The following is a 288,358-nucleotide window of genomic DNA, read 5'->3' as shown; positions in this document are numbered from 1 at the left end:
ATGCAAGCCCCAGTCATGATGTGCTTCTATGCCAATGTTTACACGTTTCGTTTCACTAGGAGTAAATTGTAGGTAGAACTCAAATGGCTCTAAGCTCAAATGGCTCTAAGCACTATGGGACTTAACATGTGAGGTCATCAGTCCCCTAGACTTAGAACTACTTAAAACTAACTAACCTAAGTAAATCACACACATCCATGCCTGAGGCAGGAATCGAACCTGCGAGGATAGCAGCAGTGCGGTTCTGGACTGAAGCGCCAAGAATCGCTCGGTCACAGCAGCCGGCCACGAAAACAACCAAAATGATAATAATAATAATAATTATAATTATTATAATTATTATAATGTTACCTACAGATAAAGATGTTATATGGGATACTTACTTTTCCGTTTCTTCCTATTCTGCAGGGCTGTGCTGGATTGCGACTGATGTTGACACTTCATGGTTCTCTTTCTTTGTCTTCTTCCACTAATGCTGTTGCTGCTGCTGACTGAGTGAGACTGAGGCTGCAGAGCTGCTGAGCATGCCCTATATCCCCTCCGATGACGTCACGATCTACTGCCATCCCATTGGCTGAAGCCTATCAGTGACTGGATTCAGGGTTCTTATTGATTACCACCATTTCTTTTCTGGAGCACCATCTTGGACTACGTCATGGGAGGGGAGTGGTGGAGGGCCGAAAGCACACTCTAGTGGAAGATTTGTGAACTAGGCCAGTTTTTCTCCAAACCTCAAGGTGAACACCTGTGGTTCGTTGTGGAATAGGGCAAAGTTGATGTGGGGTGTTACACAATTTCGAGAAAGGGAGGCAATTCCAGCACAAACATCTATCTGTGTGAGAGCTGAAATGCATGTTCACGCTGTCCCAATGCATTGTCAATATATGTCGAAAAGTATTGGCCACACACTCGTCCATTATCTTTTCGTTCCACTCATTTTGTAGGAGGCTCTGGATGCAGTCCTCAGCTGTGTGCTTGCATGTAGTATACATATTAAATTCATCCCTACTCATCACCAGCATTTCCTCAATTGTAGACATGGATGCTTGCACTGGATTGGGTGAAAGTCTTTTCTCTCGTGTTTCGGAAGACTGACTGGACTTTTATCGAATGATCTACACTTACACCACAAGTATTTATCAGCATGAGTTCTGAAGTATAACTTAGCCCTATCCTGCTGCATCTTCATTATTTAATAAGACATATTCATCTTCACCAAATACAATTACTATCGCTGGAGTCCTCAGAGGCATGGTTACAGTTAATATACCCATTAAACTCCTCCTTCTCCCACAAAGACATCTCATCCATTGAACACAATAAATAACTATGTCTGTCCTCTCAGTCCAGCAGCTAGGCGCAGATTGAGTCCTTTTTCGTCATTTTTCCACAGACCACCATCTAGAATTAAGTCATAGGAGGTGAGAGATGGAGGGATGACAGCGTCCTCCGGTAGCTGTGTTGTGAACTAGGTCAGTTGGACGCCAGAGCTTATGGTGAACACATACTATGGAGCTACTGCCTATGACAACTCAAATTCTTTAAATAAACAATGCATACAAAATAAAGACTTACGTCCACCCTGTTGGGCAGCCCAGCACAAACTGAGTACTTTCCCCATCAATTTCCAGATAGGTGAGGGGAGAGGAAGGGAGCAATGCATGCAAAATGAAGACTTACATCTATCGTGTCTGGCAGCCCAGCACCGATTGAGTCCTTTATCCTGCCAATTCCCAGATGGTGGATGGGGGGGGGGAGTGTGGGGGAGTGGGTATGGGAAGTGGGGGGGGTGAGGGGAAATGGGTTAGGTTAGTGGTGGCAACGCAATTGACCTATTTTCCCGCCAAAATTTGTACTGCCTGACACGACGTCACTGCGACGTTGCCGCATCTATGACGCCATCTTGGATGCGCAACATTGAATAAATTTGGTAACAATGCAGAGTGGAGCCTCAACGCCCTTGACGTACTATATATATTTATATATTGCTGTGCTAGTGTCAGTCCTAGTTGAGGGAATGGGAAATTTTATCAAACGTCAATGAAGGAGCAGTTGGACGGTGGAATCTGGGGCCACTGGCAAAGTGTGGTAACAGTCGACAGCCAGCAGGCCAGACAAGGTAAACATGGCACTCGCGTGCATGGTGTTGCGATGGTGGTATTGCATGCACGATTTGTTTTGAGTGGTGCAACAACAAGGCAGGAATCTGCAGCGTTGCTTAAGTTATTGCGATGTATGACGCGGGGCACTACGTCCGAGCAAGGGGTGATAATTTGTAAATGCCTGACATGTGGGAATTCATACCTGCCATAGTTTCTGTATCTCTCTGACACTACGTCAGAAGCGAGGGGAAAACCAGTATAAATAGATGGGCAGTTTAAGCTAGAGGGAGAGTGTGCCAGGTCAGTCGAGCATTAGGATGGACCTGTGCTGGTCTACACTTACAGGGGCCAGTCTGGCAGCAATGTTATAAGTGTCCCACATAAACTTGTACTTTGTTTCTATGTACTTGTTCAGGCTATATTCCGCCTCTGGGTACACAACACCGAGGTAGGACGGAATAGCAGCCTGAAACTTGGAGATCACATGGTTTGCCTGAAAGAGGGCAGTGACAGCAGGTCCAGGAGGGGCTCGGTTCCACTCCAGTCTACGGGCCACATTCACTTACCGCCTGGCATACCTGGGTCTGGGCGAGGCGTATGCTGTGGGAGGTGCAGCAGTGCTGCCGCAGCGCCAGAGACGGCGGAGAGTGTTGCCATCCGGCAAACACCACTAGTGGCACTGCATCCAGGAGGGTGTGGGTTCGAGTCCGGTCCTGTCCTGGGAGCAGTGGCGGTCCGAGGGCCACGGGTGACCGGTACATCCACCTTCATCCCATGCTCGGATAGAGCAGGCGAAACGGGGCAGATGGTAGCGAGGACCAGAGACTGTAGCAGTCTCCAGAATCACGAGCAGCTACGTGGCGCAAGACATGACGCATCGGCGGGCGGCGACCGGGCAGAGCGCAGCCGACTTCCAGCTGAGCGGCCTTGATGACAACAGCAGCAGCATCAGCACACCAGGAGTTGTTGAGCCAGCTGGAGTCGCAGCACAGATGCGGGCGGCACCCTGACACTACGCTGCACCCATCGAATACTGTAAATTAGCTGAATAAAGTAATGCTACCGAATTCCACTGTATCACTCTGCACTGCCCCTCAACTTGCTCGGCCTCCTGATGAAATATGGTTCGGTGGGTCCTGGCTTCAGCTCGGCCATCTAGAGTCCCAGGTTCGACCCCTGAATCCGCAACAGTGGTGTTAGATGTGGTGCCAGTTACAACGCTGGTACTGGATTTCCACTCCAACATCTTGTGTCAAGCAAGTAGCGTTGAGGTGTGGCTGTGTAGAGGGGTAGTTGAGGTGTTTGATTGCGTTCGTGATGGGTGGTCGTGCACTTCTTGTTACATCTTGTCGTTTGGGAGGTGTTCATCTATACCAGTATAGGGAGAAAAGCAGGACTGTTCACCTGCACATGAGCATGATGTGGATGGGAGAGTGACGTTTGATATACTGTTTATGTGTCATTCTTTTGTGTTTTGAAGGGTTAAGTACACTACTGGCCATTAAAATTACTACACCAAGAAGAAATGCAGATGATAAACGGGTATTCATTGGACAAATATATCATACTAGAACTGACATGTGACTACATTTTCACGCAATTTGGGCGCATAGATCCTGAGAAATCAGTACCTAGAACAACCACTTCTGGCCGTAATAACGGCTTTGATACACCTGGGCATTGAGTCAAACAGAGCTTGGATGGTGTGTACAGGTACAGCTGCCCATGAAGCTTCAACACAATACCACAGTTCATCAACAGTAGTGACTGGCGTATTGTGACGAGCCAGTTGCTCGGCCACTATTGACCAGACGTTTTCAGTTGGTGAGAGATCTGGAGAATGTGCTGGCCAGGGCAGCAGTCGAACATTTTATGTATCCAGGAAGGCCTGTACAGGACCTGCAACATGCGGTCGTGCATTATCCTGCTGAAATGTAAGGTTTTGCAGGGATCGAGTGAAGGGTAGAGCCACATGTCGTAACACATCTGAAATGTAACGTCCACTGTTCAAAGTGCCGTCAATGCACTAGAGGTGCAAGATAGACTTTTTAAAGGTGTCTTTTGTAAGGCCAGAGGGGCCTGTAGATTTATCTGGATTCAGGGGAAGTGAAGTGACCTAGACGTTTTCAGTTGGTGAGAGATCTGGAGAATGTGCTGGCCAGGGCAGCAGTCGAACATTTTATGTATCCAGGAAGGCCTGTACAGGACCTGCAACATGCGGTCGTGCATTGTCCTGCTGAAATGTAAGGTTTCGCAGGGATCGAATGAAGGGTAGAGCCACATGTCGTAACACATCTGAAATGTAACGTCCACTGTTCAAAGTGCCGTCAATGCAATGGCACCCCATACCATCACGTCGGGTGATACGCCAGTATGGCGATGACGAATACACGCTTCCAATGTGCGTTCACCGCGATGTTGACAAACACGGATGCGACCATCATTATGCTGTAAACAGAACCTGGATTCACCCGAAAAAATGACATTTTGCCATTCGTGCACCCAGGTTCGTCGTTGAGTACACCATTGCAGCCGCCCCTGTCTGTGATGCAGCGTCAAGGGTAACTGCAGCCATGGTCTCCGAACTGATAGTCCATGCTGCTGCAAACGTCGTCGAACTGTTCGTGCAGATGGTTGTTGTCTTGCAAACGTCCCCATCTGCTGACTCAGGGATCGAGACGTGGCTGCACGATCCGTTACAGCCATGCGGATAAGATGCCTGTCACCTCGACTGCTAGTGATACGAGGCCGTTGGGATCCAGCACGGCGTTCCGAATTACCCTCCTGAACCCACCGAATCCATATTCTGCTAACAGTCACTGGATCTCGACCAATGCGAGCAGCAATGTCGCGATACGATAAACCGCAATCGCGATAGGCTACAATCTGACCTTTATCAAAGTCGGAAACGTGATGGTACGAATTTCTCCTCCCTACACGAGGCATCACAACGTTTCACCAGGCAACGGTGTCAACTGCTGTTTGTGTATGAGAAATCGTTTGGAAACTTTCCTCATGTCAGCACGTTGTAGGTGTCGCCACCGGCGCCCAACCTTGTGTGAATGCCATGAAAAGCTAATCATTTGCATATCACAGCATCTTCTTCCTGTCGGTTAAATTTCGCGTCTGTAGCACGTCATCTTCGTGGTGTAGCAATTTTAATGGCCAGTAGTGTATGAATTAGGATAGACTTTTTAAAGGTGTCTTTTGTAAGGCCAGAGGGGCCTGTAGATTTATGTGGATTCAGGGTAAATGAGGGACATGATAACATAGCGCCTAGGAAATGTAATTTTTGTAACCTGTCAGCCCACGGATTACCGTGTACAAAGTGGGTGCCAAAGAATTGTTTTAATTGTAAGGGATTTGGTCATTTGGCGCGTAATTGTTCAGAACGTAGATGGGCGATGATTCGCCGCAAGAACTAAGTTTAAGGAGTGGCAGAGTGAAATTAATGGCAACAGTGGAGCTATAAGCAAGAATGGTGGAAACACGGCAAGCAGCGGAGGCTGCGGCAGTGACTACAGCGGAAGCTGTAGCAGCTTTAACAGAGCAAATTCGGTTATTGTCAGAGGCGACGATAAGTGACAAAGTAAAATATGAAGAATTAGCAGGGAGATTTGAAGCATTGCGAGTAGGGGAAGGGACGTCGGGTGAAAGTAAATTACAGGTCATGGAATGTCATAGACTGTTTGATCCGGTAATCGCGGCATTGATTAACCCCTTTTCGGGTAAAGCAATGGATGATGTGTCGGTATTCCTTAATGACATTATCACAATGGCTGAGGCCAATGGGTGGTCGGATGTTGTAATGTTGAGAGTGGCGAAGTTACACGTGATAGTGGGTGCCAAGTCGTACATATTGTACCGTGAAACGTTGAACAATGTGGGGACCTTTTCAGAGCTTGATGCTGGGTTACGCCAGAGGTACCAAAAACAGAACAGTACCAGGTTTTTTCGTGAAAAATTAAGTGCGTTAGTTATGAGGAGAAATGAGACTGCGGAGGAATTCGAAAGCTGAATGCACAAACGTTCGAACTGTCACAGAATGGGGAGACTAATAAAGTGCTGTTACAAGAGGCCGAGAACAGGGCGTTAGATTTGTTTTTGCGGGGAGTACCGCCGGAGATGTCACGTTGGGTGAGAATGGAGAATCCCAGTGATGTTGCGGTGGCTCTAAGGATTGCCACATACTTGGAGGAGGTAGATTATGCGACGACGCAAAGGGTGGAGCATAGAGTCCTGGCAGCGGAAATTAAGTGTTTTGGTTGTGGCCAGGTAGGGCACATCAGGAGGCAATGTCAGCATCAGTTGCGGTGTTACTCATGTGGGAAAATGGATCACCGGGCAATGAACTGCAGGACTAAAGTAGGGGGGAACCTCGGCGGCAGCAGCCGTAACGAGTATGGGATTGCTTCAACCATAGGAGAGCAGTCCCAGTGCAATTAGGTAATGCGCTTGTAGGTGCACAGACGGAATGCTGCTTATTAGGCTCGGTGAATGGAAGGAAACAAAGGGTTCTGGTTGACACGGGGACACGCGTGTCTGTTATTAGTCTAGACCTGGTTAGCAGGAGAAGGCTTGAGCCACCACGTTATAGGTTACGTGGGGTGGGAGATAATTAAGTGGAGTCATTGGGTACGACGGTACTTCAATTCGTGATCGCAGGAACTAAGTTTAGTGAGCGGGTAGAGGTGTTACCATGTGTAGGTGAGGGGTATTCGGTGATTCTCGGGCTGGACTTCCTTGACAAACATCGTGCGAAGACAGATCTTTGGCAACAAACAGTGGAACTCGGTGGAACAATGTTTTGCATGGGAGAAACGGTTGCAAATGGACGAATGTCGCAAGGCGCACTTAACATGAAGGTGACGCCAGCTAAACTGCGAACGGATTCATTAAAGGTCGATCAGCAGGATAACATACCGTCAGGTACAGGGAAGGTAGTTTGGGTTTCGATAAATACGGACTTGCCAAAGGAGACGATGTACATGGTGGAGACACTCTCGAGTAATGAGGAGTTGGATAATGCGCACTGTTTTGTGCGGAGGAGTTTAGCTCACGCAAGTTATATGGAAGGAGATTATAGAGCTCCTGTAAGTATAGATGACTTCGGCAGAGCGGATTTTAGCTCGTCGAAAGGGTTGTTATTGGCCACTTTGGGGGTTTCTGATGAATATGACCTCGATAGGTGGGATAGAGAGGCGAGCCATAAGCAAAATGTCGATGCAGCGCAATTAAGGGGAAAATTACAGCATTTGCAGGGAGACGACAGGGTCGCGTTGGAGGAATTGTTATTTAGGGATTTATTCGGAACGGAGGGCAGGTTACTGGCAACACCGATTACGAAGCATCACATACCAACGGAAGATAATACACCAGTGTTTAGGAAACCATATAGGACAGCACGTCATATGCAACCGCTACTAGAGGAGTTTATAGAACAACAACTACAGGATGGAATCATAGAGCATAGCGATAGTCTGTATTCAAGCAATGTATTTCTCGTACCTAAGAAGTCGGTGGATGGTACAAGGAAATATAGGTTTTGTCGTGATTATAGGTTTCTGAATGCGAAAACCATTTCGGACGCATATCCGATTCCGAATATCACGGACCCATTGAATAATCTGGGTCAATGTAAGTATTTTACGACGATGGATTTACGGAGTGGATACCATCAGTTGGAAGTAGCGCAAGAGGATAGGGCAAAGACAGCTTTTACTGTTCCTGGGGGGGGCACTATCAGTATGTAAGTATGCCGTTCGGGTTGAAGAATGCACCGGCAACTTTTCAGCGATTATTAGATGGGATTTTAAGGGGATTGAAACCAAAGACATGTATTTTTGAATAATATACCAGGTCATGTATCACGTTTAAGAGAAGTCTTTAGAAGATTGTGGTCAGCAGGGTTATCATTAAGTTTAGAAAAATGTAATTTTGCACAGAAGCAGGTCAAATACTTAGGTCATCTAATCAGTGAACAAGGTGTTCAAACCGAGCCTCGGTTAACAGAGGCAGTTTAAATTTTCCGACACCACGTACAACGAAGCAATTACAATCGTATATTGGGTTGTGATCATACTGTCGTAAATTTGTAAAAGATTTTGCTAAAATAGCCAAGCTGTTAACAAAGCTTTTAAAGAAAGGGGTTAAATTTCAATGGACGGAGGAATGTCAGGATGCTTTCGATGAATTAAAGATGAGATTAGTTTCTGGTCCGGTGTTGTGTTTCCGAATTTTGAAGAAGACTTCGTCTTATCACGTGACGCTTCAAAACAGCGCAGTAGGATGTGTTTTGGGGCAAATGGCGAATGGACAGGAGCATCCGGTGTCGTATGCTTCTAGACAATTAATTAGGGCAGATCGGAATTATTCCACAACGGAGAAGGAGATGTTGGCTGTAATATATGGAGTAACGTATTTTCGTTGTTACCTTTATGGTAGGAAGTTTAAGGTAGTGACGGATCATGCAACGTTGAGATGGTTACTGGGACTCAAGGATCCTTCTAGTCTACTAACACGGTGGGCTCTAAAATTAAGTGAGTTTGACTTTGAAGTAATTCATAAGCTAGGGAAAAAACACGGGAATGCATATGCATTAAATCGCAAATTAGACGCATTAGAAGTAATGGGTAAGAGTGTCGCAGAATGGCAAAGGGTACAAGCAGAGGATGAGGAGTGCCAGAGTTTTAGAACTCAACCACATTTCACTGTGGAGGGAAATTTTTTGTGTAGAGTTACCAGGTGCGGACCACGGGTAGTGGTACCAAAGAGTTTGAGAGAAGAAGTCTTAAAGCAGGCCCATGATCATGTGCTCTCGGGGTATGGTGGTCGTCGAGCAATGGGAAGACGAGAAGCAGAACGATTTTCGTGGCGCACTCAGAGAAGGGATGTAGAACAATACGTAGTAAATTGTGTGCCACGTGCACAGCGAGCGGATGTGATGCGCAAGAATTCCATTGCAACGGTTACCAGAGGCTTCGAAACCATTCGAGTTTATCGGGCTAGATATCTGCGGGCCATACAATAAAACACCGGCAGGGAATCGTTGCGTTTTAACTATAATTGATCACTTTTCGCAGTTTCTAGCCATGGTCGCAATACCAGACCAACAGGCAAGTGCGGTACCACAAGCATTTGTCAATAACTGGTTATTGAAGTTTGGGGTGCCTGATACCATAGTTAAGGGTCGGGGAACAAAATTCATATCCGAATTAATGTCACAGTTGTGTCATTTATTGAGAATTAAAAAATTATATACCAGTCCATATCATCCGCAGCCGAATGGGAGAACAGAGCGAGTACATACGGCAATTTCGAAAATGCTAAGTTATTTTGTGAATGGAAACCATGATAACTGGGATGTTTATCTTCCATACGTGGTATCGAGTTATAACTCTAAAATACATTCGAGAGTCGGAATGTCACCGTTCAAGGTTGTCTATGGAAGAAAGATGCCATAACCATTTGACGTTCTATGTCCGAAATCGGGAGCTAAAGGGGACGCAGTGAGGGAATTTCCATGAACAATACAGGAAGTCTAGAAGAGGGTACAGAAGGCCAATAAGAAAGCGCTAGAGAGGCAGGAAGAACCGAATAAGCGGTTGGCATCTTCACCACAGTACAGGGCACGTCAATGGGTATTAATCACGTATCCATATACACCTAAGGGAAAGGCGAAAAAATTCTTGACGAAGTACCACGGACCATACCAGGGCGTGGAGATGACTTCGCCTGTGAATGTTAAAGTGCAACTGCTAACAAAAACATCCATTATCCACGTGAGTAGAGTAAAGCCTTTTAAAGGAATGGTGGACGGATTACCTCAATTACAAGAAAGTGGCCCGATTACAGAGGCTAGGCAAAGCACGCAGAGGAAAGTCTTGGGGTAAGGATAACAGCGGACACATAACATTCTGTATGCGTTGCGGTCACAAAGGGAGTCAATTATTGTATGTGTAATATTGTATGGCATGTTTACATTTTGTGTTTTTGTATCAAGGGATAATTTACGTTTTTTTTTTTTTTGGGTGTGTGTTTTTTTCTCTCTCTCTCTTTTTCTCGCGTTTTGGTGGGACCGAAAATAGTTGCGTTTTTCTTGTTTGTTGTTTTAGATTTGTCGTTGTCTGGGGGAGACTATTTTTTTTCTTGTTCAGAGAATTCGATAGGGGCAGAGTGAACTATCGGGAATTTTTGAGGATGTCGTACGATGTTGTAGTAACTTGTAGTGGGAAGGTTCTCCGCCCGCATCTCGTGGTCGTGCGGTAGCGTTCTCGCTTCCCACGCCCGGGTTCCCGGGTTCGATTCCCGGCGGGGTCAGGGATTTTCTCTGCCTCGTGATGGCTGGGTGTTGTGTGATGTCCTTAGGTTAGTTAGGTTTAAGTAGTTCTAAGTTCTAGGGGACTGATGACCATAGATGTTAAGTCCCATAGTGCTCAGAGCCATTTGAACCATTTTTTTGGGGAAGGTTCTGGAGATATTACCGGTGCAGAATCTGACATATATGAACTCCACGTTAAACCCAGAGTTTTTGGAAACGTTGTATGCCTTTATTAATGCACAGGAAGAATCTATCATGGTTAATAAAGTATTGGAACACGTTCGAACGTTACAACAGCATGGAAGCAAGAGGATAATGTCAGTGAGCATTTCAGCCACAGGGTGTGCCGTTTTTCAATTTTTCTTGAGTATAGCTTTGTGGAGAATGTGGAATCGTGCAGCAGTGGAGGAGATGTCAACACATCAGTTGCCTACGGCAAGGGTAACCAGTGTAACAAATGTAGAGTTAATGTTTTGATGTCCTCATTAGTTTTAGTCTGTAGAATGTAAGTTTTGTGCACAGGGTATGTTTACACAGCCACAGGCCACGTCTGTATTATTTCAATTCGGGACGAATCTTCTTGAAAGGAGGGAGGTGTGCTGCGCTAGTGCCACTCCTAGTCGAGGGCAAGGGAAATGTTATCAAAAGTCAATGAAGGCGCAGTTGGACGATGGAATCTGGGGCCGCTGGGAGAGAGTGTGGTAACAGTCGACAGCCAGCAGGCCAGACAAGGTAAAAATGGTTCAAATGGCTCTGAGCACTATGGGACTTAACTTCTGAGGTCATCAGTCCCCTAGAACTTAGAACTACTTAAACCTAACTAACCTAAGGCCAACACACACATCCATGCCCGAGGCAGGATTCGAACCTGCGGCCGTAGCGGTCGCGCGGTTCCAGACTGTAGCGCTTGGAACCGCTCGACCACTCCGGCCGGCCACGATTTGTTTTGAGTGATGCAACAACGAGGCAGGAAACCACAGCATTGCTTAAGTTATTGCGATGTATGAGGCGGGGCACTAGGCCAGAGCAAAGGGTGGCGATTTGTAAATGGCTGGTGTGTGGAAATTTATCCCTGCCATAGCTTCTGTCTCTCTCTGACACTACGTCAGAAGCAAGGAGAAAAACAGTATAAATAGATGGGCAATTTTAGCTAGAGGGAGAGTGTGCCAGGTCAGTAGACCGTCAGGATGGACCTATGCTGGTCTACGCTTACAGGGGCCAGTCTGGCAGCAATGTTATAAGTGTCCTACATAAACTTGAACTTTGTTTCTATGTACTTGTTCAGGCTACGTTCCGCATCCGGGGACACAACACTGGGGCAGGACGCAACGGCAACCTGGAAATTGGAGATCACACGGTCTGCCTGAAAGAGGGCAGTGACAGCGGTCTGCAGTGGATCCAGGAGGGGCTGAGTTCGACTCCAGTTTACGTGCCACGTTCGCTTCCCACCTGCCATACCAGGGTCTGGGCGAGGCGTACGCTGTGGGAGGCGCAGCAGCGCTTCCGCAGCGCCAGAGACGGCGGCGGGTGTTGCCATCTGGCAAGCACCACTAGCGGCAAGTTGCGGCACTGCATCCAGGTGGGCGCGGGTTCGAGTCTGGTCCTGTCCTGGGAGCAGCGGCGGCCCGAGGGTCACGGGTGACCAGTACATCCACCTTCACCCCATGGTCGGACAGAGCAGGGACTGTAGCAGTCTCCGGAATCCCTGGCATGTACGCAATATGTGACACGACGCATTGGGAGTATGACTGGGCAGAGGGCGGACGACTTCCAGCTGAGTGACCTTGATGACAACAGCAGCAGCGTCAGCATACCAGGAGTTGCTGAGCCGGCTGGACTCACAGCACAGCTGCGGGCGGCACACCGGCACTAGGCTACACCTATCGAATACTGTAAATTTGCTGAATAAAGTAATGCTACCGAATACCGCCGTATCACTCTGTACTGCCCCTCGACACTCTTGAACTTGGTCGGCCTCCTGACGAAATACGGTGTGGTGGGTCCCTGCTTCAGCTCGGCCATCTGGAGTCCCAGGTTTGACCTCGGGCCCCGCTACAATATACATATAATACTTAATTTCCGTTATTCTCTCTCTCTTCTATAACAATGCCACAGCTCGCTGTGGAGGGGATTCCAGGGGGGGGGGGGGCAGCGGCCAAACCAGTGGCTGCAAAGCACTGCCCGATGAGGCACACACAACCATTCAAGACACCTATGGTCCTGGCGCAGTAAGCTGCCACAGCCGCTGTAGATGCCGCTACCCAGCCCGACCCCGATATTGCTCCAGCGCCACCTCTGCTCTGGCGTCCCTGGATAGGGCATCTGGAAGAGCAATTAACCCCCAACCCTGAAGCTAGTGGGTCAGGCCTGCAACACAACAGCAGCATCAGGAACCATCACCACAATCAGGCTGCTCACACTGGCCTGTCCTAGTACGTTGCCTCCTCCTCCATCGTCTCGTCCCTGCCAGAATCGCTCTCAACGACAGGTGTGTGTGTCTTGGCACATACCCCTTTGTTCCACACCAGCTGTCACCAACCGGATGGAAATCCACATCTAGTGGTAGTGGTATTAATAGACATCCACATCTAGTAGTAGCAATATTAGTAGTGGTGAAGATCCTGTGACTAGCGGTAGTTTTCTCTCCTGTCCTTTTAGTGAAGGACATCAGGTCAGATGCGTCATGTCAGCATTAGAATACTCGGTGGTTGCTAAGTCGTTTGAAAGGCACATCTCTTTCACACGAACTGAGAATGCAGCAGGAGGGCACTGAGAGCCTGCCAGGTATCCGGAAGCGTGCCTTCCTATGTTGGAAGCAGAGCTCCTTAAAGTCATTAGTGAGCTGCGGTATTCCGCCATTAAACGCAGTGCTGTTCTCTGCTGTGATTTAATGCATCTCCCTAAACAGCAAGGCGCTGTTGAGGAAAAGAGTCTTCATTGCATTTGGGGGGGGGGGGGGGGGATAATATCCTGGAGCACATAAATTGACGAGTAGGTTCGTGTGTCCACCTTGAGAGCTATACTGGCCCGATTTTTCGAGATAGCAGTTACAGGATCAAGTAAATCTCTCAACCAAATACTACACCTCGACATCCATACACATGCCTATGATCCGAATAATGGAGAGTCAAGCTAATGGAGCTTCCTAAGGATACAGCCGCCAAGCAGGCATACATTAATGCCAAAAATAAAACCTACTAGGCTTGTTTTGCACGGTCAGTTCTGGCTTGCGAAAAAAATTATGAGAAAAATCCGCAGCGCACATCTCGATGCCTCGTAGGTATTGACGTTTGTGAGTATTATAACTTTTACGGTATCGAGTTTCCCGTTCAACTTCAGGGTATACCTAAATTTGAGGCTCATATACGTGAGAAACGAGGGTTGCCTTTCCTTCGACTACCTAGTTTCAAATACTTTTCAATGTCATCCAACTACACACGTCCCATACACACACATTATCGTAAATAGCAGTAGTTTTCTTTGTGTTTTTTGGCAGTGTAGAGAGAATTTGAAGACAAATATTCTTGTACAACATCTTTATTAGCTTCTGCATGTCATCTATACATAGAAAATGACTCTTCCTTTATTTTTTGTTTAATAACATCCACTTCATTAAATGCCGTTATGTCGTCGGTTTTAAGCACTGCAAACGGTTGTTCTGTTCCTAAATCTACAACATCCAGTCCAGCACACTCAGATACAATGCGACCATCCTTTTTAAGCAGATCCAGGTGGGAATACAGCTTTATAAACAGGTTTTTTCGTGTGTCCTGTAACGTAGTAAACGTGCTCCAATCCAATCTTTTCGGCCAGCACACCAACATAAGACCACTATTAACAGTAAATACAGGTATTTCCTATTCACCAGTAGTAGACAGATACTATGTTTAAAGCAGTATGTAATCCTTGTCTGTACATTTGCAATAGCTTCTTCCTTTTTCAGTTGCAGTTAATATTTTTCCTTTATGACAGTTGTATTCGCCATATACTACCGTTTTCGTTTTTTGGCTCCCATCTCTTCCATTTCCAGTTTTCTTTTTCGTACACGCACCATGTTAACTGCACTGAAAGGCACAATTTCTTTAATGGGGAATGGCTTCAGTCTGTTCGACACATTGCTTCTGTTCTACATCTACATCTACATCTACATCTACATCCATACTCCGCAAGCCATCTCACGGCGTGTGGCGGAGGGTACCTTGAGTACCTCTATCGGTTCTCCCTTCTAAGATTGTCGGTATGCCTCTGTGTGGGCTGTAGTATCTCTAATTTTATCCTCATGTTCTCTTCGCGAGATATACGTAGGAGGAAGCAATATACTGCTTCACTCCTCGGTGAACGTATGTTCTCGAAACTTCAACAAAAGCCCGTACCGAGCTACTGAGCGTCTCTCCTGCAGAGTCTTCCACTGGAGTTTATCTATCATCTCCGTAACGCTTTCGCGATTACTAAATGATCCTGTAACGAAGCGCGCTGCTCTCCGTTGGATCTTCTCTATCTCTTCTATCAACCCTATCTGGTACAGATCCCACACCTGTGAGCAGTATTCAAGCAGTGGGCGAACAACTGTACTGTAACCTACTTCCTTTGTTTTCCGACTACATTTCCTTAGGATTCTTCCAATGAATCTCAGTCTGGCATCTGCTTTACCAACGATCAACTTTATATGATCATTCCATTTTAAATCACTCCTAATGCGTACTCCCAGATAATTTATGGAATTAACTGCTTCCAGTTGCTGACCTGCTATATTGTAGCTAAATGATAAAGAATCTTTCTTTCTATGTATTCGCAGTACATTACACTTGTCTACATTGAGATTCAGTTGCCATTCCCTGCACCATGCGTCAATTCGTTGCAGATGCTCCTGCATTTCAGTACAATTTTCCATTGTTACAACCTCTCGATATACTACAGCACCATCCGCAAAAAGCCTCAGTGAACTTCCTATGTTACCCACAAGGTCATTTACATATATTGTGAATAGCAATGGTTCTAAGACACTCCCCTGCGGCACACCTGAAATCACTCTTACTTCGGAAAACTTCTGTCCATTGAGAATGAGATGCAGCGTTCTGTTATCTAGAAACCCTTCAATCCAATCACACAATTGGTCTGATAGTCAATATGCTCTTACTTTGTTCATTAAACGACTGTGGGAAACTGTATCAAACGCGTGGTGGAAGTCAAGAAACACGGCATCTACCTGGGAACCCGTGTCTATGGCCCTCTGAGTCTCGTGGACGAATAGCGCGAGCTGGGTTTCACACGATCGTCTTTTTCGAAACCAATGTTGATTCCTACGGAGTAGATTTCTAGTCTCCAGAAAAGTCATTGTTCTCGAACATAATACGTATTCCAAAATTCTACAACTGATCGACGTTAGACGTCTATAGTTCTGCACATCTGTTCGATGTCCCTTCTTGAAAACGGGGATGACCTGTGCCCTTTTCCAATCTTTTGGAACGCTACACTCTTCTAGAGACCTACGGTACACTGCTGAAAGAAGGGGGGCAAGTTCATTAACGTACTCTGTGTAAAATCGAACTGGTATCCCATCAGGTCCAACGGCCTTTCCTCTTTTGAGCGATTTTAATCGTTTCTCTATCCCTCTGTCATCTATTTCGATATCTACCATTTTGTCATCTGTGCGACAATCCAGAAAAGGAACTACAGTGCAGTCTTCCTTTGCGAAACAGCTTTGGAATAAGACATTCAGTATTTCGGCCTTTAGTCTGTCCTCCTCTGTTTCAGTACCATTTTGGTCACAGAGTGTCTGGAGATTTTGTTTTGATCCACCTACCACTTTGACATATGACCAAAATTTCTTAGGATTTTCTGCCAAGTCAGTACATATAACTTTACTTTCGAATTCGTTGAACGCCTCTCGCATAGCCATCCTCACTATACATTTCGCTTCGTGTAATTTTTTTCTGCATGGCTTTGGCTATGTTTATGTTTGCTGTGAAGTTCCCTTTGCTTCCATCCAGTTCCCTTTGCTTCCGTAGCAGTTTTCTAACTCGGTTGTTGTACCAGAGTGGCTCTTTTCCATCTCTTACGATCTTGCTTGGCACATACTCATCTAATGTACACTCCTGGAAATGGAAAAAAGAACACATTGACACCGGTGTGTCAGACCCACCATACTTGCTCCGGACACTGCGAGAGGGCTGTACAAGCAATGATCACACGCACGGCACAGCGGACACACCAGGAACCGCGGTGTTGGCCGTCGAATGGCGCTAGCTGCGCAGCATTTGTGCACCGCCGCCGTCAGTGTCAGCCAGTTTGCCGTGGCATACGGAGCTCCATCGCAGTCTTTAACACTGGTAGCATGCCGCGACAGCGTGGACGTGAACCGTATGTGCAGTTGACGGACTTTGAGCGAGGGCGTATAGTGGACATGCGGGAGGCCGGGTGGACGTACCGCCGAATTGCTCAACACGTGGGGCGTGAGGTCTCCACAGTACATCGATGTTGTCGCCAGTGGTCAGCGGAAGGTGCACGTGCCCGTCGACCTGGGACCGGACCGCAGCGACGCACGGATGCACGCCAAGACCGTAGGATCCTACGCAGTGCCGTAGGGGACCGCACCGCCACTTCCCAGCAAATTAGGGACACTGTTGCTCATGGGGTATCGGCGAGGACCATTCGCAACCGTCTCCATGATGCTGGGCTACGGTCCCGCACACTGTTAGGCCGTCTTCCGCTCACGCCCCAACATCGTGCAGCCCACCTCCAGTGGTGTCGCGACAGGCGTGAATGGAGGGACGAATGGAGACGTGTCGTCTTCAGCGATGAGAGTCGCTTCTGCCTAGGTGCCAATGATGGTCGTATGCGTGTTTGGCGCCGTGCAGGTGAGCGCCACAATCAGGACTGCATACGACCGAGGCACACAGGGCCAACACCCGGCATCATGGTGTGGGGAGGGATCTCCTACACTGGCCGTACACCACTGGCGATCGTCGAGGGGACACTGAATAGTGCACGGTACATCCAAACCGTCATCGAACCCATCGTTCTACCATTCCTAGACCGACAAGGGAACTTGCTGTTCCAACAGGACAATGGACGTCCGCATGTATCCCGTGCCACCCAACGTGCTCTAGAAGGTGTAAGTCAACTACCCTGGCCAGCAAGATCTCCGTATCTGTCCCCCATTGAGCATGTTTGGGACTGGATGAAGCGTCGTCTCACGCGGTCTGCACGTCCAGCACGAACGCTGGTCCAACTGAGGCGCCAGGTGGAAATGGCATGGCAAGCCGTTCCACAGGACTACATCCAGCATCTCTACGATCGTCTCCATGGGAGAATAGCAGCCTGCATTGCTGCGAAAGGTGGATATACACTGTACTAGTGCCGACATTGTGCATGCTCTGTTGCCTGTGTCTAAGTGCCTGTGGTTCTGTCAGTGTGATCATGTGATGTATCTGACCCCAGGAATGTGTCAATAAAGTTTCCCCTTCCTGGGACAATGAATTCACGGTGTTCTTATTTCAATTTCCAGGAGTGTATATTGTACGATGGTTTTGAACTTTGTCCACTGATCGTCAACACTATCTGTTCCTGAGATAAAACTTTTGTGTTGAGCCGTCAAGTACTCTGAAATCTGCTTTTTGTCACTTTTGCTAAACAGAAAAATCTTCCTACCTTTTTTAATATTTCTATTTACGGCTGAAATCGCCCATGCTGCAAGCGCTTTATGATCGCTGATTCCCTGTTCTGCGTTAACTGTTTCAAATAGTTCGGCTCTGTTTAGCACCAGAAGGTCTAATACGTTATCGCCACGAGTCGTTTCTCTGTTTAACTGCTCAAGGTAGTTTTCAGATATTTCACTTAAGAAAATTTCACTGGATTCTTTGTCCCTGCCACCCCTTATAAACGTTTGAGTCTCCCAGTCTATATCTGGTAAGTTAAAACCTCCACCCAAAACTATAACATGGTCGGGAAATCATCTCGAAATATTTTCCAAATTTTCCTTCAGGAGTTCTGCCACAACAGCTGCTGAGCCAGGGGGCCTATAGAGACATCACATTACCGTGTTTCAACCTGCTTTAACCCTGACCTTCACCCAAATTATTTCACATTTCGGACCTCCGTCAATTTCCTTCAATACTATTGCACTTTTTATCGCTATAAACACACCTCCCCATTCACTGTCGAGGCTGTCTCTGCAGTATACATTCCAATCTGAGTTTATAATTTCGTTACTGTTTACATCTGGTTTCATCCACTTTTCCGTCCCTAGTACTACGTGGGCATTGTGACCGTTTATAAATGAGAGCAGTTCTGAGACCTTTCTACAGACACTCCTGCAGTTTACTATTACCACATTAATATTGTCATTCCCTGTTGCGTTTTGCCTACTGCTACCTTGTCACATCTCGGAGGCGTCTTGTCAGGCATAGGAAGGGAATTCTCTAACCTAAAAAACCCACATGTGCACTCCACACGTACTACGCTACCCTTGTAGCTGCTTCCTGCGTGTAGTGCACGCCTGACCTATTCAGGGGGACCCTACATTTCTCCACCCAATAGTGGGGGTCGAGAAATTTGCACCCCAGGTCTCCGCAGAATCGTCTGAGCCTCTGGTTTAAGCCTTCCACTTGGCTCCAAATCTGAGGACCGCGATCGGTTCTGGCAACGACACTACAAATAGTTAGCTCAGATTCCAACCCGCGAGCGAGGCTTTCCGCCTTCACCAACTCCGCCAACCGCCTGTATGAACTGAGGATGACCTCTGAACCCAGACGGCAGGAGTCATTGGTGCCAACATGAGCAACAATTTGCAGTCGGCTGCACCCAGTGCTCTCTATCGCCGCCGGCAGGGCCTCGTCCACATCTCGGTTGAGACCCCCCCCCCCCCCCCCCCCACCACTCCCAGCAAGCAAACTGGACACTGGCCTTCTTCCCCGACTTTCCCGCTATTTCCCTAAGGGGCTCCATCACCCGCTTAACATTGGAGATCCCGATCACTAATAAGCCCCTCCCCCCGTGTGCCTGCTCGGTCCTTGGTGAAGGAGCGGCCACATGTCCACTCACAGGCAGAGCGGGCGATGCCACACATCCAGCCTCCACATCGACCCTCCGCCTCGTGCGACGCGAACGCCGTTGAACCCGCCACTCCCCTTGGCGAGAGGGTGGCCCAACGGCACCCGGTACTCGCGAAGATGTCTCGACAGCAGGGACCGTGGGTGAAGCATGTAACACCTGGGGTGTACCATGCAACGCACCAGACTCCCCACTGCCGCTACACTCCGAGGCAGCAGCCTGAAGACGGCTGACTGCGGCCATCAGCGCGTTCAGCTGTTTGCGAACAGTGGCCAGCTCCTCCTGCGTCCGCACACAGCAGTCACACATCCTATCCATCCTAAGAAATCAACAATTTACTGTAGAGAGTTAACTAATCAACTTTTAACAAGACTGATAATTTACTAAAGGCGGCTGATAGCTGTGGTTACTAGACGATTCTTATTGGAAACGATGGAAATAAGCACTAACAGTCTCTGGACTGTATTCAAAACGAACACGAAACCTATGGAACACTATTACTAGTACTCGAGAATCAAAGCCTCCAAAAGCAAAAACACACGGAAAAAGAAGTGACAAGTAAGAAAAATACAGTTAATACTCAAATTTACGTAGCTTGCTTCTGGAACAACATTGTATGTAGGTACCAGTCTTAAGTCGACGTAATCTATATCTGTCGGTGTGGTGGAGAACAGTGTCCTGGATTGAAAGAAATACATTTCTCCAGCTTTAACACTGCACTTGTGTGTAATAGTTATATTGTCTTGGTTGGAGTCAGTGTTACATATCTCCACGTAGTTTACAGGTAGATAATTAAAGTCAGGCGGACTTACTCGCATAGCAGTAAATTTTTGGTTATTCTTAATACCTCAATAGACAAACTGCAGAACTTTGGTAAACACCACACAGCAGCTGTTCTGTAAGGTATTAGTTAGCTGACAGCACATGGATGGGGCTGGCACAGAGTACAGTAAACACATTGTAAATACAGTTTTGCACAGGGTCAAACACACGATCCATTCTGTAGTTCTATATTGTAGCTTTCAGTCTGGTAGTGGAAAGTCTGGACATTTTATAAATTCTATAAGGTGGTTACCGATACTTTTGTTCACACCTGGACTTGTGATTTGACATATAATTTTTTTATATATCTCTACTCTACAGCTGAAGGTTATCCACATTAAACAGTCTATTCCAACGGTATTATCGTTGTCCACAATCACTTGTCTGCTTCTCTGGCGGTCTCCTTCCAATGTAGAAGTCGTGGTATGATATTAAGCAGTCGCACATCCCTATTTTATTAAAAATTGCGGCAAAATCTCGCATTATATCCGAATCCAAAAGGTAATAGTCGTCTACACTTAGCTGTTGCAGTATTCCAGCAGCTCTTCTATCAGAAAATCCATTTTAAAATCAGATAATTCCACTTTATATGGTATAGTCAGAGGATATTTATAGTTCTTCGAAATGGCTTCCAGCGCTTCCTAGCCGATTTCATGCAATATTCCTCTTACTGACACACTGTCGCTCACATGTAGGAGAAATAGTGGTTTCACCTTGACACCATGCCTTACAGTGACCAACTTGGAGAATTTACTACATAGATAAGAGTTAAATGAGTCACAGTCTCCCTCCCCTCTTTAACATTACAGATCGTCCCTTCTCTAACTGATTCTGACAGTCCATTTGATCACAGATTTTAACTAACATAATGCTATCGCAAAATGGCTCTCTAAAAGGAGTTGGCACATTTAAATTCTTCTTGCTTCGGAGCGTACCATTTTCGGTGTAATTTATGTTACCAATGGCAGAAACAGGATCGTCCAGGTTCTCCAGTAGCAACCATAAACCGAAGCGATTATCGGTTGGTCTCGTCCTCCCCACTAAAAGCTGAGTCATGTTAAACTCTTTGGAGGAATCCATGTTGACACTTTCAACTACCACAGAAGACTGATCGGTTGCGGCTTTCAAGCCTTCTTTTATACTATAAAGATCCAACATGGCGGCACTTCTGGTCACGTGATCTTCCGGCCATAGATTCTGAATTTGGTTGTACTTGCAATCCAGTTGTAAACTCCTAGCGCTATTTTGTGTGCAAGGTTTCCTTGGGAGGGAGGGAGATTTTGCCACGATTTTTAATAAAATCGAGATGTGCGACTGCTTAACATCATACCGCGACTTCTACATTGGAAGGAGACCGCCAGAGAAGCAGAAATGTGACTGTGGGCAAAGATAATACCGTTGGAATATACTGTTTAATTTAGATGACCTCCAACTGTAGAGTACAGATATATAACAAATTTATATGTCAAATGGTTCAAATGGCTCTGAGCACTATGGGACTTAACTTCTGAGGTCATCAGTCCCCTAGAACTTAGAACTACTTAAACCTAACTAACCTAAGGACATCATACACATCCATGCCTGAGACAGGATTCGAACCTGCGACCGTAGCGGTCGCGCAGTTCCTGACTGTAGCGCCTAGAACCGCTCGGCCACACCGGTCGGCTTTATATGTCAAATCACAAGTCCGGGTGTGAATAAAGTTATCGGTAACCATCTTATAGATTTTACAATGTGTCCAGACATTCCACTGCCAGACTGGAAGCTACAATATAGAACTACAGACTGGATTGTGTGTTTTACCCTGTGTAAAACTGTTAAGTCAGTCTGGTGATTGTGACTGTTTAACATATAAATACCATCCTACAGATTTACAATTACATTTATTTCTTTAAATTGACCACAAAATTGATCGTGAATACGTACAACGAACTATCACTTATGTTAACATAAGCCAACTCCTGACTTGATTGAGATGTTGGCAAGAACCTAGTACAAATAATACTGCAGGAGTGTTTCTCTACAACGAGAAGAGGGAGTAGAGAGAACAGGTGAAATGTATAATATTGATAACAAGAGGGTAATCAGATACAGTACCACAATATCACCTAAGGAGTCTAAGTGATTCTACAGATGCCATCTACGAGAAACCTCCGTTCGAACTGTGGTTGGCTGAAAAATCAACTGAAACACTACAGGCTGGAACTGCGTTTGTTACCGACAGTACGGCAAATGGTCAGCTGAACTGTATAGAGATGCAGTTCTGCCATAGAGAGCAATCGAAACGCAAGTGGGCAAGTGGAAACTGCGAATAACATTACTCTGCATCAAGGGTGGCAAAGTACACCAGCAATTATCCAAGATGGCGGCCATAGATGTGGCAATGTCACAATGACGTCATGGTGGAATGTATAATTTTTGCGGGAAAATTGGTCAACTGGGCTACCTTCACTAACGTAACCCTCTCCACTCCCCCTTCCTCATCATCCTCCCCTCCCACCTCCACTCCTCTCCCCTTCACCATCTGGTGATTGGCAGGAAAAGGACACAGTCTGTGCTGTTGCAACAATTTGAGTGTGCTGTAGTAGGGTGGACGTAAGTATGCATTGTTTATTTAAACAATGTACAGGATGGGCATATGGGCAGGCGGAGGGTGTTATGGAATGATTAGGATTATTTTTAGAGAAAGGTCATTTATTGGCGAATGCATGTTGAAAGGGGTTACATAGACCTAGGGACGTGAGGGTGAGCCAGAGCTTAGAGTTTGACAAAACATTGTTCTCGAAGCTACTGAAAGTTGTTGTCTGCCAAAACTAAGTCCACAGTGCCACAGCACCGGGAGAAGCAGGAGATGTTCAATGCTACAGGGCGCGTATCCGACTTGTGGGTGAGCAAGAATACCAGAGAGGGCGCCCGGCGACGGGCGACCGGGTATATTCGACGCACCATGTGGCTTCCTCCGCCCTGATTGGTCAGGACCGAGAAGACAGTGCGGGCTCATCCTTTACAACAATTTGAGTTTTCATAGGTAGTAGCTGCAACCAGTGCATTCACTGTGACATCCCAAGTCCAACTGACCTAGTTCACAGCACCACCACCCCCAGAGGGTGTTGTCGGCCCTCTCCCCTCCCATGACATAATCCAGGATGGCGGTCTGGGGAAAAAGTGGCGGGAAAGAGACTCAGTCTGAGTCTAGCTGCTGCACTGGGAGGACAGACATAATTATTTACTGTGTTCATTGGATGAGATGTCTGTGCTGGAGAAGAGGGAGTATGTTAACTGTAATCATGCATCCAAGGACTTTTCTGATAGCAATGACATTTGGTGAAGACGAATATGCTTCAAAAATGATGAAGATGGACTAAGTTACGCTTTGAATCTCATACTGATAGATGAGTGTGCTGTAAATGTAGATCTGCTTGGTGTAGGACGATTCTTGTATGTGGCAGCAAGATGAAGACAAGCACGTACCCTCGCATTTCGGCGTATTTCCCCTTTCAATCTATACATATTTTCCATCAATTTTCTCGTAATTTTATGTCACTTACGCCGACGCCATCATGACGTCACTTCACACCATGTCTGCACCTTGTATTCTAAAATTGCTTGTAAATGTGGTAATACAGTCGTCAACACCTAGCGCAAATACGCTATTTTCTGGTCATATGATATTGAGAAGCACTGTACTCGAACATAGTTGCAGTGCATTTGCTCTGTTTTCTGTATGTCTGTGTAACACAGATGGTTCAGGGAGGAAGGCAGAGTGGCTTCAGGTCTGCTGCCAGCTTCACATGGTCACAAAGAATAAAGGCTGAGGTATTTTCCGAGGGACAGAAAGTGTGCCTAGGATTAGCGCCAGCCTGAGCGCACGCCCTGACCAGAGTCGTATGATCTGACAAAAGACGCTTGTTGCAGGTCGGCAGACGGTGGGACGTTATGTGTCCTTAGCTAAAGAGCGTTGTATTACCAGCTGTGGAACTGAAATATACGACCAAAGAATGAATCGCATATTTGACCTTGCGGACTGATTAAGAGTTCTGTGACGTCAGTATAACACTCGAAGAATTCTACTGCATACACGAAAATAGACCCAACTTTCACCTGTAGCGGTGTGATAGTGGTGGCTCACGCTGGCTTGCCTAGAGCAGTGACTCGCGGCGACGGCTGCGGCGGGGGCGGCGTCAGCGTCGGGCGTCGAGTGGCGGGATGTGTTTTTACTAGCAGTCTTTTCTTTAAACTATATTCCATAGATTTCACTAACCAATAGGATGCTGAAAAATAAGAAAAACTACCTCATACATGTGAAGAATACCCACTTAATTAATCTGCATAAATTTTTTATATCAGTGTGGTGCTAGCGGTACAGTAGTTAATGAGAGGGAAGAGGGAGTGCGTGAGTTGGTGACATGGAGCAGAAGAGTAGGTTATGTGCAGAACACTACGTTACTTTGCATAATTTTTATGTAAAATGCAGTACAATAATTTAAGGGATCGAGTGACAAAGGAGAATGGGTCAGAAATGGCGTTGAGAAGCATCTGAAATTCGAAACGTGTACCAGAAAATGGTGAGAGGACATAACTGTTTATTTAATTTGGTATCAAAGGCGGTACAATAGTTTAAGGAAATGGGGGTGACATGTAAAACCAGTTAATGGAACAATAGGTTAAGTGCCGACAACAGCCCAAACGTTAGGTTAATACGCCCAGAGTAAGTGCCGAACATTAGGTTATGCATCATGTTTGCCCCATGCAATTGCTTCTTGCAAGTCCTACATATTTCCAAACAGCAGAGAATGATGAGCAAGAGAAATCCAACCCCCCAAAAACTGAATTTTTTATAAATAAACAATATACCCTCGAATTTCCTATTATGGGATCCTTCCTCTCCACCAATTTCTGTATATTTCACAATGTTTAAATAAACTACATTTCACACAATGTCTAAATTGTTTAAACAATATTCCATACACTACAATCGAATACCCTCCAAAAGATCGATCAACTGAGTCTTTTCCCGCCAATTCCTAGGAAGAGGTGGTGGTTGGATGACTTAGGTTAGTGGAGGTGCCCTTTTTTCCCACCATTTTCTTTGGTTAGTAGAGGTTGCATTGTCGTGATGGAATTTGAACTTCCCACCAGGGGGCGTGGCAGGGGGGTGTGGCATTTTCCCACCAGAGAGGATAATTTATTGATCAATGTAATTAAGTAGTCAATGTGACCTCTCTTCCCGCCATTTTCTTAGTTGCATTGTGCTGATTCCACCAGGGGGGATGGCAGGTGGGCGTGGCACTCGCCAAAATCTGACAAAATTTGAATTTCCCACCTGGAAGGCATGTCAGGGGGGCGTGGCACTTTTCCACCATAGAGGTTAAGTAATTGATCAGTTTAATTAAGTAGTCAATCAAATTGATAAGAGTGAGAGGGGAGGCCTATTCCAATAACTCAGACCTGAAAGTGTACCTGTAGCAGTGAGGGAGGAGGGGGTGGGGAGAACAACAGGTTAAATGCCTGTCATCGAAAAGGAAATGGGGGTGACATAGAAAAGCACTTAACAGAAAAATAGTTTAAGTACCTGTCAATCAAAGGAGAACAATAGGTTTTCCTCTTGAGTGCATACCTGCTCTGATGTAAGCAACCCACTCTAACAAAATGGCCCAGCACCCCCTTCCTGATGGGAGTTGGGATGGGGGAACAATAGGTTAAGTAGAGTGACATGGGAACCCACTTAACAAAACAATAGGCTAAGGAACTTTCAATTAAAGGAGAACAATAGGCTAAGGACCTGTCAATCAAAGGAGAACAATAGTTAAGTACCCGTCAGTCAAAGGAGAACAATAGTTAAGTACCCGTCAATCAAAGGAGAACAATAGGCTTCCCCCTGAGTGCATACCTGCCCCTGATGTAAGCAACCCACAAGATGGCTCAGAACGAAGGTAGCTCTACTACTGAAAAATGTTAATGTCAGTATAGAACCTACACAGACCTTGAAGTCGTGACTGAAAAAAAAAACAAAATGTATGGTGGCGCACAAAGAGTGTTACAGTAGAAAAAAACGATGTATCAGACAACAAACAGGGACCGTACAGTACAGGCGATGCAACTTTACACTGGTCTCTGCAAGCAACTACGATAAGTGGCCAGCTGCTTCAGTGGATCAATACCTGAATATTCAATAGGATCACCACATATGCTCGATGCCTGCACATGGACAGTGTTTGTTATCATATATCAGAAGAGAGAGATGCAGTAAAATCTTACCGAGTTCTCTGTCGGACGAAGTTAGTGACACTTTTATAGTTTGTAGTTTTTTATTCTCTGTTTCGTGGTACAAAATAGCGATGGTACAATGTTTGATTGACAGACATGGATGCACCGTGAGAGACGCAGATCTCCTTCATGCTGTAGTACCTGTGTGATGTGGAGTCTTCCTAATTGTCCCGATAAGAAACACCACCATAACTGTTCGTACTGTCTTCTGTACTACCTCGTGCAGGAGAGAGCTTTGTTTTGGCGCTGACCTTACATATTGTACACAGTTTGTAGAGCTATAACAACATGTTCCCATTTCAACTGAGTGGTCTATACACAGTCCTTCGCATTAGTTCAGCTTACCCTGTTTCTACATGGGTTGCAGAAGGTGGTAGATATAGCACTTTGCGACTTCTGTTCAGTTCTGACTTAAATTGGAGCGATTATAAGGGCAAAGCTGCAGGGGTGGAGGGGAGAGACTGAGGAGCAGTTACAAGATGCATAGGGACTATCTAAACCCACGTTGGAGTTTTACTACAGCAGACAGGTTCGGAAAAGGTAGGTCGTTTCCAGATATGAGAGTGGCATAAATATTACTCATCAGTGGCTGCAATCATTAAAAGACGTCTCCATAGGATCCAAAGCAAATATGTGGTTGAATGGGGAGACTTAATTCCAAATAGCAGGCAGTGTTTCTACCACATGCATTACACTATCAGTGACTCTTGTGTGTGCCTGTAGAACCAAGACCGCTTTTTATGCAGGGCGATGGTAACATAGTCGTCGTGGTCGTGTTTCTAATAGCGCTGTCCTTACGTGTAATGTATGTTGCCAGTGGTAGAACCCTTCTGTGGTCAGCTTAGAATGTCGGTTCTGATTAGTGTTCCTCGAAAAGAACGTCGTTTCCCTCCAGGGATTCCCATTTGAACTACCTGGTGAGCGTAATCCGACTGCTGAAAAAGAAACATTGCTCGCCATGCAAAGAGACTCTCATAATCAGTTTAATTAATTAGCCTATCAATTTGATATCAGTGACATGCCGTCTGGCGGGTGTAGGCGATGGCTAAGGAGCCACAGATATCATTCTTCACTTGGCGTTCTTTTTCGTTGCGGCGATATCTTTTAACGATATTTCAATCGTTCACCTAAACAAAGAGAGACAACCATCGTAATAAAATCAGATATGTTATCGAATTTATAAAGTGATACATACAGCAAAACTTATATTTACAACGTCCCTGTGCTGTTACTTTAAGAGAATTCGTATGCGGTGTGACATTTGGTTATCTTAAGAGAAAGTTCTAGAGTGAGGAGGCGTCTTGTGACATTGGTAGACCTTAGCATTCCATCATCTGCCAAAAATGAGTTTAATATTCTGGTCCTGTGATGCATGACGTAGCAGATAAGGAAAGATATTGTTCTACTTGATGAAAGAATACTTGCCATAGTCCTGTACGGGATTTTCACGACAAGTAACGATACTTTAGCGACGTGAAAACGCGTATATTGTCCGATTTCTTCTATCTTCGAAAATAACTCGTATAAACGGGAGGAATCTACACTTCGCAAGAGAAATTCGAGGGGCATGGTCAACAACATCGCTGCCTCGGATTGGGTAAAAAGTGGATTTTTTAAGCAGGAGGGTCTGTGTCAGGGTGGGATTGCTTAGAACTACTGTATACGTCCGAGCTGTACCTGCTTGTTAGAAAAAATAATAATAAATAAATAACTAAATAAATAAATGGTTCAAATGGCTCTGAACAGTATGGGACGTAACATCTGAGGTCATCAGTCCCCTATAACTTAGAACTACTTAAACCTAACTAACCTAAGGACATCACACACATCCATGCCCGAGGCATGATTCGAACCTGCGGCCGTAGCGGTCGCGCGGTTCCAGACTGAAGTGCCTAGAACCGCTAGTCCACTGCTTGTTTCACAGTGGTCCGTGGCTGCCTGCAACAGCTGTCACGAGGAGTCGGAAATCCAAACCCCAAGTACCGGATTAGCTCAGCCATTGATGTGTACAAAGGATGCGCCTACCTCTCCGATCTTGCCCTTGGCAGCGAGGGTGTTAGGTGAGAGAGGATTCAAAATGATGGACTTTGCGCTGGACGTATTGATAACATCCGAATTCCTACCACTCCAATCATCCGCAGATGACCTCCATGGTCGGGGGTAGTGCACTGTGCCATACACGCAGGTCCACGCTGCGATTGTTGGCCGCAGTGGAAATTTTCAATGACCTCTTTACGTTGGCGCTGGCGGTGTACATGTTGGGCGGGGGGGGGGGGGGGTGCCGGTGCCGCGTGTGGACTTCAGGTTGCTGCTACAGACTGGATCGTGGTTGAAGTGAGTGTTGTGTTTAGTGCTTTTCAATACATTGCAGTGGATACTGTCTTGCAGTGATATTTGCCGCTGCCTCTATTCTATCATGCAGTAGAACACCCCACCCTCCTTCCTAATGTATTGGAGAGAAACGATTTAGGAAGTTTATAGTTTTTTTAAGAACCCAATCACGATGTCAAATTCCCAGTTGATCACTCACCTGTTTCTGATAGTTGTAATGCGTGCACGCATGCGCTCGATGTGGGCAGGGATGGCCGACGTAGGTGTGGGGATCTCTCTCTAAGCCGGTGCAGACAGGGGCTACCCTGCAGTTGGCTGACGGCTCGTGTCACGTGATCGTTAGCTTGTGTGATTTCAGAATTGTTTTATTCAGCAGATACGATTAGTGGAAACGTTGTGGTGGAGGAGGGCGCGTACAAGTCCTCGGATGTACTTCGCACTACGATCTTTTTCCGACATATATTCCAATACTTGATTTAAGGAATGTTTGCGTGTAATACTAAAACGCTGAAAATATGTTTTATTATGAAGAAGGATAATTGGAAGGTGGAAGTGAGTGTTTTAAGCGATCTGTTTGACTCCCGTAAATTGTTAAACAATTTGACAGAGTAATGCAGATAGATTATTTCCGTCTATTTTTGATATCGAAATTGCGTCAGCTTTCCCTCTGTCTCCAGCACTAGCCAGTGAGAATACAGTATCCTGCGGAGATTTGGAAACCGCCATCTTCGTGTTTGGAGACGTTGGTTCACACAGACAAACATGGAATGGCTTCTTGGGAGCAACAGAGACAGGAAGCAGCTCTGGAATTTGCCGATCAACAGAATGCTGCCACTTGATGCTTTGTTTGGAGGCCGCAAGGTCAAAGGTGGTCGATATCCGGTTAATGGTCAGTGGTGTTTAGTAACGTGATCTGTAACTAGGACGTTGGGCTGTTTTGACTCCCGTGGTGGCGGCGCCCTGACAACAAACACACACATGGGAGTGCCCAAACGGTGGCTACTATATCCCACTTCATTCCATTCCCTTGTGATTACACGTATTATGTTGGGGGGGACGGGGGGGGGGGGGGGAGTGCAGTCGCCATGGATGGCCAAGTGGGGGAACACTGTCTCCCGCAATGTGATTAAATAAAGAATTTGTATCAATATATTATTGACTTTGATTTGAATTTCATGTAGTGAGATCCTTCTTCTCCAGCACAGAGTGGATCTTTTTCCCACGTGGGAGAGGTGGGGAGACAGGGCGAGGGGTAGGGTGGTGGAATGCCATCTGGTGGCGGCACTGTGCGTTAGCTCAGTCGAACCCTGCATGTGAATGTGAGTGCACACAGGAAAATTTTCCAATAAGACGACACCTACAATCTGCTGCAGTGTAATTACGTAATTTGGACATGTATTTGCTGGATGTGAGTTTTCCGCATCAAATGAAAGTGAGATCCAGCCCCTGCAATCTGAACTTTATAAATAAACAGTATTTCCTATGCTATATAATTGAATTTCTCGTCGTGAGATCCTTTCTCTCCAGCACAGACGGCAGCTAGGAGGCCATGGCAGAATCCATTCTCAGTCACGACTTTGCGCTGGAAGGAAGGCGTCTTGCGTGTGTCGGTATTCCGGAGGGGTTTAGTGGGTAAACGCTGCTTCGATTGCGGTTCAGCTCGACTGCGACCGAAGACGCGTGCAGACTGTCAACACACGAGGAGAAATAGAGAGAATTTCTTATATGCTTTTGTTCGGGGATTAGGATGACATCCGGTTTCTCAGTCGCGCGCCCGAGTGGACACCTGAATGTGGTGTGTAGTGCGTCGCTTTGCAGAACCCCAAGCGTGTTGCGGATGGTGCGTGCTTCGCGATCGAAGCACGCACGTAATTACGTGTGATGTGTGTTTCATGACGATATTCCTTGCGTGATCTGAATAAAAAAAAAAAAGAGATCGATGTAATTACTTCTTTACAAAACCTGCATCCTCCCAAACAGCCGAGAATGATGACAAGAGAACTCTAACCCATGCAAATTGAATTTTTTATAAATAGACAATGTACCCTCTGCTATGTGATTGAATTTACTGTCATGAGATCCTTCCTCGCCACAACAACACCCCCAATTCACAGGTAGGGGATGGTAGGAGAGGGGGGGGGGAGGTTTGAAGGTTTACCAGTGGGGAAGGGGTTAATTAACTGATCAGTTTAATTAAGAGGTCAATCAAATGGAAAAGAGTTCTAGGGATCTATTTGAATAACTCAGGCCTGAAAGTGTACCTATACCAGTGAGGGGGAGCGTTTGAGGTTTCCTGAGGAGTTGGGAGGGGGAGGGTTGGGGGAACAATAGGTTAAGGACATGTCAATCAAAGGGAAGGGTTATCCCCAGGGGATCTCTGGGATGATGTCACAAGTTTGCCGTGGTCTTTTCTTTTTGAGTATGTGTTCAAGTGTGGCGGTACACATCGCAAAATTGAAGCCAACCACTGTGCTGCGATCTTGTTAAAATTGTATTGAGAGACATACTCAATAGTATTTAGTAGCTCCTGAAGCAGTTCGTGTTCAAAGACAAGGGTATTTTCCACCCAATCGCGCGAAGTGTATCAGGGCCAGTTTCATAAGTGTGCTGCGATCTTTTTTTTAGAGTCTGTGTTCATGTGTGGTTTTGGTGATATTCCCTGGAATAAAACGCGTAAATGTTTAAATATTCTAGCGTCATCTGTAAAGGCTGTCTCTCTATCTCTCTCTTCGTGCAGTGGTACATTTAGGTCCAGTCATATCTTCAAGTTATATAGGTGACAATATTCCGCAATACCAGATGTATTAACTCCTGAAGCAGTTCGTGTTCAATGATAAAGGGTATCCGGGTGGCTGTGCAGTAAGTGGGTGCAGAGACTCTTGGGGCAGGGGGTCGAAAGTGTTGCCTCTCTTCCAATAGAGTGTGAAGACTCTGGGGTGAGTGTCTTGCCTATTACACTTCAGAAGACTGACTGGACTTTTATAAAATGATGGACAGTTACAGCACACGCATTTATCAATATGAGTTGTGAAGTGTAACTTAGCACGTCTTCATCTTCACCAAATGTCATTGCTATTGACACAGGCCTCATACCCATGATTACACCCTCTTCTCCAGCACAGATATGTCGTCCATTGCCGGTCGCTGTGGCCGAGCGGTTCTAGGCGCTTCAGTCTGGAACTGCGCTGCTGTTACGGTCACAGGTTCGAATCCTGCCTTGGGCATAGATGTGTGTGATGTCCTTAGGTTAGTCAGGTTTAAGTAGTTCTAAGTCTAGGGGACTGATGATCTCAGATGTTCAGTCCCATAGTGCTTAGACCCATTTGAATCATTTTTTGTCTTCTATTGAACACAGTAAACAATTTCGTCCGTCCTCCCAGTCCAGTCGCTAAACTCAGACTGAGTCCTTTTCCCACCCATTTTCCCCAGACTGTCATCTTAGGTTATGTCACTGGAGGAGAGGGGGAAGGGCGGGCAGCGCCCTCTGGTGGTTGTGTTGTGAACTAGGTCTGCTGGACTACGGAGCTCATGGTGAATGCACTGGATGGAGCTACTGCCTATGACAACTCAAATTGTTTAAATAAACAATGCATACTTACATGCATCTTAACTGGCAGCCCAGTGCAGATTGAGTCGTTTTCCCGCCAATTTCCAGAGGGGGGGAGGAGAGGGAGGGGAGGGAAGGAGGAGGGGAAGCGGGAGGGGATGGAGGTTAAGTTAGTGGAGGTAGCCCAATTTACCTATATTCATGCCAAAATCTGAACTCCCACTACGATGTCACTGTGTCATCTATAGCTGTCATCTTGTATCCACCATCTTTAATAAGTTTGGCAACAGTGCAGAGTGGGGACACAATGGCTTTGCCGCACTACTCTCTACTTCTCTATCATCCCGCGTTCACAGTGCGAGCACTCCTCTTGCACAAGAACTCGGCCAATCGTCGCCATTAAATAATGCTTTCGCCAATTACAGCCTCACAACAAATTCGTCTAAACTTCCACTGCTGTACTTTGTCAACCTAGGCGCCAATAACATTCTTTCTCACCAATTCCTGATAGTGACTGCAAACATGTGCTAATGAAATAGTGGAGCAACCGAGCATAGTCCGCACTGGCCGGTGTGGCCGAGCGGTTCTAGGCGCTTCAGTCTGGAACCACACAACTGCTACGGTCACAGGTTCGAATCCTGCCTCGGGCATGGATGTGTATGATGTCCTTAGGTTAGTTAGGTTTAAGTAGTTCTATGTTCTACGGGACTGATGACCTCAGATGTTAAGTTCCATAGTGCTCAGATCCTATTATATAATAACTGTGGTGCAACATTTGGCGCTGTTCTGTCAGCTACTCCATGGCGACCATATCTCCAAAATATCCGCAGACAATAGCACAGCCATGGTGCCGAGCTGGTGCATTCCTGTGCAAAACATGAGGCTTTTGCGAGAAAACTGTCCCCAGCCATCATAAAACAGTGAGCATTCGTAGCTCTGGCCCTTGAGACCCATCATCAGAGGAGAAAGCCGGGACTCTGCAATTCCCAATGACTGAGTGTCCGCCCCCCCCCCCCCCCCCTACCTCCTACTATTGTGAGTGGTTGGCCTCCTAACAGCCCAAAATTTCCCACTCGTGTCGTATGTAAAATGAACAGAACTACGAAATGCATCATGCATCTTAATCCCGATCATGTAGATGCTGGTACATAGCATGCAGTCACCTACTTTGCTTGAGGGTATACTACAGCTGCGAATTGACATTAATTTGCACATATACAAACTCAGATTCACTCTACATTTTTAAGCAGCGTGTGTGCCTCACTTCTGTTGTTGGGATAGTGTTGCACAACACCAATTAAAAATCACAACTCACTTGAATGTTTCTCAACATATCCGAAGGAACCAGAGTTCAATAAAAAAAAAACGGAGTTTAAGAATTCCCAGTCCACTATCCATTCATCACAATAAGTTAGATAACATGGAGACATCCTTTGGGACATCACACTTATTCATTCAGTTTGGCACACGTACCTAGAGAACTGGACACCAGCCTGTTGCCCAAAATATTTGAAGTGAGTGTCCCAGATTGGACAGAGGCCCTTACAATTAATGTGCACAAATAACAGGTCTCCCACATTGCAAATTTTAGCTCCATATGTGAGCTGAGAAGTACAATACGAGAAGAGTGGGTGTCAGTTTCAGTGCAAGAACTACAAACCCTAACAATATCAATGCTGAAGAGAATTTTTCAGATAATTAGGAAGAAGGAAGGATGGAGAAAGTACCAACAGTGCACGATTGTTTGTGTCTATCTACTACTTTCATAATAAATTCGATACAGTACACAACAGACACTGTTCTATTACTTTCGTGCGAACCCTGACTTTATACTGATTTCCACTTCTGTATGGCCTCCCCCCAACCTCAGCACCCCTACAACACTCTCAAGATGGCACTGATTTCACATTGCACAAAACTAATGGATTAACATTAAAGGCTGAGAAAATCCTGTACTACGAGGAGTGTGGCGACAAGACACCATCCGAATTATGCAGACAGTTGTGTGGAATGATTGCTACCAGTATTGGTCCAGATGCTTTGTTGTTACACATTTGGCAACAACAACTGTTATCCCAAGAGAGGACAAAGGGCAGCCATCGTGCAAGTTGCTTCAGGTAGCTGATAGAGCATACACCTTGCTAAACTCGCACGCCACAGTGGCGGCCACGCCAACTTCCGTTTACTCCAAAGATAGCTAACACATCCTGGACCAGCTCAACGTACAGCCGCTTTGCTGTGAGGCTGCCTCCACTCAAAGGCTGCTGAGTGTTCCCGAATACCTCTGAACTATCTGATCCACTGCTGGAAGGCTGTCTAAGCAGTTGGAAACATTGCAACTAAGGACCGCAAAAGCTGAGTGTGTGTGTGCCCACCACATCTCCATATCACAGACTTGTAGCCATGAGACACTCATGCAAATGTTTGCTGGTTCCACAGACACTTCGGTCACCTGGCTATGAAGTGCAAGAAACATGTTCACACACCAGCGCCAATGCACGATCTGATTCAGACACAACACTTCTGACATTCATTTGCAGTGCCTTCCATTCAAGTACAGTCGACATCCATGATCAAAAAGACATCATAGACTGCTCATCATACCACCTTTTGCGGAAAGATTCCAGTGCTCCCTACTATTATAAGACCACACAACATTACATCTCAAAGGCTGTTCATCACCAACCACCATCAGACCTAGTATTTTTAATCGACACGGGATCAGATGTCAGCAAACTGCCAGCTGTGTTCTAGTCAGGAGCACACACAGTATGGCCCCTTTAATCGCAGTTACCGATTCCGCCATGTGCACATATGGTCACAAGACTTTGGAGTTTGACATCACTTTCGCGAAGAACTGCAAGTGGACATATGTGTTAACTGACAATGCTCGATCCGTTTTTGGCGCTGATTTTCTCATGCTGGTCACTTCGACTGTGGATTTATAAAATGTCCTATTGATACACTCTGTCAACGGTCATACTATACTTGGAGAAAAGGGTCATTCGACAAAACAGCCCATGTCCAGGAAGGGTAATTCATGTGATACTATCTCGAATGACGATTTTCGTTACTGAAGGTCCTACCGTTGCAACTTGAAATCAGACTACCATACTGAGGAAAACGATTATGCAACATTCAGACCTTAAATTATCAAGTTACGTGAGGAGAACGTGTGACTGAAGGATACCCTACTGGAGAAATCCAAGCGATCTGCAAACCGTTACAACAGATTAGGCCACCTTCACAGTGCAACTGTGTTCCACACAGTGCAGTGTCCACAGACAAACAGTGGTCTGTAGAGTCCAGGGCGCGGCCTCACACAGTACGGTGCACAATATTGGTACCACACCTAGCCTGACACTTTCGTCACACACCTATCTGATCGCTGGCCGGTGTGTCCGAGCGGTTCTAGGCGCTTCAGTCTGGAACTGCGCGACAGATACGGTCGCAGGTTCGAATTCTGCCTCGGGCATGGATGTGTGTGACGTCCTTAGGTTAGTTAGGTTTAAGTAGTTCTAAGTTCTAGGGGACTGATGACCTCAGATGTTACGTCCCATACTGCTCACAGCCATTTGAACAATTTTTTTTTTTTAAACAAGCAGCTGCAACTCGGACGTATACAGTAGTTCTAAGCAATCCCACCCTGACACAGGGTGTTTAAAATATCCACTTTTTACCCAATCCGAGGCAGCGATGTTGCTGACCATGCACCTCGAATTTCTCTTGTGAAGTGTAGATTCCTCCCATGCTCAGAGCCATTTGAACCATTTGAACTTATCTGATCGCACTGGAATGACTACTCTGATGGCCACTCGTCGACTTCTCTACCCTACAGTAGTAGTTGGACAGGCAGAGTCTGTGCAGTTTTGGTACTAGATAGGCATCAAACTAAACATGCAAATAATTTTGTATCAAATGCAAATAATTAATTGATCAATTAATAATCTCCCACAATGATGACATCTTGGGTGTTCCCTTGGTCACGAGTGGGTCTCCCTCAAGGAACTTCAAGCCCCTCCAGAGGAAATGGTTGAAAAATTCAAAACATGGCAGGAAGTTCAAATTTATTCGTGAGAATATCAAATTTTGTGTGTTCACCGTAAGGTTCAGAGCTCAGCTGGCTTAGTTTACAACACCACCACCACCAGTGGGCGCTGTTCGCCACTCAAACTCCCCTCCTCATGTGGAAATTGCTGGGAAAAGAACTTACGCTGTGATGAACTGCCATATAAGACTGACATAAATTTTTATTTTGTATGCAGTGCTGTATATTGTTTATTTAAACAATTTGCGTTGCAACTGATTGAGCTCTAGTTACTAGCTCCATCCAGTTATGTCAGTAACTACTGGATTTGGAGTCGATATTTTCGCTGTTAGTCTAGCTAATAGCCCTACATGGGGTGGATGGGTGATGGTGGTAATAGGACAGAAAACTATCATTAAGGTACATGGGAGTAGCCTCCTGCCATTCTGCTAGAAGTCGAGAGGATACTTTCGCTACTAGTCCAGCACTGGAGAGTTGCTTCAGCCATTCTAGCCAATAGCCCTATACATGTCATAATGATAGGACAGCAAGCTATCACTGAAGTACAGGGCAGTAGCCTCCTGCTGATCTACAAGTGAACAGCTGCTGCTGGGATGGACTTAAGAATGGGTAATAATAATAATAGAACAGCGACCCATGGTCCCTCTTTTCTTTCCTTTATTGTAACTTCATTCCCCTGTTCCAAAAGGGCAGGGGGGGGGGGGTGGCAGTGGCACAATCCGCTGCTCTTCAGCTAAGTGGCACACAAATAATAAAAGTGCAAAATTATTCATAAAAAGGAGGAAATATGGGAATATGAAAACATAGTAAATGGAGATAATGGAAGTTAAAATTTACACTAATGTGGGGACGTTCATTGGGGGACAGTTAAAAAAGCCAACATACATTTAAAATAACACAGTTAGTGATTTGTGGGGCACTTAAAAATACACTGAAATCACACACGAGTTAAAAGTCGGCCACAGTATAAAAACACAGAGTGAGAGGCACTTAAAAAACCACTGCAGGTGTCGGAGCACACACAAAGCGGAGGGGCCGGAGGCATGAGAGGGGGCAAACTGTCCTGCTTTTTTTCTTTTTTCTTTATTGTATTCCGATTCCCCCCCCCGCCCACAGATGGGGTGTGGGCTCGCAGCAGCGCAATATGCCGCTCTGCAGCTTACAGATAAAGTTAAAAAAAACATGATGAGATATAACAACAAAAAGAGGTGATAAAATGGTGACTGTTTAAAACTGGTACATGGCGAAAAAGTTGTCAAGAAAACATAAAAGACAAAGAGGTCAGTGACGTTGAATAAAAACACTTAGGAAATAGACAGGCACAGTTAAATAACACGGTGAAAGTCTGGTTTCTGTTTGCGGCACTTTAAAAAGGGGATGCACAACACTGAACACACACAGAAAACACTGAACTGGGGGGCGGGGGGGAGGTGCTGTTCCTATTTTTTTTTCTTTATTGTTATTTTCAACACCTTGTACAAAGGTGGGCTGTCAGCAGCATAATACGCTGCTCTTCAGCCAAGAGTGATACAATATAAAACATAACGGTGGTACAGACGATACAAGACAAATGGCGGGTAAAAAACTGTAGACATTGAAAAACAATATACACGAAGCCGTTCATGCTGGACAAGAAAAAACACTAAAACCTGTTGACACGGCGCACATAGCATGGATGACTGCGACGGCACACGTGAACAGTGGTGGCGTGACGGCGAAAGAATACTAAACACAAAATGAAGGCACACACACGAGATACTAATGGCGATGATCTCTGGCACGTGAATGTCCACTGAGCGTGTACGAGTCAGGGGACCTGCCAAGAGAGGAGGAGGGGCGGGGAGAGGGAGAGGGGAGAGCAGAGGAGATAGGGGGAAGGGAGGAAGGGGGAGGGGAAGCCCGGGGGTAGAGGTGTGGAGGAAGGGGGATGGGGAGAAAAGGAGAGAGAGGGGAGGGAGGGTGCCCAAAGGAAAAGACACAGGAAGTGGGAGGGGAGGATAAAAGTTGATAGGAGGGGTAGATGGAGGGGAGGAGGACATCATCAGGGAGGGGGAGCTGGCGGAAGCCACCTTGAGAGAGGGTAAGGAGGGTGGAGAGATGGAGACCGGGTGGGATGTGGGAATACAGGCATGGCAGCAGGAGGGGGTGGGGGTGGGAGAGGATGGATGAGACAAGTGGGTGAGGAGGATCGAGTTTATGGGAGGTGTACAGGATCTGTATCCTTTCAAGGAATCTGTTCCTCTTATTTTTTTTTTTTTTCTTTATTGATTTTCAATTCCGCCCGAAGGGGGCGGGCTGGCAGCAGCTTACTACGCTGCTCTACAGCCTACAGACTTTTTTTAAATAAAGGAAGAAGAAAGAAACAAGGAAAAACAGGCGATAAAACGGTGATTTAAAGTGTAAAATGGCGTAAAATTGCGGAAAGTTAAAATAGAAAGCAAAAGGGGTTGGCAATGTAGATAAAATACACAGGAATCAGACAAGTAAACATAGTAGACACACAATTAAAAAACATGGCGACAGTCTGGTTTCGGCACACCCAGCGACAGTATGATGGCCGTTCGCAGCAAGTCCCAAAAAACACAACACGGAACACTCACTGTAAAACACGCACTGTAGAACACTCACTGTAGAACACTGCACGAAAGTGGCAGCACAAAGATGACACTCCCGAGCCAAAGGCAGATGGGGGGGGGGGACCTGCAGGAGGGGGAAAAACAAGGAGGGAGGAGAGGAAAAAACGAAAAGGGGGGGAACCAAGGAGGGAGAGGACTAATAAAGGGGAAGTAGGGCAGACGTGAGAGGGAATGAGAGGAGGCAGAGGAGGGAAATGGAAAAGAACGTGGGGGAGAGAAGGGGGCAAAGAGAGGGGAGGTGGGGAAGAAAGAGGATGGAAGGGGGGGAGAGGGAGCCCGGGAATAGGACAGAGGAAAGGAGGGGGAGTGAGGATCAGAGTTGATAGGAGGGGTAAATGGAGGGAGAGAGGGCATCATCCGGGAGGGGGAGTTGATGGAAGCCACCTTGGGAAAGAAGATGTAGGGTGTAGAGATGGAGGGTAGGGGGGACACAACGGTGAAGACGTGGCAGGGGGCGGGGATCGGAGAGGAGAGGAGCAACCAGGGGGTGAGGGGGTTCAAGACGGCGGGAGGTGTAGAGGATGCGGATATGTTCGAGGAATAGGATCAGATGGGGGAAAGGAAAGAGATCATAGAGGATTCGCGTTGGGGACGGGAGGCGTATCATAGAGGATCCGCGTGGGGGACGGGAGGCGTATACGGAAGGCGAGGCGGAGTGCATGACGCTCAAGGATCTGGAGGGACTTACAGAATTGGGGGGGGGGGGGGGCAGGTATCCAGGCAGGACTGGCATAACAGAGGATCTGTTCCTCAGACAGCCTGCTCCTATATACAGAACTTCAATCGCAACATCATTTGAGAACGAAACCCACATGTCCATATTTACGAGTTGCATGTCATATGTTAGCTAACAAAAATATGGGAAATACATCGTACAACATTTTTTACAAATGCCTTGTCTTGTCTTACCTGAACACAGTGTCTCAAGACAAATAGGAAAACTGGCCAGCCACCTTTAGTCACGTCTAGTGACATCTACCAAGTGTATTGTGAACATGAAGAGTCGGCAAACTGGGAAACGGTTCGCTGGACGCAACTTGGTGTCACTGCTCGAGCACTCCGGCTGTCAGCTGTGGTGCACTGTGAGTCAAGCACTAGCAGCTGGCATGTATACAGTGCATTCTTGATATAGACTCATCGGTTTAAAAAAGAAATCCGAAACAGGTATCTTATTTTGTCAATATACCTCGAACTTCTCACGCAAAATGTAGGTTCCCCCCTTTTATACGAGCTATTTTCGAAGATTGTAGAAATCAGACCATGCACACGTTTTCACATCGCTGAAGTATCGTTACTTGTTATTGAAATCCTGTACAACACTAAGGCAAGGGCTATATTTCCTCTAAGTATTCTCTCATCATGTAGAAAAATCTGTTCTTATCTGCTATGTTCTGCATCACAGAACTAGAATATTAAACTCAGTTTGTCTCATGACAGAGTGCTATAACTATGCTGGAGTTCTGTCACAGGATGCCTCCTCACTTTTGAACTCTCAAAGTTAACAAATGTCTCATCACATACGAAGTCTCTCAAGGTAACAGCAGAGAGAAGTTTTAAATATCAGGTTTATACTATGTGTCAGTTCATAAATTCGATAATATAGTTGATTTTATTACAATTATCATCTCTCCCTGAGTAGGTTCCGTTAAAAATCTCACTGCAACGGAAAAACGCTTGTTTAATGTTCCAACTCTCGAGTGATATCTGTAGTACTCTCACCCTCGCATCCACCAGCCCAGTGGCATGTCATTCATATCAAATGAATAGGATAGTTAATTAATTTGCTTACGAGCGCCTCTTTGCATGGTAAGTAGTTTCTTTTCCTGCAATTCTATTAGACTCGCTGGATTACACTCGCTAGGTAACCATTGTAGACCTTTCCGTGGTCTTTATTGGCTTCCCACAGGCTAGGTAATTCCTGCCTCTGATACCAAAGTCGGTGGTAACCATCGTCAAATAGCTAAAGACATCCTACGCTATTTGTGTATTGTCTCTCAGTTGTCTTGTCATGTTGGTGGAAATAAGTAACTTAGAATTCTGGTATACTGTTCCCAAACTAATTCTGCTGAGACCTGTCGGCCTACGGGGCAATTGGATGTTTCACTCTCTTCTCCACCCATGCACTGCATGAAAACAGCTGTCACTGGACCTCAAACCTCTTCCCCCACGTCAGGGCTGTACCGCTTCCTGCAGACAACCTACAACCCGCAGTGCCAGACAGCTGTTAATGATTCCAGACTCACAAAAGTTGTCCTATCCTTCTCAGAAGGACTGGGCGCTTAAATATCACTGGGTTAGATACTAGGGCGTTGAATAATATGCTTCCCTACAGCCCTCCTGCAAATCTAAACAGTCTGAGATGTGTTTTCGAAATATCCCGGGAGGTTGATGCAGTGAGCAATAACAAAATAGCTATCTACTGAACGCCCATCCTAAACATGTACAGGTCTGCAGTCCTCAGAATATAGCCCTATCTAAGCGTTCTTCTAGGCAACCGCAAAATTAGTGAGCGGATGCTTTGTGAACTCAAATGGGGATCCCTGGAGGGAAGATGATGCTCTTTTCGAGGAACGCTATTGAGAACTGGTATTTGAAGCTGAATGCAGAAGGATTCTACTACCGACGAGATACATTTCGCATAGGGAGCACGAAGATAAGATACGAGAAATTAACACTCAGAGGGAGACATATAGGAGCTCTGTTTCCCTCATTGTATTTGCAAGTGGAATAAAAAAGGGAAGTGGGACATGATACCCTCCAACACCCACAGTACGGCGGCTTCAGAAGTAAGCATATGTTGTTGTTGTGTCTTCAGTCCTGAGACTGGTTTGATGCAGCTCTCCATGCTACTCTATACTGTGCAAGCTTCTTCATCTCCCAGTACCTACTGCAGCCTACATCCTTCTGAATCTGCTTAGTGTATTCATCTCTTGGTCTCCCTCTACGATTTTTACCCTCCACGCTGCCCTCCAATACTAAATTGGTGATCCCTCGATGTCTCAGAACATGTCCTACCAACCGATCCCTTCTTCTAGTCAAGTTGTGCCACAAGCTCCTCTTCTCCCCAATTCTATTCAATACCTCCTCATTAGTCATGTGATCTACCCATCTAATCTTCAGCATTCTTCTGTAGCACCACATTTCGAAAGCTTCTATTCTCTTCTTGTCTAAACTATTTATCGTCCACGTTTCACTTTCGTACATGGCTACACTCCATACAAATACTTTCAGAAACGACCCCCTGACATTTAAATCTATACTCGATGTTAACAAATTTTTCTTCTTCAGAAACGCTTTCCTTGCCATTGCCAGTCTACATTTTATATCCTCTCTACTTCGACCATCATCAGTTATTTTGCTCCCAAATAGCAAAACTCCTTTACTACTTTAAGTATCTCATTTCCTAATCTAATTCCCTCAGCATCAACCGACTTAATTCGACTACATTCCATTATCCTCGTTTTGCTTTTGTTGATGTTCATCTTATACCCTCCTTTCAAGACACTGTCCATTCCGTTCAACTGCTCTTCCAAGTCCTTTGCTGTCTCTGACAGAATTACAATGTCATCGGCGAACCTCAAAGTTTTTATTTCTTCTCGATGGATTTTAATACCTATTCCGAACTTTTCTTTCGTTTCCTTTACTGCTTGCTCAATATACAGATTGAATAACATCGGGGAGAGGCTACAACCCTGTCTAACTCCCTTCCCAACCACTGCTTCCCTTTCATACCCCTCGACTCTTATAACTGCCATTGCTTTCTGTACAAATTGTAAATAGCCTTTCGCTCCCTGTATTTTAATCCTGCCACCTTCAGAATTTGAAAGAGAGTATTCCAATCAACATTGTCAAAAGCTTTCTCTAAGTCTACAAATGCTAGAAACGTAGGTTTGCCTTTCCTCAATCTTTCTTCTAAGATACGTCGTAGGGTCAGTATTGCCTCAAGTGTTCCAACATTTCTACAGAAAGACCTGAGTCGAAACAAGGCCCCCGGAGTAGACAACATTCCATTAGAACTACTGACTGCCTTGGGAGAGCCAGTCCTGACAAAACTCTACCATCTGGTGAGCAATATGTATGAGACAGGCGAAAGTCCCTCAGACTTCAAGAAGAATATAATAATTCCAATCCCAAGGAAGCAGGTGTCGACAGATGTGAAAATTACCGAACTATCAGTTTAATAAGTCACAGCTGCAAAATACTAACGCGAATTCTTTACAGACGAATGGAAAATTGATAGAAGCCGATCTCGGGGAAGATCAGTTTGAATTCCGTACGTTTTAAGATGTCAGTCCATCCATTTCTAGGCCGCAAAACTCACCCAAGAAGTTATGTCTTATTTATCGAGAAAATAGACGGAACTTCTGCTGCTGATTGTCTCTCCGTAGAAACCTTCGTATTAACCCCTAATTTTTCATTGCAGTCACTTCGCAAGACATATGTGAGATGTTGTAATATGTTTACCAACAATACTAAGAAGACATGGTCTAGAGCTCACATCTCAACTCCCCTTTCGTCACAGTATCACTTACCTGCCGTGTTTTCAAGAATCTTTCAGTCTCTGATACATAGCATTTGAATCCACCTGATTTCGACGAGTAAGACATGATCCCCACTAAGTTACAGACATCTGCTAATTCTCTCGATATCCCATCACATTCCGACAGCACTGTTGCATTAGATACACTATGTGATCAAAAGTAGCCGCACATCTGGTTGAAAATGACTTACAAGTTCGTGGCGCTGGAATTCAGTATGGTGTTGGCCCACCCTTAGCTTTGATGACAGCTTTACTCTCGCAGGCATACGTTCAATCAGGTGCTGGTAGGTTTACTGCGCAATGGCAGCCCATTCTTCACGGAGTGCTGCACTGAGGAGAGGTATCGATGTCGGTAGGCGAGGCCTGGCATGAAGTCGGCATTTCAAAACATCCCAAAGGCGTTCTATAGCATTGAGGTCAGGGCTGTGTGCAGACCAGTCCATTACAGGGATGTTATTGTCGTGTGACCACTCTACTACAGGCCGTGCATTATGAACAGGTGCTCGATCGTGTTGAAAGATGCAATCACAATCGCCAAAATGCTCTTCAACAGTGGGAAGCAAGAAGGTGCTTAAAACATCAATGTAGGCCTGTGCTGTGATAGTGCCACGTAAAACAACAAAACACGACCACACCGTAACACCACCGCATCCGAATTTTACTGTTGGCAGATGACGTTTACCGGGCATTCGTCATACCTACCACCCTTCCATCGGATCGCCACATTGTGTATCTTGTTCGTCACTCCACACAACGTTTTTTCACTGTTGTTCAATCGTCCAATGTTTACGCTCCTTACGCCAAGCGAGGCGTCGTTTGGCATTAACCATAGTGATGTTTGGCTTATGAGCAGCCGCTCGACCATGCAATCCAAGTTTTGTCACTTCCCGCCAAACTATCACAGTACTTGCAGTGGATCCTGATGCAGTTTGGAATTCCTGTGTGATGGTCTGGATAGCTGTCTGCCTATTACACATTACGACCCTCTTCAACTGTCAGTGGTCTCTGTCAGTCCACAGACGAGGTCGGCCTGTACGCTTTTGCGCTGTATGTGTCCCTTCACGTTTTCACTTCATTATCACATCGGAAACAGTGGACCTAGGGATGTTTAGCAGTGTGGAAATCTCGCGCGCAGACGTATGACACAAGTGACACCCAATCACCTGACCATATTCGAAGTCCGTGAGTTCGCAGAGTGCCCCATTCTGCTCTCTCACGATGTCTAATGACTACTGAGGTCGCTTACGTGGAGTACCTAGCAGTAGGTGGCAGCACAATGCACCCAATATGAAAAAGATACGATTTTGGGGGTGTCCGGATACTTTTGATCACATAGTGTAGAAGGCTGACTGGTAGAGAGCTATCACAACGAGAAAAATAGCACACTAACGTACAGAAAGAAATTCATAACCATGCAGAGTATACATGGCCTGCACAAAGAAATTCAGAAGCATAGCACCTACAATTTATCGATATCGAATGACTGACTGTAAATATCCCTCCTGTATTTGACCTAATCAACTTTATCTTATTCCTATGATTAAGATGCTAGAAATATTACAGGGTAATGGTGTCCAAGTCTTTGTTGACAGCACAGCATCTCTCTCCTCGTTATTTTTGTAACATGCAACTGAATAAAACTATGAACTATAAAACTTCGCTGACGTCACCTGGTAGAGAAATTAATAAGATTTTACTGTGTGTGTCTCTTCCGATACGTTGGGAAAGAAATACCGTTGCGTGTTGACATCAACCATATGTGGCGAGCCCATTAAATATACATGTATTGGTCCACTGCCGCAGGTGACCAGTGATCGACGTCACTTCCACAGACCTGTGTAACGTTTTTTCACCTGTACTGGAGGAAGACTACATCGACTATCAAATGTACAAAATCCTATGACCAATACACTGGCTTTTCAGATCTTTAGTGTTACTCTTTGTGGTAGAAATGCTGTCTACAATTTGGAATCAAATCCCTCCATTCAACCACATACTTGCACTGGACCCTAAGGAGATGTCCTTTAATGATTACAGCCACTGGTGAATCGTATTTGTGGCACTCTGATATCTCAAAGCGAGTCACCTTTTTCTAACCTGTGTGCTAAGGATCCCATACAGCAAAATTTCATCGTGGTTTTAGGCAGTCTATCCACATCCTTTACACTGTCCACAGGCTTGGTCCCCCCATCAATTGGTGCCCTCCTTCCTCTCCACCGCCTGCACGTGCGCCTCTATCACTGTATCCCTCTCTCTCCCCAGCTCCCCACCCTCCATGTCCTTCATCAGGGCATTTTCCAGCACCTCCACCCTCCTGGATGACGAACTTTGTCGTGATGTCTACCCCTCCTACCAACTGGCCTTGGTTCCCCATCCCTCCCCATGGCTCCCCTTTCCCCTCTCCCCCCCCCCCCCCCCCGCCCGAGTCTCTTCACCACCTCCTTGGCTATTCCTTCCCTCCACGGCCCCCTTCGGTGCGACCCCCACCCATTCTCCCCCCTCTAGCACCACCCCTTCCCCCCTTTCTTCCCTTCTCCCTCATATCCCTGCCCTGGCAGATCCTCCCAGTTTGTTCTTCGTCATCAGTGTGCTATGTCAATGCTGTGTGGCGCCAAGTGCTGTGGTTTTAATCGTGTGCTTGAGTTGTACATAGTTTTGCTGTCCGTGATTATTCTGTGCTACACGCCACCCATCGCATGGCTGTTTTACTCATTCTGCAACTTTTATGCTACAGCCGTACATTGCCTTGTGTTCTTTTAATCCTTACAGGGTGTGGTTTTTTGTGTAAAATACTTTTTTAGATTTTTGTCTCCATTTTTACAATCATCCCCTTTTGTATGCTCTCTTCCATTATGTTCCCCTTTTTTATGTCTATGTTCTGCCATATTTTCTCCTTTATGTTGTTTTAAATGTCTTCCTGTTATATACTTAATGACTCTTGGCAGAAGAGCAGCACCTATGCTGCTGCCAGCCTACACCACATGGGGACTTGAAATACAATAAAGAAAGAAAAAAGTCATACAATGGTTTCAAAGTGCCATCGTTCTAGTGCAGATTTTTAATACTGGCCAAGTTTTATCTTGTGCTTGTGACTTCAGTGTATCTTACGTGCTGCGCACATCGCCAACTGTGTTTTTATATCTATGTGGACTTTTTTTAACTGTCTCTCCCAATGAACATCTCTGTGTAAGTGTACATTTTAACCTCCATTGTATGCCCCCTTATTATGTTCTTATGTTCCCCTTTCTATTGCCTTTTTATATGTTTCATTTCATTTTTTTAATAGCTGTATTATCTCTCGGCTGAAGAGTGGCGGATTTTGCCCTCTGATGTCCATATGGGGCCATGGAATGAAATTACAGTAAAGAAAGAAAAACATGCGCAGAGGGACACTGCATCGCTGTGCTGATATTATTATTACCCATTCTTAAGCTCCTCCCACAGCAGCTATTTACTTGTTCACTTGTAGATCGGCAGGTGGCTACTCTCCTGTACTTCAGTGCTATCAATATCACACAGTCCGCCCTGATAGCTGAGTGGTCAGCGTGATGGATTGCCATCCAACAGGCCCGGGTTCGATTCCCTGCTGGATCGGGGATTTTCTCTGCTCAGTGACTGGGTGTTGTGCTGTCTTCATCATCATTTCATCCCCATCCGTTGCGCAGGTCGCCCAATGTGGCGTTGAATGTAATAACAACTGCACCAAGGCGGCCGGTCCTGCCCCGCAAGGGGCCTCCCGGCCAATTACGCCAAATGCTCATTTCAATTCCAATATCACACATATAGGTCTATTGGCTAGACTGGCTGAAGCAGCTATGTAGTGCTAGACTAACAGCGAAAATACCGACCTCACATCCAGCAGTTATTAACGAAACTGGATGGAGCTTCTGTCTAGCGCTCAATCAATCACAGCTCAAATTGTTTCAATAAACAATATACTTGCACTGCGTGCAAAACAAAGACTTATGTCAGTTCTGTCCGACAGCTCAGCACAAACTGAGTCCTTTTTCTGCAATTTCCAGATGGGGTGCGAGGGTGGCAGTGGTGGCAGGGGTGGCCCACAGCGTCCTCGTGGGGTGGTGATGTGAACTAGGTCAGCTGGTTTCTGAACCTCACTGTGAACACACAAAATTTCATATTCTCGCCAATAAATTTGTATTTCCCAACATTTTTTAAATTTTCTGCCAGTTCTTGGGGCCTGGGAGTTCCCTGTGGGGATACACGTGCCGACTGGGGAAAGCCAATGACGTCATCAGAGGGTGGCGGTAATTAATTGATCAATTAATTTATTTGTATAATTAATTTGACAGCAACCTGATATCAAAATTGCACCAGAACTCTCTTCGTCCCACTGCTCACTGTCTCCAACTGACTGCGCTCCTACTGACTTTCTCTCCATGGACTCAATTGTGTTACTGACTGCAGTTATGTGTTCGCTAGACCCAGCAGCACACACATGAGCTGTCCACAAAGTTAAATTCAAATTGCCTATCATGTCCAGTGCTCTGCTCTTTAGGGGGGAGTGGGCTGTGTGAAGATGACATCATCAACTAATTAATATACGACAAGAGCAGTGTGTCTAATTTCTCATGTTCTTTATTGCTGCCTGTTCTGCTTTGTTCACAAATGTATACACGTGCCTATCATATTTGTGCACAGTAAAGTGGAGTTTATTACACAGTTATTTCGTGTATGTATTTTATATGTAGGAGATGGTGTCCCTACAAGGTAGCGAAGAAAACTGTATACCTTGTATATGACTCCCTTTGTCTGTGTGTTTTGAAACACAGCCAACTTAACCATTAAATTGTTAAAATTTATTTTGTATGTATTTGAAAAATACAAGGTCAAAAACTATCTTCGTTTTTTAAAAAACCGGTGATTTATGTTTTCATGTGAATCTAGGATTTTCAGAGTTACATTTTTGCTTGTAAAATCATTTTATCTGGATGGCAAATATGGAAAAACGTATAACAAATCAATATCAAAGCACATTTTTTCTTGTGACTATGAAAAACATGAACTGGTGCACCTAAATTTTCAACATAAAAGATCAAGATGGCTTTGGCGTATTACATATCAATGTTTTCTACATTCTATGAAGTTTTCTGGGTCATATACGTACCTCTAAATATGAGTTGTGTACAACCCAGCTGGATTACTGAGGAGTGTAGTAATATTTAAAAACAATATCTGTGGTGTGTAAGAAAAGACAGTTGGTTACTTCACTCTTGGAATGGAGAGACTGGTGATTTGATCCGATTTTTGTGAAAAAGACACACTATAAACACACGCCGCCCCATTTGATCGGTCATAGCCTCGTTTATATCGACATGGTAGCACTAGGCACGTGAGATATAAGACGTCCCAACGCTCAAAACTGATTAAGTGAGCAAAGTTAATGGTTTAAATCAACGTACATAGTGTAGCTACAAGAAAAGCTAAGCTTTCACATATGGCATTGGTCTTTTTACCGTGTGTTACACTTTAAGAGGCATCACACAAATATGCCAGTAAAATTTCAGACAGTGACGTTAATGTCTGGTCTTCTAGGCTCAAAATTATTTAAGTGGGTTGTCCTCAAAGTGTTAAGTTTTAAATGAGACTCAAACGTTCTGTGATTTAAGAACTTCATTGCACATTCTCGCACGTTACATAGTTCATCTTGCGTAAAAGGAAATTTCCTTTGAAAATAACGCTTTTCAAAGAAGCATTCGCAATATTTTCCTGCGATCCTTAAGATGGCGGTGAAAAAACGTACACGAAAATCAAGTTCCGCGAAAACTTAAAACAGAATGAGTCTTTATGTATTCAGTTCAAAAAACTATATTGGGTCGACCTGGAAAGTGTTACTCTGCGAAGTTAAAGCAAAAAACGCAAACGAAAACATTACAAGATCAAAATCTAGTGAAAAAACAGTGGCAAATGTAAATTCAGTGACATCCATATGTAAACATTGCGATGACTTTCGCCTCATTCTAATTAAAAAAAAAAAAAAAAAACAGAGAAATCAGTGAACTTAAAAGGACTGTAGCCTTATTGGAGAAACAGCTGCAACATCTTGGTTGTAAAACTCAACAAACTGAACATCGACTCAACCTTAAAGAAAGATAGGCTACCAGTGACACAAACAAAGGAAGAACGACTGTGGAAACCAGCGAAAAACTTGGAAATATAAAAGTAAGTGCATCAAATCCTTCCCAGGGGACACCGCCTAATCGAAGGTACCTTCAGTGCAGGGCGGGAGGGTTTGCATAATCCGATGAAGTTAAGAGCTGTGTCAGCGGTAGCGTAGCTACTGGCGGGGTCACTCAAGCCAGAGTGGTCTTGACAAAGGAGCCAGACAAAGCGTGTCCCACAACATAGGGCAAGGAGGGCTCTATAGGCATAGTGAAGCCAGCTTCCCTAAAGGAGTAAACTTCATACAAATCCTGGTCCTCCAAGTTGGGGGTTGGGCAAGTGGTTAACAACCCCATCCTTTAAAAGTTCTTGTTGAGAAACCTCAGAGCAAAGAAGCCGGAAGGATTTATGGACGACGACATGGCACTGTTAAAGGCAAAGGAAAACGAAAAAAATGATGTGTTTATTGGAACCTGGAACGTACAATCGCTGTACAGGACGGGGTCATGAGGTCACTGCTTGATAAACTTGATAAAACCAAGGCAGGCGTAATTGCCCTACAGAAAATACGATGGACTGGACATGGAGTGCTTGATATGGGAAGCTGGATAATTTTCTACCTTGGTTTAGAGAGCAACATGAATTTTGTTCAGGGTTCGTGGTACGACAAAAATTTAAACACCTAGTGAGTGGATTCACTGGAATAATATCTAGGATCTCACATATGAGAGTGAAGACCCGATTCTCAAACTATTCATTGAGTAATGTATATGCACACCCAGAAGTATCAGTTGACCAGGATAAAGACACCTTCTTTGAGAACCTTGAGAGCACTTATGATAGATGCCCTGTGTATGACACTAAAATAATTATTGGAGATCTCAATGCACAGAGTGGTAAAGAAGAACATTACCTCCCAGCAATAGGAAAGGAATGAATACACAAATGACAGTGGCCACGGAGTCATTCAGTTTGGACTGACACATAACATTGCTGCAGGTAGCACTATGTTCCCACACAAAAGGATTCATAAAGCAACATGATGTAGCACTGATCAGCGTGCCTTCAACTAAATTGATCATGTAGTTATTGATGGCAGGCATTCCTCAAACTTACTAGATGTACGAACTTACAGAGAAGTTAATGTAAATTCAGACCACTACCTTGTAATTGCAAAACTAAGAGCTCGAATATCCAATGCAAGAAAAATCTCAAGAAAATACCTCAAAGTAAGTATATGGTATCAAAGTTAAAAAATGAAGACATCTCTAAAACGTACTTTGAGAAGGTTGCTGAGAATCTTGCATTATACACCCCTAGTGTAAGTGATAACCTGGATCAGGAATGGAACACTTGCAGCGATGCAGTCATTAAGACAGCAGAAGAAGTTATAGGGAAAGAAGGAAAACAACCGAGGAATTCCTGGTTTGATGAAGAATGTAAGAGAATAAGTTAGGAGAAAAATCTGGCATACACGAAAATGCTTGAGAAATGGTATACTCTTTTAGCGGTAGGAAATTATCAACATAGAAGGAAAGACGAGAAGAAACTGCATTGGAGAAAGAAAAGGGAATGAGAAAGAAAGTAGACTGAAGAACTGGAGACAATTGGAAAAACAAATGATGTTAGAAAATTTTATTAGAAAATTAATAGTGAAAGAAGAGCACTTAAGCCACGCATCAACCTGTGTAAAAGTAAAAATGAGACAGTACTAACTAATGATCAAGAAGTATTGGAGGTTTGGGTAGAGTATTTCAGTGAACTGTTGGATGCTCCAGAGTCCCCTATTGAAGATATCGCAGTCACTCCAGAAGATGATGCCATGGTACATTCCCCTTCCCAAGGAGAAGTGAACAAAGCAATTGCCCAACTGAAGAACAATAATGCACCAGGGACTGACAATATAACATCTGAACTATTGAAAGCTGGCGGAGTTGAGCTAAATCGTAGGATCTACAAGATTGTGTGCCTCATCTGGGAAAGGGAAGAGTTACCAGAAGAATGGAATGTAGGGATAGTGTGTCTGGTGCATAAGAAAGGAGATCTATTTGAATGCAGCAACTACAGAGCCATAACAAATGGTTCAAATGGCCCTGAGCACTCTGGGACTTAACATCTGAAATCATCAGTCCCCTAGAACTTTGAACTACTTAAACCTAACTAACCTAAGGACATCACACACATCCATGCCCGAGGCAGGATTCGAACCTGCGACCATAGCGGTCTCGCGGTTCCAGACTGTAGCGCCTAGAACCGCTCGGCCACCCCAGCTGGCGAGCCATAATACTTTTAAATATTATATATAAAGTACTATCAAATACCCTGTTTAGTAGACTTTCACCTATAGCAGAAGATATTATTGGAAGCTATCAATGCAGGTTCAGACCAGGAAAGTCAACCGTAAACCAGGTATTTACTCTCCGACAAATAGTAGAAAAGACCAATGAATTCAATGTCTGTGTGCACCATCTTTTCATTGACTTTAAATCTGCATATGACACAATAAACTGGGCCAAATACGGGCATTTCGAGTGCCTGGAAAATTGGTGCGTTTAACAGAGGTCACCCTAAAGTATCCACAGTGTGCCATTCGAGTGCCATCAAGGCTATTCACCTCAGTTTCCCACTCGAACTGGGTTAAGGCAATGCCTACTTTTCAACCTGCCACTTGAAAAAGTGGTACGCGAATCGGGTATTCAGACAAGAGGAACTTTCTCCTATAAGGCTGTACAATTGCTGGGATATGCAGATGACTTGGATTTAATGAGCAGAACATTTAGAGATGTACAATGTGCATTTTCAGCTCTAAAACTGAGTGCAGAGAAGATGGGCCTGAGAATTAATGAAAGAAAGACGAAGTATATGTATAAAGGCACTAACCAACCCTCACAGCCCTGAATAACCATTGATGGAATGACATTTGAGCAAGTGGAATGTTTCACCTATCTGGGCTCAAAGATAGAAGCAAATGGCACCACCTTTACTGAAATTATGGCTCACATAAATGCTTCTAACCGATGCTACCTTGAAATGTTGCGACATTTTAAATCCAAACTTATATCACGAGGGACTAAGTGTCGACTTTACAAAACACTGATATGCCCAGTACTTACGTACAGGTCAGAAACATTGCCAATTAGGAAGAAGGGTGAAAACAATCTGAGATCACATGAAAGATGTATATTGAAGAGGATTTTTGGACCTTTATATGAACATGGGACCTGGAGAAGGCGAAGAAATGACGAACTTTATGACTGCTATAAGGAGAATGATTTGGTCAAGTTCATAAAGCTGTGTAGACTGTGATGGGCTGGACATATAATGTGACTCGATGAGACAGATCCTGCTAGGAAAGCCTGCTGCAGTGAACCTGGAGGAAGAAGAGCAAGAGGACGACCTAGGTTAAGTTGGAGTGATGAGGTTGGAGAGGTCGCTGGCAGAGTCGGTTGCCGTAACTGGAGGTCCACGGCGAAGTCCAGAGAGGAATGGCAGAAAATTATTGAGGAGGCCAAGTCCCATCCCGGGATGTAGTGCCAATGGAAAAAGAAGCAGAAGAAGAAGAAGAAGTGCATCAAATAGCTATAAGGACAAACGTGATTCTGCAAACAATAGCACTCAGAAACATATGAGTCCAGATAATAATTACAAACACCAACCGTGCACTGTAAATGTTTCGCTCGTGTCGCATCGTAAACAAAGTAATGTGATTAAAAAATCAGTCGACTGGCCTCAAGTGTGCAAACAAGAACGAAAAGTCTTAATTTTTGCTGGTAATCATGGACATCAGATAGCAGAAACGGTGGAAGATACAAAGACTAACACAAGTGTCCTCGCCTTTGTCCAGCCAGGAGCAGGCATTGCAGAAGTGACAAAAACATTGCTGAAGTAGTGAGAAAACCTTGACTCAAAAGACTGTGTCGTAATTTGTGCAGGTGCAAATGATATTGCCAGAGACAAAGGTGGTGAACTCATCACCGCTCTTGAAATTGTGCTACCCAAATTAGGCAACACAAATGTAGCTGTTGTAAATCGACCACACAGACACGACCTATCTCCTAGACCATGTGTAAATAAATTAATAGGAAGAGTAAACAAACAGATAGTTGAAGTATGTAAAAAATTTCTGTATGTGAACTTAATAAATGTAAGCAAGTTAGACAGATCGATATGTACCAGCCATGGCCTTCATTTAAATCACAGTGGGAAACAATTTTTGGTTGAAGAAATCTGTTGTTTAGCAAATCTGAGTCACAAAAGGTATAGTATTGAAGCAGTCCAAAGTACCTTGGACAAATACGTCATAAAGAAAGATGTGATGACTTATAAAAAGGGCGAAAGACATTTTAGGAAAGTAGACTATAACAGAAAAAAATGTGATGCAGAATTAAATCGCAAATACACACCGAATATTTACACCAGAATGTGCAGTCATTAACAAACAAAGTTGATGAAATAAACATACTCCTCAATAGCGTATGGAAAGTTGTTTCAGTTTTATGTTTTTGTGAGCAATGGTTACAAAATGAGTATTTTCAATCCTTAAAAATATGGCATTTTAACCTTGCAAACTGATTTTGTAGAATGGAATCAATACATGGGGGAACTTGTATATATGTAAAAGATAATGTAGATTATAAGAGTATAGCCTCTGTTTGCAAACTAGGGTGTGAAAAAGTCTTTGAAATCTCAGCTGTTCAGATAATGTCTGAAAAAGCTATTATTTTATGTGTGTATAGATCTCCTGTTAGGAACATTAGCATCTTTATTTTTTTTTTCAAAAAAACTGGACCTTGCATTACGCAAACTCAAGACAACTGGGAAAACAGTGGTTCTGTGTGGAGATTTTAGTACTGACATTGCCTACGCAGGGAAAAGTTCTTAAATATTATAAAAGACTACAATCTTTGTCTGACTGTTAGCTTTCCAACACATGTAAAAAAAAAAACTCGTGTCACTCCCCTTATCAGGTATGTGTAAACATGGACAAGTGTACATCAGAAAACTTTGATACAGGCTATATTGACCAACGTTTGCAATTACTAACCATACCTGGAAATCACATCTCATCCAGTGCACAAAATATTATCCCTAAAAAGATTTATAATTAGAAAAATATTGAACACTTCCAGTATCTAATCACCGAACAATCTTGGAGAGAAGTATATGATACTTCTATTACCAATGAAAAGATGGAAAATTTTTTGAAAATTTTCAAGCATAACTTTGACATAGCTATTCCACAAAGGCAAGTGATTTCCAGGAGCACAGATAGATTCAAAAACTGGATTACATCAGGCATTAGAGCACCTTGTAAATGGAAGAAGGAACTTTTTTGCAGTCAGAAACTGACAGCAGTCCAGAATTTCTTAGTTATTTCAAAAAATGCAAACTAGTTTTGGAATGTGTCATAAAATGCGCAAAAATTAATTTGGAAATCCACCTAATATGACATGGAAAGAACTTTCATCTATTAAAATAAATAATATATCAATGTTCCTCAGTCCAATAGTACCAACAGAGCTCCTAAATACCATCAACTCACTGAGGCGTAATTATTCAACTGGTACTGATGATATTCCCGATTATATTATAAAAATATCAGCAAGACAAATACTCTCTTCTTTATTAGACATTTGCAATTCTTCCTTATCATGTGGTGTCTTCCCACAGCAACTGAAAATGGCAAAAGTAATACCACTATACAAAAAAAAGGGTGATCGGCAATGTAGGGGTAACTATAGGCCTGTGTCTCTACTGCCAGGGTTTTCGAAAATTATTGAAAAAGTGTTCCTTTCAGGACTAACTACATTCTTCAACAAGAATAATATTATTTATGGGTGTCAACATGGCTTCAGACCACAGCAATCAACTGAAACAGCCACTTTCAACCAGATGAACCATGTCTTAAATGCAGTGGATAACCACAGAAATATCTCAGGTTTATTCCTGAACCTAACAAAAGCTTTTGATATGACTGATCATTCTGTGCTTCTGAGGAAGCTTGAATGGTATGGTGTAAGAGGTGTGACAAATCTGTGGATTAAATCATATTTGGAATATCCTTCTCAGGTAACTGAAATTAAGTACATGGAAAGAATTGAAATCAAGGTACAACTTTCAGAACTATGTGGACTAAGTCATGGTGTTCCACAGGGCTCTATTTTGGGTCCCCTTCTTTTTTAATACACATTAATGGTTTCCCATCAAACGTTAGAGATTCTGAACATGTACTGTATCTATTGAGTGAAGAAACTAAAGACGAAAATGTCACTGCATCTGCAAAAGATATTACAAAAGAAGTGTCTGAATGGTTACCAGAAAGAGGCTGATTGTTAGTTCCTAACAAACGGTACTCATGAATTTCCACACAGATCAAAATAAAAACGCGCCACAACCCGTAATATGTATAGATAACCAAATCATTAGTGCTATCAATGAAACTAAATTTCTTGGGATTCATATCCAGAAAAATCTTAAATGGAGCACTCATATCACATCGCTAAAATCAAAACTAGCAAAAATGAGCTATGTAGTAAGAATTATTTGCAACAATACTACTGCAGAAACGGTTAGGGCTGTATACCTTTTCTTGTGTGCATTCAATACTGAAGTACTGTATCCTTTTCTAGGGAAATGTACACCAGGCCATAACAGTTTTCAGGAAAAAAAGGCAATTATAAGAATATTTACAATATGCTTCTCTGTACTCTCCACCAATAACAACCATGTTGTGTCAGCTAACAAATACCTTACAGAACAGTTGCTGTATGGTTTTCTAACGACATTCTACTGTATGTGTATTGAGGTAATGATGATACATGCAAGTTGACTGCTGTCTCTGATGCTTTCCTGGAAAAGAGAACCATCTGCCTCTAAACTGACATTGATCTGTGTTAAAGGATGATAGAAACTAGATGGAGTGATCAGCTGAAAGGGATTGTAATGATATATTATTTAATCGTAGGCTGGTGATGCATTAGAGAGAGAGAGAGAGAGAGAGAGAGAGAGAGAGAGAGAGAGAGAGAGAGAGAGATGTTGCTGAAGGTTATTTATGAAGCATTTAACCATTTTTTCCGTTGTTATCTCAGAGTGCTTCAGTTGTGTGATATAGTTTACGATCGACTTGTACACAACTGTTGTGTGTTCTATGTGTGACAATCTACATGCAGTTGTCAACAGCAAACGTCTCCATGCCACAGTCTACTTCAATAGAATTTACAATGAATCATGTCCATCAATGGAAAAGCCTATTGCAACACCCTCCTGTAGACAAACGAAGATGTATCCAAATTACTCCACTTCTCTACCTTATCTTGGATGTAAATGGAGTCTTCAGTTTCATAATGGCAGTGATTCTAAGTTAGTGACAGGTGTTTGAGAGGTATGGCAAACCTTATGTATACATTTGCTTGACGGGTTCCTGTTTACAGAGTTAGTGCACGATGGCGTGTATTTTCATATGTCAAACACTGCTGCTATGCATTTGTCTGTTTCCTTTTTAAGATGCGTTTTCTGCTACTGACGATCATTTTATAGGACTGATGCAAGCACAGTATAATGCCTGAAGTGTAATCAGATATGAACAGTGGACAGTATACACTTCACCGATAAGGGGTGCTAACCTCCTTGACAAGTGTGCATCTGGAGAGAGATTGTCTACTAGTCATGAGTAAGATTGGTGCGGAACAGTCTTCCCTGAACAGTTGTTATGGACTCAGCTCACTCTGTTCCTACACGAGACATGGATTGTTGTGGGTATAGCACCCTCCTACTTCTGGCTAGCTAAGAAAGTAAATTGGTAAGAATGTTGTAGGAGGTTTAGTCAAAGACAATGTGGGGAGATCTTTCAATCTCAAACTTTCTCTTAAGGATGTGAGAACACACTGTGACTCCCATCCACATAGTGAAAGGTGGGCAACCACGTGCCATGATGGAAGTGCTACAAATATGTAGATAACCTAACTGCTTAGGTATAGGACAATGTCTGGTAAGCTTTGGTGTCTATGTTCGAGAACTAACCATGAATGGATGCATTGCGCAGGCATCTATCTACATCCATAATCTAGTACAGGGCTTCACAACGTACGTGCTCCCGGAGCAAGCTGTGAGTAGCCAGGCGCGAACACGGAGCAGCGCGGGCACACTACCCCCACTACCGGACCAGAGCCAAGAGTGAGGAGAGTCATGTGGGGCACACAACAGCTGCCACCAGTCAATATAAATCCGCGGCCACATGCAGGGATATCACTCACGAATTACTACTGCGACAAATGAAACAAATAAAGGAGAATGTACACGTGCCACATAATTTTATTGGTTTAGTGTACGCCTTTAGATTCGTATTAATTTGTGAACTGTTACACAATAAAAGGTGTCACTGAAGTGTGGGATTCTCGGTTATCTTGTACTTTTTGCCCTTTACAATTGCGTCTATGTTCGGAGTAATTGTTCTTGTGCACTGTAGGCGCAGCGTGCAGTTTAAATTTCGATCAGACAATGCGTTTCTCAGGCGCGTCTTGTTACATTTCATTGCAGAGAACAGTTGTTCACAAACATTGTAACCGCCAGTTTGTGCAAACGAGGAAATCTATCCTGAGGGAAGTGTCTGCAGAATTCAAATGGTTCAAATGGCTCTGAGCACTATGCGACTTAACTTCTGAGGTCATCAGTCGCCTAGAACTTAGAACTAATTAAACCTAACTAACCTAAGGACATCACACACATCCATGCCCGAGGCAGGACTCGAACCTGCGACCGTAGCGGTCACGCGGTTCTAGACTGAAGCGCCTTTAACCGCACGGCCACACCGGCCGGCTGTCTGCAGAATTCCAAAATGTTTTTCTTGTTCTGAAATTTGTCTCTGTATTCTCTGTTACACTGCAGGTCAATAAGTTCTAGTAGCAGCTCAGGACGAATCTCTTCAATATTCGCTGAATATGGAGAGGAGAACAGATCAAAATCACTGTCTAGTGCTGTCAGATCTTGAAAGCGTTGATCAAATTCTTCCTTAAGGGCAACTAAACTATGTGAATAACGTTCACAGTCTTTGTGAACATCTTGCATGGATGATAATTTAGGAAAATGAGCTAGATTTCCTGTTTCCAGCTGACTCACCCAAAGTGTCAATTTCATTTTAAAAGTTCGTTTTCGATCTATGAAATGAATACTTAGCAGATTTTTACCTTGCAGTGAAATGTACAAAGCATTCAGATGGCTAGTTAAATCTGCTAAGAACGCGAGATCACATTTCCATGAAGGCTCTTTCAATTCAGGAACACACATGCTATTTATTTCCATGAACATATTTATCTCATATAATAGGCAAAAAAATCGATTTAATAATTCGTCACGACTAAGCCAGCTGACCTCGCTGTAATAAGGCAGGCTACCATACTGGCTTTCTACATCCTCAAGAAAGCTTTTAAATTGCCTGTGTTGTAGCCCATGCTTCGTTATATAATTGGTTGTACGAACAATAACACTCATCACATTTTTTAGAGTGATACTCTTTGCACACAAGTTTTCCTGGTGGATCACACAGTGAACGCCCCTTCTTTCATTCGGCACGGTCAGTTTTTTCATTTTCTCCTTCAACAGCGCAATGAAACCTGATTCTTTCCCTGTCATCGCTGGTGCACCGTCTGTAGACACTGAAACTAAAGAATTCCACGACAATCCTTTATTTTCAACACTTTCTTCAACACTACTTCAAATATCACCTCCGGTTGTAGTGTTCTTCATGGCTACTACATCGAGGAGCTCCTCCCTCACCTGAAGATCTCTATTAACACCTCTAATAAATATGGCAAGCTGCGCTGTTCCAGTGATATCAACACTTTCTTCCAGAGCTAGAGAATACGCCATAAAATCTTTACAGATATTTGCAAGCTGGCTCTGGACGTCGTCTGCCATGTCCTGTATGCGACGCATAATGGTCATGTTAGATAATGGCACAATCCGAAACTGTTCAACTTGAGATGGACACAAATGTTCCGCTGCAACTACCAAACATCCTTTTATTAAATCGCCATCAGTGAAGGGGCGCAGGGATTTTGCTAAAAGCAAAGCAATTTTGTAACTCACTCTGAGAGCTGCCTCAGTTGATTTTTCTTCGTCGTCCAGATCTTCTTCGGATAGCTTCCTTTTAAGTTTAACAACTTCCTGTGCACGATCTGGTCCATCACATTTTCCACTTCCGTAGTCTTTCGCGTGGTACGACATATAATGTCGCTGCAAATTAAATTTCCTAAAAGAATTCAGCGTTTTGTGACGTACTAAACATTTTGCAACACCATCTTTTACTGTTAACAGATACAATTCCTTCCAATGGGGGTTGAACTGCGAAAACATGGTTGGGGTTACACAACGGCGACTTTACATGATTCTTAAGCTGCGAAGTGACTGTTAGAGCTGATCGTAGTACTTTAAACGTTACACAGTCGGCGCGAATTCAACAGGCACGCTGCGGCCCTGTTCAAACGTGCGCGCGCATTTCCCCTCCCTCCCCACTCCGCGACCTTGCACCTGCTCGCGAGCACGTGCCTGAGCAGACGCGAGTACTCGCGCTCAAAACCGGCCAGTTGTTAAGCCCTGATCTAGTATGTGACACACACAAAGTAATGAAGGGGTGGTTTAGTGATGATACACAAACTGGGAAGCATGTTGCCGTGTCATTGTTTGTAGCTGAAATTACAGAAAACCTGGTCAAACAGCTAAAATTGATCACACTATCAACTGTGGTGCTTATTGCAGTATTTTGTCCCCTTTTGAGGTGTCTTTTCCATCACATCCATCCACTGGTACGCCGCTGATTATTACATAATGATTGGCTGACGTCACTTGTTTGAGTTTGAGAGGGTCTTGAGGAGACCAACACCTTCTGAGGGATGGCCATCACCGAAATAGTGATCACGTGTATAGTTGCAATTAAGATTGAATGCTCCTGATCTCTTCAAAATGGAACACCTACACATCTGCTACTGCATCACTGTGAAAGATGAGATTAAATGTAGAGGATATCACCCACGGGAAGCTGTTTGGGAATGCTTCACAATGCCATAAATTCTTCCATTTTCCATATGTTGTGATGTCTAACACATTATTGTTAGTAAGATACACTGCCTTGTTTACATCATGCTTTCTGTGAGAGCCAGTAGAATGAAATGTGTTAATGTCGGTTAAGCACCTGTCACAAATCTTGAAGTCGTAGTGAAAAAACAAAATGTATGGCGATTTCTCTACCATGTGATGCTAGCAGAGTTTTTATGGTTCACAGTTTTTCTCTGTTGGATGGTATGAAATAACAAGGATAGAGAGAATGTTTGGGTGGCAGACCTGAATGCACCCCAAGGGATGCAGATCTCCTTCAGACTGCAGTACCTGTATGTAATTTGGAGATGCACTGCAATGCAGTAGCAAAATCCTTGTCCTTCTTCTTCCAGTTCCCGTATGATGTGGAGACGTCCTAATTTTCCCGATAAGAAACGCCACCGTAAATGCTCATTTCGTCTTTTTACTACCTTGTGTTGCAGGAGAAAGTTTCGTTTACGCTGGCCTTACAGACTGTCCACAGTTGGCAGAGCTATAACAACATGCTCCCATTTTCACTGAGTAGTCAAAACACGGTCCTGTCGCTTTAACTCAGCTCATCCCGTTTCTCCACGAAATGCAGAAGGCGGTAGACATAGCACTCTCTTACTTCTGCTCAGTTACAACTTAAATTGGGATGATAAAATGGACAAAGCTGCAGGGAGGGCAGAGCAGAGACTGAGGAACAGTTACAAGATGCAGGGGGCACGTTGAATTTTTTCTGTATGGGGTCCTTAGCTGATAGATTTGAAAAAGGTGACTCGTTTCGAGGTATAAGTGTGCCATGAATATGATTCACCAGTGGCTGCGATCTTTAAAAAGACATCTCGATATGATCCATCTCGATAGGATCCAACGCAAGTATGTGGTTGAATGGAGCGATCTGATTCCAAATCGCAGACAGCATTTCTACAAGAAAGAGTAACACTATAGATAGCCCACCCTGTTAGCCGAGTGGTCTAACACACGGGTTTCCGGAGTGGGAAGGAGCGTCTGGTCCCCGGCATGAATCCACCCGGCGGACTTGTGTCGAGGTCCGGTGAGCCAGCCAGTCTGTGGATGGTTTTTAGGTGGGTTTTCTATCTGCCTCAGCGAATGCGGGTTCGTTCCCCTTATTCCACCTCAGCTACACTATGTCAGCCATTGCTGTGCAAACAAGTTCTCCACATACACGCACACCACCACGTTGCTCTACCATGCAAACATAGGGATTACACTCGTCTGGTGTGAGACATTCCCGGGGGGGGGGGGGGGTCATCGGGGGCTGAACCGCTCAATAACCCTGGGTTCGGTGTAGGGCGGCAGAGGGGTGAAGTGGACTGCGGTAGTCATTGTGAGGTTGTGGACCACTGCAGTGCGGATGGATCCTCTCTGTCGTTTCTAGCGCCCGGTTAACATATAATACAATTCAATACAACGCTATTGATCTGAAAAGCCACTGTACTGGTTAGAGGATTTAGTACATTTCTCACGACCTCAAACTAGTGTTGCATTTTTAAGTGATTCATTACATAACACACCATCTATTGTATGTGATCATTTTCAATCAACCATCATTTTTCCTCACCTCTAACTCTGTTGATACACTGCAGAACCTCTGTTACATTGCCTACATGGTGTCGAGATATAATACGTTACAAATGCTGTTTGTTACCGTGTGATATATGTAGCCGTGGCAAGAGGGGGTTGCAAATGTCCGCTTAACATCACGTTCCCTACTCAAATCACTTTCTAAATTCGGTGATAAGGGTGATTTTATTACGAGCTTGCAACACTGGCATCATGCACCTGTACTTTTGGTCTGTTAGTACACACCCTACAATGTGCATCTGTATTCAATGTCATGGTATTTGTGTGGGAGACCACTTCATTCAGAAGCAATGCCATACCTCGATTTATAAAGCATGTATAGTTTGGATATCCTTAGCGATACTTGTGTGTACCTGATGAACGAAGACCGCTTTTTTTGCAGAGTGACAGTAACATGGACGTTGCGATCGTGTCTTTACCAAGGTCTCTTATACACTGAAGCGCAAAAGAAACTGGTACAGGCAATCGTTTCCAAATAAAGAGATATGTAAACAGGCAGCATACGGTGCTCAGGTCGGCAACGCCTATACGAGTCAACAAGTGTCTGGCACAGTTGTTAGATCGGTTACTGCTGCTACCACGGCAGGTTGTCAAGATTTAAGTGAGTTTGAACGTGGTGTTACCGTCGGCGAATGAGCAATGGGACACAGCAACTCCAAGGTAGCGATGAAGTGGGCATTTTCCATACGACCATTTAGCGAGTGTATCGTGAATATCAGGAATTCGGTGAAACGTCAAATTTCCGACATCACAGTGGACGGAAAAAGATCCTGCAAGAACGCGACCACCAACGACTGAAGAGAATCGTTCACAAGTGCAGCCCTTCCGCAAATGGCTGCAGATTTCAATGCTGGGCCATCAAAAAGTGTCAGCATGCGAACCATTCAACGAAACATAATCGGTAATGGCTTTCGGAGCCAAAATCCCACTCCTGTACACTTGATGACTGCGTGAAACAAAGCTTTATGCCTCTCCTGGACCCATCAACACTGAAATTGGAGACATGTTGCCTGATCGGAAGAGTCTCGTTTCAAATTGTATCAGCGGATGGACATGTACGGGTATGGAGACAACCTCAGGAATCTATGGACCCTGCATGTCAGCAGGGGACTGTTCAAGCTGGTGTGGGGCGTGTGCTGTTGGAGTGATATGGGACCTCTGACACGTCTAGATGTGACTCTGACAGGTGAGATGTACATAAGTATCCTGTCTGATCTCCAGCATCCCGCGTACTTGGGCAATTCCCGCAGGACAATGCGACACTCCACACTTCCAGAATAGCTACAGACTGGTTCCTGGAACACTTTTCCGAGTTTAAACACTTCCGCTGGCACCCAACTCACCAGAAATGAACATTATTGACCATATCTGGAATGCCTTGCAACGTGCTGTTCAGAAGACACCTCCACCCCCTTGTAGTCTTACGTATTTATGGACAGTCCTGCAGGATTCATGGTGTCAGTTCCCTCCAGTACTACTTCAGACATTAGTCAAGTCCATGCCATGTCGTTTTCCGGCACTTCTGCATGCTCACGGGGCCCTTACATGATATTAGGAAGGTGCACCAGTTTCTTTCGCTCTTCAGTGTAAGATGATAACTTCTCTCTTTCTAAGAGACACTGGTACCACCCACAAGAAAAACAAATGAGGCATGTCCGTCCATCGCGGATTTTCGCTCAATTTTTTTGTGCCACCAGCAATCAGTAAAGGATGTGGGATAGATTCGCTGTGAGGCAGGGTTATAATGTTTTTGTCGGGGGAGGGGGGGGGGGGTTAGTTTCTGTGGTCATTGTTCCAACATGTGCAGAGAAAATGACTATGTGCTATCGTAAGTGGATGTATTGATTTGACGTGGGAGATTGCGATTACAAAGGGCCGATAGCCATAAGGCTAATGTCATCAGATTGAGGCTGCATTCGCAATATTTAATTGTAATTACAATGATAAATATGTCGCTGGTTTCCTAGCACGACACCATTTGGCGTGAGGGGTGCGTGGCGAAGGTAGCCTGTCGCCAAAATGAATGGGCATTTGCGGCTTGAGGCTCTCGCGAGCGGCGGGTGCAAAGAAAAGTTCCAGCTGGCCGGCTAGTCAGTTCCTACCCCAGCTGCAGGGCCAAGTCCGGCGGTGGCGCCTTCTGGGTAGCTAAATAGCGATTTAATACTCAATATGCGTTGGGCTGTCTCCGTGATCTCGTGTATTGAATATATTGTCTGTCGAAAATTGAGCGATTCAACGTCGATCACTGGTAAGTGTTGGTGCTGGACATACTGATAACATCTGAAGTCCTACCACTACAATCCTTCCCGGATGCCCTCCATGGCTGGGGTTGGTACAGTTTGCCATAAATTCACGTACACTGTGGCAACTAGCGCTGTGTGACACTCTGACCTGCGGCGCTGAGTGAGGATGCAGGGAAATGAGCGCGAGGGATGTACGAATGTTCCAGTGATCTCCAACATCTAGCCATGACAACAACTACTGCGGAATGGAAAGAGGTGTAACTGTGTGGTCCTTACTGCTTCTCAATAACAGTCCAGTGGACTCTATCTTGCAGCAGAAAGGTGGAGGTGGTATTCGTTGTTTTTACTATTTGATGCATTCGTGTGATTTTCGGTTCGTGTTCCTGTGATGCTGCAGCTGTGTCGATTTCTGGCGTCAGTGCGCCTCTTCGCAAAATATTGTTCTTTGGTCAGAGAGGCCTGGTGTGGATAGCAGCTTTAAGCTCGCTGGGCGAGCCTGTGGTGACTTGTGTACTGGACGACAGAGGGTGGATTAAGCCGTGTAGCGAGAGCCGGACGCATGATAGTCGTGGACTGCAACCGCGGGAAGTGCTACAGCGTCGTCCAAGTGATGGGTCAGTGGCCTGGAGGTTGCTACTTAGTCGATGCATGGCGGTGAGCGCATCACAGAGTATTTAGTGCCTCGCACTCTTACTGATTTTGGTGAGCGTCGGCATCCAGTTTGGAATTTGCACTGCGTCTTACGCCTTGACTGGAACAGCAATTCATCCATCTGTGATCGACTCCAGTCGCGTGCACGTTCATCCTGTACATGGAACTGTTTTGTCAGCAAGTCTCGGGAGCGTTTTCCGTATATCGTCTGGGACACATCACAGTGGATGTTGCATGGGTGTGCGAGTTGAGCTTATCATTGACTGTAGTGCCACGAAATTGTACCCCGGCAGTATCCTGCAAATTTCCATGTGTGCATAGTTAATTTGAAGTCTTCTTGATGTAGACTTTGTGGGGTGTGTAAATAGTGTTGAGTTGTGCACTTCAGGGCACTTTGTGGCTGTGGATACGTGTTCTCAGGTTCCACTGGCCGAAATGTGCGTGTAAGGGAGTTAACTAATTTCTGTGATTACAAAGCTGTCAATCAATTCCATCAAGGTTTATCTGTATTGTTCCAAATTGCCTCGTGTTCAAGAGGCAGGGTGAACGTAACGTTAATTAAGATTGATAGTGATAATTTGTCTGTAGTAAAGAGAGCCATGTACTTATGTATCTGAAACTGATGAAAGAGTTATTCGAGTGCGGCCGCAGTGAAGTGTAATTATATTTTGTTATTGGTTCTTCCGTAATTATACTCCAATGTTAGTTTTCTCACAACTGATTGAACTGGCATTAAGTCATTCAGGTGTCAGTATCCCTATGGCCAGTTACGGTGCACTAACGTGAATGAGTTACTGAACTTAATCTCATTTGGTTTAGAAAGAATACCTCGGATGATTTCAAATTTTTATGGTTATTGGTTTCATGTTTACAGAAAAAAGGAAGCTTGAGCAATCTAGAACTCCAGCGATTATTCTAAATACCTAGGATCATTGTATTTTTTAAGTTATTGGTTCTAATGTTAAATGGAAATTTTGGGTAATTTAAAATTTCAGTATTTAACTTTATATATTTTGGAAGATTTTAAATTCTAAAAATTTTGCATGATAATATTTTAAGGATTATTGGTTTTAATGTCTTAAGAAAAAGAAAGTATGAATATTCTGTATACCTGCATAACTAAGTAAACCAATAAATATTCAGCTACTGTGCTCAGCCGCTTACCACACCAGAACCATTGTGTTCTAGCTTGACCAGCTCCAAAGTTATCTTTACCTTTCGAATTCTTTAGAAAAGGTATCAAATGTTAGCACAGAGTGTGGTTACGAAGCTGTACACAGGCATACATTGAATTTTCTTTAGGTACGTTGTATTAGTATTGTAAGGAAGTGTTTTGTTGTATTCTGGTACAGTTCATTGTTTTTGTGATTTCAGCTTTGATTTAATATGGAATCATAAGGTGTCCTGGGGCTGACGTATTTACGCAAGGATTGCTTGCGGTATGAGCCCTGGATTAGAAAGTCATCCAAGGAGGGCACGACTGTGGAATTATGCCACAGACTGCGAGGGGTATTGGAGAAGCCTGTAAACATTAGCTTGCAGATGGTTGGGGAGGTAAGTACCGCATGTGCTGCATGTTTGTCGTTGCACGCCGGCATTCAGGAAGGTATTGCTCTAGCGGAAGGCTGCTCCCCCTCTCACGCCCAGCTTACGCGATTGCACGCTCTGGCAGATCATGTGGTCAGTAGGATTAATGATGTTTGTTCAGTAAATCAGAATGTTAAGACTGTGGAAGTTATATCTAAGTTGCAAGATCAAGCCTTGTCTATGCAACGGCAATTTCCCGTCTTAGCATACCTGAGGAAGGTAAACTAGAAAGGGGTTATGCGTGTAATGAGTTAGGGGAAGTTAACCTGCAAGTAAATATGTTGAGTCAACTTGGTAAACTGCCGGATCCCCTCCTGCCGGTCATCCAGGGTATCTGCATTTTATTGGTTAGTTCTACTGGTAGCATAACCAAAGTGTTGTGGTTAATGTGCAAATTGCGGGAGCAGGCCAAAGTGTTATTGGTGAACCATAAGTTGATATTCCAGATGACATATCCATTGTTGGATGGTTGATTGCATAGAGTGATTGCTAAAGCTATGCAGGCAGGTGAATCTCTCCAGGCTTATCGTAGGAGAATCTTGGTGGACTGTTTAGGCCCACATAGAAGAAAGGAATTAATGGATGAGCATTATTACAGGGTACAAGATGAGAATGAATTCTTGGGGGATTGTGTTTAGAAAATACGGATGGCAAAGCTTGCGTTCTGTGTAGATGAGACAGGGGCTGAGGCCATTACGAATATTTTGGAGAGGTTACGACCTCAGGATCGTTCTTGTCACGTTCTTCACTAAGTCACGCACCTTTTCAGAACTTGATAAATGGTTACTAATGCGGAAAGTGTTAGTTGACACGGTGAAAGGCATTGGCAAATTATGCCTCCCAGAAGGGCAACTACAGGAATACCAGGAAATGGGCCAAATGCTAGTACAGAGAGGTACATGTGATATAAGTATTTTTGATATGGGAGCTTGCAGTATATGGTTAAGGAATGCAGGGAGCCCTGTGAGGAGCTTATGAACAGCTGATGCCAGGGTGTCCCCTCTGGGGTTGCCTCTTGCCAGCCTCTGTGGGTGTATCCATTGGTTTGTGCTGTTAATCCCACACTGACCCCATTCACGTGTGCCACTGTCAGGTGGGCACCATTGTGCATACTGAGAGATCCAGGTAGTAGCACATACTTAAATGATTTACATTGGTATAACAAACATAAAAAAATGGCGCGTTTCCCAGGCTTGCGATGAGCAAAAAACATGTAGGTCTTTATCAAGTGAAATGTTGAAGCTGTTTGGTAGTGTACGTTGTAAACTTAGTATTGGGCAGTTTTCTTGGCCAGTTGAATTTCTTGTAGTGGTAGGACTTCCTATCTGAGTGACACTGGCATGTGATGCTTTAAAAGGAACCTAGTGTTGTCTAGATTATTCCAGTGCGGGATTGTACACACATCGAAAAAAGTTTTTCATCACCCCAGATCTGAGAGTTCTGGAACCTGTACAGAAAATTGGAATAGAGATCAACATAAACATCATTTCCGCCCTTTTTACTGCTCATGAAAACATTGCATGTTGTACCACCATACAGCGAGTCCTTCATAGGTGGTAGTCCAGATTGCTGTTGACACCAGTACCTCTATTACTCAGTGGCACATCCTCTTGCATTGATGCAGCCTGTATTCGTTGTGGCATACTATCCCCAAGTTCATCAAGGCACTGTTGGTCCAAATTGTCCCACTCCTTAATGGCGATTCAGCGTAGATCCCTCAGAGTGATTGGTGGGTCACGTCATCCATAAAGAGACCTTTTCAATCTATCCCAGGCATGTTTAAAAGGGTTCATGTCTGGAGAACATGCTGGTGACTCTAGTCGAGTGATGTCGTTATCCTGAAGCAAGTAATTCACAAAATGTGCACGATGGGGCGCGAATTGTCGTCCATGAAGACGAATACCTTGCCAATATGCTGCTGATATGGTTGCACTATCGGCCAGAGGATGGCATTCACGTGTCGTACAGCCATTATGGCGCCTTCCATGACCACCAGCGGCATACGTCGGCCCATACAATGCCCCCCAAAACAGCAGGGAACCTCCACCTTGCTGCAGTCGCTGAACAGTGTGTCTAAGGCGTTCAGCCTGACCAGATTGTCTGGCTGAAGGCATATGATGTGAAGAGAATGCGATGCCAGTCCTGAGCGGTCCATTCGGCATGTTGTTGGGCCCATCTGTATCGCGCTGCATGGTGTCGTGGTTGCAAAGATGGACCTCGCAATGGACGTCGGGAGTCAAGTTGCGTATCATGCAGACTATCGCGCACAGTTCGAGTCATAATGCGACGTCCTGTGGCTGCACGAAAAGCATTATTCAACATGGTGGCGTTGCTGTCAGGATTCCTCCGAGCCATAATCCGTAGGTAGCGGTCATCCACTGCAATAGTAGTCCTTGGGTGGCCTGAGCGAGGCATGTCATCGACAGTCCCTGTCTCTCTCTGTATCTCCTCCATGTCCGAACAACATCGCTTTGGTTCACTCCGAGACGCCTTGACACTTGCTTTGTTGAGAGTCCTTTCTGGCACAAAGTAACAATGCGGACGTGATCAAACTGCAGTATTGACCGTATAGGCATGGTTGAACTACAGACAACACCAGCCATGTACCTCCTTCCTAATGGAATGACTGGAACTGATCAGCTGTCAGACCCCCTCCGTCTAATAGGCGCTGCTCATGCATGGCTGTTTACATCTTTGGGAGGGCTTAGTGACATCTCTGAACAGTCAAAGGGACTGTGTCTGTGATACAATATCCATAGTCAAAGTCTTATCTTCTACGAACCAGGGTGATGCAAAACTTTCCTTGATGTGTGTATTTTAAATTTCTGTCTGAGGAGAGGTTTCCATTTTGTCCTCACCAGGATTCGTCCATGGTGGGGCAGGTTCAAACTAAAAAAAATTCATTCAATGTTCAACATAAGCCACCAATCAGGCCCAGCAGTTACGTGGTTTATTAAAGGAGTTTCCGCAGGTTCTTACTGATCGGTTGCAGGTAACTAATAAAATACAATATAAGGCCAGATTAATGGATAATACACAAGTGAGACGGCCGCCTTATCGGCTTTCGCCGCCCCAAATGCGGGAATTGCGCGAGAACGTAACCCAGTTGTTAAAAGCTGGAGTGATTATGCCCTCTGTGTCACCTTTCGCAGCACCTATTTTTCTAGTGCCTAAGCCTAATGATTGTGGGTCTAGACCAGTAGTTGACTATAGGGCTCAGAATAAAAAGGAAGTGCCGGAGTTGGTACCTCTTCCAGACCTACACAATTGCTTTTTTTTTATTGGACTGAAGAGCTTTTACTGTCCTCGATTTAAATCAACCATAGTATCAGACACGTTTAGATGAACAGTGTAAGCCGTTAACAGCATTTTGTGCCGATTATAATCTCTTTGAGTTTAATCAGGTACCTTTCGACTTGGCTACAGGAGCCTCAGTGCTATCTCATTTATTTATTAGGATATCTCAAATTTAAATGAGTCTTCAATTATCTGAACGACTTAGCGGTATATAGTTAGGACTTCCAAGGCATCTCGAACACCTCATGTAAGTTTTCAGTCGTCTTAGGGAAGGTGGGTTGACCGTGAAGCCCTCTGAGGTCACATTGTGGTGAATAGAGATTTCCTTCCTAGGGAATGTTGTGTCTGCAGAAGGGGTGAAAGATATACCAAGCTAGAACACAGGCAGTTTACAAGTTCCCTAGACCATGGAACACAAAAGACAGCTGTTTTCACTGGAATGGTAATTTTTTTATAGGAAATTCCTCCCCAACTTTGCACAAACTGCTGCTCCCCTGAACTGACTTTGTTGGAAGGGCGAGGGATTCGAATGGGAGGAATCCCAGCAAGTGGCGTTTGAGGCACTGAAATGTGCCTTGAGTAATGCCCTGTGTTGGGTATTCCTAATTTCAATTTGCCATTTATTGTAAGGACTGACACATCTAATACTGGTGTTATGGCCATTCTCCTACAAGAGCAAGAGGTCGAACATATGACTGTAGCGTATGCCTCAAGGGTGTTATCAGGTCCCAAGGCTAATTGCTCTGTGTACGAACTTTAAGTGATGGCACTCTTTTGTGCCTTGGAGAAGTTTAGGATCCATCTTACACATAGCAGATTCCGTTTAGAAATGGATAACCAAGCCTTAAGCTGCGTCCTAGTGCAGCCACATAAGAATGGAAGAGTACCCCACAGGGCGGTTTGCATTTCAGCCTTCAGTTCGATGCCGAACATATTAGGCCACCCAAAATCAGATGGCGGATGTCCTGAGTCGAATGCTCGAGGATGTCGTTACGGAACGTCTATTTCGGCCTCATCTCCTGCGGAAGATGTGATGGGCGTCCTGGGGGAGTAGTTGGGATGGCTATTTTAACTGAGATTTCTGAGCTTTTCGAAGATTTAGGGGAGGAACAGCGTAGAGACCTGGACATACATCCAGTTATTGAACAACTGAATGGAGCACATGAGTTGGAAGGCTATTCCTTGCAGAAGCAGCTGCCGTGTTACCATGCTAAGTACAATGGCAGGTTAAAGATATGTATGCTGCAAAAACTGGTGCCTGCCGATTTCGGTTACCTCCATCAGACCTTGTGGGGAGGGCATTTGGGAGTGAACAAGACCAAAATGAAAATAAAAGAACAGCTAACAAAGAAAGGAATGGTGTCCGAGATTAAGGGTTTGGTATCCAAATGCGAGCAGTGTAATCTGGCTAAGCTGGATACATTTGTAAAGAAAGGTATTTTGAGTTCAACTAGAAAATTTAAAGCAATGGATAAATTATTTATAGATTATCTCAGTCCACTCCCATGCACGAAGGACACTGGCAAGAAGAAGGAACAGGATGGTAGGACATCTGTTAAGACATCAGGGGATAAGTTCCATGGTACTAGAGAGAGCTGTAAGGGGTAGAAAGAGTAGAGGAAGAAACAGATTGGAATACATACAGCAAATAATTGAGGACATAAGTTGCAAGTGGTACTCTGAGGTGAAGAACTTGGCACAAGAGAGGAATTTGTAGTGGGCTGTATCAAATCAGTCAGAAGACTAATGCCTAAAAAATGAATACTTACATATATTTGGCGAGCTCTATCTTTTTTGTGTTTTACAATGTGCATTTTATGTAATTTTATCAAGGTTTTTCAGTGTGTTTCCTTCTTCCGTTTTTACAATGCACATTTTATGGAACTGTATAAGAAATGTTCAAATGAAAAGATACAAAACGTCGTAACAATCAAACAGGCTGAAATCTGCAGATGCTGCTCTGAGGTAACATCACTTCAAGCCAGAGACAAAGTGGGACAGCATGCAACTGAAGCATTTGTTGTCACCTCCCTCGTATCAATTCTAAGCTGCGCCTGCAGCAGGCAGGATGATGATCACCATCTTTTCCGAGGTCTGATACTGATCGAATTCCTTGAGCACTGAAAAACCATTAAGTGACGTGTACTGTAAAACACTCCGAAGCCTAAGCAAGTGAATAAAGAGGAAGCGGCCTGGGGTGCTCAAATAGGGAGTGATTCTGCTTCATGATAATGCACATCCACACTTCTCCAAGGTCATACGAAATGTAATAGCCACTTTCAAGTGCGAGCAGCTTGAGAATCCGCCCTACAGCCTGGGCATGTGACCATGCGACTTCCATCTGTTTGGTGCGCAAAAAAAATTCAGTAGGAAGCACAACTCGGATGAAGAACTGGTCTAGCTCCTGTTAAACCCACAGAAATTCTGTGAACAAGGAATCCCTCTGTTCATAAAGTAGTGGGTTAGTTGTGCTAAGGCCCCTGGTGATTATTTTTGAATAAAGAATTCAATTACACCACTTTGTTGTTTGGTATCTTTTCTTTTGAACACCCTTCACACCAATGTTTCGTCACTGATACCTCTTCACGTCTCTCTCTCTTGTGGAGACTTTGATAATGGTGTAAGGTCGAAACGCATAAGGAACAATAAAATTGATAAATACTATCTTCTAGGCAATCAGTTTGTTGCACATCGTCAGATCTGCATGGGATAATGTATATGTTCGCCCTGTAACAGTTTAGGGGATCAAGATTGCCTTAATTCCTTACTGTTTATGGAAAGAATGTCTGCCTGGCTGGTAAATATGAAATTTGTGGACGATCCATGAGGATGTAAGATTTCATCCTTTTTCTGATTGTTTTTCAACTACACAGGCTAACCATCTGTGTCCATTAAATTCACAAGCAATATATACTTTACCATCAAACTATATTGGATCACTGTTACCAGGTCCGCAGCTCGTGGTCGTGCGGTAGCGTTCTCGCTTCCCGCGCCCGGTTTCGATTCCCGGCGGGGTCAGGGATTTTCTCTGCCTCGTGATGACTGGGTGTTGTGTGATGTCCTTAGGTTAGTTAGGTTTAAGTAGTTCTACGTTCTAGGGGACTGATGACCATAGATGTTAAGTCCCATAGTGCTCAGAGCCATTTGAACTGTTACCAGTTCACTTTTGCTTTCATTACAGTCTGAATATACTTTTGTCATTATTTTGTTCTTGTTTGGGGGAATAAAGATGAGAATTTTTTCTGGCCCTACAATCGTGCAGCATTTCTCACATCTCTATGTAAGTTTCAGTTCTTCATTTTCATGATCTTCCATACTAGCATACTTGAAACTGATCCCTTCTACTTTATCCTCGGCAAACACACCAAGTTGTTTGGGTGTCATGATTTGATCAGTGTATGAGGCTGTGACGGTTTCTAAAGAAGCTAGTCAACTGAAAACTATTGTTTATAAGTTATCTGGTCAATATAACTAGTATCCAACAATTCTTGTCAATAATTTTTAAGTGTCTCTGGCCCTGGACAGAACTGACATTCACCAAAGTGAGAAACAAGTAATGATGAGTTACACACAACTCTTGCACTGCAGTCTTTGTAAGTTTTAATGGAAGTACCATCATTCATTGTCAACTGAGAAATGCTAAGCCCAGTCAGCATTCGTTTGAAGTTTTGGTGAGTAGTACAGACAGACAAACGCTATGTCTACCACTACTTCCAACTAAAGTACAACTCAGAAAACTTTGAAAACCCAATGTGGAGTCGTGGATAGTCGTCTTTGAAGTGTGCATAAACTTACCGTCTTCAAACATTCCATCAACTCTTAAATGAGCACAAAATCTTTTTTACCAGACATTGACCTGCTTAACTCATCAGATCAATAAAAGCTTTTTGCAAAATTAGCAGTCGTCTGACAGAGTCTTTCCAGGTTTTGGATTGGGAAAAGACAAAATACCTTTGGCCCCCACCAAATCTTTTTACTTTTCTAACCATGTAGTTTATTATGATAAATTCTTCTTAAAGCTTCTTAAGACTTCAGCTTTTAGGTACCATGGTGAGAATTTCCATCTGCTTGTTTCGAATGAGCAAGTACAAAATTTTATTTCCATCTGAATAATCGTCTCTAATTTTGAATGATAATCTAACTCTCAGTCATCAGAAGGCAGCAACAATACTTTTCTTTGGATTGCTGAAGTTACTTTTATTAGTTACTTCTTAGTATACTTTGCCTCACACAGTAGGTTTTACATTTATTGATTTCTTCTTAGCATACTTTGTCTCACATAGTCGTTTTCTCGTAACTGGCAGCTGACCTAGAAGCAAAGAAGAATTCAAGGTTTCTAGGGCTGCACTTCTAGCTATGTCTTGTTCATCACTGCAACTTAGGATTTTTTCTTTAGGGCCAGCAGCATAATGTGTCAGATAATGACGTGATTATTAGAAAGATGCGCCATAATAATTGCTTATAATAATTAATCTTTATTACTAACAGACTGTTTCGGCATTTATCGCCATAGTCGAGTGCTTCTAGAATTATGTGACATCCGTATCACGTCGTTAGTGAACTGTCTTATAACTGTCAGTGTTTTGATTAGATGGTAAATGACCTAAATACATTGAAAACAATACAATGATTATGGTCTGACAGTTCTACTCTAACGATGTATGTTTATATATTTGTAAACATTAACGTCGTAAGATTAGAAATGACAAATCATAATTAACGTATTATTTTAAACATATTTTAGATATTTGCCATCCATTCAAAACATTGGCAGTTATGACAGTTCACTAACGACGTAATACGAACGTTAAATCGTTCTAGATGAAGGCCTACATGACAATGGCGATAAATGACGAAACAGTTTGTGGTTAATACAGATTATTATAAACAGCTATTCTGGTGCATCTTTCTAATAATCTAAAATTAAGCATCTTTTCATTTTTAATCTAAAACAACTAAGCATCTTTTCATTTTTTTGTCCAACCACAGAACACATTAGTCGTTACTATTTTCTATTTGTGAACTGTAAATTTTCACGGCTAATAAAATATTCTGGGCTATTATGTTGTGGTTGGATGAATTTCACATCAAAACCCAACGTTTCGTCCCCATATGCGTAGGACATTTTCAAAGGGGATTATAGCTTCTTGGAATATCTAGACTCGCTACTAGCTGCAGGAAAATTCAGTTTGTGTGTGTTCCGCACAGGGGCATAATGCCGCAGGCTTTAAATACCCAGGCACAATTGGCCATTGTCAGCTGCCATCGTCCACTGTTGCTATTACTCCGCAGTGAAAGACTCATACACAGCTTCTTAAGTCCCAGGATCCAAATGTCATTCAATTTCACGCCCTTCTCCTTCCTACTGAAATTCCTAGGCTGTTTAACCCTAGGATGTATATACAGGGCCTCTGAGGCCCTTGTATGTCTTCATTTTTTAAAAACTTCTGTAATTTTTTGTTTGATTTCAAACTGCTTTCCAGTACTCTTCCACTAATACTGTGACATTCCTCCTATCAAATCTGAACGAGATACCTTTTTAAGGTTTTTGTGTAATTCAATACCCATACACCGTGAATGCATAAGCAGGGCTTCAGAAGCCTTCACACATTTATAAATGTTCTTTAGCCTATATTGTCTTCAACATTTGATTGGGAGCAGTTATTAATTCAACAATAACTGTAGTGGTACTTCCAGCAACAGGAGTGCCAACAGCAGCAGTAGCTGTAGTAGTAATAGTATAACTAAAAAATAACACACACTACTTTCACATATTGGCGATGTCGGTGTATTATTGATCTTTTTGCTATCAAATGTTTTATTATTGCATAGTATTGTTATCCTGTGCTGCTCTTCTCAGCTTCATTGTTACTGTAGTTTGTTTGTTGCTGCAAGGCCCATACTGTTACGAGTATGACTCGTTTAGTGCTGCACAAGCTGCTGTTCGAGACACACGCCTTTTGCTATGGCTTCGACATGCAAAGTAAGAGAGTCAGTACGTGCAAATGCAGCTAATTTTGAAAGTGTTGTGGCTCAGTGGTTTGAAGAAGATGACTCTTGTGAGGATGGAAATATTTTTGAAGATCGCAAGTAGTGAAGAATCAGCCAATGAACCTGCAGATGTGAATATTGAGGCAGATGACAGTCCTTCCGATAACATTACTTCATCAGAGTCTGAAAATGAAGAACCACCACAAAAAGGTATAGAAGACCACACATACATTAGTCGGAATGGAACGATTTGGAAATTAGATCCTCCTGCAACTTTTTGTATGACTGTCCATAATATCGTAAAGAAGGCACCTGGTCCAGCCCGTGGTTTGAAAATCTGTAAAACTAAGGATGCCTGGGACTATTTCATCTCCAAGAAAATACTAGAGGAAATCATCAACTGCACAAATATTGAAGGCAGAAGATTGGCTGCTTTACATGGAAAAACGTTTCGCTTGCTGAAATGGAGGGTTTTCTTGGTCTTTTACTGCTTTCTGATGTTGAGAAGAGTTGGGATGTCCCTATTAGAGAATTATTGTAGGATGAAAAGGCAAATCCTACATATAAGGCCACCATGTCAGTAAACAGATTCTACGATATAAGGAGAATGATTAGATTTGATGACAGGCGTACCCGTGAAGCTCGATCAGCAGATGACAAACCTGCAGGAGTTTGCTATGTATGGGAACTACATCTTGACAAGTGTAGAAATAGAATCATTCCTAATGATTCGCTCACAGTTGACAAACAGCTAGCCCCATTCCGTGGAAGATGCAGCTTCACCCAGTATATGCCCTCTAAACCAACCAAGTATGGCATAAAAATATTTTGGTTATGTGATGCTACATCTGCATATGCTTTAGACAGAATTGTTTACACGGGAAGGAAGCCCCATGAACCGATTCAGAAAAATCTTGGATTGAATGTGGTGAAAGATCTTGCTAAAAGCATTGAAGGATCATCAAAAAACATTACTGTTGACAACTTCTTTACTAGTGTGCAGCTGGCAGAAGAGAAGCTTCAGAGGCAAATTACAGTGGTGGGAACAATCAAACAAAATAAACCACACATTCCTAATGAGATGAAACCATCTGCCTCAAGAGCGATTCATTCCTCTTTGTTTGCATTTAGAGGTGACATTACAATGGTGAGTTATGTTACCAAAAATAAAAGTCTGTAGTTCTCATTAGCACAATGCATCACGACAGAAACATTGATGAAACTCGTGCAAAAAAGAAACCAGATATAATAAAGTTTTATAACTCTACGAAGGATGGAGTAGATCAAATGGACCAAAAAATTCGTTATTACACTTGCAAGAGACAAACAAAAAGATGGCCATTTGCATTATGGATGAATATGGACGTCGCAGCAATGAACAGTGAAATTTTATTTTCCACCCAACATCTGACATACCATAGTGGAAGAAGTGATAAAAGGTGTTTGTTCCTAAGAGATTTAGCAGAGGAAATGGTAAGACCACTAATGGAACTTCATATTCAGATCTCTAATCTTCCAAAGAAAATCGTTGATGCCATGCAAAGATGTGGTGTTCAAAAAGATGTCATATTGCCGAACCAACTACCTGTTTCAGGAAAAAGAAGATGAAGCAATTATTGTCCATATAATAAACACAGGAAAAGTGCTATGACATGCATTAAGCGTAAAACCAACATTTTTAAGGAACATAGTGGCGTTCTTTGTGCTACTTGTTTGTCACATGTTGAAAACTAAGAAAACTGCAATTTTATGTGAACAATGAATAATAATTTTTTGTCAAAATATTGCCTATATACATAATATTGTGAATAATGAGTATGTTTTAACTGAAGAAATTGGTTGTAATAAATGTTATAAAATGTAAACTGCAACTTATAAGTGAATTAATAAAATTATTTATATATATTGTATGTAAATGGATGTAACTAATATAAATTCACTCAGAGTTTTTTTTTTAAATTAATAAAATGTTTATCAGGCCCACCAGATCCTGTAACAGTATCTTAGGAATCTTTCAATAAGACAATAAATTTGACAGAAATAAATTTAACTCCAAAGAATGATTATATGAATAAAGGAAAATTTTAAATTAGAGCAGGGCCTCGGAGTCCCTGCATATGCATTCATGTGTGTTTTCGGCACCATGCATCCTAGGGTTAACAATCTCTATGGCCTTCCTGTACAGCCTTCCATGGATCTGCTCGTGGCTGCCAGCACTTTAGGCCTATCAAAATGAATGTGGTGGTCTCCTGGCTGCAAAGCATATCCAGAAAAAGCCTTTGTCAATCTCTTCCCTTCTACATTAGCCCTTCAGCTCTTCTAGTCATTTTTGACCTTTCATTTTGTAGTACACACATCCACCTCCCCACAACTACACGCAATCCTATAAATTCCTGCTTTTTCCAGGCGTTTACGAGCATCCTAGGTTACAATGTTCCGTTTTGTCAAGATTTTTCCTATGTGGTCAGTAACGTCCTTGACGGAAGGCAGTAAAACTTCTGATTTCAGACACTTGTGCATCACTATAGTCTTTGAATGGCAGTCTTAACGCTCTTTTTACCTCAGCACAGCCAACAGTTCTTGAGCAATGCATAGGTGAGGTGTTTTAATTATACATCAAGCAGCTATGGTCCTTAAATGTTTTTTGCTTAAGCTGCCAACGTTTTCACGATACCTCGCTATTGCTGGGGATGGTGGTTCGAATCCCATTGTAGGTAACGGTCTGTGTGTATGGGTTTTCGGTAAATTGTTTGGCCTAAGCTGCCATCTACTTTCTTGAAAACTAGCGCATGAAGAAATTTTAATCTTATGCTTCCCTCTATTTCCATGGTAAACTGAATCTTCGGATTAATCTTGTTGAGATGCTTAAGAAAACAATGTAGTTCCCCTTTGCCATGCTTCCACAAAACAAATATATTATCCATTTAGCGGAACCAAATAGTAGGTTTTTGTTAGCAGTTTCCAATGCCTGCTCCTCGAATTTTTCCGTAAAGAAATTCGCTATAACTGAGCTTAAAGTGCTTCCCATAGCCATGCCATCTGTCTGTTTTATAGAACTCTTCATTCCATTTGAAAAATGAGGTTGTGAGACAATATTTAAACAGTTCAGCAGTATCGGGAGGAAAAATCCAATTCAGCTGTTGCAACACCTCTCGCGGAATCATAGTAAACAGCTATACCACATCAAAACTATCTTATATGTCTTCCAGCGGGACCACAATGAAGTTTAATTTACTGATCAAAAATGCCGAATTCTTGATATAAAATTCCGACCGTCCTACGTACGGTTGTAATAATGTTGTCAAGAACTTGGCAACTGAGTAGGTGGCCAAACCAACTACACTCGGATTTCCCTTGCCAGCGGAGAGAATGATAATACTGCCGTCGCCATTCGCGTGTTTTAAGGCGTTCCTCTCACCCGCAGTTAAATTACTTTTTGGAGTCTTTGCATGAGCCAATACTCTTACAGCTTCTATACGGGTTTCTTCAGCTGTTAACAGTGTCCACACTACCAATGCCTGCTTCTAAACTGGATATTACGTCCTCCGTGGGCACAGCTGATGGAATAATGACAACATTTCCACCCCTGGCAAGAACCGACCTCTCATCGTCAGATAACGTACGTCCAGATAAACTGATAACAGCGCCGGAAGCGCTAAGTGGCGAATCGCCAGATTAGTTTGCAAATTATTGAACTACTACTGCCTACTATACGTTGTCAACGAAATCTTACTAATATTATACTGCAATAATCTGTCAATTCTATCCCAATCACCACTATACAAATTATTACTGATTGTAATATTGAGAGATATTAACTTACCGTCTGTGCTTGCCAGGTCCCAGCAGATCTATTGCACCTGCTCTCTTCCATCCATTTGAAAATCAGCTGCCCCTTCGTCGAGCTACACAGTCGCTTAGTTCTCAAAGACTTGAAACAACATTGACCACTGTGCAACGAGACAGATATGTGAGGGAACACAAAAGATGCACTCCCATCTTCTGGAGACCTTCCACACATCACACATTTATTGGCGTCTCCTCCTCACAGAGGCTTCTAATTGTAAAATGTAAGTTTTCAGAGATGGACATGTCACAATTAATAAAATATTCTGAGCTATTATGCTGTGGTTGGAAGGATTTCGCATCAAAACCCAACATTCTGCAGAGGACATTTTCAAGGGAGATCGAAGCTTCTTTGAGTGACCCATTCACACACTGGACCGCTACTAACTGCAGCAAAATTACGTTTTCACACGCTCCCACACAGCAGCATTTGGCAATTGTCGGTCGCTGTCACCCGCTGTTGCTATCACAACATGGTGGAAGACTTGTACAAATCTTCTTCAGCTTCGGGATCCAGATGCCATTCAATACCACGCCCTCCTCCTTCATACTGAAATTCCTGGGGTGCTTAACGATCTCTCTCCGTATAGCCTTTCATGGTACTCACTTGTGGCTGCCAGTACTTAATAACGGTGATATTTTCAGTCGTGAATGGTTACATTTTGTAATTAGACGCCACTATGTGGAGGAGATGTGAAGAAATGTGCGACGTGTGGACGGTCACCAGAGGAAGAGAGTGCAGCTTTTGTGTTCCCTCACATCGCTGTCTCGTTGCAGAGCAGTCAGTGTTATTTCGAAATTTTTGAGGATTAAGTGACTACGCACTTTGGCCAAGGTGTAGCAGATTTTCAAACGAACAGAGAGGCCTTACTAATAAGGTGGATCAACAGACCCGGCAAGATCCAGCAAGCACAGACAGTAAGATAAGGTCTCTCCACGTTACTATCAGTAATAAATTGTGTAGTGATGACTCAGATAGAATTGACAGGTTATTGCAATATACTATTAGGAAGCATATATTGACAATGTCTAGTAGACACAAGAAGGAATTCAATAATTTGCAACCTAATCTGATAATTCACCATTTTAGACGCTTCCCGCTTAGTTACCAATTTATCTGGACAGACGTTTTCTGCCTATGAGAGGTCTGTGCTTGCCAGGGTGGAATGTTGCTATTCCGCGAGTTGTGCCTACAGAGGACATAGTATCCAGTGTAGAGGCAGGCACTCTTGGTATGGACACATTTACAGCTGAAGAAATCCGTACAGAAACTGTAAGTGTATTGGTTCCCGCAAAGCATCCAAAAAGTAATTTAACTGAGGGTGAGAGGAATGCAATAAAACGTCTGTTTGAAGGCGATATTATTGTCATTCTTCCCATTGAGAAGATACATTTGACAGCTGTTTTGAATACGATCGACTATCGTAGTAAGATTAACGACTTACTAGATCTGCAGACACATATGAAAGTGAGTAAAAGACCCCACAGACAAGTTCTTAGAACTTTTATGCAATTGATAAAAAAGTCCTCTATCGAAAAGAGCGTTCAGGAAGGTCTGTTCAACTCGGATGCGCTACCGCCAAGACTTCATGGGTTGCCGAAGGTGCATAAAGAACATATTCCTCTGAGACCTTTAGTGATTGACAAGTTCTTGACAACATTATTACGACCACATGAGCCGATCAGAATCCTATATAAAAAAATCCCGTGCCTTTGATCAGTAAATTAAACGGCATAGTAGTCAATGCAGAGAACATATGATAGTTATAATGTGATACCGCTATTTACTATGGTTCTGCTCAATGACGTACTGCGACAGCTGAATCGGATTTTTCCTCCCAATATTGCTGAACTGTTTAAATATTGCCTCACGACCACACATTTCAAATGGAAAGATGACTTCTATGGACAGACAGATGGCATGGCTATGCCGAGCACCTTAAGCTCAGTTACAGCGAATTTATTTATGGAAATATTCGAGGAGCAGGCATTGGAAACTGTCAACAAAAAACACAAATATCTGGTTCCTGTACACAGACAGGTTTGTTTTGTGGAGGCATGGCAGAGAGGAACTAGGTCGTTTCCACAAGCATGTCAGCGTGATTAACCCCAAGATTCAGTTTACCATGGAAGTGGAGGCACACAGAAGATTAAAATTTCTTCATGTGCTAGTTTTCAGGAAAGATGGTAGCTTAGACCACACAGTTTACCGAAAACCTATGCACACAGTCAGTTACCTACACCAGGATTCGAACCATCACCCACAACAAAAGCGAGGCATCATAAAAACGTTGGTGGGTAGAACAAGTAACATTTTCCGAACCAGAGCTGCTTGACGCAGAATTAAAACACCTCACAATGTATTGCTCAAGAATTGTTATTCGTCTGCTGAGGTAAAAAGAGCATCAAGACTGCCACTCAACAATCACAGCGATACAAAAGCGCATGTGAATTCAAAAGTTTTCCTACCTTTTGCTTAGCACGTTAGTGACCACATACGAAAAGTATTTATTAAACGGAACATTGTGGTACTCTACAAACCCACCTGGAAATTCCGAATCATCTGAAATTGGCTAAGGATGCTCGTAAATCTCTGGAAAAAGCAGGAATTTATAGGATTTCGTGTAGTCGTGGGGGTACTACAAAATGAATGGTAAAAAAATGACTAGAAGAGCTCAGGGAAGAGACTGACATATCAGCTGTTTCGAAATATGCTTTGTATCCAGGAGACCACCACATTCATTTTGATAGGACTTAAGTACTGACACCCACATTCAGATCCATGAAATGCTATAGAGGACATAGATATTGTAGAACAACCAAGGAATTTCAGTAGGTAGGAGCAGGGCGTGAAATTTAATGACATTCAGATCCTGGTGCTTTAAGATGTGTACAAGTCCGTCACTGTGGGGTAATAGTAACAGTGGACGATGGCGGCTGACAATGGCCAATTGTTCCTAGGTATTCAAAGCCTGTGGCATCACGCCGGTGTGTGGGAGCACACAGACAGAATTTTCCTGCAGTTAGTAGCGAGCCAGGGGTGCGTTATCACACACTCCATATGAAATCCATCCGACCACACTATAATAGGCCGTAATATTTTATTACTCGTATGTTTTCTGTACTATATGTATTGCAAACTTTTATTTGTGAATGTTTTCCTGGCTCTTGGCACATACTTTCTGACTTAATATTGGGAAAGGTTTTCTTTCTACCATCCATTGGGGAAAGAGGATGCGAGTTTTTTTGGCTCTTAGCACTATGGGACCTAACATCTGAGGTCATCAGTCCCCTAGAACTTAGAAATACTTAAACCTAGCTAACCGAAGGACATCACACACATCCATGCCCGAAGCAGGATTCGAACCTGCGACCATACCGGTCGCTGATAGAAGTTTTACTTGTGGTTATTGAGATCCTTTTCATTAAAAACATTACAGCTCAAAGCTGAATTTTTGGGCAATTTATGTCGTTCTCAAGTGTCTAACTTTCGACACATTCTCAGAGTTCAGTGCATCAACTTTGTCTATTTAGTAATACACAATGTTACTTCCCCAGCTGTTCACATCCTGGAATAAAATTAAATGTTATGTTAATAGTTTGCCAATATTAACTTATTACATGCATATAAAATTGTACACTTCTGTGAGAATTATACAAACGTACCTTTAAGCTAATTTGAACACAATATTTCAGTATTACTCGCATTATTTTACTTTATAGGTTATGTCAGTCCAAAGGAAGATGTACCGGTCACTTTCAACAACTGAATACCATTGACTGCAGCTGACTAAATATTATACAGTAACAAAATATTCAAAATATGGGAGATAGTCACACTATCCAACCATTTAGTATACCGTCTTTAAAATGTGGTTCCTTCACTTCTATTAAGATATATGTATTATAGATATCCAGGTCCCTTTATTAACTTTGAGTTATTAATTTCGCTTGTGCTACGCTTTAAAACACTTATTTGTATCACAAATACAATTTTGCAGCCCAAATAGTAAATCAAACTGTGATTCTGTAAAACTGTAATGGGTAGCAAAACAAGAACAACAGTTCACGATATGAGTGACATTTAACAGAATTGTTATACACATAAAATTACTTTTGAAAGTTTTTACACGATCCTCTCAAGTTGAAACTTTCATACTATGTGGGGGAAAACATTATCTTTCACGTTTTTTGGAAATTATGTATATATATTTTTCAAATAATTATATCATTTGAAAGCCCTTTAACTGAGTTTTCAAATAAATTCAGTTTCACTGTTCTACCTTAAATTGAACACAACTTGTGAACAAATCGATACTGTTCTGAAAGTCATTTTTTTTTTTGAGAACTCATTACTCAGTGACTTATCGTCAACAAAGTGGAGAAAATTGCTTGTGTCACTATTTATGAATAGTACATGCATATTTAATTTCAAATAAATCTGTAGCACTTTTTGATATGACATTGAATGAGTGGTGAGATACGAGGTTATCAGAATTACATTGGCGACAACTTCCAGTGCCGTTATTCTATTAACTGGCAAAGCTTCCCTCTGAATACCACCATATTACAAAGCAAATGAAAAATTATTTAGCCACACTGAAATACATATTTAAATTCAGAGATTTTGTAGTTTATTAGTATGACTTAAATAAAAAATATCACAGCAGTTTAGGAAATGTCAACAAAATTACATAAGTATTTAATAAAAATACTCAGAAATATTCTTTAAAAATCAATTATCACAGAAACTGATGACATTGCAACTAACATACCAGCCACATTTAGTAAAAATATCCAAAAGTATAACAGGTAACTGCAATCACAGCAACTAATAAATAGATGTGAATTATGTGCAATGTTTAATGAGAAGTTAAAAATATTATTTATAACTGTGTGAGATTATGAGAATTCATGTCAATAGCATCACTTACTTCCTCAGAATTTACGTTCAATTAGAGGAGGAATGGGTACTTCTATTATTCAGAATATTTAGTCATCATTAAGCGGTAAAGAAAATTATCAGTAAAGTAAGTTATTACGATTGTAAACACCAATTACATCAAAAGTAAATTCACATAAGAAAATTATCTGTAACTGATTACATTACATAAAATTAGACTATGAATAATCATGAAAATATTGATATAATACTGTAACCCCCTTGGAAGAATACAAACAACAGAATGACTAAAGATAATCACTCAGCATGTAGCTCACATACTAACATTTGTGTAAGCCCAAAACCAAGTACTGAAAAAGCTATTTCATCTGACACAAAGCTCCCATGTTGCAGTTCTCATTTACGCACTTGTCATTATCTCATCTTTATATGAAAACTTTACAACCACTCCAATTTTATAATTCTCGATTTTTACAGAATTCAAAACATAATACAAATTTTCAAAATCATGAATATTACAAACACATGGATTATAGTTCCAAAAAAGCTGCTAAACCATTTTATACAATATCTGGAAGAACAGTCTATTATTATAGAGCTGATTCGTCAATTTCTTCGTCTCTTCAATGATAACAAGTTAGCTAACTTATGTTCTGTGGAAATATATGAGATACACAACTTTTCTTTTAAAGTGTACATAAGAGATGAGATGGAGAAATTAGGAAGTGGCCACTCAATAACACAATCATAATTAATTTTTCTTTAATCGTAAAGTATTCTTATAGTGTGTGTTTACAGTAAGCGACTGGGAAATGGAATACAGTTGTGATAAAAATTTTGAGAAGAGGATAGGAAAGAGAAAGGTTTCTAGCTAATGGAATGAAGATTTAAAGAAAATGGAGTGAGAATGGTCTGTTTAGTAGTGTTTTAAAACCACGAGAGGGAAGAAAAGCACCCATAAAGAAGAAAGTAAATGTATTAAATGAGAAACACGTGCAACCATATTGTAAATATAAAGAAAAAAAAGAGGAGCACAAGACAGAAAGTAGGTGGGTAGTTGGTAAAAGAGAGCTCAAAGACGAACAGAGCTCATGCTGTCCCCGTAATTGAATATTATGGTGACTTTGGAAACAATCAAATCTGGTCTTGATGTGTAATGCTGGACATTTACAACTGCAGGTTTATAGTAAATGGTGGCCTTTTGAGATGAATGGTTACCAGTTTTCCCTGAAACAGTGAAAGAAACAATACATGTAACGAAATTAAACATGAAGTAGAAAATGTATTTACTATTAACTATACTGGTTGAACAGTTTGTCAGGTCATTAATTTATGAAGTCCAACAATTTTCAAGCAAATAAAAAAAAAAAGAAGAGCCATGCATTTTCAAATACAAGTCATTTTCATACATATGTGCATGTGTGCCTATTCCCACATACTGTGTCATAAAATAATGTTCACAAAAAACTTAGTTGAGAACATCAAAATAAGAACAGTCATCATTGTTATGAGATTGACAACTAGAATAAAAAAATGACTTATCAAATTTGCAATTAGTCCTGTGCTACAAAAAACTTTGTCTCCTGCAGTACAGTCATTCTATCAATACCTATAATGCCACACATGCCTGACAGAGAGAGAGAGAGAGACAGAGAGAGTTGAAACTTACTATGTTACTTCCATTGCCATCATTCTGGAGTAAAGTGGTAGCATCAAAATGTCATCTGGTGTTTAAACTGCCTGCTATTCAGGCAACTATGATGCAAGGAATAACAAGCTGTTCCCATATGTTTGCTCAAAGAGTCAAACTTTTTTCACCACTTAGCATTTCATCATCTCCTAAGAGCTTTTAAGATTCCTTACATCTGTAAGCTAAAGGCACCATTTCGTGGATTCTGTATGTTGCATGTTAAACAGAGTTAGTATTCAGCATTAACTCTTTTTTACCTTTCTGCACGCAAGGAACAATTTTCAATTGTGATGTCAATTATGGAATACAAAGTACACACAATAAATATTAAATGAGTGTGAGTGGGTGATAGTGTTGTGTGTATATCAATTTAATAAGATTAGAATTGAAAACTATGTACCTATGTGAAGCATTTCCTAGCACTGTTGGCTGTAAATAGAGAGAACTGGTGATTCATGAGGCATGGGGGAGAGAAAAAGAGGATACTGCCAATACCGTGAAGTATTTCCTGTGCAATATGCAATATGCCAGTGAAAATTGTCAGAAGACCAACCACCATGTTGCTGAAATACTACATTTCTCCAGAGCTTACATCACTGCCTTGTTACATACAGCTCCGGTTGGTAGCAGAAAAAAGCAGGCATTAATTAATCAGAAATTTCTAAATTATGATAAAAAATTAAAACTTAGTTTAACAAAACTTAAGTGAAGATTAGAATAGGTAAAGGCACAAATAACACAATAAAACTACATTTGAGGCAGAAAAATTTTATATGGACTAGACAAAAAATGAATGTGTCAGTTTGGAACACAAAACAGGCATAATTATTTTCCATTTATCAATGGAAATGGTGCCACTAGAGAAGTAAGAGTGACAGAGGACTGGTTCGGAGGAGCTGGTTGACAGAAGGTGATTTGGGCGTGGTGCAGCACAGGTGTCTACATTGCAGCAGGCAGTGGACCACAAGTCACTGGGACGGGGCATGGAATGGGTGGTCACAGGGGCCACCGGTGTGTGTCAGCCCGTGTCACCGGCCTGGGCCCGGGGCCACAACCGGTCCGGGCGGGGCCCGGCCCGGGTGGGGCCCAGGGCCACGACCGGCCCAGGCAGGGTACAGGCCCAGGGGCATGAACGGCCCGGGCGGGCTCCAGGCTCGAGGGCACAATCACCCTGGGCAGGGTAGGGCTTGAGGGTATGAGCACCTTGCCTGAACAGCTTGGGTGCTGCGGCATTGGCACAAGGGGCCTGGGGGGGGGAGGGGACAGAAGGGGTTCTTGATGGTGGGTGATGCAAAAGGTTGGGAGGGAGAAACACAGGACCGGGGGGTAGACGCACGTGAGGGTTTGGGGGTAGTTGCGCATGACAGGGGTCGTACTCTCGGATGACAGGGGTTGTAGTCATACCGGACTCTGGGAGTGGTCACGCCATAGTCACGTGGGACTTTGGGGGTAGGGCATGCAGGAATTGGGTAGGGGAAGGGCTTTAGGGCTCGAGCGGCTTGCTTAGGGGTTGGTTGAGGAGCATACTAATCAGGGGGCTGAGCACCTCGGTTGGAAAGGCCTGATGGAGGCCTGAGTGGCTTGTGTGGTGGGGGTCAAGAGGTCCCAATCAACTTAAGGGGGACTAGTATCCCAAGCTGCTTTATGAGGCCAGGGGCCTGAAGAGGTTGTGTGCTGGGGCACTGGCACGAGGGGCTTGGGGGAATGGCAAGGGGTTCTTGATGGTGCATGGTTTGTAAGGATGGGAGGCAGGACTGGAGCAAGTCACACAGGACTCAAAGGTGTAGTCATGAATGACTGTGGGGGTAGTTAAGAAGGTCTTGGCAAGCGGTAGTCACGTGAGACTCTGGGGGGTTGGGCATGCAGGAATTGGGTAGGGGTTTGAGAGACATGGGGTTGGTTAAGAAAGGTGTGGGGCAGGGTAGGAGGGACTTGCAGGCATGAAGGTTTTGATGGTCTATCATGTAGCAGGGGTGGTGTGGGGAAACAATTAGTGGGAGGAGCAGTCGTGGGGGCTGTAGCGAGGTTTCATGGTCGTGGCAGCCACTCTGTGGCCTCTGACGATAGGTGTGTTGGCGCAGGGTATCGTGACAATAGGTGTGTTGTTGGAGGAGGTCTACCCAGAAACATGTTGGCCTTAGGGTACAGGTGCCACAGTCCCTCTTATAAGATTTGTGTTGCCTTTGGGGGAGACTCAACAAAAGATGAGAGATGAAGTGGGAGTATCACTGGGGTGAGCAACAGTTGATGCTGAGCACCAGTTGGTGTTGAGTGCCACCAGTCAGGGCATGGGTTGGTGTTGAGTGCCACCAGTGTGAGTGCATTGCATTGAGCACCTCTGATGTAAGGCTTGAAGCTGGGATTCAAGCAGTGAGGCCCAATTGGGGAGGGCGCAGGAATTGGACAATGTGCAGTGGCTGTGGCAGCGCGGGGCCCGGCCGGGTCGAAGCGACGGCGCGGCCGGGTGGAGGCGACGGCGCGGGGCCCGGCCGGGTGGAAGCGACGGCGCGGCCGGGTGGAGGTGACGGCGTGGGGTGCGGCTGGGTGGAGGCGACGGCACGGGGCCCGGCTGGGTGGAGGCGACGGCACGGGGCCCGGCTGGGTGGAGGCTTGATGAAGGTGGAGTCAAGTCCATCAGATCTGTTGGAGGTGAATGCAATTGTGTGTTCTTGTTGTGGATGGCAGCCTGAGAGCATAGGTAGGGTGGCAGGAGTGGCAGCTGGCAAAGTAGGATGGGGTAGCTTGTGTTGCAGCTGCGGAAGGTGGGTGGGGTGCCTTTTGTCGCGGCTGGGGAAGGGGGTTGGGTGCCTTTTGTCATGGTTGGAGAAGGGGGCTGGGGCGCCTTTCATAGCGGCTGGGGTGCCTTTTATAGCGGCTGGGGAAGGGGGGTGTGGTAGGGGGCATCGAACCTGGCAATGAGGTGGTAGGGGACAGCAAACCTGGCAACGAGGCGGTAGGGGACAGCAAACCTGGCAATGAGGCGGTAGGGGACAGCAAACTCGACAGCCAGCAGCAAGAAAGCAAGTGACAGGAAGCCAAGGGGCCGATAATGAAGGGGTAGGTGACAGCAAGCCCAGAATCCAGCTGGTAGGGGATGGCAAGCCCGGTAGCCAGCAGTTTGCAATTGACAGCAAGCCCAGGGGCTGATAATGATGTGGTAGGTGACAGCAAGCCTGGTGGTCCATAATGAAGGGGTGGGTGAGAGTAAGCGCAGCGGCCGGTAAAGAAGGGGTAGGCAATGGCAAGCCCAGTGGCTGGCAGTGAGGAGTTGGGGAAGGCAAGCCAGGTTACCTGCACTCCGAGTGGCTCAGAATGAGAGAGTAGGAGATGACAGGCCTAGCAATCTCCAAGCCCGATGGCTGACAATGAGGAGGTAGGTGACAGCAATAGCCAACGAGGGGGCAGGGGGCACCATCGAGGGGGCAGGGGGCACCAACAAGGGGGCAGGGGGCACCAACGAGGGGGCAGGGGGCACCAACGAGGGGGCAGGGAACGGAAATGGGGGCGGTATGTGTCGGCCAGTCTCATAGCCAGAAATAAGGTTCAGGGAATAGCAAGCCAGTCAGCTGGCAACCAGGAGTAGAGTATGGCACACAAGGCAGCCGGCAACCAGGAGGTATCTGATGACATGGCTGGCAGCTGCCAATGACGGAGTAGGGAACGTCAAGCCCCACATCCAGAAATGAGATAGTAGGGGTGGGGAGACAAGCCCCCACATCCAGCTATGAGGTGGTAAGGGGTGGCAAGAACCACATCTGGCAATAAGGGGATAGGTTATGGCAAGCCTTATGTTCTGCAATGTACCAGTAGAGCTCTGCAAGCCCCACATGTCAATGAGGCAGGTGGGGATGGCAAGTCTCAGGTCAGGTAATGTGAGGTTAGGGGAAGCCAAGCATGGTGACTGGCAGTGAGGGGTAGTGGATGTCATAGAGGGTGTGTGTAACGACAAAGAGGGCGTATGGGACAGCAAGTATGCCATCTGGCCAAGAGGCAGTATGGGAGGGACAGTAGAGTGCCTGGCCAAGAGGCAGTATGGGAGGGACAGTAGAGTGCCTGGCCAAGAGGTAGTAGGGGACGGACAGTACAGTGGCTGGCCAAGTGGTATAGGATGGAAGTACAGCAGCTGGCCAAGAGTGGCTGACCAACAGGTGGTATGGGATAAACGTATGGCAGTTGGGCACGAGGTGGTATGAGACAGCAATAATGGCAGCTGGTCTACAGGTGGTATCGGACAGCAAGTAAACAGCTGGCCTAGAGGTGGCATGGGACAGCAAGTACAGTGGCTGGCCTACAGATGGTATGAAACAGGAAGTACAGCAGCTAGGATAGGGATGACATGGGACAACAGGTGGTATGGGATGGCAAGCTCCATGTCCAGCAATGAGGAGGCAGGGGATGACAAATCCCACATCTGGCAATGAGGGAGTAGGGGATGTCAAGCCCCATGTCAGGCAACAAGGCAGGCAGTAGAGGACAAGCCCCATGTCTGGAAACAATGGGATAGGGGATGCCGAACCCGGTGGCTCACAAGCAGCGGGTACGGGATGCCAAACCTGGTGGCTAGCAGCAAGGTGGTTGGGAATGTCAGGCCCGACAGACAGCTATGAGGGTTAGGGAATGGTGTATGGAACGTCAAAGAGTGGGTATGGGACAGCAAGTACGGGGACTGACCAATAATTTGTATGGGACAAAAAGTATGGCAGGTGGCAAAGAGATGGTACGGGAAGGAAAGTGTGGCGACTGGCCATGAGATGGTATGGGAAGGAAAGTGTGGCGACTGGCCATGAGATGGTATGGGAAGGAAAGTGTGGCGACTGGCCATGAGATGGTATGGGAAGGAAAGTGTGGCGACTGGCCATGAGATGGTATGGGAAGGAAAGTGTGGCGACTGGCCATGAGGTGTTATGGGAAGAAAGTGTGGTGGCTGACCCCAAGGCGCTACAAGAAGGAAAGTTTGGCGGCTGGCCATGAGGTGTTATGGGAAGGAAAGTGTGGTGGCTGACCACGAGGTGTTATGGGAAGGAAAGTGTGGTGGCTGACCACGAGGTGTTATGGGAAGGTAAGTGTGGTGGCTGACCACGAGGTGTTATGGGAAGGAAAGTACAGTGGCTGGACAAGAGGTGCTATAGGATGTAAAGAATGGTGGCTGGCCAAGAGGTGGAGTAGGGCATGTGATGAAAAGTATGGCGGTTGGCCAAGTGGTGATATGGGATGGAAAATATGGAGGCTGCCAAGTGTTGGTATAGGATGGAAAGTACGAGGGCTGGCTAAGTGTGGTGTGGTATGGTATGGAAAGTATGAGGGCTGGCTAAGTGGTGGTATGGTATGGAAAGTATGAGGGCTGGCTAAGTGGTGGTATGGTATGGAAAGTATGAGGGCTGGCTAAGTGGTGGTATGGTATGGAAAGTTTGAGGGCTGGCTAAGTGGTGGTATGGGATGGAAAGTATGGGGGGCTAGTTAAGTGGCGGTATGGGACGGAAAGTACAGTGGCTGGACAAGAGGTGGTATGCGATGGAAAGTATGGCGGCTGGTCAACAGGTGCTATGGGATGGAAATTATGGCGGCTGGCCAAGAAGTGCTATGGGATTGAACATATGGTGATTGGCAACGAGGTTGAACAGGACATGTGACAGGAAGAATGGCAGCTGGCCAAGAAGTGGTACAGGCTCAAAAGCATGACGACTGGCCAAGAGGTGGTATAGGACAGAATGTACAATGGCTGACCTACAGTTGGTATAGAACAGGAATATGGCAGATGGGCTAGAGTTGGCATGGAACAGGAAGAGTGGCAGCTGGGCTAGAGGTGGCATGGAACAGCAAGAGTGGCAGCTGGGCTAGAGGTGGCATGGAACAGCAAGAGTGGCAGCTGGGCTAGAGGTGGCATGGAACAGCAAGAGTGGCAGCTGGGCTAGAGGTGGCATGGAACAGCAAGAGTGGCAGCTGGGCTAGAGGTGGCATGGAATAGCAAGAGTGGCAGCTGGGCTAGAGGTGGCATGGAACAGCAAGAGTGGCAGCTGGGCTAGAGGTGGCATGGAACAGCAAGAGTGGCAGCTGGGCTAGAGGTGGCATGGAACAGCAAGAGTGGCAGCTGGGCTAGAGGTGGCATGGAACAGCAAGAGTGGCAGCTGGGCTAGAGGTGGCATGGAACAGCAAGAGTGGCAGCTGGGCTAGAGGTGGCATGGAACAGCAAGAGTGGCAGCTGGGCTAGAGGTGGCATGGAACAGCAAGAGTGGCAGCTGGGCTAGAGGTGGCATGGAACAGCAAGAGTGGCAGCTGGGCTAGAGGTGGCATGGAACAACAAGTACGACAGCTGGCCTACAGATGTCTGGAACAGAAAGTACAGCAGCTGGCCTAGAGATGTGTGGGACGGCAAGTACAGCAGCTGGCGTAGAGATGTGTGGGACGGCAAGTACAGCAGCTGGCCTAGAGATGTATGGGACGGCAAGTACAGCAGCTGGCCTAGAGAAATATGGCAGCTGGCCTCTAGTTGGTATGGGACAGCAAGTACAATGCCTGAACTAGGGAGGGTAGTGGACAGGAAGCACAGTGGCTGGTCTAGAGGTGGCATGGGAAGGCAACTACGGTGGTTGGTCTAGAGGTGATATGGGACAAGGGGTGGCAAGCCCCATGTCCAGCAATGAGGGGGTAGGGGAGGACAAGGCCTATGTGCAGCAATGAGGAGGCAGGGGACAGGAAGCCACATATCCAGCTGTAGGAGGGTAGGGGACGGCAAGCCACATATCCAGCTATAGGGAGGTAGGGGATGGGAAGCCATAAGTCTAGCAAGAAGTGGTTAGGAGGCAAGCACCACATCCAACAACAAGTGGGTAGGAGGCGAGCACCATGTCCGACAACAAGTGGGTAGGATACAAGCACCACGTCCGGCAACATGTGGTAGGAGGCAAGCACCACGTCCGGCAACTAGTGGATAGGAGGCAAGCTCTAAGTGTGACAACGACAGGGTACGAAGCAAGCCCCATGTCTGGCAAACAGGGGGTAATGGACTGCAAGCTCAGCAGCCGGCAATCAGAATGTAGGAGAAACCAAGACTGGTGACCACCAAAACGAGAGCAGGTGACAACAGGCCAGATGGAAAGTATCGAATGGTAGGGGATGACACAGAGGGAGTATTGACTGCCAAAGAGGGGGTAAGAGACAACAGGTATGGTGGCTGGTCAATATGTGATATGGGACAAAACGTAAGGTGGCTGGAGATGAGATTGTATGGAATGGACATTACGGAGGCTGGGCAAGAGGTGGTATGGGACAGCATGTGCAGTGGCTGGACAAGAGATTGTTGAGATCACAATTAAGATTGCTGACCAGGAGGTGGTACGACAAATACGGTAGCTGACCAAGAAGGGTTATGGGGTGGAATGTACGGCAACTGGCCAAGAGGTGGTATGAGAGTTCATATACGGCAGCTGGCCACGAGGAGGTATGACACTGCATGTACAGCAGCTGGCCAAGAGGTGGTATGGGATGGCAAGTACAGTGGCTGGCCTAGAGGTTGTATGGGACAGCAAGAACAGTGGCTGGCCAAGAGGAGACATGGGACAAGAGGTGTTATGGGATGGCAAGCCCCGTTTCTGTCAATTAGGAGGCAGGGAATGGCAAACCCTACATCTGGCAACAATGCGGTAGTGAACAAGTACCATGTCTGGGAATGAGTATGGGACGCCAATCCTCTTGACCAGCAACAAGAAGGTAGGATACAGCAAGTCCGGCAGCCAGCAATGAGGGGTAGTGAATGGTATAGATGGGGTATGGAATGCCAAAGAGTGGGTATGGGACAGCAAGTATGGCAACTGGCCAATAAATGGTATGAGATGAAAAGTATGGAGGCTGACAAAGAGAAAGTACGGGACACCAGGTACCTCGGGTGGCCAAGAGGTGGTATGGGACATGAGGCAGCAGGGGACAGCAAGCCTGACCTCTAGCAATTAGGAGGTATGGGACAGCAAGCCCAGGTCCAGCAATAAGCGGGTATGCGACGCCAAGCATGACAATCAGGAATGAGGGGTAGGATACATCATAGAGTGTGTGTGGAATGCAGAGAGGGGGTATGGAACAGCAAGTAAGGCAGCTGGGCAATATGTCATGTTGGACAAAAAGTAAGGCAGCTGGCAAAGAGATGGTATGGAACAAGAAGTATGGTGGATGACCAAGATGTGGAATGGGATGAAAATTATGGTGGCTGGTCAAGAGGTAGTAGACGATGGCAAGCCCCACATCGAGCAATGGGGGAAATGTGATGACAAGCTTGATATCCCGCACTCAGGTGGTAGGGGATGCTAGGCCTGGTGACCAGCATTGAGGGGTAGGGGATGGCATAGAGAGTGTGTGAACGGCAAAGAGAGAGTATGTGACAGCAAGTATGGTATGGGACAGTAGGTTTGGCAGCTGGCCTAGAGGTGGTGCAGGACAGAAAGTACGGCAGCTTTCCCAGAGGTGGTAGGGGACAGCAAGTTCCACATCTGGCAATGATGGGGTAGGGTACGGCCAGCCTTCTGCCAGCAATGAGGGGTAGGGGAGGGCAAGCCCCATGGTAGGCAATGAGGAGGTTGGGGACGGAAAGCCCCACATCCAGCAATGAGGAGGTTGGGGACGGAAAGCCCCACATCCAGCCATGAGGAGGTTGGGGACGGAAAGCCCCACATCCAGCCATGAGGAGGTTGGGGACAGAAAGCCCCACATTCAGCAAAGAGGTGGTAGGGGACAAAGCTGGTCCAGGGGATGGCAAGCCCCTGGTCCAGCAAAGCTGGTCTAGGTGATGGAAAGCCCCTGGTCCAACAATGCTGGGCTAGGGTACGGCAAGCCGCTGGTCCAGCAATGAGGGGCTAGCGGAAAGCAAGACCCACATCTGGCAATGAGGGGGTAGAGAATGGCAAAGCCTCATGTCCAGCAATGAGAGGGTAGGGGACAAGCCCCATGTCTGGCAACTAGGGGGGTAGGGGAAGGCAAGCAGGGCAGTTGGCAAGCAGGACATAGGGGACTCCAAGCATCATGACTAGCAACAAGGAGGTAGGGGACAGTAGGCCTGGCTGCTGGTAATGAGGGTAAGGGACGGTATTGAGGGTGTATGGAATGCCAAAGAGGGGGTATGTAATAGCAAGTATGGCAGTTGGCCAATATGTGGTATAGGAAAAAAGTATTGTGTCTGGCAAAGAGATGGTATGGGACTCAGGTATGGTGGCTGGCCAAGAGGTGGCATGGGACAGCATGCACAATGGCTGACCTACAGTTGGTATAGGACAGGAATGTGGCAGCTGGCTTTGAGGTGGCACAGAACAGCAAGTACAGCAGCTGGCCTTGAGGTGGTATGGGACAGCAAGTACAGCAGCTTGCTTTGAGGTGGTATGGGATAGCAAGTACAATGCCTGACCTAAAGGTGGTATGGGACATGAAGTACAGCGGCTGGCCTAGAGGTGGCATGGGACAGCAATTACAGTGGCTGGCCTAGACGTGGCATAGGAAAGCAATTACAGTGGCTGGCCTAGAGGCGGCATAGGAAAGCAATTACAGTGGCTGGCCTAGAGGCAGCATAGAAAAGCAATTACAGTGGCTGGCCTAGAGACGGCATAGGAAAGCAATTACAGTGGCTGGCCTAGAGGCGGCATAGGAAAGCAATTACAGTGGCTGGCCTAGAGGCGGCATAGGAAAGCAATTACAGTGGCTGGCCTAGAGGCGGCATAGGAAAGCAATTACAGTGGCTGGCCTAGAGGCGGCATAGGAAAGCAATTACAGTGGCTGGCCTAGAGGTGACATGGACAAGAGGTGGGCAAGCCCCACATCTGGCAATGAGTAGGTAGGCGAAGGCAAGGCCCACATCCGGCAATGAGTAGGTAGGGGAAGGCAAGGCCCACTTCCACCAATGAGGTGGTAAGGGACGGCAATCCCCATGTACGGCAATGAGGTTGTAGGGGACAGCAGGCCATATATCTGGGGGGAGGGGGGGAGGGGATGGGAAGCCCCACGTCTGGCAACAAAGGGGTAATAGGCAAGTCCCAAGTTTGGCAATTGATAGAAAGTAAGCCCCATGTCTGGCAACAAGGGGGTATGGGATGTCAAGTGGCAAGCTGATTGATGAAAAGCCTCACGACCACCAAAAAGGAGGCATGGGATGGCAGGCCTGGCAGCCAGCAATGAATTGTAGTGGAGGGCACAGAGGGTGTATTGAATGCCAAAGAGGGGGTATGGAAAAAGTATGGCGGCTTCCCAATATGAGGTATGGGACAAAACGTACGGTGACTGGCAAAGAGATGGTATGGAATGAATAGTACTGAGTTTGGCCAAGAGGTGGTATGGTATGTCATGTACACTGGCTGGCCAGGAGATAGTATGGCATGGCTTGTACAGTGGCTGGCCAGGAGGTGGCATAGCATGGCATGTCTTGTACAGTGGCTGGCCAGGAGTTGGCATGGCATGGCTTGTACAGTGGCTGGCCAAGAAGTGGCTGAGAGGGCAAGTAAGGTGGCTGGCCAAGACACAATATTGCACAGCAATGTGAATGGCTCAGAGGTGGCACGGGACAGCAAGTACAGCATCTGGACTACAGGTGGTGTGGGACAGCTAGTACAGCATCTGGACTACAGGTGGTGTGGGACAGCTAGTACAGCATCTGGACTACAGGTGGTGTGGGACAGCTAGTACAGCATCTGGACTACAGGTGGTGTGGGACAGCTAGTACAGCATCTGGACTACAGGTGGTATCGGACAGCTAGTACAGCAGCTGGCCTAGAGGTGGTATGGGACAGCTAGTACAACAGCTGGCCTAGAGGTGGTATGGGACAGGGTATGGCAGCTGGCCTAGAGGTGGTATGGGACAGGGTACGGCAGCTGGCCTAGTGATGGTGTGGGTCAGCAAATATGGCAGCTAGTATAGAGGTAGTATGGGATGGAACTACAGTGGCTGGCTTAGAGGGTGTATGGGTAAGTACAATGACTGACATGCAGGTGGCTCGGGACAGAAAGTACGGTGGCTGGCCAAGATGTGGTGTGGGATGGAAAGTATGGCAGCTGGCTAAGATATGGTATAGGGCATGGGACACAAAGTATGGAGTTTGACCACAAGGTGGTATGGGACAGGAAGTATGGGTGTGGCCAAGAAGTTGCTTGGGACAGAAAGTACAGTCGCCCACCAACAGGTGGCATGGTATGGAAGGCCAGCGGGGCAGGCAAGAGGTGGTAAGTGAAGAAAGTCAAAAGATAGGCAAGAGGTGGTACGTGAAGAAAGTCAAAAGATAGGCAAGAGGTGGTACGTGAAGAAAGTCAAAAGATAGGCAAGAGGTGGTACGTGAAGAAAGTCAAAAATAGGCAAGAGGTGGTACATGAAGAAAGTCAAAAGCTAGGCAAGAGGTGGTACATGAAGAAAGTCAAAAGCTAGGCAAGAGGTGGTACATGAAGAAAGTCAAAAGCTAGGCAAGAGGTGGTACGTGAAGAAAGTCAATAGCTAGGCAAGAGGTGGTATGTGAAGAAAGTCAATAGCTAGGCAAGAGGTGGTACGTGAAGGAAGTCAATAGCTAGGCAAGAGGTGGTACGTGAAGGAAGTCAAAAGCTAGCCAAGAGGTGGTACGTGAAGGAAGTCAAAAGCTAGCCGAGAGGTGGTATGTGAAGGAAGTCAACAGCTAGCCAAGAGGTGGTACCTGAAGGAAAGTATGGTGCCTGGCCAAGAGGTGGTAGGGATTGACAGTAACGTGGATGGGCAAAAGGTTGTAAGGGATGGTCAATATGGTGGCTGGCCAAGAGGTTGTATGGGGTGGAAAGAATGGTGGCTGACAAAGAGGTGATACGGGAAGCAAGCCCAACATCTGGCACTGAGGGGATAGTGGACGGCACACCCAAAATCTGGCAATGAGGGGGTAGAGCATGCTAAGCCTGACAACCAGCAATGAGGGGCAGGGGATGGCATAGAGGGCATGTAGAACTCCAAAGAGGGTGTGTGGGACAGAAAGTAAGTGCAGATGGCCAATATGTGGTATGGGATGGCAATTATAGCAGCTGGTCAAGAGATGGCTGAGACGGCAAGTAAGATTGCTGACCAAGAGGTGGTATTGGACGGCATATAAGACAGCTGGCCAAGAGGAGGTATGGGTTGGAAAGTGTGGCAGATGGCCAAGATGTGCTATGGGACTGCATGTACTGACTGCATGGCTGACATAGAGGTGCTATGGGACAGGATGTACAGTGACTGGCCTGGAAATGGCATGGGACAGCAACTATGCCAGGAGGCTGAGTGGTGATATTGGACAAGAGATGTTATGGGACAGCAACCCCATGTCTGGGAATTAGGAAGTAGGCAATGGCAAGCTCTATGTCCAGCAGTGAGGGGGCGGGGGATGGCAAACCCCATGTCTGGCAGTGAGGGGGCAGGGGATGGCTAACGCCATTTCCGGAAATGAGGGGCAGGAGATGCCAAGCATGGCGACCAGCAGTGAGGGGTAGGGGATGTCATAGAGAGTATGTGGAATTATACAGAGGGGGTATGGGACAGCAAGTATGGAACCTGGCCAATATGTGGTATGGGTCAGCAAGTATGGCACCTGGCAAAGAGGTGGTATGGAACAAGATGTGTGGAGGCTGGCGAAGAGGTGGTATGGGATGGAAAGTGTGGCAACTGGCCAAGAGGTGGTATATGAGGGAAAGTACAACAGTTGGCCAAGAGGTGGTATGCAACAGCAAGTCCAATATCTGGCAATGAGGGGGCAAGGGACAGCGGACCCCATGACCCGCAATGAGGAACTACGGAACTCCAAGCCACACATCTGCCAATGAGAGGGCAGGGGAGGGCAGTGAATGGCAAGCCCCACATACAGCAATGAGGGAGTACGGGACAAGCTCCACGTTTGGCAATGAGGGGGTAGGGGATGGCACTCCTGACACCAGGCAAACAATGGTGGGGGACAGCACAGAGGGAGTATCAATTGGCAAAGACAGGGTAGGGGACAACAAATATGGTGGCTGGCCAATTTGTGCTATGGGCAAACAGTTTTGCACCTGGCAAAGACATGGTATGGGACTGACAGTATGGAGGCTGGCAAAGAGGTGGTGGAGATGGCAAGCAAGGAGGCTGGCCAAGAGATTGTATGGGAATGGAAGTACAACGGCTGACCTATGAGTGGTATGGGACAGGACATACAACAGCCGGCCTAGAGGTGGCTTGGGACCTCAAGTACTGCGGCTGTTCTAGAGGTGACATGGGACAGCAAGTACGGCAGTTGGCATAGACGTGGTATGGGACAGCAACTATGGCAGCTGGTATGGGGTATAAAGCATGGTGGCTGGTGAATAGGTGTTATGGGACGGAAAGTATGGCTGCTAACCAAGATATGGTATAGGGCAGACAGTACAGTTGACTGCTAAGAGGTGTTATGGGACAGAATGTATGGCGGTTGGTGAAGAGGTGTTATGGGACAGAATGTAGGCTGGTTGGTGAAGAGGTGTTATGGGATAGAAGGTAGGGTGGTTAGAGAAGAGGTTTTATGGGACAAAAGAAACGGCAGTTGGTGAAGAGGTGTTATGAGGCAGAAGGTAGGGCAGTTGGTGAAGAAGTGGTATGGGATGGAAAGTATGATGGCTGGTCAAGAGGTGGTATGGGATGTCAAGTAGGGATATGGGACAGCAAGTACAGCAGCTGGCCAAGAGGTGGTGTGGGACATGGGACAGAAAGTAACGTGGCTGGCCAAGAGGTGGTGTGAAACGGCAAGTAAGGTGGGTGGCCAAGAGGTTGCATGAAATGGCAAGTAAGGTGGGTGGCCAAGAGGTAAATGGGATGGCAAGTAGGACAACTGGCCAAGAGGTAGAATGGGATGGCAAGTATGACAACTGGCCAAGAGATGGTATGGGACAGCAAGTACAGCAGCTGGCCAAGAGGTGGTGTGGGACATGGGACAGAAAGTAACGTGGCTGGCCAAGAGGTGGTGTGAAACAGCAAGTAAGGTGGGTGGCCAAGAGGTTGCATGAAACGGCAAGTAAGGTGGGTGGCCAAGAGGTAAATGGGATGGCAAGTAGGACAACTGGCCAAGAGGTAGAATGGGATGGCAAGTATGACAACTGGCCAAGAGATGGTATGGGGCAGCAAGTACAGTTGCTGGCATACTGGTGGTATGGAACAGCAAGTGCGTCCAGTGGCCCCGAGGTTGTGTGGGACACAAAATAAGGTGTCTGGCCGAGAGATGGTATGGGATCGAAAGTAGGTGCATATCGAAGAGGTAGCATGGGTCAGAAAGTACGGCGACTAACCAAGAGGTGGTATGGGATGGAAAGTTCAGCAGATGGCCAAGAGGTGGTATGGGATGGAAAGTTCAGCAGATGGCCAAGAGGTGGTATGGGACAGAAAGTAATGTGGTTTGCCAATTGATGGTATTGGAGGGAAAGAGGTGGTACTGGATGGGAAGTAACGTGGCTGCCCAAGAGCTGATATGGGTCAGAATGTACAGCAGCAGGTCAAGAGGTGGTGTGAGATGGGACGTGTGGCGGCTGACCAAGATGTGGTAGGAGATGGGAAGTGCGGCAGCTTGCCCAGAGGTGGTATGAGCTGGCAAGTGCGGCGGCCGACCAAGATGATGTATGGGACCTAAAGTACAGTGGCTGGTCAAGTGGTGGAATGGGATGGAGTGTACAGCAGGAAGTGGTATGGGACAGCAAGTATGGCGGCTGGTCAGGATATGGTCCGGACGGCTAGTACTGTGGCTGGCTTGGAGGTGGTACGGGATGGTAAGTAAGGCAGCTGGCCAGGAGAGGGTGTAGGAAGGTAATTACGATGGTTGGAGAACAGGTCAGGTGGTTGGGACTGTAATTATGAAGGTTGGATAAGAGGTCAAGTGGTATGGCACTAATTATGAAGGTTGGATTAGATGTCAGGTGGTATGGGACTAATTATGAAGGTTGGATAAGATGTCAGGGGGTACGGGATGGTAATTACAGTGATTGGTTAAGAAGTCAGATGGTATGAGATGGTAATCAGGGAGGCTGGCTAAAAGGTGAAGGGGGCAATGATGCCATAATTACAGCATTTGGCAAAGAAGTGGTTTGGCATGGTAATTATGGCAGTTCACAAAAAGGCGGTATTAGATGGTAAGAAGAGTAATTGGCAAATAGTTTGTACATTATAGTAGTGGTGGTAGTTGCCAAAGAGCGGGAAAGGGGATGGAAGTTACGGAGGTTGACTGTGAGAATACACACATAATGGATGGCTCAGGTGATAAGAGGGAGGCACATAAGGGATGAGTTAGATAAGGCAGGATGTAAAGGTTGGCTCAGGTGACTGGGGGGGGGGGGGGGTGTTATAAGGGATGGCTCTGGTGAGGGGGGTATATAAGGGATGGTTGAGGTGAGGGGATATAAAAGATAGCTCAGGTAAGGGGGGATATAACGGATGGCTTGTATGATGAGGGGGGGGGGATGTAGGGAATACTCAGGTATTGGGGGGGGGGGGGGGTACACAGGATTGGTCACATGATGATGGCAGAACATAAGGGAAGGCTGTGAGGATGGGGTGGGTGGGGGGGGGGGGCATAAGGGATTGGTCAGAGGATGAGGGGGCAATATAAATGATGGCTCAAAGGATGAGGTGGTAACATACGTGATGGTTAAAAGGATGAGGAGACAATATAATGGATGGCCCAGAGAACAGGAGGGGACTGAAGGGATGACTCTGAGAATGGGATGGCACATAAGTGTTGACTCAGAAATGGGGAGGGGGCAGTAAGGGATGGCTTACAGTGAGAGAAGTGGAGGAATGGAGGGATTTAAGGAAGAAAGGAGATGTCAGGGAGTATCGAAAGAGTGAATATGATTAAATTTAGGTATCGGAAGTACAGAGTGTGAACGGAATGGGTCCTACAGGCAACATGGATTGAACTTACAAGGAATGAAGAAAATGCGGAAGGGAGGAAGGGAGGAAGGAAGGAAGGGAGGACAGGAGTTTAGGGTTAAAAGTCCCATCAACATCAAGCTCATTAGAGACAGAGCACAAACACAGATTATTTCAATGATGGCAAAGGATGCAGACTTCAACAACCATCATCCTCAATGAGAGTCAAGGCACGATAGGAAACAAGGTTCATGGTAGAGCAGGGTGGGAGGAGTGGGCCAGGGTGGAGGCAGTGAAAGGCAGGATTTGAGCAGTGGTGTGGCAAGTTTAATGACAGGGTGAGGTCGCAAAGGCAGGGCGAAGTCTCAGTGGTAAAGAGAGTGGTTTGATGGAGCTAAAGAGTTGCAGGATGGTGTGTAAGTGGTGGCATGGGCTGAAGATGGCGAGGCACTGCAAATTGCAAGGCAAGAGTGGCGGGGTGGATCAGGCGAGGGAATGCAGGGGCGGAGGCGGAGAGTGGGGCGGAGGCGGAAGCGGAGAGTGGGGCGGAGGCGGAAGCGGAGAGTGGGGCGGAGGCGGAGAGTGGGGCGGAGGCAGAGGCGGAGAGTGGGGCGGAGGCAGAGGCGGAGAGTGGGGCGGAGGCAGAGGCGGAGAGTGGGGCGGAGGCAGAGGCGGAGAGTGGGGCGGAGGCAGAGGCGGAGAGTGGGGCGGAGGCGGAGAGTGGGGCGGAGGCGGAGAGTGGGGCGGAGGCAGAGAGTGGGGCGGAGGCAGAGAGTGGGGCGGAGGCAGAGGCGGAGAGTGGGGCGGAGGCGGAGAGTGGGGTGGAGGCGGAGAGTGGGGCGGAGGCGGAGAGTGGGGCGGAGGCGGAGAGTGGGGCGGAGGCGGAGAGTGGGGCGGAGGCGGAGAGTGGGGCGGAGGCAGAGAGTGGGGCGGAGGCGGAGAGTGGGGCGGAGGTGGAGAGTGGGGCAGTGCTGTCACTAACAGAATATTTGCAAGATGCTAGGCAATTTTCTCTGTTCCACATCTGCATCCTGCAAATAAATTTCCATCACACACTATAACTTAACAGAAATTTAGAAACTGATCATAACTTTTCTTTATTCGTGCTCAAATGGAAAAACTATTATCTTATCCATCAGAAAGTGCATTAACTTACACCAGGTACATACTATGCCACTATATCAAAGGTCTCCTTTTCATTTGAGAATGACCTCTTAGAATAACAACTACCTTTGCATTTTTGGTGCACAACACCGTGAGTCTTAAAAAAATTATAATGGAAGTAGACGATGTTGCATTTGCTAAAAATACTGATAACGTAGCTATTCTTAGGTTATCTCTACTCAATCTAAGAAGCAAGAGAAAGAAAGGTCACCAAATAGGGAAGGATTTAATTCCTTCCCATACATTGCAATCTTTCATTTGCAAGTATTGTATTACTGAGGGGGTGAAACATGCTGGTGGCATACAGACTAGTTGCCTCATATACTATCAAGTATGTAGCCAAGGTGAACAAACACATCCAACAGATGGATCACATAGAACATGTCTCCAAATCAACTTCATGAACTGAATAAAGCAAGATCTTGTTAGATCTGCAAAAACTGTAATTCAACTACCATTTTGTATCATCAATTTACATAAAAGATTTGTACTCACTTTATCCCCTCCTAGTTTACTTCTGTTGAAGTTAATTATCTCTGTGTGGTTATGGTTTATGGGTTAAGTAAGATCCAGCTATCCTGTAAAAGTCTTAAAAGAGGAAAGAACTAAACTTCTACCTCACAGAAACTTAAAAGCACATGAACCAACATACATTGTTCCATTGTTAAAGATATAGTGTTCGAAAGCTCAGTACTTCAGCCATTAAAATTTCCCTCTACTTTCCAGATGTCAGGAGTGGGCTCTCACGCTCTGCCCTATTCTGCTGAATGTAAGCAAATACATAGCTCAGGTAGAGTTTGTGTGTTTATTATTATGTCAATCATACCAAGTGTTCAAAATGTTCACTTGCTTCAAAGTGATTCCAGACAAACAATACTGCATGTTGGTCTTTATGTACTTATTGCAGCACAAGCCTATGTCACACATTTCATGACTTAAGGATTTGTCAGTATTTCAATGTATATCTCATTTTAATGATCCCCCACAAAAAGAAGTCCAGAGTTGTTAATTCTGGTGAGCGTAAAGGTCACTTTGTGATTCCTAACAGATTAAACAATCTACAAATGTTCAGTTAAGATGGTCTGTGATTAACTTCATCTGCAAACTAAATCCTGCATAGAGACACTTTGCAGTTTTCATAAACTCCATTCAAAGAAATCTAACCAATTTTAAAAATCTTTGTCATGAAGTTGTTGATGGAGTAAAATGTGAAAAGGATGAAACACATTGGAATGTAGTATTAACAGGATACTCCTTTGGCTGAGACCACAACCACATTCAATCAGCCTTGTAGTGACATGTGGATTGTGTGTTACGGCAGCTAAAAAGGTAACTGTTTATTCCATCAGTTGCTGTTCATTTTCATTGGAGTATTTTATTCTTCACACTTCCAGTTTCTTGAACTTTTTTAAATAATATTTGCAATGGGACATCATGTGACTTTGGCACGATCAAGATACCTTTCAGCATACAACCATACCACTGCTGTAACAATTTGCCAAAAACAAAAGCTATAACCACATTTTCAACTGATGTACATATTATGAAAATATGAATAGCTTAACATGCAAATTATTATCTGATCACTACAACAGCAGAGCACAGACTGATTTTCTTCTAGAGCATATGTAAACACACAAAACATACCCAGGTGACAAGTAGGCTTACATTTGGTACAGAAGGGCAGACATTTTGTATGACTCTGGTGGCAAGATAATGGTATGTGGCACTGTTATTTTATTACTTTCTGAACCAGTTTCACACGTGTTGCTGAAATCCTGTTAGAAACTCCTTTCCTGTGTCACAGAAGAAAGTATATAGTTCCATAAAAAAAGCATCAGTGGCATAATTTGGCACCTATAAACACTAAAAGTTACTTGTGTATGTCAGGAAATTATACAATGTTTGTTATAACTTGCCAAAAACTGCAATTTAACATATTTATTCTTTCTGGACATATTTCGAGTGGTATGTCTTAGTTGGTTGATTGATCTGAGGGAGTGGACTAAACAACGAGGTCATCAGTCCCCTGGGATTGGTGAAAGATTGGGAAAGAAGTTGATTGTGCCCTTTCAAAGGGACTATCCCAGCATTTACCTGAAGCGATTTCAAAAATTCACAGAAAACCTTAATCAGGATGGCTGACTGCATGTTTGAACACATCCTCGTGAATGTGAGTCCACTGCGCTAACAACAGCGCCACCTCACTCGGCATATGTCTCAGTATTTGGAAATGTAACACAGAGTGGTGCTATCATGTAACTGATGGCATCGGTTACATCTGTTCCACCTTACAGAAAAATGGCTTGAATTGAATATTCTCATTTATGGATATCCAAATACTGTATTTTCAGAGACATGTAGTATATTTCTATTCCACACAGGAATATCTGCCAACAAAACTGTGTCACACCATTCAAAAGAGAATTGTAAAGACTGTCATTAGATTACTTACCTAGTAATTTCTGAACAACAATCTGAGTTTACTGACATTAGTATGTTGAAGGACTACGAAACCTTTCATGATGAACTGTTCCCTCACGAGCTCAGCAACAAAGACTTTCACCACTTGTCTCTTGACTTTCCACTGACATCATTGTAAATTAGACCTTTCAATTGTTTTCAACTCCAATGAAAAGATAATAGCCACAGCATCAATGTGAAAAGAGCACAGCACCAAACGAAGGGATACTTCATAAAAGAATGACTGATGCATCCTATTTACAGCTAGGATGCCAGCTTAATCATTTCATATCTTAAATATTGCGAAATAAATTACAAGGGTGTTTCAAAAAAAAGTTTTAAGTAATATAAAATTATGAAATACAAACTGTTGTTTGAAGTCATAAATAGGACCACAAAACAGCTCTCTGACTTACCCCATCACAAGTAATGGTATATGGCAACAAGACTGGGAACGAAGATAGTGCAGAGTAAGTTGTCTCAGGTTAATCTTTGTACAACAAACTTTAGAAGGCAAAAAATACAAATGACAGTGCCATTCCAAGTGGTTTGACCACAAAAAAATGAATATGTCTACATTGTAATGTAAGATATGCAGTACAAGCATACATTTTTTTGAATATATGATGATTATTGAAACAGTGGACAAAATATGCACTAATTTCTGGTATAAAATTTTGTCAGTAACATAATAAAAGAATGAATTATACTTTCTGACAACAAGAAAAAATAAGCATTTGCTAATTTGTAAGTCATGCTCTACTTCTGGTAGACTTTTATGACAAGAAATGTTTATAGCTCAGGAAAATGGGGGACGGGGAGTCTTTTCCAATTCAGAAAAATAATCAACTTTCATTTTCTGACTAACGGCTTTCAAACTCTGTCTCAACAATCTAAGATAGTAATAAAGAAGTGTAGGTATGTATTATAGTTTTGGGAAGCAATATCATGCAATCCTTGCTGAGAACATTGGCTGACAAAGAATTCTTATTTCAAGCAACATAATAGAAATTGGACAGTGATTTCTTTGAAGTTTTTCAACGATTTTTCACTGATTATACAAGAACTATTTCATACAGTCATACTTGGTATTTTTTGTAGATGATAAGTGTTATAATTAACCTACTTAGAGAGGCAGCAAAATAAGAAAATGTCATTATGTTTTTCTGAGAATCAATAAGTTGATCTGTACAAATGGATTCTTATCGTATTATTCAGATCAAACTAAATGGCACAGTAACAACTATTAATGCAGCAAATGAGCAGGAGTCAGTGGGTACGATAGAATGTTCATAATTTTGGAGCTTACATACTGATTAATATATGAAATTAGAGGAACACATTACAGAGCTTCCCAAATATCCAAGATAAGGACTTTTGGCTCTCAGCATAACTGCTAGTTTGAGAAACAAACAAATCAACAGATTAAATGGTTCAAATGGTTCTGAGCACTATGGGACTTAACTTCTGAGGTCATCAGTCCCCTAGATCTTAGAACTACTTAAACCTAACTAACCTAAGGACATCACAAACATCCATGCCCGAGGCAGTATTCGAATCTGTAGCGCCTAGAACCGTTCGGCCACTCTGGCCGGCAACAGATTAACACATTTTGCATTTTTTTTCAAGCTTTCATGTATTATGGTATAATTTTCTGAGGTCACTCATCACTTAGGAAGAAAGTAGCAATTCCACAAATGTGAGCAGTCAGGATAATATGTTGTGTTCAGCCACTGTCACCTTGTTCATTTCCCTTCACTATATGAAGGGTGTCTCTCCTACGAGTCATCAGTTGCATTTACTATGGTGTTTCAGTATGTATTTGCATTTTCACTCTTGCAATGTGTAGATGGATTCTGCCTGAACAAATATTGCTTATCACACCATTCATGCAGTGCCCAAGGTCAACAAAAAGTGTTGGCTTGTTTCCCATTACAAACAAAATGGTTTTTAAAGTGGAATTTTGCACACCCATTCAATAGAGTGGTTCCCAATTAGTGTAGAATGATTTTGTACTAAGAGATATGTGTTAAAAGAGACAGTGAAACCTTTTCTTTGCCACAGCTTCATTGCCTGACTTACCTCACATGCTGCCCTGGCCCGTGATGTCTGCTATCACCATGCAGCACTGCTACTCAGCCACTGCTGAACTACTCATTATTCTCAGTGTTTTACTGTCGCTATTAAAACATACTGCTAAAGCAAGTATTACACTAGACTAATTTGGAACTGCTCTATCAAATGGGCAAGTAGAATTTAGCTTTGAAAATAATTTTGTTTTTAACTGGATATAATCGAATGCTTTCTGTTGACACTAGGTATGGATGAAATGTGACGCGTAATATCTGTCTGGGCCAGCTTCATATACCAACTGCAGAAATGAGATTGAAAATATCTTCTGAAAAACCATAGAAAATGCGCCTTGACTGTTAGGAGAGTCACCCTGTACATTAGTAATTTCCACAGTGATGATCCTGGAAGCAAACAGCTTTTGTTACTCATTAATAAAGTTGTCAGTGGTTCAGAAAGGAGTTCAGTATGTATCCACAAATTGACCATTAGCCCAATAATACAAAATATCTGACAAGTAGCCAGGCAAATTTTAACTCTAACCTGAAATCGTTTCTTTTCGACAACTCCTATTCCAAGATGAATATTAAATTAAGCACTGGTAAAATATGGTAATACTAGAAAAATATGTTTACTATGTTGTTAAATCTTTATTTCTCTTGTAATGTGTACTGGTGATTAACATGTCATTTTTTTATGAAATTCAAGCCAGTCTTCTAATTAGTATTCTGTATAATGCAGTCATACACACAAACAGATCAGCTATACATAGTCTGTCAAATGATTTTATTCATATTTCTATAGAAATTGAGCAAACATTTTGTGTAACATTTACTAAGTAACTAATTTGTGCCTGACTAACAATGGTGAATTTTATCCTTGAAATTGTGATTGTCATAGCTCTGTACACATTGCGCACTCATCCTGTGTAAACTCATGACAGCCTCTCATATAGAAGAATATGTAGTAACAATGATTGCAATCTAAAGCAGTAACTTATACTTCTCAACTTCTCTCGCTTCAGATAGTTAACAGGTTGTGTTCCATTGTACGAGTATTCTGATCCATTTAAACCTGACTGCCTATCCCAAAAGTAATGTTGTCTCATATACCAGTGCAACTGAAAAGCCATAACCATGCCAGATATGATTAATCAGTGTGCATGATAGGGACATCTGAGGCCATATGAATGGGAATTTTCACCATCTCTCTTCCCGATATGAGTGCTTTGACATGGCTGAACACCATAAATGTGTAACACAGAAAAGAAAGAAAAATGTGGTAAAGTTGAAGCAAAATATACGAATACAGGAAAATCAGACCCTATTTTTGGCATGTGTATCTATTGCACCTTCTTTTCTGTCTCCATCAAATGCAACCTGAAAGTTAGTGCTGACGTTTGCTTTGTTTCTCCACTAAAACTGTAGATTAGGTGTACTATATGATTAACATCAAACATGTTTTTCTTTGTTTGTACTATCTTTTGCTGAAACTGGAGAATATTTCACACAAGGGCAATGTAGTTTTTTTCTTTTCTTTTCTCTCCCCCCCCCCCCCCCCCCCCGAGACAAATAAATTCGTTATAAGTAATGCAGCAAGATGAGATGTGACACTGTTTTTTTCCAACTCCTTATGAAATGTATTGATATTCTTGATTGCAGTAATAACTTTTTATGTCCAGTTTTAGATACTAATAGCTATATCCAGATTAATACACTTCAACCTCAATCTAATATCAGTTACGACAAATATCACTCAACAACTATTCTTGCAACAAAAAACTAAAGCAAGGAACAATTAAAAATTCTTTGCTGTATAAAACCTACCTATTGACATACCTGTACATCAGTCCATACCTGTTAGCTGGCTGTCTCATACTCATGATACAGCATTACTGAAGAACCTCATTCGCGCATTTTGCAAAAGTAATTATTGAAGAAGGAAGGCAGACTATGATGTAACATGCCGTTAATGACAAGATCATCACAGAAACAGCACAAGCACAGACTGAGGTATGCTAGGATAGGAAAATGACTGTCTTTTTCATAGGAACCTAAAATTTTCCTTAAATAATTCGAGAAAACCATTGAAAGCCTAAATCTGGGTGGCCAAACCAGGATTTGTACTACTATCCCTAATATATGTCCAGTGTCTTACCACTTTGCTTGGTAGTAACTGATGACTTAGATTTGATAGTATACATAATTTCATATTACTCCTTTATTGTACAGATGTGACAATGGCTAATTAACAATAAAAATGCTTGTGAAAGTGATAGAAACTGAATGACTACGTCACACAATTGCAGAATATGATCACTGTCTTTGTTGTCAAACATTACATTGACAGATATTAAATTATACAATAAAATAGATATTTTTAACAATGATTTCTGGAAATAACAGATTAGACCAGGTAATTATAAAAATTGTGCAAGAAAAAATGCTACCTATATTTTACATGTTACAGAAAACGGTTCATTAATTATGTGGAAGAATTCATACCGTTACCATAAATAAACTAAAGGTCTAATAATGAGTTGTGGAATGGTAGAAGTATGCCTGCTATTAATATCACAGACTGGTTTATTAATTACAAGTGGCAATAAAGTACAACGCTGAGCTTTCCTCCTAATCCTGCGTGTATGTCACTCATTTAGAAACCCATGCATCCCTGATTATAAATGATTCTTGGCTGACTAGCTTTGTGTATTTTCTCCTCTCCTTCACTCCTTTCCAAATAATCAATCTGTAAATGGGAAATACTCTATGAATGAGTATTTCACAATTCAGTCTTTTTTTAATATCTGGAATGTTTTAATCCAAATGTTTTAAATATGCAATTACTCAAACAGTAATAGTTACTTCTATACACATACTTTTTGTGGAAGGGTATCCATTTCTTAAAAAAAATACGTGAAATAAAAAATCATATTTTATTTGATAAACATATAAAACAGTCATATATGACAACTTATGATTTGCACCTGCCAGTTGGTCTAAAATGAAGTATCTCCCAGGCCATCACTGTATAACAATTTTCACTTCAAAGCTTTATATATATGACCCACTCTAGTATCTGTTAATGCAGAATAACAATCACACACAATAGATTCATAATATTGCTGCTAATATTACCCTAACATATTAAGGATATAAAAAAAAAAAAAACACTGTAATAAATGAACATGTACATGTACACTGAATGCCCTCTCTTCATATTAAAGTAACTAATTCATAATTTCACTAGCACCAAAATGGTAACATTACTTCCATATCTTATTTATATAATATAAATACCATACACTAATATTTCAATGTTGCTTTATTTTACAATTTTTTTGAAGAATTTGCCTACTATTTCATAACTGACTGCAGTTGCTGAAGATGAAACACCTTTCACATCAATTAAATACTATAAATACAGAAGCACCCTTGGCAACTAGGTCTCTCGGGCTGTGTTAACCATTTTGTTTCTAAACAATAAATATAAATGCATTGTTGCAATGTGCAAATAATACTGCGTAATTTTGTAACCACTTGCAGATACAAGTGATTTATCAATTAAACTTTGACTGCAAAGTAAGAACCAATTAAAAATATTTAGACAGTACAGATTACCCACCTTATCATGAAATATACGATTATATACATTCACATCATTAACTTTAAATTCTGAAATAATGCACATAACAATACCTGATTTAGTGCATACGAGAAACACGAACACATTTAGACTTTCCACACGACTATTTGTCATTAGCGCAACAACGTGTACCAATGCTAAAAGCAGAAAGCAATTAGCCTTAAGTTTCTGTCTGCTGGCAAATTATATAGAAATTTCACAGAAATACTGTTGGTGTACAAAGGTGGGTACCACCTCAGTGAAACACTTTGACACTGTGACAATATGTTAAAAAAATTATAAAGTTTAGTATGCTTTTATACACATGTAACATGTCATGAAAGACAAATCATACAAATAATGCATACCTACATTCCACTTGCCACCTCTGAGAAAGAGATCAAGATAAGAGTAGAGGCAGTTACGAAATTAGTGTCATTTTGTTATGTGTACGGGTAGAGATATAATAATATAATTTAAGGACCTGTAAGTATTTGAAAATATATTCACCTTTTGATTGCTATAATAAAAAATTCAAAATTTTTAAAAGAGTATGGAGGGTAGTATGACAACTTGTGCCCTACTAACAGAAAACAATATTTATAGTTATGTTCTGAATGCATAGTTTTACAGCTTTCACTAAGATGGCTTTGAACTGTTAGAGTTTCAAGATGTTTAGGACAATAACATCAGAATCTGTCAAGAAATCAAGAGATGTAAATCAAAAAGTTTCCACAGAACAGATATGAAGAATGTGCTACACAAAAGAGTGTTCACATACAAAATGATTACTACTTATGATTTAACAAATAGAGTTGCGGAGGATTTTTTGAATGTTGGATGTTTGATGTTGTACTGTTAACTACCTAGAGTTCTGCCTAGAAATTTGTGGACAGTTTGCCTTTCTTTTAGATTTAATAGCTAATAATGACTTTCTACCTACCCCATGCATGAAAATTTCCATTTCTGCTTCCCAAAGAGCATTTGGTGTTATTTAAATAGTGAATGATCAACATATGCGAAGTTTGTAAGAACTGGGAATACTGCAAATACCCAACATGCAACACGCCATCACGCCCATTACCTTTATGGTAATTAAAAGCTGTAGATTATTCTAATTGAGAGAAGTAGATCATAATGAAGAAAACTGTGGAGTAAATTAGTCCTCAGGAATGTGACCAGATACTTTATGTAATAAATTATTACTGAAAAATAATAGTATAACAGAGCATCCACATTTTCTTGTACTGATATGATGGAGACAGGAGTGGATGGAAAATCCTAAGCATGGCAGATGAATAACTAATAGTAATGCCATAACCACCAGAGGGGACTTAGATGGTAAATATAATTTGAAATTAGATTCACCCCTCCAGCCCTTTATTTTCTGCATAATCTTCTCATTACTCACAGCTCCGAGTTATTTATGGAAGTATTAAGTTTACAAAATTAACAATCAACTGAGGAATTACTCCATTTTGATTTAATACCAACTTATTACTGTAGTAACAGAAACTAAATTTAACAATCAGTCTGAAATTTTTCAAAAAGAAACAGCTATTTTAAATTTTATTTTAATGTGACTTAAGTGCTCTTTTTAGTTATGATTTACATTCCAGCAGTGCAAGCTGACATATAACAGGAGACTGCAAATCCAAGTTCATTACTCTTGCTCTCTGACTTGTCTTCTATTGGTACTTTACATGAGCTACACACTCCACAATCTCCTAAGGTCCATGAACTACTGTGTTATTTTTGTTCAACTCCTCAATATTTATGGCAGTTAAATGAAGGAGTGCTCACTACCAAAAAGAGTTCTTGAATATTTATCATAGTCTCAAAAGCAGTTTCTATTGATTTTGTTCTATGCACTGGGAGATGAGACACATAATCCCTTTTTCAGACAAGTCTTCAGTCTACTAATCGAACCATAGCACCTCCCACTAAGATTTAAAAAATGGTGACCATGACAAGGAACACGCAGAATTAAAGAGAGAGACTGAAATGCAGTCAAGTGGGATTACCACTTACATAGATAATGTCCACACAGACATTTCAAAACCAAAGAGAGATAAAGACTTCACAGATTAGGCTAGGAAATCATCAAACACCAGCTCTTCATAATACCATTTCCCACACTTTGGCTTTCAAATGTTTTTAATAGCATGTAAAAATAGAATTGTAAAAACAGAATTGTAAAAATTGTATAATGAAGTACATAACTGAGTTTAAGTCTGGTTCAGTCAGAAGTTTATAAAAGGGGCAGAAGAATGACTTCTCTGGCAAACTGGTAACATAGTTTGAGCAATTGGAGAACTAACTTTTCTCCTTGAATAAAGTAAATTTACATGCTAACTTCTGCATGATGGGTATGGTGGGACAGCAACTCATTTTTACATTGTAGTGTAAAATGAGAGAGCCATATTTGCAACTAAAATGGATGTTTATTTAGCCAGTGACCAGTTTCAGGCTATGCCCATTCTCAAACCACCAAGTTTTGCCATGTGAAATGCCCATCCAGAATTGCAGTAAACTAAGTGGGTACATATACATATGGTCCCAACTAAGACCTTTAAAGAACATTACTTGGGGCCATACACATAGGTATCCATTTGTTTATGGGTATTTTGGGCTGACATTTTACTTGGCAAACATTGGTTGGGTGTAGTCTGAAATCAGTCACTGACTAAATGAACATCAACTTTAGTTGCAACTCTGGCTGTCTCTTTTTGCATCACAAAGTAAATTTCATTTATTCTTGCTAAATAGTTATTCCATTCCAAATATTGGGATATACTGGGACCAAGAACAGTTTTAGTAGTATTATACGTAACACATGTGTTAAAATGTCCTTTTTACAAACAACTAAAACTTGAAATTCATAGAACGCTAATACATTAAAATAAAACACATCACCTAATGTTTCTTTTTACTCGCTCTCCACTTAATAACTATAAATTTTCAGTCTATTCTGTTGACATGGGAGAGCATGTCTGCATGGCTTATTGGTCACTCAAATCAGCTTCTGAAAAAGAATGGATTAATTTGAAAATTAAAATATCCACAGACCAAGCATGCTCTGTTCATCACTCATGAATTCATCTGTACGGTGAGAGCCAACCTGCAGTTTCTATAACTATACAATTCCTATCAAAACACAGGGAATTTTTAAAAATACTTTTGTCAAGAGCATGATATAATTAATGCCGCAGGTATGATTTCCACTATTAGGTACACAATAAAAAAGTGACTGGATACACTGTACTTTGCTTTGTGTATTTAAACTCACAACAGTTACAGGTATAACAACATACCACAATGCCTTTTATAACTTAACAAATACTAACCTCTGTCATGCATAGTGTTTCAAAATGGTGCCCACCTGCATCCACTTTCATCTGATTTTTCCAGTAATTCTTCCACTGACATACTTTAGTGGGTTTTAAAACTTTTAGCAGGGCGTTGTACAACAGCATAAACAATTTTTGTTATGGGGTGGGGGATAAACTTAAAATGTGAGCTGTGATATATTGACTAGTCTTCTGCACAAGGATGTAAATGCAGACAGACACCACTTTCAATAATATCTACAGCAACTGTAGTGCTTGGTATGATTTAAAAATGCAACTGTCTAAATTGTATTATAAACTAAGCAAATAATATGATAAATACGCTACACCAAGGTGTCACAACTCCCGGCAAGTCAGCCACTGTACACCTAGATTTGATTATACATTCTGCACAGTATTACATGATGCAGTTATGACAATTCATGTTCACACAACATGTCATCGACATGTCATGTATCATTTATTACCAGCACTGAGCAAACATAAAATAATTGGCACAAAATTATGAAAATAATATCATTTCAAAATCTATTCAAAGAAGCAGCCTAGTATTCGTGAATAACTCTGAAAATGTCTCACACTAAATTTTTTTGGCATTTCATCTAAGAGGCAAAGAGAACTACATGTGTATAACAAATATTATAACATCAATAAAAATTGTAAATACTACAAAAGTTAAAAAGGCATAAGACCAATAATACAAAAATAAGTTTAAATAAAAAATTACATGTGATTAAGTTTCAATAAATTGGGACTAATCGTAGAAAGTTCAAATATCAAACAGTTACTACAAAATTTACAATGATCTTCTAAATCTTAAGACTTCTGGACGTATTAAGTTTCACTTGATTTACAAAAGTTACTCAGGTCTTGCAGCAGCCATTATTCTCCATTTCTGTTATAATCCCAAGATTTAGTTTCTTCTCAAAACCTGAATGGCCAATCCTAAATGACAATAAAATGCCAGTCCAGCAGTTCACCCAGTCATATTTCTTTTTATTAGTACAAAAGTGGATGTTTTAGAGCATATTCTGATTTAGACATAAATATATATAAAATCTTTACAGACAGTGTTCTGCTCTGAATAATGTTGTTATTAATTTAAAAAAAGTTTAAAAATAAACAACTATTGAGAGACAAACAATATTTACTGCAGCAGTTTCATACAACATAATCCAAAAACCAGCTTCTATATGAAAAAGCCAGTTAATATTGTCAGTAAACGTTATACAACACAAATGACTTCATGTAGTGCCATCAACATGAAGATGGCTGGCAGGGTCAACAGTATTATTCAGTACAGACTGATTTTATACATATCATTACTTGTCTTTGACTAGAAGGTGCTTCTGAACATTACATGAAAATACTGTCCTACTATCCACAAAACCAAAGCATAAACCCTCTTCTCTTTTACAACCCATATAGACATATGCTTCTTTCTGGTTTAACTTGTTTCAAAAAGTATATACAGTGAAATGAAGGGAGAGAACTGACTGATAAGAACTTGCAATATCCTCAGACAACAACAAGAACACAATTAGTAACCAGTAAAAATGTTCACAAATAAGATAATATTAGCACATTCAAGCGAGTACACAACAAAAAACCTGCACTGCAGTGTTGCTTCATTCAACAATATGATACATCAGCTGTCACTATCTCCTCTTAAATATATATATTTTTAATGGATAGATCTGGACATTGACGAATATAGACTGGCTGTAATTCCTTACACGCAACTTGAGAAACTTACATTTACTTTCCAAGATTAATGTTAAATCATGCCTATTTCTTTACTGCAGTTAACAACGTTATTTGCCGAAAACTTCATAAATGTTAGGACAATGAGGCGTTTTAGATATTTTCACAAATTCTCTTTTCTTGCACTAACATATTGATATACTGTAATGACCATTTGCATAAGACATGAAGAAAGGCCACCTAAAAATGCATGCACATCCACATGCACATGCCCACACATCCGCACACGCACGCGCACGCACGCACGCACACGCGCACACACACACACACACACACACACACACACACACACACACACACACACACACACACACACACGAAGTGCGCGCTCTCTCTCTCTCTCTCTCTCTCTCTCTCTCTCTCGTACTCTTACTTTTCAGTGTAAGGTTTAGTGAATTTTTACAGCTTCCTGTTTTTCAATATGACTGATAATAATGGACAGAAGAAACTGCCATCTTATAGATAGCAAAAACAAAATGTGTTGCCAGCTACATAATCTCATACAACTTCTATTATACTTTCAAAGTGAAACTAGCAATCTCTTTAATTATATCTCTAAATTAGGTCTATTATTCTGTATATACCATGATTTAACAGGTGTTTAACTTTTTATATGGACTACTTGCCCTCCAATACACCTACTTCTGCCAGTCTATTAACATACTAGTTTGCATACTTTTCAATCTATCAACAAAATTACCTAATCTGTGTCAAATGAGAATTCCATTCATATCCTCTGGAATACCAAATACCAGTTAAGAAACAACCACCAAAAACTCTTTTTAGGGTCTCTCTCTTCAAAAGCAATTTAAACAGTTGGTTTACAGCATCCTTTACTTGACTACATCGCCCTCAAAGTAATACTCTCTGGCAGACACTCAAACCAGGTCCACTTACATTAACTACATCTCCACAGCTAAGTACTCCGAGCAAATAATGGAAAATATTGCTTGAAAATTGTAACTTAACAAACCAACAAAGAATTTTTCAGTGCATAAAAAAACTGTAACAAGAAATATATCCATGAAGTTATATTTTCTAAACAGAAGCAGGTTTCTACACTGTGGAAAGGAGAGCCAGGAAAATAGTTTCTCCAAAATTAGTGTGAATAAGACATAAAAACTGTATTTTCACTCATTACTAGACAGGATATACACACATGGCAGTGTAATGAGCTGGCTAAATCACAAACACTAATTTTCATCAAATAAATGTTAATATTTAAAATGTTATACTATTGGTTTCATACTATAGTTACTGTTGTTTGAAATCATTTAAAAAAAGGGACAGTAAATTACCAGGAGCAATGCACTGAGTTAAAATTAGCAAAATATTTTCTGGTAGTCACCTTCTCCCCCCCTTGCCTCAAATTCTCTTACTGTGGCAAATCACATCCAAGTAAATATAACGACAATAACATTACATAGCAGCAATGTGCACAAATTTTGGTTGCAAATTACGTTTGGTGAAAGCCACCCCCCCCCCCAAAGAAAGATATCACTATATCTTGTAAATCAAGAAACCTTCAGCCAAGCCCCCGAAGAGAGAGAGAGGAAGAGAGAGAGAGAGAGAGAGAGAGAGAGAGAGAGAGAGAGAGAGAGAGATCACAAACAATTTACATTGGTTTTTCTCTGGTAAAGCAAAGACAATCACCAGGTCTAAATCTATATGCACATGCATCTACTACCTCCAGCATAATTAATTTCCTATATTTGTCTTAAGTTAGTAAAAGTCCCACAAATAACTATACAACGTGAGAATATCACCTCTACAATCTATGTAGCTTAGCCATCTGTACATAATTCCAAGATCCTAAATTTAGTTCATTTTTTCTCCCCATGGGGGAGGGCACTTCAAACAAGTTGACAGTCTACAATTTAGCTGTTCATCAGCTGTTGTTAATTCTCCTGCTCATTTAGACATGGCATTACTCTCTGAACATCACAAAAGGAAACTGTTAATGAGAATTATCTCAAACATATGAACAAGAACATGTAAAAGCACATAAATCACTACTGAGAACACTTGGAACTGTAAACGCAAATTAAGTTCAACCTTGACATTTGTTTGTAACTGAATCACTTTGACAAAATTGTTCATTGCTACAACACACACTCTGAATATAGAACTCTCGGTTTTATCACACTAAAAAACTTTAATTTGGCTTCTACCCAGTTTCCTTAGGTTATATGTGTAAGAAAAAGCCCCATTACAGCACTTCATGGTAAGTGGAAAGCTCACTGCACAAAATATCTATTTCAAATCACTACAGGATATCCATATAGGAAGGAAAGAACAAAATAGTAAAGAAGGTCAAAATTAGGCACACCGGATCATTTACATGACCACTATGTATCTCGATGTTGCTACCATACCTCGATTATTTTCATTATTTCCTTTTTGCAGACTGTAGTACCTGAAAGGCTGAAAATGTTCTTTGGCTATCCCTGTCACTCAGGAGGACAGTAATCTTTCTTCTAGCACTATTAACGATTACATTAGACAATTTTCTGCTCTTGACTGATGGCACGCACAGAGTAGTGCAATAGTGGGGAAAAAGTGGAAGGAGGAACATCGCATTATAATTTTCTCAGCTGCCAGCTTCTGCTTTGGTGAGGTACCAGGCGAAGGGGAGGTGCAGCACAAGCAGAAGAAGAAGAAGAAGAAGAGAACAAATAGAAACATGCTGCAAAAGCTAAGCCAAGAATAGCCTTCAAATCCTGGCATCACTATTTGTGTTAAAATGTTGGGGCAGAAGGAAATGTTGGTACAATTTCCTGTGAAGCATGCCATATGTATAACATTTTCAGTATGGTTGGAAGAAAAAAAGATGATAAAATGGGTAGTACTACTACCAAAGCTATCAAGTCATCTTTGGTAACACAAACATGCAAAATAATGTTTCCATTGCACATAGTTGATCAAAATGAAGGTTGTTTCTGTCAATATTTATCTGAATGCTGGCATATGATAGGTGTCTAATTTTCAACTGTTCACACACACATGACATATGCAGTTACAGAGAGACAGTTGGTTCCTCATACACTAACTCATGGAATGCACACAGTGATCTTTCTACATCATTTGAAGTACACAGTTAATGATGTGTTTTTAATTTATTGTCATTAGTGCTGCAATTTTCAGTCAACACCTATGGTGTCATACCATATTCACACATTTCTTACGAGCTCATTCCACAAAGTATTATCCTTTCCTGCGAACTTACCTAACTAAATTTAAAGGTCCTTACATAAAATATCTGAATGCACAATTTACATCTGTAGTCTTATAAAAACGTATATGTCAGCAATGAAACATTTTTTTTGCTCTCACTGACATGTAGTACTATCTATAGAAATATCTGCACACTCCCTCTCTACCCCCCCTCCCCCCCCCCCCCCTCCAATGCATCATTTTGTTGCTCATCCAGGATCCAAACCTTCATAACTCCACAAGTGACTAGCACCTGACCATCTTTGAGGACTTGCTTTAAGTTAAAATTTACTTATTCATTAACTCTGTCGACCATGTATACACATAATGTTGGTACTCCTCCCTCAATTATGCATCTCTCCCCCTTCAAACACTGGAACCAGATCTTCATGTCAATTACCATACATAAAAGCTATTAACATGTTCATATTAGCCTATCTCCTCCTTCCAAGTTAGGCTCCTGTCTGCCTCTCTCTCTTTCATATGCATCACAGGTATTTACTTTTACTTTCTTGGCTGCAGCATTTTGTATATTTGTTTTTAATTTAAATAAGATGTAAGATTAATTACTGCAGACACATTGTGAGCCTAAAAGCACTCATATTGCTATCATTAATACTTGCTTAATTGAACACTGAGAACAGATAATAAACGTCTCTCACACAAGACCTTCAAATACCTTTTTAACCTGGTGATTACTAATCAATGTTTTCATTAAGACAAAAGATCCTGAAAAACTTATTACTTTGAAGGTCTTTCTTTTGAAAAATTTTTGGGCGAATCTCTCATCTTTCCAGTACAGCTTCTATTGTTCTGATGTGTGAATCACATATGTATACTAGGTGTCTACTGCAATTAATATGAGACATTTAAAGATGCTGTAGTTCCTGATGCAGAGTGAAATTTTTATCACTTAGTATGTAACAGTCTCATGTTTGACTGGCTGAGATATTGGTTTATTGTGTGCTGCTGTAAAGACAGTTGCCACATCATATGATCCATCTGTAGCAAATACTGGACAATTATGAAACTAAACCACACATATTCAAAAATACCATTCACATGACTGTTAACCAGTTGACCCTTAGTCTCTGATTGCAGTATGAGAGGTACTACTACAAATATTTCTTGACAAAAATGTCTTGGTAAATATTTAAATATTCGGTCATAAAACCTAGCCCACTGTATCTACACTGCATTTATGTGGGAAACTACAATATGAAGAAGAGTACCAATACAACTTTTACTTCCATATAAAAAATGAAGTATGAAGTATGTCAGTGCGTAAGTCATTGGACGGATTTCCTAGAAGAAAAGCACAAACCTTCATGATAGTTTCACAACATAAAAGTCTTGACAACCTCAACACTAGCTCTTGCATAGTAGTTGTTTCTCCTTACTGAGCATACAGCAACAATATCAACCAGTACATAATGTATAGCTACTATTTACAACATTTAACAGTTACTTTTGTTGACAGATTGACAAACTTTGCAACTGTATATGCAATGGATCCACACAATTTGTTATTAACATTTGTGAAATGAAAGAGTACAATTAAATACATAATTATTTCTGTTGGTGCAGAATTATGATGGCTGGGCATTACCTGCTTCATCCATGCCAGATAATTACCACATGCAACTATAATGTAGAACTACCAAATTAAAAATAACAGCATTACAGGGCATGCCACAACAAAGTAGCACCTTTCTCCTGTATCACATGAAAGCATTCATCACCATTACAATAAATACATTGTTTCTACAACTTTTTGACAGACATAAGGCCAAAATTCAGAGTTATCACAATCGACGGTAGTAGTAAAAGCCAGCCAAACAATGAATGCTTTTATGTGGCACAGTGGATCAAATTCATTTCCACTGTCAACTTGACTTTCAGTATCATAGTTGATGCAACAACAATCAGCTACTTTGCAGATATGCATGCTCCAAAACATTAATGCGTACATAATGTGTTACAGCTTACCACTACTTGCCTAATAAACATTATGATATACAAAAAAATTCCTTCATTATATTGAAAAAACTGATATTGTAAGGTGGTGAAGTTATACATGCAAGACAGTAGTAATTTTTACAATCGGAACATGCTACACCATATATATCAGCGATTAATGCTTTGAGGTCACAAGCTTTCAAGTGAAATTAAGCAACATGGATAGATCTTCAGCAACATACCTAGTAGCTAGAATTCAAGATCTTCCAAAATATGGTTTGTCATCACTCATAACTGTAAAAGCATTTCATTCAACCATACAAAAATACTACATGTTGGTAGTCAAAAAATCAGATTTCATTTACTTACATCATTGTTACGACTTAAAACAAGCCTGAAGAGACCCTCATTTACCTCCTCATACCTGGAACAAACAAGAATAAGCAAGTCTTAAATATAGAGCATATAGGGAGATAAAAATATCCTTTGAAAGAGGACACACTACACGAATCCAAACACATCCATAAACTATACAGAGGTCATGAGGTAGATTGGAAAATATGACTCAATGTAAAAATGGACACTTTTTGATCATCATCATTTTACATACCTTCCATAGTTCCCTTGACAGAGCACTGATTATCAGTCTCTTTCTACCATATAACTTCCACCTCAGCAATTAAATAACAGGCTATTTGTTTGGTTGTTAGATGTACTTCATTCTTCTTATTTTCAAAGCATTTTCAATGACAGTTCCTCATAGGTATAACCCAGACACACTGATCCAAAACATTATGAATACTGCCCACCAAAAGACTAATTGCTGCCTGGTGGAATTGTGGGTATGTGATGCAGTAAGGAAAGTACATGAGCAGAGCAGAGACAAATGAGGAATTATTTCAGCATCAATGTGGGCAACAAATGGGGAAACCGACTGACATTAGTGACTCTGACAAAGAGCAGTGTGTTATTGACCTGTACGCAGGAATGAGCATCTCGGTAACAGCCAAGCTGGTTGGCTGTTCGTGTGCTACTCTCATGCGCATCTATAGGAAATGGCTGGAAGACAATAAAACCATAAGTAATGACAAGGTGACAGATGTCCATGTCTTAAAAGGGGGTTGCAGACTTACTTTCTCTATAAAGCAGGATACATGGAAGTCTGACAGGTCTGATGACAGAAGACAATGCTGGTGCACACACAAGTGTTTTGGAGCACACTGCTCAGTGCACATTGTTGAACATGAGACTTCACAGCAGATAACAACTGTGTGTTCCTGTGATAGCCCAAAAAATTGTCAAGTACAATTGCAGTGGGCTTGGGATCATTGAGACTGGACTGTGGATCAATGGAAACATGTCACCTAGTTGGAAGAATCACATTCCTTGTTACACCAGGCTGTTGGTCGTGTCTTGACATGATGTCGTCCAGGCAAATGACTACTCATTAGATGCACAGCATCATGCTTGCAGATTGGGGAGGGAGGGGACAGACAGTGTTATGATATAAGGGACATTCACCTGGGCTTCAGTGGGACCTGTGTTCTACATTTTCTATAATGGTGATGGCATCTTGCAACAGGATAAATGTCCATATCGTAAGGGGTGGCCTCCTTGCTGCACTACCCATTACAAAGGAATAAGGACAGAAAATAATTGTTTCATTTTTGACCAAGTTCGGTGTTATTTCTGCCAAGTTCCGTGTTATTTCTGCCATGTTCGGTGTTATTTCTGCCATGTTCAGTGTTATTTCTGCCAAGTTTGGTGTTATTGCTGCAATTTTATTGTTACTCTTTGCTAATTTCAGTGTTATTTTCTGCAAATTTTGGCATTTTTGCCAATATTGGTATTAGTTTTTGACAGCTTACTTTTGAAGTATCATATGTTCTTAATTTTTGTCTTAATTCATTACTTTATGTTGCAAATGAAAGTATACTGATCAGTTACATTATATTTATTCATGTCACACTTATTTGCATTATTAAACAAGGACCTTACACCCATTAAATCTAATCAGTTAAAGAAAAGGTAACATTTGAACAATATACTGTTGAAAGTTTTCTGAAGAACTCACATTCATTACTTCAATTCTCTTCAACGACATTATGCCACCAATCAATCAACATTTCACTATACTGTGCAAGGAGGACAAACTACCTGCAGCACAACACCAGAAATTTGATGATGTCCACATATCCTGCAGGCATGGAAAGTTGCTTTTCAACTAAATTATGAAGGGATTTTCATGAATTCAGAATATCTAACAGGGACTGGCAGTTTAAAAGTAACTTTTTGATTTTTTTTTTTTTTTTTTTACTCAAAAACTGCAGCTTCTAGTGAAAATGTTTCCCAGTACAAAATTAAACTATTTTGAATTTCCTACAAATAAGATCAAATTCATTTCCTCTCTAGGACTATTAGTTTTCACATTGCAGGGCATGGAAAAACCACAAGTCATTAAAGCTACTGTTTCAATGGTATAGAATTACTGTGTATTGTTAAATGAAGTGGGTTAAGAATAAACATGAAGTGTGCATACCACATCTAAGTACAGTAGAGCTGTATTAAGGGATAAATTGCGTTCGGAGGGTTAACAAGGTGAGTGGGAGGGTGCTGGAGGGTAGAAGCATGAGGGAAGGTTAGTCGTCAGATTGTGATCATGCATTTCCCACCTTCGTAGGTCTGCAAATTGAAGAGTGGGCTGGTTAGTCCCCACTCTCTCTACCCCATGACACAACAAGCAACTACAGGGCGTTCTATAAAGTTATACTGAACCTTCTGTAGTGCAACTTATGAATCACTGGTGATGCTGTGCACGGTCGGGGATATTTATTTTTCACACACTGCATTAAAACTACATGGAATACAGATTTGGATCAGTAATAATACTAGCACATGACAATCTAAAGGACAGAAATCTATGTAAATATCAGTACACCGTTCTACAATGCTAGAGGAAAATTGATTCTTAGTCATCCCGTACAGCATCTGTAGCATTCTTCTGGGAAAGGCAACTTCCACACGATGAACGCTGCTTGCCTTTCAGTTTACAGACAGACTATACCTTTCCAGCATTTCCTGTTCAGTTCTCATAAGTGAGCCATTACGTAAAAAAGCTCAATGGCTGGATTTGTCAAATGTCTACACACTGAAGAGCCAGTCACAAGTGCAACCTACTGTCAATATGTATTCAACGATATCAGTTTCATTGTTTCTATTACCAGTCGCTAAAATACTTTTCGCAGCATGAAGGGGCAACAAATGCATCATCTAGATGCTACTGAACTTCAAATATTTCAACGGAAGTCAAGCAGTGCATTACAGATGACTACTGTTCCTTACTGGAACATGATTCATCCCATTCCATCTGACCGATTCAAACCAATCTTGCAAGATATATTGTGGCTATGTTGGACGTGAGATACTCAGGCTTCATACTCTGGCTGCAGCTTGCTCTTGTGAGGGGTGCCACTGCAGCTGCAAGCATATCTCACAGAGCTGTCCTCTGACACAAAAATGCCTGTAAATACTGTGGCCCATACTTGCCAGTCAGTCTCACACTAATCACTGAAACGTTTGGCATGTGTCACTGATCAGTAGAGTTTTGACCTTGCCTATATTATGTTTTTGATTCAAATTCCTCTCTGGACTGTTTGTATACCATTAAGATGAGTTTGCTACACTATGGACTTATTTTTGGTCAGCTATTCACTTCGTGAATTCCACTGTCATCGACCTCTCAAACGGACTGACTGTTCCTCCAGTCTCTGCATCACCGATAGTGCAAGTGATCACTAACTGTGCTCTACCTACGCATAGTAGGATGCAAAAGCTAAGGCAGGCAGCAAAACATTGTCTCTCCTCTGCTAGTATTGTACACACTGCTGAATAGACTTCAACCCACCTACATCTACACCGTTACTCTGTAATTAAAAGTTAAGTGTTTGGCAGAGTGTGCATATATTCACTTTCAGACTACCTCCCTACTGTTTCACACACGAATAGCACGTGGGAAAAATGAACACCTAAATCTTGGTGTGTGAGCTCCAATTTCCCGTATCACAATGATCATGTCTCCCTAAGTACATTGGAGTCAACAAAATGTTCTGGCATTTGGAGGAGAAAGTTTGTGATTGTAATTCCATCAAAAGATCTTGACACAATGAAAAATGCCTCCATTTTGATGACTGCCACCCCAACTCAATTACCGTATTCATGACACTCTCCCTCTATTTCAATATAATAGAAAATGAATGACCTTTGAATGTTTTTGATGTTCTCTGTCAATTCTATACTCCAAAAAACTCATACTGTGCAGTACTACTCCACAAAAGGATAGACAACCATAGTGTCGGCATGTAGTAGATCTGTTGCTTCTTCTAAGTGTTCTGGCAATAAAACATAGTCTTTGGTTAGTCTTATCCATAACACTGTCTATGTGATACTTTCAAATAAAGTTGTTTGTAATTGTAATGCCTACGTATTTATTTGAATTGACAGCCTTTAAATTTGTTCACAGTCAATTTCCACTTTTTGCACTATGCAGATACAGTGTCTAAACTATTTTGTAATTAATTTTGATTTTTTGAGGAGTTAACTACACAGTAAACAGCACCATCACCTGCTAACAATTTAAGTGAGTTGCTCATATCATCTCCTTTATTGTTTATACAGATTACGAACGGGAGAGGCCCTATGACTCTTCTATGGGGAATGCCCCATATAGCTTCAATTCAATTAATAACTTCCCATCAATAACTACAAACTGTGATCTTCCTTACAGGAAATCACAAATCCAGTCACATAGCTGTGAAAATACTATATAAGCACACAATTTGATTACAAGCTGCTTGTGAGGAACCGTGTCAAAAGCCTCCTGGAATTCTAGAAATATGGAATCAACTTGAGGTCTTCTGTCGATAGCACTCACTGCTTCATGTGAATAAAGAGCCAGTTACGTTTTACAAGAACAATATTTTGTGAATCTGTGTTGGTTGTTTATTAATAAATCAATTTATGTGAATATTTCACGATGGTGGGACACAGCATACTTTTCAAAATCCTACCACAAATTGATGTCAATGAGTTACTTCTATTTCCTTTCTTGTGTATTGGAGTAACCTGTGCAACTTTCCAGTCTTTAGGTACTAAACATTCATCATGCGAGGAGTTGTATATGATATTAAATGGGGAGCTATTTCAACAGTATGCTTCAGAAGGAACCTAATTGGCACACAACTGGATTGAAAAACTTGCCTTTATTTAAGTGACTTAAGTGGCTTTGCTACACTGAGGCTACCTAATTTTCAACTAAAGTTCCAGTTTCAAAATGCTGTAGAAAGAGAACAACTGCTCAGAATGATGTCAGATTTGGACAGTATATTATTGAAATGGGGGAAAAATCATGGGGGGAGGGGGGGGGGGGAGGGGGGGGGGAGACAATTATGAAAATTTTACCAATAGATGGTGCTCGAAGTGTCTTAACATAAATTGGGTGGGCATAAATGGCAGATGAATTGCTATATGATAGCTTTGGTTTTAGTTGAACATTACACCATCCATGACTGCACAAGTTCAGCATTAACAATTGTGACAGTGTTAGTCAGGTAAGCTCATTCGCCATGGCAAGGTCATACACCATTGGATGGGAAAATCGGTTTTTAGTTGTGCTGAGGCCAAAAGCCAGTTTTTAATTGTCCTGCGGCCAAAAACTGCATAAAAAGTAAAATTACATCAGTTTCTAATTGTCATGAGACTGGTGCAAGACACTGTCAAAATGCTGTCCACTGTTTCCTGCCAGAAGTTGAAATTGAAAAACAATACGTTCCACAACAGATTGCAATGTCTCGGGAGTCACATTCAGAAAAGTCGTGCAAAACATGCCTTCAGTTCAGCTATCTTTGTAATCAGAGCACTGAGCACAACATATTTCAGTTAACCCCACAGCTATAAGTCGCACAAATTGAGATCATGGCCAGGCTGTTAGGAAATGATGGCCAATAATTTCCGAAATGCCTCTGCAGCAGCCACTTCACTAACTGTGCAATGTGTGAATGATTGTCATCTCACATTAAAAAGGATCCAACCCACACATACACACTGTTGAAGAGCTGGAATGACAAGTGTGCAAAAGACTCTCATAGCGTTTACCAGTGACAGTACAAGTAACAGAGTCCGCAGGACTAATTCCCTTGAAAAAAACATGGCCCTACAATAAATGCTGCTATCAACAGACACCACGCAGTCACTGTTGCAGAATGAATTGGTACTGGTTGATGTGCGTGCAGATTTTCCATTGCCTATACTCTGCAATACTGTGTATTGACATGTCCTTGGTGATTGACATGGGCTTCATATGTCAACAGAATGTTCCACAGTCATTCATTGTCCACTTCCATGCCAGCAAGAAATTCCAGAGTGAACATTTGTCTTACTGTCAGGTCAGCAAGAAGAAACTCCCGAACATGGGTGATTTTGTATGGATAGCAACGCAGGATGTTTCGCAGCGTGTTCACTGGCATGTCCAATGTTCAGCAGTGCATATTTCCACACCACCGCTTGATCCATCTTGCAATACTGTGCCCACATCTTAGACAGACATCGGATTAACTGCTTTCCTCCCTCTGCCACGTTATACTTCAAAAGAACCAGTTTTTGTAAATTCTGCAATCATTTTCACCAGATCCTTGGCACACTTTGAACCAATGGCTTTTTTCATGCACCAGAGTGACCAGAATTTCTGCAAGGCTACAGGTGCACCATTCTTGTAAAAGAGCTTTACCAGCAGTGCACAATCTTTCATGAAGACAGTCACATTGGGCATCTCGGTGAGGAAAGTCGTGCGGTGCTTGTTTGTTAGTATGCGTATTCAGATACTTACACTATTTATTGGTCAAATTTTCATTAAAAATGTTTTTTGTTCCATGACATTTCCCCCTGTGTCAATAATATGCTGTTCCAATATGATGCCATTCTGTGCAGTGGTTCTGTTTCTACAGCACTTTGAAACTGGTATCTAATTATGGATTGTCTCCCATATTTCATGCCAGAATTTCATTATAGAAAATAGTAAAAGCGCCTTGCACTGAAGTCTGCACCAGGTTTCAAGCTTCTATAAACTATTGCATGTTCAGATTTTGCATTCTTTTAACCAGGCATGTTTCTTCGTTGCTCCTGCATCTGTGTCCCGAGCTATTTCATGTACCATGGGAGATATGTTCCATCTCTTATTAATTTACTTGACAGAAAACTCTCGACAGTCATTAACACTTATTTCTCTGAATATGAGAGGCATTTTTTCAACACTTACGTAGCTAGTATGCAAGAATGGAGATTGTCTTTTAGGAAGGCACCACACCAAGCAAATTTGCTCTTTCTTTTTTGTATATTTTGGGTTTATTTTCGATAGATTTGGATGTTATGGCATTCAATCATGTTACAACAACCTTATGGTCACTAATTCTGTAACAATCATAGCTACATCCTGGATTTTTATATAATATAAACAAGTAAAATATGTTTTATATATATGTTTTATTAAATATTCAACATAAAACAATGATTTTTAACCGAAATCAACTTCTGATTTTTATCATAGCTTACTGTATAATCTTAACATGAACTTAAACATACCACATAGGAATTAAGAAGGTATATTTTACATTACTTAATATTTTACTTTTACACAGCGCAACTAAAAGAAAATTATTTTCCATCACATCTGTTCACTTAAATGTCTATCTTCATTGAAACAACTATTTTTCAAATTCTCTGCAATCACAGAATTTTGCCAATGAAGAACTACTTTTTTATAGGGCGGAAATGAGGTCCCCACATCACACGGCACTGATGATGCAACTTTAACGAGAGGAAATATTCTTTGTAGTATACCTAAACTAGGAGACCTGAAAGACATTAATTCTCTCTTTCTCATGATTTATAGGAAGATAAACCTAACAAGATTATACTACATGTGGTGCAGAATCAATGTTATGTGAGTAATTTCAATTTTTTAATATTTATTTGTTAACAGTTTTCTTTTATTAATCACTTCTCTTGTTTTGGATGCCTCTATGGTAGGATGTTTTATGGAGGTGCTCCATCTTCTGTGTGAAGAAAAAAGTGTAAACTCGTACAAAAAGTATTCAATATAGTGTTTATTACAAGTATGGAGTGGAGTCTTATTTAGTAGGAAGAAAAACCTATGTCCATTACAAGTCCTTCTACAAAAATTTTATATCACGAAGATGATGCCTTATTGACACAACAGGATCAGAAGAAATTTATTTATCTAGTAAGAGGAAGGCCACAGAAGAAGATTCCAGAGCTGCTGTTATTAAGAAGAAATTAGGTAAACTGATAACTTCTGCAGAAATTACTTTCTTTACAAGACATTAATGAGAATTGGCAGTGTCACAGGTGAACAAAACAATAGCAGCTGTTTGGTCTGCTGCCCTCCCCACATATCATCAAAAACTTATTATTTATACAAACTGTAAGGAAAAAAAAAAATTAAATAATTTCACCCCCACTTCAGCTGGCTACCAGTGACCAGTGCTGAATGAACATGTAAGTGAGTACATAAAAGTGTAAAACTGCATACATTGTAAATATTCTAATTTTACTTTATTTCTGTGTTTCATTTGTGCAATTATTGTGAATGAATGAGACGAGTAGCAAAAGTGAGGATGTAAAAGAGAAGCTACAGAGGAAAATTATCCTAATAATATACCTGAGGTAAACTGCAAAAAAAATATAGAGACAACCATTTTTTCAATAAACATAGGTACCATTCAATTATCAAGCTCACATGATTATGCTTGGTAGCATCTCTATCAGGGCTAAACCCAGATCCTATCCTGCCCTAAAAACTGTGCTTATTATTATCAGTAGTAGTATTGTTCTAAAAAATTGCTTCAATTCACCGTAACAAAGGCAACAATTATTTGCCATTTACACACACTGTAAATTGTACATAAAGTTTTTAAAAGTCTCTTAATATGTTGAAACAAAGATTACTATTTTAATATGTCTGCTTGTGTCTGCATATGCGTGCGCGCGTGCGCACATGCGCGAGTGTATACCTGGCCTTTTTTCCCCCTAAGGTAAGTCTTTCCGCTCCCGGGATTGGAATGACTCCTTACCCTCTCCCTTAAAACCCACATCCTTTCATCTTTCCCTCTCCTTCCCTCTTTCCTGATGAAGCAACCGTTGGTTGCGAAAGCTTGAAGTTTGTGTGTATGTTTCTGTTTGTTTGTGTGTCTATCAACCTGCCAGCGGTTTCGTTTGGTAAGTCACATCTTCTTTGTTTTTAGATACATTTTTCCCACGTGGAGTGTTTCCCTCTATTATATATATATATAAACAAAGATGATGTGACTTACCAAACGAAAGCGCTGGCATGTTGATAGACACACAAACAAACACAAACACACACAAAATTCAAGCTTTCGCAACCAACGGTTGCTTCATCAGGAAAGAGGGAAGGAGAGGGAAAGACGAAAGGATGTGGGTTTTAAGGGAGAGGGTAAGGAGTCATTCCAATCCCGGGAATGGAAAGACTTACCTTAGGGGGGAAAAAAGGGCAGGCATACACTCGCGCGCGCACGCATATCCATCCGCACATACACAGACACAAGCAGACATTTGTAAAGGCAAAGATATATATTCGTAATTTTGCTGCAGTAATAACTTTAAGAATTTCAAGTAGATATTTATGTTTTGTGTTAGGGTGAGTGTGAGTGTATGTGGAACATTCGCCAATATTAAATTTTCAGTTTGTAATTCTCTATAGGAACTTGCAAGTGTTCCAGCTTTGTATCATGGGAACGAATCCACCAGTGGTTCTCCTACTAGTGGATGACAGATGTCCACGCATGTTTGAACATGTAAGAGACAGCGAGAACATTTGCAACTATATAGTTAAATTCCAGACGTAAAGTGCAGCTTAAAGTTTATTTCATTTTATTTGTTTACCAAGAGAGTGTTGAGTTGCTTATTTTAATGACGTCAATGAGCTGAGAGCAGTGGTTGGTTCTTGCTAGATTTTGGCGCGAGCCGCGCCCTGAAAGTCAGTTCTGATTGGCCGTAATTCTGTACAGCCAATAAGGAGTGAGACGGTTTGCCACCTAACACATGAGATAAAGGTGCTTGTAGAGGCAGAGAGAAGAAGGAGTGGTGGACTAGGTTTCGAAGGAGCCGGTCATGCTGAAAGTGTCCGAACACATTATGTGTAAAATGAAGTGATATTGTGACTTCCGCATTTCGGTACAGTGATAAAGGTAGCTGGTGTTTACCATTAACTATTTGTGAAATTTTAAGAGTCAAGAGATATTTTGTTCTGGAGAAAATCGCGTGTGTAAACTTTGAACTAAAAGTGTGGCGGTACTAAGTAATTTTTTTTTTTTTACTGAGTATTTATGGCAAGCAAAAACTTTATTTAAAGACAACCACTGAATGCCGAGTGCAAAAGTAAATAGCAGTTTATTGACTGTGTTACTCTCATAAATGATTTTGGAATTGGATAGAAAAAGTTCTGGCTGTTTGAATGTGATGAGGACTGTGAAAAGGGACTTCAATGATTTGAACACACGTGGGCTGATGATCTTGCTTAATAGCAATAAAAAAATCCTAATGCAAGTTTAAAAGGACCTTTGAACTTAGAAATTTGAACAGCAACCCATTTCCGATTTATTCTTCAGAGTTCACAAGACTACTTTCAGCTTTTTGTACTTATAGCGGCCTCCAACATGTAGTTATGAAATCTCAGTTTCTTCAACATTGCTTTTCTGAGATCTCTTAAGTAGCTGCAGTCAGGAGTTACATGTGCAGATCTGCAACAGTATCGAGGTAGGTGGACTATTCATGTTGCAGAACCGCCATCGATGTGCGAAAGAGCACGTTATGTCGCAACCCTACTGCAGTCCCATATTAGCAACTGCAAAGCCAGACGGCAGTGTGAGGTTAGTATTTGACAGAAGGAGTATTAACACAATTATTGACCCAGTGAGAACATGACCAGGAAATTTATAACAACAACTGCTGAAGTTTCATGGAGTTTGATTTTTCTACCACGATAAATCTCAAAGCATCCTGCTGGCAAATAACACTGCACCATGAGAGCAAAAAGTACACAGCATTTGTATGTGGGAGAAGGAGTTTTCGATTTCGTGTATTACCTTTTGACTTAAATGTGCATGCCGGTGTCTTTATTGCAGCATTGGATAAGGCATTGGGACCGGAGCACCACAGCCAAGTTATGGTATACGTAGATGACCTTTTCATAGCAATTCCCACATGGGAAGAGCACCTATGTATAATAGCACATATACTTGACTATTTTTTCTGAGTATGGGGTAACAGCAAACTTGAAAAGTCCAAATTTGGCAAAGAAAGGATTAAATTTTTAGGACACATTATTTTGTCTCAGCAGATCTTCCCTGATCCTCGGAAACTGGATGCCATTAGATACTTTCCACCTCCATGAAATAAGAAACAGCTCATGGCGTACTTAGGCCTAGGAAATTCACGCCCAATTAACTGTTAAATAGTGATGCACTGTTGAACTTACTAAGGAAAGCAACACTTGGTTATGGACAAATCAATGCCTAAAAGATTTTGGAAACATAAAGGTAGCACTTGTCAATGCCTATAGTTTAAACCACCCTGATATGAGCCAGGAATTTTGTCCAAGTAAAGACGCATCATCACAAGGCCTGGGGGCTGTATGTCTTTTCCAAACTAAAGATTTAAATGGTAAATGAACATCAAGCATTATTAGTTTGTGAGTAGAAGGCTAACAGAGTGCGAGAGGGCATACTCTGCAACTGAACTCAAAGCACTTGCTGTTGTGTGAGCGTTTCAAAAATTTGAATATTATTTATAGGGCAAGCACACAAAGGTTTAATGTAATCTTCAAGCCCTCTTGTTTCTCCTACCCTGAAAACTAATGCACAGAAGGATAACTCGGTGGCACCTATATTTACAAGAATTTAGTTATGAAATAGTGAACATTAGGGGTGAACAAAACATAATAGCCAATGTGCTACTGAGACTACCACATGATTTGAATGAATTTTTGGAATTTACTGAACGGACCTCAGTTATTAAAGTCTTACTAATGCATGACGGAAACTTTTCACCATACTACGCAAAAAAGTGCCGCAGCCTAGGAGAGCTGCAAGAAGAGAATCACTGCTGGCAAAAGATAAGGAAAAAGTTACAGGAAGCTAGGGACACAAATGTAAACAAGTTCTACATGATACAACAAAGGGTGCTATTTCATAGATGCACACCAGAACAAGAAAATTGGTGTGTGTGCTTATCAGAGGACTTTGTTGATGACTTTATTAAGTACACTCATAATTTGTGGAGACACTGCGGCTTTTCCAAATGTACAGGCAAAATCACCATGTATTGCTATTTCCTGAATATGAGACACAGGAGACATATGATCAAATACTGTGTAATATGCCAAAAACCAAAATAAACCTTGGTTGAATTAGTTACATCCTATCATTCCAATGAAATAACTTGATGTTGCTGGCCCATGTCTGCGAGGAATGGGGGGCCTGAAATATGTGGTAGCATTGTATGATGATGATGATGATGATGATGATGATGATGATGATGATGATGTTGTTGTTGTTGTGGTCTTCAGTCCTGAGACTGGTTTGATGCAGATCTCCATGCTACTCTATCCTGTGCAAGCCTCTTCATCTCCCAGTACCTACTGCAGCCTACATCCTTCTGAATCAGCTTAGTGTATTCATCTCTTGGTCTCCCTCTACGATTTTTACCCTCCACGCTGCCCTCTGGTACTAAATTGGTGATCCCTTGATGCCTCAGAACATGTCCTACCAACCGATCCCTTCTTCTTGTCAAGTTGTGCCACAAACTCCTCCCCCATTCTATTCGATACCTCCTCATTAGTTATGTGATCTACCCATCTAATCTTCAGCATTCTTCTGTAGCACCACATTTCGAAAGCTTCTATTCTCTTCTTGTCCAAACTATTTATCATCCACGTTTCACTTCCATACGTGGCTACACTCCATACAAATACTTTCAGAAACGACTTCCTGACATTTAAATCAATACTCGATGTTAACAAATTTCTCTTCTTCAGAAACACTTTCCTTGCCATTGCCAGTCTACATTTTATATCCTCTCTACTTCGACCATCATCAGTTATTTTGCTCCCCAAATAGCAAAACTCCTTTACTACTTTAAGTGTCTCGTTTCCTAATCTAATTCCTGAACCATCACCCGACTTAATTCGACTACATTCCATTATCCTCGTTTCGCTTTTGTTGATGTTCATCTTATACCCTAGCTTCAAGACACTGTCCATTCCATTCACTGCTCTTCCAAGTCCTTTGCTGTCTCTGACAGGATTACAATGTCATCGGCGAACCTCAAAGTTTTTATTTCTTCTCCATGGATTTTAATACCTACTCCGAACTTTTCTTTCATTTCCTTTACTGCTTGCTCAATACCAGTTTTTCCATTTGTCTGTAAAGAATTCGTGTTAGCAATTTGCAGCTGTGACTTATTAAAGTGATAGTTCGGTAATTTTCACATCTGTCAACACCTGCTTTCTTTGGGATTGGAATTATTATACTGTTCTTGAAGTCTCAGGGAATTTCGCCTGTCTCATACATCTTGCTCACCAGATGGTAGAGTTTTGTCAGGACTGGCTCTCCCAAGGCTGTCAGTAGTTCTAATGGAATGTTGTCCACTCCCGGGGCCTTGTTTCGACTTAGGTCTTTCAGTGCTCTGTCAAACGCTTCACGCAGTATCATATCTCCCATTTCATCTTCATCTACATCCTCTTCCATTTCCATAATATTGTCCTCAAGAACATCGCCCCTGTATAGACCCTCTATGTACTCCTTCCACCTTTCTGCTTTCCCTTCTTTGCTTAGAACTGGGTTTCCATCTGAGCTCTTGATATTCATACAAGTGGTTCTCTTTTCTCCAAAGGTCTCTTTAATTTTCCTATAGGCAGTATCTATCTTACCCCTAGTGAGATATGCCTCTACATCCTTACATTTGTCCTCTAGCCATCCCTGCTCAGCCATTTTGCACTTCATGTCAATCTCATTTTTGAGACATTTGTATTCCTTTTTGCCTGCTTCATTTACTGCATTTTTATATTTTATCCTTTCATCAATTAAATTCAATATTTCTTCTGTTACCCAAGGATTTCTACTAGCCCTTGTCTCTTTACCTACTTGATCCTCTGCTGCCTTCACTACTTCATCTCTCAAAGCTACCCATTCTTCTTCTACTGTATTTCTTTCCCCCATTCTTGTCAATTGTTCCCTTATGCTCTCCCTGAAACTCTGTACAACCTCTGGTTCTTTCAGTTTATCCAGGTCCCATCGCCTTAAATTCCCACCTTTTTGCAGTTTCTTCAGTTTTAATCTATAGTTCATAACCAATAGATTGTGGTCAGAGTCCACATCTGCCCCTGGAAATGTCTTACAATTTAAAACCAGGTTCCTAAATATCTGTCTTACCATTATATAATCTATCTGAAACCTGTCAGTATCTCCAGGCTTCTTCCATGTATACAACATTCTTTTATGATTCTTGAACCAAGTGTTAGCTATGATTAAGTTGTGCTCTGTGCAAAATTCTAACAGGTGGCTACCTCTCATTTCTTAGCCCCAATCTATATTCATCTACTACGTTTCCTTCTCTCCCTTTTCCTACTACCATATTCCAGTCACCAATGACTATTAAATTTTCGTCTCCCTTCACTATCTGAATAATTTCTTTTATCTCATCATACATTTCTTCAATTTCTTCATCACCTGCAGAGCTAGTTGGCATATAAACTTGTACTACTATAGTACGCGTGGGCTTCGTGTCTATCTTGGCCACAATAATGCGTTCACTATGCTGTTTGTAGTAGCTTACCTGCACTCCTATTTGTTTTATTCATTATTAAACAGACTCCTGCATTATCCCTATTTGATTTTGTATTTATAACCCTGTATTCACCTGACCAAAAGTCTTGTTCCTCCTGCCAGCGAACTTCACTAATTCCTACTATATCTAACTTTAACCTATCCATTTCCCTTTCTAAATTTTCTAACCTGCCTGCCCGATTAAGGGATCTGACGTTCCACGCTCCGATCTGTAGAACACCAGTTTTCTTTCTCCTGATAACGACGCCCTCCTGAGTAGTAATGTATGGTTAAATGAATAACTACTAGCCTATTTATGCTATGCATTAGATAACAAAATATTCAGGTAAGTTGAGAGGGAAAATAGAGTAACAATATTTGTGCTCATATTAACAACAAAATGTGTGATCACTAACAAAAGGTTTAGAAGATAATACTTTAAGAATTTAACTCTGCTGAGTGTGAAAGTAAATAAATAGAGAATACTCCCACGTACTGAGCCAGTACAAGTGATTAAAGGATGAATGTGATGCGAGCTGACCCATGGGCAGTTACATACTTGGTAGTTTAAATAGTGATAAGAATATATTCTAGGAAATGGTGAAAATTTTTGGAGATTAAAGAGTGCGGATGAATTTATGAGGTAAAGGAAAGATGTAATACCATAACAAATGAGTTAACGAGTAATTTACTATGAGGCACATAACATACAGTGTGAGTATCAAATAGTGTTTTAAACAGCGAATTGTACAAGTGGACGTGTCTACCTCTGGATATGTACATTGGTTATAGGACATGATAGTAAGATCTGTAAATAACAGAATCAAAACTTTACATCATTATGGTACCTGAACAAAATTACTGATAAAATATGCTGTAAGTACAAGAATTAAGAAACTAACTCCAGTGAAAACAATAATATGAGGAATGCAAGGTGGAAATGGAGCAGCCTTCTGTACCAAGGTATGCGGGGACGAGTAAAAACATACATGATAGAACTTCTTAAGCTGGGAGACTATGTACATTTACAGAAGAACTGTCTAATAGTTAACACAAATACATGTAGACAGTACAATAAGTATACATAAATATACTGGATAAAACTAAATGTTTGTTTGATTATGATATGATGAATTTCAGATGAATTTTGGGCAGAGAAACCCATATTTTTCCTTTGTTCAAATGCCACAGTTCCCTGTAGAGATTAGATCTCTTTCATGTAGAGACAAAAATGATGCAGAGTGTAGTAGTGTCTTGTCTGTGTTAGAAGATGCAAGGACAATAGAATATTTCAGTTTTCTTTTTCTGACCAGAATACTTCAGTTTCCTTTTTCTGAACCCTTTAATTATGGGAGGATATATAAATGAATGAAAATAAGGCTAATTTTCATCTATTTCAAAAGTGCAAAAAACTTACACATGTCAGCTGAAGAATATTTAGAATGATGAAGTTAAATTCTAATATAAAACCTATGATTCTTGTATATAACCTTGTAATTCTATGTAATATTTCATGTATATTATGTAAAGACAATTAGATGATAGTGATGCAAGACGTACCTGAACCGTGTTAAGTGCAAAAAGTAATAAGGATGGTTTTCTACCATGAACATGGCCTCCCCAATACGGCCAGTCATGACAATATGTAAGAAAATATCAACTGAACTAAAGAGGGCATGTAGAACAGGAAAAATAAAAAAATGTATATTAAATATTGTAAATAATATGTTGCAAAAAAAAGAAATTTTTAAAGTGAATATTAAATAATGGGTAAAAGTTAAAAAAGAAAGAAAAAGCTGACGCGTAGGAGAACTAAAAATTTTTTTAAAAACTTTATTAAGTCTGGCCAAACAATAAAGGGTATTGACCTCCTCCAGGCCAAGGGCCCAAAATAGAAATTGTAATATAATATCTGCTCTGAGCAATGAATAAACAAACTCTAAACTACCTAGAGAGTGCACCACTACTGTATACGGTCATTTAGTAAACTTTGGAAAATGCCAGTATATAGAACGGGGGCAGCAGTAGTGTACCTAAACTAGGATACCTGAAAGAACGTATTTTTTTTTATTGCTTGTATCTCTCTTTCTCAGGATTTATAGGAAGATAAACCCAACACGATTATTCTACATGTGGTGCAGAATCAATATTATGTCAGTAATTTCAATTTTTTAATATTCATTTGTTAACAGTTTTGTTTTATTGATCACTTCTCTTGTTTTTACACCTCCATGATAGAACATTTTATAGAATCACTCTGTCTTCTATGGGAAGAAAAAAGTATGAATTTGTATCAAAAAGAATTCAATATAGTATTTATTACAAGTTTGAAGTGTGGTTTTATTAAGTAGGAGGAAAAACCTACATCCATTAGGATTCCTTCTACAAAAATTTTATATCATGCAGACAATGCCTTATCAACACAATTGAATTGAATTGAATAGAATTTTATTTGATCCTGTAAGATTACATTGTGCACAGTAAACGTAGGTGTAATATAGGACATGTCAAAGTATTAACATTCATTATCACTTTACATTATTACAATAGAGTCAGAAAAAATTTATTTATCTAGTAAGAGGAAGGCCACAGAAGAAGATTCCACAGCTTATGCTACTGAGAAGAAACAAGGTAAAGTGATAACTTCTGTGGACATTACTCTGTGGACATTACTTTACAAGACATTAATAAGAATTGGTAGTGTTACAGGTGAACGTAACAATAGCAGCTATTCGATCTGCCACCGTCCCCACATATCTTCAAAGACTTACCATTATTTATACAAATTATAAGAAAAAAAATAACTAAATCACGTCGTCCCCACTTCATCCTGGAGAGATGTCCACTGGAGTGTCGTCTTCTCCACCCAATCCCATACATAACAAATACTAGCAAAAGTTGAATAGCCAGAATATGTTGCCAAAGCAATATCAAACTTATTCACTACTCTCTGTCCATTATCACTCCTAATGTCAGTCAGCATGCATTTGACATTCTCAAAAACTTCTGCATAGGTAAACCTATAGACTGTAATTCTTTGATTCTGTTGGCAAGGAAGGCGAAGTTGCTATATAGCCTTACGCCAGAGAAGTTCTTATTTGAAGTTCAGTGAAACAATTTGGTGTCTCTAGTACTAATACTTAATGTTCTCTCGGAAATAACTCAATCACACATTTCCTATCTTAAAAATGTCCATTATAAAAACCGACAGCTTCAATCCATGTACCCCACTTGATAGGATGGGCTCAGGAGGCAATGCTAGGTTGAGCAATAGTTCTCTACAGAATGACAGACAATTCAGGGCTTTGAGAAACACTCTCTTGATATATGAAATTATTTTATTTACTTCTTGATAGCTGCCCTTCATTTCTTCAGCAATACATTTCAGTGCAAGGGCCAGGCAGGTGAAGGGGATTAAATGCGGATAGAATATGCGCAGGGCAACTGATGCCTTCAGCATGTTGGCCACAGCATCCAAATATATAAAGGATTTTTTTTTTCTCTGCCTTCAGACCACAGCACTTAAACACTCTCATTCACAAAATGAGATATTCCTGAATTATTTATGCAGTCCACCACTTTGCAGGAAATCAGTAATGGCTTGGAGGGCTCTTCTCCATCAAGTTTGTCAATAATGAGATTGTAAGAGAAACGTCCACATACATCCATTGTTTTGTTGACAGTTATTAATATGTGGTGGCTAATTATACAAAGCTGCACACTTTTAGAACCTCCTGATAACAAAAATCTAAATAGTTTTACGTTATGTCTATCCCTCAGAAGTTTGTTTTCTGCAGTACCTTTGTAGAAATTTGCAATATTCAGGCACTTCATGCTTATATCATGAGATGTTCACAGCAATCATAGCTGGGCATTTATCATGGAAAAATAACTTTCTGGAGTTTCGAGTTTAATGCATCTGTGTCAATAATACTTACTTCTTACATGCTGCACTGCTTTTTTCTTTGTGTATGCATCACTCCATATATGTTGCTAAAGGTGGGACTTCATAGACCTAATCTGTTTATTGTATGCTCTCCAACACTCGTGAAAGTACTGACTATCATAGCCTACAATCTTAGAGTGATAATTTTAACCAACAGGAGGCATCATACATATAATCGTGAATTCTTAGGAAGTACTACTTGGCAAATTTTTCTTGGTGCATGAACTCCCTAATCTTGAATTGGTAGAAGTCACTAATAGTTGGAAAATTTAAGGCTGCTACTCTTTTGCTTGCCTCACTGCCAGTCTCGAAAGCATACAAAGCCATTTACTGCATATAATAACGGCTACTACAGTGCTACACTCTGTACTGTTATTGTATCTTTGTTGCTTTTGAGAACTAAAATTGTGATATTTGAAAATCAGGCAGAAGCACGTTCTTCATGACCTAACTCCAATGTGTAGTTTTTTGTCTTCTATTAGTTGTCTATATGAAGTGGTACAGAAACTGCAGCTACAGTAATGAATTGCCTTAAATGATCTCAGTGCTCTGTTAACTGGATACTACAGTCAGCAGACACACCTTGTCGCTGCTAGGCTCCAATTTAATCAGCATCATACACAAAATGGTCAGATGTACACAGCTCGGGCTGCCAACTTGCAGGGTCTCACACGTAAGTGCAATTTCATCTGCCAGAACTGTAAAGTTTCATATGTGGAATCATTGATTTGAAATGTGACTGAGCACTTTGTCCCTGACATGGAAGTTACAGCTAATGCTTTGGCTACATCCGAACCTAATCTTGATGAAATGCTGAAAACTGCTAAATCTTTCAAGGATGCTTGGGCAGCTCAGCATGCTTTTATGAATGAAATTCAAGTTTCCTGAGTTGTTAGTCGCCATCGTAAGCAGTGGTCATCCGATGTTTATGATTCATTATCCTCTAACTCTGCCGCCCAGCCTCTCCCAAGTACACAGATGTCCGTATTGCTTGCGTTTTGTGAGAGATCCAAGTATGGTGATATCTCCACTACATTCAGCTTATTCAGATACAATCACTTATTGTTTGAGGTTGCGAGTGCCCCCGTCATTTTCCAAAAATATTTAGAAGAATTGGTTCACAGCATTCTGCACTGTGTTGATTATTTGGATGATATTAGTGTTATGGACTGACACATGCGAAACATTACAGAAATTTTGAATCCCTTTCTCAATGGTGCCAGGAAAATGGTTTACACTGTTGCATGGAAAAGTGCAGTTTCTTTGCCACCACCATCAAATACCAAGGATACATTCTTCGTAACAAAGGTTTCACACCCACACACAACCAATGTTGCCACTATTATCAACATACCAGTCCCAACCAATCTTAAACAGTTGTAGTCATTTCTGGAGAATATCATTTACTATGTTCAAGAAGGGTGTCAAAATTGTGTTGTCACCCGTCTGTCAAAAGGCTTTCCAGCGACTTACGGATGGTGTCATGTTGGCTCTGTGTCTGATGCCACATACAAGGGGCATTTGAAAAGTCCATGCAAATATAAAAACTACTTACGTGTTTGTCATAAACCTTTTTTATTTTTCAACATAGTCTCCTTTCAGACTTATACACTTCATCCAACACTGTTCTAAATTGTTGATCCCTTCCAAATAATAGGAATTGTCCAAGTCTGCAAAATAGCTATTAGTTGCTGCAATCACCTCCTTGTTTGAATAAAATCTTTGTCCCCCAAGCCATTTCTTCAACAAATAGTAGTCCGAGGGAGCCAAGTCTGGAGAATAGGGGGGGGGATGTGAAACAAGTTAGAATCATATTTCCATTAATTTTGCGAGATGTGTGCTGGTGCGTTGTCGTGATGGAAAAGGACTTTTTTGCGGTCCAATCTCCAGCGTTTTTCTTGCAGCTCAGTTTTCAAATGGTCCAATAACGATGAATAATATGCACCTCTAATAGTTTTACCCTTTACCAAATAGTTGATGAGGATTATCCATCGCAAATCTGGTGCAGATTCTCCCTTGTTAACCCATTGTTTAGATTGTTGTTTGGTCTCAGGGGTATAGTAATGTATCCATGTTTCATCCAGTCACGAAACGACACTTAAAGTCCTGCAGATTCTTCCTGAATAGCTGCAAACAATCCTTGCAACTCTTCACATGATTCCATTTTTTATCAAGCGTGAGCAATCGTGGATAGCTTTCTCATGTCCAAATGTTTATGCAAAATATTATGTACCCGTTCGTTCAAGATGCCCACAGCACCAGTAATCTCACACACCTTAACTCTTCTGTTATCCATCACCATATCATGGATTTTATCAATGATTTCTGGAGTAGTAACCTCCACAGGGCGTCCAGAATGCTCAGCATCACTTGTGCTCATATGGCCACTCCGAAAATTTTGAAACCATTTATAAACTGTTTTAATCGAAGGTGAAGAGTCACTGTAATGTTTATCAAGCTTCTCTTTAGTCTCCTGAGGCGTTTTGCCTTTCATAAAGTAATGTTTAATCACCACACATAATTCTTCTTCATCCATTTTTTGACAATCACTCGACTTCCTTGATTCACACGAATGCCAAACACAAAGAAATAGACCAATATGGCTAACACTTGGTGTGCATTCTTTCCAAAGATGCTACTAACTAAACATGACCTCAATACGTGCCAGTGGTGCCATCTCTCGGACTTTGCACGGACTTTTCAAATGCCCCTCGTACACCAGGACTGCCATTAAAACTGTAGGGATGTCATAGTATGGCACTGTGGCAGTTTTGTCACACAAGTTGTCAGACCCAATTGCCTTCACCTCCAAAATAATAAACGCTGCACAACTCAACTACTCCTAAATTGAAAAGGAGGCTTTAGCAATCATTTATGGAGTTGAGAAGTTTCATGTATATTTGTAGGGCAACAAATTTCACCTGCCGACTGACCACATGCCCCAAATTTTCTTGTTCAAGCATCGGTCTAAGTTCCTGGATAAGACTGCACAGTATTTGCAGTGCTGAGAATTGTTTTCAGGCAAGTATCACCACAAAATACATTTTCATCCCACTGCCCAACATGCCAGTGCAGATACCCTGTCCTGCCTCGCTCTTGGCCCCAACATGGAATTTGATCAACAGGAAACTGTTTTGATCTGAATAGAGAGCTGCAGACAACCTCGGACAAATTCATGCCAATAGGGTGTGAGGTTGCCACAGCATCATCCCACGATACAGTATGCCACAAGGTTTTTTCAGAAGTCCAGAAGAGGTGACCAGAGCACATTACCCACTTGGCGGACACAGGTTTTTGAAATTATTTCATGCTGAGCTAGTGCCTCAACCCCACACAGGGCATCTTAAACTGGTCTGCTGGGTCGTCATTCCACCTCCATTCTGGCCCTGAGTCCTCGAGCTCCTTCATGCATTGCATTGAAGCACATGAAGATGTTGGCTGGGTGGCACATTAGCACATTTACTGGCCCAGCATCAGTGCTGACACTGAACGTGCATGATGATGCTGCTGCTGCCATGCCTGCTCACTCAATCAAGCACCCCCAGCTCAATGTTTTTTTTCTACCATTGTCCTGCCCAGATTACTTTTGGGAGAAGTTCCACACCAATTTTGAGAGGCCATTTCAGAGCCCTATGTGGTTGTGGTGGTAGATACGCTCTTCAACTTTCTGTTTTTAGAGTGAATACCGTCCAACATCATGCCTGCTACCACACATTCCATCGAGAGAATTTTTGCTATTGAGGGGGCACTTCGCACCCTGGTGCCTGACAACAAGCCTCAATTTATGTCGATTCAGCTCAAGGACTTCTCTCACTGCTATGGCACTCACCATCCAACACAAGCCCCCTTTCACCCTGCCTCTGAGGCAAAGACTGAGCATAATGTCTGCACCTTCGACATACAGATGCGGAAGGCCTTTCATACATTGTCAACTGAGGGTGCCTCACACAGATTCCTTACAATGTGTCAGTCCACCTCTGTCAACAGGTTCACTGCTTTGTCCTACATAACCAAGACATTAGCGCAGTGCTGAGAAACTATACTATTACAGAGGAAAAGTGAGGTTCAAACACTTGCCTTGTCACCACGATTCACAATTTTGTGAAATACAGAATGATTACAAACCTGGATAGCCACATGCATCAGCACACCACTTCCAGGATTCTGAAGGGCCCCCAGATGGAATCCACCTGGTGGATTAATTACGAGAGCCAGTGTGCCAGCCAGCCTAAACGTGGTTTTAGGCATTATTGTACATTCGACTAGGTTACTACTGGGTTATACCTATTGATACCTATATCCTGCTTCAGTTACATGATTTGCAAACATATCAAAAAAATTCTCACATTTTCGCATGGGATAACACTGAACACAGACTGATGAGGTACACAAATTCCGTCCCAGAGGGGGAGGGGGGGGCTGCAACAGGAAGAGCATCCAGCCACTCTCTACCACTAACATGGCCAAATCCATATTAACATGCTGACCATGTGATGATAAGGAATAAGGCCAGGAAAAGGAAGACTTATGGATTGGTTTTTTCAACAAGACCTGGGTGACATTCCTGCTTCACATTTGGCAAGCTGAGCTAGTGATCCATGTCTAACGAGCTCAGCATTACTGGAATGTTTCACTTCAACATTTTTCTCCTGTTTCTCATAACTGTAGGCATATTTTTAAACTACTCAGTTCATTTGTTAGAAACAAGAAGTTTACCATCATACTGGTTTCACTGTAAACACAGATTATGCATGAACATGATTGCATACTGCCTACCACAGACTTCAGGACAAGAGTAGCGGTACATTCTTATAGTTTGTCACACTCTTTAACACTATGTAGCAATATGAAATGAGGAACACACATTAAATCAGTTACAGCAAAGACAGATGGAATGCACAGATTAAATGGGAAAATTCTGATAAAATACAGTGCATCATTCAAGGAAATCATATACAAGACACAAATGTAACCTATTCTATGACAATGTTGCTTTGTTTGGAGGCCTTACCTAGAAGGCTGAATAACAGACATTGAACAAATGTAGATAGGAACTTCTAGGATTGTAACAGGACTGCATAGTCGATATAAAAGAGTGGTACACATTCTTTTGAGACATAAATTTGAATCTTTAACTCATTTTGTAGAAATTGTGGGCATGTTGTGATTTCCATAACAGTCGGCACTTGTCTATTTATTGGCTACAATGTGATTAAAAAAAATAAAAACTAAAAAAACTGTTGTTCAGTATCAACTATTTCTAAATTGTGGAGGAAAAATGAAATAACCCCCAGCTCACTTCAGGCCAATTGTTTACTGTGAAGCTGCACGAGATGTGTCAGTTTTTTGCTATAATTAAATCACATGTGCCTTGTGCACAAAGCAAATGTCACAGACGACTGGAGCAATGAGCTTATGTTAGATTCATCTTTATCTGTGAAAATCACAAAGACAGACAGGCTCAGATCAATTTACTTTATGCTTCAGAACGACGACATACGCAGGAGGTAACCAACCCACAGTCTAAGACAGTTGTGGAACTCTGTAGGGCAAAAAGTGCAACCTTCTGACAGCTGAAGTGATGATAGTGCTCCATGCGGCTAGCCTGTAGTAATAGATGGCATGACACAAATGGAGAACTTTCTATTTATAATGTTGTTACTTCCATAGTTCTTAGTCACTAAATGTGGTGGTGAATTTTCCAATAACATGTAGGAAAAGGTGATTAAAGTAATATCCCATCTCCTGTTAACATCAATCTGTAATAATAAAATGTTAGAGCAGGGAAATGCATACAGTTCACAGTAACACAGCTGTAACTGTATCTTTGAAAATCGTTTAAGACAAGAAATGAATTATAACCAGATATGTGTAAGTTCAAAAAGATCTGATTATGATTACATCCATGGGCTTGGTGTGTAATTTTTGATGCTTTGCGCTGATTGCAGTTTGTTTCAAGAGGGTTTTCTTTTTAATAACAGATTTTGAATTCATTTTAATACATTCAAAACTAGACATGATTTTTTACCTTCTTAGAGATTAGGTGCTATTTCTCCTTATAAACATCCTTTTCACCTTGTCCTTGCTTCTATGCCTTGTGTATACCTATTATGTTTATCTTTCCTACTTTCCAGGTATCAAAATTTATCTATCTCTTCAAGAATCTCTTTCCCAGTGTAACAATTAGTCCACCTATGAGGCATTCTTCTTATTTATGTGCATACACAACAGCTAGCACATGTTCCATTACATTTTGCACAAAGCAGTGACATCATCTGATGAAAAATCATGTGATAAATTTGACATTAATGTCATTTCGTCTCTATACAAATTTACAAGTTTTTCACTTTGAGGAAATTGCTTCATCTTCTCTTCCAACAAATTGAATTTTTTTCATTACTACTACATTTTAGTTTTATACTTTCCACATATTTCTGTAAAGTTCTAATTCATGGAAGATGAAAATATTCTGATAAATATTTATATGCAAGTGCACTGCAATTCAACATATTCTGAGAAAATACAATTACTTTATCATCACGTTTCCCTAAGGTACTCTGACTTGGTTCAAAACAAGATGTACAGCTTTCTTTGTAAGATACTGACACCTTATCGTGCCAAGTGTCTCCCTGTCTATAGCTACATTTTTTGTATTTAACTTTCTTCTTGCAGTTCTTGGGTGATACACGTGCCTTTTAAACTGTGTGCACCTTTGACACAAAAAAAAAAATCTCAGCAGCTTCATACAGTATTTCAACTGCTTCTTCAGGTGATCAATTGTTCCATTTAATTTGTTTCTTCCTGACAGGAACTGAGTAGCATACCTCAATCAAACAGCACTACTTCTGTACTGGAGTGTCTATTCAGGGTACTCACTGATGCACTCTATTCACCTCCATCAGTGACAGCCACACAGCATGACAATTTGCATTTCAGTTATATAGCTGGCTGTTGGTTTGGAACATCAAACAATGTTGGCACTACATTCTACATAAATTTATTCTTATCAGAAATTCATTAACTGGCATGCCTCAAAATGAAGAGCACAAATCCTAATATTCTTGTCCTGGTACTGTGTATGCTTTTTCATACGGTTGCCCATCTCATATTTATAGGCCAGCTCTTGCTCCAGGGGAGTTAAAAATAAATGATCGCTCTCTCTCTCTCTCTCTCTCTCTCTCTCTCTCTCTCTCTCTCTCCCTCTCTCTCTCTGTCTGTCTCAGATTTTCACATCACCCATAAAATAATATTACTATCTCTTCAGTTATATCCACATAATGTAGCCTAATGCAATCCAGAATGTTTCTTAACTTCTTATTGCATGCTAATTTTAACAATTTCCTGTCTGTTTATACACAATCATAGTAATTACTTGCAACTACATGTATTCTTCCTCAATCTACATCTACATCTACACAGATACTCCGCACGCCACCATATGGTGCATGGCGGAGAGTATCCTCCACCATTACTAGTCATTTCCTTCCCTGTTCCACTCGCAAATAGAGTGAAGGAAAAACAACTGTCTATATGCCTCCATATGAAATCTAATTGCTCAAATCTTATCTTCATGTCCTTACATGCAATGTACGAGGGTTGACTAAAAAGTAATGCCTCCACCTTCGTACCTCTTCAACAGTTGGCAGCATTGGTATGCGGCAGGTACTGGCTTGTTCCCTACCCTCTTCTCGACAGCTCTCATTGATGGGAAGCCTTAGCATTGAATGGTTGTGTTGCTACAGTGTAAAGTATGGAACCCTGAGTAGACGGTCGGTCAATGTGATTTAAGCAACATGCAGTCATTGAATTCTAGACAGCAGAAGGTGTCACCCCGAAGGAGATTCATCAGAGAACTAAAGCAGTTTATGGTGATTATGTTGACGTGAGTACTGTGCGTCGTTGGGCGAGTGAGTTTTTAAGATGTTGATGCAGGAACATCTGACCTGCGAGACAAAGAGTTGGACATCCTGTGACAGCAATCACCAATTTTCACAAGCAAAATGTTGACAGATTTATTCAGGACAATCGTCATATCACTCAGAGAGAAACTGCAAGCACAATCGGAATTTCAAAAGAACTGGTGGGTCACATTATTGCTTTGCTTGGCTATCGAAAGATCTGTGCACCATGTGTACGCCAGATGCAGAACTTCAGGGACTGAATCTCACCACCGTACAGTATCCTCCATACAGTCCAGATTTAGCAACGTCTTGCTTCCATCTGTTCCTGATAATGAAAGACGATCTGTGGGACAGCATTATGCTTGTGATGAAGACGTTGAGAGAACTGTGAGACTGTGGTTGTGGAAACAGAGCGTTGATTCTTCTGTGAGGGCTTCAGAAAACTACTTCATTGTTGGCAGAAATGTATCCAATTGGCTGTAGATTATGTAGAAAAGTGAATATTGGCAATTAAAAATCACATTCTAAGGATTATTTCTGCATTTGATTTATTAAAATATTCCCATCCAAACCCAATTAATGAAGGTGGAGGCATTGCTTTTCACTCAACTCAATAGTGTTTCTTGGAAAGAGTGTCACCTTTACTCCCCCCCCCCCCCCCCCCCCCCCCCCCAAGGATTCCTATTTGTGTTCCTGAAGCACCTCCGTAACACTTACATGTTGTTCGAACCTCCTGGTAACAAATATAGCAGCCCACCTCTCAATTGCTTCAATGTCTTCCTTCAATCTGACCTGGTATGTATTCCAAACACTTGAGCATTACTCAAGAACAGGTCACACCAACGTCCTACATGTGATCTCCGTTCCAGGTGAACCACTCTTTCCTAAAATTCTCCCAATAAATCGAAGTCGACCATTCGCCTTCCCTAACATAGTTCTCACATGATCGTTCCATTGCTCTGCAATGTTATGCACATATATTTAAGCAAACTGACTGTGTCAAGCAGTACACTAGTAATACTGTAACTAAACATTACAAGTCATTCAACTTCAACACTTTACGGTACACCACAGCGAAGAACTGCAGATTGCTGCCCGCCCTGTCCGTCAAATCATTTATGTATATAGAGAACAACAGCAGTTCTATCACATTTCCCTGGGGCACTTCTGATGATACCCTTGCTGCTAAATAACATTTAACGTTGAGGACAGCATACTGAGTTCTATTACTTAAGAAGTCTTCTAGCAGCTAACTGCAAAAATATACCAGTATGGATGTCCATACTTTTTTGTGGAACTGAAGAATGAAACTAAGTAAGCCTTATTCAAAAAGTTGTTGACTGCTCAAATGTAATCGGGAAACATCCAGATTCTGAAGATACTACACGTGAATGGAAATGTTAAACATTTTCTCCCACAGGCCTGAAAGTGTAACTACCCATCCTAAAATGAGCAGTTGTTATTCGTAACATCATTGACTTACCTATGAATATCTTTCGGAAACCAAAAGAGAGATATTTCCAGATTATATTTTTGATTGATGCTACAATTTATAGCACCACAATAAGCTCCAAAATATGACTGCATTATGAATATGTTTCTCACCTCCATATGCACATACACAATCTTTTTGCAATATGTTTATATGCCAGCTGCTTGACAGTGCTGCAGTAGCAAAGTTGCAAAAAATTTCTGGGAGTTTCATGACTCAAAATCCCGCCTGGTTATGATAACTTCATCTTGAAAAGCAAGAGCAGTATTTCCCTGATGAGAATCTAACAACTGATGAAGATTTATGTCTTAGAGGAAGAATTTGATTTAGAGAATATATCAAGAACAAGAAATTCATATATGGTATAAAGTTTTTCATTCTTAGTGATTCTGCAGCAAGCTATGTTTTGAATTGTTAAGTGGATACTGGTGCAGGGGAAAAAGGTAACAGTGCAAATTCAGTAGTCTTTCATTTGTGCACCAATTATCTATGTAAGGGTCATACATTATACATGGACTGGTTTTATACTAGTGTAAGGTTATTTGTAAGCTTGTTTGATGCTGGCACAGTAATTAGGAATAGAAGGGGGCTGCCACAGGAATTTAGACAAAATAAACTAAGACGAGATCAAATGGTATTCTCTGTGCTAACTCCTCACTGGAAAGGCTCTAGGGATATGTCTGCCGTGTCTACAAAAGACAGCATGACAAGTAGGTGTCACTAACACAAAATATAAATCTGGAATGGTAAGAAAGTGAAGCCTAATCACACTTGATTGTAATAAAAATAAAACTGGTGTTGACCATGAAGCTCAGCTGATGATCTACTATTACTAGGTCGGTGGATAAGTTCGTAGCATTTTTGTTTCCCATGTTGGTATCCTGGTTGCTGTGGATTTGTTTATCGACTGCCATTTTTTATATGTAGTTCACTGTTGCCATTTGAGTTTACTTATTGTCATTTGGGGATAGTGAGTGGAGTTGTGGATGCTAGGAAATGGAGTGCCAAGTAGAGAAATCAGGGCATTATCGACATATTCTTCTGTTTGAGTTCAGTAGACGAGTGACAGCAGCAGAGGCAGCCACAAATATTTGCACCTAGTATGAGGATAGTGCCATTGGAAAGAGCATGGCGAGAAAATGGTTTTCTCATTTTAAGGAGGATTGTTTTGGCATTACTGACACTCCAGATTCAGAAAGACCTTTGGGGTTTGATGAAGATCGTTTAAATACATTAATCCACAATGATACATATCATTGTACTCACAAACTCGTACATGTGATGAACTGTGAGCATTTCACTATCGTGTGACTGTCTGCACTGGGGAAAATTCAAGAATCAGGTGTACAGGTACCGCATACTCTATGCCAAAATCACAAAAATCAGCAGCTGGCAATACATGCATCTCTGCTTTCTCGTCATCAATTGGCTTATGAACAACACTTCCCATTCCTATCATGTATCATTACTGGTGTTGAGAAATGGTGTCTTTATCCTAACATAAGCAAACAAAAGGAATGGTTGACCACAAAGAAAGCAGCAACTCCCTGTACTAAGATCTACACACATCCACAAAAGCTAATGTTATGCATCTGGTGGAACAGTGACAATGTGGTGTACTATGATTGCTTCCCCGAGGTGTAACCATCACCGCTTACATTTACTGTCAACAACAGAGATGTCTTGCAGATGTAATCCAAGAAGAATCACACGGAAGACTGCATGAAGTGACAGTAATGGCCATCCGCATTCCACTAGACTGACAAAAAACACTATACAGTAGCTGGGTTGGGAACTCATTCCACACCCACCTTATTCACATGATTGTGTGCCCTCAAATTTTCACCTTTCCTGCTCTCTATCGAGCAACCTTCAAGGAACTTGCTTTTTGGATGAAAAGTGCTGAGAACATGGCTCAATGAGTACTTCACCTCAAAACTACGTGATCTCTACAGTTGCAGCACTGGCAGAGTGTTGTAAATAGTGAAGGAGACTACGTTATTGATGAGTAAAGTCTCTGTTATGTATATTTGTTGTTGTTAAACTTATGGAAGAATGCTATGAATTTATGCAACAACCAAATATTTTTGAGAGTGAACAATGAAATGATGAAAGAAGGTATTTTTTCAAGTGTTTATGATGGGTGTGATCAGTTCCTACATTCTCTACAAGAAACGAATGGAGAGACGTCTACAGACGTTAAAGTAACCTCTGGCGTGCCACAGGGGAGTGTTATGGGACCATTGCTTTTCACAATATATATAAATGACCTAGTAGATAGTGTCGGAAGTTCCATGCGGCTTTTCACGGATGATGCTGTAGTATACAGAGAAGTTGCAGCATTAGAAAATTGTAGCAAAATGCAGGAAGATCTGCAGCGGATAGGCACTTGGTGCTGGGAGTGGCAACTGACCCTTAACATAGACAAATGTAATGTATTGCGAATACATAGAAAGAAGGGTTCTTTATTGTATGATTATATGATAGCACAACAAACACTGGTAGCAGTTACTTCTGTAAAATATCTGGGAGTATGCGTGCGGAACTATTTGAAGTGGAATGATCATATAAAATCAATTGTTGGTAAGGCGGGTACCAGGTTGAGATTCATTGGGAGAGTCCTTAGAAAATGTAGTCCATCAACAAAGGAGATGGCTTACAAAACACTCGTTCAACCTATACTTGAGTATTGCTCATCAGTGTGGGATCCGTACCAGATCGGTTTGACGGAGGAGATATAGAAGATCCAAAGAAGAGCGGCGCGTTTCGTCACAGGGTTATTTGGTAACCATGATAGCGTTACGGAGATGTTTAACAAACTCAAGTGGCAGACTCTGCAAGAGAGGCGCTCTGCATCGCGGTGTAACTTGCTCGCCAGGTTTCGAGAGGGTGCGTTTCTGGAAGAGGTATCGAATGTATTGCTTCCCCCTACTTATACCTCCCGAGGAGATCACGAATGTAAAATTAGAGAGATTAGAGCGTACACGGAGGCTTTCAGACAGTCGTTCTTCCCGCGAACCATACGCGACTGGAACAGGAAAGGGAGGTAATGACAGTGGCACGTAAAGTACCATCCGCCACACACCGTTGGGTGGCTTGCGGAGTATAAATGTAGATGTAGATGTAGAAACTTAGGCCTATATCTCACAAATGAACCAGGTTGTTTACATTTATACTAAACCTGGGAAAATAAATTCCTGAGAAAGCTGGTACAGATTTTATTGAAAATGAAAAGCAGTGCACTACAGCAAACTAGCTAACTGCAAGGCATTTTCCCACTCATGTACCACAGAAAACAAGCAAGAAGTATGCTTCACGATACAGCATTGTTTGTTCTGAGAAAGGTGCATCCAGTAGTGGCAAATGAATAAGCAGAGAGACCAGGTGGCGGTGTGAAGATGTAAAGTAGGTTTGTGACTGACGGACTGCTTCAAACAATATCGCATCAAAGCAATTTCACTCAGTGAAAACAGTTATATAATTCTTATGTATTGCATTTACAAACGTTTCTCTACGTCTGCATCTTATAAGTTTCAAAATATAATGATTCTATAAATATATGGCACATTGCAAAACACCTTAAATAAATGTGTAGATAAAGGATGACAGTACATGTTTCAATACAAAAGTTGTGCTTTTCTCCTCCATCTCGTAAGCAGGAGCCATACCAAGAAGTCAAAAAAGTGTATGACTTCTGGGGGATTGTAAAAGTGTGGTGGTGGTGGTGGTGACTGCTTTGTGGGGCGCTCAACTGCGCGATCATCAGCACCCGTACAAATTCCCAATCTGTACACAGTCCAATCTAGCCATTTTCACGAATGATGATGGAATGATGAAGAGAACACAAACACCCAGTTCCCGGGCACAGAAGATCCCCAACCCAGCTGGGAATCGAGCCTGGGACCCTGTGATCTAGAGGTAGCAATGCTAGCCACTAGACCACGAGCTGCAAACGGGGATTGTAAAAGTCACTGTGGTCAGACTCGACTGCGATGAAAGAGAAAGGTGACGTCATTCTCCCAAAAACAGGTTGGATAAAGTTAAAGAATCTTTATTTGAGGTAATGTGAGAAAATGGTAATTACTAATAATAATGTGAGAAAGTGGTAATTACAAAGGCATATACGAGTCATATTACCCTCACACCATACACAATTGGAACACTGTAGAACATGAGTAACACTGGTAATGAGTATGATGTACAACAGTACATGGAATATAAAGGTAGTTATAGACATGAAACTGATTTGTCAGCAGGTATATAAAAACATAACAAGTGTTAACCATGCAGCAAACAAATCCCTCCTTTGCATACTATCATTTGTCTTATATCTCCGCCAAGAGAAATGGACCTAGCAATTGATAAGGTGGCTTGCATGCTTCAGTGATACACGCAGCCATACCATAGGTGCAACCACAATGGACGGGTATCTGTTGAGAGGCCAGATAAAATGTGTGGTTCCTAAAGAGGAGCAGCAGCCTTTTCAGTGGTTGCAGGGGCGACAGTCTGATTTGGCCTTGTAACAGTAAAAAAAACAGCCTTGCTGTGCTAGTACTGTAAACAGTTAAAAGCAAGGGGAAACTACCTGAGGGCATACTGCTCTACTGTACAGTTAAATGATGACAGTGACCCCTTGGGTAAAATGTTTTGGAGGTAAAAAAATGTCCCCCCCCCCCCCCCCCTTCAGATCTTCGGGACTTCTTCAGGAGGATGTTGTCATCAGGAGAAATAAAAATGGCATTCTAGAGCATGGAGTGTTAGATTCCTTTATCAGGTAGGCACATTAGAAAATTTAAAAAGGGAAGTGGATAACTTGAAGTCAGATTTCGTGATAATTAGTGATGTTCAGTGGCAGGAGGAACAGGACTACTGGTCAGGTGCATACAGGGTTACAATACACAGTCACATAGGGACAATGAATGAGGGCATTTAATAATGAATAAGAAGTGAACATATTATCATAGCCAAGACAGACACAAAGTCCACATCTACCACAATGATTGAAGAAATGTATGATGAGAGTAAAGAAATTACTCAGATAGTTAAGAAAGACAGAAAATTTAACTGTGATGGGGGACTGGAAATCAACAGTGGGAAAAGGAAGAGTAGGAAAAATAGCAGGTGAATATGGACTGGGGAAAGGAATGAAAGAGGACACCACCTGGTAGAATTTTGTATAGGGTATAATTTAACCATTGCTAACGCTTGGTTTAAGAATCATTAAAGAAGACTGTATACATGGGAGAGACCAGGAGACATCTGAAAGTTTAAGGTTGATTATATCATGGTATGCCAGAGATTTCGGTACCAGATTTCAAACTGTAAGACATTTCCATGGCTAGATACAGACTCTGACTGCAATTTATTGGTTATGAACTGTAGATTAAAACTGAAGAAACTGCAAAAAGGTATGAAATTAAGGAGATGTGACCTGGACGAGTAGAAGAACCAGAGGTTGTTGATACTCTCAGAGAGAGCATTAGGCAACAACTGACTAGAACAGGGGAAAAGAATACAGTAGATGGCAGCAGAGTATCAAATAGGTAAAAAAATAAGGTCTAGTAGGAATCCTTGGATAATACACAAGAGATTGAAGTTAACTTATGAAAGGAGAAAATATAAAAATGCAGCAAATGAAGCAGGCGAAAGGAAATACTAATGTCTACAAAATGAGGTTGATAGGAAGTTCAAAATAACTAAACAGGAATGGCTAGAGGACAAAGGTAAGGATTTAGAAACATATTTCACTTTGGGAGGGGGGAAGAGATAGATACAGTCCACAGGAAAATTAAAGAGGCTTTTTGAAAAAAGAGAAGCAACTGTACGATTATCAAGAGCTCAGATGAAAAGCAGTACTAAGGAAAGAAGGGAAAATGGAAAGGTGGGAAGGGTACATAGACGATCTATACAAGGGAGATGAGCATCAAGGCAATATTATAGAAATGTGGATGAAGATGGGATGGGAAATATGATACTGTGAGAAGAATTTTGTCAAAGCACTGAACGACCTAAGTCAAAACAAGGTCCCTGGAGTATATGACATTCCATCAGAACTACTGATAGCCTTGGGAGAGTCAGCCATGACTAAACCCTTCCATCTGGTGTCAAGATGTATGAGACAGACATCAACAAGAATGAAGTAAGTGCAAGTCCAAAGAAAGCAGTTGCTGACAGATGTGAAAATTATCAAACCATCAGTTTAATAATAAGTCATGATTGCAAAATACTACCACAAATCCTTTACAGAAGAATGGAAAAAACTGGTAGAAGCCAATCCTGAGGATGATCAGTATGGATTCTGGAAAAATGAAGGAACGCACAAGGTACTGAAACCAACAACTTATCTTAGAAGGTAGGTTAAGGAAAGGCAAATCTATGTTTATAGCATTTGTAGACTTAGAGAAAGCTTTTGACAATGCTGACTAGAACACTCTCTTTGAAATTCTGAAGGTAGCAGGGGTAAAAAAAGAGAGCGAAAGGCTATTTAAAACTTATATAGAAACCAGACAGCAGCTATACAAGTTGATGGGCCTGAAAGAGAAACAGTGGTTGAGAAGGGAGTGAGACAGGGTTGTAGCCTATTCCCGATGTTAGGCAATCGGTACACTGAGTAAGCAGTAAAGGAGACCAAATAAAAATTTGGAGCAGGTATTAAAGTTCAGGGAGAAGAAATAAAAACCCTGAGATTTACCAATGGCATTGTAATTCTGTCAGAGACTGCAAAAAACTTGAAAGAGCAGTTGAATCGAATGGACAGTGTCTTGAAAGGAGGATATAAGATGAACATCAACAAAAGCAAGACAAGGATAATGGAATGTAGTCGAATTAAATCAGGGGATGCTGAGGGAATTAGATTAGTAAATGAGACACTTAAAGTACTAAATAAGTTTTGCTATTTGGACAGCAAAATAACCAGTGTACAGAGGATATAATATGTAGACTGAAAGTGGCAAGAAAAGCATTTCTGAAGAAGAGAATTTTGTTAACATCAAATACAGACTTAAGTACTAGGAAATCTTTTCTGAAGGTTTGGAGTGTAGCCATGTATGGAAGAGAAACATAGAAGATTAACAGTTTACATAAGAAGAGAATGTAAGCTTTTTAAATTTGGTGCTACCAAAGAATGCTGAATATTAGATGGGTAGATAACTTAACTAATGAAGAGGTTCTGAATGGAATTGGGGAGACAAGAAATGAGATAGATGGCAAGAGGTTCAAGAGAGTACACAAGTTCAAATACTTTGGATCTTGGTTTACCATGGACAACAACATAAAAATGGACATCAAGGAAAGAACAGCAGTAGGAATGAAATGCATGTATTCCCTGAGAGAGACGCTCGGCTCTAAATCGATCTCAGTGAACACTAAGATGAAAATCTAAAACATATGCCCAGCAGCACTGTATGGTTCAGAAAGAAATGTACCAGAAAATGGACAGTTATGCACAGAAGGTAGGGCTCAAAGTGAATCGAGACAAAACAGAGTTCATGCAATTAGGAAGAAGACAAGAGCAGGAAGAATTTCTTGAGATAGATGGCAAGAGGTTCAAGAGAGTACACAAGTTCAAATACTTGGGATCTTGGTTTACCATGGACAACAACATAAAAATGGACATCAAGGAAAGAACAGCAGTAGGAATGAAATGCATGCATTCCCTGAGAGAGACGCTTGGCTCTAAATCGATCTCAGTGAACACTAAGATGAAAATCTAAAACATATGCCCAGCAGCACTGTATGGTTCAGAAATATGGTGCATGACTAAGTGAGGAAGGGAAAAACTATTAATATTTGAAAGAAGAGTAATGAGGAAGATATGGGGATCAGTTTTAGATCATGGAGAATGGAGGAGGAGGTAAAACGAGGAAATCTACCTTCTGATACGACAACCAACTATCCTACAGAAGATAAAGAGCAAAAGAATACAACGGGTGGGCCATGTAGCTTGTATACCAGGTGGAAGACAGGAGAAGATGGCACTAGCAGCGAAACCAAACACCAAACGCCCCATTGGACAACCAAGGCAGCACTGGATGGACGACCTGGCGAAAGACCTAGGAGTCCTAGGAACTGAAGAGACCTGGAGGAACCGGGCACAAAACAGGAAGGAATGGAGGCAGCTTGTGGAAGCAGCGCATGGTCTGCAGGGCCTGTGATCGCTGAATATCTATCTATTACATACCTCAAGTACTCACAACAGATTATTGCCAGATTTGTTTGAATAATAGAGCCTCTTACTTCTTGGCCAAATATTCTGTATGGCCACTTACTGAACAAAGTGCGTATTGCTAGAATCACGATACAGACATTCATATTTATTGTTATTTTCAAACAGGACAATTCTGTACTTACTTAATACTCCGCTGTGTGAGACGCTGCAGAATGGCAGGGCGTAAACGAGGCTGACCCCCACGAGAGTTGTTACCACGACCAGTCACCACATGGAGGACACGCCGTGACTGCCCACTTGCTTTGAGTCGCATAATGTGAGCATCCAGGAAACTGTCCAAGAGGCAGACTGCCTCTCGTACATACAACCCGTGTAAGTCTAAGTTGGAAGAATCTGGTGCTGCTGCACTAATCGCTGTCGCTGCACGGCAACTCGCTTCTTGTGCGTGAGTTTTGTGGAGTCGGGCCTTTAAGCAGAAAATGATAATTGGTATCATTATAATGACAGAATACTTACAGCAGGCTGTTCCAATGCTGCCTCATTGGGCACAAATGCCCAAGAGGGCACATTAGCTCACCTGAGGCAGGTGCAGGCAGTACAGACTATCCACCAAAATTCCAACTCAGAAGCTTTGCCTTTTTGTCAACATGTGCTCAACCAACTTAGCCACTCATGCATGACTCACAACCTGTCCCACAGTTTGGGTAGCTCAGTTGATAGAGCACTTTCTGCAAAAGGCAAAGGTCCCAAGTTCAAGTCTTGATTTGGCACACAGTTTTAATCTGTCAGGAAGTTTCACATTAGTGCACACTTTGCTGCAGAGTGAAAAATTAATTCTACAGGAAAGCTGTTGGTGAGGAGAATGTACATGGCACAGGTTGTAGGGCAGCTACTGAAGTCAACTACGTACACTGCAACTGGATGGTCCAGTTGGCCTTGTCACAGTTTGATAGTGGTCATCCTTTCGAATGGATTATTTGCTCATGGTCATACCCAAGTGGAATGCTGTGTAGTGGTCACACAGCGAAGTTTATTTATGATGAGGACACTTTTACATGTCATTATGACTGAGAGGTGAAGGACTGCATCCAAAAACTACACACTTTTTCACCTCACTTACATGCCTGCCCGCTGTTCACCGTCACCTGTATTTTTTTGAATACTAATCTATTCTCTTTACATACCAGCTGGTTATTATTGAACTGACAGTGTCTCAAGTGGTGCAGTGCAAGCTGGATATATTGCAGGACAATGAAACATCGTAGGTGCGTTCATTAAACAGTGTGCTTGCGGAACAGGCCGAAAAAATATTAGTTCCACTTTCTGCCACCAGGTGAAACTATGGCACTTTGAGCAGTCAGAATGTGAAATGCTTCCTGTTTAGATGTCAGGATGCTGTTTGTCACTTGGTGATGATGATTATGATGGTGTTTGGTTTGTAGGGCGCTCAACGGCGCGGTTATCAGCGCCCGGTGTCACTTGGTGATGTGTTGATTTCTTTTGTGAAGCGACTGTTGGTATAAATGGTTAAGAAGGTCAACATTTTACTGTATGAAACACAATGCCTATTTAGAATGGAGAGCGTGCACCGCTGGTGAAGTTGTTTTACCAGAACGGCAGCAATAGTAGTGCAGCACTGCAGGAATGTTACCGACAGAAACAGCAGTGATGAAGCACCATGTCAATAAATGGAATAACGAATATGATCAAGAAATCTGAAGAAACAGGTGAATTAGGTGGTGCAGCAGGGAGAGGGAAGTGGCCCAGTGTCATGGTAGTTGATGATCAAGTTGCTGCAGTTATAGCTCACCGTGCAGCACATGCCTCAAATTCTGCAGGCAGCATTCAAGCTGTGCCACATGAATTGTCTGTCCCCTCTTCAACAGTTCAAACGATTTTGTGCCACATTTTACACTGGTATCCCTACAAGATTCAGAATGCACACCAAATGAAGCCCCAAGATAGGCTACAACACCATGACTTTGCCTTTCATTTATTGGTATTCATGGAAATGGATTACATATGGCCGGGTAATATTCTTCGGATGGACGAGGCACATTTTACTCTGCACACTGCTGTGAATGCACAGAACTGTCTGATACGGGGTTCTACTTCACCAAATGTTGTGCAGGAACATCCACTGCACTCAGTTTATGTGATTGTGTGGTGTGGTTTCATACACTCCTTCATTCTCAATCCATTTTTCTTTGAAGAGATGACACCTCATGGTCCTGTTACGTATACAGTGATATAAGCTCATTATAAGTCTCCCTATGCAACATGTGATTCCAGCTTTGTAAGAACGTAACTGTGTGTACACCATTGTTTTCAAACAACACAGAGTGACACCACATATCGCTTGTTGGGTGAAAGATTTGCTTTGAGAAACCTTTGGTAACAAGCACATCATCTTTATGCAATTTGAAGATGTGTGGCCTTTCAGGTCCCTTGACCTAAATCCATCCAATTTCTGGCTGTGGGGATATCTGAAAGATTGTGCCTATAAGAGATGCATCTGAACTCTTCCTGATCTGAAGGACATGAAGGACATCATATGACAACATTTTGCTCTTATTATACTGGATATGCTGTGAGCAACTGGTAATCATGCCATGTCATGGATGCAGCATGTTGCCAAGTCAGAAGACTGTATTGAACACATTATAACTTGTGACCATATCCTATTAAACATGTCAGAACCACTATTATCATGTATTTGATTGTTTCTCCCCTTCTCCTGCATCCACACCACATTCCGATTGCTTACAGCAACATATTTTCACCTGGTGGCAGGAAGTGGAAGTAGCATTTTTTCAGCACACTCTGCGAGCACACCAAATAATGAAGATACCTACGATGTTTTAGCATCCTGTGATGCATAAAGCTCACACTGCAGCACTTGGAACACCATCATTGTAATTATAGCCACCTGGTATTATATGCCATTACAGTCTTTTAACTGTCAAATAATGTTTGTAAGGGCAGGCCCATTAAGAGTGTCAATATGAAGAGTTATTTCCGATTTTAAAAAATCTCATTCATTTTTCTTCACTGGAAGCATACGCCATAATAATATTTACTTCACATATTAGTGCAGTCAAGAGATATTGACACTAAAATTTTGTACCTTTAGTCTGCAGTTCTGATTATATAGCAAATTATATGAAATTCTGTAATGTAATGCAAAATCAAATATTTTCACATGACACTTGGAGAAACAAATTCACTAAAAACTTTGATGAACAAAATATGGTTGTCCATCAATCAGCAAAACAAATAATATGTAAGATTAATAACACCAAAGCATATATTACCTTCCCTAATAAGTGCGCAGACGAGGCATAATGGCAAGAATTGATGACATAAGCACCTTGTGCAAAAATAAAACTGTACAACATTTAAATTGTATGCCCACACAAAGCAGAAGGAATGTTACATAGGGATAAAGATCTTTTGGTTCAGTTTATGATCAAACTGAACATCAAAAGCATGAATGAAAAAATCATGCCTGTAAATTCTTGCACTTTTCAACAATTAGTCATATCAAAGCACGCTCATTACTATCACAGCATTAGACACAGTTGCAACATGAAATACACCATTGCTGCAGTTGTTTATGACCATATTGGCACAGATAATTATGAACTAAATGAGAAGCATTACCAGAACGTACCAACTGTGAATAATAATGAGCCACTGAAGGCATTCCTTTTTGGAAAGCTTCCTGTGCTTTCATATGGTATTCACTTCTCCTCCTGTAATGATGTGCAGCTTGTTCTCTGTATCTTTCAACAATATACAACACATTACTGCCTCTTCCATCAGCTGTAATGTCATCAAAATCTTCTAAGGGACTGGTGGTCTCAACACCTCTCTGCAAAAATCAAAAAGAAACTAACAACATTTCCAACATAAAAGGCTCACATAAAATCAGATTTTACCAAGCATAACAAACTTTATGTTACAATACTAGAGGAAAATTCCTCGTACATATTTTACAAGATTGATAAATAATCCAGGAAGACTTATAATCACTTGTCACAGAATTTTTTTCTTTCTTTCCCTTAAGACTGCCAAACCCAATTCAACAAACTGTACATTTAATAACCTCTATACCTGTTGTTCAAGTTATCACAGATGTAAAAACGTTCATCTCCACAAATTATAGTAGTAGCTAGCTTAAACAGCCAATGCATACCTGCTGTTCTGTTACCTAGTTTATTTTAGTGTTTTGCATGCCTCTGAAAAGGGGTTGTGTGTTTCTACTTGTATTTTAAGATCATTAATAATTTTATTACAATATGTTTTTAAACACAAAATCCACAGATGCTCACAGCAGTAGGTAATTCAAATGGTTAAACATTACTGCTTGAGCTGGAATAGGTTTTCTAATCTAAAGGTCCAGTAAGCAAGATGAGTGCTGCATTTGTAATCCTCTTTTAACTGAAATTTTTGCTCTAATTTTTATTTTATACTTTTTAAAATAATGGTCACTACATTTTAGGTATAAATACTAATATTGTGGTATTATAAAGACACTGAATTGCATGTTTAGTGCTTTGAAATGTGGATAGCAAACACTACTTTGCAGGGAGAAACTGATAGTAATGAGGCTATAGTGGACACTGCCCCTTCTATCTCTTTCACCTGGTCCCCCTTAGCCAAGAGTGGCACGTTTCTGGACAATAATGACATCTGCCTCTCCAATGGTTCCATGAAAACCTTTACCCATACGAAACCATTAACCGTCAATAGTATCCTCTCTTTTATAGTGGAAATCTATTCCATGCCAAAAATGTCAACCATATGGTCTGGCCACAAGTGTATGGCGCATCACTAGTGATCTCCCATGAATACCCATGTGTTCCCCTAATTCTCCAATCATGCCAACAAACTAGATATAAAGTAGCAACCACCTCCACCTCTCTTTACCCAATATCACCCCATAGTGGAACAACATAATCACATTTTTATCTTGGTATTTGCCTGCATTTCACCATGCACTATATTTTGCCACCTACCCAATCTATGAAACATCCTAGCTCACCTTTATACCACACATACTCACAATCCATGGCACATTGGTTGTATCCCCCTGGAAAACCCATGTGAAAGACCTGTCCTCCAGAACCACCCTGAACACCCTATTCCAGTCCTATCACAGGTCTATCCTATGTATCACAGGCAGGGCCTCCTATGAAAGCAGTCATCTCATATACCAATGCTGGTGTAACTTCTGCATGGCCTTTTATGTGGGCATGACAACCACCCTTATGAGGAGGTAGAAAACCTCTATGATGAGTTACAGAACTGGCAACTGACAGTAAAATCCCACAACAACATGACAGTGGAGGATATTAATGTGAAAGTATGACAAAAACTGAAAGTACACGTCCTCAATGGGACAGTTTGAATGTGATAGTAGATATGGCACGAAGTCATAAATTCATATAATTTGTCAAGAACAAATAGAAGATGAATTTGGCAAGCAATAAATGGAACAAACAAATTGGCCAGGAAACAGACTGGCATCAAAGACATGATTATAATAATAATCAAAATGAGATACAAATTAATGAGTCACATGGCCAAGAGGGCCCAAAAAAGTTCTTTGCTATACGCCAAGAGATAAGGGAAGACCGGGACAATAGCCTAATAGGAACTAGGTACATAACATTAGATAACATGATAGAGAGTCGCTGAAGAACAAAAAATTCTAGAGGTGGCCTTTGTCTAGCATTGGATGTCAAATGGTTGTTGTTGTTGTTGTTGGTGGTGGTGGTGGTGGTGGTGGTGGTGGTGGTGACGACACTATAGAATTAAGGTAAGCAAGGTATTTCAGCTTTAAAAAAAAAAAAATTGCATCACCTATGTACAAAACATTCACAACACAAATATTTGATTAGGTGCTTCAGCAGTTCAATAGTTTACCCCTTCCAACTGAATTTGTTATAAAGTTGTAATTTCAGAATTTCACACTGACTGCCCCTTCTATTTGCATGCCTACAAATTTTATGCTTATGGTAGGTGGAAACTTCTTACAAGTTATGAACTATATATAGTGAATAAAGATTCCAGAATGACCTGACACAAGGAGGCATCTAGGCAGTAAGTGCATGGACTTACATCATGCGGGCACATGCTGTACACAATACGAATTTTAATTATGTTTTATTTCAAATGTGTGTGTGTGTGTGTGTGTCTTATTCAAAGTGATGGTGAATATGAGTGGTACACATTCCACAAGGATAGTTATCATAATAAAAAGTGTGTTGGCATCCCTAAAAAGTGTTTGAATACTTATTGCCAATAGCCAAGCAGCTTGTTAATCATTTGTAGTGATCCTCATTGCAATCAATGCAAGTGCTATCAACAAACTAACAATCATCTGACACCTTCTGCATAAGGAACACATCTATAAAGGAAACAATTTTAGTGAAAAAAAAAAAATACTTGTAATAGGTATGTGAAGCGTTCATGTCCAACTGCAGCACTTTCATAAAATTTATGGCCATTACAACCAGCCCATTCATCATGTTTTTTGGCAAAAATGATGAGCAGAGATGTTGTACTCTCTCAGGGATATCCTTCACTGATGGGGATGAGACATTGTGTTTCTATTAATCAGTTCATTCAACCACAGCATAATAACAATGAATATTTTGATGTGACAGGTGGGCCTGAGACGCAACCTCATGGGCTGAAGAAGGGCTGAGTTGACAGTGATGGCAGATGGCAAGCAATCGGCCCGTCAGAGATAGGCCAGCTACAGCACACCCATGATGGGCTAGCGCTGAATATGTGTAGTCAATGCTGATCATAGATGCCTATCCTCTTCACCCTGACATAATAATCTATCAATGTACATCACATTGTTATCCTTGGTCCACCTATCTGCTCAATGAATATTTTTTGGGTAATCTAGAACTCACTATGTGCCACTGAATTTACAGACTACAGTTTTGCTGAGACTGGACTTCTCATTGACTAATATCTTCTGTTTCCAGAAATTTTCAACTGTTCTTGTGTACATTACATACAGTAGCTGTCTCAACTATAGTAAAACACTAAAGTAATAATGTTAAATCACTTATGTAGGCTAATGAAATATGATACTTTGAAAAAGGAACAACGTATGTTACAAATATTGTCGTGAGTGGACTTCCTGCAGCTGTGCTTTTCATCTATGTTTACATTATCAGATAACAATTATGAGTCCACTGAATATGCATTATTTCTTGCTTAAGTTGACTTCAGTTTTCAAAATATGTATGTACTTGACAAATATGAGTCTTCAGCCAGCTCACTAATGGGCAGATCAGAATTCCCTCCAGAAATTTTTTAGTCAATGCTTGCTTGAACTAAAATTATTGGTGACATTTAAAATGTCATTTTCTGCCACCTGTATACCAGGATGGAAAATACGAAGTCTTCTTAATTAACAAATTAGTTGTCCTGTTGGAAACAAACTCAAAAAGAAACTACAAAACATGTGCATTATGGGTTATGGGGGTCCCTTCCTGTTCCTTTTATGATCTCTGAATTCCTAAAAGCCATTATTATTGGATACGTACAGACAGATCTTTTCCACAGTACAGATGCAAACACATTTAGAATTCCAAGTGCCAACAATCCATTTATAACAAAGGATGTCCTTGGCCACATTGCATAATGATACAAAGAAGTCAGGCATTTGTAATGATCACTTCCGTTCAGTAAATAAGCTTTGATTCCTGAAGAGGAGCACAAGTACCTCAAAACATGTTGCAAATAAATTAATGTTACACAATTAATAACTAATAAAAAGTGTTACTGGTTGTGGACTACACATATTACCTTTATTATAATATTCACAGATAACCATTACTGCCAAATGGCAAATAATTATTCTTTACATGGCACTTACATTTAGTCAGCACACAGGATAATGAGTTTTACCCTACTTACTTACAACAGATCAAAAAGGAAATATAGACTTTTTTCGGACACAACTTCACACAGAAAACTTTAATAGTCTAAATACAAAAAATAATGTAGCAAAAGCTTCTGAACATCTTTGTTATAGCATATGAGAATTGTAAGTTGAAAACAGTTGACACTTCTGAACTAAAAATTTAAGATCCAACAGCACTCACCTTCACAGTTTCTTCTGCAGCTTCTATCAATTGGCTACGATGTTCAGAAAGAGCTTCTGGGCTCATTGCAACCTTTGCTTCTTCTTCACTTGTGGAAGCTATAAGTACAGCCAGTGTGTTATCAAAAGAGTTACCCGTAGAACTGAATACATCGAGAATTGCCTCTTTACGGAATGTTGGGAACATTTCACATAAAATTTTTTTAGATAACTTTATCGCCAATGTTTCCTTTGTTTCATGATGAGAAAATGTCTGAAAAATAAATGGTATGTGCATGCTATTAATTTCCAATTTATTCTTTTGTACAAGAATTTCAAGAAAAATTATAATCAATTTTATGTATTACAATACATTCAATAAATTTCATATCGTTAGATCACCTTAATGTAACAAATGAATGTAAAACATACACTGAACAACCATTTTTTATGATGTTTTAGATATGTGCACAATGATAAGTAATAAGTGTTTTCAGAATTTCTTTAATAAAGAAGCCTATTGCATTTTCTTTTCATCTAGTACAATTTTATACCATTTTTATCCACAATCATCCTTCTGCACCATAATCAGTTATATCCTTGTTTCATAACATTATTTTGCTCTTTGGTTAACACCTTGCAATGAGCTATTGACCTTGATCTAGTCTCATGCTTTCTTTTAACAATTTTCAAACATATCTGTTCATATCTTTTTGGGGTGCAGCTCAAAATTATATCAATTGCAGCACACAATTTTCTTTCTAGGCAGCTCTTGATATACTATTCTCCTTAACCTTATCTCTGTGGTTTTAATATAGATTTATAGTACTAAAATGAGTTGTATATAAACTACTTATGGGTTGGCAATGAGATTTGGAGGGGGGTGGCGGTGGGGCAGGGGTAGGAAGTGAGAGTGAGACAGAATGAGAGTGACAGTGGCAGTGAGAGTGTGAGTCAAGTGGCAGGGAGGAGGCGGGGGCTGGGGGCAGTTAGGTGCCTCAGTCTCAGGCTGACAAGGATGAGGAATGAAATCTGTCAAGCCATATTCAAATTATCCAACCCAGCCTTCGCTTCAACACATTTACGGAATACAAAGTAAACCTAAATTTCTCATCTCAGTTATATTTTGGCAGCAGTTACATCTATTTGTTCACCTAATATATTTCTGCTTCTCAAATCACTCATTAATAGCACGTTTAGCTGTCTGGCACAGATTATTTTCAACTTTGCACTTGATGTAAGTTCATCATTCATCACTGTGCTGTGGTATCCCACTGACTGCTTCTCTCTTTTGCGAGATCCACATTCCTAATTTCCTAATGCTCTCTCTTACCCCTCCCTCTCTCCTTTACCCATCTGCAGCAAACTCTTCACAACCTCTCCCCCACACACTCCACCCTTTCAGATCCATTGCTCAACAAATCCTTCACCAGAGATGGCCTCAAGAAGCCACACATTTTGCTCAAATTCATTTCTCTACCACCACCAACCCCAACCACCACCACCATCACTACTACACATATTCCTTAATAGGAAAAATATGTTTCAGCAATTATAAACATTGCATATATTTACTGAACAGCTGAAATGAAATTACTGGATCAAATGTGTAGGGAACCAAATTTTTAAAGCCACTAAAACAACATCTAACCTTTTGCAACCACAAAGCATATCAAAATTCAGAACACTTTCATTAGCAGCTAGTGTTGTAACTGCAGTTTGAACTAATGTACCTGGTCAGCTTTATACAACGCCAATGCCATCTCCATATCCATAATTTCTCGAAGATCTGGGACCTTTTCATCTTTAGAACGCCTTCCATAGCTTTCTTGTATTTTCCTTGCAAGTTCCTCATCTATAAGACAGATGGAATAAATATTAGTGTATCATTTCTCGCATTTTTGAAGGTCTATTATCTTTGCTTTATGATCAGTTTGTGTGACTTTCGAAAATATATTTCATAGTTTATATTTTATGCAAATATAATTCTAATTCTAATGCATGTGTGAAACAACCATTACTCTCTCTCTCTCGACACCCCCCCCCCCCCCCCCCACACACGACATCACTACAGAAGATATATTTTAAAATTTTATGATATGTATGCAGTTTCACTAAAATGCGTAACAAGATTCTCAGATGCTGCAGTAATTTTAAAATATCCATCAATGGTATCACCATGATGTACAGTATCCCCATTTAAAACACGATGATATTTTCTTACCAGAAAATAAAATGTATTCTGTTAAAATGTAACATATTGATATTTATACAGCACAAGTGCCGGCAACTTCTCTAATAACCACAAGTATGCTTATGAAGTCTGTGCTATGCAAGAATACAATTACATAATTACATTAACACATGCACTCCAATTAATGGAGTGTTGTGAGACAAGCATGTACATTACTCCAGTGCCTGCTTGAAATGACATTTCAAAGCAATATCTTGAAATCACAATTGGTAGCTGCATTTTGTAATGTGGCCAATAATTATGACACTAACTGTTTGCTAAATAGTAATTTAAGTCTGAAAATATGAATTTCATTTCAACAGTCAGTAAATGATATTGTTAATTCTCATTGGAAGTAATAGTCCTGAAACTGTTAAAACCTCTGTCAACTCTCACACACCTATTTCTTTCAGATAGAATCTGATGGCTCCCACTTCATAACAATCCTTTCAAATAGAAACACATTTTCCATGATCAGGAGTGTTCTACAATGACAAATGCAAATCAATAGAATCTAAGTTTCTTCACATTTATTATGCTGCCACAGTTAACATTAGGTGAAATGAAGTTTTTAAATGTATGAGCAGCACACTTTAACAATAGCTGTAAAGTGATATATGTAAATTTAATACAATAACCATATTTTGAGAACTGCACCTTCTTTAATCATAACATCCTGCTGTTGTTTAATCTGTTCTTCTTCATGCTTCATAAGATAGTAGTGGATCTGAAGTGCCAGGCAGAGAGGGAGCTTCACTGTTGCAGAAGTTTCTGGAAAATTAGTAACCTCATTAAATTATGAGTATAACTACTGTTAATTTAAGAAACAATTCCAGTGGAACTGACTTTTCTTTAAATGTGCTTAATAAAATTATGATAAAATTTAAAGCAACCTAAAATTAATGTTGACTGACAGCACTTATTGTTAAATTGTATGTCAGAGATATTACTCTATTTCCTGTTTCAATAATATACGTACATCTCCATTTACATGTGGTGGATGGTACCTCTGGTATTACTAATACTTTACCCTTTCCCTGTTTCATTTGCAAATGGTGCACAGAAAGAATGACTACTGATTAACTTCTCTAATAGTCTCATAGTCATTTCACAAGACAATTGTGGGCACACCCATGTAATCCAGGACACTAGGACGCCGTCGTGTGTGTGAGCTATGTAGATCAACCACAGATTCATTTTTTCCATAAGCTCAGAAACATCCACAGTAGAGATCAGAAATGGAGGTAGTACAAGTTCAGTGTTGAAGGTTGCATACATTAGAAATCAAGGCGCCACTGTTATGGCGCTCTATACTGGCGTCTCTCCTTCCCGCTATAGTTCCGCGAGTATGACAAGTCTGAGGCTGGTAGTGTTGCAGTCACTTCCGACTCATCGACTCATAACTTCTTAGTGAAGCATGCATGAAAATAAGACTAGCCATGATGTAATAGGGAAGCTGAGTGCACAATCTTGCTGTTGTCATGTAGCTCTTACAGGGCGAAAATGGCCATCTCTTAGGAGCCATATGGCCTCCAATGAAGCTGTGTTTTGTGAGACTGTACAGAATGTAAAACAAAAATTAAGTGATGCAGTGTACATAGTAGCAAATGTGCTACAGAAGAGAAAGAGTGATGTCCGGAAGAAGTTTGAAGCTGTAGTCCAAGCTGCAGATGCAAAATTTACAAAGTTTGTCCAGTAAAAACAAAATGGTTGTATTCTTGTTTATTCCATAAGTCCACCATGAGAAAACATGAATGTTCCATAAAACAAAAACAGGGCAAAGAACAATGTCAGTGTTACGTCACCGCAACCAAAAAGTGTGCTATTTGTGGTTCAGTGGTACTCACGTGCTGCGAAGAAATTAGACCAATCAGTATGGTTTATGGCTCTGGTTTCAAAAAGGTAGCCCATGCACTTATATCTGTCTGATCTGAAGTAGGTTGTGAAGTTTATGTGAAGGCTATACTACCTCATCCTGCTAAGATTAAGAATCAAGTAAATTCCACTGCAGATTCTATTAAAAAAGGTGTGGGTTCCACAAGTTACTGCTGCTACTACCTGTAAAAGGTTCTCTTACCTAAGAGATATGTGGATGGATGATGCACGTAAAATAACCTACATTGCAATGCCTATCCACTATTAGTGAAATGTGACATACGAAAAGCAATGTACTGTTTACTGTCCCCCTTTTCCAATTATTGGAGCTTGTTCAATGTTTAGAGTGCTTGCAATTTTCTGAGGACCTGATGAAGACAGAACCTTCCACAACAGATCAGGGCTCTAATATAGTGGCAGCTCTGAAAGCCTGCACTGGACTTCCTAGCGCTTGTCATTGTCTTAGCAATTTGCTCAAACATACGTTGAAGACAGAGTTTTTACTATTGCAGTCAGAACTATCTTGTGCAGGAGCAACAATAAACCAGTGTGAAGTATTTGTGGCATATTGTAAGAGGGTTGGTCTTCCAAAGAGACTCACAAATTCAATCAAACAAGAGGTCAAAGCCTGATGGAACACTTTGTTAGAAATGGTGGTTTCAGTATCTGATACTCTGATCGATGTTAAGGAGTTGCTCCCACAAAAAGAATTGAGTAAACTGCAGAATATAGATGAGCAGACCCTAAATGAGTCTCTCACATTCTCAAGCCATTCAAAGAAGCTAGTATGCTCTCGAATGAGACAAGTATTCAACTCTACCTTTTTTTATGTCTCTGGCAGCATAAACTTCTGAATGAGCTTTTGAGCCCTAATGAATTAGATAGTGATATCTTGTTAATACTTCAATTAAGATGCAGAAGTTACATGGCCACAAGGAATGATAAGATTAACCTGCACTTATACCACAAGATCACTGCATTTTTGTATCTCCCATACCATGGCCTTTTGATGCTGAGCACTGAAGACAGAGATAATGTTCTCAAAGAGGTTGGTGCTCTGCGTGCAGACATTCTGGGTGAGTGAACAGCCATACATGTCTATTATTTTATGCTTTTGGAACATGATTATGAGTAAATGTTGCTACAAATTGCGACCTCCTATCTTTCTAGTTACTAATGGTTCACACGAAAGTACATCAGGCCCTTCGCAAGTGCCACATCTGTTGAAGTTCCAGAGGTATCCAAGATGTTTGGACCCTATGGACAAACTTCGTGAAGTATCACCATACCTCTCAATCACTGCTAGTGAAAAATATGCAGAGACAGAAACTGATATTCTTGAATGGTGGAAAGAACAAGAAAAGATAGCATCTTCTCAACACATGTAGCTAAGATCATACTGTGTATTCCAGCCTCAAGTGGCTCTAGTGAGAGAAATTTCTGCGCTGCACGTTTAGTTGCTACCAAGCATCACAGTCATCTGTTGTTAAGGTTGTGGATGGCATTTTATTGGTCCACAGTAACAATGATCTGTTAAAAACTTGTGATTTGATTAACTAATGTCAATACCACTCAGATCTTTATATATTATTGTGACATAATAACAAAATTTAATGATCCTTCCCAACAGTCTCCTGAAAACACCTATTTGGTGGACCATCCTCTCTCAGCAATTTGTTAAACTTCTGATACCAATGACACAGCATTGTCACATTATTCGTAATGGACATTAAATGACACTGGGCTGGTTTTTAACACATGCAGCTAGGAGGAGACGTTTGAAAGCAATTACTATGGTTGCAGAAGATAGAGTGCTGTATACAAAATTAATGGAACGAGACAACTTATAAGTCAAGTGTGTCAGTTGGTACATTCTGTCTATCACGGTAAGTCGTGTTTATACGCTAATAGCGAGTTATGTAGCATATCATTCATATCTGTAATTTTTTGAAGATGCTGAATATTTATTTCAATATTTAACCACTATTCAGAGAAACCAACTCATCCTCATATACTGTTTTCTTGTACTGTCATCACATACTTGGTAACTTGTCCAAAGTGCGTGTATGTCAACATAACTGTTTGACTCTCTCTGAAATGAGAGCATACATAAAAATAAATTTGCAGCAGTCTTCAAAAACATTATATTTAAATATTGACAAAAACAAAGAAAAACACGCACACCCACACAAAAATCACTCCTAACTGATCAGTACTAGTACATAACTAGCGACTTGCCTCAGATTTGCATGGGTTGCAATAAGTACTGACGGCCAGACTTGCCTGTTGTACCGGTACAAAATTATATACACAAATCTTCCTCGTGAATCAATCTATTAGTGAAAACTGTCTCAAAATCCCTATAGTAGTCCCTCACATTAGTCTTCACTTACAGACAGAAAGTCATAGTGGAGGACTTTCAGTTATAATATGTACAGATAATCATTGCAAACTCGTGTACTTATTCTCCTTTCCATGTTGGTGTAGTACACTTGCACCTACCAACAGACTCAAGTGACACGTTGTCGGTTACATGGGCAGCGGTAGAGACTGGCAAGTTGAGTCTCCAAACATATGTAAAAGGCGCACTCAAAGATGATGTCACAGAACCCAGTGGCAAGTTTACTTTGAGTTTACGGAGCTCATTTCTAATCTCTAGTCCAAGGTGACTTCACAGTGTTCTGGAGCAACCAAGGTGGCAGTGCCAAGAACTTCGACCAGTGGTGCTCCCAAAGTTAGAGAAGCCATACCTTATGAAACAAACCTCAGGAAGCCAAAGCATAAGAAAAGTCATGAAATGATGGAGTCAACTTCAAAAGAAACATGTTGCCCAACTCCTCTTCTTTTGCAGATGAATTACATTGCCTTAAGATTTTTCCAATGAATCACAGCCTGGCACCTACTTTTCATTAAAATAAATCACCCAAAATGTGTTCATTAATGTTAATGCTATTCATGTACACATGTCCTGCAAACTGACTCATTCCGCATCATTTTGATAAAAAAAAATCATTCAAATGTGACTTCCCCCCATTGGCATAACTGAACAGTAGTGGATCTCTTCACCTATTTACACACAATATGTTACATTTATTTATGTTCATAGTCAACTGCCAGTCCCTGCATCAGTCATTCATCCTCCGGAGGTCTTCCTGCATTTCTGAACAGTCTTCTGGCATTATAATCTTCTTATATGCAACATCATCATTTGCAGAAATCCTCATGGAGTTTCTGATGTTATCCACTAGATCATTTATATAACTATAAAAAGTAATGGTCCTGTAACATCTCCTTGGGGTATTCTATAAATTACTTTTACATTTGTTGATTTCATCCCATTAAGAATAAGTTCACAGGCTTCAACGGACAGTGTCATTTTGAATAAAATAATTTTGGGTAGTGGGTCACATCACTGTAATTACATGACACTATAATGACATTGCCCAATACCCACAATTATTTTATTCAAAATAATGTATAATAATAATAGAAAGTCCATACACAAATCTGGTTCAATAGTCAGTAAGCTAATATTCTGTTTACTGAATGACAGTGCAGAACTATATCAAATGCCTTCTCAAAGTCATGGAACATGATGTCACCATGGTTGCTTTTATCTGTAATGCTTTGGAATTCATGAACAAACAGAGAGAGCCGTGTTTTTCAAAATTTGTTTATGGAATCACTCTTGGCTTTTGCAGAGGAGGTTTTTGTTCTCCAAACATATGTAATTGGTGAGCACACAACAAGCTGCATAAGTCTGCAACAGAATGAAATCATTAATAGATACCTATAATTATGTGCTTCAGTTCAGTGACCCGTCTGGAACACCGGAATGACCTGTGCTTTTTCCCACTTATGTGGTACCCTTCAATGTCATAGTGACTATGATAAACTACTGTTTGAAAGGGAACAATTTCTTTTGCAAAATGTATGTAGGTTCTCACAGGTATCTCATCTGGTCCATATTCCTTTCCACTATTTAGAAATTTAACTAATTTTCTATTCCACAATAACTTGCCTCAATATCTGCCATCTGAGCATTCGTGCAATGATTTAAACGAGGAACCATATTACGATCTTCTGCAGTAAAACATTTTCTGAATAACAAATTAAGTATTTCGGCCTTCTCTATGTCATCTTCCGTTTCAGCGCCATTATGGCCAATGTGCAATTAATGGACGATTTTGATCTGTTTACTGACTTTATGTAAGACCAATCCTTCTTAGGTTGACAAAATATGCTTTCAAACTCAATGAACATTTCTAGCACTGTTCTCCTTATGATTATTTTGGCTTCATTCAAATTTTGTTTGTCAACTGGACTCTGATTTTATTTAAATCTGTGATGAAACTCTTTCTGCTTCCATATTAATTTTCCAACACAGCTTTTGTACCAAGGTGGGTCTTTTATCATCCCTTGCAACCTTGATCAGCACATACAATATTCTCCAAGCATTCCTGAGGAAGGTGGTCTATAAAAGTATCCAATTACTATGTTTAACCCACCATTGATGCTTACCTTTAGCCAGATTATTTCACATTCGGATTATGTTGTAATCTCACAAGGTATTTTTGAATTCTTTATGGCAACAAATACATCACCATCATTGGCACCTGTCCTATCCTTGCAATATATGGTCCAATTTGGATGTAGACTTCTGTTGTTATTTGCTTCTAATTTCAGTCAGCTTCCTGTTCTTAATACTAGGTGAGCATTATTATGTTTAATAAGCAATACTATTTCTGGGACCTTACCATGGATGCTCCTCCAGCATATTTCCAATCTGCAAGAACAAAAGTACTGTAAAGTTGCTGAACTTTTCATTTTCGGCCTGCAGATCATCACTGACCCTAAGAAGGGCTTCCTCCAATTTGAAAAACTCTATATGCATGGCACATGTACTCTACTACCCAAGTAGCCACTTCCCAATTCTCCTCCAACAGTGGAGATTGAGAATTTTGTATCTGGTGGGTGGGTGGGTGGGGGGGGATTGACACAGAATTGTATGAGTCTCTGGCTTAGATCTTCAGCTTGGCTCCAAACTAAAAACTGTAAATGTTCTGTGTACAATTCTACAAACAGTGAGCTGCATTCCATCCTATAGGCGAAGTTAGCTGTCTTCACCAATTAATCCAACCATATAAAGCAACTGAGGATATCTCAGAACCTAGGCAGCAAGTGTCATTTGTGCTGACATGAGATACTATTTGCTGCTGTTTTCACCCAGTGCGTTCAACAGCAGGTGGCAGAATTCCTCTATACCTTGGCAAGCAAACACAGATCGCATTATCTTTCTTTCAGGACCTGCTTGCTATTTCCCTCAAGGGCTCCCTTGTTAGAACTCCCAGTGATGAACAAACCCACCCTTTGTGATTGTCCAGTAAAATCGGCCATTGGCTCAACAGACAAGGCATTCTGTGTTCACCCAGATATGTTCTCACATTTGTCTTCCAGCCGAGTAAAAACTGGTCAGATGTTTCGCATCTGGAGGTGCAGTGGCACTGGGGTTGCCAGTAGAGTCCAGAGGCACCAGAGGTGCCTTAACTTTCATCACTGGTGCCCAAACATCACTGCAGCTTACAGCAGTATACTGAAGCCTGTTGACCATCACCACCACAGTTCTAGCTGTTTCTAGACAGAGGCTAATTCACAATGTGTGTGCACACAACAAACACAGTCCCTATCTGTTTCTTATTACTAAACAAAAATAAAACCCAGCTGTCATACCTTTTAGATAGTGCTGATGGCTACTAAACAATGTCATAAAATGGAAATTCCACAGGGTCATTCGCCTTCCATAGAATAAGAAATAAAAAACAAACCAGTCTTTTACAAATGTGAAGATCTTGTTTAAAATGATCCACATCATCAATTTGGGACACAAAACATAATTTATTGTGATACAGAATAGTACAAAGAATGCAAAAGTGTACACCAATACACAGTAAAACTAGATCAAAGCGGAATGTGTATAATTCAGAAATCTGTCCGAACCGTACAACTATTTCAGTCCCGATGCATTCAATACACTATTATAAGCCTCCTCATGAACCATGGACCTTGCCGTTGGTGGGGAGGCTTGCGTGCCTCAGCGATACAGATAGCCGTACCGTAGGTGCAACCACAACAGAGGGGTATCTGTTGACAGGTGAGACCAATGTGTGGTTCCTGAAGAGGGGCAGCAGCCTTTTCAGTAGTTGCAGGGGCAACAGTCTGGATGACTGACTGATATGGCATTGTAACACTAACCAAAATGGCCTTGCTGTGCTGGTACTGCGAACGGCTGAAAGCAAGGGGAAACTACAGCCGTAATTTTTCCCGAGGGCATGCAGCTTTACTGTATGGTTAAATGATGATGGCGTCCTCTTGGGTAAAATATTCCGGACGTAAAATAGTCCCCCATTTGGATCTCCGGGTGGGGACTACTCAGGAGGATGTTGTTGTCAGGAGAAAGTAAACAGGAGTTCTATGGATCAGAGCATGGAATGTCAGGTCCCTTAATCGGGCAAGTAGGTTAGAAAATTTAAAAAGGGAAATGGATAGGTTAAAGCTAGATATAGTGGGAATTAGTGAAGTTCGGAGGCAGGAGGAACAAGACTTCTGGTCAGATGAATACAGGGTTATAAATACAAAATCAAATAGGCGTAATGCAGGAGCAGGTTTAATAATGAATAGGAAAATAGGAATGCGGGTAAGCTACTACAAACAGCATAGTGAACACATTATTGTGGCCACGATATATATGAAGCCCACGCCTATCACAGTAGTACAAGTTTATATGCCAACTAGCTCCACAGATGACGAAGAGATTGATGAAATGTATGATGAGATAAAAGAAACTATTCAGATAGTGAAGGGAGACGAAAATTTAATAGTCATGGGTGACTGGAACTCGATAGTAGGAAAAGGAAGAGAAGGAAACATAGTAGGTGAATATGGAATGGGAGTAAGGAATGAAAGAGGAAGCCGCCTGGTAGAATTGAGCACAGAGCGAAACTTAATTATAGCTAACACTTGGTTCAAGAATCATGAAAGAAGGTTGTATACATGGAAGAAGCCTGGAGATACTGGAAGGTTTCAGACAGATTATATAATGGTAAGACAGAGATTCAGGAACCAGATTTTAAATTGTAAGACATTTCCAGGGGCAGATGTGGACTCTGACCACAATCTATTGGTTGTAACTATAGATTAAAACTGAAGAAACTGCAAAAAGGTGGGAATTTAGGGAAATGGGACCTGGATAAACTCAAAGAACCAAAGATTGTAGAGAGTTTCAGGGAGAGCATTAGGGAACGATTGACAAGAATGGGGGAAAGAAATACAGTAGAAGAAGAATTGGTAGCTTTGAGAGATGTAGTAGTGAAGGCTGCAGAGGATCAAGTAGGTAAAAAGATGAGAGCTAGTAGAAATCCTGGGGTAACAGAAGAAATATTGAATTTAATTGATGAAAGGAGAAAATATAAAAATGCAGTAAATGAAGCAGACAAAAAGGTATACAAACGTCTCAAAAATGAGATCAACAGGAAGTGCAGAATGGCTAAGCAGGGATGGCTAGAGGACAAATGTAAGGATGTAGAGGTGCATATCACTAGGGGTAAGATAGATACTGCCTACAGGAAAATTAAAGAGACCTTTGGAGAAAAGAGAACCACTTGTACGAATATCAAGAGCTCAGATGGAAACCCAGTTCCAAGCAAAGAAGGGAAAGCAGAAAGGTGGAAGGAGTATATAGAAGGTCTATACAAGGGCGATGTTCTTGAGGACAATATTATGGAAATTGAAGAGAATGTAGATGAAGATGAAATAGGAGATATGATACTGCGTGAAGAGTTTGACCAAGAGTTTGACGAAACAAGGCCTCGGTAGTAGACAACATTCCATTAGTACTACTGACAGCCTAACAAAACTCTACCATCTAGTGAGCAAGATGTATAACGCAGGTGAAATATCCTCAGACTTCAGGAAGAATATAATAATTCCAATCTCAAAGAAAGCAGGTGTTGACAGATGTGAAAATTACCAACTTATTAGTTTAACAAGCCACGGCTGTGAAATACTAACATGAATTCTTTGCAGACGAATGGAAAAACTGGTAGAAGCCGACCTCGGGGAAGATCAGTTTGGATTCCGTAGAAATGTTGGAACACGTGAGGCAGTACTGACCCTACGACTTATCTTAGAAGAAAGATTAAGGAAAGGCAAACCTATGTTTCTAGCATTTGTAGGATTAGAGAAAGCTTTTGACAACGTTAACTGGAATACTCTCTTTCAAATTCTGAAGGTGGCAGGGGTAAAATACAGGGAACAAATGGCTATTTACAATTTGTACAGAAACCAGATGGCAGTTATAAGAGTCGAAAGACGTGAAAGAGAAGCAATGGTTGGGAACAGAGTGAGTTGGGTTGTAGCCTCTCCCCGATGTTATTCAATCTGTATATTGAGCAAGCAGTAAAGGAAACAAAAGAAAAATTCGGAATAGGAATTAAAATCCATGGAGAAGAAATAAAAACTTTGAGGTTCGCCGATGACATTGTAATTCTGTCAGAGACAGCAAAGGACCTGGAAGAGCAGCTGAATGGAATGAACAATGTCTTGAAAGGAGGATATAAGATGAACATCAACAAAAGCAAAACAAGGATAATGGAATGTAGTCGAATTAAGTCGGGTGTTGGTTCGGGAATTAGATTAGGAAATGAGATGCTTAAAGTAGTAAATGAGTTTTGCTATTTGGGGAGCAAAATAACTGATGATGGTCAAAGTAGAGAGTATATAAAGTGTAGACTGTCAATGGCAAGGAAAGCATTTCTGAAGAAGAGAAATTTGTTAACATCGAGTATAGATCTAAGTGTCAGGAAGTCGTTTCTGAAAGTATTTGTATGGAGTGTAGCCATCTATGGAAATGAAACGTGGATGATAAATAGTTTAGACAAGAAGAGAATAGAAGCTTTTGAAATGTGGTGCTACAGAAGAATGCTGAAGATTAGATGGGTAGATCATATAACTAATGAGGAGGTACTGAACAGAATTGTAGAGAAGAGAAATTTGTGGCACAATTTGACTAGAAGAAGGGATCGGTTGGTAGGGCATATTTTGAGGCATCAAGGGATCACCAATTTAGTACTGGAGGGCAGTGTGGAGGGTAAAAATCGTAGAGGGAGACCAAGAGATGAATACACTAAACAGATTTAGAAGGATGTAGGTTGCAGTAGGTACTGGGAGAAGAAGAAGCTTGCACAGGATAGAGTAGCATGGAGAGCTGCATCAAACCAGTCTCTGGACTGAAGACCACAACAACAACACGCTAATATTTCGTATAAAGCAGAATGTGCCTAACACGGAAACCGGATGCAAATTTTAAGATTTAATTGATAATTAATTGCAAAATGCAGAAAGAGTTTATACAGCACTGCTGTATTACAGCATACATTAGTTATTCATGACTATAAAAGGACACTACTATTACAGGGTGTACACGCGGACAAGGAAAAAAAATTTCTGATTTTTTCCGGATTTCCTGCTTAAAAATAAATTTTCTCCTGGGTGAAAATACACTGTTTCCGTGTTAAGTGACAGTATACTTTCCCTCGGAACTGTAAAACTTATCAATCCTTTGAATGGCTATGGTTTTATACGCCAGCGTAGAATTTCTCGGCACTATAGAAAATGAAACTCAGGAGGGGGGGAAAAAAACACATTTTTGAAAGATCTTTAATGTGTATCAACTTGTACACTGCATATTTTCATATTACGAAAGTATAAATGCGAATTCCACCAAACACCGCATGTTACTTTCCAAAGCATTGAAATCAAGATTGCGATGCACTTTTGTAAGCCAGTCACGGCTCATGTTACATGATCTCGCCACCCAATGACAGAGCATAGGACACGTGATGATGTTAGCCAACAGCAACATTACTGTTAAGTAGCAAGAACACACTAGTAGGAAAAGTTAATGGTTTAAATTAATATACACAGTGTTGCTACAAGGAAAGCAAAGTTTTCACATATAATATTGGTCTCTAAAAGATTTCTGGAGATGTAAAACCACTGGCTCACCCCACAATAATATTGCTACCCTACCGCAGCGCTAACAACTGCATCTTTACTAGACCAATTCTCTGTAGTACGCGCTCTATGCTACACACATTGTGTATATGCTGTGAGTTTAAAAGTATTCATAATAAGTGACGGGAGTGAAAGTGATTAGCATCGTAAATACCATGTCTGCTCTCCAATGCCTACAAATTAAGAAGCTCCAAGAGAAGCTAAGCTTTCACATGTAACGTGAACACAAATGTAATCTTCTGGGCTCGAAATTCTTCTAAATGGCTTGTCCTCAAAGAGTTGATTTTTAAATGAGAGTCAAACGCTCTGTGATTTAAGAAATCAGTTTGACAGAGAGCACCAGATAACAGGTGTCACGGCCCTTGGGCAGCTGCAATGACGTAGGAAGCCCATATGTTCATACGTGTAACACATTTAAAGATCTCACATTGTCTCATATAAGAAACAAGACATCAGAGGATACTCCAAGAGCATCAGAATTTTGTGAACCATATTACAATACATAATTCGGCTTATAGTGCACATTCGCATGTCTACATTCCCAATGAAGTAGGCCTCGACCTGACATTAAGCTTTTCAGTGTCAGTTTTCTTGGACTACCAGTACTATATTATCTCATGTTTGGTTCTTTATTATGGCATAATGCCATACGTGCTAGAAGATGAAAACGTGCACTTGAAATGCGGCAAACAGTTGAAACTAGCCAGTAGCGTGAAATTAAACACTTCGTTTCAAATAAATTGACTGCCTCATTGGAAAAGATTAATAAAAGCCAAATCTCTTTAGCAAACCGACAAAAATAACTTCGTTGTTCTGCAACGCGATTCATGCCTGGCTGTCAGAAAAGTGAAAATAAAATAGGATCTGAAACTAATAACATTTTAACCCTCTGTAATTATGTGAAGGTATTTTAATTCACTTGATAGCTGCCAGCCACAGAAATCCGTTTTGTTTTCGTTTGACTTGAGAGCAGTAAATGAAGAGGAAACAGCAAAATCACTAAACATAAACACGGGTCACTTGTAGAATACCCACCTCCCCACTACAACACAGACTGCTCTGCACATCTGCCCTGGATCTACGATATTTCTAACTCCCCCCCCCCCCCCCCCCCCCCAAGGGTTTGAGATTGAATGACAAAAATTTTAAAAATCGACTTTTCAAAAAATGTTCATTTTGTAGAGCACATCTTTCTGAACAGTCTGCCAAAATGCAGTGCCACGCCTCTTCACACAGCATTCTTCTATCACATGTCACTGTATTTCGCTCTGTGGAATTCAAACTTGTATATTTTGTAATGGATGTCATCAAACTATATTCATGAAAGTGGGAATTAAAATGTCCTGTGGTGCCTCTCCTGCTCCCAGTTGACCTGCCCCTCTTTTTTTTAAAAAAAGAATTACAAATTTGCAGCAGTTGTAACACACACCAAATAAACGAGACTGTTTTGGCACAAATGGTCATTTTATAGCATGACACAATGTAATTCACGAAGTACCAATATCACATGCCTATTAAGCCTACTAATAGCAAAAAGCTTTATGTTAGGAAACAGTTTCACATTTCATTCATACGCTCCAGTTTCTCAAGCATGAGATTGAAAAGTAGTAGCACAAAATTTTTGTGTACATTTGGAATTGTCATATTCTTAAATAATTTGTGTGATGTTCGTGTTTCTTCTCCTTCCTCATTGCAACTAACAATCTTGTCATCAATAATTCTGTAACTATTCCTGCCAATGTTAAGACTCATTCTCTGGTTAGCTTCACTAACCCTGCCACAATCACCTGTTTAGTTATCCCGTGTTTATTCTCTGGTTAGGTGTTATTACATGTCCGTATAACACGTTTTCTGCACGACTCCCATAATTGAACTTAAGCAGCTGCTAGCTGGGGACTTTGCACTAGTAAGTGTAACAATCTGGTCAAAACTTTTCTGTCAAAATTTCATTTTCTTGGATACACCAAGAAGATAATATGTAATCTTTCTTATCTGTTATTCCTGTTTGTCGTTTATTTGCACTCTGGTAGTCTGAAACTATCAATTTCACTAGTAATTATAACAAAGCTGATCATTCACAAACGCCGTCACAACCACATAACAAACAGTGATTGGCAATCACCTGTTTGGCTTTATTCCACTCAGCTCATATAGCCTTGTTCCCTTTTGTTTGCAGGAAAGTTTATTTGTAGATGCAACCGAGATTCTTCTAGGAGAGACATCACATACACTATGCATGCATTCAAAAATCAACTTATGATTCATTCAGAAATCAGCTTGCAGTATGTTCAAAAATGTTAAGAAATCAACAGTGATGCATTTCAAAATCATATGAATAATCGATAGACCAACGTCCGCTGGATGCTAGACGCTTTGTGAAACAAGGTTTTTTCCCCCCCTCAAGAATATGAATTTGGCAGACGCTTGTATGAGCACTGTGTTTTGTTATTGTATGTGGTGCATTTCCTTTGGAACTGAAGTTTTATTTTTCGTAGTTTCTCTCATTCATGTTTTATTGCTGCAGTATTATTCTGTAGTAACGGGATACAGTAATACCCTTTGCTAGAGTATCGGTTCTTACCAGCTGAAATTATAAAAATTTAACTGAAAACTATAACAATGAAAAATTCCCAGAATTCTAAAAAATTCCCGGGTTTTTCCCGGTTTTCTCCCGGATGAAAAAATTCCCAGGTTTTTCCCAGATCTCCCGGGTCATATACACCCTGTATTAACACAAAGACTGAATATCCATGACAATGATGTTGAGCAGTGCAAAATCAAGAAAAAAAGAGTTTTGGAGCAGGGCTGCGTTATGGGTGTGGGCATCAAAGTGTGTTGTTTGCAAGCTTTTCTCATTTTCCATTATTACTGATGCACGCTGGAGTGCACTGTAACACTGTTGCGCACTTACAAACATTCTGCTGCAATATGAGGTGGGTGTTGTTCGGCGAAACAATGGTTTTACCCAGGAAGGCCGAGCATTCAAATAAATGCACTGTGTGCATTATCTTTTGTCAATTTCAGTTCACTAGCAGAACATTAAGTGAGGCCGGTAACATGACGTCAAACAAAAAGTATGTGTCTGTAACATTTAACGAAAAGATTAAGGTAGTCGTGGCGTGTGAGAAAGAAACTCTTGTGTTTGAAATGGGGTAAAGCACAAATTTATGATACCTTAAGAAACAGGGATAAGGTGGATGAAAGAGGATGGGCAAATGAAAGGGAAGAAGACAGGAAATGAAGAAATTAACGAGATAGTGTGGGAATGGTTCGTAAGTAGTGAGTCAAAAAAACTTACCTTTGTCTGGACCCATGTTGCAGACACAGGTTCCAAAAGTCACTGAAGAGCTTGGAAATAAGGAATTTGACTTCTACATGATGGCTTGACAGTTTTATGTAACTATTCACCACATCATGTGACATGAAGTGTGTAGGAAAGTTAAGAACATGCAGGAAAGAGTAGCAACAAAATGGAGGACAATACTGTACAACCTAATAGCGAATTAATTAAAATGCGAAAAATTCCATGTAGCGCAGATGACTACATTCGAAGTAATGACTCCCTGTCAACTCACTCTACTTTTACTTCAGCAACACATTTTAATAGAAATCCGCAACACAGAAGACGATCAAGAATAAACAAAGGAAGAAGAAGGGGAGCAAAATTACGTTCCTAGAAAAATTAACATGTCTGATGATGCTATTGCATTCAGAAACTATGTTATGCAATTTGCAGCACACTCAAATTGTCCCAAGCTGTTGGAACCATTGTATAGTGCAAAAAAAAATGCATAGAATAAACGTTTTTGAACAGGGGAAAAGTGGCAAAAAATGAAATGTAAGGCAAATAAATGCGAGAATAATACGCATGTACATACAACAATAAACAAATTTAATGTTAGAGAAACAATGCAGAAATGCAGCATTATTTATTTATTTCTGTAAAGTCTGATGTTCCGTTGTACAATATGCAGTAAATGAATATCTACTGTGCAGGAGTGAAGGTACATAAATATGTGCACAATTACAAATTTATACTTCATGATACCTGCCAAATTTCATGTAGCCTAATGTGTTTTGTGTAATCTGGAAACTTGTCCAATTCAGAAAATTGTTTCAGTCCCATGTACTTCCATTTTGAGCAGTTTTACTGTACCAGGTGTGCACTTAAACTGATCTCTCAGATTTGTGAATAGTAAAGTTCAAATATTTCATACAGTGACTTAAAACTTTCACCTGCAACTAACATTCTTCTCCTATATCAACAGCCTCACACCTCACTACATAATTTAAAAGATCAACATGCACAAAATTTTAATGACATAAATTCTACAAATGAACAAAATTAATGTATATTAATGTCACTTACCACATACTGTTGTATAAGATGACTTCCCAAATAGCTCATGAAGTTGTGACACAAATTCTTCTCCAAGTTTTATGTCAACAAAAGCTTCACTGTCAGAAATTCCTGTTGCCTCATCACCGTTTGTAGAAGAAATGTCAGTATTCTGATTATTATGCTCAACAACTGCATCAGTAACAGCATTCTCTGGGTATAACATGGCACCTGAAGCAGTCGGTTCCAGAATATTCTGTTTCGCTGAGGACCCAATTACTCCATGAGAAGCTGAGACCTCATCACAATCCTCAATCTGCAAGATGGTGTCATTGTTTTTATTCGAACTAGTAGTTACCTCACCCATGTCTAATAATTCCCCGTGCCTCATTTTCCTAATTCTCAGTGTGTGTTCTGAATAGCAGTTCTTATTTAGCACTATATTTTGTTCAATATGCTCTTTCAGCTCTTTAGCTGTGGGTGAAATATTTTTATCTTTTCGAATGGTTCTGCTGGGGGAGAGCCGTGTCGGTGTAGCATTTGTCTTATCAGTTTCTTTTTCATACTGCCAACTTTTTAATTCAGATGGCTGCCAACATTCTTCAGATGTGTGCCTTGTATTTGAGTATGAAGACTGTTGATCAGTTTTTTCTGTCTCCACTGATGGCAAAACACCAATTTGTAGGTCGTTTTCAGATTTATCTGAAATCTTAAGAGTACATGGCTCCAAGGCCATCTCTATCCCAGGGGACTCTTCTACTCCCTTATAATCTAGCTCCAATAGCACATCAACAGTCCAGTTTATATCCCTATTGCATTTCTGAAATATCTCTTGTAAGTGAGGTATGGGGACGGCAGGAAAAGCTCTAAGCAGTTCTTTAAATTCAGTTTCAGAGAACTTTGTAAAATTTTCTTCATGTTCTGTCATGGAACTTTTGTCAAATACTGACTTCCCATTTTGGCGCAGATGGGGAGACATTGCAGGCTGCACTACAGCACTGCCTTTGTCTGTGATGGGTGCATAACAACTTCCAACTATTATTTTGACATCACTGGGAATCTCTTTACTGCTGTTAACTTGCTGCAACAGTAAAAAATCTGAGTAATGTGTATTTGTTACACAATCTGTATATATTGAATCTTTGACCAATGTCTTTCCATCTGTTACTTCAAAAGTACCTGGAAAAGCTTTACACTGATGCAATAATGTTTCAGGTGTTAAATTCTGCTCTGATTTCCAAGCTGTGGGTTCTATAGAAGAAGAATATTTAGACCAGTTAGACCTGTCATTTACAGCATAATTACCTGCAGCAGATAATGATCTCGGAGGTCGCATATCTCGTATTTTATGTGCAGTATCTGAAATTTCAGATGGTGACTGCCTCTGAGATACACTGGAAGCAGATTTGCGTGACCGAGAAAAGCATCCTAAAGACCTCTGTGGTTGAGGTACAAATTTTCCTTGCGAATCTTTTGAGGACGCATTTGAATGATCCTCTCTCCTCCTTACATCTGTGGACATATTATTGTTTTTCTTCCTATTTTCCCATGAAGATAAGGGATCTTCTACAGTGTCCCACTGATCTAGTTCTTGTACTGGACGTGTAGCATTTTGTGACAAGTTATGTAGACTTTCCTTAAGAAAATCTTTCACAGGTAGTTTCTTACGACTAATACGAGGTGGTTTCGGAAGACAGAGGTCTTCCTCAATGCGTACGTCGACACTTGGTTTTGGGTCCTCACCACCCCAAACATTCCCATGTTCTAAATCCCACAATACATAGTTATTCTCAGCATTTGCTGTTGTTTGATCATTTACTGCAGTGGGCTCAGTGTGCTGAGCAGCACTTGCCAATTTTTCTCCACACTTCCATATTTTGTAGTTACCATTACTTGATTTCTTAGCTGACTCCTCATTCTTATCATCAATTTCTAGTCTGCTCACACTTTCAGAGAAGTTTTGTTTAGACTTTTCTGTAACCACAAATTCGTTACTTGTATCAGAACTCTGATGGGCAGGAAAGGTAGTATCTACTGAACACCTTTTACAGTCATCTCCAATAACATGTTCTGTTTTTTCAAATTCAGTTTTTACACAGTTTCTACCATCCAAACTTCGCAGCTCTGCAGTTTCCTCATGATCCATGGCTTCCATTAGTCTGTTAACTTGTCTATCAAAATTAAAATTCAGTTGAATGTTATCGTTCTCCAGAGTTTTTGATAATTCATTGTCAGTATTCTCTTCATTTACATGACTGGGAAGTGTGTTACTGAGAGTACAATTTTTTTCATTCCCTACCCAGGGTGGTCGTTCCGACAGCCATTTATGAATATTGTGTGGTTTTTTAAATATAAATTCGCTGTTTTTCACAAGTACATATTCATCTGGTGAGGCACTACATTCTCGTCCGATTTCTTCATTTAAAAGATCATCAACAACTTTTCTTGTGTCTAGGCCAGGGTTACTCAAGTCTTCAGTCACTGCAGCTGCTCTTTCTACTTGCTGATTATCCACATTCTCCTCAGTGCCTTCCAAATGAGCAACTACAGGTTTCAAAGACCTAAGTCCATCTACTGTATATGTTCCAGGTGAAGCTGAGTCTTGATTATTTTCATGTACAATGGATTCACCCTTTTGCAATAGGCTGCTTTCAGTTTCCCCTACAGCCTTTGAAAATACATTTGTTTTCTCACCAACAACATTGGAAAATATTGTACAGTTAGAATCATATGATGTACCACATGATACGATATCTGAGATTTTTGACAGATTTAGAATGTTATCACCATCCATCATCAGTTTTTCTTCTGAAAGTGATTTTCGTATTTTGCGTTTCAACCTATTCCTTTTACGTTTTTTACGTCTGTGCTTTGGCATTCTTGTAGTGACAACATGAGGCTGAATTAGTTCAGAGGCATCCAGCTGCAAATGGTACATACCAAGAAGACCGGCTACCGTAATAGATCTGTCAAAGCGATGCATCATATCTGCCACTCGCTGGATAGGGACACCGTGTGTATTTCTCCTTGCACATTCTGCAACAAAGTAGCGCCAGTATGTATTAGGTTCAAGAAATTCGATGCGGTACCCATGACGAACGGCAATGGTCGCATAGGGTCGCATTTCAGATGCCTCCAGGTTGGTATTATCCACAATAATAGGAGTGATGCCTTTCACAGCATCTGCCAAAACTCTCTTTACATTCCACGCGTGTGCCTCATGCAAAAATTTGGGATTAAATTTGTATCGACCTTTACCACACACTGTAAAAAAATTATCAGTAGAATGGATGAACCTATGAGGTTCCTCTCCCATTGTGGAGCGTACTAGATGCCTAGCTAGAGTTGATTTACCACTACCCGGGAGACCACGCATTAATATCATAATTTTCTTGCCATCAATGATGATGTTCGCCAGTCTGTCCACTTTACTACATCGAGTTTGTTTCCTAACACCATTATGTTCTCGCACGTCTTTAGAGGAGTTGCTACTGCTTAATGAAGCAATAGAAGATTCTGTCACATCACTAGAACTCTGGTCAGTCACACGATCCATCACTTTTCTGGAACACAGTGCTTCACCATGATCTTCGCCTACTGGTACGGTGTGACATACTGCTGCAGTGTCTGTAGAATAACTTTGTTCTGTGTCCCGAAGCCAACCAGACACCTTATCTTCAGCATCCTTGTCTTCAACGCTAACATCACTTGTTTCAGCAGCTAACAATGGTGACCAAACATGATCTGAGGTCTTTCCTTGAATGATATCAATATTTTCCAGGTCAAATGTATGCTTACTGTGTGTATTTTTTTGTGTGAAAGGTAAAGTCACAAATTCACCTAATAAACCATCCTGATTAACAACCTTATTGTCATTACATATACTGTCCTGTCCACAAGTAATTCTGGTGTCACACGCTACAGTTACTGGTGGTACAGCAACAGCAATTCCATCAACATAACCACTGGACAGCAGTACAGAGCCTGACAGTGGGCTTGAAGAAATCCTGGTAGAATATGATGCCTGGTCATTATAGTCACCCTTGTTCAATAGACTAACTTCAAATGGTGCACTGGTGACCTCTTTGGCATTTGTATGCACTTCTCCTCCACTAACTGAAGACATTTCACCAATGTTTGAGACACAGTAAGAATCTTCCCGGTTTTTAAACACATCAGTAACCTCAAGCTGTCTGCAGTTGTTTACTGAATTCTCACTTTCAGTACTTTTATTTAATGGTGTCTCTCCCTCTCTAACATATTCTGCACAATTTGCTGCCTGGTACCCACAGTCACCATTACCACATTCAACCTGACAAACATTTTTGGAAAAGCAGTTTTCCTTTTGTAGACTTTCCTCGGAGAGGCAGGATGAAGTGGATAAATTCCTGTTTTGGACGTCAGCCTCAAGCTCACACATCATATAATTATCTAGATCGCTGTTGTTACTTTCTTCTCCTGGGAGCAACTGTTCAAACTTACAAAATGCACACTTCCCTTGTTCATCTTTAGGTGTATGTTCACATCCCACCATTATCTGAGGAGAACAATTCATGAAGTTTGGTTTTTCATGTTTTATGTTTATTTTAGGATCTGTTCCTGATTTAATTTCATTGCCTACACTTCCACATGCTTCTGTTTCAATCTTTATTTGAGAATAAGTATCAGTGCTGTCTGGTGAATTTGTTTTCATACTTATTGTAGAATATGCTCTTGTTGCCATTTCCACATCTATACTTGCACAAGTAAATCCTTTAACTGCAGATTTATCCCCGTTATCAGTTTTCATTTCAGGAGAGACAAATTCCTCTGTTTGTATGTTTGTTTCTTTGGCAGTTCTTGGACTTGTTTCTCCAGGCATATGCTGCTGGGCCTCCTGTGTGTTTCCATTACTTGCAAATCCATTTTTACTGCTGGGCTTTATTTCTTCATTGTGGCTGCTGGATACTGGTGACTCGCTTTTGTTGTGTAGTAAAGGATCCATTCCCAATTCCACTCCTTCTGACTGATTCCCAGCCAACATTTTCAGCGCTTTAGTTGATCTCCATTCTAAAGGGGAAAAAAGTGCCATTAGTACAGAATTCATGCAATTAAACAAATGTTTACAATTGTATTACACCACAGATACTATTAAATATTATGTGCAGGCCATAAATACAACAATTGTATTACACCACAGATGCTATTAAATATTATATGCAGACCATAAATACAGAGTATTCTCTTCCAAATAACTGATATCAATTTAGATGATTCAACATCACTCAACATGCATCTTCAGACCAGCTTTCCAAAATATAGCACACAAATCCATGGATACTTACCAACAAATGGCATATGCACCACATATCTCGTCACTAATCTCGCCTATTTCTGTGGCATGTTGTGTAGCCTGTTCCTAAGTTGTGCATGTTCAAATTCTTGGCAGAGATATATGTTTTCATGGCCCTTAAAAAGATCATCTTGTCTGTTTCTTACTTTCCCATACAAAATAAAAACTTCAAAGTTTGTGCTTAATGTATGATTAAAATTATATTGGCTCGACAAGTCTTCCAGAAGAAGTAAGTATTTTCAAGTATCAGCATTCTAGCATAACAATCTCTGAGACCTCAAAGCAGGTGTACAAAAACTACCAAATTTTTTACTGGGATTGCTACTCTTTACAATAAATGAATGAGAATAGTTCTTCTTGCTATTGTAAGTACTTGTAAAGCAAAGAAGTGAAGCCACAATAAAATAGTGTTCTTTATGTTGACTAATTTATAGCAGCATTGCTGGAGAACTTGAGGAAACTTACTTTTGATTCACACTCATACTTCTTTGCCATAGGTGCAATACAACCACTTTCCTTATACATTTTCAAGCATCTGATTTTAATGAAGAATTAAGTGGCCAGAATCTGCTATTAAATAGAATATCACATGCATATTCCACAAATACAACAAGGAAGAGTTAATGTACATCAAAGCCCTTCTTAAAAAATGAATAGTTACCTCAGATGACACTCAAAATTTAGGGGGAGGAAACACATTTTTCTGCTTTTGCTACAACTTGCCTTTGTATGCTCTCAAAGTACTGTATCTACTTATGACTCAAATATTATGCCCCCTTTTCCTCAGTTGCGCAGTCCAACTGCAAATCTTTCTAACAGAGGCTCTCATGAGAAATCTTAAAGACTGCCACCAATGCAATTCAAAGAGCACGCTGAAGTTTACACAAAATCCTTATTGGAAAAGATGACAATTGAATTTTTAGAAATGCCCCCATTTCATCTCTATGGCTGATAGCAACTGAATTCCCTTACAACAGTTGCACATCATAAAAACTTGTTACAATATATTAGATCCTGTGCGGCTATTGTGTGTCTTTTTCAGGACTACAATGGATTGAAAACACAGTGATTCTTAAAAGTTTTTGACTAATGCTAAAGTAAAATCTAAACTTAATTAAGGGCTGTAATCATACTACTGTGCTTGTTTTCACTGTCTGAAAGCAATGAGTGAAGTAAAATGTCAAGACTGCTATACTTTTACCAACATAAATTACAGATTCAATGGCATGTCTGATGGCCATTACAAAATGTCCATAATTCTGTGGTTGGGCCTATTTGAGAAATCTCAGCTGGCCTTGCTTAGAAAGGCAGTGTACCATCAGTGTAAAATTTGGCATAACATATATTTGTATTATTGTCAATGCTATGAAAAGTAAACATTACATCAGACGTTTTTGACAGGCAAAATTTAATTACAGCTAATCTGACCTAGTATTTGAAGACATAGACGAGTTCCACCACCAACAGTGACGACTGACATTTTAACTATGATGCTGTGAGAATTTAAATAGTGAAACAGGTAATTATTACTTAATTTTAACAAAGTAAAATTATTATTTGACACAGCTAAACAAGCACAACTCTACATATATTTAAAATCGTTCAGTGCACAAAATATACTGATGTTTATAAGAATTGCAGCACCTGGAAAACATAATACATCAAATGTGAGGAGCAACTTGGCAGATTCAGATTTCACGGTGATTACACTAACATTACTGTAGAAAAAATTTTCCCAATTTTCATGAAGAATTTCTAGTTACAAATGTTTGTATTGAACTGTCAAAAGAAACAAAAAAAACTCAATCAACAAACTCGGTTTTTTTTCTGTGAATATTGTTGCTTCATAAACATACAAAACTACTGCCCAACATCAGCTTCCCTGGTGTGTCACCAGTCTTGTCAGCAGGGAAACCCTTAAATCTCCTATCTCAATCCCACATTTGATCATCCTGACAATCATCCACCTCATGATGAGCAGTCACTTGACCACAGTTGCATGAATACAGCAAATGATGATTTAGTCCTGGGACCCTCAAGGTTATCAACTACTCGGCATGCATCAAAGGTGTAATTAGTTTTAACTTTTGTAACTCAATAGGGACCTAAATTCTTGTCCTTTAGCTTTAGTGTTGGTCCAATTCATGTTTAACTTGCAACCAGGTTACCAACTTTGTTCTTTGAAGCCTTCTTCTGATGTCAACTGTCTTCTTGCACCTTGCTGATCTGTACCTTAGCTTTTATTTTCAGTTTACTGTGTCTCTCTTCAAATGAATTAATACTGTCTTCTAATAATAATTTTGCGACATGAAGATCAGTCTGTGTGTGCATCTTAACTGATAAAAGTCTAGATAGTGTTTTCCCAATACTTCTGTTGTATGCTGAATTCATAGCACATTGCACTGATGGTATCACCTTGTACCATTCATTAGCACTATCAATATTAAACTTAACAATGATTTTAGCCAAAGTAGAATTGATCCTTTCAATCTTCCACTGGCTCTAGAGAGCCCTGTTGCTATTAAAATATGTTCAATTCTTTCAGTAATGCAGTACTCCTTGGATTCTTGAGAAGTCAAGCAAGTCCCTCTATCAGTAATTTACTTGGGTTGGATTTCCAAAATTAGTTTTCTGCACTAATTGCTTCTGTTGATTTTGCAGTCTCGGTAGGATACAGCCAGGTAAACTTGGTAAATGTGTCAATAACACTTAGAATGTGGTTATATCCTTTGTGTGTTGATTGAAGAGATCCAGTATGATACATGTGATAAGTATATAATGGGTCACTTTATCTTAATAAAGGGTGAATGAATCCTTTCTTCTTTCCTGATTTCTTATTCACAATTAAACTTTTTAAACAAATTGAGATCACTCTTTTCACCTTGCCAGTCAAATGTGGTATACAATAATATTGTTTTACTTCCTCCTCAGTTGAGTTAACTGCATAATGACCTCTCTCATACACAAGCTTAATGATTTCACGGTGCATAGTGTGTGGAACCACCAAAGTATCTCTTCTGTCATAGAACTTGGAAAGAATTCCATCTCTCATTAAAAAGTTTTCATAAGGCCATTCTTTGAGAATGCTCTCAATTGCTGCTAAATCATCATCATTCTCTTGGGCATTCCTGATCCTACCTATTAAACTATCAGTGAAACCAAACAGTAAATTCACACAATGACTTAAGGCATCTATATTTTTCATTCTAGAAGAAGACTGGTGTTCACTAGTGTAGGAATACTCTTCCAAGACTACAGCCCATCTTGATATTCTTGGTGACAAGTCCTTCTTTGGAATACAGTGCAGTCCATTACAATTTTAAAATGTATTCCTAGCAAATACACCCAGAATATCCTTAAGGCTTTAACAATCACTAAGACTTCAAGTTCATGACTACTTATTCTTCCTCTTGAGGTGCCCTTTTGACTAACATACGAGGCTGGACGGAACATGTCATCACCAGGAGATATCTGTAACAATGCAGCTGCAAAACCTTCTTTTCTTGTGTCCATGTGTAGTTCAGTTTCATGTTTTGGACTGTAATTTTTTTTTTTTTTTAAACTGGATCACTAGGCTCTCGCTAATGTGGCCCTTAGTAGTCCACCCTCTCAGTAATCCGGCTCACATCCAGCCTCTAGTCATTCAGGCAGGAATGACGACACATGCACTAATGAGTTCTCATGTGCAACAATGTTGTTAGTTAAATACAATGTTAAACAATACTATACATTTTTGAAATTGTCACTTTTTTACTGTTCAGTATCAAGGCTTTTAAAAGGAAGACCTTATGTTACACATCAAATAGACACTCGAAATTAGAGATAAGGTGAACTGAGGTTCTTCATAGGAAGCCATTGCTGCTGAGTACAATGTTGGAGGAGCAACAATTTACGATCAAACTTTAAAAGATGAAAAGATAATCAAAAGCGCGCAGAAAAGTTATGATTAAAGTGATGAAGAAGAGGGCACAGGGGGAAATAACGTGAAGATACGTCACACTGTTGGTGCTGAAACTACAGACATCTAGGTGGAGTGCATTATGCAACATACAGTACCGATTTAATGCTTATAAAGCCGTTGCGTGATAAAGTATACGGCCATCACGTATCATAATTGTGACAACTAAAAATCTGGGGCATGTGAATTTTAAAATTTTCCCAGCGAATTGACTGTTCAAACAAATTTCGGGCTTGCAGTCGGTCGTCGTTCAATACTTCGCACGATATTTCAACTGGGCACCTGCCAGTCATCTTCAGGTGAGCCGTCGCAGACTGGCGAAAACATCCTCCGTTCTGCAATATATAGCGTACTGTAACTATTCTGCACATGCGTCGAAAACTTGATAGTTTAACCACACTGCCCGCCGGCAGCGCCCTCGCTGGTGGAATAGCGAACTCAGTTGCCCTCTACGTTGCTGTTTGCCACGGCCGTCGACGCACTCTGTCGTCTTCGATTTGAGCAAATCGTGGAGATGATGGGATTGCATGCACTGTCCAGCTGGTAGCCGCTGCCACGGTTTAACGGATTTTCCGCCAGTCACATTTCTACGGATTCTCTAATAATGGAGTCCCAGAAAGATGTTGCTGTGGACAAAATCATTGTTTTCTCATACTCCATTGAATGTCCAGTAGAAATACAATGTTCAGCAATAGCGGACTTGTTTGGCTGCAAAAGGCGGGTGTAACGTTGATGTTCAGTGCAGCGTTCTTTCACGGTGCGTGTAGTTTGACCTATGTAAGCCATACCACATTGGCACGGTATCTAGTAAATTCCGGCCTTTCGTAGTAACAGATTGTCCTTAACTGATCCCACAAGGTCCGCAATCTTCGATGGTGGGCGGAAAACCACTTTTACCTGAAATTTTCGGAGGATTCTTGCTATTTTAAACGAAGTGTTGCCAACGAAAGGAAGAAAAGCTAAAGATTGTTCCGGCATGTTCTCCTCTTTATTCACTTCCTGCTTCTTAGTTTTAACTGTTAGTGCCCTGTTAATCTGCCGGATGGAATACCCATTTTTGCTGAATACTGTCTTTAGATAGGCGAGTTCTTGAGGTAAGCTATCTAGATCTGAAACAGTATGAGCTCTATGAACAAGTGTTTTAAGCAAACTCATGGTTTGCGATGGGTGATGGCAACTCGATGCTTGCAGGTACAAGTCAGTATGAGTGGGTTTCCAGTAAACTGAATGCCCTAGAGAACCATCATTCTTCCTTCGAACCAGGACATCCAAGAAAGGCAAACAACCATCTTTCTTTATTTCCATGGTGAACAGGATGTTGCTATGAATGGAGTTCAGGTGATGTAGAAACTCCATTAATTTACCTTCTCCATGAGGCCACACTATGGAAGTGTTATCCACATACCGCCAAAAAAAGACCGCTACTGCACGGAAGATTACTGAGAAGGCTAGTCATGCTATTGTCAAGGAGAGGATTTGCTATACAAGACGAAGGTTACATGCTATTTCAGCAGAACTTTACCAGTTACATCTGAAGGTTGCAAGGTATCTTTCTCCTGTATCATGGGACTGGGTTGATGGAGTGACTTCGGCCACGTTCGAGTGGATCCAAAGTGATGCTAATTGTCGGCAGATTTCAAAATTTGATAGACTGTTGCCACAGAAGCCATCGCCAGAAGGGATAATGGTACGACGTTCCGTTGTCAATCTCACGGAGAAGAATTTGGACGATGCTACGCTGTCTGTATTAAGCAAGGGACTCAATTTTGCACCTACACCTACAGCACCGCCATTAATAAGTATTTTGAGTGGTGTTGAAGAAGCTGTATGATGTCTTCCTTTGGATGCTGCAGACGAAATAAGAAGGGAAACTTGCTGTGCTCTGTTGAAGGTTCCTACTCAATGCAGTAATTTAACCTATGCAGAAAGGGCTGCATTACGAAATCTGAGAGAGGACCCTGACGTACTGGTATTGAAAGCTGACAAAGGTAATGCAACTGTTTTGTTACCTTGTGGTGAGTATAAAGATAAGATGTATGGTCTGCTAAGTGACTCTACTTGTAGGAGGATTGATTACGATCCTACAGGACGTGTGCAACGAAAAACTTCAGCACTATTAAATTCCTCCTCCTTACTGCAAGAGACCATCAAGAGGTTAAGACCACATGGTTGTGTACCTCCAAGACTGTATGGCCTCCCAAAGATTCATAAAGAGGGTCTTCCTCTGCATCCAATAGTGAGCAACATTGGAGCTCCTACATATGATTTAGCTAAACATCTTGCTTCCTTACTGAGACCTTTCGTAGGCAAGTTCTCACATCACATACGAAACTCAGCTGATTTTATCAATAGACTGGGGGCTCTTCGTCTTAGCAGTGTAGACCTTCTAGTAAGTTTTGATGTGGTCTCACTTTATACAAAAGTTCCTCTTGCAGATTCTTTGACACTGATTGGTAACATGTTTCCTGTTGATATCACTGCTTTGTTCAGGCACGCTCTTTCCTCAACTTATTTTATGTTTAATCAAGAATATTTTGAACAGACTGATGGTGTCGCCATGGGTAGTCCACTGTCTCCTTTGGTGGCCAACGTTTTTATGGAGGATTTTGAAGAGAGAGAGCTTGAATCAGCTGCCCTGAAGCCAACAGTTTTTTGGCGGTATGTGGATGACACTTCCATAGTGTGGCTTCTACATCACCTCATCTCCATTCATAGCAACATCCTGTTCACCATGGAAATAAAGAAAGATGGTTGTTTGCCTTTCTTGGATGTCCTGGTTCGAAGGAAGAATGATGGTTCTCTAGGGCATTCAGTTTACCGGAAACCCACTCATACTGACTTGTACCTGCAAGCATCGAGTTGCCATCACCCATCGCAAACCATGAGTTTGCTTAAAACACTTGTTCATAGAGCTCATACTGTTTCAGATCTAGATAGCTTACCTCAAGAACTCGCCTATCTAAAGACAGTATTCAGCGCAAATGGGTGTTCCATCCGGCAGATTAACAGGGCACTAACAGTTAAAACTAAGAAGCAGGAAGTGAATAAAGAGGAGAACATGCCGGAACAATCTTTAGCTTTTCTTCCTTTCGTTGGCAACACTTCGTTTAAAATAGCAAGAATCCTCCGAAAATTTCAGGTAAAAGTGGTTTTCCGCCCACCATCGAAGATTGCGGACCTTGTGGGATCAGTTAAGGACAATCTGTTACTACGAAAGGCCGGAATTTACAAGATACCGTGCCAATGTGGTATGGCTTACATAGGTCAAACCACACGCACCGTGAAAGAACGCTGCACTGAACATCAACGTTACACCCGCCTTTTGCAGCCAAGCAAGTCCGCTATTGCTGAACATTGTATTTCTACTGGACATTGAATGGAGTATGAGAAAACAATGATTTTGTCCACAGCAACGTCTTTCTGGGACTCCATTATTAGAGAATCCGTAGAAATATGACTGGCGGAAAATCTGTTAAACCGTGGCAGCGGCTACCAGCTGGACAGTGCATGCAATCCCATCATCTCCACAATTTGCTCAAATCGTAGATGACTGAGTGCGTCGACAGCCATGGCAAACAGCAACGTAGAGGGCAACTGAGTTCGCTATTCCACCAGCGAGGGCGCTGCCGGCGGGCAGTGTGGTTCAACTATCAAGTTTTCGACGCATGTGCAGAATAGTTACAGTACGCTATATATTGCAGAACGGAGGACGTTTTCGCCAGTCTGCGACGGCTCACCTGAAGATGACTGGCAGGTGCCCAGTTGAAATATCGTGCGAAGTATTGAACGACGACCGGCTGCAAGCCCGAAATTTGTTTGAACAATCTGGGGCATGTTTGATAGTGAGGGATACTACTGTATAAGTATACGCTCAAGAATATAGTTTTCTATGAGAATGAATGCCTCTTTGGATTTAATAAAGTATTACGCCTATTTTGCACTAAATTTAAGACACTCTCAACAATCCGGCACCCATATGTACAAGGGATGGCCGGATTAGCGAGAGAGTCTAGTGTACTTATTTTTCCTTTTGAGGTACCCTTTTGAACTGAAACTGCCCTGAGTATCTCACAAACTAGGTCTGTTTTCGTCTTTCTTCTTCGACATAAAAAATAAAAATTAAAAAAAAATAAAAAGTTTCTTGAGGTCTAGTGTGGAAAACACACAGGCCTCATAGTTTATCTAAAAGATTTTTTATAATGGGCAGTGGATAAAGATCTTTCACTGTGATCTTGTTTAATTTTCTGTAGTCTTTACAGACCCAATAATTTCCATTTTTCTTTTTTACAACTACAGCCTGGCTAGCATATCCAGATGAACTGGGTTCTATTATTCCTGGACTTGGTTGTCAACAATTTCTTTCTCTCCTGGTGACAATCTTCTGGGTGTGCTATACAGGGTGGGGTGGTTAAAACTGTTTGGGGAAATATGAGTGAAAGTACACATCAGATTACAAAAAGGGTTTTAATAACAGTTGCTTGTCTCAAAGGGGGATATACAATGATGCTACACTCTACCATCCTGCTCCACCCCTAGCAGCTGGTAGGGGAGTCAACTCCGAAATCTTCAATAAGAACCCCCAATTTTTATTGCTGATTCGGATTCTCCAGGAAAAAATGTGTAACTTTTGTATGGAACTATTTTACTGTTGCATGATGATGGTGCCGTAATTGACACAAATCAAAATAGGTTACAATCCATAGAAATGTGATAGTATCTCAAGAAATTACCCAACAGATTAGGATCCCAGGAAGGAGGAAGGGCAGTATTCTTACATTCTGTAATGTGACACCACGTTTTATAGCAAACCAATGTGGTTCTCCAGACCATAACACATTAAAGTGTCCATATTACTGGGTGGTGAAGTGGAAAGTGGATGGAACAGGTCACTGGTTTGTTTATCAATGCACTAACAACTACATTTAGCATTACCAAGGAACAACAATGTGGACATAGTAGTATTTTGTTCCCTTCGGGATTTTTTTTTTATATGAGTCCCCTTGCCTGTCACAATCAGAGCACTTGTTTTAGATGAATCCCCTTGCCTCTCACCACCGATGTGCTTATCTTAGGTGAGTCCCCTTGCCTCTCACAAATCTTCATGCTTTACTGAAGCATATGTTCACAATGGTGACCACTTATTGCAATACACAATGAAACCCTATTTCTGAAAGACAATGCTACGTCCCTCAGTGTCTCTTCCATAATGCTAAATCTCTCAGTGTCTCTTCGATAATGTTAATACATTCAGCAATAATTCACTGCTTCATATTTGCAGTAGTTGTAGGTACATCCATGTAATATTTCTCTTTTAATTTTCCCCACAGGAAAAAAATTGGGAGGCATCAAATCGAGTGAACGCGTAGGTCACTCATGAGGACCACCTCATCCAGTCCATCAATCAGAATATCGATGATTTAGAACTTTATGAATAATGTGCTGGATAGCCATTGTGTTAAAACCACATATCCTTTCTTGTTCAAAGTGGGACATATTCCAGTAGTATTGGCAAAATATCTAAAAAGTCACTAGACATTCGACCATTCACATTACTGTCTATGAAGTATGAGCCAATTAGACAAGTACCCAACACACTGCACCAAACATTGGGACTCCAGGGGCTCTGAAGTATTTTTAAATAGTTGTTAGTACTCTTCTTAACAGCATTGGCATTCAAAGTCACCTTTTGATTATTTTTCTCCTTCATACATTCATATGAGACATGGCCAAACTTTTTGCAGTTGAAGCATCTCTTTCCCTTGCTCTTGTGGTTGCAATCACTTGACTTGTGACCAATTGCAGCACAACTGAAACACTGTTGGTTTTGATTCAAAGCTGCACTTTTAGTATTTCTGTTACTCGAGTCTTTAGCATCTTTCTTACTTAAGTTTAAATAATTTTCATTGTTGTAACTTTTGTTATTTCATTTGGCAATGACTTCATAGCTCTTTCATAATGCTTAATTTTTTTTCCTTAAACTTTTTCACACTTCCAGCATCATAAAGTAGAAGTTTTGTGTCTGAGTCGTCTTCTATCCTGTCAACCACACAATGAAGAAGTGAATAGTTATCCTTATGTGCTCTGATTGACAAATTTCAAAACATTGGTCACCTTGCTATTTAAATAATTTTCATACGAAAGCTGAGACATCACAAATTGTGTGCGAGGTGGATACCAAAAATGATTACAAACACAGAGAGCAAAGAATGTCAAATGGACAGGTATTTATGTACCACTATTGACAAGATGGAGACAATTTGTTTACCCATAGTGCAATGAGCGACAGAACACTGATATCCTACACCAATGCAGAATCAAAATAATAGTAAATGCAATGGTGCCAATCAACAATGCCAAAGAAATGCAAGCAATTCCTTAACTCAGAAACAAAAAATGTGGCTACTGTTTTCTGGGAGAAACAGGGTGTTCTTTTGGTGAATTTAATGGAATGTGCATCTGCTATTATAGATTACATGTATCAAAAAACACTTGCAAATTTGAGATGTGCCAGCCACAATTGACAGCATGGGGAACTGTAGTACAGCATAGTTCTCCTCCAGGAGAGTGCACATCAACAAACCATGGCCCATACTTTAAGATTCATCATTTTTGCTGGGAACTTTTCAACCACCCACCCTACAGTCTCAACCTTGTATCCACTAGCTATTTTTTCTTCTTACACTTGAAATAATTGCTGGGGAGCAATAGTTTGAAGATGATAATGAACTGAAGACAGTCGTCGTCAACTGGTTCTGTTCCAAGACCGAGAACTTCTATGCAGAGTGGTTAAAGTAGCTAGTCATACATTCAGGCTAGTACATTATTTTATGACTAAATGAACCTTACCTTTAGAATACAAGTTACACATCTATTCAGTCAAAATTATATACTATACTAATCTGTGCACAGACAGCATCTACCAATACATTCTACAACTGTGACTGAATTCTTTCCATGTCTTGCAATTTTGAAAATAATTAGTGTAGAATGAAGTATATGTGGTGTAAAGAATTTAAAATTAAATTTCTCTCCCCTGCATGTTTGTCACAGATGTTGCAATTTTATAAACATCGGTGTGCAGTTGTTATTTCACATGTTATCCTCTAAACACTATTATTTTAGGAAAGATTAATTCAGTGTGTTTTGAAAATACTGTTTACTTTTTGAACAAAATAATATTGCCACGAGTTCTAGCACATGCAGTGTGGTCCAGTGATAAGCGTCGCTGGCTGGCATGCTGTGGGTTGCCAGTTCAAACCCAATCATCAGCAATTATTTGTTATCTAGTATTTACTGTTTCAAGAAGGTTCTTCAAATATCTGATATTTGATTACATGGAAAATTCTATGCTTGCATAGCCTTTGGATTTGGACTTGATTGTGATGTCGCCATGACAACATTAAATTGTCAATGACACAGTTATTTTGTGCAGGGCGAGAAATTTGGTGAACAACTGATTTACATAAAAAATGAAAATATAATTTATTAATAAAATCTCAGAGTGTGAAAAAATCAAGCACATAACAAAGAAACAAGTCTGTTACAGCCATATGCTGCAAAGAATCATGTCCTATATTATGACTAGTCAAGGAAAAGTACATTACCATGCAAAGTACCAAACACACCTGGAAACCAGTGCCATTATATTCCCCACCCATACCCCAATGCAAGGAAGGGTTCAGTAGACTTATGTGCCTTTCTTGCTCTTTCATTGCTCTGGAAGCGAGGTAAGTAATAAATGTACACCATAATGTCAGAAGCAGATGTACACAAAGTGAAACAATGTCAAGGCAGATTTTACTGTAGCGATTGTTGGAGAACAAAACATTCACTGTCACATGTCCTCTGTCTAAAGAACTTCCATGCCGTACTTAGATTTGCTGGAGGGGCATAAATAACGCCAAAAAGAATGTTTCCTCAAAAATTAATCTGTATCTAGGACAGGCTCACTGTGTCATAACATCTGCTATCTATGAAAAAACTGATGGTTTGATCAGGAAAAGCATTGGAATCTGGAAAAGCAGGCAGACCTAGGCAAAAATTCATTCATTTTAATTGCATATTGAATTTCAGTGCCACCTGTGAATGGAAATGTGTCATTCCTACCTACAGTTGAATCAAAATTTACACACACTATTTCCAGGAATGCCCTAGCAATTACCTTCTTCAACTACAAAAACGTAGTACTCTGTTATCTAATAGGAGAAAGGCAAGGTCACTATTGAAATATTACTGTATCTCATTACTACCTATCAGAACCCCTCGGAGAGCATTAAAGATAAACACCAGTCCTAATTGCCCAATTGTAAAGTGACCTGTTTCCAAATTACATACAAAAATAACCACTATTTCAGTATACATATAACTCGAAAATGATGTTTTGCTGATTAACATTGTTCTTATGTGAAAAACACAATATAAATGTGAAATTAATACTGTAACTAATCGAAATAAATGTAGCACATGGTCAGGATGTACCAGTAAACCTATCATTATAAAATTACTACAGAAAATTAAATAGAACATATAAATAAAGCATGTTAATTGAATCTCTGATATATGTTAGCACTAAAATTCAGCCACTAGTTGATTTGTTATAAACAAATTTAGAAATGTAATTGTTACCTGTAACATAATCAGTCAGAAAATGTTACATTAACTCATAGCTAAGTTGAAAATAGGTTCACCTTGTTCAGCACTGTGATTGTAAATTTTTAGCAATGTGTATCTCATATTCAGTTTAACTCTTAATTGTGATTTTACATAAAATTGTAATTTTCATTGTAGGTAATTGTTAACAAAAGTATAAATAGAGATCACGCAGGTGCCTTGGAGCACTCGTTTTTTGGCTAGGGTTGCGAGCAAATGTATTGTAGGCTCACTTGTTTGTTTGTTGATTGTTGTGAACACTGTGTCATTTGATGTCAACTTTGGGTACATGTGATGTAACCGGTGTTCCGGTGATAACATTAGAGTGTCTAACAGCAGAAATTTATATACAAACAAAGTTGAAATGTCCTTCAGTGCTACTAACTAAAGTATATTTCAAAAACATCTGACCCTGATTTCAGATGATCTGTTGTGTCAGTCTCAACACTATTTTTGCAAAATACGAGGACACACACAACTACCTGCTGTTTGCTTCAGAGAACTTCTGCAAGGTAGATGGTTAGCAGCTTTTTCCCCCCTCTGTCACTTATAACTCAGACTAAATTTATGACATTTACCATAGATAACAGATAAGTTACACACATTGAGATTTATGTGGTATGGAGGAACCAAAAGTTCACTCAACGTGTTAGGCGCAGTACATGAAATACCTTTAGGTTTTTATGCACAATGAGCAGATAAAATGTGCTGTCACACAAACATCAAACACACTTGAACAGCTACGCAAACTGACAAATCCAGCAACTGAAGAATGTTTTCTAGAACAATGTATGGAAGAGTGGAAAGAAAAACATGAGAGGCAACAGACTGTGATAAGCCTTTTATATTTTATTTAAGCATGCTAGTGGGTGGATACAAAGGAAAAAAAAAATAGTCTTCTCATTATTATACAAGTTGAGCCTGCATTCCAACTATGAAATTCTGGAAGTTGTTCAAGGGTATTTTTTTTTTTTTTTTGAGTATATCGTAAGAAATATGCAATCTCTGAGGGCTCATTATTAAGTAATGATGTAATTATGATTATTCAGTTTGACACCTCACCATATACGTTTATGTGAAAATACCTTTTCGATAATGAAAAAGCCTATAATATGCAATTATTAGAGTGTACAACACAAACATAGAGTAACTACCCTGACATGTAAAAATACTGTAATGTTGTTGCCATCACTGCACAAACAATTCAGCATAGTACTGTTGTGCTGTTCTTCCATTGAACTCAGTGAATCCATACAAAAGCTGCATATCACCCAACTCTTCATCTGTAAACTTATCCACACTGCCATGTATTACTGTTAACATAACTAACACTGCCAGAAAACAAACCTGAGACAGAACCACACAGATTGAATGTACGTTTGAAGGCAAAGAGTAAAGAGGGAATTACTGTTGTCAACAGCAAGAACTGCAAGTTAATGGAGCAAATATATTTCCAAACAAGACACACACTACATACTGTTCATACGTTCATTGCTGTGCAGATATTTCCGGAGCAACAATAAAGATACAAAAGTAAAGGGGGTAAGAAAACAAATGAAATATAATTACTCTGTAATGACCCACTGGGTCCCTTGTACATGAAAATACTCAGAAAATGTTGTTGAAAAATGTCAGAATTTTTTTGGTGTAGTTTGGGTTCACAGTGTACACAAATAAATTAGGAAACTTGAAGAGTATACCTGTAAATCTGGAATTGAATGACATTTTTAGAGAGGTCACAAATGTGAAACAAATTTACAGAGAGAACCAACTTCCACATAAATTCTCCATTATCACTCTATCATTAACCCAAGAAAATACAAAGCAGCAATCAGAACTGGTAGATGTACAATGGAATTAGTTAGCACTTTCAAGACTGGCTGCCCACAAAAATATCGGACCTAGGAAGCCAGTCATTTATGGTGTTATTTAAAGCAGTACTGGCACATATGTAATCTATGTATCTTCAAGAGTAATACATACTAAAAAAAAAAAGACCGAGCTTCAAGATTTATTTTTCGTATTTCATTTACTTCTTTAATATATCACAAATTTTAAAATAATGATGACAGAAGGAATAATTATACTTTTTTAAAAAAATGTGAGATGAGTTACTGAGCAATTTCTTTCACTTGAGCTTCCAAAATTTCTTGCTCATTCAACAAACATGATGTATTTGTAGTAGAATTACAGCAAACTGTGAAACCTAATGAGTGCACACATGAAATTATGCCACTGGGATGATACTGGCTCAGCCATTCGTGACAGCAGCTGCTATGCTTAATACCATTTCTTTCAAAATAATTCTGGAAATTGACAGCAGAAGGCAGCACCAGTCAAGAAACAGGTAGTAGATGTCCATACATTCGTCTCATACCCAATGAGTCCAGTTTTTGAGTGGTGATGGCTCACACCCCAAGAAAATTGTGGTCTGTCCAATATTCAGGTATGGTATTTTTAACACAAAGTTGTGGCTCACACTATGCTAGGATTTGGTCTACAAAATGTTAAGGTATTTTCCTAACCAAATTGAAATAAGGAAAAGGCATGAAAATATTGCTTCAGGTAGCTGTTCTAGGACCCAGACTGGAATCAGTTTCTTGGTGTCTTTTTCCAAGAGCACAGTGTTATAGATGGATGAAGGAAATGAAGTAGAGCTAATGTCGGAGATGAATGTTAGGTACAGAAATGTGGTCCACTTGGAAGAAGGGAAAAAGTTTGAAGTGTGAAGCATAAAGAGAAAAAAAAGACTGGATTACTGACAGTCCCACAATTCATGCTACATAATAAGTGAAAACCTAAGTTGGGATGGACTGACAGACATTTACATGCCACTCCGCACCTGTTGTTCCAGGTGACGTGTAAACTCAATAGTATCACTGAAAATCATGAGAGTTGTCACATACCTCACCAACTAACTCAAATGAGTGTCACACAGCTGAAAATACTTCCCACTCCTCTCAAAGTCCCATCATCCATGTAAAACAATTATTCCACCACCAATTGCCTAGGTCACTTAGATCCCAGCTCTCTATCACAGATACAAGGGTGAGAAGAACCCGTACAAAAAAGCAGCGGTTATTGGGAGTTAACACGACATCCCTTGCAAAGTCAAAGGAAGAAAAACACTATATTTCACAGCCTGATTCTGGAAAATAAAGAGGTCAGACAGATCTATATGTAAATTCACTGTGTATTACAATTACCAGTATCATTTAGCTCTTAAGTATGGATCATCACTACACACTTGGTAAAAAAAACACTAAAAACATGCTTGCAATAGTATGTATAAATAAGTAATAATTTATAGTAAAAAATATCTAAAATCCTGCATGGGTAAAAAGTTTGTGTCACAATAAACCCTTTCATGTTAGATTTGGGAAATGGAATCAGCACAATAGTACATGCCACCCTGTATAGCATTTAGGGCAATGTCACCCAAATGAATTCATTCTGTGTAGCCGAATGAAACTATATGGTTCCAGGGATCTCTCTTAATCTCAGACATTTATGGTGTATGTATGCAGACTGAAGCGATGGATAAAAATTTGTACCAAGGTCAGGTGTCAAACATAGATCTCCTGCTCACTAATCACATACGCTAACTCACATGCCACCCAGGCACAGTGGCTTTGCACAACTGTACAGACAACCCTAACACGCCAACCTCCTCAGACCAAATTCCCATGCATATACATCGTAAATCGTTCAGACTTGAAAAAGATCTCCGGAGCCATATAGTTTCATTTAATTAAAGCACCTATGTCAGGTTTTCAGGCAGGATTCCACATTTTGTTCTATTCTGAGGTGCTATTCCAATACAGTTGGAGAGCCTCTTGCAATGCTGTTAGAGTTTATAGGGAATACCAAGTGGGCTGAGGCATAAATAGGAATTTGGGTTGAGGAAGTGGGTGTGCTAGCGTAGTCTGTGCAGTTGTACAAAGCCTCTGTACCAGGATGGTGTACTAATTTATGATCTGCCTATTGAGCAGGAGACACGAGTTTGAATCCTGACCTTGGCACAAAACTCCATTGGTTGCTTCAGTATGCATACATACATTCTGCCCCAGCGTTCACTGAGTATGCTCATGCAGTGATTAAGAAGAAGTGAGAGAGAGAACTGGAGCACAGGTGAAAGGCACACAAATTTAAAAATACAATTGAATTGCAAGCTTTCAAAATTTTCATAAAATCTTTTCTTCCAGAATAAATATGAGGAACAGAGTAAACCTTTCCTGCCCTGTGGCATCTGTGTGTAAGTACATAATTTCTTCTCCCAGGCTGTGGTCTTAACTGAACATCAAAGGTTTAGTAATCTCTTATACTGACATAAACTACTTATGTACAGGTATCTTACCAATAACCAACTAGAAATTATACATTAAAATGCTGCATTTCTAGTGAACACAAAATTAAATAACATACAACTAAATATATGCAACGCATTAAAGACACGCCAATGGTGGTAAGTGGTTAGAAGAATGCATCAAAATGAAAATTATAAATCTGGTAAGAACTACAAAAAGGATAATAATGACAGCTACATTTACAAAGACAGTGAAAAAAGAAAAGAACTAAGCAATGTACATAAGTGCATGACCACACGAATTACACCAGAGCTCCAATAACCTGTATCTGCAGTCGCATACTGACGCAAACTGCCATAACTGAATGTATCTCACTTAGTGGCAACTTCAAAGCATCTCGTCACTGCAACTACATACCAGAATGACAATAATGGTAGAAATACAAAGCAAACCTGACAGCAGTGATTGAAAGAGAGTAATATGATTCAACATGTCATTATTCCTTCCATTTACAAGAACTGAAATAGTTTATTTAAACTACTTAAGAAACTTACACATTAGAAAGCCAGCTCTCCTCTCTGGAACTCTGAGCTTCTGTGACAATACGAACCATTGTTCCACAACATTTCATCAGTCCTGTCGCTGTTCACCAAGGATTAATAATGGACAAAACCACATATTTCGCAAATATTAATAGGTATCATCAACACTGCTGAACCAGAAGAATTCAGAGAATGTACTATATTCTCAAAATGTGTGATGGAATTGTAATCTTATCTCAACAAGTCAATAAAACAGTGTATGAATTGCAGATCTGTCGGGGAAAAAAACTGCACAAATATTCAGTCACACCTTGATAAGAGTTAAAAATGGTACAAAGATTGGCAAACTTGTTTTACATGCAAGGAAATCTAACACTGTGCACTTAAAAAAATGAAAAAAATAGTATCTCACAATTATAACAACATTGAGTCACAAGAACCTGGGCACAACAATGGACAGGGATGTGAAATGGAATGATCAGACTGTCTCAGTTGTGGGTAAAACTGGTGGCACACATTTTTTTCCTTGGCAGGATACTGAGTAAATGAAATCAGTCTACAAAAGAAATTGCTTACAAAATACTTGGCAACTCATCCTAGAATACTGCTCAAGTGTGAGGGGCTTGCACCAAATAGGACTAATAAGGGATATTGAACATATACAAAGGAGGCCAGCACCAATGTTCACAGGTTTGTTTAATATGTGGGAGAGCATCATTGAGGTATTGAGAAAAACTGAACTGGCAGACACTTTAAGACAGATGCAAGCTATCATGTGAAAGCCTACTTAATAAGGTTCAAGAACTAGATTTAAGTGAGGAATCTGGAAATATACTACAACCCTGTATGTATCTCCCCATACAGATTGTGGAGACAAGAATATACTACTTACAGTATGCACAGAAGCATTTAAGCAATCAAATGTCCCACATTCTGTATGTGAACACAACAGGAAGAAACCCTAGTAACTGTTACAATGGGAAGTGCCCCTTGCCATGCACTTCACAAAGGTTCACAGAATATAGATGTAAATGTAGATATGGATGTTGACTGTTTCATTTCTTTCTGTCATGACTGTGAATTTGTAACTTTCTGAGGAGCTATAGCTGGTATCTACAATAGACCAAGAATTCCTTCATCACCCATTATGGGATAAACATTCATCACCCATTATGGGATAAACAATTTGAACACAGCACAATGAAACTTGACAACAGATAGAATTCTACAAGGATTACTACTGCTGGTCAGCACTTTTTGACTGCGAAGGTAATCAGTGCCCAGAAAAAAACTGACCTGAAGGATCAGGAGAGCATGAGTAAACTGTTGTAATTATGGCTGTAATGCATTATAGGGATAGCATCCAATAATAGTACGTGTAAATCTGCACATCTTGAGTGTTAGCCATTACGCACGTTCTCTGCATAATCAGCAACTAACTATACAGCCACAATGAGCCAGGGTTCCTTACCTTGGAGACATACACATTCCTGCCCAGGTTTCAAAGCTAGATAACCTTGACACGAGATACCAGGTATTTTCACAAAAGAAAGAATGAAACAGTACAATTGCAGTCAGCTACAGTTAAAAACTACCTCCTGAAGCCGGTGAATAACACAGAAATGTCATTACACTGTCAGGATCATGCCAAAGACAAATCTAGTGACTGCTACTATCTCGCTAAACTATATAGAATAATTAATCCTTAACTAACAGTTATGTGGTCAGTAGTTACAATGAAATTACACAGTCCATTCACATTGATGCAACCACTGCCTATGTTCGATGTCAATATGCAATAACCACTCACAGATGGCAGTACTAGCAGTGCTGCATATATGATATCTGACATCCCAAAGGCCATGCTCATATGCTCTTGAGTCAAGGGTACAAGCATTTCCAAAAGGGTTAAGTTTGTAAATTGTTTGTGTGCCACCATGGTTAAACTATACAGCACATGGCAAAATGGTGCTGTCCAAAACCGGCATTGAGGTAACTGTGGTCCACCACGGGCCATAGATGATAGGGATGGACGACAGCTGCGGAGATGAATGCAAGTGAATAGATGTGCAATTGCTAAGCAACTGACCACCAAGATGAACCGAGAGGCAGATGGCCGTTGGTGTGTATGGTGTGAAATGTCTGAAAGCGAACACCCTGCAAAAACTGTTGGAAGGGTCCAGGCCAGAGAAGGTACCATTATGATCAAGGGAATGTTTTTGTGGCATTCCCTGGATGATCTCATTATTCTGGAACACAAAATGGATCAACACAAGTATGCAACTATCCTTGGGGACCATGTGCATCCCTACATGCAGTTTGTTTTTTCCTCGGCACAATAGCAACTACCAACAGGACAATGCTACCAGCAGAACAATGCAACATGTCACACAGCTTGCAGTGTATGTGTGTGGTTCGAAGGGCACCAGGATGAGTTAACTGTACTCCCCTGGCCACCATACTCCCCAAATTTAAACCCAATCGAGAATCTGTGTGACCACATTGATCCTCAACCATGAAACTTGGTGCGGCTGGACATGGCAATAGAGTCAGCATACCTCCACATCCCTGTCAATAACTTCCAGAACCATACTGACACTCTTACTGGACGTCTCACAGCAGTTCGCACTGCAAAAGGTGGTTACTCAAGCTTTTAACATGTTGTCACATTAATGAGAGTGTACAGTGTATAGTAAGTGTTGGCATAAAGTTATACACAGTTATAGCTTTTTCAACAGTGCAGCAGAGCTAACCTGTATCCAAGAGGCTATTAAATACTGAATAGATGAAGTTGCGTTGTTGCATAATGACATTACTACAGTTTTGTAGGAAATTATAGATGAGAGACTAGTGAAAGGCAGGCAGGTAGAAAGGAAGGTCAAGTCACACATCTCGAAAGTGAGGTCATAAGAAATGAAGCACAGGTTCGGTAAGGCAAACAATTGTCCTAGAGCTTGCGCAAAGTGATGGTCATATGGGTACACAAATCCAAGTCTTAAACGCTGCAAAATATTAAAACATCACTCCATGAAAACGAGTGTAAATACATAAGTTACCTTCACGCATTAGGCTACCGGTTCATTGTCTCCTTTATTGAGAGGATGAACTGTCCTGTAAATGGCATGGACAACTGCAGAAGGAAAGCAGCTCCAAGAGGAAGATAAAAAGAAAACCACAATGGTAAAATTAAGTAAAAAATTCTGTTTGTTGCTTATGTGCAGCATCAAGATTAAAGAGGGCGGTAAACTTTTAAGTTCATAAACATCTCTGCAAAATGTGACAGTTATTAGAGCCTTTGCTGTTTTTAACAGTGCTAGCTGCAGGATAAAAGTAGTAACCAGTGAAGTTTATGAAATTCATCACAGCACAATGCACAGAAATGCCACTCTCTCATTTGTACAGTAAGTAGGTTGTGGTAAATTCAGCCAGAAGCTGTGGATACATTACAGAAAAAGAAACAAAAATAAAGGCCATAAACAAGTATACATCAAAGAAAAATACATTCACATCAAGTTCAGGATTGGTCATCTCTTACAAAAATGCATTATTCCTCCTGCCAATATTACATGCAACATGTCAAAGCATATACATTACTATTTTCCTCACTACTCACTTCTTCCAAACATTGTTAAAGGGAAACTTCTGGCGTGACTTAGTAGACAAAATAGGAGAAGACTGGTTACATCTGAAACGTAAACAGTCTCTAAGCTGAAAATATGACATGCCACAGTCTACAAAGTGTTCTTTAACTACAAATGGAAGGACCATTCAGTGATTAACGCTATTTTCTTATAGCAGCATATTTAGCCTCAGTTAACTGCAGGATTCTCAACTGATTAATTCTACTGTGATACTCTCAATTTACCTCAGACAAAATTATTATGGCACCATGACTCGTAATGTTTAAGGAAATAAACTGCCCATGCCCACACTTCTTTATTTACTCTTTATACACTGGATGCAAAAGTTAAGGAAGAAAGTAATTTTCACGTGTTGCGTCACTGCCATCTAACATAGCTCAGTGAGACTTTGACCACACATACAAAGAACTGCTACCATATAGTACAGAAAGTAACTGAAACAAACACACAATAAAACAACCAGAAATGATCCTTTTATTCAAAGATGAACATTACATTGAAGTTACCACAATTTATGATGGCTCACTGGTCTTTTCTGAAGTGCATTTGGCCCTAATTTAATTTTCACAGATGACAATGCACGACCGCTTTGAACTGCACAGGTAGAGCAGCTCTTGAAATGAGAGCACATTTAGTGAATGGACTGGTGCATGTGGACATAAAGTAATATGTCTCCCCAATGCATCCCACAAGTACTTGATGGGATATAAGTCAAGTAACAGACACGCCACTCCATTCGCTAAATATATTCTTGTTCCAAGAGCCCCTCCACCTGTGCTGTTTGGTTCGATCATGCACTGTCGTCTGTAAAAATGAAATCGGGGCTGAATGCACTCCGAAAAGACGTACATGGGTGGGAGTACAGCATCACAATAAAGTTGATTGGTGAGTGTACCATGTTCAAATATCTGGAGACCAGTATGTGTGATGTGGGGAAGCTATAATGTTGCATAACCTTTCAAATCTTTGAACATGGTACAATCACTGGTGAATGTTACTGTGACATTGTATTTCTTTCTGATGTGTGTCTTTTCTGAGGTGCATTTGGCCCTAATTTAATTTTCACAGATGACAATGCACGACCGCTTTGAACTGCACAGGTGGAGCAGCTCTTGAAATGAGAGCACATTTAGTGAATGGACTGGCCTGCCTGTGCCCCCTACTTAAATCCCATTGAGCACACACACAGTATTCCTTGGTGGATACATACTGCAGCACATCCACATGCACCAATAACCATCCAGTAGTTGACAATTGCACTGGTGGAGGAATGGAACACCCTACCATAAGAACTCCTTACCAACCTTGTGGGTAGCAAGGAAGTACAGTGCAGAGCATACATTGCTGGCCATGGTTATCGCATATTTCATGGAAAACCATGCCCCACCTTTTATTATGTCCATGGGAGCATCATAAGTCATGGTACGTTCAGTGTCATTATTGCCTTTGCACTAAAGTGTCTCATTGTGTACTTCTTTCACTTATCCTCCGTACTATACTGTAGCAATTCTTCCCACATAATGTCAAAGTTTCATCGAGCTCAGTTACTTGGCACTCACACATCACGCAAAAGTTATTTTTGTCCTTACTTTTGCACTCCAGTGTAGTGTAGAAGTATAGCTGTATAATACTTATTTCCTCAAAAATTATCTGCTACAGAGCAATCAATTTTCTCTGAGAAATATGCAGATGATCATTAATAGGTGCCACAGCAGGATGATTTGATAATGTTTCAGCCTAGAAACTGGCAATGAGAAAATAAGCAAATAAATGAATGTTACTGTGGAAGCTTTATTTCCTGAAATAAACAATTTCATTGCGTACAATAGCATAGCGATGTTGTCCATTACTGAAATGTATGTTTAGCCCTACACAACATTTTCTCTGCACAGACCTCTATCACTTTGATAAAGCATATCTTAAGTGAATGAAAATAAAACAGTAGGTGAAATTTCAAATTCTACCAGTCAAACACACAACATTGCGACAAATAACACAAAAATTAGCAGTCCACAGAAACTTCTGAACTTTCTAGCACTGTAATAAGTGAGGAGACTGTTAGGCAGCAGACTCCTAGCCAGGGTGTGCCACAGTGCAGTAAGACTTGGAACTGCATAATTTTCATAGATGTGTAGGATACACCTAATCTAGACTAAAGCCTAAATTATATACATATGAATGCAAAATTGGGCAGCAAAAGTTCATGGAAAATCTTAGTACAAAAAGAAAATTTCACTTGTTCAGGACCGGCAATCTTATTTCCTTTCCTTTTCTATTCATTTAGATTGTTAGTTTCAGAGCAATGCTGCAGAATATTGCAGAATGCTGCACAGAATCCATCAATTGTTCTCAGGTGGCAGGCATAGATAAGAAGGGGTTACAATGTCACTGGTGCACAATACAGCAATCCATGATCGCTATGGTCAGATGTGGTTGACCAGAGCTTTGATGATGGGTATGACTGCCCTAACGTCCCAGGAAGTCCAATATCAGGCCACTGAGACATCCAAGTGTCCCACAGATCTGGATAGTCCATGATTCAACCAGCTCGTCAAATGGAGACCAAGAGTAAGGCCCTTTCTGGACTAAAACAGGTGCTGATAACACTGCTTCTCAGGAGTACACAGCATCTCTGTGTCCTCCACAGTGATCGCTCAACATCAGATACTGCTCACATCCTTTATATACCCTAACACACTTAACAACACTTGGGATCTGGTAATGTTACAAATAACCTTTATCTGTAACATTACCAGATGTCAGGTTTGTTTTGTTTGCAGATGACACAAACATTGCAATAAATAAGTCAAGTATTAGTTGACCACAATATTATTGCATCTGAGGATGAGGGCTCTTGTGTCAGCTTTTTGTGAGTCAGTGCATAATCGAGGTTGACAGTATACATGCAACTGATCTGAAAGCATTGACTGTATGATGTGTTTTCCTTAATCACCACTGTACTTGTTTAATGTAACATCATTGCTTGTTTCTGATAGTGCCATGTGCAATAATATTGTGGCTGAGTAGCATAATCTTAAAGATCAGTTAATGAAATGTTCATGAACATTAATAAATGGTTGCTAGCCAATTCTTTGTCACTAAAATTTGAAAAAATACACTACGTGCAGTTCAGAACTGGTAAGATGTTTCCTGCCAGCATATGACTAAAATTATGATGACAAACATATAGAAGAAGTTGACAGTGTAAAATTCTTGGAGTTACAGCTTGATAGTAAATTCAACTGGGAGGAACATACCACAGAACTGCTAAGACACCAAAACAAATCTCTATTAGGAATGTGAATGTTGTCACATGTAGGTGACATAAAAATAAAAAAGGCTAGCATGCTATGCTTACTTTCATTCCATAGCATCAGAGGATTTTTTTTTTTTTGGGGGGGGGGGACTCAAAATTGTGTAATAAGAATTATTTGTGGTGTGAACTCAAGAACATCCTGCAGAAGCCTGTTTAGGGAACTAGGGATGCCAACTACTGCTTCCCAACAAATTTATTTCTTAATGAAATTTACCATTAAAAATATATTACTTTTTCAAAACAACAACTCAGTTCATGGAATTAATATTAGAAATACAAATAATCTTTGCAAGTATTTGAAGTCACTTACTTTGGTCCAGATAGCTGTCCATTATTTAGCAACTCACACTTTCAATAACTTGCCAGCAAGCCATAAAAAGTTTAACCACTAATAAATTTCAGTTTAAGAGGAGCGTAAAGGATTTATTTGTAGCCAACTCCTCCTACCCCACTCACAAATTTTTAAGTAGAACCAACTGATATGTATATGTTCCCAATAATTTGAAATAATGCAAGTTTTAGTACAGTACAGTAAAGCAATTGTTGTAGACAAGTGTTGTAAAATGATATTTGAATTTGATGATACATGGCTACATATAGTCAAGTAACAAGTACATATAGTCAGTAACAAGAATTATCATATGCACCTCACTGTATTGAACAATTACATGCTTTGTGACAAGTTACTTATTACCTTTTAAATGAAAATATGTTTAAGATTTTTTACTTATTCTGCAACCACAAAGACCATTTCACTTGGACCCGTGGAAAATACATTAGAATATTTGTTTTTATCTGTAAATACTTATTGTGTATTCTTGTTTTTCTGACAATTGTCTACATCCTGGAAGATCTCCTCACTATGGATCTACTGGAATGACAAATACGACTTACTGTTATGCGATAATGGTGATATGGTGAAATAGTGTTGAAACACAAGCATCAGTGTGCATTACAGTGAGCTGCTACTCTTTGCCAGTATTGATGCATTAAAGGGATATAGAGAGGTCCTCTTTCTGCATCAGGGTTGAAAAACATGATTAGAAAGTTGGAATTAACTAGCTATTTGAAAATTGATGCTGGGAGAAGTCGATGGCCCATTGCACTACAAATTGTTGAAGAAGTTACTGTTGCAATGGCTAAGAATGCTGGATGCAATGTGCAATCTTCATGCAGTGCACGAGCTGTGTCATGACAGCTGAACATTCCATGGTCCACCATTCAGAAAGTGCTGCAAACAATTGTGAAATCATATCTCTAGCACAGTTCCAGACTGCCATGGATGCAGATGGTCATCACATTGAGGATCATTTGTAACCTGGACTGTAAAGATGTTATGCAATCAACAAATGTTACCCTCTCATGCAGAAATTAGAATGGGTTTCTTTCAATGTTTTATTCACTATTTCTCTTCTGCATGTCCTTACAAATGTTTACACAATGTTTCATTGTCTTATGATCACTTGTTTTTCATGGGGCCCTCTCAAGTGCCAAATGTTTAATTATAACCAACCTGTACATTGACATCTGACCATGTCTTCTTTGTACTTCACTTTCTTTGTCAGACTGTGTATACAGCTTGGTAACCTGCCTAAACAATTCTCTCACCTCAAATATTTTTGGTATGTTAAACATATCTGAGAGATATTTTACCTAGACAGGTGCAAAAGGCTCACAAAATGTGACCAATGTGTTTTCATAAAATTAGTCAGCATTGACAAAAAGGCATGAAAGTAGGTGGGTTTTTTTTCCCAACCAGATACTGGAGCTTTTTGTCTCCAGAACTTCAGTTCTCAATGACATAGATACAAAGATACAACAATTTAGTAGGTCAGACAAGAATTTCAGAGAAAGTAAATATTTAAAACTACGACTTTTCTGTACTGCTTTCTGTAAGGTGAATCATGCACCAGACACAAGTTTATGGCATTGTTCATTGAAATGAATACCCTCAAGTCATGTAGGACTGTGTAAACTGCATAGTTTTAAATGTAAGGGAGAAGGGAATAAAAGAATAAGTTTTATGAAGCTAAGGAAATAACTTTACCATGAAGTAAAAACAAACCAATACTGAAAATAAAGGCAGTCTGTTCAAAACTGCACATCTGTGAAATCACTGTCTATTGCATAACTTTCAAGACTATTCTTCCACGCACACAACTGTTGCACACTCAGATCCTCCTCGGCACACTGTCCAAAAGATGGCCCAAGTGCTGCTGCTCATGCCTGTCCAAGTAAGGCAGTGTGTGTATTTTGATCTTATGGGTGCTCAGTGGTGAGGTCATCAGCACCTTCACACTCATTAAAATGAATAAAATGGTTGCACACTCATGCACTCAAAATGACCACATAGTCACTCAATCTCACATGCAGTTCAACAACTTAAAAAGACGGAAAGTAGCTATACATGAAAGTAAAGCACAGAGAAAACCCAGCACAGATGAGCTAAAAGAAAAGCACGGGGAAATGTGTGGGGCTGACCACATACAAAAAAATTAGGTGAGCCAGTCACCATGTTAACACATTAAAAACATCACCCTAAAATCTTGGGAAAATGTTGGATTTTTCACAAAACTTTAAAACTCAAATTACATTCATTTCATTGTCAATTAAAATAGAAGGCAGAGCCAGTGACAAATCTGCTGTGGCCTACCACTGTGGCCTGCTGATTGTCCAGTAAAACATAGTGCACAGTGATCTGTGCGCCCCAAGCACCACACACTGGAGAGTCCTCTCACCGGACCAAGAAGCCGTGAATTCAGAGGGCTGTGGCCTATGTGAAGATGAATAAGGAGGATCTCATCCCGTCAATGTGGCTGGAAGGAGGTACGTCATGGCTGCATTGTGGGCTTTACAAGTTGTAGCTTATTTTCTGTCACTTCAAGCCACACCTCTTCCCACCGATGCATGACTTTGTACCTCAGCAGTGAAGTAATAGCATGCAGGAGGATGGAACACAAAATAGCTAAGGATCATGACATGCCTCCTTGGCTGCTAGATCTGCCCTTTCGTTCCCCACAATACCAATTTGTCCTGGAACGCCTCCTTTCCCAGACATTGTAATTGGAGGAATGCATCCTGGATATTCTGGACTACTTTATCTGCTAGATACAAATGTTGTAGAGAGCGAAAGGCACTCAGAGAATTGGAACAGACAAGAAATTTAGTACTGGAAGAGCATCTGATCTGCTCCAGTGTCAGCAAGATCGCACATAATTCTGCATCAAAGACAATAAATTCTTGAGGCAGTCAGACCTTAAGGACACAATCTGGGAAAACTACAGAGCAACCAACTAAGGCCCCCTGTTTAGAACCATTCATAAAGACAGCTACATAGTTACGGCACTCATATAAAACGTCAAAAAGTGTCACATTAAAAACAGAAACACGAGTGCAATCTCCCCTGTACTGCACCAAATCTAAAACCACTCTGGGCCTCTGCAGTAACCATGTTGGCAGGCAATTAAAACACTGGATTTGTGGCTGCACATGCTTCACACAAAGTGATTTCGGCACACACTGCACAAGAATCCAAAACGGCATTGTGGCTTGTGGACAGTTGGAGAAAATGGGTACCAGAGGTAGACGAGCAACAGTATGGTATGCAGGTGAATTTGGAGCTGCAAGGAACTTACATGCCTGACGAACCATGAGGAGCTGACGCCAGATGGTGAGTGGTGGTTCCCCCATCTCAGCACAGAGACAGGATATGGGACTAGTTCTATAAGCACCTGTGGCCATACGAATCCCCTCATGGAGGACAGTGTCAATGATCTTCAAATAAGAAGGACTTGCAGATCCAGACACTGTGCACCTACAGTCCGGCCAGGAATGCATGAAAGCCCTATAAAACTGGAGCAGACACACCCTGTCTGCTCCCCAAAACCTGTGGCTCAGGTATTTTACGATATTCAGTGCCTTGAGGATTCAGGCTTTCAGGTCTCTCAGGTGATGCAACCACGACAATTTAGAGTAAAAAATGAGGCACAGAAACTTCACCAAGTCTCTAAAATGTAGGATGGTGTACCCTGTATCCAAGGAAGGTAAATTAAAAATATGATGAGAATGATTAAAATGAATGAACACACACTCTCTCTCTCTCTCTCTCTCTCTCACCTCTGCAGTGTAAGTTGTAACTGACAGCTCGCTGTTGCAACACTGGAGGAGGAACAGAAAACAGCAAAATCATCAACAAATAAGGGGCACTGTACACGGCTCCCTACCACAGACGTGATGCTGTTTATAGCTATGGCACGGAGGGTAACACATAAAACACTGCTCTGAGGGACACCATTCTCCTGCTCAAAATCATCAGATAGTGTGTCACCACCTAGGGTCCTAAAAAACCGCTGAGACAGGAAGACCATAGGAAGATGGGAATGTGGCCACAAAAGCCCCACCGATGCAGTTGTGCGAGAACACTGTGTCTCCAAGTAGTATCACACACTTTACTGATATCAAAGAATATGCCTCTACACTGATGTTTACGTAGGAAAGCCTGCTGAATAGCCACCTCTCGCAGGGTCAGGTTATCAACAGTGGACCGAAATCACACTGAATAACACTGACAGCAGCTAAGGAGTTGTCTGGTCTCTAACAACCAAATCAGACAATGGCTAACCATTTGCTCCAGAGTCTTTCCTACACAGTTCACTAAGGTGATACTCCCGTAACTACTGAGACATGTGCAGTCCCTCCCTGGTTTGAAGTACTAAAATTGTCCCCCTCCGTGAGCTGGGGGAGTTACCCGTCTGCCATGTAAGATTAAAACATTTGAGGAGAATTTCCGTTGATGCCACTGTCAAATGTTGAAGCATGCAGTATCAGATCTGGTAATGACCGGGTGCAGAATCACGAGTCTGAAAGCGTCAATTCCAGTTCCCACATGGAGAATGGGGGGTTGAAGAACTCAGATCTGTTTGATCTGAAATCTGACTTGCCCCTCTTGATAGTTGCGCGGTAGTGATGAGACACTGGATCCTGGCTTTCAGTGTTCACAAAACACTCGGCAAGTATCTGAGCGATATCTACAGGTGTTATTTGGAGACACCCTTGTTTCGGTACTACTGCTATTGGTAAACAACTGTGTTGACAGCGTATTTTTGTAGGACAAGTGGAATGGTTTATAGAGTCAAGGAACACTTGCCATGACTTTATCTTGCTTTCCTTAATGATGCATCGAGCCTTGGCCCTCACGAGTCGAAAGGCCACGAGGTTGTCCTCCATTGACCAGCATTTAAATTGTCGAAGAGCTGCATGCCTGTCCGAGATTGCTGAATGGTACTCATCTGTCCACCAAGATACAGGTTACCTCCTAAGTTGACCAGAGGGCTTTGAGAGGGCTAGGTCAGTGGCACGATGGAGCACTCATGTGATGTGGTCCAACCATTCCTCAATGCTGCTGCGGCATTCAAGCTCAGCCAGCTGGCTGAACAGTGTCCAGTTACCTTCGCTGTTTGAACAGTGCCCAGTCAGCCTCGCTAATAATCCATGTTGGTGGCTTCTGTTCAAGCAATCCTCCACCCAGTAGGTGGATCCAGAGCGGAAAGTGGTCACTGGAATTAAGGTCATCATTTGCTTCCCACTGTGCTGAATCTGCAAGGGCTGGAGAGCAGAAAGACAGGTCGATGGCTGAGAATGACCCAGTAGCAGCAGAGAAGTGAGTGGGATTGCCTGTGTTGAGGATGCACAGTTCCTGAGACGATATGAGATTCTCCAAGACTAGATCCCTGGGGCAAGTATAGTTTGAGCCCCATAATACATTATGAGCATTGAAATTACCCAGTAGGAGAAACGGATGGGGGAGTTGCTCAATAAGGCCTTCGAGAGCCTCCGAGTCTATGGCATCCTGCAGAGGTAAATACAGGGAGCAGGTAATAATCTTCTGACCCTCTTGAGCAGCAATAGCTACTGCCTGTAGGTCAGTAACCACAGAGAGAGCAGGTGATTTGTGTGTGCTATTGACAAACACAGCAACGCCTCCCTTGGCTATGTCCCCAGGCAGGTCATCATTTCAGTGGAGGACAAAGCCTGGTAGCACAGGAGCATCAGCAGCTCGGAAATGTGTTTCCTGTAAACACGAGTCCTGAACCCATTCATGTTCCACTATGGGAGCCATCTATCACGAGGGTTGTACTTCCACCCTGACTTTCTGCCAGGGTGGGGTGCCCACAATGGGTGGAGTTTCAGACTTGGGGCAAGATGATTGCCCTGGGCAGACTTTGCAGTCCATTGGCTCTGAAGCAAAAGCAGCAGAGCTCTCAAGTTGAATGACATCTATGTTACCTGATGATTTACCACCTGTTGTCACCTGTAGTGTGAGCTTCCCACTTGCACTTTTAGACTGGGAGGGCTTTGGAGCAGCAGTGGTGGAGAGAGTGTTCGATTTTTTTTTACTGGGCTCTGCCTTTGAAGCTACTGGAAGGTCAGCAGCGGTGGCAACTGCCATTTTATATGATGTTTGCAGGAGGGTTATGGGCTCTGAAACAACTGCAGCTTGAATTTGCACTGACAAACGCAGGTACTAGTGCTGACACTAGCAACCTCCATTTGTGCAGAAGCGCTGGCTGTCGAAATACATTTTTTAAGAGCTGAAGCAAATGATGATGTGAACGTGGGAGGCTGCACGGCCCTATAGATCTTCTTGGGTTCTCCATATGGGATGTGTTTTGATGTCTTAATCTCCTGTATCTTCTGCTCTTCAAGGAAGACACTGCAATCCCTACTCAACACAGGGCGATCCCCAGAGCAATTTAGAATCTTTGGAGGATAGGAGCAACCACCGGTGTCACGGGCTACCTTGCCACATTTGCCACAAGTGACTTCACCCTTACATCCAAAGGTGGTGTGCCCAAAGGGCTGGCATTTAAACAGTGCATTGGGTTAGGAACATTGGCATATGCTTAGATGAAGGAAACCTGCCTTGACAAGTTTGGAGAGCTTTGTGCTACTGAGGGTAAGGATGACAGAGTCAGATTTTATGAGATCCCCATCCACCCTTTTCAATATATTTTGCACATCAACAATCCCTTCCTGAGGTCACTCATCCTTGAAATCCTCCTTGGGAACATCGAAAAGACCTCTACAGGTCACAACACCTTTGCTATAGTTGAAGGGGTTATGGGGCTCTGTTCATATGGCATATTCTCCTATCCACTTCGCTTTCTGAAGGTTGGTGACTTGTTGGGAACTAGCAGTTTCAACGAACAGCGTTCCAATAAGCGATCACTTGACAGATTTCAGTGTACCTGTGATGCCCTCTAAACCTTTCTGAATATAAAAAGGCGAAACCTTCTCGAAGCTGCCCCGTTTTCACTTCACAATCAAAAACACATTCTGAACAGCAGCATGCATCCTTTTACAATATACTGAAGAACTCTGTGTAACCCTTGAATCAGGAAGACTGGCTATACGAGCCCTCTAGGTAGACTGGATGCTAGTACCAGCCAGCGGCCCACCTTTCCACTGGGAGGAAAAGAAAATTTAGGAGGATCCATTTCAATCCTACAAGCAGCCAGGGAAATAAGGGTCTACTCAGACAGAGCCCTGCGTGCCTGAGTAAGCCTTATAGAATTGTGGTGTGGCAGGTTCCCCAGAGGTTGCCCACTAATGACTGTTGCACCTCAATAGCCCCGCATCTCATCAGCATCCAGCACACTTTGAGATTGAGGGTTTTTCTTTATCGAGGTTTATTCTATCCTTGCAATCTGAGCAGTCACGCCAAGATCCCTGTTCCCTATGACACACAATGTTCCAGTGGTCACTGAAGCATGCCCAGAGTTTACGGTGACGGATGACTGACAGTGCTTACCAATCCCCAGCTCAAGAACCCTGGGGCCGTGAAGCCAGTACTCAGCAAACGAGTGCTGAGCCCTGAGTGGAAGGCAGTGAGGTGTGCTTGCCCATTACCACTCTGAAACACATATCCATCACTGAAAGGTTGATGGTAGGGTTGGACGAATCTTTCCAAATACTGCACAGCTCCCACATTACCCTCGACAGTGGTGAGTGGTGTCCAAAATTCAGTGATGAGTGGTGTCCAACATTCATACATAATACCAGTCCTAAATGTGACTGCTAGTCTCCCTGCTGAGACCCATGGGACTGCATGTCTGGGACATTCATTGATACCTGGGTATCTCCACACTTCTATGAAAATTATCTGTGTAAGACAAATCCTGCACTTTTCAGTGAAAACAACTGTATCCCACTGAGTCAGGTTCCATTGTGCGTGTTCCCTTGCTCACCAATGAGCACCACAGTGCTGGTAAGTTTGTTCTGTTGTTCAAGATGGATGCCTAGAGAACAAACTGATCTTGCGGAGATGGTTGGTTACTGTCAGGGTCAAAACAATCCATCAGTTGCCCCAAAAAGGCTGCACTGAGTTCTGTTGCATTCTCCTTTAGGTACCTACAAGAAATTATTTGTAGGCACCAGTCATATGCTGGTATTGTGACCGTGAGTGATCACTAAATGGTAAATTTTCAATGTTTTGTGTCTCACAAAAGTAGCTGAATGTTAAAAGACTTCATTGTGGTGTACACCTATTTGATGTGCAATTTACCATCTTGCTATAAAGTGACAACACACACACAGTCTAAGCTCGAAGTGACATTTTGAGATATGTTGACAGAACAAACAGTGCACGCAAATTGCACTGTCCCAGTCTCATGTGGAGACACATCAGACTTTACTGAACTATAATGAGGATGAGACTTCACTTTTACCCACATTACATGGTGGCTGTACAAAGCTATTTCCTGTGATCAAAATAGTACTGGAAAAGAAGTTCCCAATCACAACAACAACCAATGCAACTTGGAAAAACTTGTTTCGAAAAGTTTATTCTGACCAGTTACATAATGGTAAGCAATGTTTTAGAGTTTACATTTTCAGTTACCTCCTGCTGGAGTACCTATTCCACCTTTACTCTGTATGTCAATGGAGCAAGATGGTGTCAACAGTGCCAGACACTTGTAAGTGAAATAAGTCACACAAAAGCTACAGGCAAATTCCTATTTTACATTGATTTACATTTCTTTTTATACCTATTAAATAGTTATGCAATGTACTCCCGTCATAAGGAACTGTTATCCTGGAGTTAAAACAACATTACAGTTCTACTAAGAGATGCACAGTTGATGCATCTTCTTTGTGGTTAATTAGATTACAAAGTGTAGTCACAACCTTTGTCCAGATGATAACACATTACCAATATGGCAAAACCTTAAAAGTATTAACAACAATAGTGTGTATTCCAGTGTTTAATTTGTCTATTTTTCTCCATGTACTGACAGAATATTTCATACATGGGTCTAACAAATTCTGAGATGAAAGTGTTAAGTGGGAGATCCTATTTCCTCTTTCCTTGGTAAGTGGCAGAGTAATAACCACTTCAGCTACCTTCAGGACAACTAGCATTCCAGATGGTATGGTCCATTTTATCTGCTGGATACACTAGCCAAGCTCACCACAAAACACTACACAAAAAAGGGCGGACAACAACCTTACTGCAGACATGATGTTTCTTCTGCAGCTCCACGCAGAGGCTGCACCGAAATAACAAAAGATTTGTTCCGTAAGACACTCATAAAAGCAAAATGATACAATAACACAATAAAATTACTGATAACATTGATCTTGAACCCACTAATACACAATTATGTATTTCCTGACACAAAGTTTTTAATAGTCCTAAAAATGCTCTGCATAATGTTGTTGTTCTTGTCCCCATCACACTAAGATTTGCATTGGAGCTCTCAAACAACAGTGGAGGATAGCCGGTTCTTCTTGTTTTAGAAAGTTAATGTTGACAACACCCAACAGGCTTGCACTTTGTATTGGGCTCCACAAATATAAAAAGACAACAGTATGGCACTGTAGGATAAGGACCCTTGGTATGTGAGTTGGACAACGTGAAACAAGCAATGGGTGGAATACGCTGGCTCTCTTCCCTCATCTCATTTCATTGACTCATTATACAGCTCAGACTAAGTCCCCACAGCATACTGCACACAGATTTCCAAACAGAATAGTTTGTTAATCAGTAGAACATTAAAAAATTACTTCCTACCAAAAAGCCATGCCATGGCAACATAGTACATAAGCAACTGATTTCTATTCACTCTTCATGTACAGTAGACTGAGCATCCAGATACACTAGGAAGCCCTCTCATGTTGAGCAAGTAGTGACTGCAAAAAGAGCTCTTGCTTGGCACCAAAAGTCTGGAAGCAACATAAACTTTGTAACAAAACTAGCACTAAAGTCGCTCAGATAAAACTAAATTTAATATTTCCTTAGGAGAACAGTTTTAAATCCAGAGTGTCCAACCGCAATCTCTTTTCTCTTGGAGAGACACTTAGTTATACAACTTCAATAACTCACTTCGGTAACTCATGTGACAAAGAGAAAAAGCAGAAAATGAAACAATATCCACAAATAAAGGGTACTGGTTTGAACTGTGTATCGTGACTGTAATGCTAATTATTGAGATAGAAAACACAGTCATGATTAAAATACTTCTGCAAAAATTGTTAACGAAGGATGGAAGGTTAGAGTTATAATACGTTCTGCCAACACGGAGGTCTGTAGAGATGTATTGCTATCTCGAGAATGAATTTTTTTAAGAAATAATCTAGGAACTCACCTGAAGGGATTAAGGGAAAGCATAGAGTCAAATGTCTTGAAAGGGATTTGGACCCCCATTACTCCCCAAAAGAGGCCTGTATGTTTACCATGCAGAGTAAAATCTGTCAAAAGGCTATACCTCTAACTCAGCAACAGACAAAATGATTTCCTGGGAATTGTAGCAATAGCTTTTGGGAAAATAAGCTTATCTCAGAAAGAAGTATACTCAAGTGCTATAATAGACCTTCAATATGTTTAAATATGGTTCTACAACGCAGAGCCTACATAAGAAAGTCTCACATACAGCAAACTACATTAGCCAGGCAATGAAAAATGAAGCAATATTTAATAAAATTGATAGAGAGCAACCAACAATCTCTTAAAGTCATACAAGATGGCAATTTACAGTCTACTTGAGGTTATCGTCTAAGTAATTATAGTCCAATTAAAATTACTTGACAGCTGACACTTCATGTGTCAGAGCCAGTTTCCTCCAATCATAACACCCAGTGTCATGCCCAAATAGTTCGCTGTTGCCAAACTACACAATTGGTAGGTTCACTTCCAACTCCTTGTCCGGCATTCTTTCTTAATGTGTTTGGATCCTGAATAATGGGTCTGGCAATTTTATTTCCTATTTCATCACACATGAGAAAAACACACACACACACACACACACACACACACACACACACACACACACACACAATGCTAAAGAAATACACATATTTCAAACACAGCGCTAACCAAACATCACTGGATACTTGCACACAAAATACGAATTAGTGTCACATATTCAGTTATCATGATCAAGGATATCAGCTTGCATTAAATAGCTTCACATGGCATTGCATGAAGCCGAATTTTTTAAGGCTGCAATTCATTGTTGTAACTGGATCACTACAGTTGGATTATAACTACTTTACACAGTGTTGTGGTGTAGTACAATGGTTAACACATTAACACACAATGGTTAACACATTAACCTGACCTGTAGGAGGTATTAAGTTCCAGTCTTCTCAAATGCAGCAACATTTGTTTTTTATTTTCAAATTCAAACCAAAAGAGTTTCATTATTATTTTTATTCAATTAATTCGTTTAAATGCAATTTTGTTCTTGTTTAAATTCTTTGTCATGTCATTTTTCATCATCACACTGACTTTTTTATTTGTTCTTCTTTGTCTTTCTAATTTTTTTTTTTTTTTCTTTTTCATTTGGAATATGCCTGTGTCACTATAATCTGCAAACAAGTGTCAATGAGAACTGCTCATTGGCTGGTAACATAGCAGTTCATGCAGCCAGTATGAGGATAGTTTCAGGTAACCAATGATAACGAGAAATTAAAGTTTGCTTTTAGCGTTGAAACTTGTCTCGAGTTTGCACGTAAAGGTTAGCTTTAATTGCCGTGAGCAAAGCAATCATGATTTTGGTTCTACTGCCGATTGTTTATGGCTATTTGATCAGATACATCGTAAATCATGATCTTGTAGTTAGCTTAGGAAATGAATTTAAATTTAAGGCTGTGAAATGAATCATCTGCCACAGATCAGTCACTGGTCATTTAAAATCAGCAGTCAACAGAGCATCTTGCCTTTCCGTCATACCTTGCAGAGGCCACTTTCAAAATTGCTTTGCGTTACCCACTAACAGCATTTTTGAAGTGACCCACTGTGTTCGTGTGTGACTTATAACTGAGTGGTAGCTGTTAGCTGATGTGGCAACACTGTCATGGCAAGAGACAGATGTTATCAATTAATTTTAATTGGACTACAGTAAGCACTAAATGTTGGTGAGTGAGACACTATCCTAGCTTCCTCAAACGAGGACCTTGTCACCTGCACTAGTTGAAGTAATGCTCATTGGCCGTCAGTAAAAGAAGCATAATATGAAACAGCATTTATTTTGAAATTCAGATGCTGTAACATGCGATAATGTACTATATTTGCAGCAGGGCTTTACCGTGAGCCAGATGATCTCCATCTACAGCAACAGCATCAGTCTTTTAACACAAGTTAATGATTACAGAGGGTCAATAACCATCTAGCAATGGTGTCTGGTTCCAATGAAACAGTGAGGAATCTAAACAACATACAGTGGTGTGAAACCTGAAACACAAGACAACTAACTTCTCTGGATGTATTCCAAGGGAAGTAACATCATTTAGCTGCTGACCACACCAGAAAAAAGTAATTGTACAGTAAGCTATAAACAATGGACCTGGGGATGAAGGCAGCAAGATAACAATGTGTGAAGGAGTGGATTAGTTCTGGACTTGGAGGTGGTGGAGGACTAGTGTGATTGGAGGCTGAATGAATCAGGTTGAAGAAAGAAGATACGGTAATGTTGGAACAGATAATGGCGATGGCAATGGCGATGATGGGTGATGGTTGATTATTAACAAATTAAAATGCATAATAAAAATCAAACATGCGACAATGTATGTTTACATGCACATTGGTGTTTTTTCCTCATGCTTAAATAAAACTATAATACAGTCGTGACATAAAATACTATATAAATCAAAAAATTAGTTCAAGAAGGTGCCTGGCTGTCTACTAACGAAAACAGGGACAGATTCAGTCACGTAGAAAACAAGTAAATGTTGGGAACACTTCTCTACATGGATGTTAAAAGTCCTGACTAAAAAGGACAAACACCCCCCCCCCCCCTCTCTCTCTCTCTCTCTCTCTCTCTCTCTCTCTCTCTCTCTCTCTCTCACACACACACACACACACACACACACACACACACAAAATGGCACTTCAAGCTCTGGCTATGTGGATTACAGAGCACTCTACCACGGTGAAGGAAATCACTTGTTGCCTGTCAAAGAACATCACAAATTGTCTTCAAGCTACTCTACGCATGGGGTCTTCTTCCCATGGTGATACATTGGAGTTTGAGTGTACAGTGTGAGAGGACTCACTGTCCTCCCCTTATTTCCACTCACAATAATTGGACAGAACAAACTGTATGTTACAAGTGTTTGTTACAATAAACTTTACAATGTGCACAGGCAGCTTGTCAACTGTGGCTCCTGGCTTAGCTGGGAGACATACATGCCCGTCTGCTACGAGGTCTTGAAGCTACCTGCTTCGGCTGTTACAACGATGGCTAATCCTACCTGCATGCACAAAGGACCTGAGACATCCACTTCCGTACATACGTTGCACGGTCTCCCGACAGGGAGCAGACTATACTGGACAGTCTGACCACCCAATTTGGAAGCTGCCACTAGATGGCACTTGGAGTAAGTTGCAGAGTCCAAACATACTCCCACTCTAAAATGAGTTTTCTCATTTTATAAATAACAATAATTTTAACAAACAACAAAACCAAGACAAGGAAAACAATAAAAATATAACTAGACACAATATCAATGCACATAAAACAAGAATACACTAGGATTTGGGATGCCCACACCACCAAAAACCACTGTCACACTGCATGTGAAACATGATAGGTACTAACATGTAGGACACAAAACAATAAAGTATTAATATCACACTGCATAGAAACATAAAAATCAGTACTAAGAGCAGTTGGTCCACAAGAAACATCCACAGCTTCCCAAGCTGATCTTATGAATTAAGAGGTTGTTCCAGTAAATGGTAAATTTAGCAGTGGGCATGTATCATTCATCACTACACAGATCTGAGGGAGCACTGAACTGATTCATTGCTTAGGTAGGGGACACAATTTTGCTATAGGCCTCTTAATCTGGCCATTAGCAGTTTTTACCATCACCACATGCACACACTTATCAGGACTGGGAAACAGCTGATCAATTACACCCAGCCTCCACACCAAGGGAGGCAAGTTATCTTCCTTGACCAGTTCATGATCGCCGGTCTGGGGTTGCCATGCTACTCCCAATGTCCATTTTCTGCGTTGCTGCAGATCATTTATGTACTCTGTGGGCCACGTCTTCCAGAAGGACTGATGCAACTGCTGTACAAGTTGCCATCTGTGCAACCTGTTGGCGGGAACCTCAAGGACAGAGAGTTCAGGATAAGCACAAAGGGGCTGTCCGATTAGGAAATGACGAGGAGTGAGAGTGGCAGGAGAACCTAGGTCATCAGAGAGAAGACACAACTGTCTTGAATTCAAGCATGCTTCTATCTGAATTAAGACAGTAGTCAGTTCTCCAAATGTCAGTACCGCATTGCTGATGATGCTTTTGGGATGCGTCTTCATGCATTTGATTCCTACCTCCCACAGTCCACCAGAGTGAGGGGCATGAGGTGGAGTGAACCTCCAACTGATTCCCTCTGAGATCGAAAAATTCACCACACCATTAACAGTAGCATCATTAGAGAAAAAAACATTTAAGTTCATTGTTTGTACCAACAAATGTGGTGCCACTGTCGCTGTACATGTGAGGTTCCCCTCTTCTTGCAATGAATCTCCTGAGGGCGGCCAAAAAACTTGTTACCAAGTCACTAACTAATTCTAAGTGGATGGCCCTGGGTGCCATACACATGAATAAAGCAATATAAGCCTTGGTAGTAACCTTACTCCGTCTTCCACCATGATTTACAGCAATAGGGCCTGCATAATCTACTCCACAGTGCTGGAATGGACGAGACTGGTTTACTCTAGCTGCAGGTAGCTGACCCACGAGTTGAACTTCTGTCTTGGACTTAAGCCTAAAGCATTTTAAATATTTCCTGATAACTCATTTGACTGTGTTACGCCCATTGGGGATCCAAAACCTCTTACGCAACATGGCCAACAAAAGTTGTCACTCAGCGTGCAACAGATTTTCGTGTTCATCTGTTACGAGAATTTTTGTCAAATGATGCTTAGGCTGTACAATAATAGGAGGCCGCTCATCATATGGTACATCAGCATTCATTAATCTCCCTTCCACTCATAAAATACCTTTGGCATCAACAAACAGGTGCAAATCCCTTAATTTGCTATTATGTTGAATAGGGGAACTGGCCTTCAACGAAGTGATCTCATCACCATATTCACTATGTTGAACTGTGCCAAAGGCCCTTTTGATAGCGTTTTGGCATTCCTGTGGAGTGAGTGGCCCAGTTATCCTGTCTGATTGCTGAAGCCTAGTTTTATTAGCAAACCTCAGTGCATAGGTCAAAACTCTAAGGTTTCTTGAATGATGAATATTTACACAGCAATTCATCATCAAGTTTATGACTGACACCAAGGATACTTGTATTGCAGTCGAGGTCACGAGTGGATAGCCATGACGGCCCAGATCACCACTGAAAAGTGACCTCAAAGCAGCTTCAGAGACTCTGTTAGAAATTAAGTTAGTGAACTGCTTATAGATGTTGACTCTGAAATTACTGGTATATCAGAGCACCACTTAAATAATTTGGCAATTCAGAGGCTTCCTTTACCAGGATCCAGATTAGCTGGTTGTTTCTTAAGGAGTTCCATGCGGGGTGGGGGAGTGGCTATGTACGTGAAAAACAGTATTCCATTTGAGCCCATAGATGTATCACGACACTGCACTTAACAGATATTTGAATATTGTGCAGCGGCAGTTGAATTTAGTTAAACTGAACCTCTAATTGGTGTTGTTTATATGTCCCCTAACTGATTTCAGAGCATTTCTGCTAGAGAGGGTTCTTGATTCGCTTTGTAGAACGTACCAGAAATTAGTCATAATTGGTGACTTCAATATTAATTTTGTATATGATGGTGCAAGAAAAAGGATGTTGGTAGACCTCCTAAATTCATATGATCTGATACAGACTGTGTTTTTTTCAACTAGGGTGCAGAGGAACAGTAGCACAGCCACAGACAATATTTTTATTCATTCTTTATTACTAGATGGGCATTCTATAAGTAAAAGCGTGAATGGCCTTTCAGACCATTATGCACAGATTTTAACACTAAAAGACTTTTGTACTCAAACCAATGTCATATTTAATTACAAACTATGTAGGAAAGCTAATCCAACAGCAACAGAGTGTTTTTTAAACCTTGTCAAGGAACAAGAGCAGCAGGATGTTTATAGTGCCGATAACATAGATGATAAATACAATGCTTTCCTTAACACATTTCTCATGCTCTTTGAGAGTTGCTTTCTATTAGAACGTTCTAAACAGGGTACTAGCAGTAATAGGCAGCCCGGGTGGTTGACTAGTGGGATAAGGATATCTTGTAGAACAAAGCGGGAATTATATCAAAATTTTAGAAGTAGTCACAATCAAGCTACAGTAGCCCATTACAAACAGTACTGTAAGGTGCTTAAAAATGTTATTAGGAAGGCAAAGAGTATGTGGTATGCAAATAGGATAGCTAATTCACAGGATAAAATTAAAACCACATGGTCAGTTGTGAAGGAAGCGTCTGGTCAGCAGCACAAGGTCGACGATATAGTCAGTTCGCAGTAAAAATATTTCTCTTACTTATAAATCAGATATATGTACAATATTTAACAATCATTTTCTGAGCACTGCTGGTGAATTAAACAAAAATTTAGTTTCTACAGGAAATCATTTAACTTTCTTGGCAAATGCCTCTCTGAGACTGATGTCTGAAATACTCCTCTGCTATACAGGCAAGAGGGGGATAGAGTCAATAATTAAATCACTGAAGACTAAGGACTCTCATGGTTATGATGGAGTGTCTAGCAGAATATTGAAGTACCGTGCTTCACATGTTAGCCCCGTATTTAGCTATATTTGTAATTTTTTCTTTACAAGGTCAGCTTCCTGAGCGATTAAAATACTCAGTAGTAAAGGTGCTTTATAAAAAGGGAGAAAGGGATAATGATTTTAGACCTATTTCTATGCCATCAGTGTTTGCAAAAGTTTTTCAAAAGGCCATGTACGTAACGATAATTGATCATTTTATATCACACAATTTGCTATCAAATGTACAGTTCAGCTTTAGAAGTCATTTAACAACTCAAAATGCTATATTCTCTTTTCTCTGTGAGATATTGGATGGGCTAAACACAAGGTTTCGAACGCTTGGCATATTTTTTAATTTAACAAAGGCATTTGATTGCGTTGATCACAAAATATTGCTCCAGAAGTTGGACCATTACAGAATATGGGGAGTAGCTCACAAACGGTTCACCTCTTACTTTAGCAACAGGCAGCAAGAGCAAAGGCAAAATGTTGAGAATGGCTGTGATGTGGGGTCTGAGTGGGGTACAGTCAAGTGGGGGGTGCCCCAGGGATCAGTGTTGTGGCTGACTGTCCCTTATTTATATAAATGATATGCCCTCTAGTATTACAGGTAACTCTAAAATATTTCTGTTTGCTGATGACACTTGGTATTAAAGGATGATGTGTGCAACATTGGCCCAGTTTCAAATAGTGCAGTACATGACCTAAGTTCATGGCTTGTAGAAAATAAACTAACGCTAAATCACAGTAAGACACAGTTTTTACAGTTTCTAACACACAATTCAACAAAACCTGAAGTTTTAATTTCACAGAACGGGCATATGGTTAGTGAAACTGAACAGTTCAAATTTCTAGGTGTTCAGATAGATAGTAAGCTGTCGTTGAAAGCCCACATTCAGGATCTTGATCAAAGACTTAATACGGCCATTTTTACTATTCGAATGGTATCAGAAGTTAGTGATCATTCAACAAGAAAATTAGTCTACTTTGCTTATTTTCATTCGCTTATGTCATATGGTATTATATTTTGGGGTAACTCTTCCCATTCTAAATGGATATTTTTGACTCAGAAACGGGTGGTTCGGGCAATAAGTGGTGTTAACTTCCCGTACCTCTTGTCAACCCCTGTTCACGAGTCTGGGTATTTTCACATTAGCCTCTCGATATATGTATTCCTTATTGTCATTTCTTGTTAACAATATTAGCTTATTCCCAAGAATAAGCAGCTTTCACTCGGTTAATACTCGGCAGGAATCAAACCTGCATTTGGATCAGACTTTCTTAGCTCTCGAGCAATAAGCTGCCAGTGAAATTCAAAAATCTTAGCAGTAATCCACGTGCTTTCAAATTGAAACTGAAGAGTTTCCTCATGGGTCACTCCTCCTATTCTGTCGAGAATTTCCTTGAAAAATTAAGCTGATTCCTATTGTATTGTTGATTGTGTTTACTTGAACTTATGGACTGACTTTTTTAGGGTTCATAAACATTTATTTTTATCTGTTATTACTTTTACATTGTAATTTCAAGTACTGACACGTTCCATGACCTTGGAGATTTGCTCCTCAATTTGGCCCTATGGAACTTGAAGTGTAAATAAATAAATAAAAAAGTTTTCCAGGACTATGCTGCAGCCAACAGAGAACTACTGGGGAGTCCGTCCACAAATGAATGTTGCCACTATCTACGATATCTAAGGCATTGGCCACCCTGTGAATGAGTCGAGCAAGAAGCAGAGCACCACATAATGCCAGTCATGGAAGAGACTGTTGTTTCACAGGGGCATCCCGAGATCTGGCTGCAGCCAATGAGACCGGCACACTGTTATAGAAAAGAACACATCTGACGTATACACACGCACCAAATGCCAACTGTGACACATCACAAAAACCATTAATTTCTAATTTAACATACTGGGGGCAAGGAATGATCATCCTGTTAATCAAAATACCATTTAGGGAAGGCAGTTGCACACAAACAGCATTCCATTCATCAGTGAGGTTGGATGGAAGACTTTCATTCCAATCAAGGCTTAGTTGTCACAAGTGCTGCAAGAACAATTTACCTCTTATGACCGCTGGACCTAGAAGCCCTCGTGGGTCACTGATGCTATTGTAGGCAGGACATTGCGCTTGGTAGCCTTTGAGAGCCGACGACTATTCAGCTGCACATGGCACTGGAATGTGTCAGAGCCAGGGTGCCATAATATCCCTAATGTTTTTATGGCTTGCTCATCAGTAAGATGACAAAGCAAAGACGTTTCTCTGTACTGCACAGGAAATTTTTCCATGACCTTGTGACTGCTGTAACACCATTTCCTCAGTGGAAACTCCTCAGAAGCAAGTAGTTGAGTCAGCTGAGTTTGAAGTTCCTGAGCTTCAGCTTCCATAGCTGATCCAACTAAGAAGTCATGCATATAAATGCTAGACATCAACACTTGCGATGCCATTGCAAACCTGTTTCGATTTTCCAAAGCCAACTGTTGAAGACATCTGGTAACAAGAAAGACAGCAGCAGTGATTCCATAAGTGAGTGTACATAGTCTATATCCTTGCATCGGCTCAGGCGGTGTTTCTGCCACAGAATTCTCTGGAAGTTCCTATCATCAGGAAAGAGACACACTTGGAAATACATTTTTGATATGTCAGCCTACAGAGCCACATTAAAGGAGCGAAATTTTATAATAATGGAAAATAAGTCTGGCTGGACAGTGGGACCAACCATCAAGACATCATTGAAAGATACTCCATTAGAAGTAGCAGCGGAGCCATCAAATACTACCCTCAACTTAGTAGTGGGGTTGCATTTTTTGAAGACAGCATGATGTGGAAGGTAACACCTTGGATCAATAATACCTTGAGAAGTACAGATCTCCATGTGTTACAGTTCAGCACATTCATGCATGAATGAATGCAGCATATCCCTTCTGCAGATTCGGTTGCCCTTTAAATCTCCTCTCAAGATGCATCAGTCTCCAAGAGGCTTGTTGTTGTGATTCACCTAAGGGTTTACAGTTTCACTGACAGTCGAACCACAAATCTCCCTTCTTCATCTAGTGCCAAGTGGTGCTGAAAGTGAGCCTCACATATTTTATCCACCTTACTCACTGTTTTTGTAAACAGTTCCTCTAACTCCAGAAACCTCTGCAGTTTGGCATCTGAACTGTCACCTCTAACAAAGCACGAGGTCACTGTAGAACGAGGTACGTTACATGCAACTGAAGGCATCCTACCAGACAAAATCCAGCCAAATTTTGTTTTGATCAGTGAAGGATGACTTGGTTTCACCAGCCTTTCCTTACAAGGAACATCAAAGAAAACCTCAGCACCAAGAATTAAATCTACTGTGGCAGGCTTGTTGAATTCTGGACCAGTGAGCAGAATATTACATGAGACACTCCAGGACCTTGTAACTATCTTGTTCTCTGGTAGGTCACTGGTGACATTGTCTATGATAGCACAAGTGGTTCTAACATGAAAGTCATTGAGCCTAACAACAGTTCAACATTGCACATGTAAGACACTGAGGCTGCAGAGGCATTGTTTACATCCTTCACAAGAAATGAATGTTTACTTTGTTTCAGTTTTAATTTCTCTGCCATGCCCTTAGATATAAATGATAGCTGACTTGCACTATCTAGCACAGGCTGTTCCAACCGAGCTCCAGGGAGCCGGAGCGCTCCGGAGCGCTCACTGCGGCAGCTCGGAGCCAGCGTGGAGGGGGAAAGCGAACTCACTGGCCCCTGGCCGCATGCAGCCGCAACTGATGCAATAATCCGTGTTCAATGACAGCTATGACTAGCCGCGGGAGCCCTGTACCTCTATTGGAGGATACCTTTCTATTCATTGAGAGGGATGGTCGTCCGCAGTGTCTTGTATGTCATGAAGTGTTTAATTCTGCAAAGAGGTACAATATACAACGACATTATATACGTCTTCACGCAGCGCACTACGATCAGGTAGAAGGCGTTGCATGCGGAGAACTGGTAGCCAGGCTTAAGAACGACATACCAGGAGACTTAAGTTTAAAAACAGTTTCATAATATGGAGGATATCAAAACATGCAACATAGTTTGTGTTCTGTAATGCGTTTATAATTTTCAGGTGAATGAGAGCGGAGAAAACACTACTGAATCTGCAATCCGAGCAAGCTACAGGGTCGCTCACATCATTGCGACGAGTGGCAAGCCGTTTTCGGTGGGACCACTCGTAAAATCGTGCATGGTAGCAGTTGCAGAATGCTTGTTTCCAAGGGAGGTGCAGGCAATTGAAGGGGTTTGCCTGTCGAAGCAAACAATGTCACGTCGAATCCTGAACATGGCAGCGGATTTAGACACAGCTCAGGAAAAAGGCGGAGAGCTTTGTTGCATTTTCGCTAGTGCTTGGCGAAAGTACCAACATATCGGACTGTGCTCAGCTTGCAGTCTTGGTGCGTGGTGTCGACATGGAGCTGCAAGTAACTGAAGAACTCTTGGATGTGGTACCACTCGATTACACCGCAACATAACGTGACATTTTTGAAACTATTTGTGAATCAGTGGACAACATGAATTTGCCGTGGGATAAGCTCCATTCTGTAGCAACAGACGGTGCACCACAAATGATCGGGCGTCACCAAGGTTTTGCTTCTCGTTTGAAAAATAAACTCAGGGACGAATTCAGGAAAGACATTATGACTCTTCATTGTTTTATTCTCCAAGAGGCACTGTGCGCTGAAACAGTACAGCTAGGTGGCGTAATGAAAGATGTGAAGTGTGTGAATTTTGTGCGGCGTCACAGTATGAATCATCGCCAATTCAAAGGATTCCTGAAAGATATCGAAGCGGAGTATGGGGATATACCTTACCACAGTACAGTTCGTTGGCTGAGTCGGGGAAAAGTTCTTGATGTTTCCTTTGCCATTCGTGAGGAAATATCCCTTTTTCTCGAAATGAAAGGGGAAGAAATGCGTTGTCTTAAAGATATGAAATGGATGTCAGACCTGGCGTTCCTAGCTGACATAACTATGCATCTGATTAATTTAAATCTGTCATTGCAGGTCAAAGGGCAGCTAATCGTTGACATGCACGACCAGATCAGAGCGTTCATGGACAAGTTACGTTTATTTGAGAGGCAGATGAGTAATGGACATTTAACGTTCTTCAATCGTCTTGCTTCTTTAAAAGTACCTGAAGGTACTACTTTCGGCGATTACCAAGCAAAGTTAAAGCAGCTCATCACGTCGTTTGAAACACAATTCCCAGACCTCACTAGATTGGAAATGGAACTTAGGTGTTCAGCACTCCTTTTTCAGTTTCCCCCGATGACTTGTCATCGTCACTTCAATTGGAGCTTATTGATTTGCAAAAGTCAACTTTGTTGAAAGAGAGGTACTACAACACGTTGCATTTGTCACGATGATATCGTTCATTACAGCAAAAAACATTTCCCTAGCTTCACGACAATACCGCTCAGACCATGTGCATGTTTGTATCTATGTATTGTTGTGAGCAGCTTTTCTCAGCAATGAAAAGAGTAAAAAGTAAGGAAAGCTCGTTTCTTCAGGATGCAACACTGCGAACACTTTGACGCCTGATATTTCTGATCTTGTAATGCAAAGAAAATGTCAAGCTACAGAGGCCCAATAAATTTAGTATGCAATTTCCTGTGGAACAATTGTTTCTTATTTATTTCCCGAACATCGTATTTCCTGGTGTAGCATGCCACCACGTCTTAGCAGCTAAGGGTATGATGTTGTAGATCCTGTAAGACGCAGCTGGCTCATCAAAACGCTTGCCTTGCCGCCTGCCTCAGCCAGCCGTGCCACGTGCCGGCGTGCCGGCCCACTTGACTGGTCATAGCGAGCGACGCGGCTCCCTGGAGCAGGGAGCACTCCGCGGCTCACAACGGAGCCGACGAGCTGGAACAGCCTGATCTAGCAGAACTCTGCAAACCTGCTGTCAACCCATGCTGTCCTTAATGTTGACAACAGCTGCTGGCAACAAAACATCACAATGGAGGTTTGATTTCCCGGTCATAGCTTGATGGGCCAAGGAATGGCCTCCTGATTTACTATTCTGCCCATTCCTTGGGTCAGCAGGCTTGTGGAGCAGTATGTTGTGCCTTCCCTTACATGTCTTACAAGGAGAAATCTTGCATTTAGTCGAGAAATGACCAGAGCAGATGCACAAAAAACAAAGCTTATTTTTTGTCACATATGCCTGTCACTCATCAACATTTAGTGATTGAAACCCCTTGCATTTAGTGATAATATGAGGTTCACTACAAAAATTACGTGACTTCTCAGTATCAGCATTAGCCAGATGAGCCCTCTTCACGTCTCATTTGACTTGAATTATTGGCATTTCCTTGCAGGTCCCTTGAGGTGTTGTTTCCAAAAAATCTATTAGTTGATTTAATGTGGTGAATGTCGACCCAGACATCTTTACCTCCCACTCATGATGATCCGTAGGCCGCATACTAGCCAGAATCTCTTCTGAAAGAATAACTTCACGAAGTGGAACATCAGGTCCGAGAGCTTCTAAGGCCTTCAAATGGCTACATACGTGATTAATTAGTTGCCTATAATCGATCGCTGCACCATGATCGACCGTAGGTAAGGCCAACAAAAGCCTTAGCATGTGTGGCTGCAATTATTTTTGGGTCTTAGATAGGTTTCCTGCTGTGGCAGGTATACGTTTCGACAGGTCTTTAGCTTCACCTCGTAAAGACAAACTAAGGTAATGAAGTTTTTGATTGTCATCAATTTAATTGTTATTCACAATGAGACTCAAAAATGTAGTTTCAAAGAACTGACACTACCTGATGGATTCGAGCATAAAGGCTGCAAAAGCTGGGTGTACCTCTTCATTGAACCCTTGATAGTGGATTCAACAAAGTGACACGAATCCTCGAATTCTGCCCTGTCTTTACTATGATCTGCTGATTCGTCTTCAATTTCCAGCCGTGTTTGAGATGACTCAAAATCAGTCTGAATACGAGTCAATCGACTTAATTTTGATTCCAGCATTTTGATGCTGGCACTGTCCACAGACTGCACGAAGCTCGCTAAGCACGAGAGAGTGGCCTTTGCTACACCTCTCTGCTTGACTAATTTCTATTTCTCTGAGGGTTCCAGTTTAGGATTGGGAAGATGATAGAAGGAAGCCAACAGTTGCACTTACCAGGCTGCAGTGGCAGTACGAGGCAGTACGGACTGGAACAGCAGCACCGTCATGGGCACTGGCAGCTGGCGTGGCGGGCATTGCAGTCTCTGAAGGTGCGAAGTTTCGGCAGGAGCAGGAGGTGACGTCACCGATGATGCTGGCACTGACATGTTTCTGTGCTTCTCACGTTTGAGTTTGAGACACATTAAACGTTCACAAATATGTCCCCGTTCACCGTTGTTAAGGCTGTTATCGTCAAAGTCTCGAACAGGCCTAGGGACACTCATTAGCGCTCACCAATGAAACCAATAACGTGCGCAGCTCACAAGTGGTTTTTTAAAAGTTCACAAATACCAGAAAATGAATAAGCACGAATGTCAATTCCACGTGGTCACTGAATCCAGCCCGGAGGACCGGAAAATGTACGCACAGGCTCTTCTTCCCGTGGTGATACATTGGAGTTTGAGTGTACAGTGCGAGAGGACTCACCGTCCTCCCCTTATTTCCACTCACAATAACTGGATGGAACAAATTGTACATTATAAGTGTTTATTAGAATAAACTCTACAATATGCATAGGCAACCCGCCAACTGCGGCTCCTGGCTTAGGTGGGAGACATACACGCCTGTCTGTCCACTACGGGGTCTCAAAGCCACCTGCTTCAGCCATTACAACGGCAGCTAATCCTAACTGCGCACACAGAAGACCTGGGAGATCCACTTCCGCACGTAGGTTGCAAGGTCTCCCGGCAGGGAGCAGACTATATTGGACAGTCTGACCTGCCCATTTTGGAAGCTGCCACTAGGTGGCACTTGGATTAAGTTTCAGAGTCCAAACAGATACTGTTTTGGGAGAGGAGTGGGTGGATGGCGAGGGGGGCTGAAGGGTGGGAGATTTGATATTTTTACAGGAGCTGGTCTTTTTCAAGTGTCTCACTCAGTCTGAGGAGGGCAAGGGTACACCAGCTTCAGGGCCGGACCATGACTAGTAAAGCAGTGTGGTGTTCAAACCAATCATCTGGAAGGAGGCAGCTTTACCACCTCCCCCCCCCCCCCACCTCCCCCCCTCCCCCGTCCCATCCACAAACACACAATGAAGAAAGAATGAAATTAAGGTAAGAAAATTGGTAATGGGCAAGAGATACAAAACTGGCATGGAAAATTAACAATCTATTCAGATCATACCCACAACCAGCAAAACAGAGAGAAAAATCATGAGGTGGGTGAGGATAAAAACACATCAATAAATAAATGATTGTATGCCCATTTAAACCAAACAACCTATACTTGCATAACTACTTACTTATACTATTCTGCTGGTGATTTAACACATGCAAAGAGATTACTGAAATTTCTGACCTTTAGTTTTTATCTGATCCTGCTTTCTTTAGTTTGGAACCACCCACAGGCAGCTAAATTTCATGAATTTCTATCAATCCCAGGTTCTGATTGATCTGCCTTCCTTTCTATCACATTTTCATACTGTTCTCCCATTACCTCTACATCAAGAATCAGTGGTCCTGAAACTTTCAGTTTTAGTTTACATCTCCATCAGATAGTGTTTACTTTTTCATTATTATAGCTTTACCCATCTGTATTGTATAGGCTTTTATTTTCTACTTCTAGTTCATATTTCACAAATACCTCATTGTAAACAACAAAATGTGACTGAAAAGCGTACTGTCAATGAATGGAGAAGCAAGATGATATCAGAAGGTATTGCCGGTGAACTTAATAGCTCTCCTCACTTTGAATTGAGAACCACTACAGGATTTTTTAATGACAAAGTGACTTAATATATTTCTGATCATCACTACAAGGTCCACAACTATTTCAGGTGCCATTAAATGTAGGTGGTAAAACTAGCAGCCCAATTTTAAAGCAGTAAATCAACTTAGAAAAACTATTACCCAAACAGTCAGCCCTTTCATTTCACATAACGAAAAATGAGATAACACGAATTTCACACCAATTATCACTGTCATTAAATTTGTCAGAATATAGAATATTTAGAAAAATACCACTTACCATTCCATCCAAAACTTGCAGCTACACAAGTAATGATCTCATTATCAAACTGGTGCTGGAACAATGCTTTCAGATTTGCCAACGTAGCAGATTTTTCTGATCTCCCTGATACTGCATTTCCAGCAACATCAGTGCCAAAACTTTTATCCGAGCCACCTGCTGGTTCAGTCATCCTGTAACACGTCAATTACACACAAAATTTACGTATGTATGCTGCACAAATTATATCCCACAATTTGATAATATTCACCATGTTCCACAAAATGTCAGATAAAACAAATTCTCACAACACTATTCTAAGTGCTCCCATTTCATCAACTTTTAATTATCTTTGACTGACACACTCTTGAATGCAAGCATAATTTTCAGTCTTCGATGTTTTTAAAAGACAGTGCACACAACAGTGTTAAAACAATGGCAGAACAGTTGCAACATGTTTCTGGTGAAGAAAGATCAGGGTTTAATGTCCCACTGACAACAAGGTCTTTTCAGAGAGGGCTTAAGCTCATATAGGAGAAGTACAGCATAAGCAATAAAGTATATTCTCGCTAAAGGAACTTCCTAGCAATCACCTTACTTGATTAAGGCAAAGCATGGAAAACCAAAACCAGGTGTCTGGATGGGATTTGAATCCTACTCCTCCAGAAAGTTACGTAAGTATAGTTACCACTGTAAAAGAGAGGAAGTCCTCGGAATTTATAGCATCCAAGTCAACATATATCAAGAGACTGCTAATCTTATATAAAATGTCAGTCATTTCATCATCAAACAATTAGAGCCAATACAATGACCCAAGACAAGGTGTAAGTCATGCCGTGAACTTTATATAACATTACCTTGCTACAAAAGTTGTACTGATGCCTATTTGGGGTGCAGGTTAACAATTTTCACCTCATGTCAGTACCAATGACATCAGATACCTACCATTATACAACTATCCCCATTCCCCACAAGCAACTAGCTGATGAGGTGAAGATCACGAATCTCGTTCATACGGTGAAAGCAGAGCTTCCTACTGACAGTATATATCCCAATGTGACTAGGACTACCCATTTTGGAGACAGATGGTGGATAGTATCAAGATACTCCACTGCTTCTGTAAAGATCTTTACTTTGTAGAACTATGTAAGCCCGATTCAAAGATCAGGGGGTACACTACACAAAAGCAGTAGCTAATTAAGTAGCAGAGTGTGTACACAATGAACATCACAATTAGAATTATATTAATACTTTCAGCTGCTAACAGGCATTGATATATATCAATGGGGACAGGTGAAACTGTGTGCCCCGACCGGGACTCGAACCCGGGATCTCCTGCTTACATGGCAGACGCTCTATCCATCTGAGCCACCGAGAACACAGAGGATAGAGCAACTGCAGGGACCATCTCGTGCATGCCTCCCAAGAGACCCACATTCTCACCTTGTATGTCCACACACTACATTTGTAGTGTCCCACCCCAACACACTCATTACTTGTGGAAGACATTCATACAAAGTCCCATAAGAGTTTGGAGAATATGTGTGCATCCGCACAGAAGAAGAAGGTCATGGCCGGTGTTGCCAGAACTATACAATTATATGGATATGGTGTCTGTTCTTTCGGACATGCCCTCGATGGCTCAAATGGATAGTGTGTCTGCCATGTAAGCAGGAGATCCTGGGTTCAAGTCCCGGTCGGGGCACACATTTTCACCTGTCCCCATTGATATATCAACGCCCGTTAGCAGCTGAAGGTATTAATATAATTCTAATTTTGTTCTCGATGGCTGCAGGTCATCAATGGTGTCTGTTCTTTCGGATATGTCTGAAAGAACACACACCATATCCCCATAACATCACAATTGTTCTAAGGTAGTATCCTGGCCCCCATATCCTCCTGCCAGTATTTGTGGGCCTCTTCAGAGAGTATTCCCAAACAAAACAGACAGAAGAAAATACATCTTCTAAGTCAAATGCAGCCAACAAAATAATAAGTTCATATTATTAAACTGCAAGAATACTTGAGGTACAAATAATAACCTCATACCATTTAACTGCCAGAACATTTGTGATGAAATCCCACAGCTAGTCCCAGTTGTCAATAGCAACACTGTGAATATCTCATGCTAAATAAATATATCGACACAGTAAAATCATCAGTTTGAGTGGAATAACAATTGAAAAGAGAGGTGGTGTATTTACCACTGTCTAAAACTATGTTGAGTCTACTTCATTCAGTAAACCTTCAGAATGAGAAACAGTCTGAGCAAAACTATGAAAAGAAAATACAAAATTGTCTCCAATTCGATTGCCCAAAGTAATTGATCACTTCAGTGAGAGCTTTGAGAATATTGGGGGCTTTAATTTCCTGGTATTGTGTAAGAGAGCTTTACCACAGAAGAAAAAGATATGGTATCATCATCAATTATTCTCAATATGCTGCTTAATCAACCAAATATATGAGGTATCAACTTAAACTTTCTGGAAACTAGCCAGTTTCATCTCTTGAAGGCACTTACCACTGATGTGGGGACCAAGGACAAATAATAACCTCATACCATTTAACTGCCAGAACATTTGTGATGAAATCCCACAGCTAGTCCCAGTTGTCAATAGCAACACTGTGAATATCTCATGCTAAATAAATATATCGACACAGTAAAATCATCAGTTTGAGTGGTCACCGCATAAATGAACAATTATTTTTAAAAGTAATTCCTACCAAAACTGTACATTACACGTGTAGCCCACTTGGAGCATTTAATTCTGATGAAGAATCTATCTATGAAGGATTTTCAGGGTATGTATGTGCTGGCTAACAGTAAATATACACTGGGGTGACAAAAGTTGTAGGATAACTCCTAATAATATGCTGGACATCCTTTTCCCTGGCATAGTGCGGTGAACATGATGTGGCATGAACTCAACAAGTCGTTGGAAGTCCCCTGCAGAAACACGGATTCATGTAGCCTCTATACTTCCATAAATGGAGCATGTCAGGCGATCTGGGTAGCCACACCATTTTCTCAAATTGTCCCGAATGTTCTTCAAACCAATTGCAAACAAATGTGGCCCCGTAACATGGCGCATTGTCATGCATGAAAATTCCATCGTTGTTTGGGTAAACGAAGTCCAGGACTGGCTGCAAATGGTCTCCAAGAAGTCAAGCATAACCATTTTCAGTCAATGGGCACTTCAGTTGGACCACAGGACGCAGTCCACCCCATGTAAACACAGTTACACCATTATGGAGCCACCACCAGTTTGTACTGTGTATTGTTGAAAACTTGGGTCCATGGCTTCATAGGTTCTGTCCCACACTTGATCCCTTCCATCAGCTATTACCAGCTGGAACTGGGACTCATTTGACCAGGCCACAGTTTTCTAGATGTCTACGGTCCAACGGATATGGTCGTGAGCCCAGGAGAGGTGCTGCAGGCGATGTCATGCTGTTAGGAATGACACTCATGTTAGTTGTCTGCTGCCGTAGCTCATTAACACCAAACTTGTCAGTACTGCCATAACATATATGCTTTTCATACATCTTAAATAGATTTCTATGGTTATTTCATGTAGTGTTGCTTGCCTGTTAGCACTGACAACTCAACACTAACACCGTTGCTTTTGGTCATTAAGTGAAGGCCATCAGCCACTGTGTTCTCTGTAGTGCGAGGTAATGCCTGAAATTTGGTATTCTCAGCACACTCTGGACACTGTAGGTCTCGAAATAATCTGAAACGGAATGCCTCATGCGTCTAACTCCAACTACCATTCTCCATTCAAAGTCTGTTAATTCCCATTGTGCATCCATAATCATTTCAGAAAGCTTTTCAAATGAATCACCTGAGTACAAATGACAGCTCTGCCAATGCACTGTCCTTTTATATCTTGTGTATGTGATACTACCAGAATCTGTAAATGTGCATATTGTTATCCCATGACTTGTCACCTACACTATTGATCAAAAGTATCCGGACACCCCCAAAAACATATGTTTTCCACATTAGGTGCATTGTGCTGCCACCTACTGCCAGGTACTCCATATCAGTGACCTCAGTAGTCATTAGACACTGTGAGAGAACAGAATTGGGCGCTCCGTGGAACTCATGGACTTCGAAAGTGGTCAGTTGATTTTGTGTCACTTGTGTCATACGTCTGTAAGCGAGATTTCCAGACTCCTAAACATCCCTAGGTCCACTGTTTCCGATGTGATAGTGAAGTGGAAATGGGAAGGGACAAGTACAGTGCAAAAGCGTACATGCCGACCTTCCCTGTTGACTGACAGAGACCGCTGACAGTTGAAAAGGGTTGTAATGTGTAATAGGCAGACATCTATCCAGACCATCACAAAGGAATTCCAAACTGCATCAGGATCCACTGCAAGTACTATGACAGTTAGGCGGGAGGTAAGAAAACTTGGATTTCATGATCAAGCGGCTGATCATAAGCCACACATCATGCCGGTAAATGCCAAACGACACCTTGCTTGGTGTAAGGAGCATAAAAATTGGATGATTCAACAGTGGAAAAATGTTGTGTGGAGTGATGAACCACAATGTGGCGATCTGATGGCCGTGTGTGGGTATGACGAATGCCTGGTGAACGTCATCTGCCAACATGCATAGTGCCAACAGTAAAATTTGGAGGTGCACAGGCCTACATTGGTGTTTTAAGCATCTTCTTGCTTCCCACTGTTGAAAAACAGGAGGAGGGAGGAGGACGGTAGTGTTTAACGTCCCGTCGACAACGAGGTCATTAGAGATGGAGCGCAAGCTCGGGTTAGGGAAGGATAGGGAAGGAAATCGGCCGTGCCCTTTCAAAGGAACCATCCCGGCATTTGCCTGAAACGATTTAGGGAAATCACGGAAAACCTAAATAAGGACGGCTAGAGACGGGATTGAACCGTCATCCTCCCAAATGCGAGTCCGGTGTGCTAACCACTGCGCCACCTCGCTCGGTGATAGCAACTGAGCTCTTTCAACACGATCGAGCACCTGTTCATAATGCATGGACTGTGGCGGAGAGTTACATCCCTGTAATGGATTGGCCTCCACAGAGTCCTTACCTGAATCCTATAGAACACCTTTGGGATGCTTTGGCATGCCGACTTCGTGCCAGGCCTCACCAACCGACTTCGATACCTCTCCTCAGTGCAGTACTCTGTGAAGAATGGGTTGCCATTCCCCAAGAAACCTTCCAGCACCTGATTGAACGTATGCCTGTGACAGACGAAGCTGTCATTAAGGCAAAGGGTGGGCCAACACCATAATGAATTCCAGCATTACTGATGGAGAGCGCCACGAATTCATTTTCAGCCAGGTGTTCGGATGCTTTTGACCACATAGTGTAGGTGTATGTTGGAGCTGTGACAACCAGTAAGAGTGTCAAAGACAAGCATGACTGAAGGCTAGTGTGGCTCTTAGCTTCTACAGGCCATTAATGACAGACCTTTCGTAACAGAGTGAAGTGGTGTCGGGCAGTGTATTTGTTTTGTCTTTGGAATGGAAGCCAACACAGTCTTAAATTTATCATATAACCTTTGAGATTTATCTTGTACTGCTGTTGCTAAAAAACAAAATTATGCTTTAATGAATTATAATTTTTTCCAGACAGTTGTGTACTGGTCAGCTCTTTATTAGCATAATGTTTTTGTTTGATCGCAACTGCTGCAAAAATCATAAAAGAGGTAACTAAATTTAGATGAGATGACTGTCAAATTGTCAAATGTGAAAACTGCATATACTGATGAGTTCAGAAAAATAGTAGATTACTGCTACTGCAACTACTACATCATCATTTGGATGTTTCCACCTGTTTAGGAAGTGTAAACTGAGAACATATTTGAATTATTAGCCTTTCCAATTCTGATTCTGTGCTCAAAAAACATCAACATAATGTTCTATTGTGTTACAAGGAGTGCTTGATGCTAGTTATAAGTTTATAAATACTGATTTATCTAATGGAAAGCTTCAGTTGGATGGCGACAAAGAATATATCAACATTAGGTTATCACACTTTTGAATAATTGTTGAATTCGTCTTTGATATAATGTATTTTAAATGGAGTACATACATATTAAAGTTTGTAGATGTGGCTAACAATTTTGTTAAATGGAAATGTTTAATAAATTTAATAACTGACAGAGATGATATTGAATACTATCTTACAGCAAAAATAACTTCATGACCAATAAATATGTCATAAAGCATCCATTTGAAGATTGCATTATTGGACCACAAATACTTAAGATCTCTTAAAAACTTATCTTTCCAGAATGTAGTGTTACCTATTATAAATACTACTATGAAAAACTTTTTTACACAGAAGAGCCAAAGAAATTGGTACACCTGCTTAATATAGTGTAGGGCCCCTGCAAGCACGCAGAAGGGCCACAACACGATATGGCATGGACTTGACTAATGTCTGTAGTAGTGCTGGAGAGAATTGACACCATGAATCCTGCAGGCCTGTCCATAAATCCCTAAGAGTAAGGCGGTTTGGAGATCTCTTCTGAACAGCATATTGCAAGGCATCCCAGATATGCTCAATAATGTTAATATCTGGGGTGTTTGGTGGCTAGTGGAAGTGTTTAAACTCAGAAGAGTGTTCCTGGAGCTACTCTGTAGCAATTCTGGATGTTTGGGATGTTGCATTGTGCTGCTGGAAATGCCGAAGTCCGTATGAATGCACTATGGACATGAATGGACGCAGGTGAATTATGATGCTTTTTGTCTTTCTAGTCTGGCAAGTACACTCCTGGAAATGGAAAAAAGAACACATTGACACCGGTGTGTCAGACCCACCATACTTGCTCCGGACACTGCGAGAGGGCTGTACAAGCAATGATCACAAGCACGGCACAGCGGACACACCAGGAACCGCGGTGTTGGCCGTCGAATGGCGCTAGCTGCGCAGCATTTGTGCACCGCCGCCGTCAGTGTCAGCCAGTTTGCCGTGGCATACGGAGCTCCATCGCAGTCTTTAACACTGGTAGCATGCCGTGACAGCGTGGACGTGAACCGTATGTGCAGTTGACGGACTTTGAGCGAGGGCGTATAGTGGGCACGCGGGAGGCCGGGTGGACGTACCGCCGAATTGCTGAACACGTGGGGCGTGAGGTCTCCACAGTACATCGATGTTGTCGCCAGTGGTCGGCGGAAGGTGCACGTGCCCGTCGACCTGGGACCGGACCGCAGCGACGTACGGATGCACGCCAAGACCGAGACCGTAGGATCCTACGCAGTGCCGTAGGGGACCGCACTGCCACTTCCCAGCAAATTAGGGACACTGTTGCTCCTGGGGTATCGGCGAGGACCATTCGCAACCGTCTCCATGAAGCTGGGCTACGGTCCCGCACACCGTTAGGCCGTCTTCCGCTCACGCCCCAACATCGTGCAGCCCGCCTCCAGTGGTGTCGCGACAGGCGTGAATGGAGGGACAAATGGAGACGTGTCGTCTTCAGCGATGAGAGTCGCTTCTGCCTTGGTGCCAATGATGGTCGTATGCGTGTTTGGCGCCGTGCAGGTGAGCGCCACAATCAGGACTGCATACGACCGACGCACACAGGGCCAACACCCGGCATCATGGTGTGGGGAGCGATCTCCTACACTGGCCGTACACCACTGGTGATCGTCGAGGGGACACTGAATAGTGCACGGTACATCCAAACCGTCGTCGAACCCATCGTTCTACCATTCCTAGACCGGCAAGGGAACTTGCTGTTCCAACAGGACAATGCACGTCCGCATGTATCCCGTGCCACCCAACGTGCTCTAGAAGGTGTAAGTCAACTACCCTGGCCAGCAAGATCTCCGGATCTGTCCCCCATTGAGCATGTTTGGGACTGGATGAAGCGTCGTCTCACGCGGTCTGCACGTCCAGCACGAACGCTGGTCCAACTGAGGCGCCAGGTGGAAATGGCATGGCAAGCCGTTCCACAGGACTACATCCAGCATCTCTACGATCGTCTGCATGGGAGAATAGAAGCCTGCCTTGCTGCGAAAGGTGGATATACACTGTACTAGTGCCGACATTGTGCATGCTCTGTTGCCTGTGTCTATGTGCCTGTGGTTCTGTCAGTGTGATCATGTGATGTATCTGACCCCAGGAATGTGTCAATAAAGTTTCCCCTTCCTGGGACAATGAATTCACGGTGTTCTTATTTCAATTTCCAGGAGTGTATTTCACAAGCATTCTCGATGCTCGTGAAGAAAACTCATGTGGGAATTATCAATGTTCCTATTGCTGCTCGTTTATAAGTGCGGCTCAGAGTGATGCTCCAATACGAACACTGCTATGAGAACGACACTTTTCGTCAATGACATCTTCAGACTGCATGCGATAGATGTAAAATTAAATCAAAATGATTAAGACCATCCTTTGTTACAGTGCTCGTGAAGGACACACCAGAAGGTCAAATCTACTGTGAAGTCAGTGTGGTGAAATGTTGTTGACTGAATAATCTACAGGCAGAAACTGTTATAACTACGTAAAGACAGAAATTGCAAATATTTTCAGTGAATATGATGTCATACCAGTTTCTTTTAAACGCTATTTAAAAAATGCATAGGTGAGAGAGAAAGATGTGTTTATGTGGAATTGAAGATGATTGAAATCCACATCTTCAGCCATATTACAGAAACTACTACAGTATGTGGGTACCTTGCACCATGGCAGCTAATCCCACCCCCTTTTACCATTGGGAAAAATGATTGCCTTTCAACCTCTAAATAGCTATCACAATGATCTCTACAATTGAACCAATTGCAAGTTACTGGTGTAGGCTACCGTAATCAATTGCTTCCAGTTATGAAACTGTAGATAACCTTCAATCCAGTATCCACAGCTGAATTTGCAATTTTCATCTTCATCCATCTGAAGATTGGACTCAACATTACAGGGCTTTATTAGAAACAATTCTATTCAGAGTACTATGCCCTTGTATTCCTCTGCACCTCAGAATGAACTCGTCCATCTAGTTATAGGGTCACTTACATAAATCGAAACTATGATTCTGGATAACTGCTCTGCACATACAAAGCACTGTCAGGGATGAAAGTCATTCACAGACTTCATGTTCCCAAACAAAGATGGAATTTTTATGGATGAAAATGTGCTGTGTAAATGGGCCACAACTGTTCATGACTAGTTTGAAGAACACACTTGATAATTTGAGTGATCACCCAACACAAATCCCATCAAACATTTATGGGACATAATTGGAGGGTGAATTTCTGGACTAAATCCTGCACCAGCAACACTTTCCAAAGGCAACCTGGCTTAATATTTTAGCAGGGGACTTCCAACAACTTGCTGAGTCCATACCACATAGAGTTGTTTCAGTATGCCAGGCAAAAGGAGATCCAACACTATATTGGGAGGTATCTCATAACTTTCGTCACTTCAGTGTATATCTTGCTAAGAGTATCTAAGGTAATTTTTTTAAAAGAGTACACCTCCTTTCGACTATGCACTACTATATCTAATTTTTGTACTATCTAGATTTCAGCTTTTATGCCACTTTCAAGTATGTCGTATCTGTTAATGCAGTCCAAAGCAGGTGAACAACAGTAACACGGCATTAAGATGTAACAGTCAAAGAATGCAGACTCTTGAAAACATAGAAAATTTGAGATTGAAACTCATACAGAACCTTACTAACAATCATTCTTCCCGTAAATTATTTGCAACTGGAACTAGAGAGAGGAAAAGTGATAGTGGTAAAGAAAGGTCCTCTGCCAAGGTGGCTAGTGGAGCATAGATGTAGAATGTGTCTGAAACAAAATTCTACTTTGCACAGCCTGAGAAATCAGATTTTTGAAAGTCTCAAATAATTTAAACAAACTGGGAAAAATTTTACTGAATTAGGTTAAGAAATGAACTGAATGTCAAGTGACAATTTCTTAAGTGAAAATGTAGATGTATGCCAATGATATGATCCAACTATAAGAGAGAAGTGTGTCATCGCAGAAGCCATTAACAAACTGGAAAAACTGTCCCACAAAAATGACCTGGTCATAAATAAGGATAAGACAAAAAGGGTCGACAGAAGCGTCCGATCCCACGCGTCGGCTTTGACCCGTGACGTAAGGGTGTTGTCGTGTGTGACGTCATGACGGCGCAGAGTTTGGTTTGTGAGTGTGGCGTGTTTGCAGATGTCGTTGTGTTGTGGTTTGTTGTGCTCTCTGGCGGTATGTTCAGGGTTTTCGTTTGTGTGGTGTAATGGGTTCAGTTTGCTTTTGCTCATTATCCAGAATTGTTAGAGCGTTGGCTGTGTTTGTAGTGGAATACATTTCAGTGAGTTAACGATTTTGTGTGAAGGTTAATTTAGTGTTGTTCACTGTACATTGTGTGGTAATTTTATTAAAATTAATCGGTTGTTGTTTATGTTCTGGAATGGATATGACAGATAAAATTAACAGTGTGCAGGTCAAGGGAAGTGTTCTATCCCAATGTGTGGCTGTGTATGTTGATATTGGTATCGGGAGATGTTTTTAAGCTATATAGGCCAAGGGAAGTGTTTGATCCTAATTTATGGGATCGGGAGCTGCTGTTGGGCTATATAGGTCAAGGGAAGTGTCTGATTCCAGATGATACTGTGTTTAGTGGTATTTGGGGAGTTCTGTGATGTCTGTTTTTTTCGTCGTTTTGTGTGGTATTGTATGGGGGTGGGTGTCTAAATTTGTTTATATTTAGTTTGCCCCCACCCATTTCCCGCGCTTGTCCTGTTAGTGCCATTAGGCTTTTTGTGGAAAGTGTGTGTGTTTGCTTTTCAATGTATTTTTGTCCTCATAATGTGTACGTACCGACTTTATATGCACCATATTGGAATCGTGGTTTATGGTTGTTTCCGCCATATTTGTGACGTCATGGGTCAAAGCAGATCGGCGGGATCGGACGCTTCCGTATTTCCGACAAAAGCAATTACATTCAAGAAAGGAGGGACCCCCGCAAACAATGACAAATTCACCTGTGGAGAACAAAAACTGGAAACAGTCAAACGCTACAAAAGCCTAGCAATTATAGTGCAGGTAACAGGCCGTTTTCCTAGCACATTGGAGATAGGGTACTAAGAGCAAAGAATGCAACTACCGAGATTAATAAACTGAATCTACTATCTGTAAGAACAGCTCTGAGATTATTTGACATAAAGGTTGCAACACGTGCATCAGACAGCTTACAATACGACTTACATGGAGACACCTCACACATTCAAAACCTCAAACGACTAGAGGGAGTCAAGGCAGCATGTATTTCACAATACAATCAAAACAGAGTAATCTACATCCTGTCAGACACGAACTACTTCACTGAAGGTTAGATTGCAGCTTATGACTTGATATAACCCCACAAAGCATCAGACTCCTGCAAGACATGCAGCACAAAGCAATAACAAGAGCAAATCACAACCCCACTGAGAGTTGTGAGTACACCATATGCAGAGGACCTTGCAATACATATAAAGTGTAAAGAAAGAACTTTGTCACTATCTCACTATGCAAATGATAACTTTGGTTAACTAATCAATACTTTGCACACGTCATGTTTCATAAAATCTTAATAGAACTTAGTGAAAATATCACTTTGTGGGGACGTAGAATCACCACTGGCTCTACCCCCCAATAATATCACGGCAAGAACAACTGTATCTTTGCCATAGCAGTTCTCGTAGTATGTACTCTATGCTACAGGCATTGTGTATACGCTGTGAGTATATAAAAGTATTCATATTAAGTGACGGGAGTGCAAGTTATTATTTATTGCCGTAATTACTGTGCCTGCTGGCCACTACCTACAACTTTATCTGTAAAGATTTATAGCATTTGATATTAACTTGTCCATAAAATTTGGTAGAAAAATTTCCTCACCTCAAGAATATTAAACGCACAAGTTCTGTTTCCAAAAGCTCTGTGTCAGATTTCTGAGCAATGACCTAGCATATGAAGCTATGAATTTCATCTGAAACCTTGACGATGTAGAGAAGAGACCTATCATCTGTGACAATTACGCCACAATAGAAACAATTACTTCCCACTCTAAACTGCTTTAGCAGTAACCGATAACTCAAGCATGTTGCTTCATGTGCTGCTGTAATAATCATGATACAGTGACCACCCACTGTCAACTGAAGACATAACTGTAGCACTAACAGAATAATATGTTAGGCCTACATTCTTATTGGATTTTAAATAAAACCAGTTCAAAAATAAATTAGACAACCTTTTTTACATTTTTCCAACATGTCTTTCTAGTCACATGGCAGTTTTACAACAGCTTCATTTTATCTTAGACTTAACAACTAGGCTGCAAGCTGACACCACAAAAAATTGCAAAATTTTGTCACATGCAAAATATAATACAAATACGTAAATTAAACCATGATGTTCTATCTTTCCTACAGCATAAAATAACTGTCGCAACAGCAGCATTTGACTGAAGTGTATTCAACAAGGAGGAAGACTCATAACTGTCTAGTAATTGCCTTAATTAACACTTTGTGGTACCTCAACTTCTAGATAATTTAATTTAAAGTATGGTTTCAGTTCTAAGAAAGAAAGAAATAATTTAAGAAGTATAAAAATGTATTAAGAAGTGACTTGCAGTAAAAAGAGTGGTCTTCCTACTTAAAGAGTATAAAATTTCGCAAAAAACTGTTACATGCTTTCACCTATAAATTTCCCATTCCCCTTTGTTGTTACAGTCGAAATGCACTTACTGGCAGGAGGAAGTTGTGGTGATGTGAAAGGTTTGTTCGAACTTTTGTGGATTGGTATTACTACAAAAACATTTGACTGAAACCTAAAACTGGTGCAGTACCAGCCTGGACACATTAGATAAAAACAGCAACTGCATATTTGAAGAGGAAAGGCAATGATTTTCTACTCATACACAAACATATATAATCCTAAAGTTCTTTAGAAATAAATCCTATAATTATCACTATTAGTGGATTAGCAACTGCATAATTTGTTGAACAGAAATAGCCTGCAGTGGCTGTGTCTGTCAGTGTATAACTTCACTCATTCCATATTCCTGAAGGCTATCCATGTTGAGATTTATGGAACACAAAGTATAAATGAATGAAAGCAGATCCATCAATCGACTAGGTTTGGAGGGTAGTGTCCCTCTATGAAAACTGTAGTAAATCCTTTGACACACAGGAGGAAAAATTCAGTCATGTAAATGGAAAATAAAAGATAAATCAGGAAATGGGTACTGAATCATTTGCCATTTTTACAACAACTTGCCAAGTGCGCTACCAAACAGTTCCTTTACTTGTATGTAAAATACATTATCTCCTAAACATATATTTTCAAAAGTGGTGCAATTAGGATATGGTCAATACACCGGAATCATTCCGGGTAATGCATTAAGCTTGAGACACAATCTGCTTTATTCACCACGGTCTTTCTGGTCCCTTTAATCCCACAAACCAACCACCACCGTCTTAAAAAACAAGTAGCCTATAGACTATTTGCACTTTGAATGAAAGTGTGAGTTGTACCAAAAAAATTGAATCATTCCCATTGAATAAAAAAGTAGTTTTCTCAAACAGTTGTAATCCATGAACTATCTGAATGTAGAATCACGTACTACCTATTTGCTGACCATATAAAGTAAGGAAGGGTACAGTTTAATATCACATCCACTTAAACAGCGTTTAAAGATGAAACATTCTCTTCCAATTGAGTGAGAATGCAAAACAAGAAGGCAATGTTCTCGTTGAAGGAAACACAAACAGTAGTGAATTACAAAAACCTAATTGAGAACTGTTAGATAAAAACTGAATCTCTCTAACACATGTCCAGTGCCATAACTAAGACACCCAAGAGGCTTTGATTCTTAATTTCAAAATAGTAATGTATTAAGAAAAACAATTATATCATTTATGCTGGAAAAAGAGGGCAGGATGATACCACTGTTGAATATAACCAACCAACATCATGGATAACAACATCTGCAACACCACTTCCTGCAGTGATTTTATATTTTCAACTTCGAGAATATTCAAAAGTTTTGTCATCTTTACTGAAGAGGTATACAACACCACAAATTTTTAAAGTGAACAAACTTTAGAAACGAAAGTTTTAAATTGTAAAGAACTGAAACATAGATAATCTGAATTCGTTGTGCACAAGTTTAATAAATTTATTTATTTGCAAAATTACGGTAATTGTCTGGAAACAAGACTTCAGACTATGTATGAAGTTAATAATGTTATTGTTATGGTTACATAATTATTACACAATTGTAGGTACTCTTAAATTATAATTTAGCGTTGTTATCAGGTGCAGCTCACGCAGTTATGTGCATATGAAGCGAAACTTTAGATGTCATACCTGTCTGTCTCGTTGATTTACGTAACGTGACAGCAAAACAAACTTCTATGAAGTGCATATTGTGTATGTTTTCTAAAGGACTACACACAAACACACACTCACCTTCAATTAAAACGTATTTTTCCCATTCACTTGAAGCACAATAATCGCTGAAAAAACGAAATCATTCATCTGTGCATTTAACATATGCACAACCTGATTTGGTGCAACACACTTATTAGTTTATTCTTATCTCAATACCCATTACATGGCACTTCCACAATGTATAGCGCAACAAGTGTAAGGTGAACTGACACAAAGAAGGAGCCACTGGAAGGCTGTTCTCTCTCTCTCTATTTTTTTTTTTTTCCCCCTCTTATACAAATTCACTCATACACACCACCACATAATGTCGCATTCTGCATCGCACCTTCAGAAGTTCAAAACATCATCATGAGAAACTCAAATATGTTGACAGAAAGATGTGAACGACAAATCAATACAAAGACTTCATTTCAGAAGAAATGCAACACTACACTTTCAGTCTATTGTCTCAGTTCAGAGGAACCACAATTAAAGTTAACCTTAGATTGCCCATAGCATTGTGCAATATTTTTATTGTGCAAGATTATTGACTGTCTATGAATAAGATTGAAAGTTGCTTCGTATATTGTCGGATCTCCTGCAAGTAGATTCTTATTGCTCAAACTGATTGTACTCAGTCTAATTTTGTATAACTTCGTCAGTTCACGTTTAGATACGTGCCTTTATAGTTTATTTATATATACGTCACGAGAGGTACTGTGGCTGCGCTCCTTTCAAAGATATACTTTGGCTTTCTCTAAGGCATCGATAGATGTCACTGTTGTCGGTAGCGTTGTGACTGCGGTAGTTTTAAAGCAGCAGTTCTTTATATGTTCATCTGGTTCATTAATTGCACATTTGGAAACTATTGCTGCCTTTTCTTTGGTTGCCCACCTCATATTCGCTATTTACATGGCGGTATGTAGCACGGTAACTACACTAGAAGCTTCCTCAGCAGTGAACAAATGTGTTGGTTGTGTGAAGTGCGTTCTAATTTGTACGAAGGAATACAATTCGCCGCCAGAAAAGTAAACTTTTTCCTTTACACTACAAGGTAACTGAAACAACGAGAAAAACAGCATCTAGAATGTGCCTGTACCAGGAGCAGAATGTATTTCGTCTGCATACGTTCTTTACCCGAAGACTTTCTTGTTTGGAAAAGGAGTCTCCTAAAATAACAAACTTGTGAAATTTCTTTTCTGCTTTATAAGTGGCTGACAGACGAAGTCACGTTTTAATTCTCTCTCACATGTGTCACTCTTTTTTATGTGTTGAGTCCTGAGTGGTAGTTTATTTTCACCAGATTCACTCGCTTTTCCATGTTTCATGCTTAATTTGTAAATAATTGACATTTAATACCAATAAATTGTACCTCTTTGGGAGATTCTCAAGGTACTAGTGTTCTGGAGCAGCATTTATTTACAGTAGATAAGTTATAATATGGTTATAATATAAAACACACGTAATTCGAGCTTACTAAAATCCAATACGACCTCACCCAGATGCTTCACGTGCTTCTATTTTCATATACATCACGGGAGCTACTATGGCTGCGCTCCTTTCAAAGTTACACTTTGGTTTTCTCGAAGGCATTTATAGATGACGCTGTTGTCAAGGTATCGTCGTGACGGCGGCAGCCATTCTAACATACGAATTAAAGCAGAAGGTCTGTATAATGTATGTGTTCAGTTGGTTCATTCATTTCGAATCTGGGAACTATTGCTGTCTTCTCTTTCTTTCGAAGTGACCTTCTGCCCACATCATACTCGTTATTTACATAGTGGTATGTAGTACGAATAATATTTAGGAAGATCCCCCAGCGCTAAATAAGTGTGTTGGTTGTGGGAAGTGTGTTCTAATTTGCGCAAAAATTACGAGTATTGTTGTACTTTCTTTCTTTGAAAGTGACAATCTGTCAACTAATTACTAGTTATTGACGTAGTGGTACTTATTACAGAAATTACTTAAGGAGAAGAATCCCCCAGTGATAAATAAATGTGTGGGTTGTGTGAAGAATGTTCTAATATGCGCGAAAAACTACAATCCATTGCCAGAAAAGTAAACTTCTTGCTGTCCTCTTGAAAGTAACTGAAACAACTAGAAAAAATATCAGCAGAAATATGACTGCATCATTACTAGAATATATTTCGTACACACATGTGCTTAATTTGAAGACGCTCTTGTTTGGAAAAGAAGTCTCCTTAAATAACTCGCGTCTAAATTATTTTTATACTTTATAGGCGGTTGACAGTGAGACAAAGTCACCTTTTAATTCTTTTTCACATGTGTTTGTCTTGTTTATGTTGTTTGTTATGACGATGAATGGTAAGTTTGTTTTTACCAGATAATCAATATGTTCTGAATATTCACTCTCACTTCGTATTTCATATTTAATTTGTAAATGACTGACAAGGACAAGTCACAGGAGCTGTCAGAAACTTGAAGATGAATGTTAAAATTTTTGCGGGTGACAGGACGCATAACTTTGAAAGGAGCGCAGCCATAGTTCCTCTTGTGATGTATTTACAAATATAGGCAAGTCGATGCTTCAGACAAAGCGTAACTTTGAAAGGAGCACAGCCACAGTACCTCTCGTAAGATGTATGTAGTTAAAGGCATGTCGTTTAGATGTATGCCAAATTGATAATTTTACACGATTTATTGTGTGCTGGACATAAAATTATGAAAAGCGCTTAGAAATCTGTTCAATGCGAGTTCATTTTGGAATTAGGCATATTGGAATTCTGTGGGGGTTTTTCAGCATGATGTGCTATCTATAGATGAGATACAACTTCTGGAAGATGAAAAAAACCGAATTTCAGAAATGCCTTTTTTGCTGTCATGGTTCCTAGTAAGGCCTAAAGCAGTTTTGCTAGTCTGATCAGGTATCGTTTTCCAAACGTCAGTTGTTTTACTAATATGGTGTCTGGAAATCAGCTGTTCTGGTAACCAATTCAGTGAGCACAATGGCAGTTTCTCTTCAGTTAAATATCAAAGGCAGATAAACTCTGTGTTCAGTCAAATATTTCTACTGTACAAAAGGCACACCGTCCTGAGTAGCCAAAAATGTTTCAAAACAAGACATAATGCGAAAACTCAGGCATGTTTCGAAATTATTGGCGTTTATATGGAAGCAAAAACGATTGTAGAAAAGGCGATACGCTATATCTATAAAGCCTAGTTTATATGACGGCACCAGGTTGCATGCATTGAACCAACTTTAGCTACACAAGTTGCCTGAGTATTGAGGTTTGGTCTGTCGGTTAAGTGCAAACAAACTGAAATATGAAGCGAGGGTGGGAGAAAATTGCTCGTGTTATGGATATCAATGCTCTGTATAGGTGTTTCTGGAATTTTAATGATGTCGACTGCACAAACAAGCAGCAACACGTTGTTGTGCTTGAGACGGTCCTACGTGATCTGAACATGGATTGGCGGAGAATATCTGAGCTACAGAGCCAAATTCATTTAATCAGGAGTACATATACAAATGAATTAAGAAAAATGTAGGCAAGCAAAACACCTCGCTGTGAAACAGCCAGCATGTACAGGACTAAAATTCCTTGGTTCGAGTTGGCCAATTCTTTTTTAAGGAAAATAATTCATAGAGAAAAGGCTGCAGAAATCTGGAAGGCTGAATTCTTTATTCAATGTTAAACTATTTAAAACACCACAGCAATGCCTCCCATTAACAAATTGTAGTACAGGTGATTAAAATAATTTCTAGAGTCTTCCAGCATAATTTCTTTCAGGAAGGTTGCTGAGCAACTGTCCTGACATCTTTTTTATCCAGTCATGGACCCAAACACTTTTCTTACCTTTTTTTTTAATCTTTTGTCATAAACAACTATTTCACGCAAACAAACATGAAAGCCGCCACAACTTGTACAGTTGCCAAAAAGTTTCATTTTGTATACGGCTATGGCATTTACAAACCAATGAAACTGAAGCGTACACTGGTGGTGCCGTGTCTACAGACATATACAAAACTATCTGCAAGCAACTTACTTCACACAACGAGTGCCACAAGCCGGTGGCGTCGTGTAAACCAGGCTTAAGGCCATCACACGCAATGATCAGTCTGCACAGACATAAACTGCTGTAAATGTGCTGTTCACTAAAGTACCGGTCTACCACATGCTCGCTATCTGTCGCTCTAGCAAAATAATAATAATAACAATAATAATAATAATAATATTTCGGCGGCAAGCTATTCCAATCTCACAACCTCAAAGTTTGTCTCACTTATTCAAAGATTCGTACTGGAGGAAACTGCATTATAGTGTGTGTAAAAAACAAAAAAATCAGAAGACGAAAACATGGATCAAAGTGGATTTGACAGTGTCTGGTTAAGCAGTTATTGCACATACATTTACTCTGTGAGTTGCGGAGTGAACCTGATGACTGGCATAATATTATTTGCAAGTGGAACGAACAATTATCTTTTGACGCTAATAACTCCTCGTAATACGGAAAAATACTTGTATGAGGGGAGCAATTCCCCCAGATGTGCAGCTTACGGTGATGTTAAGCTTCCTGGCAACAGGAAGAAGCTATAAGGATCCAAAAGTTTTTACTGCAATTTCTAAACAAGTATTGAGTAAAATCATGCGCAACACATGTGAAAGTATTTATGTTGTCTTGTAGGACTGTTTCATGAAGCCAGGTGAAGTACCTGACTTCTGTAGCATATCAATTCTGACAAAATGAATGGAATAGATATTAGTGTCAGTGGCGTTGAGAAACAGTATAAATCGTTAATATTAAACGAATCCCAAGGATCCAGTGGAATCCCTGTCACATTCTATACCCAATTTCTGGCTCAGTTAGCCTCTCTGTTAACTATAATCTACTGTAGACCCCTCAAACAAAAAACAATGACGAGTAGTTGCAAGAAAGCACAGATCTCACATGTCTACAATAAGGGAAGTATCGTGGAGTATGGCCACCACAGGTGGAATCGACAAAACTACCGTTCAGTATCCTTGACTGATTGTTGTAGAATCTTAGAACATGTACTGATCTCAAATGTAAGAAGATACATCGCAAACAGAATGAGCTCCTCCATACTAACTAGCATGGATACCGATAACATCGATCATGTGAAACCTAGTTTAATCTTCTCTCACATGACATACTGAAAGCTACATATCAACTTACTCAGGTAGCTGCAGTATTTCTTGATTACTGAAAAGCATTTGACCCAGGACCACATCTACACTTATTATCAGAAGTATGGTTATATGGTGTACCACCTGTTTTCTTGGATGGAGAGTCATCAATAGACGTAGAAGTAATGTCAGGTGTACTGCAGGAAGGTGTGTTGGTTCCCTTGCTGTTCGTGTTGTATATTGATGAACTTTTGGACAATATTAATAGCAACCTCACACTTTCTGCACGTCATACAGTTATCTATAATAAAATACAACCTGAAGGAATCTACACAAATATTCAGTCCGATCTTGATACAATTTCAAAGTGATGCAAATATTGGCAACTTACTATAAATGTTCATAAATGTAACATTGGCACTTCACACAATGGTAAAAAAGTATCCTATGACTTTAATATAAGTGAGTCACAGATGGAAATGGTAAACTTATACAAATACTTGCTTGTAACACTCTGTAGAGACATGAAATGGAACGATCACATGGGCTCAGTTGTATCTAAATCAGGAAGCAGATTTTGGTTTATGAGTAGACTACGAGGGAACTGCAATCAGTATACAAAGGAGATTGCTTACAAATCACCCGCAAGACCACTCTTAGAATACTGCTCCAGTGTGTGCGACCCACAGCATATAGCGCTAACAGGGAAACTGAATGTATGCAACAAATGATAGCATGAATGGTCACAAGCTTGTTTGACCTGTGGAAGAGTGTCAAAGGAATGAAAGATCTGAACTGGCAGACTCTTGAAGAAAGACATAAACTGTCTTGAGAAAGACTATTTACAAAAGTGCAATAAGCGGCTTTAAATGATGACTCTAGGAATACACTATAACTTCCTACATATTGCTCCCATAGAAATCGTGAGGATGATATTGGTTTTATTACAGCATGTACATTGGCATCTAAACAATTATTCTTCCTGTGACCTGTACATGAATGAAATGGGAAAAAACCCTAATAACTTGTAGAATGGGACATATCCTCTCCCATGCGCTTCACAGCGGTTTGCAGAGAATGGATGTAGATGTAGAATTTACAGATAATATCTTTCCAGTTTTAGACATATTTGAAACTCACTATATTCTTAGAAATTATTGGTGCGACCAATGAGCTATAGTTTAGTTTGTTTTTAAGTTGGGATTTTCAGTTCGTTCCCTCCAGTATACTAGCAACCCATTAAAGTCTTTAGCACCAGAACATAAACCCCATTCTGAACTCTAGACAGGGATTCATAATCTGTCTGCCTAGTTTTACTTCTAATGTTGTGGTAGTGGATTCCACAGTTCAACTCTGAAGCACTCCTGTTATGAACCACATATCATATTAGAAAAAAAGGTGTAAAATCCCTATGTCCCTGAAAGCACTCTTGCAGCATCTTCCATTATCAGCTTAACACAATGTTCTGACTGCACACTTCTTTAGGACAAATAGGGAGTACTTTTTTTGCTGCACCTTAACATAAGATTATGGCATAGGATAGTACTGAGTGAAAGTATGCTAGCAGTCCGTCGACACCAGGTCAAATAAATTTTGTTACTTTAGTTAACACAGAATACCACAACTAAGAATTCCAGAATGCATTTCATATGAAGACATTCACACAGTCCATCAACACCATGGAGGGGAACGGAATTAAACAGGACGTCTCCATCAAGATTTCTCAGGAAGAAAGTATTGACATCATTTGCTAACATCGGACGTTAGCGTATTTTCGTTGTACTTACTCATATTATAGTAGTGGTTTTCATCCTTTTGCGTTTTATTAGCCTCTGTTTTATTATTTTTGTAACAAACTGCAAATATTCCGTGGCAACTTGATTTTTTCTTCCGTTGAGTGGCCTTCCATAAGAGAGGCCAGATTTGTGAAAAGTGAAAATTATGTACGTTTTACAATACCTGAACAGAACTGCACCTATATGGGGTGTAAATAAGAACATAAATTGATGAATACATTTTCATTAAATAACCTTTTATTAAGTAAAAACATCAGCTCTAAGGAAGGGGAAAAGGCAGCATTTATGATGTGATTTGCTGTGTACGAAAAAATACCATAATGGACAAGGTAAACAGGCTCTATGTATTCCATTACAAATATTGTTTAATGTGTTTGTATGTATCCACATATTGCTCCCACAGGGATCATGAGAACTGGGGTAGACTAATTACAGCAGGCACAGAGGCATTTAAACGATCATTCATCCCACACTTCATACATGAATGGAGTGGGAAAAAGCCCTAATAACGGGCACTGTGGGACATTGATACATTACTACTAAGTAAATATATTTCAGAACTGAAATTTCTGAGATTTGATAGAAACCGCAAAATAATTTGTAATCGGGGAATGCATCACCAGATGGTGGCTGCATGTGTATTTTCATCTGCAATATGTACGAATCAACGCAAAAAAATCAGCCAATGCTTTATTCTGAGTTCAGCAAAAATCAGGATGTATAATATATTGAAACCACCATCATATTCAGTTAATTGTGGGCGCCTGTGTCCGACTAATCTAGACGGTACAATAACATCATTGAGAGAGAACAAATGACTGAATCACCCAACGTATGGCTTGCAAGAAAAATTCCACAATATACAAGAAATGACTGGTACAGATTTCTCAGTGATGTATTGCATAATATGCAATGATAGAATATGGTGAATGTTTTGTCATTATAGTCCACAAACAGTATGCCATATAATCTTCTGTTCCAGCCACATCTCTCTGAGAACAAGTCATATAAATTAAAAGACACAGTGAAATGTAGAGGTTTAAAATATAATTGAAACACAGAACAATTATGAGATTTTATTATATCAAGAAAACTTATATAATATTTTGGCAGAGATCTTTACAAGAGTGCTGCAGAATGGCTTACTAAGATAACACCTGAAAGAAGACTCTAACTAGATTATTCGAAACATCAGAAGGACAAAACCAGTGGTCAAACGAATTTAGTCTAGCATTTACATTTATCTTGTAGACATGAGGTTTTGACGATCGATACAGCAAAATAGGTGAGTAAATTCAGAAGAAATGCACAGGTGCATCCCTTACAAAGTTCCTGTATGAACAATTCATACATGCAAATTCTGGTAGACAAAATGTAATAGTACATGACCTCCTCAAAGGCTTGAAGGAACACAAAACACTGAACCCCTTCAGGTCTTCAACTGAATGTTAGGGGAAAAGCCATGATACCATGAGTTGCGTCATTTTCGTCTTAGAAAGTACTTTAGTATGTAATGGCAATAAATAATGGTTAAATATACATGTAGAGTACGGAATTCAGAAAGCATTACACATAGTAGAATCATACAACAATTTCAATCAATTATTTACACGTAATGTGATTCCTACACAAAGTTATCATTCATTTACAATTTTTAAAGTATTTACATCTTTATAGGTAACATAGGGATCCATCGATCAATCACTGACGCAAGTGATCAAAATTTTCAAGTGAAATACAGAGTGCTTCAAACAAATGATGAGCAACAACTTACTCAGTTGTGAATTACACATAATGTAACAGGTTTCAAGTAATTTTAATTTTAATATTGAAATTTTGCATTTTATTGTTTTGGACAAGTCTGCGTGCATGTTTTACTTTTTTCACGCATTCGTTTGCGCTTCATAGATGCAGTAATATTGTAGAGGACCTTGGAATCGATAGGTGGCGCGCATACTACGGTAACTTGCGCATGCGCGCCTGCGGCACTTTTACGTATAAATAGAGCGACTTGCACTAGCAATCTCCAGTGTCAAACACCCGCCTGAAGATGGCCGTAAGGTTGTCAGCCGAAATATCGTGGAAAGAAGTCGATGAGATCCGGCTGCAATCCCGAAATCTTGTGGAATATTCGATACGCCGGGAAATTTTCAAGAGTCACATTTGGGTATTGCTTGTACCCTTTCCTTGTATCTTATCCAGATCAGGCTCAATACCTGCCGGAGATATGATATGTCCTAAAAACTTGATCTGTTGTTCACCAAATTTCGACTTCTCAAAATTAGCTGTTACTCATTAATCAGAAAATCGTTGCAAAATTTTCCCTGAAAGTTGTATGTCCTTTTCCTAGTAAGGTGTGGCTAGTTCATCAACATAGACTTTGTCCAACAAACCCGACAAGATAACAGTGTCAAGGGCTGTAATAAACAAGCCAGAACTAACATACAGGCCGAGTGGAAGTCCCTTGAACTGATATGACAGTCCAGCGAAGACAAGTAGTATGCTTTCTAGCATTTTTTCACAACTGGATCTGTCAGTACGATGAACGAAGATCGAGTATCATTAGGAATTCCATCCCAAAAAAACTTTTGAAATAACACATTGAGAGATTCGTTACAGTAAGTGTCACGAGGAGCAACAGTCATGTAATAAACGTATCCCTCACAATGCCCAGTACACATGTCATCAGTAAATTTATTAGTTCATTCTTTTACTGTCCATCAAGACATTCAGACTCCTGATCCTTGGTATGAATTTTGCTTATATTGGGTAGATTGTCATTCACATCGACTGATACTGGTTCTGAATCGCAATTGGAAAAATCACCGACTGCCCCCAGCACATTTACATCAACTAAGGTAACTGACAGATCCTGGCAGAATCTGCCCTGACGTTCGTTGGTACGAATCCACTTTAATTCCACTTCCCTCTCATCAATAAATGAATAAGTAGGTTGCATGTTTCGTGTTGGACGTTGACATACGTATTCATCCAGCTTAGAAACTCAATCCCCACCAAGAAATGAACGGTTAGACCCTTAACCACTAAAAATGTGCCGTAACGGCAGAATTGTATGACCGTAGCGCACAGCGCCAGAGTCGCCGCGCTGTGCGCTTATCACGCGGAATGCTGACGGGAAATGCAATCTGAGTCGCGCGCCGTGGCGGGTACACAGCCACCGGCTACAAAGAACAGTCTGAGACCGGCCAGTTGCGAACATGCATCGCTCTCGACACAGTGATGACGGGTTACCAGACGCGCGTAATGCATTGTCGCACCGTCTTTATTAATAAACGGTAAAACTAAGTTTTCCGTGTTCCACATTCTGCACCACCCAGAACTACCGCCCACTAACAGCAAATGGCGCAGTAACATTTTACTCGGCCGTCCAAAAGACCCCGTTAGAAAAGTGGCGCCAGGTGTGGGATTATCTTCGGAAAACCTACAGTCCTGAAAAGTGCAGCGATGTGTAAACTTAACATCGGAGCATCTTCACGAGAACACAGCAAGCAGCAGCAGCAGCCAAGGACATCGTTCGACAACACTGGGACATCCAGCGTTGGAATTCAGGTTAGTCTACTCAGATTGGCTTAAAACGAAAGGCAGTTTTGGATTTTAAATTTCTCTGTATTAAGTGACAGGTATAGACTGCATTCAAAATGTTAGACGCAAACGCGAGTAACACGGTCGATCTCCAAACCGTTATAGAAGAACTATGAAGAGAGATTCAACAATTAAAAGCAGATAAAAGCGAGCGTAGCCTCCCAATTGATTTGTCACATGCGGCACTTCCGTTCCAATAAAGAATTTTTCGCTTTTGCCATCTGTACCAGTGTTCAGTGGAAAACCTGAGGAAGATGTGAAAGCATTTTTTCGGAAACTCGAAGGCGCAGCTCTGTTGGGTTCGTGGACTGATTCTGATAAGCTAGCAGTTGCTAAATTGAAAGTCCAAGGAGCCGCACAAGATTTCATTAGCACGGAGCTGATTTGCGTGAAAACAGAAGTTTACATTAATTTTAAAACGGTAGTGGTTGAGAGGTTCAAACGCAAAAAAGCAATCAGATTCTACCGTGAGTAACTTCATAGTTTGCGCATTCGGCGTGACGAATCTATCGAGCAATTCCCTGATAGAATCTGAAACATAAATGCTCAGACTTACGCGCTCGTAGAGGACGAAAATGAAAACCGGATCCAGATTTTCGAAGCCGATCAGAGAGCACTTGACACATTCATCTATGGGTTGTATGGAGAAGAAGTAAACAAAGGAGTCAGACTCCATGCTGTAAAACATTTCAAGAAGCAGTAGAGGCAGCTGTTGGTTTTGTCGAAGCATTGAGATGCCCAAATGATATGCGAAAATAAGAACGTCGCGCGCTCAACTCAAATGTGGAATATTACCGATGCAATAGGCCCGGTCACAAGCGCAAGGACTTTAAGGACAACAGGACCTGCCACAACTGTGGGATACAGCGTCACCTAGCGAGGAACTGTCGCAACAAAAAGAAACCAAATGTGAGCAGCAGTCAACTCGGCAGATCTTTAAACGAGTGCGGGATGTACGTGCCACCACAGCGTCCGCCCCTTGCCCAAGGCAGTGATTCCTGTTGGTGCAGCTGAAATTAATTCGATAATGACTTCATGATAGGTGCTGTTTATCGCGGAAAAAAATTACAATTACAACATGGAAAATCATTCTTCATTTCGCACTCAAAGGAGCCGAAATTCTGACGTCGAGGGACTGATCACACCAACCGACGCATCAGTTGGAACCCTACGGGTCGAAGTACAAATTAATTAATATCCATGAAAATATCATTAGCAGATCTTTCTAGAACTACACTCGACATACTATTTATTGCAATACTTGTGTCATCTGCAAACAAAACTAACTCTGCTTCTGGCAGTGTAACTGATGAGAGATCATTAATGTACACAAAAAAAGGAGTGGCCCTAAGATGGATCCTTGTGGGAGACCACATATAATTTCTTCCCATTCTAATGATGACTGATGACTTAATTCACTAGTCACTTGCACTGGCACCCTTTTATTCCCGTTAGCAAGGTATGACTTGAACCATTTTGCAGCACTGCCAATGACACCATAGAATTCTAATTTATTTAAAAAGGTATTGTGGTTCACACAATCAAATGCCTTTCACGAATCACAGAAAATACCTGCTGCTTGTAATTTGTTATTTAATTAATTAAGTACATTTTCACTGTAGGTGTAAATAGCCTTCTCAGCATTAGAACCCTTCAGAAATCCAAACTGTGATCTTGATAATATGTTGTTATGGTCAGATGGTTGAGAAGCTGCCTGTACATTACTTTTTCTAAAATTTTTGAGAATGCTGCAAAAGTGAAATTGGTCTGTAGTTTGATGGTATCTCTTTATCTCCTTTCTTGAATAGAGGCTTAACATCTGCATATTTTAGCCAGTCAAGAAACATCCCAGTTATAATTGACCAGTTACACAAGTAACTTAGAATTGTACTAAACTCACAAGAACATGCCTTAATTAACTTTGTTGATATTTCATCATAACCACTAGAATGCTTTGTTTATAATGATTTTATTATGGAAGTTATTTCTTTTGGTGAACTGAGTGACATATTCGTGTACCTGAAGCTATTTGTAAAGACTAGTTTCAGATATTCAAGGGCATTATTTACTGATCCTGACAATCCCATTCTATCAGAAACGGATATAAAGTACTTGTTAAATAGATTTGCCACACTATTCCCATTGATTACTAATGTGTCATCTACCCTTAATGCTATTTGCTCCTGTTCCTTTCTCGTTCTACCAGTCTCCTCTTTCACTATATCCCATATTGTTTTTATTTTGTTCCCTGACTTTGCTATCTTCTACTCGTAGTGCATTTGTTTAGATGTCTGAATTACTTTTTTTTGTATTTCACAGTATTCCTTGTATTTAGCTAAATCATCGGCATTGGAGCTATTCTTGGTCGGCAAATACATTTTCCTGTAAGGAAATCTTTATTCCTTGTGTAATCCATGGTTTTATTATAGACTTCTGTTTAATTTGAGTAACTTTTAGAGAAAAACAGTTTTCAAACATGGTACTGACATTGTTCATGAATGTGTTATATTTTTCATTCATGGCATGAACACTATAAACATCTTTCCAGTTCATATCTTTGAGCAGTTTTCTAAAACACTCAATTTTTGGTTGATTGACTACTGTCCTGTACTCAGATTTAGCAGTCTTGATAATCTGCTTAGAATTTACATCTAAAACAAGGAGCTGCATGTCATGATCTGATAGTCCATTTATTACATGTTTTATGATATGATTTTGTTCCTTTGATTTGTCTATAAAAATGTTATCAATGGCTGTCCTTGAGGATTTAGTGATCCTAGTTGGAAAGTTTACAGTGTGAGTTAGATTGAAAGACAATATTAACTGCAGTAAATGTTTACTGGAAGATTGTATTGGAAAATCTGTATTAAAGTCACCAGCAATCAAAAGTTCTTTGTTTCTTCATGTTAAATAACCCAAAAGAGCTTCTAGATGACTTATGAATAGATTATAATTTCCTGCAGGTGCTCGGTAAATGGTTACTATTATACACTTTGTACAGAAAGCAGATGGCAGTTATAAGATTCGAGGGACATGAAAGGGAAGCAGTGATTGGGGAGGGAGTGAGACAGGGTTGTAGCCTCTCCCTGATGCTATTCAATCTGTATATTGAGCAAGCAGTAAAGGAAACAAAAGAAAAGTTCGGAATAGGTATTAAAATCCATGGAGAAGAAATAAAAACTTTGAGCTCCGCTGATGACATTGTAATTGTGTCAGAGACAGCAAAGGACTTGGAAGAGCAGCTGAACGGAATGGACAGTGTGTTGAAAGGAGGGTATAAGATTAACATCAACAAAAGCAAAACGAGGATAATGGAATGTAGTCGAATTAAGTCGGGTGATGCTGAGGGAATTAGATTAGGAAATGAGACACTTAAAATAGTATGTATGGAAGTGAAACATGGACGATAAATAGTTTAGACAAGAAGAGAATAGAAGCTTTCGAAATGTGGTGCTACAGAAGAATGCTGAAGATTAGATGGGTAGATCACATAACTAATGAGGAGGTATTGAATAGAATTGGGGAGAAGAGGAGTTTGTGCCGCAACTTGACTAGAAGAAGGGATCGGTTGGTAGGACATGTTCTGAGGCATCAAGGGATAACCAATTTAGTACTGAAGGGCGGGGTGGAGGGTAAAAATCGTAGAGGAGACCAAGAGATGAATACACTAAGCAGATTGAGAAGGATGTAGGTTGCAGTAGGTACTGGGAGAGGAAGAAGTTTGCACAAGATAGAGTTGCATGGAAAGCTGCATCAAACCAGTCCCAGGACTGAAGACCACAACACCAACAACAACAATATAGGATCTGTTATGGAACTCTACTTCTGTTGCACATGCTTCTAGATGCTGCTCTAAATAGAATTTATTAATGTCAATGTTCTTGAAATAATGGCAGTTTTTAATAAATGTGGCAACTGCTCCTCCATCCATATCTACTCTGTAGAATTAGGAAGCTAGCTTAAATCCTGAAATGTCAGTGGTCACTTGATGTTCAGAGAGGCAGATTATGTCAATTTGGTTAGATGAATTCATTTCATCAATAGAAATGAATAGTTCTTTGACTTTATTTATGAGTCCCAGAATGTTCTGGTGTAATAAAGATAACTGATACTGCATACTAATGGGATTATAACTGCTTTATCGAAGCTGAACTGGCCGTTTCTGATTACTTTCTGTTAAACATTGCTGGCCGGAGTGGCCGAGCAGTTCTAGGTGCTTCACTCTGGAACTGCGCAACCGCTACATTCGCAGGTTCGAATCCTGCCTCGGGCATGGATGTATGTGATGTTCTTAGGTTGGTTAGGTTTAAGTAGTTCTAAGTTCTAGGGGACTGATACCCTCAGATGTTAAGTCCCATAGCGCTCAGAGCCATTTGAACCATTTTGTTAAACATTGTTAAAATGGAGGCTGTATGCTAAAATCTGACTCCTGTTCATCTGTTTTCTCAAACTGAGTGTGTCTGCCAATCTCTCTTAAAACTCGTTTTCTTTCCCCCTTCCCTATCCTAAGAAAGGCATCCCTCTGACACCTGTGACCGCTGGTATTTTGCCACTTGTGACAGTGTCCGCCCTTAAGTTTTCTGCAATCAACCCAGACAGTTTTCCCTTCCCTTTCCTATTGAGGTGAAGGCCATGCCTAGTGTAGTTCCATCTATCGATAGCACCCACAGGAATCAAACCAATATGGGACCCTATATCCATCCTAATCAGCCACTCCAAGTTCACCCTCCCGACGGAGGAGTTCAAATGAGGCCAATCATGGCATCTCAACACAGACACAAATCCCACACTTGTATGCTTCGTTGCTGATGCTATCTTCACCAGGTCACTCTCTATTGAATATTCAGAGTCTCTGTCAATGCTGTTTCCCGGATCACCCACTATAACCACGGCATCGTCCGTTTTGAAATCATTGCACAAAGAACTTACATCCTCTGCTACCTGACTCAGGTCTGCAGTAGGCTTGAAAAAGTTTGTGACCTGGTACTCTGGACCTAGATTTTCCTGTAGTAGTTGGCCAACACCTCTACCATGGAAGCTACCTAACAACAGAACTTTCTTTCTCTTTACAAATTTCCCTACCTTTTTCAAGTCCGTGAAAGCTTGTTGTGCCCTTTCTACAGCTTCAGCTACGTGAGGCTCATCTGATTCTGACTGAGGCAACAGGTCAAATCTATTTTAAAGATTTATGACAAAACTGTCTGATGCTCTCCTTTGCCTCTTCCCCCTATTACCTGTTGCCACTTCCCACCTCTGTTCACCCTTCTCCCTCTTTAACTTGTCCAGATCCTACCTTGCCTTGTCTAAGTCAGCTTGAAGAGCTGCAATTTTCCCTCCCCATGCCAGTAATTTCCTATCTCTACTGCAGATCCTACAATACCACTGGTGAGCCTCATTTATGTCCCCTTTTCCCATGCCACTACATTCGCCCCAATGAAAGAAACTACAGCACCCATCACACCACACCCCAGAACTAACGATCCTATGGCATGTCACACACTTCTCACTCATGATAAAAAAAGAAGTCGTATAAACTGATTTAAGTACTGACTAATAAGAATAAATTAATTTTAAAGCAGTTAATTGTATATTTGTAAATGTTAATCCTTTTAAATACAAATTGGATGTTTATATTTAACATGAAATGGAAAGTAATTTTAAGCATCCTCCACATTTCTGGCATATAGGTCATATTACACGTATATTTCGTAAATATTGGAATTCTATTTATCATTTATACTCTCGTGTTTCGTTTACTACTTATTTATTTAACTCTGAAATGCCCACTGGGAACATTTATTTTCATTCAATGGGATTGTTTAAGTATCGTTTCGAACTGTAAGTAAATAGCGGTTTTAGATTTCATGTCCCTGAGACTAACCATTATGGGATTTTGTCCTCCATTTGTGATCTGACCAAAATCTCTGGAGGTAATTATGACATTACAATAACATCGATGATCAGTGGCAGACGACATTATAGTTGTTGTTGTTGTTGTGGTCTTCAGTCCTGAGACTGGTTTGATGCAGCTCTCCATGCTACTCTATCCTGTGCAAGCTTTTTCATCTCCCAGTACCTACTGCAACCTACATCCTTCTGAATCTGTTTAGTGTATTCATCTCTTGGTCTCCCTCTACGATTTTTACCATCCACGCTGCCCTCCAATACTAAATTGGTGATCCCTTGATGCCTCAGAACATGTCCTACCAACCGATCCCTTCTTCTGGTCAAGTTGTGCCACAAACTTCTCTTCTCCCCAATCCTATTCAATACTTCCTCATTAGTTATGTGATCTACCCATCTAATCTTCAGCATTCTTCTGTAGCACCACATTTCGAAAGCTTCTATTCTCTTTTTGTCCAAACTATTTATCGTCCATGTTTCACTTCCATACATGGCTACACTCCATACGAATACTTTCAGAAATGACTTCCTGACACTTAAATCAATACTGGATGTTAACAAATTTCTCTTCTTCAGAAACGCTTTCCTTGCCATTGTCAGCCTACATTTTATATCCTCTCTACTTCGACCATCATCAGTTATTTTGCTCCCCAAATAGCAAAACTCCTTTACTACTTTAAGTGCCTCATTTCCTAATCTAATTCCCTCAGCATCACCCGACTTAATTAGACTACATTCCATTATCCTTGTTTTGCTTTTGTTGATGTTCATCTTATATCCTCCTTTCAAGACACTGTCCATTCCATTCAACTGCTCTTCCAAGTCCTTTGCTGTCTCTGACAGAATTACAATGTCATCGGCGAACCTCAAAGTTTTTATTTCTTCTCCATGAATTTTAATACCTACTCCGAATTTTTCTTTTGTTTCCTTTACTGCTTGCTCAATATACAGATTGAACAACATCGGGGAGAGGCTACAACCCTGTCTTACTCCCTTCCCAACCACTGCTTCCCTTTCATGTCCCTCGACTCTTATAACTGCCATCTGGTTTCTGTACAAATTGTAAATAGCCTTTCGCTCCCTGTATTTTACCCCTGCCACCTTTAGAATTTGAAAGAGAGTATTCCAGTCAACATTGTCAAAAGCTTTCTCTAAGTCTACAAATGCTAGAAACGTAGGTTTGCCTTTCCTTAATCTTTCTTCTAAGATAAGTCGTAAGGTCAGTATTGCCTCATGTGTTCCAGTGTTTCTACGGAATCCAAACTGATCTTCCCCGAGGTTGGCTTCTACTAGTTTTTCCATTCGTCTGTAAAGAATTCGTGTTAGTATTTTGCAGCTGTGACTTATTAAGCTGATAGTTCGGGAATTTTCACATTTGTCAACACCTGCTTTCTTTGGGATTGGAATTATTATATTCGTCTTGAAGTCTGAGGGTATTTCGCCTTTTTCATACATCTTGCTCACCAGATGGTAGAGTTTTATCAGGACTGGCTCTCCCACGGCCGTCAGTAGTTCCAATGGAATATTGTCTACTCCGGGGGCCTTGTTTCGACTCAGGTCTTTCAGTGCTCTGTCAAACTCTTCACGCAGTATCATATCTCCCATTTCATCTTCATCTACATCCTCTTCCATTTCCATAATATTGTCCTCAAGTACATCGCCCTTGTATAGACCCTCTATATACTCCTTCCACCTTTCTGCTTTCCCTTCTTTGCTTAGAACTGGGTTTCCATCTGAGCTCTTGATATTCATACAAGTCGTTCTCTTATCTCCAAAGGTCTCTTTAATTTTCCTGTAGGCGGTATCTATCTTACCCCTAGTGAGATAGGCCTCTACATCCTTACATTTGTCCTCTAGCCATCCCTGCTTAGCCATTTTGCACTTCCTGTCGATCTCATTTTTGAGACGTTTGCATTCCTTTTTGCCTGTTTCACTTACTGCATTTTTATATTTTCTCCTTTCATCAATTAAATTCAATATTTCTTCTGTTACCCAAGGATTTCTACTAGCCCTCGTCTTTTTACCTACTTGATCCTCTGCTGCCTTCACTACTTCATCCCTCAAAGCTACCCATTCTTCTTCTACTGTATTTATTTCCCCCATTCCTGTCAATTGCTCCCTTATGCTCTCCCTGAATCTCTGTACAACCTCTGGTTCTTTTAGTTTATCCAGGTCCCATCTCCTTAAATTCCCACCTTTTTGCAGTTTCTTCAGTTTTAATCTACAGTTCATAACCAATAGATTGTGGTCAGAGTCCACATCTGCCCCTGGAAATGTCTTACAATTTAAAACCTGGTTCCTAAATCTCTGTCTTACCATTATATAATCTATCTGATACCTTTTAGTATCTCCAGGGTTCTTCCATGTATACAACCTTCTTTCATGATTCTTAAACCAAGTGTTAGTTATGATTATGTTGTGCTCTGTGCAAAATTCGACCAGGCGGCTTCCTCTTTCATTTCTGTCCCCCAATCCATATTCACCTACTATGTTTCCTTCTCTCCCTTTTCCTACACTCGAATTCCAGTCACCCATGACTATTAAATTTTCGTCTCCCTTCACAATCTGAATAATTTCTTTTATTTCATCATACATTTCTTCAATTTCTTCGTCATCTGCAGAGCTAGTTGGCATATAAACTTGTACTACTGTAGTAGGCTTGGGCTTCGTATCTATCTTGGCCACAATAATGCGTTCACTATGCTGTTTGTAGTAGCTTACCCGCATTCCTATTTTCCTATTCATTATTAAACCTACTCCTGCATTACCCTTATTTGATTTTGTGTTTATAACCCTGTAGTCGCCTGACCAGAAGTCTTGTTCCTCCTGCCACCGAACTTCACTAATTCCCACTATATCTAACTTCAACCTATCCATTTCCCTTTTTAAATTTTCTAACCTACCTGCCCGATTAAGGGATCTGACATTCCACGCTCCGATCCGTAGAACGCCAGTTTTCTTTCTCCTGATAACGACATCCTCTTGAGTAGTCCCCGCCCGGAGATCCGAATGGGGGACTATTTTACCTCCGGAATATTTTACCCAAGAGGACGCCATCATCATGTAATCATACAGTAAAGCTGCATGCCCTCGGGAAAAATTACGGCTGTAGTTTCCCCTTGCTTTCAGCCGTTCGCAGTACCAGCACAGCAAGGCCGTTTTGGTTATTGTTACAAGGCCAGATCAGTCAATCATCCAGACTGTTGCCCTTGCAACTACTGAAAAGGCTGCTGCCCCTCTTCAGGAACCACACGTTTGTCTGGCCTCTCAACAGATACCCCTCCGTTGTGGTTGCACCTATGGTACGGCTATCTGTATCGCTGAGGCACGCAAGCCTCCCCACCAACGGCAAGGTCCATGGTTCATGGGGGGGGGACGACATTATAGACATTATAGACGACATTATAGAGGCTCTTTAAAATAATGCAAAGATACTATTTCCACATGTTGGTTATTTTTGCTGTACAAAGCTGTATTGAAAGTGTGAGATATATATCAGACAGGATCATAATCTTAAACCTGAGATTCCAAAAAGAAACACTAAAAGTAATCCAGATTTATGCACCTCAAGTGGGATGTAGCGAAGAAGAGAAGATATACTTTGAAAATGTGTTAGAAAACCATTTAGCGAGTGCTAATATAGTGATGGGAGATTTTAATGCACAGATAGGCAAAGACAGAAAGGGATTTGAGCAAGTATTGGGATGTTTTGGATATGGAGGCAGAAATGAAGAAGGGGAAATACTCCTGGATTTGAGCCAGAGGAATGGAATGAAAATAGCAAACTGCTGGTTTATGAAGAGAGAAAGTCATGTTATCACCAGATACAGTTTGGATGGAAGAACCAAGAGTGTAATTGATTATATTCTAGTAGATAGGGAATGGGGAGAGAAAGCAACAATTGTGGAGGTAATTCCAAGTGTGAGTGTAGATGGAGACCATAGATTACTGGTGGGACAATGGAAAATGAATCAGTGTGTGAAAAATAGAAAACAGGAGAAAGTGATGAGGCTATGGGATTGGAAATTGAAGGAGAGTGAATGTGCTGAGAAGTACAACGAATTAATCACACAAAAATTTCCAAAAGAAGTTTTCTGCGATGTAGAAAAAGAATGGAGTTTATTCAAAGACACTTTAGTTGAAGCAGCACAAATAGTATGTGGTAGAACATCTGAAAAGGAAAAGGTAAGACAGACAAGTTGGTGGGATGATACCACAATCCAAACAGTTAGAAGAACAAATGGAGCATGGAGAAAGTGATGGAAAACTAAAAATAACGAAGACCATAAAATATATAGAGGGAAAAGAAGAAGTGCAAAGAAATAGTGGAAACAACAAGGGAAAAGGCATGGGAAGAGTTTACAAAAAATCTTGAAGAAGATGTGAAGCGCAATAAGAGAATGTTCTCTAAAATGATGAAAAATAAAAGGAAGGCTCCTGAAGTATCAGTAAAGATGGAAACAGAGGACGGTACCATGACTGAAGATCCAGAGAATATAAAAAATCTCTGGAAAGAACATTTTAAGATGCTGTTAAACACTGAGGAGCTGATACATGAGGAAACAACAAATAATGGAAAAATTGAGAGAAGTTGGGAGACAGAATTAGGACAAATTACACGGAAAGAAATGGAAAAATCTGTGAAGAAAACCCCAGGACCTGATGAAGTATCAGTCGACATGATAGAGCAGCAGGTCCAGTGGCAATGCAGTGGCTGTATAGAGTACTATCAAGTGTGAGGAGAAATAGTACAATACCTGACGATTGGAGAACAGGAGACATTGTTCCCATCTTCAAGAAAGGCATTAAAAGACTTTGTAGAAACTACAGAGGAATAACCCTTATGAGTCATACAGCCAAGATTTTTGAAAGAATTTTACTAAATCGAATAAGTGAAAAGATGGAAAAGGAGCTGAGTGAAGAACAGCAAGGGTTTAGGAAAGGAAGAACCACAATCGACCTGATATTTTCTATCCGTCAAATGATGGAAATAAGTTGGGAGTATAACAAAAGGGTGATAATGATTTTTATAGACATAGAAAAGGCATATGACCCAGCTAACAGTGAAAGACTCTGGGAAGAAATGAAGAAGATAGATATAGAAGATGGATACATTAATGTAATAAAGACAATGTACAGAGGACACAATTGTAGAATTAAACACCACTGGAGAACTCTGAATACTTCGAAATAAGCAAGGAAGTATTGTATCTCCTGCACTTTTTAATGTTGTGATGGAGGAAATGAATAGGGCAGTTAAAGATATAGTAAAAGAAAAAGACGAAAAGATGATTTTTGCAGATGATATGGTAATAAGGGGTGATAAAGAGGTAGATGTACAGTTACAGCTTGATGTGTGGAAGGAAATAATGAAAAGGTATGGATTAAAAATAAATAAAGATAAGAGTGAAGTAATGGTATTTGGAAGAGAGAAAGGGATCAACGGAAATATTACATTGAATGGAGAACCCCCCAAAGTGGTAGAAAGTTTCACTTATTTAGGGAGTGAAATATCTAGGAATGGAAGAATAACTAACGAAATTAATAGGAGGTTAGAGAAGGGACGCAATTTCTACCAAACAATAAGACACCTGGTTTGGAATAAGGAAGTTTCAGAAAAAGCCAAACTCCTTATGTATAAGAATTATTACTTCCCTATTGTCACCTATGGTGGAGAAACACGGACAATGACAGAAAAGGACTGGAGCAGAATGCAAGCAGGGGAAATGAAATTTCTCAGAGCAGTTAAGGGAAAAACAAGAATGGACAGAGTAAGGAACATAGAGATTAGAAACGACCTTAAACAAGAAAGTATGAGAGAAGAAATTGAAAAAAAAAAAAGAGATTAAGATGGTATGGGCATGTTAAGAGGATGCATGGGCAGAGACTCCCCAAATTATGGAAGAACTAAAGATGGATGGGAAAAGACCTAGAGGGCGCCCAAGAACCCGGTGGAAAATGGGAGTGAGAATATCTGTTGAAAGGAGAGGTGTGACCTGGCAGCAAGTGGAGGAAGAAAAGTGGTGGGAGGACCGAGCCAAATGGAGAGGACTCGTCAGTACCCAGACCTGGCAGTAGCTGGAGCGGGATCCGGATATAGGTTATTTTTGCAGGAAGTCAATATGCTTACTGTAGTGTCGGCAGACTTGTCAACACTACGCACACTAATTGAAAGAGGCGGCCAAGATGCACGCGCTAACTCACGCAGGCGGGCGTTAGGTCTGAAACAGGATACGTAATGAATGCTATAAAGAAAAGTACGTAGCTTCTGGAATACTTAACTTTAATCCATCATTTGTATACAGCGTTCTTGATGATATAAGTGAGACTCTCTGTAGATAAATGCAATATAATGCTAATGGCGCCTTGCTAAGTCGTAGCCATGGACTTAGCTGAAGGCTATTCTAACTACCTCTCGGCAAATGAGAGAAAGGCTTCTTCAGTGTGCATCGCTAGCTAAGTCGTCCGTACAACTGGGGCGAGTGCTAGTCCGTCTCTCGAGACCTGCCGTGTGGTGGCGCTCGGTCTGCGATCACTGACAGTGGCGACACGCGGGTCCGACATGTACTAATGGACCGCGGCCGATTTAAAGCTACCACCTAGCAAGTGTGGTGGCTGGCGGTGACACCACACTTACATAGTGTATCAATGTGCCAAATGTCTTACAAGAATTTTCTGTGGAATTAAAATACAATAGTTATATTTGCTCAAAAACAGCGACATTTAGCCATACAAAATAGTTTTAGAATTCCAGAATATGGGAAAGTTGTAGAAATCGTTGTTATTTTGGACGAACTACTTTGTGTGTCGAAATATAGCGGAAGCAGTGCAAGTGCTGAGGGGCCCAGACATATGTTGCTTGGGGTCTTTACTCTTTACCGTTGGGGCAGCGCTGGAGTGTGAATGTGACTAGTTAACTGAAATAAAGTGATTTGTTTTAAAACAGTGGCTTTTTATTTAGCCCAGACAGCTGTATTAAGTGAACAAATTTCACATAACGGTAGTATTGGCCAGATCCTAAGGGAAATCGTCCGTAGAGGGAGTCAGTAAGTTAATAGAAAACAACAACGAGATTTTTCGTAGTGAGCAGGGCCGTTTAGCGTTATAGGTCGACGGTCCATTCCTTTCTGTTGACGTCTACTGCGATTCGGCCTCAAAGAAACCTATTTCTTCTACCGATCCTGTCTGGTACAGGTTCCATACAGAGGAACAATGTTCAAGAACTGGCTGAATGTGGGTTTTTGTAAGCTACCACCTTCGTGGGTGGACTATACTTCCTGAGAGATTTTCCAGTTAATCTCAGTGCGGCAGCTGACTTACCTGAGATTAGTTTTATGATGTCACTCCATTTTAAAACGCTCCATATGCAGACACCCATATACTGTTACAGTGATTGTTCTGAAACTGTGTAATCATCAAATAATGGATCTTTTCGTCTGTTTATGTTGAGGGTCAATTGCAAATCATTGCACCAAGCCGGCCGGAGTGGCCGAGCGGTTCTAGGAGCTACAGTCTGGAACCGTGCGATCGTTACGGTCGCAGGTTCGAATCCTGCCTCGGGCATGGATGTGTGTGATGTCCTTAGGTTAGTTAGGTTTAAGTAGTTCTAAGTTCTAGGGGACTGATGACCTCAGAAGTTAAGTCCCATTGTGCTCAGAGCCATTTGAACCATTGCACCAAGGGTCGATCCTCTGTTGATCTTCCTGCATTCTGCTACAGTTTTACAGTGTTTCGACTTCTGTGTATATAGCAACACCATTCGTGGACACCCTCATGGAACTTCTTACATTATCCACTAGGTCATTTATATGCATTGTTAAAAGTGATGGTCGTCTTATGCACTCTTGGTGTAAGTCCAAATTTACTTTTACATTTGAAGCCTTCACTCTGTTGTATTCTGTGTGCTAGGAACTCTTCGACCTAATGGTCTGAAAATCTGTACTCTTGTATTTTGTTCGTTGGGTAAATGCTCTGAAAACCTTCTGGAAATACAGAAACACACCACCGACTAGGATTCCGATATTATTGCCTTCTTGGTCTTGTGAAGGAACAGGGCGACCAATGTTACACACGATCGTTGTTTGCGGAGTCAATGTTGATTTCTACAGACGAAATTTTAAGCCTCCAGACAAATCGTAGTGCATGAGCATAAAGCGTGTTCCAAAATCATTCAACAAGCTGACGTCAGCGTTATAGACTTGTAGTTTTGTGCATGTGTTTGGCGACCCTTCTTGAAAATGGGAAGGATCAGTGCATGTTTCCAATTATAAGGAGTACTTCGCACCTCTAGCAGTCTACAGTACACTGATACTAGAGAAGGCGTAGGTTCTTCCTCATACTGTACTTAGAACTGTGTAAGTATCCCCTCAGGTCCAGTGTCCTTTCCTCTGTTGAACAATTTCTGTTGATTTTCTATACTGCGAAAACTTACTTCGATATCTATAATTCTGACCTTCATGCAATTATTCGGAGGAGAAACTGTACTAAGATCTTCCTCAGTGAAATAATTATGGAAAAAGGAATTTATAGTTTTGCCTTATCTCTGTTCCTCCATTTCAATGGAATTGTGGTCGCAGAGTCTTGACAAATGACTTTGATCCATTTACTGATTTAACATAAGACCAAAACTTGTTAAAATTTTCTGTCAACGTATATAGAATTATACTTTCAAGTTCACTGAACGCTGCACACGTGGCTCTCCGTACATTAATTTGGCTTCACTTGTCACAAAACAGCACAGACAAGTCTGAGGTGTGATGCACAGCACTTTTGGACTTTGACCATTTTTACTCAACAATTTCAATCTCAGAGATGAATACTTACATTACCACTCAGCTAATCTTAAATCTGTTTCTTGTCACACATGCTAAGTAAGATAATCGTCCTACCTCTATTACATGTTGTAATGTCACTACCCAGTCTCTGAGCAAAAGTAATGAATCTTTAACAAAAATAATAAGAAGTAGTGAGGAGGCCACCATTGCATTAGCAGCCACAGGCAGGCAGTCGGAGTGTGGCGACATTTGGGTAAAAAAACACGCATGTAATGGGGTTGCAAGGTGAGACTAGCTGCACTCAGCGGAAAAAAGCACTGCACAGTGGTAATGATCGTAGCAGGTCATCACCACACCAGGGCAAGTCTTTTGTTATGACCGACCAGTGGCAGCCACGTGTTCAGGACTAGACTGCACCAGCCACAATCGGCAGTAAGGTATTCATGCGACTGGGTGCCACAGTACCGCCGATCTTCTGTCTATGCCAGCTGTGGCCAACGCTGATTTTCTAGTGAAACTTGGTTCCCCATCCCCAAACGCCATTCGACTCCTGCCAGAGAGCAGTGAGTTGAAACTCACACACAGCTGTCTTCATGCACCGCTGTGTCATTTGTGAGGAGCTGAGTGGTACAGGGCTCCAAGCCAATGTGCGAAGTAGGATCCACTGACATTAACGACCATGGCCTCCAGAGGCTGCCAGCCGACCACATGCCTGCTGTCAATATTGCACGGCACCAGCTCCGTATCCATGTTGGAAGCCATCATCCGTACATCAGCTGCAGACAAGGACAACAGAGGGATGTTTGTTAACCTCTCTGACTCGCCGTAAGGCATGTGCTAATATTAAATAAAGTCATTATTTATTGTTACGAATGTTTCCCCCAGGCCCTCCAGTCCATCATCACCATCACTTACTCCTCTGGGTGCAGCAGCACTCTCCAAAGTGGTATCCAAGATGTCATCACCAGTAGGCAGTGATCAGAGTGGTGTCAGCAGGGGATCTTCGAGTCTGTTATCACATCGTTTGGTGACAGCAAGGGGAGCAGCAATACGTACAGTCGCCACCTGTGGATGAACAACATGACTCGACTACTGCAGAGGCATAGTTTCATCGACACATGCTGAGATGTGTGCCGTCTTTTTGTTATATTTTTTTCGACTGCGAGTGTCATGGCAAGACTGTGGGTTTTGCAAGGGGTTGGGTTGCACTTATAACTTCAGTAAGTGACGAGTGAGCTCAAACGGTATTTTGAGGATGTGTAAATATAAGTGTTGGTTTTAACCTGCTTAATATAGGCAATATGGGTGTCATGAGCGAGAGGTGTTGTCTATTATTGAATAGAATAAGCTGTTAACCATGAGTAGAGATTCGAGAGGTGAAGTTAAGTTTGGTCGTTGCTCCAATGTGTAGTAGTATTTATGAGTAGCCACTCCAGCGACAGTATTTAAGTTATAGTTAGGAATAATATGATAGTATTACAGTTAAGTGTTCTCAAATTTTGATTTTCTTTAGTGTAGAGCAAGGAGTGCGGCTCGGTACCTAAGAATGTAAGGCAGTGAGGAGTGCTAGGACAGTGGTATGTTTTAAAATTGAAACAAATGAGCCCTCGGTCACAATTTTTTAGTGTTATAAACCAGGTTTCAACACTTCTAAGAGTGCCTTCATCAGAATTTAGACATTTAAAGTGGTCTTTAACATAATTACAAATTTACAGGAAGCAAAATTTTTTATATAAAAATGTGTAAGTACTGACTAACAATACAAGAGAAAGACAGTACTTACATGTCACATATAAAATAAATAACAGGCCAGGAGGGCTTTAGTCACAAAATATTTAAAAGGAATGTGTGAAGGCGAGCCTCTAGGGGCTGCCCATACCTGTACAGCCACAGGATGTCCGAGTCCGTTGCAACCTGTGGCTGTAAAGGTATGAGTAGCCGTTAGAGGCTCGCCTTCATACATTCCTTTTAAATATTTTGTGACTAAAGCCCTCCTGGCCTGTTATTCATTTTATATGTGACATGTAAGTACTGTCTCTGTCTTGTATTGTTAGTCAGTACTTACACATTTTTGTATAAAAAATTTTGCTTCCTGTAAATTTGTAATTATGTTAAAGACCACTTTAAATGTCTAAATTCTGATGAAGGCATTCTTAGAAGTGTTGAAACCTGATTAATAACACTAAAAAATTGTGACCGAGGGCTCATTTGTTTCAATTTTAGTTTATAAACGGTCACTAAACCAAGCAGCCATGTTCAAAACTTTGCTATGTTTTAGTTTTTTTTCTCTCAGTTATGACTGTGTGACTGATAGGAGGTAATCATATAACGGTCAGTACCACAGGCAGCAGGGTTGTCGATGCCGCAAGTGGCTGCCAGGGAGGAGGTATTGGGAATCTTAGGAGTCGAAGTAGATAAGTTAAAAGCGGAAATGATGAAGCGGGATAAGAGATTAGAAGTATTTTATGCTAAGATAAACTAAATAGCTTATCACAAAACTCCAGCGCCAGCGTATAGGGAGAAGATACAGAGAAAGCATGAAGACTGGATAATGGAAAGTGGGCATCGGGATGTGAGGAATATGTTGATCATGGAGAGAATGGAAACAAGAAATGAGAAGAATCAGAGAAGAGGTGGAAGGCGGAAGTTAAATTGAGAGCAGTAGGATTGTGGATGGTTTACCTGTTCCTGTAGAAAGGTCATCTACCGTTACTGAAGTTGAGTCTGTCCGTTCTTAGAAGATTTAAATAGTTGCAAATAGCGACGAAACACAAGTTCCTGAGAGTTTACATGAGGCACGGGATAATGACGTTGAAGTTAAGATAAGTCATGTAGATGTACCAGCTCGATATCCAGTGGAATTGTGAGGAATGTGGGCTGTACCGAAGTGACTAAGTGGGAGGATGGCAACGTGGGTTATCTAAGAGTAGGTGTATCGGCCCCGTTGGGTGATAATGGGTGTTGTGTTAAGGCCAGACAGTCTGGACCAGATACACAGGGAAGTGCATGTGACAGTGATTTTTGCGTCGTCCAAAGTGGAACTACAGACGATGTTGCGGTTTTTGATAGTACAGAGAATGTGCAAGAAGTAGTCGATAGCTGTGTTGCAGATGTTGTGGCAGAAACGGTACAGACACATACATTTCCTAAAAAGCAGCATGTGTAGAGGAAGAGGAAATGAGAGGCTGAATCTGTTGAAGAGTGTATGCCAAAGGTTCAGAATGTGACGTGGACACAAGTACTAGGTCACAGCCTTGCAGGACAAGCAGGTGACGTGTGCAACAACCTGTCTACAGCACAGCCAACGTCTGATGTATGCAGCAACTATGACATGGGTGAAGGATGCAACAGAAGTCTGAAAATAAACGTTCTGACTGAACATCGTACTAAAGTTGAGCTTCAATGACAGAGAGCTGTTGCCAGTGTAGAGCTGTCAGTAGGAGTGTCTATTGTACAAGACAAACAAGCTAAAGCATGTACAAATACATTAAGGAGTAATTCGCTTGGTGCCACCAGGCACCAGGAAGTAGTTTTGGATGAGCAGGAGTACTGGAATATGTTTTGTAATATTTGAGTTAATGAGTAGGGTGAGGAACGCTTGAGAGATGTTGTGAGACTAAACAGCATTAGCAAGGGTCAGAAATAAGTTTATGGAGCTTGTGAAGATTAATATAGTACTTGTGTAGAGTTGAGTGTAGTCAATTTACTAGCATGTACTTGTTTTAGAGATTTAGGGAAAAGATGATTGCAATAGAGAACCAGGCCTCACCAAGATCCAAGGGGCCAGATCTTCTCCATGGGGGGGGGGGGGGGGGGGAGGGGCGTGTAATGTATCGCTACCCAGTCTATGAGCAAAAGTAATAAATCTTCAGCAAAAGTAATAAGAAGCAGTCGAATGGCTGCCATGAAGTATTGTATTAGCAACCACAGGCAGACAGCTGTAGTGTGGTGACATACACATAAGGGTTTGGGAGATGAGATCAGCTATGCTCAGTAGAAAACTGCACCACACAACAGTAATGACTGTAGCAGGTGGATCAATGGTAAAAATGTAAATGTCGTGTGACTAGGGCCTCCCGTTGGGTAGACCGTTCTCCGGGTGCAAGTCTTTGGTTTGACGCCACTTCGGCGACTTGCACGTTGATGGGGATGAAATAATGATGATTAGGACAAGACAACACCCAGTCTCTGAGGGGAGGAAATCTTCGACCCAGCTGGGAATCGAACCCGGGCCCTTAGGATTGACATTGTGTCACACTGACCACTTAGTTACCGTAGGTGGACAGATAAATGCTGCTGCATCAGGCAAGTATCTTGTTATGGGTGATATGGCTAGGTGCTGGATTTCAGTGAAACATTTGCATGTGTGAGGAGCATAAAACAGTCTGAATTTTGAGGCAGAAGCAATATTCGTTGCTGGAGTCCAGCAGCAACATCACAAAGCCAGGGCTAAGCTGGACACTGAGACAACTGGACATCACCATCAGTAGCCATGGTTTCGAGGATGGGCTGCACAAGCTGCCATCAGCACAAAGTTCTTCACGGGACTTGGTGCCAAATCACCGCTGACCTGCTGTCCATGCCTGCTGCCACCGATGGTGAATTGCTAGTGGGACGTGGTGACTCAGTGTCAGCCACCATCCTACTCCTGTCAGAGGGCAGCAAGTTCCGTGCACAGCTGTCTCCACACATTACTGCAGTGACACGTGGGGAGCTGAAAGGTCGCTAAGGCTCCACGCCACCAAGGGATGTAGGACGCCAATGATGTCGACGACAACGGCCTCCACAGGTTGCCGGCCTACCACTGATCTGCCATCAGCATCGCAGGATACCAGATCAGCAACCAGGGCAGAAGCTGCTGCTTATACAGCAGCGTCGGCCAGGGATAACAAGGGAGGCGTGTTTGTATCGCAGAGGCATGATATATCATTTACTGCAACTAAATAAGTCAGTCTTTACTGTCAACAATGTTTCCACTGAGCCCTCCAGCTTGTCACTGTCACTACTCACCCCTCCAAGTGCAACTTCATTCTTAAATATCTACACCACCTGACAAAAAAGTGAAACACCGAAAAGAGGAAGAGGAAACGAAATCAAACTTCACAGGTTGAGAGAGTATGTGATGTAATTTATGTGATTACAAAATAGAATCAAATTTACAATGAACTCGGCAGTATCAGCCCTCTTACCAGTATGACCTGGACACAGGCACAGATTTGGTTGAGAAGGGAGTCGCAAAGCTGTTTTACCCTCTCCTGAGTCAAGCTGTCCCATATCCTGCGTACTGGCCATGGGGCAGACCTGAAGCCTGAGCTGGTTCCACAAATTTTCTGTCCGTGACAGATCTGGGGAGCTTGGTAGCTGGCTACAGAAGTAAATAAGCGTCATGCACACAGTTCATAGAGACACATGCCATGTATGGTCGAGCATGTCCTTCTGCTGAAAACTGGCGCTGGACTGCTGTCGTATGAGAGGTAGTACACAAGGACATAGGAGACCCACGATGTACTCTTTGCGCCATCAGAGTTCTCTCAATCACTGCCAGACCTGACCTGAGGTTATACCTAATGGCTCCACACAGCATGATGCGAGGAGTAACACCATAATGCCTCTACTAAACACTGGGAGAATTGACACCTTCTTAGGTCGCTATCATACTTGCGAGCTATGGTCATCTGTGGTAGTGCAGAACGACGATTCATCGATGAACACAATGTGATGCTTTTCATCAGTACTCCATGCTTGCTCCAATGACAACCATTTGTATTGTGGTGTTAATACAGCCTACACTGGGGATGATAATTCCGTAGTCCAATTGCTGTTGGTCGTCGACCAATGGCATGGATTGACACAGAATGTTGCAGGGAGTTCGTCAATTATTCTCATATGACAAGGTCAGTGCGAACTGGATTAAAAATGATTGGTGAACAATATGACGATTTCCAGACAAGTTCAGTTAGGCCGTCAGCGAGATCGCACCGCTAGTTCCTGCTACTACTAAGGCAAGTACACCGTTCGCTTGTTACAAATTTCTACGAGCTTCAAACAGGAGTAGTGCAGTAATGGATAGTAACTGTGATTGTTGCGTACAGATGCGAGCTGAGCTGGCGACCCTTCGCTCACAGTTTCAGGCTGCGTTGGCTTCCATCACACAGCGTGAGGCTGCTGCCAAGGGGCTGACGCGGGGATGCGAGAGACGTCGAGCACGTTCCACGTGTCCTCCGATCGCTCCACTGCTGTGACCTCACCGGTTACTGCCTGCACTGAGGTTGACCCCTCACCTGTGGTCGAGTGGGAGACCATTCCAAAGTCTGGCAGGCAGCGAAAAACTTTCTGTGGGGCCGATTGTAGGGCCTCCCCAGTTCGTTTGACGAACAAGTTTTGGGCGTTATCTGTGACTGACGATGTCTCTGAGCCGGACGCACTCGTCCACCCTGTTCCAGAGGAAGCTTCTCGGCCCGCAAGGTCTGGGCATTCACGGAGGCTGGGTTTGCTGGTAGTTGGGAGCTCCAACGTTAGGCGCATAATGGGGCCCCTTAGGAACATGGCTGCTAAGGAGGGGAAGGAAGCCTGTGTGCCCTCTGTGTGCATTCCAGGGGGAGTCATTCCGGGAAAGGGTGCTTCTGGATGCTATGAAGAGTACAGGGTGCAGCTAACTGCAGGTGGTGGCTCATGTCGGTACCAATGACGTGTGTTGCTTTGGGTCGGAGCGGATTCTGTCTGGTTTCGGGCGGCTGGCGGAAATGGCAAAGACTGCCAGTCTTGCTTCCGAGATTAAGGCGGAGCTCACCATCTGCAGCATCGTCGATAGAACCGACTGTAGTCCTTTGGTGCAGAGCCGAGTGGAGGATCTGAATCAGAGGCTCAGGCAGTTCTGTGACCGTTTAGGCTGCAGATTCCTTGACTTGCGCCATCAGGTGGTGGGTTTCCTGGCTCCACTTAATAGGTCAGGAGTCCACTACACACAGGAGGCGGCTACACGGGTAGCGGGGGTTGTGTGGAAGGGACTGGGCGGTTTTTTAGGTTAGAGGGTCTCAGGAAACCACAGAATGGACGTCCGTCAGAAAGTGGGCAGGTAAAACACAGTAAGGTATTGTAGAAACTATTGGTATTGTAGTTGTAATTTGTCTTAGCTGTGTTGGGAAAGAACCAGAGCTCCAAGCACTAATAGAAAGCACTGAAGCTCAAACAGTTGTAGGTACAGAGAGCTGGATAAAGCCGGAAATAAGTTCAGCCGAAATGTATTCAAACGATCTAACAGTGTTCAGAAAGGATAGATTAAATACAGTTGGTGGTGGAATATTTATTGCTGTCAGAGGTAGTTTGCCTTGTAGCGAAATTGAAGTAGATAGTTCATGTGAAATAGTATGGGTAGAGGTTATACTTGACAATCGGACTAAACTATTAATTGGATCGATTTACCGACCCCCGACTCAGAAGACATAGTTGCTGAACAGTTCAAAGAAAACTTGAGTCTCATTTCAAATA

The 288,358-nt window shown here is 41.3% G+C and overlaps 1 protein-coding gene and 1 non-coding gene across 4 annotated transcripts; both read right to left on the bottom strand.

Annotated features, from left to right (window-relative positions):
• Positions 1–84,507: 84,507 nt before the first annotated feature.
• Positions 84,508–255,999, bottom strand: LOC126470280 (uncharacterized). 3 transcript variants are annotated; one of them, XM_050098031.1, is made up of 11 exons: positions 255,722–255,999; positions 241,300–241,472; positions 185,174–190,192; positions 169,516–169,629; positions 168,359–168,480; positions 166,648–166,899; positions 162,186–162,386; positions 158,695–158,978; positions 122,461–122,515; positions 122,334–122,385; positions 86,165–86,207 (listed from the first exon to the last, which is right to left on the bottom strand). In XM_050098031.1, exons 2-10 carry the CDS (start codon positions 241,469–241,471, stop codon positions 122,380–122,382), a joined length of 6,225 nt encoding a protein of 2,074 aa, XP_049953988.1. In that variant the 5' UTR covers position 241,472; positions 255,722–255,999; the 3' UTR covers positions 86,165–86,207; positions 122,334–122,379. The 3 variants fall into 3 exon arrangements, with proteins under 3 accessions (XP_049953986.1, XP_049953988.1, XP_049953987.1); XM_050098029.1 differs by lacking the exon at positions 122,334–122,385 and having other exon boundaries at positions 84,508–86,207; positions 255,722–255,997; XM_050098030.1 differs by lacking the exons at positions 86,165–86,207; positions 122,334–122,385 and adding an exon at positions 111,098–114,830 and having other exon boundaries at positions 255,722–255,998.
• Positions 242,583–242,657, bottom strand: Trnat-ugu (transfer RNA threonine (anticodon UGU)). The gene has a single exon. It is a non-coding gene; the product is annotated as a tRNA-Thr (tRNA).
• Positions 256,000–288,358: the final 32,359 nt, after the last annotated feature.

Source organism: Schistocerca serialis, chromosome 3, assembly GCF_023864345.2.
Source record: "Schistocerca serialis cubense isolate TAMUIC-IGC-003099 chromosome 3, iqSchSeri2.2, whole genome shotgun sequence".
Lineage (NCBI taxonomy): Eukaryota > Metazoa > Arthropoda > Insecta > Orthoptera > Acrididae > Schistocerca > Schistocerca serialis.
This window is presented reverse-complemented; position numbering and strand designations above follow the sequence as displayed.

Bases quoted from the DNA above. Each gene is read 5' to 3' on its own strand.
- LOC126470280 (XM_050098029.1), bottom strand. From the start codon at position 241,471: ATGACTGAACCAGCAGGTGGCTCGGATAAAAGTTTTGGCACTGATGTT. The intron at 169,630-185,173 runs GTAAGTGACATT...CTAATTTTCCAG, and splicing joins ATCTTATACAACAGTATGTG to AAACTTCTGCAACAGTGAAG. The intron at 168,481-169,515 runs GTGCAGTTCTCA...TCTGTCTTATAG, and splicing joins GGATGTTATGATTAAAGAAG to ATGAGGAACTTGCAAGGAAA.